This window comes from Tetrao urogallus (genome assembly GCF_951394365.1).
Source record: "Tetrao urogallus genome assembly, chromosome: 16".
Classification (NCBI taxonomy): domain Eukaryota; kingdom Metazoa; phylum Chordata; class Aves; order Galliformes; family Phasianidae; genus Tetrao; species Tetrao urogallus.
Genome location: NC_136829.1, coordinates 6755596 through 7043953, shown reverse-complemented (window position 1 = coordinate 7043953; position 288358 = coordinate 6755596). Strand labels below are relative to the sequence as shown.

The 288358-nt window shown below is 39.7% G+C and overlaps 4 protein-coding genes across 13 annotated transcripts; 1 reads left to right on the top strand and 3 right to left on the bottom strand.

The window, feature by feature from the left end:
- Positions 1 to 4377: 4377 nt before the first annotated feature.
- Positions 4378 to 22524, bottom strand: STAU1 (staufen double-stranded RNA binding protein 1; the record flags this gene model as incomplete). 9 transcript variants are annotated; one of them, XM_079543390.1, is made up of 15 exons in its annotated part: positions 4378 to 4465; positions 4985 to 5032; positions 5125 to 5210; positions 6700 to 6822; positions 7543 to 7862; positions 8164 to 8236; positions 9003 to 9149; positions 9967 to 10110; positions 10641 to 10871; positions 12186 to 12284; positions 17860 to 18025; positions 18675 to 18813; positions 20294 to 20450; positions 21826 to 21950; positions 22329 to 22524. In XM_079543390.1, the coding sequence occupies 15 exons, from the start codon at positions 22519 to 22521 to the stop codon at positions 4378 to 4380; spliced, it is 2139 nt and encodes a 712-aa protein (XP_079399516.1). The 9 variants fall into 9 exon arrangements, with proteins under 9 accessions (XP_079399516.1, XP_079399511.1, XP_079399517.1 ...); XM_079543385.1 differs by having other exon boundaries at positions 10641 to 10853; positions 22329 to 22521; XM_079543391.1 differs by lacking the exon at positions 4985 to 5032.
- Positions 22525 to 38722: 16198 nt separating this feature from the next.
- Positions 38723 to 57392, bottom strand: CSE1L (chromosome segregation 1 like; the record flags this gene model as incomplete). Of its 2 annotated transcripts, XM_079543481.1 has the most annotated exons (24): positions 38723 to 38812; positions 39496 to 39727; positions 40482 to 40628; positions 41049 to 41130; positions 41711 to 41796; positions 41999 to 42096; positions 42761 to 42969; positions 43472 to 43622; positions 44186 to 44283; positions 44737 to 44840; positions 45001 to 45137; positions 45776 to 45837; positions 46542 to 46626; positions 47906 to 48108; positions 49900 to 49965; positions 50626 to 50755; positions 50851 to 51018; positions 52312 to 52404; positions 53274 to 53381; positions 53640 to 53730; positions 54025 to 54170; positions 54598 to 54699; positions 56635 to 56777; positions 57305 to 57392. In XM_079543481.1, the coding sequence occupies 24 exons, from the start codon at positions 57387 to 57389 to the stop codon at positions 38723 to 38725; spliced, it is 2916 nt and encodes a 971-aa protein (XP_079399607.1). The 2 variants fall into 2 exon arrangements, with proteins under 2 accessions (XP_079399607.1, XP_079399606.1); XM_079543480.1 differs by lacking the exon at positions 50851 to 51018 and having other exon boundaries at positions 57305 to 57389.
- A 5679-nt stretch (positions 57393 to 63071) lies between these two features.
- On the bottom strand, positions 63072 to 94577 carry ARFGEF2 (ARF guanine nucleotide exchange factor 2; the record flags this gene model as incomplete). The annotated part of the gene is made up of 39 exons (XM_079543471.1): positions 63072 to 63248; positions 64592 to 64709; positions 65745 to 65883; positions 66264 to 66432; positions 67123 to 67253; positions 67521 to 67635; positions 67878 to 67932; positions 68023 to 68161; positions 68912 to 69047; positions 69502 to 69631; positions 69719 to 69849; positions 70280 to 70440; positions 71601 to 71773; positions 71900 to 72051; positions 72708 to 72877; positions 72962 to 73002; positions 74023 to 74122; positions 75054 to 75201; positions 76287 to 76445; positions 76665 to 76793; positions 76986 to 77137; positions 78165 to 78336; positions 78439 to 78523; positions 78718 to 78923; positions 79507 to 79618; positions 80142 to 80343; positions 80861 to 80969; positions 81631 to 81770; positions 81997 to 82096; positions 82344 to 82578; positions 82832 to 82962; positions 83333 to 83481; positions 83759 to 83830; positions 84492 to 84711; positions 85134 to 85313; positions 85489 to 85635; positions 86352 to 86475; positions 87205 to 87235; positions 94439 to 94577. The coding sequence occupies 39 exons, from the start codon at positions 94575 to 94577 to the stop codon at positions 63072 to 63074; spliced, it is 5379 nt and encodes a 1792-aa protein (XP_079399597.1).
- Positions 94578 to 122118: 27541 nt separating this feature from the next.
- PREX1 (phosphatidylinositol-3,4,5-trisphosphate dependent Rac exchange factor 1) lies at positions 122119 to 267033 on the top strand (the record flags this gene model as incomplete). Its single annotated transcript, XM_079543293.1, has 40 exons — positions 122119 to 122283; positions 187466 to 187537; positions 191557 to 191679; positions 196556 to 196660; positions 200033 to 200134; positions 209073 to 209234; positions 214006 to 214139; positions 217636 to 217751; positions 218910 to 219059; positions 222084 to 222231; positions 226196 to 226296; positions 228573 to 228676; positions 229398 to 229447; positions 231276 to 231351; positions 234089 to 234161; positions 235452 to 235594; positions 240697 to 240789; positions 244994 to 245142; positions 246028 to 246113; positions 246434 to 246570; positions 246991 to 247162; positions 249163 to 249350; positions 250144 to 250305; positions 250869 to 251079; positions 252099 to 252360; positions 253352 to 253558; positions 255525 to 255613; positions 255975 to 256057; positions 256641 to 256731; positions 258510 to 258638; positions 259121 to 259162; positions 260970 to 261187; positions 262147 to 262246; positions 262770 to 262913; positions 263460 to 263574; positions 264007 to 264073; positions 264774 to 264961; positions 265482 to 265584; positions 266141 to 266208; positions 266991 to 267033. The coding sequence occupies 40 exons, from the start codon at positions 122119 to 122121 to the stop codon at positions 267031 to 267033; spliced, it is 4971 nt and encodes a 1656-aa protein (XP_079399419.1).
- Positions 267034 to 288358: the final 21325 nt, after the last annotated feature.

The following is a 288358-nucleotide window of genomic DNA, read 5'->3' as shown; positions in this document are numbered from 1 at the left end:
AACAGAATTTTGGTTTGATCCTTAAATAATACGGTAATTGCAACGGAATCCCAAGTACATCTAAATTTAACTCCAATGTACATTAATAAAATGAATGCTCTCAATTCTCTGGGCAAATCACTGCCCTACTAGTGGCAGATCTCCTGGCTGAGTCCATTCAGGCAGGATTTATCCTAAGAAAACACCAGCCTTCCAATTGAAGTCCAATTGAGACAAGGTGAACCAGTATAAGAGCTTCAGTGATAGCGCTGTCACTGCAACTAGAACTAAGCGTGAAACAAAATGCCATTCTAAACACTATTTGAAATATGGGACTGCATTTTAATATCATGGAAAAAACATGTATCCCAGTAAATCCACACTGCTGCTCATTATGTAGGCACACTGTGGCTACCTACAGGTCAGCATTCTCCAAAATAAATTTTGCAGATTCTTCTTTTTTGCAAGATCCAACACCATCGGTTTCAGGGTGGAAGTCATGAAAAACTGTTTCTCTTCCTTTGGGAAGTGAGAGTTTCCTAATAACAGATAAAATAATTTGCTTTAAAAAAATTCCCTGAAATGAATTTAGTTATTCCCCTTTACGTGTTGCACTTTTTCAGCTCATGAATAACAAACTGACCCATTGAAGAAAGCAAATAATACTTCCTGAATGAACTTTGGCTATCCAATTACCCACCTTATACACCATGTTTAGAGTCCAAGTTGTTATTAAAATAGGAAACTTAGCAATCATTAAGCCCAGTAACACAGCACTGGAAAAGGCTTCACTTTGTTAAGTTTTGTAGGCAGCACATCTACAAAGCCAATTCTCAGGTTCTTATACAGGGCATTGAAATGGGACATTTGACTGCATTTCTCCAACAAACAGTGGCATGGTATCACTCTTGACAAGATCCACTAATAAGTGCAGCACTTGACAAAAGCAGAGAAGCACTTTAAGAAAAGCAACGTAAAAGCTGCTAGACATTAGAACTGGCTTAAGGCTTTGACATTTTTGAAAGCAGTAATAAGTGCTTTCCTTCCAATACCAGAAAATAACAACTTGAAGACTAGAGTCCATCCAAGCCAAGGAGTACTGGCAGATAGGACATTTCCTTTGGTGAAGGAAAATATACTGCCTACTCTCTCTAGTCTCTGCTGCTATTATTTATAACCTGAACAACTAGAAAATTAACATAAAAATACTTCCAGAATCTCTTTGAAAATCCCAAGCTGCTACTTTACAGTTTGTGTGCTCTGTATTTCCTTTTGAAAGTAGGATGGATAGGCATTAAAAAGATCTAAAAAGACTTAAGTGGACTGAAATTCAGTGGCTTTTCCTGTCACATCATACTCCTATCATTCAATGACCTGTCCCTTTGGGAATCAGGATTGAAACACCTTCTTCCACCTCAAAGCAGCAGCTTCAAAGCAGCTCCACTTGCAGAACACCAGCTCTATGAAAGGCTGGAATAATAATGTCATAAATTCTGAAAAGAAACAAGGTCACTGTATCAATTGTTAGCATAATAGTTACAAGAGTGATGTACCATACTACGTACTTTGTTTTCTTTATTCCCCTTTAGAAATGGTAATTTTAAAGGGAAGTTCTCTATACAACTAAAGGAGTGCAGAATTTCACAGTTTACTAAATATACAGCAGATTCTGGGACAGCAAGAACAGTAGAGTCATACTGCCAAATATTTTGGGAGAAACATGGGGAAACATGCATTCATTTACGAAAAAAGTTGGTCGTAATTTAAGTAGAGTCAAATAAGATAACAGGGAGGAAATCTGATGGAGGGAAAACAATATTAGCCAATTAAGATCTGAATATGACAAGGTTGTTTTAGAACAGACCTTATACATTTTTTGTTTTGTAATGGGATCATTAATGAAAGGTAAGACTGCAAGTGTGGCACTGAGCCCAAGCTAATGTAGACTGATGATCACATTCTGAAGCTCCAGCTCACTCTGTTGCAGTCAAAAGATTTTATAAAGACTGGAAAGTGAATGTAGTAAGATTTATTATTTCAAAGATTATTATTTTAAAGAAAGAATCTAAAGATGTGTCTTTTCAGACAGCACTTTGCTAGTACTCAGAAATGTATAGTTTATACCAACACTAGCCTGTTAGATTACTGCAGTCAGGGTATTTCTTATTTACCTCAGTTTCTGTTCTTATTTTTTATATTTCTCTTCTTTGTGGAACATTTGATAGTGTCAGCTGAACTAAAGTGTAATATAAAGCCTTTCCATTACGTATGGTAAGCAATCATTCTTATCAGCACTTGCTGCTTCGAGCACAGAGGAGTCAACAGAAAAAAAAGTGACCATAGCGCTCTAGAAAAAACCCCACACTGATTTAGAACTCACTTGTGTTACCTAGAATCCACACATGGCCATGAATTCTTCCATCACGTGGCTCTTACTATAAGGTCTTCCACAAAAAGAACCTTCTCTTAGATAGCACCTCTATGATCATTGATGCATTTACAAGCACTGAAATAGAGACACCTGTGGCAAAGTACCTTAAAATTCACAGGAAACAGCATTATCAACAAATGACTTAAAAAAAGCCAGAAGATCCATTCAAAGAGAAAACTAAGTTGCAGCAGATAGGTGCAGGGAGACCATCTACACTGCTATCGATGTGATATTTGTTTCCCAGTTTTGTTTGATAAATAGCTTATAAGTTGTAAGAATTTGCAATACAAAGCCTCAGCCTAGCAAGTTTCTTTTAATTTTTCAATGTACATCATTTAGTTCTACAAATGTTAAAAAAAACAAAACCTTTACAATGTTTTTTGCGCTTATAATGATCAAAACCAACTTGATTCCATCAAATTTGGTGTGCAGTTAATGTAGCCCAATTGCTTTTGATAATGCAAATAAAAAAGGCTGAGACATTTAGCTCAGAGTTACATGTGCAGTAACTGCTTTCTACGACGAGTTACTATACACACTGCATATAAGAAGTGTTGCTACAGATTACCAGTTAAGTACACATGAACATAGTTCACATCCAAATGACACACTGCCATGGGTCAGCCCACAGTGCCAATTTCTGTTGCTAGAGGGAAAGTTTCGTTTCATTTTTTAAAGCACTACTTCCCCAGAATTACTAAGTGCAAGGCAAAGTTATGACTCAAATTACAAGCAAACAAGGAAACTTGAAACTAGAGAAAAATCATTCCAACCTGTTGCACCAGGTTTCCTGTCATAATCACAAGGTTAGTTTAAGCTCCCATGAATACAGTTGCACTAATACACTGTGGCACAAATTACAAGATGTACCTACATTACTTTGAATCTCCTCGACCTTGCCAATTTTTCACGTTCTCCACATCACTAAATAGCAGTTATTTATATGTTGTTGATAATCATTGTACAGTTACGCCATAGCTTTACAATACCGCCCGGACTATATCACAAGCATTACAAATCCTATAGAAAAGCAGCCCCTGTAGTGGCATACAAGAATAAATTAACCCCAAAAAAAATTTAGTATTACCATTTATTGGTGACAAACACTACGTTTTACTTACATTCCATGGGGAGAAAAAATTCCAGCGTAAACAATGAACTGAAGCAGTACTTAACTTGCAAGGCTATCGTGCTTTACCTGGACCATATGCAAATACTTTATTGCACACAGTTCAGTGCGCAATAACACAACATCAAAAGCAACACAGTTTATATATAAACATAGGTAATTTTTTTCAGCCCTACATGGAGATGTAATTAAACAGTATAAAGCACTCAAGGAAAATCAATCTGCGGTTTTTATACATTGAGATCATATCCTGTAATGCAGTGAGCTGTGTGCCATCTACACACACAATCCTTAAAACACAGATCAGAGATCACTTGAAGTCACGTTGCATTCAAGCTCCCATACCCCTACTCAACGAAACTAGAAATTAACCAAATATGATCGAAGTTTAAAATTCCTGAAGTGTAATAATTCATTCAACCGTTGGATAATTACACCAGGTTTGAGAAAATTCTGGACTTCTTAAAAATGGTGGGCACACAACTGGTTTGCAGAGAAACTTGCTATTTCAATAAAAACAAAATAACCACATACATGGATATGATCTTCCCAAGTTAGTTCACAGATAACATGTCAGTCTCAGAAGACAAAGTTTCTAAACTGTGCTATTGTTCTAGATACAATTAAGAAACTTTTAAATGAAAAATTTATAGTGTCATTTCAATCAAAACAACATAATGAAACTAAATATTTATCACTGTTTGAAGAAAAAGCAACAGTTATGATTTAGACACTACAGTAGGTTGTAAAGACTGTAGCACTCTAAAACAGGTTACATTAATAGGAAGCATTTGATTTTCTCTGGTGCTTTCATGTTTGGGTCCAGTCAAAAGCCTTTTTAGGCAGTGCTGTCCAGTGTTTGTCCCAAAGTGTTTGAGTTAGCCGGTTTGAGAAGAGGATCACTTTCCATTTCTTGTTTCACACATCTACGAATGAGGAAACATCTGTTACTTATGAGATAAAACACCACTTCCACTAACAAAACACTTCTAAATCTGATACAAAGGATTTGAGGTGCAGATGACAATCCGCTTACATGCAACTGGCCTCAACTTTTAATCAATCAGTACTTTGCTGATTCAACTATTTTGGTAGCTTGTTATCTAAATTACAGAACAAAAAGCCACTTTTTTTCTGCTAAAAGACAAATTTACAAATCACCCTCCCTCTTCCCCTCGCCCACCATTTCTTCTGTGAGCAAGCTGTGAAATCTAAACAGAGATTACAATTTACACACAGGAAATTTCTAGAGGCTGCTCTAATACTTAAATCCACAGAAAAACATCACACTATTTACAAACACATGTAACTATGTAACAAGCAGAGATATCACAGTCAAAATTCCTGTGTATCACAGCCATCACATTTTATCCACTTGCTGTAACATGAAGCTTAATAACTTGCATTTGACACGTGAAAATTACAAGCTGGATCATAAAACCTACCCTCTCGTCCTTCTCAGCAAGGTAACAGCCCTTGGTATTTTAACTTCTCTGGCAAAGAAAAAAACCCTCATGTTTTATTTGTTTATCTTAGGGTTACATGTTTCCAATAATACAAGGGAAAGTCAATGGGTCACACTCACACAGACATTGGTCCATTTCCTGTTCTTGGCATCTCTGTAGTTTGTTGGTCCAGCTCAGACAGCAACTTCAAAATGTTCAATGCAGCCTAAAGAAAATAAGTAACATTCAACAACTCAAGTTCATTTCATTTGTTAATGAAGTGGGGACTGGGACTCAAAGTAAGCATTCTAATTTTGGCAGTATATTTTTTAAGGATCAGAATTACAGCAGAAAATATTAAATGGTGTAGAATTTCATCTTACTACAATAAACAAGAGAAGGGTACAGTGGCTAGAGGATTCCCATAGCATTTGTTTTAGCAACAGGGAAACATCAGTCCAGCAGTACTATTAATATCATGGCAAAAGACAAAATTAATAATGGCTCCAACTGTACAGGACTTGGGTAAGGACATTAAAATACACAGAACCAAAAAGTCCTCCACAGAATAAGAAAAAAAAGACAAAAATATCAAAGACAGACAAACAGGGCACACAACTGCATACAGAAGTACATTTTGTTAATGTGGCACAGCTTATGCAGAAGTTACTTCCTTTAAGAATCGAAAAGATTTTTCAGTTTTGTTCAATTTCAGGTAAACCTCTTCAAAACACCCTATTAGTTATGGCACATGCTTTAGTGAAAGCTGAATATCTGAACATGGGAATGCTCTCACATCTACCAAATCACAGTGGTTAAGCTTGAATGCTGCTGTCCTTTTGCCTTCACCTACTACACTGACTTGAGTGCTTAGTCTTCCAGGAGCTCTTTTACAGCAGGATATAGAGATAGGCATCAAATCTCAGTGACAAAGCTCAAAGAGATCTCTAACAAAATACAGCTATTATAAAATTGCTGGAAAAAATGTTGAGTCTAAAAATCAGTCAAATCAGTTTTCTTACATGTATCTACATATTACAAACTCTTACCTTAGTCTGTCACCACTAGACACCAAAGGAAATAATCTTCTTCCAAGTTACAAGTCTGTGTACATATGGCTAACAATATGTAATGTCTTTTATAGCAGATCACTTAAAATTCAATCTCTAGAAGACTTATTCTTTCACAAAACGTATTTCAGCTACTGTGAATAAGACAACCTTATTTATAAATGGATTTTAGCAGATTTAGAGTGTCTTCTGCTATTTAATGGCTTATTGCATTTCGTTCCCTTTTGGGTTCCACTCCAGCAGAAAATTTGGTAATAATATAAATCTAAGAATTATCATTTCAAATAAGATATCAGCCCATTCCATTAAGAAAAATAAAAACAGTTATGTGCTTTTGTGTTTTAGAAGTTCCTTTTTATACATTTTCTTCAAAATGTGTTCAGGGCCCATAATACTGAGATAAAAAATGTACTTCCTGTAAAACAAAATTATTAGCATATATTAAGCATGTCAAAGGTTACTTAAATTAGATGCTGATATTATTCATCAGTTATTTTAGCAACCTGTGATGTATTTGACAAAAATAGTCCAGGAATTGTACAGCATTTAATTATTATCCAGAAGCAACAAAATCCTGTTGCATCTGCTGAATCCCACAGCTCACTGAAGACAAAAAAGAAAGCGTTTCAGTAAGATTCATCATACCATATCGTGACAAGATTCTACATCCTTCCCAATTCCATGGCTGATCAGTGGTGGCTGAGAGGAACAGTTTATAAGAGACACAAACTCATTCTTGTTATTTTTTGGAAAGTCCTTATATTCAACCTAAAGAAAAGAGAATTATTTAGTTCTTCTCAGTTAACCGAGTATGAGCAATAATACATTACAACTGCTAAAGATTATATGCCTAAACATATGAAGCCAAACTCCACTCATTATCTGCCGGCCAGCAGAACCATTTACTTCTGAGTTTTACTTCCGTTGTAATAACAATTTTGAGTAATCACAAGAACTCTGCAAGCCTTCTGTATTACAATTACTACATAATGATTATTTCTAGGATTTTTATTCTGCTCACTGCTACCTGAATTTTTTCCTGTTACGCTTTTTGATGGAGCTCTTATTATTAAGAAAAATATCAATAAAGCATCAATGTAGGAAATTAAATGCGATTCTAATGAAAGGGACTAACCCTAAGTAAATGCACAGTTTATGGCAGCATCAATTTTTCAGAAAAACTGATTTCAGACCAGCCAAGTACTAATCCACATTATGTTCCCACATCATGACAGTTTTCAGAAAACACTACTTTCATTTTTGTTCTTCTCAGAGGCCTACACACCAGCACCGAATTGAGCCTCAGAATTAGTATATAAGGCATATTTAACAACAAAATTAAAAAAAAAAAAATAATAATAAAACTCAGTATATTTTGTAGATAAAGTGTTTACATGAACATCAGTCAACAGCAGAACTAAAATGCTTTAAAACAACTTATGTCAGTTTTGATAGCCCTGGAAGAATTCTTGGAAACTGAACATTTACCTGGATTCCTTGAACATTGGAAAGATAGTCCAGCTGTTCAGAGGGCCTGGTAAGTGGTCCGTGGGGCACATGGCCTGATGAGTTGTTATTTTTTAATATGGTCTCAGCAGTAGGAGAAGTACCACCATACAATAGCTCTCTAGCAATCATTGCTGTTACAGTAGCCTTGGCAGGATTTGGGGCTGCCCTATTGAATTCTTTGGTGTGGTGTCCTTGACTGGCTCCTACAGCCTGTGCAACCTCAGGGACCATGGGAAGAATTCCAGCGGGAAGCTGCTGATGACTGAGATAAGGCATCCTAAACTCGTCTTCTTTATTACCTGAGGAGAAGAAAGGTACCACCAATGCAGAGCTTGCTTATTGCAACTCTTCCTCCAAACCTGGACCATTAACCCCGGCTGACAGAAATCGCATTACTTTTCCAGGGAATCTGCTCCCATCAAGTGAGGGCTCTATACCAGAGAAGCTTTCTCCTAAGTCAAAGAGACTGATCTCTCCTCTCCCTTCCTTTTCACACAGAAATTGTCCCAACACTTCTATTTATTATAGCATGTTAAATAATGCTTTTGAAGGGAGTGAGAAATGCATGGAGGCCGTGCTTCTTTCAGTAATGTTACTTACTAGTTGAAGTCTCTTCAGAACCCGGCTCAAAGAAAGTTACTTTTCTTCCATCACCTGGTTTCTTCACTGGTGTCTTAAAAATAAAGAAACGAGCTCAAACAATTTTAAAGGTAAAAGCTTTTTTCCCCTCCAGTGTTAAAGTTTTCAAAATGTATAGAGTCTGACTTGTCAAAATGTTACTGAAGAATTATTATTCAAATAACTCTACTCTCATATACTTATAAAGAAAAGACAAGTTCAGTGATTCTTATTGAACGAATAAAGCCATCTACAGGTTACTGAGGTGCTATTAGCAACACAGCTATTGAGAACTAGATCCCATAATCAGCCATTTAAAACGATGTTCATATTGCTGGTAACAATATGAATGCATTGGAAACAAGTGGACACATACATGAAAAAGAGAAAACAAGACTTGCTATTTTAACTTCACATCTGCTGAATCAATAGACAAGAATGCAAGGCTCTTTCCATGCTAGGAGACTAAAGAGAATAAAAAACTATTGCTAACTTGTGACTGAAATTACTGATAAAGCTACCCACAGCTTCCAATATACAACATACCCTGCATGTTTGCCAGTTTCTAAGACCAAATGCATCAATCAAATATTCGCATACTGAACCATTCCCTGGAAAATACATTCATTCAGTCTTCTAACAAGACTTTGATTTGTTTGCAAAATTGAATCCTTGATGTATCCAAAACACAGTTGTTTAGAGAAGTCACCTCAATAGAATGGCTTCCTGACCACTGGAGAAGGCATGGCTTTACTATACCTCTACTGTCTTGCAAAGCTGCTACTGTTTACACTCTGTGTTCAGTATTCAAAGAATATTACCTTCTCTTCTGTCTTTAATGCTGGTTTTGGAGGCTGAGGTTGAGGGATTTTGAAACCTAAAATTTCCAACATATTTTCGGCTGCATTGCGTTTAGCAACCTTTTTGTTTGTGCCCATTCCTTCAGCTGTGTGTACACCAACTTTCACCTGGACAGAAGAGGAAGAAAGAGAAGTAAAATCCTAAGCTTAGGATTGAATCTTAGGGTTCACTCACTGTTCACCTGTATCTTCAATACAGCACAAGTGACAAGATAGTTCAAATTATTATTCTAAGCAACAATTTATCTGTTATTTATCATCTTCAATCACTGCCCTCCAAGCACAAAATAACAAACAGAAATAGCATAATCAGTTGTATTTCATCATCACATGTTGGCACCAGCCTAAATGCTCAAAACTGGCATCACAGTGGATACAATTTCTCAAGCTGAAGTTAACCGTTCAGCAATTTTTCCTAACATACTGGAAAGGAACTGATTTTTCTGCTTTTTCTAGAATATAAGAGAGGGCTGGAAGACATAATTATTAGAGCCTAGCAGATAGTCAACATCAAAAAACTACTGCACTATTGGAATTTGCAATAAAGAATGCAGAAATCATTGTACTCCAAGGCAACATGCAAGAAATCTTGGGAAGGAAGAAATGAAGAATTATTTAGTTCATGTTTAATGAATCCTATATTGTAAAACTATAAAAAGCTTTAAATACAGTAGGAAGGCACAGGCAGACTTCTGCTGTCCTATGCTTTTTTTTTTTTTTTTTTTAAACATGATTCAGATCACTTTTCTTGAACCACTGCCTCCCTTGGGTGGAATCTACTAATATTTCTGTAATAAATTCAGTGCAAATTTGGCTGTAATGCTACCCATCATCACGCTCTGAATACAATAAGCCAACAACAAAAAAAAGAAACAAAAGAAACATCACAGCCAAACAACTAAATTTCTCAATTCAGCAAACAAACCTGCATGACGAATTCCCTGCGTCTTGGAAGACCGCGTTCTGTGATGAGCATGTACTCTGGTTCCTTCTCTTTCTTGGCCTGCTGTATCTGGGCAAGTCTGCTAATGGGATTCATGCCTTGACCATATTCTGGACTTGTTTGCAGCTATACAAAAAAATGTTCAGGAAATAAGCCAAAATTAGAGAACATTTGAGTCAAGAAAACTGAGCCACTGAATTCATTTCCTGAAATAGAAACAAACTAAAACCAAAATTTCTTAATGAAATACCATTGCAGCCATGAAGAAACACCCAATTTATTTGGCTCTGCTGTCATAGCTGACCGTATAGAACCTACCACTGGAAATACTTTGAAATTCAAATCATATGGTGGAAAGGACAGGCTTGCAGGAGAATTTGTAGAAGGTAAAAATCATGCAAAACCCCACACTAATGACTGAAAGTCAGAGCTTGTTTTTCTGGTATCATTCATTCTTTCACATGGATTCTCCTTCATTCTGAATTTATTACAATCTGTTGTAAAAATATTGATGGAACTCCACTGCTCCCAGTGGGAGCAAAATATTCTTTTCCAGCACCAAAATGATGATGAATGTTACGCAATCTAAGTGTGTTTGTAACTGACTAGGAAATGTCTCTGGTGTGATGATTTACAGCAGTTACATTGTCTCTTACCTTCACTATTGATTTTGTTTTCTTTTTGATTCGTGGCTTCATTTTCTCAACCGTAGGAAGGGGTGGCAATTTTTTCAGCTCTTCTAGGACTGCTATTGCAGCGTTTTTCTTTGAGATCTTCTTGCTCTTTCCTTCACCTTCACCCATGAATTCTCCAACCGACACCTTGGTTACAAAGCTCTTCATATGCGGAGGACCACTTTCCTTGGTCACCTGTTTCAGAGGGAAAAACTGAGTGAAAGCGTGATAAACACTTATTAAAAATGGTACAGCACATTGTTTATAGCAAAATTCTCTCAAGCACTATGGATAGAGATTTCAAATTTTGATAAAATTCATAAAGTGCCTATGTAAATCATCCCTCTAATAACATAATCCCACCCAAATAAATACACGTTTTAGCAGACCAGATGCAGTAACCCACGAACATTATTTACATATTCCAGTCATTAACCCATCTTACTTATTTACTCCTTCAAAATGACTGTTCTATTTCATTGCCAAATTCCATGCAGATAACACCACCTCATACATTAGGTTACAGTAACAGAACATCACTGAGAAAGCCATTATTTGGGATCCAGCAATTTAACTTAGAAATCAGTAATTCTGGAAATATTTAAGTGCTAGCTGCTTACTACGGAGTTAGTCTTAACTCCATTCCCAACAAATCATACTTCAAGACACTCAGAGTCAAAAAATAAAAACGAATTGAGAGCTTCCACCCACAACTGGCTTTTTGTGACAGTACATTTTTACTGGTGATGTTCATGCCAATCTGTAATAACTGGAAGATTCATATGAAATTTCATAATACAGTTTAAAAAGCAATTTAGTTACACACAATTACATTTTCTTACAGTAAGCATTCATATAATTGATTGAAATGTTATTCTGCCAGCTCAGGAAGGCAACACAATAAATTAATATTTTGGTGCAATTAAGACGCTCCTATCGAAGCTACTGATTTAAGGTAATTAAATGATCAAGGAGGGGCAAAGAGGCAGCAAGCAGCCAGGCCAAAGGGAAAGGAAAGTAAGATGCACATGAGGTACCTCATGGCAAGAAAAGAAACCTATCTGAGATTCTGCAACTTGCGGGTAGTCCACATCAGTGCTCAGTTAAGAAAATACTTCCATAAATAAGCTCCTTCAGAGCAAGTTACAACTCTTCTGCCTTGACTTCGTGCTTCAGTGTTCTAATCTTTAATACGGGGTTGTGTTTCGTTTTTTTTTTTGTTTGTTTTTACACTACAATACTGTTTTTTTTTAAAAAACTTGGAAAAGATTGCACAGACAACCACAGCATAGCTGTTCACTCATGCTATGATTTTAGTGCATGACTTGGTGAACAGCTGGATTTCTTTGGTCACTTAACCTTACGAACTCTGAGACAACTGGGGTGACTGTCAAAAAATGAACAAGTACTCACAACTAACAAGGCATGTTAAAGTCAGTTGTTTGGGTTACCTAGAAAAGACTCTACTTAATGTGTAGCCTTAATTTTCTAATGAAAACAGATCTAGAGCTTGTAAAATAAACATACCTCAAAATTCACAGGCAAGTTCCTTTTAAGTGCAATCTCAAAAACTTGGCTTATTTCAGATTTATTGAGATTTTCATCATCTGGTTCTTTTCCGTTAACCTAAAAGAAGCATACTCTATTTAAAATAAAGATCCTATTAAATTGAATTTGATTAATCCAACCAGTTTATTGAACTCTCAAATTGTTTAACTTTTACTGCCATTTTACATGAATGTGCAAAAATGCAGCACACGTACTACAGACCTGAAATTTAGGAAGCTCTTTTAAGGTGATGGGTAAAAGCTAGCATACCTCCTTATTTTCATGTGCTCATGATAGGAGAAAAACTATAAATGGAATATGGGCCAATAGATTTAAAATCTACCTACAGAACAAGAAATTGAAGTGTTAAATGAACTGCTTTCCAAATGGAAGTACCTTTATGAAATACAGTTTTCATATGCTGATTGGACATTTGTACCAAAAGTACTAAGACAGTATCAGATAAGAGAAAGGCCAGAAGAAAAAAAATGAAGATTCTGAGAATGGGACCAATGTGAATAAAGGATGACTTATCAGACCCCGGCACAGACCCGCCATTCAAACATGTTCTCTTGCCAGTTCTTCATCTATGATTTTTTCTAATCATCTGAGGAGCATGCCATCAGAAACTTGCCTTAAATCAAATACATTTCTGATATCTTACAGAATCACAGAATTGTAGGGGTTGGAAGGGACCTCCAGAGATCATCGAGTCCAACCCCCCTGCCAAAGCAGGTTCCCTACAGCAGGTCGCACAGGTCGGCATCCAGGCAGGTCTGGAACATCTCCAGAGAAGGAGACTCCACCACCTCCCTGGGCAGCCTGTTCCAGTGCTCCGTCACCTCACCTAAAGAAGTTCTTGTGCAGATTTGTGTGGAACTTCCTATGCTGCAGTTTCTGGCTGTTTCCCCTTGTCCTGTCTCCACTCACCACTGGAAAGAGACGGGCCTCACCACTCTGCCCCCCACACCTTAGATATTTATAGACCTGGATCAGGTCCCCTCTCAGTCTTCTTTTCTCAAGGCTGAACAGACCCAGTTCACTCAGCCTTTCCTCATAGGAGAGATGCTCCAGGCCCCTCACCATCTTCGTGGCCCTCCGCTGGACTCTTCCCAAGAGATCCTTGTCTTTTTTGTACTGGGGAGCCCAGAACTGGACGCAGTGCTCCAGATGAGGCCTCACCAGGGCAGAGTAGAGGGGGAGGATCACCTCCCTCGACCTGCTGGACACGCTCTTTTTAATGCACCCCAGTAAGCCATTGGCCATTTTGGCTACAAGGGCACACTGCTGGCTCATGGCCAACCTGTCATCCACCAGGACACCCAGGTCCTCTCCGCAGAGCTCCCCTCCAGCACATCATCCCCCAACCTGTACCAGTGCATGCAATTATTCCTCTCTAGATGCAGCTAGAATATAGCTTAGATGCAGCTAGATACAGCTTGCTATAAGGAGAGCAGTGCCAGGTGGATTTCACCTACAGGCACTTCTATGCATCTCCCAATAAAATTTTGATTGTGATTCCATAAATGTCTTCACTAATGTTGGTATCAACATGAACTAATAGGCATGGTAACAGCAACAGAGAAATGTCAACACTAAGTGTTCAGCAGTGATATAGGAAAGATTATGATAAAGATGAATAGCAACAATTACACCAATTACATTATACTGCAATACTGGTTGTGCAACCAGCTAACAAAAATGATTTAAATATTTTATTGAAGCAGCAGAAATATGCTAGAGAGCTTGAGTGATTAAATCTAGTTTTGATGGTAGCAAGCATCCTCAGTACCTGTTACTAACAAGTTAGATCAGAACGCGAAGACATTTATGTTCAATTCCCATCATTTAAGGAAGCCTTTTCCAATCTGAATAAAATACATACACTCCTTCCTGGCATCCCAGCAGACTTTAGGTTGTTCCTATGATAACATCTAATATTTCTGATCTTCCAATACACGGAGCAACCTTCAGGTCTGTGAAAACCAAGACCACATGATGGCACCACTCCCATAGGAGTAAAGCACACTGCAGCACACAAGAAATGTGCAGGCAGTACCTAAGTTCCAAGAATCACACACGACATCTCAGCAGGAGGCACAGTGCAGGTAAAAGATTGACTATTGGTGCCAAAAATCTCCATCATCGTATTCTAAAATCCATTTCAAATGCAAGTGGTAGGTTAAAAATGAATAGCATCATAATCCCAGAAAAAGTATTTGAACTCTTAAGGCCTTATTTTGTCAGGGTGTGTTACAGCACATTATTGCCAGCATCGATAAGACCTGTCACTGACTTCACTATAAAAACATTTGCATAATCACTTTCATTACAAATATTCTTCCCTTCCTTGCAATCCCAGATATATTCAATCTTATGAAATTCCCACATTTTTCCTTGTCAAGATGACCAGAGCCTCTCTTCATTGGATTATTTTTCCATTTAAAATACTTCCAAAACAAAGATATAGCATAAAATTATCTGCTATATTACGTTTGTATATTCTTTACATATTTCAAGTCTGTTCAAATGGTTTAAAAGAGGTATTTTTCTCAGTGTCCTTTTTTTTAATAGAGTAAATTAATGTCAAAACATTGACAGACTATGGCTCTTTCACCAATTATTTTGCCTCCCCTTCTGTTCTGGAGCAGTTTATTTAATAAATCAAAGATAATCACACCCCCACCTTCTTCCTCCTTCCCAGCAGTGTGGAGGCACATAGCCTACAGAATCTGCTTTTAAAGTAGCTTGCACATGCGCACTCCTCTCCAAGGAATCTACTATGCTTCTAAATCAGAATGAGACCACAAACAAACCTCCACTTCGCTTCTAACAAATTTTTAGATGCCCCCTCTATCAATTGAAAAAGTCATGCAGTGAAGCAAAAAAAAAAAATATAGATTACAAAGCTCCTAAACAAACTGCAAAAGCAATATACTCCTTCAAAAGGGATTCCCCCCTTTTCTAGGAAGTCTTTCAACATGTACTTCCTCAAGGACTGATTATAAGCAAATTATGAAAATTGCTGATGCGAACTACATTGATTTCAACAGAGCTATCAGTATTTTCTTCCATGTTAAAGTTATAAAAAACAGCTGATACTTAACAGATAAATGGAAAAAAATACATAGAAGCAATTCTGGGTTTAGTGTTTTCAGGCAAACGTTAGAATTTCTGTCTGAGCACTGTGCTGCAAAACACTGCTTTCCAAGCTTTAAATCTAGGCTTTATTACTTCTGTCTCTGAATATGCAAATAACTCTGCCCTGCCTCCTTGTCAGCATGCCTGAACTCCAGTCAGACTAATTTAGGTTGGAACGATCCTTTGGAGGTTTCCTACTACAGACTCCTGCTCAAAGCACAGACAACTTAAAATTAGATCAGCTGCTCAGGCAGTGCTCTGCCCAACTGAGAGCAAATTTTATTAAAACCTTTCTCCTGCCATAGCTTCCAAATTTGTGCTCTAAGAAGGCATGGTAAATGGTTATTCTTATGCTTTAAGTCTACTCGTTTTACTCAATGATTTATTCTTCAGCACTGAATATTTTCTGGCTAAAATTAGGGGAGCTCAAGGTTACACATTTTATATACAGACACACACTAATGGGATCCATGAAAATAAGTACGTTTAAAAGAATAATTACTGGCAACATCAAGTGACAAGTAGAAGTATCAGCACTATGTCTGCTTGTAAAAAATCTTAATTTGCCTTCACTGTATGCACATGTAATGGAATCTCTTTGGATCTTACACTGTTGCATCCTTCAGTGATCTTGCCTCGCTGAACAGCATTCGCTTAGTGGTAAAACACTGCTTATTTTCTCTTCATCTTGTCTAGTGCAAAAAAGCTGTTACAAAGATAGTAACTCCCTCAGACGTACCCAAAGCCATTCCAGAATCACAAATATTATTGAACTTGTTACTGAAGTACCAAATTTAAGATCTGGTTTGAGTGCTTTTTATAAAACAGTATTCTGTTCAAAGAGCACAGCTCTATTTCTTAATGTTCACTCAGTAGAAGCCAAGCATAAATAAATGAAAATAAAAGGACATGTTTCTTGTGAAAGTGTACTTAAAATGACCTGCCCAGCATGTAGAACAGAGTCAAAACAGAATCCAGGGAGCCTGCAACTGTTCCATTCATAAAATAATTCTCTGACCTTGTCAGGTATAATTCACAATAGCAATGTCCCGGTCATGTCCCTAAAATGAGCAAACAAGAAAAGAAACTCTCTAGGTTTACTTCCCTCATCTCTCAATTCACACCATTTACACTGGAAGAGACAACCTATAATAAAGAATATGTGATCACATGGAAGTACAGCGTGTGTTCTGAGGCCCATGTTACTCAGCTTTAAACAACTTCACAAATAGTCAAGAAATCACTTGCACGTAAGTTTTTCTAAAGAAGTGAACAGAAGTGAATTCAGTTGTGATCCCACGATATTCTGCAGTTGGACTCCTTGGGCCCAGTACACAAACTGCCAAGGACAGCAGGTCATCTTTTAAGACGAGTGCAAAAACCGATCATTATGGATCAGTGACAGAATGACAACAGTTTGAAATTTGAGGTCCTCCTGCACTGAAGGAAAATATCTCCCTCAGGCTTGATCCCACCTGCTGAAGACCCCCAGCTTGTCCCTGACCACCTACACTCCAACCTGTTCCATACTGCAGTGCCTCCTAGCGCTCTTCTAAAAACATCAGATCTGACAATTTTTCCTTTATCTGGGCAGTGGTCTCTCCCAGAAACACTTAACATTTTTAACTCAATATCTGTTGCCTTCACAACATATTCTCTGAGTTCCCTCACTAATTTCTGTCATTTGCACTTTTTTTTCAATCTCGGTCTAAAACTCCCCAATCACATTCTTGCCTAATTGCCTATTTTACTTTTTTTTTTTCCCAGCACAGTCAGACTCTGTAACCAACATGCTTCCTACACTGTGAGCTTTGGTAGAGATACCAAACATACTCAGCACACGTGGAGAGGTTGCACACAGTCACCTCAGCTCCAGAAACTCACGTGCACACAATGAGACTTCCCACCTAAGAATGTTAAATAAATTAAAATAAAATAAAAAGCAAGGATCTTGGAATGAGAAGTGCCAAGCCACCGTAAGCATCCGAAGGGATACGATTTTGCTTCTTACTATTTCTATCAAAAATTGTGCACAACTTTACTATGTCCATGAACTTCCTCTAAGTTCTTCTTTACGTTCTGTTGTTCATTCCACAATCACACAGAAATTTTGCCCAGGAAGGAAACCTGTGTCTGACCTCTGTGTTGCCTGTACTGGAACCTAACTGCCCTGCTTAGATGGCTTCAGAAGTTTGCATATGATCTGTAACTGGTAAGACATTGCTTCCTATATAAGCTCTAGTGCTTATTACATCTGACAGAGGCCTATAGCATTGCTGTGGAAATATACTGCAGCAGAAGAATTAATAAAATGATTTAATTTTGGAAACTTCTAGTTATATAGAAAATTATTACTATTCCAATCAAATTGTTTCTAGTGATACAAGTACAGAAACATTCCTAATGGAATTAAATTTCATAACTACAATCTTCCTCTCAATTTGGAAAAAACATCTACAATAACTCCAATGATCTTAACAATTTATACTTAAAACACTTGATCCATTCCCACCTCTGGTTTCTCAGGCAAGGGCTCATTCTGTAGAACTTTCAGTGCTTTAGCAGCTGCATCATGTTTAGCAGCTTGTCTTGTTCTTCCTTTCCCATGAAACTGTTGCCCCCCAATTGAAAGCTCAACTTGATAAAGTAAAGGCCCAACAGGAAATGGGTAAAAGTACCTATAAAGAGATAAACATACATAAGTAAACAGTTTGGCCTACAAAGCAAACCTACAGAAACATAAATTATATGTGGAAGAATCCCTTGGGTATCAGTAACCACTTCTCAGCACATAAGCACGAGTATTAAAAAGCCAGATTTTAAGTCTAAAAGATTTTAGGGAGATAAATGTAAATAGACTATTGATATTTCTTATTTTACAATATTCTATAACAAACTAAAATAGCAAAGGACAATATAACTATGCTTTGACAAAGTTGTTAGTCCTGCAAGCTTTGAATTCTTCATTTCAATGCTCAGAACATTCTTTAAACTGAATCTGCAACTTAAATAGTTAATTAAAAAAAAAGAAAAAGTGTCTAATTGTTTCTACACAGAAAGGAAAGGCAAGAAATACAAGGTATTCCCTTCATGAAGCCAAATATATCCAAGTGTCCTTCAAAACACTTCATCTGGTTCAGTTCCTTCACATTCCCCTTCCCACAGAAGCCAAACAGTTGAGACAAATTGCAGTTTTACATGGAGTGTATTGATCAAGACCTTTTTGCCTCAGACTTGCATTTTTCAGCAGTTCTCAGGTGACATCAGATGAAGAGAGCAGAAGTTAAAACAATAGCCTGCAAAACCCCAAAATCATACAATACATACCGTGGAGGGTAAGTACCACCTCTCATTGTATAGTTGTAAGTGGATCTCATCCCCGTGTAAGGATCAATAGGTTTATACATAGGTTTCTTTCCCAGCTTCATGCAAAGCGCATTCAACTCCACTGTGGGGGTTACACTGTCTAAATAAAAAGGAATAAAGAGTTGTCCAGCTGTCACCAGAGACTGCAGCAATACAAACTCTGCCCTGCCTCCAAACAGAGAAAAAGATGACTGGACTTTGCCATTTCATATTCAGAACTCAAAGAAATACATGTGTGATGCACATTAAATTACAAGCCTAGATCAACTGTGCCAATTCTCCTATACGCTTTTTTCTTTTATTTGGTGAAGCTTTGTTAAGCTACAGATTGATTTTTACAGCACAGCTAATATGCTGTGCAGAGCAGCAATTTCTTTTTCTAAAATATCTTTTGACCTTTGAAATTAACAGACATGCTGCATATATCTTTGGCTTCTGTCGTTTACTGAGAACAATTGAGTATTTCTTCTTGTACTCAACAACTAACAAAGGTTTTTATGACTCTTCCCTTTCAAATTGCAATTTGCCTTTTGACAAGGAAGGTATATTGCTGCTGGTGGCTCTGAAATTTTTTCATGTGGATGAGTAATGGACTGACTATTCTCATCTGATAAAGAACAGTCACATAAATGTAAAGGAAAATTTTAAAGCAATTGCAAAAAAAAAAAGAAAAATTACAGAACAGATTCATAGGGAAAAAAAAGTAATTGATAATTTACAGGATAACAGGAAAAAAGTATTTTTCCTGTTTGCTGTACCAAGTGTTTCTAAAGAAAGAATGTAGGTGATATCAGAATACAGCTGGTGTTAAAGATTAGAGTTTTACCCTTTGCTGAATGGAATAATGGCATCCTTAGAGGGCTTCCAACTCAAGTGACGTGCAAAGTTATCACACGTGCACCTGAGATGAGAAGCTACTTCACATTCTAGACACATCCTCAAAGCAATCTTAGAAAATAAGAAGTTGATTTAACACAGCAACAACTTAAATGCTTTTCTACAACTCCACTTCTACTTCTCTTTAAAGAAATGCAAATGAAGCACCTTCCAAAGTTCTGAACCAACTGCTGGACACAAATTTAATAGTTCACTTAAATTTTTAAGGAAATCTTTATCATCAAGCTCCTGAACTATCCAGTAAAAACTGCCAAATTCACCCACCTATGAAAAATATTATTCTTTGCTGTGATTGAATTCTTGATAGCTTTGGGGTTGTTTTTTTTTAAGATTATGATAAAAAATTTTCAAAGATTCCACCAAGCAATACAACAGAAAGCAGCAAGTTAAGCAGTAGGTTCTTCAAAAGCCTGAGTGACATGACAAAAAAAATATCTGTATTTTTAACTTGTTAATTTTTGTTGAATTTTTATGATGCCTACCACGATCAAAGGTTAAATATCAAAATGACTTTCCCAAAAAGCCCAACTATTGCTATTATTAAATACACAGAACATAATGTCAGTATCACCCTTTTTTTTTTTTTATCCTTATGCAACTTCACACATATGTTAAAACCAGAAAGCTAAATTCCACACTGGTTTTGTTTGTTGCTTTTTCTATCAGTTTGGTGAGGTATATACCTGGATTCTTGCCTTCACTACGAGATGGACGAGCTGTAGGCTTAGGGAACTTCGTCCCTTCCAAGGCTTTGGCAGCTGCTGCATGTTGCGCTTTTTTAATACTAGTTCCTTCAGCTTCCCAGTGCTGGTCCCCGAGAGTCAGCTGCACAGTAAACACCTGAGAAACAGAAAACACTTTATGAGTGGGTTCATTTACAACATTTATTAGACTGCCTTCCATGGAACTGTGAGTCTTCTACTGATGCAGAAGTCGAGAAGACAGCATGCAGTGCTTTCCTTTACTAATGCCAACTCCACATTTTAAACTTCTGGGACATCTACAGGATACCCTGATTACTTGATACTTAACTATGAATTTCACAGAACTGCAGCTAGCACTATCCTGCATACTGCATGAGATGATACAGGCTGTGAAACAGAAGAGGCAATGCATACAGAGGTGACCACAACAGGGATAGATGGTATGTCAACACCCATCAGAACAGCTGCCTTGGAAATCACTTTATCCCCCAACAACTTGCTGTTTTAACACCTTGGGTTTTTTTTAAAATAAACTGTATTTACCAGTAGTCTGAGGAACAGTAAGTTCACATTGCACCAAAAAGCCTCCTGCATGTCCCCAAGGGATTACAAAGCTGTCTGATTATAGAGCAATGCTGTGATACTTCTTTTTATATGAGATAAGGAAGGATACATATTGCCCTAAATTTTCACAAATTATTCAGACAACAGAAAGCCAAAGTCTCTCTGGTAATTAAATGAAATTTAATTTCAGTCAGAATGAAAACAAGTGAACAGATGCTCTGAATGTTATTCCAATACTTTTTGCAAAGGCAAGCCCTGCCTGCTTTGCACATTGAAGCTGACATTATGCATGTTTGGGTTGAAAGACTTTAATTCTCAGCATTACCCACATCAAAGGCAATTCCTCCTGTGTACAACACTAACACTGTTCCAGACAACACCTTAAGGAGATGGTGTCAGATTAAATAGATGTAGCCCAGGCTGATTTTCCTTGTATGCCTTGACCTCAGCAGACCTTTCAATAGAGACCTCCAACGAGAATTAAAAAGCTTAATAATGTTAAAACTCACATCCTCATTGTTCTTTGAAGTAACACCAATTGCTTCTATACTTACTGCATTCCTTAGAAATTCTCTCTCTATGGGTAAACAGAACACCAAACAAACTGCATATTACTGGGCTTTTAACATAGCGTACAAGATTGCAGTGACACTGGATGAATGAACACCACGTGCTGGCTTGTCCTAAGCATTTCCATATCCCCATCATTATAGACCAAAGATTCTTTTGCTAATCTGTTTTGGACCAGATGAATGTTCAGCACTGTTTAACTGTATTGTACTTCAAGGCATCAAAAAACACATACTAAGATCCTTGTTTTCCAAATACCTGACAATTAGGACAGTCAGGTTCATCTGATTCACGACTAAAGGCATGTGCTTTGCCTTTCCACTAAAAAAGTGCAAGAGCATGAAGAAGAGAAACAAGAAACTTATATGAATAGGTACCTTTGAATGAGCTGGACCTTGCTCACTCAGAAGCTTATATTCAGGCTGAATCTTGTTGAAACGGGCTAACTCATTCACAAGACACATTGGGGTTTTCTCTTTGGGGTTTGCCATGTTAGAAGGAGCTGAGAGATTACATAAAAACAGATAAATGAGCAGGTAGCAAAAAAATCTACAAACATTTTAAATAAAAATCCTACATTTTCTTAGCATCAATACCCCCCAGAAATACGTTCACTGGATTAGATAGTTCTGGTCATTAGCCAAAACAGCAACAGCATGTTCCCTGAAGAACCTTGAGACCTCCAAGCAGTGTACGAAAACGTTAAGTACTTTTCAGTACTACAAACAGGCCTCTGTGCAAAAGAGTGCCTCTGTCTCAGACAGACTCCGTTCAGTGTGGAGAAAGCATTACAAGCTGCTGTGATTGGATAAGTATTACAACATTCATAGGTCCAAGACATCAAAAATACATACATCTGCTAATAGATACTCAATCTCACCTGCAGCTGCATTGGTAGATGTAACAGATGCAGAGGGTAAAGCAGAATTTTGGATAGGTCTACCTGCATTTTCAGAGGGCAAAGAACTAGTAGTAGAAGGAATACTCAGTGGCTGTGAAAGAGATGGATTCTTATTCAATATTTGGCTCCCTGCAAGGGCAGTAGAAGGATTCTGAATTTGAACTTGAGACATGTTCACTTCCAACCAGAGCAAGTTACTGTAGGCAAAGAGCTTTGAATGCAGGCAAACTCAGCAATGGAACCGAATTGCTGACCTAAAACATAAAGATGGAAGGAGAAAAGTTAATACTGAATGTTCAGCATTCTCTAAATAATGAGCTGCTGAAATTATTTCTCAATTAGCAAAAAGGGAAAAGGGGAAAAAAGCATTAAATCACGCAGTCATTGTTTCCATTTGGTATGCAGTAAGTCTCTCAGACATCAGTTTTAATAGCACATTTCAATCTCTAAACTCTAAAAGTAGTTTTAGAGTCTTATTTATGTTTGCTTATTTAACTTCCTGACTGCTACAACACTGAGTCACCTTACAAAACAAATCCTGTTACTTAAACTGATAACCACTGCTTATACAGTAAGCACAGAGCAACTCGCATGAGCAGATTACACTTCTTACTATTTCAATTTATTTTTATTTATTTATTTATTTTAAGCTTGGAAGGGCAGGCAACAAATGTATTCTTTATGGAGAAATTCTTCAGAACACGTCCTTTTTTTTTTTTTAATAAACATGTATTTTTGCTTTTTTTCCAGGATCATTGAGGAGAACACCTGATCATTCACAAGGGAACACAACTGATGTCCAGCAGAAAAATGCTGAAGTAGCTCTAGTACAAAAAAGATGATCTTATAAGAGTTTATAAACATTGTAAGTGGCATACATTTTGAAGGATACTTCTACTCGTGTCATGAAGTGTCAGTCACAGTTCCAAGCTATCAGTTTAGAGTTACTCAGCCTTACAATCCTGTAAATAAGGGTTGAGTGTGTTCATAGGCAATGTTCATGTAAGAAAAAGACACCTCCAAGCAACGCACTTGCAGCAGGCATAGTGAAATACTGTGATAGGTCCTTCCTCCACTGACAAATTACTGTTAGACTTCTGTTACACATGGATGCAACATTATCTTCATGCTCAGACAGTTAAACCTAAATATACACTAGGAGGTTGCCAGTTTGAGGCTATCATTGCTGCCAGAGCTCAGCTGTCCATATCCACTTACTATCCACATATCAATTTGTTCAAAATAAATTTCACAGCCAAGTAAATACATTTTACACACAAATGCACACACATGGATGCACACACTCATCTGCCACAGACTTTATTAGGGCATCGAACAAAGGTTTTTGGTGGCTTTTTTTCCCCCTGACATAATTACAGATGAAGGGTACAAGTGAAATCGCTGCTCCAGATACCACCGGGGAGCTATTAGTAGCAACACAACTCCACCAGTGCTCAGTAAGCCTCCAATTCTGAACCTGTGAATGGGCTCCCAGTGTAAGAGGAGCAGCAGTGAGTCAGACTGAAGCTTTTAGTTTGGTACTGAAAGACAATTTTGAGGGGAGAACTCAGGGTAATACAGTCATACAAAGATTTTATCTGGTAAGAAAAAAAGCTACAGAAAACAACACATACAAACCAATCTGCCATCTGGAACATTTTAGCTTTGAAGAGCTACCATACACACATCAGGCTTACCGCACTGCTGGCTGGATAGCTTTGTTTTTCACTAGACTGGGAAATTACTTCAAAGAACTTGTTAGTCCACAACATCTATACGTGCTCCCTACACTCAAAGTAAATGCTGTATTTGACTATCAAAGAGTGCACGAGGTGCATCTAACTGTGGAAGGGCACTGGGGAGTCCTATCTGAAGGAGCTCAGAGAAATTGAAAGACAAAGATCAAAAGTATGTAGACTAAGACTCTGGGGTAATCATTTTATAATAGCTTCATTCCCAGAAGCATTACCAAAAACCCTGAACATATTCAAATACAATACAACAACTGCCACAAACGAATAAGTGATCTTGTAGTCCTATAAAAAGTGAAGATCATTTACTGCTGAAGTGCAGCATCCCTCCCATTAACCCAAGTTCAGAAATTTGTGATCCCCACATTTTGAGAACACCAAAATTTTTGGTTTAGAGATCAGTAACACCAGGATCTTTCAGATCATGCTGGAAAGGAAGCCTGAAACATTTTTCTCAGAGCTCTGCCTAGAAGTGCTTCATTTCTAAAGCAAGACATTATTCTTCACTTACTTGCAATCATACGTTTATTGGGAATGTGGAATTTCAACACCAAAAATACGTATACTAAAATAGTTTTCTAGTCAACTATCACACAATGCAGAGAAGAATCATATACTTTCAGTAGCAAAGCTCTGCTAAATAAGCATCTCATCAAATACATATCTGGCTAGAAATCTGCAAGTCTTTTGTAAGAAGTAGAATCTAACAGTGGATATTTTAATTCTATAGCAATTCTGCATTTTCTTATTTAAAATTTGCTCATAAAGACATTTCAGCTTTCACTGATGAGTTCTGTTGTATATTGTACTCGATTTTTCCATCATTTTTGTGGTGCACCAAAGTCCACCTCTTACATTTCTTTTTTTCTCAAAACTCACCTCGTAAGCTCATAAAGCAATTGTATAAACTGTGGATGGCCATTAAAAATGGTATAAAAGCATCACTCCTCATTCCAGAAACAGCTTAGCAGAGGATACTCTAAATCACTGTTCTACTGGACATCTCAGGCTCCTGGATGCAAAAACAACCTGCTACTACTGCAGGACACAAACTGAATTCTATCAGCATATCCACAGAACAGCACAGATATTCCACAACCACAGACATCTACTCACAGCAACTGTTTCAAGGATGTCAATATGCGCTTTAGAGCAAAATCCAACATCACTGTACGTAAAGAGAGAACACTACGTTCAGTAGCTCAGCTGTAAAAACGTTACTAACTTCTACAACTTATTCTTCCCTTCATGCTGTTTCACTCTCATGATATTAAGCAAACCTTAATGCTGGTCCCTCATATTTTTTATTCCAAGACAGTAAGTCCTCAACAAGGATATTATTAGTTCACTTGCTGTATTTACTGCAGAATACTCAAGAACCTCACACCAGGACAGTCTGGACTATTTTCTACCCAGATCTCACTCTATCAAGAGAGAAAGTCATCTGCATGCAGTCCAAAAAAGCTTCTTTCTGAACACCTCTAATTAGAATAACATTCAGGATAAACAATTCAGGCATTATTCACAAAGTCTTTGGAGACTTAAGCTCACATCCTAGTGCTTAAAACAACAAAGTTTTGGAAACCAACCCAACTGAGAATAGGCTTCAGCTGTTCACATTCCACAACCAGACAAAAAAAGTCACTGCAGACACATCCATCGCTCACAGCATGCTTGTTCTCAGCGTGGGAACCATTGCCCAGCTTCTCTGACAGTCCAGCTGCCCAGCCATGTTTAAACACGGCTTTGAAGCACACCTCCCAGAACTCACCACACAACCTCCTCCAGCCTGACAAGTCAAAAACGGGAAGAGTTCAGCCCTCCTCCTGGGAATCCAAAGACTTCCAGAGGAGTCAGCTATCGCAAGTTTCAGCACAGCTTGCTTTAAGCATCTCTAACACTCCAATAGACCCACCCACTCTTTGCAAAATACTCTGCAATTACACGTGTAACCAGGGTTTGATGACCAAAACTACTGTACAAATATTTGGCCTCTGGAACTATTAATATAACAAGAAAGAAAAAAAGGTGCTCAACAAGATCACGTGAGTGTTCCTTTCCATGACTCCTTCTAAAGGTGGAGGAAGTAGCAGCAGCAATATCTAACAGAACTGAAATTTTAAGGAATCAATAACTGAATCTTTACTTGGAGCAGACATCTTAACCCTGCAGAACACCCCACAGCTCAGGGTTTATCCCCATGACATTCAAGTAGCTGGAGAGCTGGGCATGCCGGGCGTTTGCCACAGCTGAACAGAAATTTATTACCAGGGAGACAGCTAAAATGCTACGACAATGAAAGTCTTCCAATTGATGCATCATTTTAACCTGTCAGCATTAAGTACACTTAATGCTTCTTCCTAGATCAACTGGTACATCATCGTCACACTGTGATTCTCTGATTTCCCCTTCACTCACTGATCTCAAAGCTTTTATATTCTAACCAAAAAATTTAATCAACTTCCAGCAAGTTATCAGCCATTCACAACTATTTCAGAGTTGATTAGATTGAATTTAGGCAGTGTTTCATAAATTCACCTTTGCTGCTTGGCTGTTAACACATCTGGTGATTTGTAAAGCTTCACTTTACGGATTTCTCACAATTTCAGACCCTGTGCAGTAATTTACAGGATCACATGCTACAAGTTGGCATATACCAATACATAAGGCCAGGATGGATGTGGCTCTGGGCAGCATGGTCTGGTGGCTGGCGACCTTGCACTATGTGCAGGGGGGTTGAAACTGGATGATCAGTGTGGTCCTTTTCAACCCAGGCCACTCTATGATCCTATATTGTTTGCTTTTAAAAAACATTCAGCTCCTTCCTATAAGCAATGTCAAAGCACACTCTGATAAAGTAAATTAGGACTTTGCGTCTAATTTCTCAGTTACTCACGCAGCGTATGGAACTGATGTTGGTTTGTGTGAAATACTTCACTAGGATAAAAGAACTTACTGCACTTAATTGAATGTTCAATTACAGGTTTTTTGTGGATAACAAAAGAGTTCACAATGCTTTCCCAGCATAACACGCTCTCTACTCTGCAATGACTCTACAAACCCCAACGCATTCAAGAAAAAACAACTTACATATGCCGGCTCACTGAGTGGAGAAATGCAGATGCTGCTATCTCAGGTGATTTCTCCATGTAATCAGAAGTTAACAACTATTTCAAACGTTTCAAGACAACTATTACAACAAATCACCCAAGCCCTGCACAACACTTGTGACACTGCTAGGACTTACAAGCTGACTATGTCTGACAGACAGATGAACACTCACATGTTGCACATACCATCACAGGCAGCAGTAAATCACATAACTTGCTCCTTTCCCACCTTTGTGTATTTATTTGTGCTAAATCAGACATCAGTATGTTAAATTTTATTGAGACAGTGCTGTCTCAATATTATCCTCATGATAATCCTCAAATTTTCATGTTTTTTTTTCCTTTATCATAATTGCCAAAGTGTTGCACAGAGGGCCACAAAACAGACACCTCCTGGGGTTAATCAGACTTCACCACAACATGTGCTTTCTCCAATATAATGCAAGTAAAAGGTAAGAAACTTGAACGTTTTAAGTAAGTTTCCTGTACCTTTAGGAGATCCAGACAGTAGAGATTTGGATTTAGTTGTGAATAGGGTACTTATGATGGAGAATCCCTAGAAGGAAAAAGAGAGAGTTAACATTTTTCTTCAGAAAAGTATATCCTCTAAGAAACACGGGTGGATTTGGGCTCACGTATGCTGAAGAGGAGGGGCTGACAAGGTGGAGCTGACAACAGCAGCCCACAAGCACAGCACAGTTCTTGGAGTGGAAAAGAATAATCTTTCTCCATGCGTAAAGTGACAGAGCAAGATGTGGCAGGCTTCAAAATGCATGGAGATAGAGCTTTCTAATAGTAAGGACTGCAATGCACCACACCACTGTGGGTGATGGAGACGACCTGTTGGCAAAATTTAAGTAATTGATAATCACACACTTGGAATGAGGCCTCAGAGCTGCAGCTGCACACAAATGCAACACCTTGCAGTTGCCCTGTGTCCCAGGGACCACACAGCCCAGCTCTATCAGAACCAGTCCTTCCCCATCACTGAAGGGCAGCACCTGGAGCTCAAAGATCAGGTTTGGAAAAAGGGGATCTCACAGACATCTAGCACAGATGTGCTCCAAACACTGAGTGGCCAGCTGAAAACACAACAGAGACCAAGTTCTCAAAGAAATACATTTTATTCATTGTCAGTAGCAGAATATGGGAAGGTGCTCTGTTCTCTAGGACACGCACATCTAGAGAGCCACATAACCACATGCCATTTAGCTGCCTATCACAGCTTGCAGGCATGTCTCATTAAACCCTTTTGTGCACCCATTCATGAACTGCCAGCAGCAGAAAAGGGCTTTTTAGATACAAGAGCAGAGGAGAATGAGAAACAGACACCAGACAAAACCAACAGGATACAAATTACAGGTTGAGATGAGCAGCTAAAGATTGTGTCATAGACAATATTCCAGGAGTTTTACTACAGAAAACGAGAATCTAAGCTAAAAAATTCTTTCTGAAACAGGATTTTTCACAACACAAGGCACCTCAACAGCTGCTGCCCCTTCAGTTGCATAGCAAAAGTGACTAATTTTCCCCATTAGTGACAAATTGTTCACAAAGCAGGATGGTTGCCTGAAATGCATGCATTCGACAGGGACCAAAAAAAGCCCAAGCCCAACCTCTACCAAAGGATGCAAGTACCCGAGGTGGGACCAAACAGAACCAAAACAACCCGTGGGACACACAGCACTCACTGACTGTCCTCTCTGTCACTGCTCTCTCACTGGAGCAGCCAGCCCAGCGCACACCTACAATCACCTACAGCATACAGGCAGGGCAGAGCAGCCGCCGGTCCAGCCACGCTCCCACCTGTTGCTGCAGACTGAGGAAGAGTGCTGTGCACCCACCGCAGCCGGGCAAAACACCCTTCAGAAAAGCTCCGTGCTCCACCCTTTTCTAAAGGAACTCTAAATAACTCGGATGTGGTGGCAGAGCCTCCTTCTTTTATTGCATATTCATTTGGGAGCACCAAAAACACGTCTCCACAAATTCCATCAGGTTTACTGAGACGGTTCATTTCCTAACACAGATTTGAAAAATGCACATCAGTAGCTCTGTGTATATATAGCACAAAATCCTAAAGCACTTGGCTTCTGCAACAGCACTAACAACAATACCTGACTATTCACAACTGAACTGTAAATAAATACACTCCACCAATAAAGATAAACAACACTTCAAACTTTATAGACCTGAGGCTATTTACACAGCATGTAAAGCACAGCTGAGCAGTGCCTTCTTCTTCAACAAATCTTTTTCTATAGCATCTGGGCAGGACAAGATGCATCTCAAAACCAGCTCTCAGCGAAGGAAAAGGTGCTGTTATTTCTAAAAACAGGTAAGAGAAATCTTCAAGGAGAGAAAACTATTAGACAGAACACCTTGGAAGCAATGGCACGGGTCATCAATTAGAGAAAGATGATGAAAGGCTAACATTTGAAAGTAAAATCTGAAGGAGTAGAGGGAGCTAACAGATGTGCACATAAACCTTACAGCTCCAAACACAATGCAAGAGAATAAACCAGAAAGTGATGAGGCGATCACCAACGAAGATGAATGCTCACTCAGATGGCTGCTTCCAGCTGTGTGCTGCTGTCAAGAGGTGCTGCAAAGAACTTGGTTGCTGCACCCAGAAGTACAACGGGCCATAAAGCCACAGATACCAATTTCAGCTCACACGGTAACCAACATACAGATCTGCTCTATGGTTCCAGCCACATCTCCAAGAACTCTCAAGAATAAGGAACCCCAGCATGGATTCTGGACAACATAGTGTTAAAAAATTTTTAAAAGCTTTGCATGCCCTCAGAACAAATCACTGCTTTTTGGTGAGCTATGGAATACAAAGCACAGATTTCTATTTTGCTCTGACTCTGCACAGTTATGGTTATCACACCCCAAATTAATTTCAACCTATGAATACTTTTAATTTTGCCACCAACTACCTCAGATGTTGCCTGACTGACAGCAAAATCATGACTGATGATAAATGTTAGGAAAATTTGCAAAGAATTACTTAAAGTAATCACAAAGAATTGTTATCTTGCTTGGTCTGCTGGTTGGCAACCCTGCACATAGCAGGGGGTTGAAACTAAGTGAACATTGTGGTCCTTTTCAACCCATGCCATTCTATGATTCTAGGATATACACTTCAGAGCAGTTCTGAAATGAAATTCTGAGCCAATATCAGAAAATGATACGGGCAGAAAAAACTGGACCCACTTACTCCTAAAACTTTCCTCAGGATGTGATGCTCGCCTGGCTAAGTTATGACAGCTATCACCTCCAGAGCAGTCTGAACACACAGATTTGTTGCTTAATATCAGGATATCTCATCATGAGATGATAAATGGACAAGTCAGGGAATGCTTTACTTCATCACAGCCACGGCTGTATTATTAAAACTCACTTTGAAAAGATTTATAAAAAACAATGATCTGTCAGCACGGACAGAGCAAACGTGCAGCGCAGTTGTACGTCATTGGTAGAATTTCAGAACTTCCTTAAATATGCCATTCTAAAAGCAGGCAAGGGCCTTCTATGCAGGTGTCTCATTTCACTGCTATTGATACACCTCGCTGCCTATCAATTCCCTATGACGTTCCTCGCAGGTTTCCCTTTAACCTGGTAGAAAAAGGACAGAAAATCCCCAACCCACGGATCAATAGGAACGACTGTCACCGCTCCCAGCACAGCACCACCCCGCAGAGAACACAAACGGATCCGAGCCGTGTAGCTGGGAGCAGACAGCAGCAAGGATGCGACAGGAACTTGTTGCTGCCACAGCCCCTGAGAAACTCCGTGATGCGAGCGAGAAACGGGGAAAGAGCTCTGCTGCGACGAGAGGACGAAACGGGGCCGGAAAGCAGCGCTGCCCGCCGCAGCCTCTGGTTGCGCGCCGCGACAAAACCGCGGGCCGCCGCGCTGTCCTTATAGCCAGCGGAGGGGCCGGGCGGCTCCCCGACAGCCGCAGCCGCCGTCCAGCTCCGGGCAGCGGGCACACCGAGAGCCCCCGGCTCACACGGCCCCGCTCCAAGGGCGGCCGCCACCGCTCCCACCGCACCGAAGCGGGACGGGGGCGCGCCGAGGGCAGCCTCCGTTCCGTCCGCCGTCACCTCCCGGTGGGCGCCGCCGGCTCCATCCCGGCGTTAGGGGCGGCCGGGGGCCGGAGCCGCTCCCGGCAGGGACCCGGCTAGGCTCGGAGGGGCGGCCCCGCGGCGCGCCCCCGCCACCCGCCCGCTCCCCCCGCGGCAGGGCCGCCCCTCCGAGCGGCCGGGCAGGGCCGAGAGCGGGGCGGGGGGAACGGAGCCGGGCCCCTCCCCGGGGCCTCGCTAGGCCCCACCGCCACCCCCCGCCCCGCTACCGGGGGGAGCCCGGGCCGCCTCCCCCTCACCTGGCTGCCTGGGCTGCGGCTCCCGGGCCGGCTGCGGGGGCGGGCCAGCGGGCGGCTCAGTCCATGGGCCGGGTCCCGAGGGGGCCGGGGGGCGACCGCGGCGGCGGAGGGAGGCGGCGGGCACAGGGCAAACACTAAAGAGAATGAGCGGGGCCAGCTCCGGCCGGGGAGGAAGTGACGCCACCGCGGCGGGAGGCGGGGGAGGCGGGCAGCCAATCGGAAGCGCTCGAGCCCCCTCGGGAAACGCCCCGCTCCGCGCTTTCGGCCAACGGGAGCGAGGGCCGGCGGGAGCACCGCCTCCTTCGCGGCGACTACAAGTCCCGGCGTGCCTCGCACCGCCGCTGCGGGCCGGCTCCGCGCAGTCTGAGTACAGCTCAGACTACAGCTCCCGGCGTGCGCCGCGCGCGCCACGCTCTCTGTGGCCGGCCGGGATGCAGGCAGCCGGGGGAAGCTGCGGGCCGGGCGCAGCTGCGGGCCGGGCGCCGCCGCTCCCGCTTTTCCAGGGGCTCGGTGCTTTCTCTGCCCGCGTCCTTGTGTTTCGAGGGCCGGGAGCCCCGACCGCGGTAAAAAGCGTCCCCGGGGTCCGCCCCGCGGCTCGGCTGCGAGCGGCCACATCCGGGGGGGCGGCGGCCGAGGCATCGAGAGCGCTGCGGGAGCTCCGCGGGCCGTTGCGCTGTCTGGGCTGCGGCAGCGCAGAGCCGCTTAAAGCGGTGCTTTGCGGGCACGAACGGTGCGAGGCGCGCCGCGCTCCGTTCCGTTCCGTTGGGTGAGGAGAGCCGCGGCTGAGTGCCGGCCGAGCGGCGCCGCTGTAAGCCGGGAGTTAATAGGAGACGTCAGCCGAGGGAGCTGCGAGCGCTGCGAGCGCGCTCTGCCTGCCCCCCTCCTCGCTGAGCCGCTGGCAGCCGTGCCTTCAAGCCCTGCAGCCCCGAGCTAACGGGCTCGGTTACTCGCCGCTCCCGGCATCGCAGCCCGGAGAGAGGCCCCGCACGGCAGCCGAGGCGGAACCGAGCTGTGAATGTACCGATTCTGCGCTAAGAAAGCAAAAATTCCAATTTGCTGCCACTGAGATCTGCGCTTTCAGATGTATCATGGCGCTTTGAAGTCCCGATAACGTCACTGCGGACCGCAGAGCTCTCCAAAGCAGAGTGAGAACAGCAGCGCCTGCCGCTGTCTGAGCGCTCGGGCTGCGAGGCGGTGGAGGCTCTTCCTCCTCACTGCAGCACCCCAAGTGCTGCTCGGGTTCTGGTGCGTGCTGTTCTTAGGCGTAAATATTCTAAAGGCAACGCTTTCCTTGCCTGCGTGATTTCCTAAGCGATACAATCGCTTTTCATAACCAATCCACACGAGCAAACTCGCAGTGCTAAGCAGTCTCGCTCGTGTGACGTCAGGCCTATTTGTGAGGAAAAGATGTGAGAACTTGTTGCTTTAGAAATATTTTATCTTTCTTAATAGTGAAAAATACATTTTAGATTACAAGGTTGCAGTTATACCCCGTGGCATCATTAAATTGCATGCCGGTAATTTATGCCATTTTCACAAAAATAAGAGTGCCATTCAGCCCACAGCATTCACTGACCTAATACATGGAACTTAATTCTACTGTAAGTGCAAAAGCCTCCATGTCCAGTGACGAGAATCACAGCCACACCATTCCAGCAGAAACAAATGAGAACTAAAAAACATATCTAAAGCTCCATGTCCACGGCTGTATTTAATACTGGTATGGATTCCAAAGATACCATAAAGGAGATACATGAGACACATCAAATCCATCGACAACGTAGCATTGAAAAAACATTCTGTGGTATACAAGCACATAGACGTATATCCCATATCACGTTGAAACACCTCTTTGTATGTTCTTGTGGTTTGTTGCATCACAGTCTGTGCTGTTAGATCCTATTCCAGCAACAGTTAAACTTCAAGAAGGAAGTGAAATTCCAGTGTTGTGTAATTGTTACTGTAAAGGCTGAATGTTATCTATAACAGAAACAGCTTTTTGTGCAGATTTTTGGAGCAAGATAGGGGAAGAGAGAGAAATATGAAGGTATCTTCTCTGCTGCATTGGGTTTTGCTACAAGTTCAGTTTTATTTTTCTTTTTTCCTCCTGGCAAATGGTGGAGGTTCTGTGTGAGTGTAAAGTCTGCACTTGATTGAGACAGAAAGCATCTGCAGCCACGTTATGAAGTTGAATATAGTTTTAATCAAATGCATGTGTAGTCTGAGGACTGCTTGGCACAGCACCTCCAATATCCACTGTTTGTCCTTCTATTTGAAGGGTATTTACCCCTCTAATACTGCACTCTTATTATTACTTACTGAAAAAATGTTACTCTTAATGCACTCTTAATGTCCACTCTTACTGCAGCAGCTGGAACAAAACAGGACAGAGGCCCATTTCCAGCTAACAAGTGTGAGATAGTTGAAACTTTCATTTCTTCTATGAAAGACGCAATGCTATGATTTCAGTATTTTCAGATGAAATCTGATTTTTGTTATTAATGTATTTTGTTACTTATTTCACAATATCCCTTATGTCAGGCACAAAAAAAGGAGCATGAATTTCTCTTCACAGCTTTTGGAAATTAAAACTCAGGAAAGCTAAATACACCAACGAGCTGTGCTAAACCCCTTTCATTCTGCTTTTCTGACTCATTTGTAACCAAATATTTTTCTTCAGTTCCTGGTAATTACTTCACAGTAATAATGTGTTTACTGCTAACCGCATCTTGAATACAAAACATTTAGTCCAATATAAGCTTTGACCTCGTGTGAATTCAAAGGTCATTACTCGGAGAGAAAAGTTTTAGGCCTATCTGTAGGCACTTTGAACTATCTACCAGCATCACTGAGTTTGTCACATACTGGCTGGTAGCTCCTGGGAACACCTCAGCATGGGAAGCGTTAGGTCATGGCCTGAGCCAGCATATGAGCACCTGGAGAAGGGCAGTGGCCAGCCCTGAGAGCCCAGGTGGAAGCAACTCACCTCCATGACCTGGGCATCCCTAACCTCATTTCAGGGCTGGCAGCAGCAAGGGAAACATCTCTACTCAGAAATCGCCTCCTTTAGAGTGTTTGATGAGCCCCGATCGTCAGTGCTAGGTAAGCAATTCCTTCATTACCTGACTGTGACCTCTACCTTTCGTGGGTGATTTGAAACTGGGTTGAAGCAATTGTATCTGCTATTGCCTATCCTTATAACCACATCATGTCTCCTCTAAGTTACAGTAAGGCAGTAATTCGTTCACTTAAATAAGTAGGGGTAGGAATGCAAGGGAAAATAAAGCATTTATTGTTTCACTTTTTTCCTCTCAGCTTTTTTTTTTTTTTTTGGCTGATGGATCAGCAAAACACATCATGATATTTTTTTAATAACTATTTTAAGGCAGTAATCAGTGTATGACGTTGGGAGCTTTGGGACATGAAAACCAACAATCTACTGTGTAGCCATATCCCAAGGGGAAGACAGCACTGGGCATGGGGTGAACCACCTCCACTGCTTACAGCACGGTGCCCAAACCTCCACACCGCTACAGCCAGACTTCGTTACCCAAGCTGCAGGTGTATGTTTCTGCTGTACTGCAGGGAACACACCTTTGATTTTTCCAAAGTTTTGTCGAACTGCTTTTAGGTGCCTTTGCCAGCATCTCAGCTGCACTTGTGACTGCATGAGGCGTGCAGTCTCAGGACAAAGGGAAAAACGCTTGTCTTCTATGGGAACGGAGTGAACCTGGGGGGAAGGTGAAGAATGTGAACAGATTGCTGTGAGCAGCTCTGAAATCTCACCAAGTGCCCTCTGGTTATTTTGTTCGTGTGAAATACTGCTCTGACAGCTCGAGTCTGACCTGTCCTTGACAGCAGTAGAGGAAGGCTGTTCTCATTGAAAGGCCACGAACAAGTGCAGAAGTACATTCAGCAATCAAAGAAGTACAGCTTGGTGGAAGGCTGAGAGCCTACAGAAAACAGACTTTTCTGAAAGCAGAAGTCAGCTGAGAAAGAGTCAGCTGAGCATGAGAAAGAACGTGCTCTGGCCTCATCAGGTAATTCTTAGAGTGAATGCTCTGGCTCACTGGATGACTTTTACTTCAGCACACATTTAAATGAAGAAAAAAAGAAACATAAGTTTGTAGTAGTAGGTGCTGCTGCCACTGCAGGAATGCTGGAATCATTTTGGTCCATTCAGAACCAATGAAAAAAGAACATCTAGTGGTCTTGAGGGTTGTGGGGTTTTTGTTGTTTTGAAGAATAAGGTGTTCAGTTGTTTTCTTCTGTAGCAGAAGACACAGTGTTTAGAAGTTGAGAACTGCAAGTCAGTAGGATCCAAATAATCTAGGACAGTAGATTAGTTCCATAGTGTCAAGGGATGCAAAACAGATGTCCTTTTATCAATTTTGTATTCAAAAAGAAGTAATCATCTTCCCCTTGAATACATATACTACCACTATCAGTTACAAGGGAGAACTGGTGACACAGTTCCAGGATGTGCAGTTTTGTCTGAAATCAAAGCAGATGCTTACAGGTCCTCAGAAGATCCACTGACAGCAGGTGTTCCCAGCGTGAGCTTTCTGAAGGAACTGGTATTTGTCCAGCAGTGTAATAAAGAATACACTGAAGGGCCACTGAGAGAAGTTCATCAGTCTTCTGAAAACTGTTATTGCCTTACTTGTCAGTTTCCATTAAAATCAACAGATAAATCTGTGTGGAACATTGTGTTGCCTCCTAAATCTTAAGGATAGGAGATGTCAGAAGTAGCAGTAAGGCTTCCACCTGAATAAAGGTGAGGGTGCTGCTATCAACATTTCCTTGTATGCTGAAGAAGAGATCGTCTTTGTGCCTGCACTACACTAGAAAATGTCATTTCCCTGAAAGGCTAAGCGTTGTAAATAAACACTCATACACCTTCTGCAATCTGCAGAATACATCAGGACTAAATAACACAACATTAACAGTGCCATGGCCACAAAGTCTACGATAGTCAACTCTGAATCTTCTGAAGGACAGTTATGCCACTAGTGTTTGTTGATCTGAAGTCACTTAATCACACAAGATGTCTGTCTAACATGAAAAAGCCACACCTTGCTGGAAATGCAATACCGTGAACGTGAAGATAGAGTTTTTCCCTGGCTGCCTCTCAGAAGGGTTCTGGCTTGCTGCAGTACATCTTGACCAGTTCCCTTCCTTACCAGTAAAGTAAGAAAAATGCATTCACTCTAAATACTCAGCAGCGTGTCCCTCAAAGAAATCACACTTTAACTGCAGAACGAGGAGATCTAACACAATCAGCCCCTTAATACTGCACTGCACTCAAGAATCCCATTCTAGCATACACACAGAGGCTGTCTAGACTAGGTGCCAAGGTGGCATGTCAAATTACGGATACATGACAACCAGTACCGATTGAGTTTTGATTCTTTGAGGTTGACATGAAGAATCGTTCTCCCTATCATCCAAAGGAAAGGCCAAACTGTGGAGCAGGCAGCAACCTGAGAATCCTTCTCAACTTGCAGGTTATGAACATCCCCAGCTCAATTAACACTGACAGTCGAGGTAGGCATTCAGTTCCTTGCAAACATCACACACCTCTCCCAGACGGTTTCAACCTATTGACATTTTTATTCTGCAAAGAACTTCTGCAAACTTGCAGTGCTCATCACAGTCTCACCAGCATTAAGGCAAATGCTTCTCATGGTCTCATTATTTCATTCTAGAGACTTGCTTTCACTTCATACCTATAAACAAAGACAGTCTGACACTGAATTACAGACTAGGTTCAAGAAAACCTGTTGACGTCGATTCATTTAATGCATTTTTAGGCACTTAAGCAGTTTAAATTAATTGTCTGACAAGTAACTTTTTACTTTACACATTAAGAGAGATGGCCAACATGCATTCCCACATGGCAGCCACAGATATTAAAGAAGAAATGAAAAAAAAAAAGGATTGTGACTTATGTTTTACCTCCTGTAAATTCAGTAATTTCCCTGATACAATGCCCAGCTTTATCTGGCATCGTAACTTTAAAACCCCAATACTGATTCAAGTCAACTGCAGATCTACACGGTCAGGTAACTTAAAAAATATATATATATTTATATATGTTTGACTTCACGCTTATTCAGGAGTCTTGCAGTCTCTGTAATTAAATGTACGTACATCCCTGCAGTATTAGTGCTCTAACAGCCTACAGCATAGCAGTTTGGTGCCCAGACCATCTGAGAACACAGTAAGGATCAGGCATTGAACTTGTCTCCTTTCATCAACCAGAACTACAAGGTTATATGAATGCACTTAGAACTCAGGGCTACCACATCTGATCAGTATATTCAGAAGGAGACAGGGAGAACACCCTAGCTAAACAAGATCAATGCTTCTGTTTTGATACATTACTAAAAATCCACTTGGGAGACCAATATCCACTGTGGCAGGGTACATTACTCGCTTCTGCTGCATTACAGTGCCACATCTGAGGAGAAAGGGTGCACCTGTTGATGAATATCAAGAGTAATAGCAGCTTTGGATCTTCTGCCAAAGTTTCACATTTGCTCTGTGTGAACATACAATATGTTTAAGCTATTACGTAGGGTAAAGAAAAATCCTCACATTCTCACTATTTTATAATCTATTCTATGTTTAAAACACTATTTTTTTTTTAAAGCCAGCTACACTCTTCTAAAACAGTAAGTACACAGTGACAGGCATTTTAAACAAGTACTTCTTATTTATTCACAATTTAGATAAAGTTTAAGGAAAGACAAAAGAATTACAAAGGACAACATCAAAATAAAAAGGAATTTTAGTGACCGAAGTGAGTTTCTACAGCCAGCGCTCTCCATTCATGTCACACTTATCCAAATGCTGCAGATTTCAAATAAACAAACCGCTGTGCCTCTTCCCTTGGAAATTAAACTGCAAATGGAAGTTAACCACCTTTTACCTACGATTACGCACACCACCAAATTCTTCCTGCTTAAAGCCACATTTATCTTTTACAAGATGGATTCTGCTATACATTTTCAAGTAGCATTTTTCATTTTGTCTGAGCGCTGCTATATAAAAAAACGTCAGTGTCAACTTTCTGTGTAACAAAACAGCTTTTGATCTTGCTTGTGAAAGACACGCAGCTCAGAGCAGCGTCACGCTTGCAGCTTGGAGGTATCCCTGGAGATACTGCAACGCTTCTGCATTCAGACTAGTGCTCAGCATGGATGGAACCTTAAAATATGACAGAGCAGAAGCGTCAATCTGTGTATAACTTACAGTGCTGCTACACCCTGTTAACTGCTGTGCCAACATGCAGTGCGAAGCCAAGCGACATCTTGTCAGCAAGTTTTTTTCTGAAGACAGTTGCTGGAATTAAAATTCTTGATGATGACAGCATTTAGTTTTATATACTGCTTACCTGAATTAAATACGAAAGAAGGTTAGCAAACCATCTGTCATGAAAGCAGAGATTTGGATGCAGCAAACTCCAAATCTCCCAGGCAGTTACTTATCAAAAATATTGAAAACAAATACACTTTGAAATAGTTGATTGAAAATAAGCAACTTTAACTTCACATAAGTTGCCTGAAGTTTCCTGAATACAAACAACTGAATTGCTGGCAAGTGTTAAGCTATATACCTCCGTATGGAGAAATTTTTGTTTGAGAAATGACATACTAAGATTATCATTGAAGTCAGTAGTGTGAAAATATTAGCCTTTCTTAGGCTGCTAGGAAAAATCACACTAAAGCTATATTCAATGACAGAATAAGATAAAACAATACTTAGCATTCTGATTAGGACATACTCCAGTCTGCTCGTTATCATACACTGGCAGAAAAGAGCCACTGTCAAATAAGCATTTCTTCTCTGTGCAATTTGGAATCAGCATGCCATGTATGAAAGCCACTTACCCTGCCTGGACACGCAGTAGACAGTTTGTGAAGAGACTGTGCCAGATGAATTCTAGGATTGTTCACCATCTGACCTACGGGATCATGTTCCTTCTTTCCAGCAAAGGCTAGCTGAGAGAACGCAGTCTGATATCCTGGAGTATCTTCTATGTCAATGAAGTGTTCTTCATCAGGAATAGTGTCATCCTCAGGCAGCTCAAAGAGGCCAATGAGTGCCTGCAGCAAAGGAGTCCTACATGGAAAGGCGCAAGGAGAAAACCAGAATGCTGAAAACATGCCAGGAAGGACAGATTTTAAAGGAAAGTTCAAGTTATTTAAAACTCTTTCAACAATCTTCTCTTTGAAGAAGAGAAGAAGCTACTATTGCAATCAGCTATTGAGAGCACAAGCCTAATATGTGCTGAACTTGAAGAGCCATGGATGTGTGTAGTTTGGAAGCATAATGTAGATGCTCATATTAAAAGCACAAACGATGCCTTTATTTTTTATCAAGTCAAATTCTCACACAGCATACCCAAGAAAAAACAATTGTTTTGTAGATCACACCTTTTCTCTAACAACATTTTTTCCCCCCTTCTAAATTCAGAATTCAGCCTACCTGACAACCTAGATTGCTGGACAGTCTTTCCAGACAGTTTTCCACAGAATTCCGTGTCGCACAAAGATCTTACAGCATCTATCTCAAGTTATATGCTTGGCTCTCCTGACTAACAGAACAGCTACAAACTAAAACTGTTCCTAGCTTTTCAGAAGCAATACAAGCTAAAAACAAGTAGTCTATTCTCTTAAAAGCAATTCTAGCTAGCCCAGTCAGTGCTATCACAAAAATCTCAAACCAGTTCTGGCATCTGCTTTGACCATGATTTGTTGAGAAGAAGTGATGAGAAAAGCCTGAGATGGCAGCAGGCCTGAAGAAATCGCAACAGAACTGAGTAGCTCACATTTTCAAAACCAAGTAGCTTCACCTGAAGAAGTGTTCTACATACCACAGCTTGGTGTACTCAGTGTCCATCATAGGAGGACATTCTGTTAATATTTTTGTAATGCCAACTGCACAGATTTTCTTTTCAACTTGTCCGGACACTTTCTGTATTTCAGGAATTATAATTTTCTCCAGAACCATTCCAAACATCCTATTATGACATAAAAAGAAGTGTTAGAAAGCCTTGTCAGCTTCACAGTGACAATAAAAAAGACACAATAAGAGTCACCAGGAAAAACAGAATCTGTTATGATATTGCCCTGTCATAGTGGATGCCTGGTAGAAATTTGATAGCACAAATTTTTCTCAAAGAGAGAAGAATAAAAACATCACTCTTCTCTTTTTATGACCTGCTCAGGAGATTATTGATCTGGAACTATGAGGGAGGAACTGTGAGCAGCAGATCAGAAAAAGAAAAATGGCTCAAGAAAGAAGTGAACTACAGCAGAAGAAAAGTCTGGCTAGTCAGTTTAGTGACAAACATGGTTTGCATCTTTAGCTAATGGAGACAGCCATTTCTGCTTTGAAAGATAAAAGCTACACAGCAGCTTGAAATAAAAATCATACTAACTTTGGCTGTATGCTGTCAAATATTTCTTGAAGAGCTAATGCTCCATATTTTACACAGTACAAGTTAATGAAGACTAGGAAACCTGAAACGAGAAGAAGGTTAGAGTTAGCAGAAAAACACGTAACAAGTTTTTCAAGGAGACAGAAATGGTAATCTTCGTAAATGTTCACTTTTAGTGAAGCACATTAACTAGCTACTGTGAAGCTTGTCGAAAGCTGACCTTTTTTCTTGTTCCCTAATACACTAAAACTTAGTGGTAAGACAGCTAGGACAAGGTTCAGCTCCTCTGCCCCTTACAGCAACTATGAAGTGTTAGAAAAGCTGTTCTCAAACTTACATCACATCGATGACACAACTGCATGGAATATTTAACAGTAACAACACAACTATACACACCACACAGAAGTGGATGGGAATATGGAAGTCTTTCCCCTCATTTTTAATTTCAGTCTTTTAGTTTTAATAAAATGGATGTGCCCTGAGGGGGAACTGCCCTATATGCCACCCCGATTGCACAAATAACTCAAAGCAAGCCACTGATGTTATGAGCTCACTGTTCTCTGTCTGCATAATCAAAGGACAAGACTGGATATTTATTTGGTACTGCTACACGTTCTAAACTGTTGGTATCACTGAAGCTCTTCATAAAGCAATAAACTTACTTTTAATAAATTTTGTTGTTTTGGAATTTTGAAGTCTTTGGAACAGTAGAATGAAGATCTGTTTCCTGTATTGGTCAAGTGATTCACTAGAAATTTAAAACATTGGTTATTCAAGCCACACTAGCATTTACCAGAAGTCAGACTACAGAAAACACACACAAAATTACTCAAATTTATTTTACTGGCAAATGCAACATTTTTCATTGTTAATAATTAACTTTGAAGTGTACCAAGTATTAAAGTCTATAGAGATTAGTTTTGAATATAATAATGTCAACTCATACTCACGGGGGCATGTGCTCTATAATACTGTTTAGAAGATAGAATCCTTGATGGTCGTTAGCTTTAGAGGCAATCAACTTCTGGAACACACCTAATAGCCCAGGCTGCAAGTAAAGCAAACATAAAACTCTACATAACAGTTCTTCATACATGACCTACCAGAAGGTGGGATCTTACCTAAAACATACACCGTGGCAAAAGCCTTCACAACCTAAACCAGTATTCTCTTTCTGCAGGAAGACCAATTTCTCTTGGGACCAAATGATATTCCATTAAGTATTACAAATAGTCTTAATCAAATGAACAAAAAAAGCTAATCTGAAAATGCACGTTTGCTTCATCATTGGTATTGTGTAATCAGGTTTGACTACAGCAGATCATGCAGCAGAATTCACTGATCCTCAGATCTCCCAACATTTTGACTTCTCCTCAGTCACGCTTCTGGTGACTCTTCCAAACAGAATCCCTGAGCTTTCCTGATCCACTGTGTTCCATATGATGCAAAGCAAGACAAGAAAAACAGAGAAGTTTACCTGCCTGAACAAACTAAGTGCAGTTCATCCTAAATTATAAAAGCATATTACTGTGGACCCTGCTCCCAAATCCATCCCAAAAGGTTTGTTGTTGTTGTTGTTTTGTTTTTAATTTAAAATACAAACATATGCTGCACAAATTCAGCTTTCCACTGAGGAAAAAACTCTTTCTAACGTCCCATCTTAAATCAGCGTGTCTGGAGGCATACAGAGCTGCTCCATCAACCCAACTCACAATTTTGTCAGCAGCAGCACTTGCTATTGTGTTGGCACCTCGCTCTAAATAAGCCTGCAGGAGTCGGACCAGAGGAGGAATATTTCCTGTCCTTTCCCATAACACTGGCTGAAGTAGATGAGGGAACAATGCCATATAGGATGATGGGATTTCATTTTTGTGCATTTCCAGAAGCAGGGACATCACTTGAAACACATATGGAATGAACTCTGCAAAAGAAGTCACGACACTTAGAAATTCAGCAAAAACGGTCACTTGCTCATTCATAAGAACCATGTATCTAATGGCTGAGCCTACAACTGCAGGATATTAATGCAAAGATTCTGATCAATAAAACTTGGAATAAATAAATTTCATTACTGCAAACATTTGCAACCACTATATGTATGTACCTATGCATTTTATCTTCTCTATTGTTTTTTTCAGAACATGGAATATAAACCATTAGAAACAAGGCAAAAATAACATTTGGGGGTAGCAATTAAGATACTTTTAAAATACCATTTGTTTTTTTTAACAAAATGATCAATGATGATACAGTTTATGTGCCCTATGCAACAACACAGATGCTTCCTAGAAACGCTGGTGAGGACTGTGCAAACCTTGCCTTCTCACCTGAGTTTCCAGTGCTACAGAAGAAAACTGCCAGGATGTAAACAATGGCAACCAATTACAGCAGAGTGAGCACAAGAATTACTGATTTTTACTTACCTTGCACATCATTCTGTAGTATCTCAGTGAACACCATGAACAAAGCCTCCTCAAAGCTTCCAACAGCATCAGGGTTTGCTTTGCACGTTATCCTTATCGACAAGCATATCGACTCGAACATGTAATGGTTGAAGTGAGGTTTGCTTGGATTCTATAAAACAAGTTATGAACAACCAACCTGAACTCACTTTGCAAAATGTATTTATTGTTTCAACTTAAGCCTAAAGGAGCAACTGAAAATAAGGACTCTATGCCTTATTAATATGCTGATGAAGCTGATTCCGCAGATAAAAGCAAACATCAAAATTTAAAAGCCTACACAAGTTTTCCTAAATATCTCAAAGCAAACAAGTTCTTTCTGAAGGTCTACATGAACCAACAGTTCTGTGATGTAACAAAAACTGGAAATAAAAAATATCTCGTTCGTGTGATAGTCAGTTGTTCGAAGCAAAATTTTTATACTTAGCAGCCAAGTTTACACTGTATGTAGAAGAAGTTTTTGGGATAGCTGATGAAGGTATTCTAAAGTATTCCTTAGGTCTATCTTCAAGAACATGAATTTCACTGGAAGGCTACTTTTACATATTTTGGTCAAAGTATTGAACCACATGCAGTATTTTAACAGCACAGAAACAAAGTTTATATGAATCTTTATAAAGATTGTTCTAAAAAGGAAAAAACGTGAACATTTTGCTCACATGGCCCATTCTTTACCTTACTGACAGCCAGTAGCTTCTGTGTAAGCTGTGTGATGACAGAAGGGATGTATGGAATTATGGATTCCTGTAGCAGAGAAAAACTCCTCATGATTGCTGGAAATAAAAAGAAAGTTAGAATCTTTTGGAGCTAAACATATACAAGGGCAATCAATCCATAATCTCAACAGAGTCTCACTATTCCCATTCTACAGACTGGGCACAGAAGACTGAGCAACTTGTCCAAGGTAAAAAGATAAGTCTGCAAATTCTCACACTGTGGCTGTTAGCCACACATCACCCAAACCTCATGCTGACACCACTCAGGTGGCCATGCTGAGCACACTACTGCCATTTGACACAATGCCACTTTGTTTAGTGTTTCTCCTTTGTTTCATGCATTTATTCAAAGATAACTTAACACTGCCTGGTACACAACTGCAGGCTGTTCATACTGCTTCAGCAAGATTGAGTAAATGAAGCTGCTGAAGTTTCAGTAGCCCATGGCTATAAGCCTTTACCTCAAGTATCAAAGTAACTCTTACAGCGTGAGACTCATGCAGCATTTACCTTTCATTATGTATTCATTTTCTGATGAGCCAGGAAGCGTTAATGCTTTGAAAAGGTTTGTTAACAGCACTTCTACAAACGGTGCCATTTCTGCAGCTGTAATGCTGTAAGAAGAACACAGGGCTTTAATTATGAAGCATATTCACAAAATTCAAGCTTTTCACGAGACCATAATACCACAAAATGAAAGATCCTCTACCAGCATTTCATCTGCAATGCTTAAAAACTACATAGGAATGAATTTACTTCTGTTTGAAAACTTACAGCGTGGTATTGTTTGTTCCTCTCATGGTAAACAGCCTTTCAAGAGCGTGTGCTGCATAAGTATGGACCACAATGCTTTCTGCTTGAAGATGATTGATTAAAAGAGGAATAGATAACAACAGTTGCTCTTTAGGTACCTAAAAAATTACAGCAATAAATTACATACTTCACATAGAAATGCAGATCGTTCAACACCAGAGTATAATCACTGAACTCATCAATTACAAACTGAAAACCTGGCAGAGGAAGAAATCTTAGAAGGCTCTGGTTGCTAAATCACACCAGATCTGTATATTTTCCCCCAGAACATCAGTGTTAGATTTGTAAAAGCTTATATTGCACTTTACTTTGTCTTAATGGATAGTTTAAAAAAAAACATCAAGATTAAAAAGCAAAATGATAGATGCATAAATACAGCATTTATAAATAATACTGAATGTGTTTTCTTACAGTCACCCACAAATCCAAAAAAGTAAAAGACAAAGTCTAGCAACTACTACAATCCAGTGCATGGAGACTAATACTCTAGATGCTAGAACATCTGAGTAGGTCACAGTTCTGAGTATCTGGTGCCCTGGTAGCATATGGACAGCATACAGACTACATGCCCCTCTGATATTTATAGCTGCAGAACTACTTTCAAAACTAAAAATTCCAAACACCTGTTGAGTTCCCATACAGCCAAGTAAGATACATGAGGCTTGGCAAGTATAAATAAAGTAACTAGTCTATGTATTTTTATTTTCCTATTTTTTACCACAGAAGAAAAACTTACTTGATTTCTAAAAATCATGATATATTTGATACCATCAGCTTTTAGCACTGGGAATTCATTCACTGCAATAGAGAAAATATGCAATTTTTCATATAAGTACAATTTCTGAGCACATTCTACATATAAAAGGTCATGAATTCCCCACCCCTGGAGTAAGACAAAGTTGTATGTTTGTTTGCTTATCCATCTCTGTGTGGGCACAACCCTGTTACATTAAACATAGAGTCCAACCCTTTCACATAACATTTCCCTTTTTTGTTCTGATGATAACAGACTCCAACTGCATATCCCAAAACCCTCCAAACACCGTAAGATAATCGCTCAAGTATAAAATCATGTTGCTTAACCCTGGAGATCTGTAGTCACACTGACACACGCTGATGCAAGCCACAATCTAGACTTCAGTATTTGAACTTCTCAAGAGTTCTGTACAGTAAAGAAGTTTGCATACAGTCTCAAATACAGAAATGAAGTTACTTTGATTCATCAAGTTACAGCACACCAGCTGATAGCAGCCATGCACATACATGCCCCGACCCTGCCAACAGCACGTGGTAATCCACCTTTGTTTAAAAGTTCACTCACTGTTGACCAAACCAACGTGAATCACCTCCCATGTGCCAGGTGAAAACAAGCCCTGTGTCTCAGAGACAGTGCTGATACAGGACCCTGTTCTAATTTGTGCTTGAGCCTCCAGAAACAGGAGTCATTGCCAAGCTTCTCTAAACATCCCCAAAATAACGTATGAAATTAACAGTAAACTTACCACTGGCTGACTTTAAGTCAGGCTGAATGTGATTCACAAAGAATTCTGTCAGATTAACAAGTTCATTGGCTTGTGTTATTCCATGCTAGAAAAAACAAAGCAAACAAAAACAAGAGAAAACACACACACTCTTTTTTATAGATGTTGTCATTCAGATATGTTTCCCACACCAGGTTTTAGCAATAACACTACTGAGCTTCACATTCAAAGCCCTGAGTTAATTACTAATAGTGTGTAACAGTAATAACGAACCAAAGTTTTAGGCAGAAAATACCAGCAACTTATTCAGTTGATCCTTCTCCCACCCCCACATGATTGCATTTTCAGAAGGAAGAGTTTAGGACTCAAACTCTGATTCTGAATTAGAACAACAAAATTAAAAGAAATACTTCCATTTTATCACATGAAAAAGGCAAAAATGTAAAACAGACTTTCCAGATGGATGTATGTGTACCAAGTGTTCTAAATGATGCTATTCCAATTTGGCACTAAATAGAACAGCAATAAGAGGTACGACGTAGCAGCATTCTAATGGCTAGATTGGTTCACTTTATCCACCACAATCATCAGCCATTGCTGTGCAATACACAACTGCAGCATTACAAAAGGACTGAGAACTTTTATCAGAACTTCATAAAGATTATAAAACATGTTTTACTCTGTTTGCTTCAGACCTGTTTTGCAAACCCACTGAGGCCTGCCCTGTAACACAAGTAGTACCTATCAGTAATTAAACCTGCTGTACAGGATGATGTGCTGTTGGTACAACGCTGCTGCTTCACAATAAATGCAGCCTAGCTGAGGTGTGCTTTCCCACACATTTGGCCTTTTAGTTACCTTCTCCCAGACAAGTCCCGAGAACCATTTCCAGCCAAGCAGCTGTGTTCACGTGCTGTTTTCAAGGCAACGAACATTCAACCAATAAGAAATATCATGTAATATAATGGCAAGAATTGTTAAGGATCACTTGGATTCCTTCCTGTCTGCTCAACACCACCAGTCACCTTCTGTAATTTGGCCTTACCAATTACCGAGGCACACTCTGCCTCAATACCATGTGAAAGCCCAGAGATTCTAGGCCAGTTTTTCAATTACTGTTTCATACATACTAATAAGACTTGTCAAATGATCACATGTGGTTGTTGACTTCATCCAACCTATCTGAAGATCAGAGACCATCAGACTTCCATACATCGTGTCCGTATATTATGGACAATTTTCCATCTCATCAACATCAAACTATTACAAATCCAATTATTCTCATTTTAAAGCAGAATTTTTAAAAATGCATACATTCCCCAATCCTCACACGCACTATAATGTTAGAATGCACGTGGATTGAAATGAACACAATGTCCAAGTACCTTCTGTGTCTGAGCCTTGGATGCCAACGATGTAACAAGGTATATAGCTGCATCTTTGTGCTTCCAGTTAACAGATGGATTCTTTGCATATTCCTGAAGCATGGAATTAACATATCCAGAAAAAATTCCAGTCACAGGCCCTTCAAAGAACTTGCACAAGCCTCTGACTAGATCACAAGCTGCTCTGCGCCTTGTGTCAATATCTGCATAAGAACAAAAGGTTCTTTAGATATGACAAATTGCACAGCTTTTCATACTAATAAACATAATTTTAAAATGTATCAGTAATTACAGCTTCTCAAGTTACAGCCACAGCTCATATTAATTACTGCAACGTTCACATTAGTGCATAACAACACATTTAAGTTTTTTCACTCATTGTAACAGTAAAAATCATTGGTACAACACAAGGAGGAACGGACATTGACCCGTACTGCGTGTGTATTCACAGGTCCCACTGCTCTCTGAAGGTTTCAGTAAGCACAAGGAGGGAGGCTTTTTCCTGCCTTGGTAATTACGTGCCCAAATGCACTGCGTCTGGTGGTTACAGGTTTTATTTTCTTTACAGCAGTCTGTATGGTGATGTGCTCTGGGCTGGTGACTAAAGGCACCAGCAGCAGTTTGGTCATTGCTGAACAGTACTCGCAGTGCCAATGTTTCCTTTTCTTCCTGTTGTGCCTTCCCAGCAAATCGGCTGAGTGGGCAACAAGTTGGGAATGGACAGAAGCTGCACTGCTGATCTAAAGGGCCAGGGGATTTTCCCCATGCCACGTAACACTGTGCTTGGCAATAAAAGCTTTGGGGAGGGGGATCTGGAAGAGGCAGCCATTGCCTGGGGACACACTGGGCATCTATCACATCCCACTTTCCACAAGCAGACTGACTTTTTCCTCCTTTTTCTTCCACCTTCTTTCACTAATTAAACTGTCTCATCTTCTCACTCATGGTCTTCCTACCCTCCTCCCATCCCACCTTGGCAGCGTGGGAACTGAGCCAATTGTTGTGTGGTGCTTAGCTGCTGGCCCACTGCAACAGAACAGTACATTTCTGTAATACATCTGTAAAAAAGCCCTGTCCCAAAGAGGGAAAAAAAAAAGAAGGCTGGAAAAAACACAATACATTAACAGAGGGACACACAGATCACAAAACAACAGAATGCAACAGAGTATGTTTCTAAAAGAGCCGCAGAAGAACACAGATAGTTCTTGCCTAAATTCTCTTAAAAACAGAAATAGCAAACATATAAAAGCTTCACAAATACCAGTAAAGCAGCCAATCCTGGATAAGCATCATGACATGTCTGCTCAAAAGAAAGTTCAAACATAATTTTCCCCTACTTCCAACACAGAGCAAGTTCTCAAACCTACTAAAAGGCTTCAATCATCTAAAAACGTCAGTCAGCACCACGTCAGCAGCTCAGTGGCACAGAACAGTCATACAGAACTGGATTTAGTCCATTTGTGCACTGACCTGGCTGAAGACAGATTATCAGAAAATCAAGCTGTTAGCACAGCATTGTGTTTTTAGCACAGTTATTGTGTTGGTCTGAACAGTGCCAGCACACAAAGGCTGCTGCCTAACTGGCTTTATCATGGAGTTGTATGCAAAACTGGTCAGAGTTTCCAGTTTAAACATAACAGACTACCAAATGTAGACAGTGTCCTCACGTCATTTACACACATAGGAACTAAATACACAGCCATGGCTACTACCCAGTGTTGATATAGAGGCTATGTTTGCTGAAACAAAAATACATGCAGTGCAGGAGACATCGATCCGGTTCAGAAAAGAAACTACAAAAGCATTGTTCAAAGCAAAAAGATGCTGCAGTGGGTGCATCATGACAGTAAACTTGATCAAAAACTGGATTAAATATCTTAGGGGAAAACCCACCACCTTCCAGAGTTCTAAAATATGTTTTAGAAGCCTCAGTAAAATACTCTTCAGAGCTATATTTAAAGACAAAGTATTCTTAGTATAAATCTGTGGATTACCAGATCCTTCCAAATCCCTTCTTATATATTCTTCAGAATTATCTTCAAATGCTTCTTCATCAGCAGCTGAAAATATACAGTACACAGGAGTTTCAATACTGAAGTCTTTTTTTTAAATGATAACAACACCCTTTTTATCAAGTTGCTAATCTTTCATAGAAGCATAGCATTCATGGAAATTCATCAGAACTACCCAGACAGACTATGCTGTTCAGCCTGCAGGCCCACAAACTGCAGTCTTTCATACTCACAAGCTGATGCAATTCCTGACTTAAAAAACAAAACCAAAACCATACTCTATACTAAGTGTATTTAAAAGAGGCTTCCTCGGTCATAGATTTAGAGAGAAGCCTCTTAACACTGTAAGACAACTTCAGTGCTTTTCAGATACTAAGACCAAAGTCAGCCTATCAAAGCTTGGAGAAAAAGACACTACATTTCATAGGCCATATATCCATGCCTGGTACTCACTTCCAGCATGAAAAAAAAATGACTGATGGCACATGACTTAGACTTTCTGTATTTTTCAATTTGAGATCACAGTAAGACAGAAATTCATACAACAACTCTACAAAGCCCACAAGATAACAATTTGCTGCAGAAAATTGGTTTTGAATCTTGTACTGAAGTACACAGAAAATAAATTCTCAACGTTGTAAAGCAAAATATCATCATAATTAGATACATTTTATTGTGACTTTGAAAATTTAAACCCCAAAAAGTTACCTCTGAATTCCATATTGGGAACAATAACTTTTTCACAGATGCTTGTCAATGTATTCTGGTCTTCAAACAGATGCTTGTAATGTGGTCTTTCACAAACCGAGGCCAGAAACTGGATTGCATTACTAACCAACTAGAACAACACACATTAAACACATACAGCTTTAGCTGACTGACCAATTTATAAATCATTATTAACCTTGATAAGATTAGTCCATAATGACTTACCAAATCATATTTCACTTCCTGACCTGTTGTGACTAACAGATTCCAGATTGCTGTCACAAAACGTGGCAAGTAGGGCTGGAATTCTTCATCATATTTTTGAGCATACAAAGCAGCATTATCACAAATTTGAGATTTCAAGAGCTCCAGCAACCCAGCTTCTTCTTCATCCTCACATAAAACAAAAGTAGGTACTTAAACACCCAAACTTCAAAGCTGCTTTAAAATTAACATTATTTGAAGAAAATACGCTATTATTTTGTGATGTTCTAAATAGGTCTCAGAAAATCTCAGAAACCCCTCCTACTTGCCTGGAACTACTGCATTTTGCCCGTGTGTACTGGAACTGTACTACAGATTATACATTCATGCTATTACATCCACATTTCAAACAGTACTACTCCCCTGAAGAGATTTAGACCTGATAAAGTTCTGAACAGAATTAATTGACAAATACGATAGCAAAAACATAATACAAGGCTTTGAAAACATATGCTTAAGAGGCACTGTATTAGTAAAGTAAAGCAGCTTAGAAGGCTACTGAAAACTGATAGAGTTGCTAGAAGTATGTTTTTTTCTCCTTCCCCACAGCAGCACAGATGTTCATAGAGCCACAAAGTGAAGTGAATTGGAAAACACCAAAATCCATCAACACATTTTTTTTTCCCCCCTCCCCAAATGCCCACCCTCCAGTTTTAATGCATATCACTTCTCTGAGTCAGCTCAGTGTGCAACTGCATGGATGTTTGTGCTGAGTGACAGCCCACAGGAAAATAAAAGAGCAGGAGAAAAGATGAGCAAGGCTTCTTTTTCTTTTTTAGCAGCAGCATTAGCTTGAAACCACCATGAAACTATCACACAGAATGTGCTTATCATGTCCCCCATACATTGTAAAGGAAGGAATTTATAGTTTCTTTGGTTCCACCAGCTGGTAAACTACTGTACTGCACCTAAAATGCAGAAAGCAGGTACAGAAGGAATGATTGAGTGAGCTTTGATTAACATGAAACTACTAATTCTTATAATTAGCCAGCAGATGGTAAGCTAAACTACTTAGAAGTCATGCCTTATATGTTCCAATGTTTCAAGTTCTTTGAGATACTGTTTTCTAAAATACAGTACATGAACCAGCTGAGAGGTACAGAAAACCTGAGCCCTGTGATTCTAATAATCAATCAGGTTACTTCAGCAGGTGGCCTCAGAAGAAGCTCTTCATTGATGTGTACCAGTAAGCTGATCTCTGTGCACAACTGTAACCTGTAACTAATACACGACTTCAAAAACCAGGCTCCACATTTCTTAGACAATGGAGCCAGTTCTCTCAAATCCCATTTCCTTTCAGTCATTCTATTTCTTTATTTACCCAACAAAGGAAACACTGCACTGCTCAGAGCTGGAACACAACTCTCCTGTCAATCGGCTCCTCTTTGCAGAGGCAAAGCAGGAGGTTTATGCAGTACTTACATCAGTCTGCAGAAGTTTATTATCTAAAGTTAAGAGACTATGAAAATTTGTCATCCATGTTTCCATGTTATCTTCAAAAAACTCAGGCAAATCCTGTGAAGGAAAAGCATAAATCTACATTTTAATATCTGACTGCACACTCTGAGTGAGTGTCCACCTTTTAATTTACAGAGGTACAAACCTTCAAAATAAAAACTACCCCCTTTTCACACCCCCAGAACAACCAACCAGTAAAAAGTCCTACAGATGGAGACTTGGGAACACATTTCCAAATGTACCCGTTGATACACTCCATACAGTCTAAAGACTAATCTCCATCTCTCAGAGTATGATAAGAATCAGACAGCACAAGCCTCCCCTTTAGCTCCAGCTTTCTCTTTTGCCCAGTACAGAACGAGATGTTGGAGCAATTGAGAAAAAAAACCATCACACCTGACTCAGGCTCATGCTGAAACACTAAATATACACCACCTCAGCTGTATCTGGTTTTACTGTTTTTCATACAGTCTGCTCACTTACTGCTAGAATGTAAGATCTCATTTCAAAATAGAAAGAAAAACCAACTTTACACAATACCAGGATTGCTTGCTACCACAGCACTACAGTTACTGAGCTGACTTTTATCCACATGACTGAACTCGTATGAGTACAGACACATGTAGTAAACAACAAACTGAGTTTGAATGCAGGCAAAGGACTCCTGCCTCTCACAGCTCATACTCAACAGTGTTACCCACACAACACCTTGCTATCAGGAGAGCTTAAGATTCTCTTCTCCAGCTTTTGTTAAGATAGAGTCAAGCCAATGTGTTAATTAACCCCATCCGTACTGTCAACCCCATCTTTACTTTAGTTTGGCCACAAAGCATGGCCCTAAAGGCTCCCTCAAATGGATCCTATACACAACAGCATAACAGCTTTATGTGACCAAAGCAAGAATATGAGAAAAACAAGAGAGTCACCTGAAAATTTAAACTGTAGAACAGCTTCGCAATTAGAATGAGAGAAGAAAAGAGAACCTTCAAAGCACTGGCATCGTTTGCATGTGTGCTGCAAAGGTCAATAGTTGCCTAAAAAAAGAGAGAAAATTTAGCCAAGAAACCCACACACAAACTGTATCAACAAGATACACTGAGAAGTATTATTTATTTTTTCAGCCAGTTAATACAGTTCCTTTTCTTCTTCTTACTGATTCTGTCAGGTCTCATTTCCTGATTTTAGCTTGAACTTCATGAACAGTTTCAAGAGTTGCTAAGTTCTCATTTTACAGGCATTCACAACCAGCAATTCAGAACACCACAGTTGTTTCAGAAATCATTCAGCAGTACCTTAAAGAGATTTGTCAAGGGCAATGCAAAGGCATCAAGGACAAGTTTGATCTCTGTCCATAATTCATTTGACTTAAATTCATGGCGGTACCTGAGGAGTGGGAGAAATACACAAACAATGGAATACAGTCTTTGCATTTATTCCCCAATTACCCTGCATGCAATTGATCTCTAATGACGAACCCTGAAACAAATCCTATCAAATAAACATAAGGACTGAACAGTGTAGTTCAAGGCCATAGAAGGTGCAAAATTTGACAACCACTTGAAGTCTCACTAAGAAGTCAATAAGCCTAAGCGAAAGCCACAGACGTGAGTATAAATTCAGATTTAAACAATTTTTTCTTTTCTAACACCCACGTAGCAATTCCCTGATCTCCAATACCTCTTAAACAAGGAGTGAGCAGTACGAAGGACGCCATTGATGACATGGAAGTCTCCACTTTGAAAGCGGTTCACCATTTCCGTCAGCAAGTCTGGCCACTTCTGAGGAAAGTCTTCCCGACCAATAATACTGATGGCATCACTTAACTGGAAAGGAAACGTAAGCACTGCATGATCCAGCAGCACACTACTTACTACAAAAAACACAGCAGCCAGGACAAATGTTACAATTATCTAAGAATGCTTGTTGTTCTCGCCAGATTCAAAAATCATTGGGTTAACTATCTCCTCTTTTTCATCACAACAAAGCTCACTTCAAAACCAATGTGTGCATGCAGTCTCACTGTATTCAACTGTCTAATGGTGAAATTTGACAACATGTTGTTTTTTGTTTTTTTTTTTAAAAAAATTAATTTTAAAGTGGGCAGAAGTAACTTAAACAATTTACTCCAAATTATTTGCATAGGGGTGACATCACTGGAAGGCTAACTCAGCTCTGACAGTAACCAGAGCTGCCAGACACATTACATCATTCTAAAAATCTCATGGACACAACCAGAAATGGCCTCATTACCTGCTTTTGAATTTGTTCCGGGCTGCTAAGCATCAAGGGCACTATGTTGGCTTTAATGGCTATCCTGTCCGATTCAAATATTTTGTTCGGTTCATCCTCCACCTACAACAGAACCAACAATTCAGTCACTGGCACATTAGTACACTGGGCACTGAGCAAATCCCAGTGTTTCAGAAGTCAAACGTACAAATGTCTGAAACCACTGCATCAATGAGGAAATTAAAAGATCTGTTAACGCCTACAATGACTCTTTCACAGCAGTAACTGATTAAAGCGGAAAGAAATTACACCTTTCTGCTAATTTTCTAATTAATATTCTCCTCTAACAGTGATCTTTTCAAACAGCAATTCAGGAGCAGTAAGGGTGGGCGCATATGCCAGTTACAAACACAAGTTTAACCACCAGTCCTCTATTTCAGTGCTCCAAACCACGTCTGTCCTCATTTCTGCCAACTTCAAAGACTTATTTTGTGCAACTGGACAGGAAGGTGAGTGCAGGTGATGCACACAAACTTCACGTTGCCTTTCAGAGTCAGCCAATCATCCTGCCAAGTGAACAGTGCTGAGTGGTAGGTAGTAAATTATGGTATGTGTATCAAAGAAGCAAAATACCAAGGCTTGTCAGCAACCACCGGCAGCAGGGATAGTCACATTCGCAGTGATGACAGTAGCAATGTTTAGAAACATAGAAGTTACCCAGCAATTCAGAAAGTAATTTGATGATCTCAACATGCCTGGAGCCAGACAGCATTGCCCTCCTCCTCCTCACGTTCTTTTTGATCATCTTTCCACAAACTTACAAAGAATCAAACTGCCTGAGTAGGCAAAACCATTTTCCTTCCTCTGTGCTTTGTATCAGTCTAATCCAACACTGCTAAATTACACCATGTGATCTACGTAAGCTAGCTTTAAGGTTATATTCATAAAACTGCTTCTAAAAGCTTCAATCTTGGACAAAATAGTGCGTGTGGCTTCAAGCAAACTTGGGGCAATGCTAACTGTCCTCTGGAGGCACTCACTGCGTAGCATCTTCACCTACTCCAACATGTCACATCCTGAATCACTTCAGTCACCTATACCAAGGAAGACACACACTTCTCTGTGAGTGGTGTTTCTGCTTAAAACACACAACATACAGAGATGCAATCTTTGAGAAATGACTGAAAAGGCAGTATTAGCAACACCAAGGCCTAGAAATTTCACACCAGCGTGAATGTGCTGGTTTTACCAAACATAACCAGCAAGGACTGCTGTAGGTTTTCAATATTTGTACGGCGGGAATCACGTGCAAACTCTTGAATAGTCACAAGCTGAGATATATAACAAGATCATACATTTGAGACTTCCAGATACACAAACTGTGCTTTCAAGGAGACAAAGCATAAACAAGATCAGTTGAAACCTCTCATTACAAAGGAGCTGAGCTCTTACATGTAATACTTGACACCATGAGTTACATTTCATGCATACTGAAAGCTCTGAATAAAAAATGCCTCTGATACTTTCAAAACAAAGGATAAAATGAGATTAAATGACAATATTTCTATTTTATGCCTACAGATACTTCCATGTGTTGAACTTACAAAGGTTCTACGTCTAAGAGGCACCTATGTGAAAAATAAATCAGTACCTTCACTTCCAGCTGCAGAGCTGGCTAGAAATGGTTACAGTACTATGTCAACTGAGAGCAGCCAAGTAGGTCAGCTCACACATATGGACGTTCTCCAATCATTTTAACATGAGTAATATTACACTTAGTTAAATGGGCAGTGAATACTGTACTTCTTCAGAAAGATACACACAACATTAGGAAGAATTCTTCCTCTCCATTTTATCACCCAGATTTCTTTCTTTCCAACAGAATGGATAACAAGAGTGGAGGCTTTAGCCCCTTATCAGTAAACTGTGTTCATTCTCTGTATCATCTATCTTCTCTTCCAAAGTACAGACACATACGTATTCTGCAAGGTTATTAAACATTATTGGACCTTAAAAGGATGATTAAATCTTAGCAGAAATACTGCCTGGAATACCTACAATTCTCCAGTTCCTTTTGATGTAATTCTTGAAAGTTACCGACGCGCAGACTTTGATGACATTTTCCTGCGATTTCTCCAGCAACGTTAAGAGCAGCAATGGATAATTTTGGCTTCCTTCAACTGTCTCAAGAAACTTCTCCGCTGCAAGAGAACGCAGTAAGGTTAACAGGAAGCGGAGCTGATTTTCCTAACTAGAGATCTACGATTCCTCAAATGTCCATTTAAAATAACACAAACACCTCTGCAGAGTTTCACAGGAACAGAAGCACTGGGCAAGTAGCAAACTGTACTGTAACTTCTTTACTACTATAAGCTCTTTAATGCTTCTGCTGTTAACAAAAGCTCTCAATTCAAAGCAGGCTGTGGAAATATTGCCTCCTTGACACTTTTAAAAGCCATGACCTAAGAGAAGCCAGTCCAGCTTTGGTGTAAACAACATCCCTGTTTTAAAAAAAAAACCACAGTACAAGCTTCAAGAAGAAAATTATGTAAAGCAAATAGAAAATGAATTGATATGTAAATGTGTTCTTCATTAAGTTTTGGGATATTTTTTTTTTTTTTTTTTTTAGAAGGAGGTACAGAACTTCTGCAAAGTTTTGCATATATTTCTACTAAAGTTTGTTACACACAGACCGCAGAGCTGAGAGGAATCCCTGACAATCACTTACCAGGACGCCTTATTGCAGGATCTGGATCCAGGGTTTTCTTTAGATACTCAGTTAAGGTCTGTAAATTGGCATCGCTCAGCTCCATTTTGGCAGAAGCTACGACACAGAAGCAGTTTTGTTAATGCAGATCAGAAAATCCACCCTATAAGCTCCACGTACACAAAACGTGATTCCACAGAAGACACACGTCTGCTTTTTTTAGACTACACTTCTTAAAGCAGGGACTCATACATCTATCCAATAAAACAGCTAGCTAAATACAAACCCTAAAACATGCCTCATGTAACTGTTGTTGTCCAGGTTCCTGAAAGCAAACCCCTAAAACTAGATCGTACATCCAATGAACCACTACTCAGGTAAAGCCAAAAGGCGATCTCTCACCCTTCCATGAGAGGATGAGCTTCCTTTTAAAACTACTGCCACCCACAGAAATCTATTCCTTGTTGAAAAAATGAAATACTTGATCCAAATGATGGACAAAAGAATGACCTGAAGTGCACTGAAGAGCCAAGGCCCATTTACAAATAAATGCTATCTCTAGAAAATTCTCAACTGAAAATAATTTTTAATGAAGTGATGAAAGACTGCAGAAAGCCAAAGAGTTTGTCCACCCTGCAAAATGAACCCAGATCAGGGCAGGCAATCATTTCACCTGCAGTACTTATTACAGAATAACTGTGCAAATAAGTCAGATTTGACTTCCCACACGTACTCTCATACTTACCACAGTGGTTCATTAACTTCACAGCTTTAATTGGAATAATTACAATTACAGTAACACCAGAACAGCATTAAGACACGCTTCAGCAGGCACATGGCTTAGGGTATCACCAGAACCATAGGATTATTTGGGTTGGAAAGGACCCATAAGGCCTCAAAGTCCAACCATCACCTGACAGCCGAAGCACTGCATGCTGCCCATCGTTCTCCCAACAGTACCATAACACCTTTACTACAGAAATAATGAGAAGTCAAATGCTCTTTTATCCCCTGGAGTTTCTCCTTATTAAGACAGGCTGGAATTTTCCCACCCCACTTTAGATTTATTCTTTGTTCACCATCAGAGCAGTAAGTATGGTTCCTATTTAAGCACTTCTGCAAAAGCTGTGAGTTTTAATAAGTGAGTTTTTCTTCTATATCTATCAGCAACAATACCCCCTTGGTTTAAATCAATGTTAACGAACAACTGAGATCCCGAGACACAGTGCAAAAAATCCAAAAAAGTTCACCTGAAACACTGTGCCTCCCCTGCCCCACCCGCCTCCCTTCTAGGAGTTCCTGCCTGCCGTCCCCAGCCAGCAGCACCCTTACGGAGGGCAGCATAAAGAAACAGCACCGCAGCGCCCGGCTCAGCACGAGCCACTCCTCCGCCACCGCCTCCCTCCCGCTCCCCCCTCCCCTTTTTTCCTATTTCCTACCACCACAGCCCGCGGCAGCTGCTCGTACAGCACCTACTGATGGCGCCGGTGTGCAGGCGGCTCCTCGTCCCGCCGCGCCAAAGCCCGTCACTGCAGGCTGCCCACCCCACGGCCCGCCCGAGACACGCGGCTGTCCCGGGGAGGCGGCCGCTCGGCTCAGGGGCCTTCCGGGAAAGCCCCTCGGGTAGGGCCTGCCCTGCGCAGCCCTGCTGCTCCCTGCGGCGCCATCCCAGCGCTTCACCTCAGGCTGGGGGCCGCCCGCGCTGCGCGAGACGGCTCGGAGCTGCCCGAGATCCCCGCGCAGCAACGGCCGGCCGCAGCCTAACTTGCCGCCCTCCTCCCCCCCCAACCGCCTCCCGACTGGCAGCCGCGGGAGCCAATGAGAAGAGCCCCCGAAAGGCTGCCGGCCAATCCGGATCCGCGGGAGGCGGGTCGAGGCGCTCCATCACGGTGCGCTGCGCCTCTCGCTGCGCCGCGGGCCCAAGCGCCCGAGCCCGCAGCGGAACGGTGCGGCGGCGGCCGCGGGCCGTGCGGGAGGCCGGACTGCGGGGCCGCCCCACCCTCGGCATCGCTGGCCGGCGCGGCTCAACCTCACCTGTCGGCCTCCTCCAAGCGGCGGCGGCGGCTCAGAGCTCCGGCTGCGCTTCACATTCAAACTGTGGTGAGAGGGCGCGGCGGCGGCACGGTGACCGCATCACGCAGGGCGGCGACACCGTCAGGCCGCCGAGCCAATCAGCGGGCCCCTCTGCCTCGACGCGCCGCGCGTCGAGCCAATCCGTGCCTTCCGTCTCACGTGGAGACGGCAGCCAATAACCGAGCTCTTCCCATAAGGCTCCGCTGCGCGCCGCGCGCCGCAGTGCCCGACAGGCGGCGCCTGCGGTGTTGCGCGGGAGCGAGGCCAGCAGGGCGGCTCCTCGTTAGCATCCGTAATCGCCCCTGAGGAAACGATGGAGGGAAGGAGGGTTTCTCTGCTCTCTCCCCCATTCCAATAAGCACTGCTAAAGCCAAGCTCCACTTCTTAAAACTTTATTGATTTACCACTTCATTAAAGCATGGAGTATTATAACAGTATTATACATAGTATTTTCATGTAGAAAACTTTACATAGGTTTTCATATTTTATAATTCTGCTATTCTCTCAAAAATGTGTACAACCAGAGGACAAGGACTGCTCTTTGTCGGTATTAAATGCACTTCATATGGCAGTCCTCAGAAACATAGGCATCTTAAATACGTGAAAACATACATTTTACACAAACAACATTAAAGGTACTGAACAAACAATTTACAGATTAAAGAGAGCCGCACTTTGGACAGGAGAAGCATAATTTTACTTCAGGCTAAAAGATACTACACTTAATTGCCAATAGCTGAAGTCGGGGCTGTTGGCTCCTCTCAGGCAGAGCTGCTCTGCACGGCTCTGCTGGCAGCTCAGGGAGCGGGGCAGGAAAGGGGAAGGAGCCCCGGAGTGAGATGGCAGGCAGGGCACGGGGCTCTCCTCACAGCATCCCCAGCCTGCTGCCTAGAAGGGTCTACAATAAGTAGCAGTAAATACCATGCAGTCTCCGTATTTGTACCCTTATAGGTAAAAATCTGTCTGTCGTCTGTTGCAGAACGGTACTTCAGCAGTCCAAGAACTGTGTTGGCTTTTTGTTTTTATTACTCTGTGTATCGCAGAGATCTCTACTGGGATATGCTGACACAGAACCCTGTTTCATTCATCCTTCCACTGAAGAACTACCCAGGCAGGTCAGATCCCACAGCAGCAGAGCCAGAACAAGGCCAGAACCAGCAGTGCCTGCAGGCATTTTGGCCCAGCATTTTATGCTCCATTAAGATGCCTGTGGGTTAGGATCTTTCTGATTGCATGAAGGAGAACAAAAAGCTGATGTGAATACACAGCTGTTTCAGGTATTCTGGTATACGCTCTGCATACTACTCTTATTGCTTTAGGATGTACAATCAATTCCAGAAAATCATGACAGGATTAAGGCTGTTACAATCCCACTGCATTCCAGTCCCCTTCTCCTCCATGCACTACAGTAAGTCTAGAATGTTTCTAATGTCACATGCCTAATTTCAGCAGTTTATAAATGGTACAAATACAATAAAAGCTTGAGTAAAAGAAGAATCTCCCGGAACTAAGGCTGAAAGAAGGGACTGATTAATTCTATATGCAGAGATAGTACGTTGCACATTACAGTAAAGAAAGCCCACGATGCAACTCCAAATTTGAGATCTGAACATTAGGAGACCTCTTCCAAGACTTGAGGTGTAAGGCTTTCAAAACTGTGAAGTTGCATGCTACTTCTAAAGTTTGTGTTTTGAAAGGAGATACAGGTATACATTCAATGAGGCAGTGTCACATTCAAAACCTGAAAATAATATACATATGCTTAAGAACTATCTAGGACAGGAAGGAAAAATAATGGCTTATTCTTTCAAATTTATTAAAAATTTAAATAGAATTAAAATAAATACTTCATTTTATTGTAATTAAGTGACATTACCAGGGAACAAGCAAATATACTAAATGCAACATAAAGTGACATTTCAAATGCAGCAAGTTCAATATTGGCAACGCTTATTTTTCAGTCTTTTTCTTATGCTAAAATATAGCCATATATTTCCTCATATTAAATATCAGCATACAGACTTAATCTATAGGGTGTTTAAAACTTAGCCTGGCTGTGGCCTTTCTTTGGTTAAAAATAAAAACTTGAAAGCCTTACCAATACTACTGACTGCCAAACAATTGCCAAACGATGCTTACATAGAACAAGCTGATTTACTGAAGAATGCCCATGAGCCCTTTGGAAATAGCTCACAAGAAAAAAAAAGTACATATACACACACCAATAACTCTGAGAGTAGAATATCTCAACACTACATCAACTATGACTGCCTTATTAGGAAACTCAAAAGCAAAACAAGTTGAACACAGTACCGTTCTGTTGTCGCTGTTGTTAAATACTGTTGTTTCTGAGGTTTGCTGATACAGATAGCACAGTGGGTAACACTTTTGTTTACACGTTTCAGGAAGTGGAATTTCTCCCATCCTGCCATACTTTTCCATTTTTGAAAAGTCTTGAAATTAAAACTTGAAATTAAGGTTAGTTCGAAGGACATAACTCCACTGTGCTGGATTTCTGTTATAAACTGGTATTATGTGATGGAAACAGTGTCAGAAAAAACTTAGGCATGCTGAAGAAAGGAAAATCTCCAGGGTAAGCAAACAAAGATTTAGTGTTAAATCATGTTTGCTTCACATATTTAGAAATCACATAAATGTCCTGGTAATTGTTATAGTGCACAACTGATCTTAAGTTCAATTTTGCTAAAGCAGTCAAGGAATTCAGATTTCACAGTAGTGACATTTATTCTCAACTATTAGTTATTTGCATGAAAAAAAATGAAGTTGAAAGTATGCAGTAAAAGAAAAAAAGAGAATTTCAGAGTTATTAAGAATAAGACTTCCTAAACAGATCACTACCACTAAATACACTAAATACGTTGTTTTCAAGGATAAAGAGGGTGTTTTGTTTTTTTTTTTTTGAACCCTGTTTTTAATATTAATGTAGATGCTGCGTCCATGATTTGGACGTATATCAAAGTCAGTGGGAAGTTTAAAAATTACCTTTTTCTTTTTTAATGCTCTGAACTCAAGACTAACGAGCTCAATGGAGTTGATACTACTATGTACTTCTTCCATAAAAACGAGGGATCTTGGAGGATGAAGCACTGATATCAAAGAAATTCTCTAAAATCACCTATGAACAAGAGGAAAAACCCTTCCCCAAATATCATACAGGCTGTCTACATGAAAACCTATAATGCACTGCCTGGTCTAGCCATGTGCACACAAAGAAAAACCCAGAATGATCTGAGGTGGTCATCAGCCACTGCAATATAGTTTATTATGAGCACATGCTGACATCACAAGGCTATACAACTATATTTATTACTTCCATGGGGAATAACTTCCATTGAGGAATCCAGTTATTTGTAAGATTTGGTTGGGCTGCAAAACTGAACAACTGATAGAAGACTAGAAGAGAGAAACTTGATCATAAGGATAATGAGCATGGAAACAAATAGACTTTATATCTACAGCACTAATTCTGTTAGCAATAATTTAAATAAAAATTGGTGATACTCTCACAGGATGGTCAGGAATTTCCTCCCCCTCCCCCCTTTCCTTCCCTCCCCATTCCTCCTCAAATGCCATTGTGTTAAGAGTAACTTGCTGTTCTTTTGCTATACCAGGGTCCCATTTCTTCCCCTATCCACTTCAGTCCATCTCTGGAGCAGCTTTATGAAGAAGCAGAAGTAACCAAGTCTACTTAGGGCTACCATGAGGGTAAATTTGTCCCAGTTGTCCGTATTTGCTCCTCTGTTATGCAGATTTTGAACACAACACCTATACGCAGGAAGAACTTCCGTAGCACAGCTCGAAGCTCAGGAATCAGGTCAAATTGCATGATTTCACACAAGTATGGATAATATGTTGAAGCATGTGCCTTAAACTATCAGGAAAGATATGAAAAAAGAAAATTATTCTCTATACCTACAGGAAAGTGCTGAGTTTTTCCACATACATGGCTACACCAAATGTTAGAATGCAAGGTCTTAACAAATCAAACCTTGTTTTATCTTCCTTTCCTTTTCTAATAATGCTGAGTGTTAGTTTTTGAGTTTCTATTTGGCACACAGTAGGACAAGGCAAAATTGTTTTAAACTGAGAGAGGGGAGATATAGATTAGATATTAGGAAGGAGTTCTTTTACTCAGAGGGTAGCGAGGCCCTGGCACTGCTGCAAGAGAAGCCGTGGCTGCCCCATCCTTGGAGCTGATCAGGACTAGGGTGGATGAAGCCCTGGGCAGCCTGAGCTGTTGGTGGCAACCAGTCCATGTCAGATGAACCTTATGGTCCATTCCCATCCAAGGTGTACTATGATTCTGCAGAGAAAACTGAGGGGACACTTTTACTGCAAAATCTTGCAGTACTGAATCATAGAATGGCCTGGGTTGAAAAGGACTACACTGATTATCTAGTTATGTGCTATGTGCAGGATCACCAACCATCAGACCAGGCTGCCCAGAGCTACATCCAGCTTGGGTACCAAGGAATCGCAGGCTTGCCATTTTATCTACCTAGTTAAAACTATTTTCCGAACACACCACAACCACATGGACATCTCTGAATTGCTGCTGTGTGGAGAAACCAAATCACTGCTAACACTCTTTTCTTCAAACATTGATGAGTTGCAATAAAACGTAAAAGACAATGCATAAGTAATGTGGAATTACATATTTTGCAATACAAGAAACATAGAAAAAACACCAACACAAAAACCCACACTTTGAAACTATATTCATCCTTTTTTACAATTATTGAACAACAAAGAAATGCCCACAAACCTAAGCAACCTCTAGAAGTTTCTCTGTGTGAGATATTCTAGGGAATATACACTCACATTTTCCTCAGAAAAGCTAAGATTCCAAAGATTTTTTTTTTTGCCATCACTGTCGAGGAACTAAAACTACAGTTCTAGAATGATGAAATTTACCTCTACCATTCTGTGCTGCTATTAAGCACATCCTTTACTGCACACTCACAGTGCTTTATATCAAAGATCTGCAGTAATATTTCCACAAACTGGATTTCATGGATGTAGTCCCATTTTCACAATGTGAAGTGCTTGCCAAAAGAAAGGAAGCATAACAATTCCTACACTCCAAGGAGACCACACACTATATGAGTAAGCAAATTAGCCATCTTGCAGTATGTATGACAAAGAATGAATTCAATGAAAGCAGAGATGAAAACACCTGAATGCAAACAGACATGGCTTCTAGCCTGCTCTTACCTTCTCATCACTGATTTTCAGTGTTTTTGTTAAAAGCAGCAACAGGAGATTGGTCCAAGCTTCTCTGTGGCTTTCTGAGTTCACGGTAATAAAATACGCCAGGGCTTCACTGCATACACTGAAAAGATGCCAAGTTCAAACAAACCACAAGGAAAACCCACAATAAGTTTCTGTTACATGCCCTATTAGTCCTCTCACAGTGTATCCTGGTTACACAAGATGCATTTCCATGGGAAAGTTTTCAATCACATGCAATAATTTTATAGTACACACATTTGTCTATATTTTGTTACAGTTGTTACAGATAATTGAACTGAAATAGTTTTTATGCTGTTAATAAACAACTATGGAGTGAAAAGTAGAGAACAACTATTTTCCTTGTGAGCATTCTAAGTAAAGCATTTTCTGTAATTGAAGTGTCTTCACCTTCAACCTGCAAACATTACTTCCTGATCCTTACATGGGGACAATTTAGGCAATGGTACCATGAAAAAAAATTCTCCTCTCTTTCCTCAAATCTACACTGCTATATTAAAGATCTGTAGCACTTAGATCAAAGGAGGACTCGTGTACACACATTTTTGGTCCTTGCTGTAAACTGAATTTTGTAGACAATCTGTACAAATTACAACAGATTTTCTTAGTACTTTCTGAAGAGGGAACGGGACCTCCCCTTTCATGCACTGAAAAGATGAGCATGTCCACAGACACTGAAAAATTGGAACACCACTGAAATGCACTGAATTAGTACCAATAGTGAGTTTGAGATTTCTTCACGTTTGACAGAGATTAGTACCTAGCGCTCTTCTGTACCAACGAGTCACTCCAATTTTATTTTTTTTAATGCTTTAAGTTCCAGGTATACAGTAGCTTGCACTGCACTCTGTTTAAATTTCTTATCACATTGTATCTTTGTATTCTGTACCACCACTTTTGCAAAGAAAAGTGGGTCAAGCAAGAAATCGTTTCGTTTATTTCAAATGGATTGCTTGCTTATTGCTAAATTTGCTTTTAGTAAAGAGCAGATTATTACGTCTTGGTATGCTCTGCATGTTTTGCTCAGCAACTTACAAATGGAACATTACTATCCAAAGAAGCATCGTCCATATGTTTCTGCACACAGAACACACCTGAACCAACTTCATTCTCTTACCTGAGCAGACGCTGTTGTATGGCATCCCAGGCGTCTCGGCGGTTTTCATCCACATACATTCGAAAAAGTATTCTCAAGCAACAAGCCAGGCTGCTGGTCTCTTGTTTTAAGAGATTAGGTTTTGATTTACCCTTGAACCCTGGAAATCAGAGGAAATATTCACAGTTTTAGATACCAGCCAAGAGCCAGCCAAGTACCTCTCCATTAATGAACAACAGTAGGTATCTGATTTCTTTCACAGACAGCATTTCCTTCTCCTTGACTTTGACTGACATCTAACTTATTTTTACAAATGCATTTGAGTGCAGCAGTACTAAGTATGCTGCTCTACTTCAATGAAAAATACATACAGAAAATAGAAATATCTCAACTCGTTGGCAAGGAGAAAAGTAGAAAAAGTATACAGTGTCAGATGAACTACAGAAATTGTTACAATCGTATACTTTTGCATTTCAATGGTTGAGGTCCTAAACAGACTGCAGTGCCTTTTTTTAAAGCCAAACTACACAAAAGCCTCACCTGCTCTCCACAACACAGTTCTTTGTTCATAATTTGAATTAAAGGCTTTTGAAAAAGAATGGGACTCCTGCAAACAATCTAGTAACTTGAAGAGGTGATGTGAAGACATGTGTTTATACATTCCTTGGTCCTCTGTGTCAATGTGGATATCTGCATCCAGTGCATCTCGCTAAATAAAAGAGATCAAGGCAGAGAACAGTATCAGTAATATATTCTTCTCGTAAGAGGGACTCTGATACTTCACATATCACATACTATTAACTCTAGACTCCAGCATGAGGTACAAGTGAAATATCAGAACAACACACCACAGCAGAACTGCCCTGTCAAATGCTAAAGCTGTATTCCTCCCACTAAAACATTTTCAAGAGAAGTTACGGTAAATCCCGGTTGTAAAAAACACTAAGAACAATAAAATGACTTTTTTTTTGTAGGCTATTTCTGCTATGAATTTAACTACACCATCCCCAAGACACTACCTGAATGCACTGGCTCCAAACTTTCTGGCCTAGGGCTTCATTATCACAGACAAGTAAGAGCCCACCTTACACTGTTCCCTAGAATGGTTATTTTCAGGGGCAAGGACCTCCTCTCCAAGGGAGGTGGTTATTTATGTCTTGACATTTGACATTGTTAAATTTCAACTTCCACATTACCACAATAATCTGAAGGGTAGACTACCAAGAAATACTGGAGATAGTTAAAAAATAAATAAATAAATAAATATATATACACACACACACACACACACACACACACATATATATATAACTCATACAGTTACCACAGCATTTTTTAAACACTTTGAAACATTCTGTACTCTACTGCTTAACAAAGTTATTTCTAAGTCTGCTGGTACCTGAGCTGCAGCCATGTGCTCAGCATCTTCTTTCTTACTTGTTGCTGGATAGAATACTATATTATCAATGGTCTGTATCAATTCCAACTGTACCACACACTTTATAAGGAGGCCAGCAAACAGTTTCTGGTCTAATGAAACAGAAAAACAGAAGTTTCAGAAGCAACTTGTTACAATTAATGTACAACAGATAAGCAAAGTACTACATTACCATTTTCATTTTTAGTAATGCTGTGAATTATCTTATAAAAAGAAAATCTAGAAGGAATAAACGCAAGTTGGAAAGACATGCTAAGTTTTTCAAATTAATTATCAAGTGCCCCAAAACTGTCTTTAAATGACTACAGAAGCAAAGTGACAGTAAAAGTTCATTTAATAAACTTGGATGTTTTCCTTACTTGTATAAGGACCCCCTTTCCAGCTTTCATCTGTTGGATTTGAAAGTTGACTTTGTCCTCTTTCTGAAGCGTTTTTATCCACGCTGCTTAACGACTGACGATCTAGGTCCAAATCCTAGAATAGAATTTAGAACCACCCTTACAATCCAAAGTGCTACTTACCAACCAGCCATCAGAATTTTGGCCTCAAAGAATGCCTGCACTCATTCCTTTTCAGTTACTTGATAGCTACACCAAGTACAAGCTAGTGTCAATTCCAGAACTTGTTGTCAAGCACATCTACTACTATAAAATATTTCAGAAGCTAATCCAACACAGCCTCTTCAGCATAGTCTGTTGCACTGAATCAACTCTTACCAAGTGCTTTTCAGCTGAATCTTCCTCCATTCCCGCTGGCCTCCATGTAAGCAAGCTTCACATCAAAATAAAAACAACAAAAAACAGTAAATATCGTTGCTCTGAAACAGACCATCTGTGTGACAAGTATACCTTATGAACTTACACATGAGGAATGGTAGTTTTGAAGATTTCTAGCATACAATTGCACGTCTGGCCCCAGACTTCTGGGCTGAATTTCTGTCCATTTAGTATTACCAGATTTTCCAGGCAGTTTGTACCTGATCGAGCCAACTGCTCATTTTCTGTGGAAGACATGTTTCATATTTATTAGCTTTAACAATATCAGTGAAATATTAAGCACTCTCTATTATCGCTCCATTAAATGCTTTTTGAAAGGCGTGTTAATTCAGCTCAAAGCATACGTATAAACTATATTACAGTAACATCAAGCTGGGGACCATATGAATAGAAAACAGTGCTTAAAAATACACTTAGAGATTTCACTTCCTGAAATCCAAATGGGGAAGACAAAGGAAGAAGGAAGCAGAAAAAGTGCATACAGTGGAACAAATGAAGGAAAGCACAAATTTGAAATTTGAAGACTTCACCCATAATCCATGCTAGCAATATAGAAAATTTCAGGCTTAAGAGACTGAGCCCAAATGAAAAAAACGCTTGGAAGGACATACCTAGAAACACCAGGTGATCAGGAGACAGAAGGTGGGAAAAAATAATTTCTAAAGTCAGAATGCATTCATTTACAGATATGTATATATAAGATATTTAATCCACACAGAAAGGCTGCAGAAGATTAGCGCATTATTAAAAGCTTTTGCTCTGTCCCAGTAGCACCATAAACATGTTAACAGAAGAGCTGCCTAACTGATTAACCAGAATGAGACCCTGGAATACTTAAGATTCTGCAGACATTTATTACATCACACATTCTGATGATGGTAGTTATTACTCTTCAAAAATTTAACTAGCTTTCCCCTGAAGTAAAGAGATTATTTAGAAATAAGTTCACCAAAAGATGCAAGTGAACTAGGTACCTTGTTTCACACACCAGTGTAGCTGTGCAAGTATGTCAGGAAGAAGGATCTCATTTAAAGCTTCATAAAACTGTGTGAATACATCACAGATTGCATAAAGTGCGTGGTTGCATGTAGTGGTCATCCATTCAGATTTCTGCGAGAGAAAAAAAAACATTTATTTCTGTGTGGGTTCCTTTGGCACGATAGCATTTGGCTCATGAATGGCCATTCAAAAGAGGAGGTGGCCTATGAGAATAACTGAATTCAGATAAAACTGGAAGAACCCCAATACCTGCGACTGAAGATACCTTGCCAGAAGGTACTTAGTTGGTCATGTGATTGCTGTTCTGAACAGTATGTGGTATTACAAAGCAAGAATACTTTTCCTTGAGAATAGTTAGGGAGAATAGTCAGTTAGGGAGAACAGAAAGGATATTGTGGCAAGTTTCTACGTGGAAGCTATTAAGCATTGGTTATCTCATCTCAGTTTGTAACAGCATGGGCTGGAATACACTGACAGCAAATAACACAAGCTGCCATCTGGATCATTCAAGGTTTTGTTGAAAAAAAGGAGAGTAAAGTTTGCTTGATTTTTTTCTCTGTTTTACCTCTGTTTGTTGTTCAGGAAGTTTCATGTTATCAAAAATCCGAAATACTATTCTGAACAGATCTTGCCACCAATGCTTTTCAAAGGTATGGCCATAACTCTTCATTATTTCAAACATCACTGTTAAACCTCTAAAACAAACAAAGACTGTGTTAAAACATGTACCCGTGATCCCCTCCCCAACTGAATGCCAACAAAAACCAGAAAAGCCTTGTTACCTTGTTCGAACATCTAATTTGCAACGATTTATGATACAAGAAAGCTCAAATAAAATGGGGAACCATCCTCTGACCCATACTCTGTCCCCAGGCGCAACATTCATGTCATCACTCGTGTATTCTCTCAATACCTTGGAGACGGGCAGGAAAAAAAAGATTAAAAAAATTCTCAGAAGTCTTTAAGATAGGTTACATACCACTAATGGTACACAGACAGACTTGAAAAATTAGCTTAGTTTCTACTGTAACAATCAACTCTTGTAAAATATAAATCTGAGACACATCAATCTGTGAAAGTACCTGGAAAATATATACAGAAAATAAGTATTTCAATGGTAATAGCTTCCATTTTAAACCAAAAGACACCTTTAACATGTTAACTAATCCTAGTTCATCACTTATACAACACCAAAACAATTCCTAATTCTGAATACACTTTTAACACAAACTCCTGCTGCTGGGAGACTGAAGTTTGAGTCTGAAAGTTCTTAGTTGCAAGAAGAACCTCAATTACGATAGTAAGAAGATAGTAAGAATGTACCATGTTTAAAAAAATAATACCTGTGGTCTTTCTGAAACATATTTTGCACAATACCGAATAAGTCTAATTGCTTCCATGCTGGTGTCCGGGAATGCAACATTACAAGCAAACTCAGAGAGACATTTTACTGCATCTTGGAATGAATCAATTGCTGCAGGAAAGTGCTGTTGGAAAATATTTGCTGTAAAGAACAAACAAAAGCATTTCTTAAAACTTAGTGACAGACAAATGCATAGATGAACTGACATTGGTCTACTGAAGTCAGACCTGGTATATTGGCACCAAAACAACAGACATGAAAAGACTAGATTTGCTGGATTAAACAATTTCTTCCCTTCTACTCTTCCTTGTACTATACTCCCATTCCTAAAAATCTATCAGTATCAGAATCTATCCATGTTCTCAGTTTGGTTAGCTACTGATTTATAATCTAGGATTCTTTCATGGTTTCTTCTGTGGCTCCCTTTCCTTCCACAGCATATGCCACCCAATGCCAACACTATAAAAATAATAGGAGTAAAGCTTGATGCATCTTAACTAAGCCTTTAATTATTCAGGTTCTGTAGCAACAGAAAATAAAGCAGTTAGATTTCAGGTTAAGGGACAGACTAAACACAAACCCAAGCCAGTACATACAAGCTTTTGCACAGACCTCAACTCTCAAGATCTATACAATTCAAATTGGACTTGATCTGCACAGGTACCTTTTAACTGAACTACTCTAATTCAAATTAGCAAAAGTTTCCTTACTACTTGCATTTATTAACACCATCCACAACTCTTTCCCCCCCACACTATTTAATGGGAATACAGCAGGTTCAGGACACTTAAAGCTGCCATCAGTACTGAAATATGAGTTGGTTGCCTTCCTATGAAAGTAGACGTAGTATATTGTTCAAATATACTTCCAGAGTAGACAGTCTATATGAACTAAACTTCACAAGTAATAACATACCAGTGTCATAAACATGATATACCATATGATATGGTATATATATGGTATAACATATGGTATATGGATAACACAGCATGGAGTTCACAAAATCTATTAATCCAGTTTCCTTAATCTGCATCAATTTACTAATAGGCAACAGAGAAATACTGAATTTACTCCCAGTTTGAAGAGTTATGCAGCTGAGGATCTGTATGCATTTTTTCCTATTCATAGGAATTCAGAGACTTAACAGCTAAGACTTAGCTGCAGAGCTTAAATGGTTTAATTGCAAGACCTTGCATGTATTTACTTGTGTATACAAATCTCACGTGCAGATGGGCCTTCTATACCAGAGTCACAGAAGCTAAGCTAGAAGTTGGTACTTGCATCTGTCAAGTATTACTTACTAACTATATGTGCTGTAGTCTGAAAGGCCAGCTCCACAATATTCCCATCATGGTCTGATGCTGCTTGGTGAAAGACAGCAAAGATATTTTTCCAGCCTGAGCGAATATTACCAGCTTGAGAGTTCACCATCTGAGCTATACAGCGTATGACCATGTCCCGAATAGTTGGAGATCTTAGGAAAATAAAACAGAAAATAAAACACTACATCAAAAGCCACTTTCAGATGCAAGACAATTAAATCCACGGAAAGAAACATCTTTAAGAAGGACTGACGTAAGCTAACATCAGTCCATCACACCTGTTCTTCTTCATAATATGCTCAAAAGGCCTTAAGAAGTCTTTCTGGAAGCGGAAGTTGGCCAACTCTCCCTTCTCAAGAAACTTCATGGACAGCTGCCTTAATGAGTCTACTGCAAAGATGGCAACATCTTCATTAGGGTTACAGCCAACCTAGAAGAAACACATTTTCAAACACTTACCAGCTTATTTCTTATATAAGTAACATATCCATCATATATTTCATATCAGTTCACTGAAAATCTCAAGCACGCTGTAGCTTCCAGACATTCAGAAAACAGGAGAGCTGTCTATCTCAGTCATGAGAAATCTGAACAGCCCCACAGATTTTGTATGCAGAAAGTGCAGAAGAATAATCAGCTAGATACTAAAAAACAAAACAAAACATAGGTTAGAAAGGAATGCAGTCCAAGCTTCCAACAAAACTAACTTTGTTGTTTCAGGATCATCTGCATATGTTGTAGAGGAAAACTAATTTGGTATTTGACCAGGAGGATAATACAATGGCACAAAGGAAGAAGCATAAATACACAGTTGTATAATGAAGTGATCCTTCGTTATAAAAAGATCCTTTCCATAAATATTTCCATTTTTATTTCCACTCTTTACATTTTGAAATAGATGTTTCACTTAGAAAGTGTTTGTACAAGTAAATATTGTTAGAATTACTACATATAAACTGCTGAGAAGTTAGCAGACTTTATTTCTTTGAAGTCAAAACCTACACCGTTCAGAAGCACAAAAAGAAAAAGCAGATGAAAAGTCCTTCCACACTGACATACGTTACGTAAGCTGGTTTTAAAAAATACCTTGTTGAAGTGATCTCCAATCACTTGCCAAATCCTTGACCACTGCAGCCTAATGCGATTCATGTTGTAATAGGATATCTCCACTATCTTCTGCAGACTGAACATGCGTGGATGGTGAGGGGAAGCCAGCTCATCCATAGAGACAGCACACAGCCATCGGACGAAGTCAACTGAACACGACAACACACTACCGTAAATTCAGGATGTGACATGGCAAGAATTCCTGTATTGCTCCATATGGTCAGCATACATACCTATTGCATTTCCATCCAGTCTAGTTGATCCTGTAAATATCCTAGGGAAGAAATAAATATGTTGCAGTTTTAGCTGCCCATCCCCAAGAACCAATCAAATCTTAGAGCTGTAAGCAATTGTCAGCAGCATCCTGTAAGTACTTTACAACGGCACATTTTGCTGGATGCTAACCACCTGCTTGGGCTTTTTGTAGTTTGTGAATACTCTAAGTTGTGGCTATCAGTACAGATAGCAGAAAGAAGACTACAGATCCACCATGGTCCTTTCCCCCCCTTAGCTCTTCAGAGTCTTGAGAGAAGTTCAGATTGCCAATTACGAGGCATACAGATTACTGCTAAGTTTAAACTGTTTCTGAATTTATGACATGGTACATGCATACCTATGTTACAGTAAGTATTAAAAGCCTGAATATACGATTCTATTGACTGGTCAAGCAGCTTCAATAATTATAAGAAATGCCCTTTTCAACACTACTTCTAATACATGCATCTCTCTTATACAGTATTTAAAAAGACAAATGAAAAAGATGATAATTTGGACAAGAATACAGTGACTAACAAATAAAAAGCTGCAAAAGAACAAATAAATGCTGCAATACTGAAGCTCACACGACCAAATAAAATTGCATGACTTGATAGAGCATGGGCATTTTTTCTTTTCAGATACCAGCCCACCTCAAGCTAACTCAAAATGGGGTTGAGGAAAAGGCCCACATACACAGATTGCATGCACACAGATTAGAAACAGAGGGATACAAAACAAAGATGCCTAAATAACTTGTTTACTCCAAGGAAAGGCATCAAAAACACATGCGCACACACACAGTGCCATTCTCCAAATCCACTGCACTAGTTCACATTAGTTATTTAATGCCAGCCTTTCTATTGGTGAATACTGCGTGCCCAAAGCATTATATTTAGTGGCTCCAAAGACAGCATCTAAACATCGCCTTTCTCTCGAGAGAAAGAGGTTTCAAGAACAGAAATCCCTGTCAGAGTCTGCAAATAAAGCAAGGTCAATAGCTTCAAGTCACATTTCCCACAGAACAAATTTTAAGTACCTGTCTACTGCTACCACTACACTCTGGGAACTGGTCTCTCCCACTGACTCTTGAATGCTCGCCATATGCCGCTTATCAGCACCACTTCCAACAAGATTACCTGCAATAAAACCATAAAAACAAACAGTGTTTAGCATCATGTTTTTAGAGCTTTTACAAGTAAACAAAGAAAAGCAATTGTAATGTATATGGAGCAGATGGTGCCCTTGCGTGATCTGTGCCAGATTATGACAAATTAAACATGCAGTTAGAGGTGTTCTTTTAACTGAGGGATAGCATTTTGGTCATTATGTTAATTTTCTTAAGATGTAATACTGTTAGTTTGATTGGAACAGATGAAACATTAGAAAATATTAACTCAGTCTGATACAAGCAGCTGAGGTTAGGCACAGCTCTGCTATATTCAGCATCATCACAGAATTATAGTATCGTTAAGGTTGGAAAAGATCAACCTAAGATCATCTAGCCCAACCATCCACCACCATCCAGTCATCATGGACAGCATGAGCTCCCAAGTACTTTGGAATCTAAGTGTCACCTAGACAGTTCTCCAAAGATTAAGACAGTCTGCTTTCTCCTCTAATTTACAGCTTTTTGTTTCACATACTACTGGAGCAATAGGAACCAAAACAGCAAGCCCAAGATGCAGAGATGAGGAATTTCTTTGGAAAAATATTTATCATTGGAACAATAAAGAGAAACTGTTCGTGTTTTAATTGTAAACAAAGCATAGAGAGGAAGAACTGATAACACTGGTAAGAAGATTGTGAAACACCTTTGAAAACATCACATCCCAACAAATCAATCTGGAGGCATTCTGTTAAATACATTTACACACTATTAAATTATTGACGTGTGAACATATTCTATAATTACTAAAATATCTTGGAAGGTTATGATGGACTTTTTAAGTTCCATTAATCCACTAGACTCAAATGAACAGATATATTTTGCTATCTTATAACTGAGCTCTTAGCCATCACACTTCAATTAAATATGCATTCTGTGAAGCTCAAGATTATTAACCTTACCTAATCCGAGGCCCATAAACTCTTCCCCTCCAGATGCATAGCCTTTAACGATTCCTTCCCTTTCACGTCCAGCACCAGATAAATACCGAGTTTTTACTCCAGTTCCTATAAGTTGTGCTAGCTCCAGCTGGCTAATACATTTCAGGATCTAAAAACAAAGATATTCTAAAACACAGTCTCTGGATACCATTGCGTATTTATTCCCAGTACTGCCCAGGTTATCTAACCTTTAAAACAACTTAGATAGCAACAACATTACTAAAGCAACTGTAAATCAAACAGTGTTGAGTGACTCATTCAAGATCACCAGCTGCCATAAATCATTCCAACACTCAAGGGAAAAAAAAATAATATAGTGCCAAGAAATCTAATTTAGATCTCTACCAGAAGTGACCTTTTTACTACGTCTCACAGCATCAGCTTTCAAAACTCAAATTGTGTAATTGCATTATAGCAGCTGCCATTTAATAACGACAGTGCAGGTAGTGAAAAATGCCACAGCCGCCATGCTATAAAGCACGTACAGGCCTTTCCTGACTCCTTCACACTGCAACAGCCCCTGGGTTGGCACAAGCATTTGGGGGTTGTTCTTTAAACCAGGTCCACAAAACTCATCAGCTAGAGCCCCTTTTGGTTCATATTATCATGCAGTCAAAGTCTAGCACCAGAGAATGTAACGCAGCAGGAACATTCCAGTTTAGCAGCATCACTGATTTAGAAGTGATTGAAGAGTTCTTGAAAAATATGCCTTAGGAAAATAAGTATGATTCTCATACATTATCCTCACTTTTCCCTCACTCAATTAATGTGGACCAACTTCTTCATGCAATTGTGGTGTAAAAGTTGCTGAACACTACAAAGAGAAATCTGGAACTGTGAGCTGGACTATTTTTGATAACAAGAGCAAGAAAGCAGTGGTTTCTGTTTAGAATTCCATGAATTGCATTGAAATGCAAATTCAGCATAGTTTTAATTCCTTATCAAAAACAACTACAAACACTACAATGCTAATCACACTGTGCCTATGGAGTCTGCCAAAAAAAAAAAAAATAGACTTTTTTTAATACTAACAAAATCATGCACTCATATCCATCTTTCAGGGAGAGTTGAAACACATCCTGGGAGCTAGATGTGGTTAATTAAAGACTAGAAGTAGTCAGAGAACCAGAAGAACAAAGTCCTGCAGATTTTCGAAGAACAATGCAGTTGCATGAAAACTATTCAAGTTGTTACCTCGTGCCAAGAGTTCCCAAGATAGTTGCCATCTGTGTGAGCGACTGTAATAAGTGTTTTAATGGTATCTATGTTCTTCTGTTTCATTTCTGTGATACTGGAACTGGCTGTCAACAAGGAAAACCGAGCAAGGGCCTGTACGTAAGCATCTCGTTCAAGCTACAAGACAGAGAAACACAACATTGCAATAAAGTCCCTGAGGAGCTAGAGACTACTTGGCTACTTGGCCAGCACGCCTATGCTACTTTACTGCATAATTGTCAGTTACACTAGAGCATTTTCCAGGGCAAGAAGAGTAGCAGGCAAACTAGCTAGTGCTCTTAATAGGACTCAGCAGTAAAAGATAAGCAGAATTCTTGAGAGAAGTCTCACACAAACCTGCATTCCAAAGATGCAGGCTATTCGAATTGCACATCGTATGCCTTCCAAACAAAGGGATGCAACTTCTGTGTCATCACAGTTCTGCAAGCCAACACTGTAAGCTGCCAACAATGGAGTCCAAACAAGCTAAAGAAAGAAAGAAATTAAGTTCACAAATCCATTAAAATTTTAGCCTAAAACTTTATGCAATAGGGACTAAATATATTTTTTTTAAATTTCCATCTGTTGCATTATCCAGCTGCCCAATCATTTGCCCCCTTTTTTTTCCATGCTTGAAACTCTTAATGAAAATATAACAAGAATTTCACAGACACTCACTTTGAACATGGGTCTGACATGATCCAGATGAGTGGCACTAGTAAAAGGAGCCTTTGCATGGCTTACTGCCTCCATGAGAGCTTTAGCAGTTTTAGCCATTTGTTCCATCTCCAAGTTGTACAAAAGCCTCCGCTGCTTCTCATTAGCTACACCTAATGGGAACACCACACAGATGCATTGTTGGTTTGTTTTTCTCCACATAGGAGAAGAATCTGTACCTTCATATTGACAAACATTAAATGAAGGTATTGACAATGAAATCTAAAGATAATCTTCAGAACCGTTACAATTTAGGAGGCTTTCATAGTTTGCAAGCAAGGAACTCCAGCACCGAAATCCACACCTCAATTTAAGAGTTTATTCTACACAATGTATCTAGATTCTGCCTTTCATTACATACCAAGAACAAGTCAGACAGGCATAGTCTATTAATTTACTCTGCTTATAATAATGGATGGAAAACGCTTCACTGTTTTAGTCTCACATCCTCCATACAAAACAAGTCTTTCACCAATTTAAAAATAAGTTACTAACTTAGTGTAAGAATGAAGAAACATAAAAGATCATTTTGTTTCTGTTCTGAACTAGGAAACTTGCAAATACCACAGAAAATCCCAAAAAAAGCACTATGCTGAAGATTCAGAATTAAATGAATGACCACTGTGTATGAGGAAAGTACAGCTGGAGACACTGGTTTCTACAGCAGACTGCACACAAATCTTTGCTTGCTGTGAATGAGAAAAAGCAACTGTAGAATATTTATTACCTATGAACTATGACATGCTACTGATAAAGAAAAAAAACACACGTCTTGTATATAAAAGAAGCTAATGAACAAAATAACAGCAAACATCAATTTTTTTTTTATCATTTCCCCTTCTCTCATTTTAAAAAAATCTAGTTTCTAGTGCCTTTCTGCAGTGGTCCTGGATGCACTTACACAGCCATGTTTCCATCACAGAAATAGCTGCATTAAGTAACACCTGTAAGCCAGTTTCATTCCAGCTGAATATATTATATATACTATATACACTATATTTTACTATATTAGTACTCTAAATGTAGTTTATATATTGCACAAAGAAGTTTTCAAAAGCGACCTGAACTTCACTATGCCATCCTGAAAGTTATGCAATAGTTCAGAACATGTGGTCTTTCCAGTTTCTAGATCCTTCTTACTTGGTTTACTACACTTGGTTGTAATTGCATATTCTTTTGTTTCCTTCATGGCAATTTTCTTTCCTTCTATTTCTTCATAGATCGTGGATAAATACTCCACTGGCAGGTCTTTACTGTCATTGATTCCTCGATTCATTTTAATGTATTGCTCCTTTGTCATTTTATTCTTTACCTGTAGAAAAGAATCAGGAAATCAGGTATTGAATGTAAGTTCTGTGGAAATCTGAGCTTCTACAAGTCCTTTTTTTTTTTTTTTTTCTTTTTTAATTTTCACCTGTGGACTGTGTAAATCTGTAGTCAGCATTATGATGGAGTATGCCAAAACATAGGCAGTGTCAGCACTAGCAAACAGCGTTTGCCTAAGAAAAGAAAAAATAAATGTGTTATTAGAGACCTAATTCCTCTACCAACTACCTCCATTTTCACAAGAAAGGAAACAGACACGCTTGTGGAAATACCCAACCTCTAGAGTGCGAGTTGTACCTCATTCTTGAGGACCATGAACAAAAGAGACATTTTTCAGGCACTTATCCAATACAAGGTTTTGAATTACCGTTGGTTGCATTCAATATATCTAGCAGCAAACTTCTCCATTAATCTATCAATCTTCTGGGCTTCACCAGGCAGCCGGAAGCCTTCCAGAAATATACGTAGGGCAGAGACAAAGTCTTTGCCACAGAAATCAAGCTGGTCCACATAGGCATACATCACTTCCTTGTTAAACTTGCTGCCTTCTCCAAGAAATTCCCCTGCTTGAGTCTAAAAAACACAAGAGACAGTTATTACTATGTAATCCAACTGCCAGCTTTGCAAGAAAACTTAGAGTTGCACAGCTGAATTTCGTAAGACTGATCTGATTCACTAAGTCAGCAGAGCAACCGTTACAAGGATGGCAGGAAACCAGCATCACTAGAAAACAGACATAGCCTGCTTATTCTTGTTTCCCTCAGTCCCCACAAGGTGAAATCTGCATTAACACAGATCCAAGGAAAGCTAATTTGCACCCCATTTCACATGCAGTGAAAAATGCATTGACAATGTGCCAACTGAAATTCCTTCACTTGACAAGATATTATTAATGCAGATATATATCAACCCTGTGCCCCTCAGCACTTCATTGAAAACAGCTACTAAAATTACTTAAATTTACTAAAATGTCTGGGATACTTTATTAAATATAAAGCAGCATTGAGATTAAGTATATTCATTAGAACCCTTATGCTTTTAGTTATCTATTAATTAAATAGGAACTCAGAGTGCATACAAAAGGATCAGACAGCAACACTGTAAGAGCACTTATTTAAAAACAATATGAATTATCTTATATTGCCCATAGTCTTACAGAACAGAGACGTTCTTCTTGGTGCAGAAATTGTGCAATGTCCTCTGCTGTACTTCCAAGCATTCCTTGCTCCTGTAGATACTGTATTCCTCTCTTTGGTTTTTTGTTAAACCTATTCAGACAAAAACATGGATGAAGTGATGCATATAACTGAAAACCTCCCTCTTGAAATACTTGAGGGTATCAGAGAATTCCCATTAAAAATGCTGCTGTACATAGTATTTTCAGAGAAAGTTCTTCAAATCAATGAAACAGCAATAAACTACTGCTGAACAAGCATTTCACTGCAACTATTTCAATAAAGACAATAAATGGTTTAAAGAGCTGGAAGACAATGTGTCTGCCTACCCAAATCAGTTTCAGTCTAGGTATATACACCCCTGGCTGTACCAGCACAAAGGAATACTATGAAACAAGCTCCACTCCACTCAAGATGTCACTGAATTCCTTTTTAAATACAGTAGCCCCTCAGTGCTCCTTTCTAAAAGAAGCAAGAGCCTCAGGACTAAATCTAACAGTCACATGTTCCTTTACTTTTCACTATATAAGACAAAGAAACAATATGGTTATACTTTTTTTTTTTTTAACTAGCAAGTTGTTAGTTTTTTTTTTTTTTCTTTCATTATTGAACTTACAGCTCTATCCCATGTTCAATTATTTCCTTCTGTTGTTTGATGACTTCAAATTGCTCAGGGTCATCTGGGACAGCAGTTTGGGTACCAACACTCCCAACTCCTGACGACACAGTGGAGTCCAAGGAACTGACACTACTTCGTCTCCCTCCACTGTCAAGACATTTTCCTTCAGCTATTTCCTGCTCAGATGGTTTATATGTACCTATTTATAAACATGAAGAGACTGAAGTCATCTTGTTCAGTAAAAACTCAGGAAGTTAGAAAAAGTTAGTTATAAGCCAAAATCCTAATTCTAGCAGGTTTTCATTTTGCCAGACTATTCTACACAAATACGCTGTACAGACACATTTCTGAAGTATTTCAGCAAAAGCAAAAAAAAAAACATCAATATCTCTAAAGATCTTTCACTTGAATCTAGGAGCTGCAAGATATGTCACAGTCACGTTCTACATAAGCCAGCTTTTACAGTGTCAGTGATGGCCTGGCTAAGTTTTAAAACAGACCCTGGTTATTCAGATCAGACATTTGGAGGGTCAGCTACTGAAACAGTATGCTCTTTCAGTATACAGTACTAAATAACCCTTTGTAAAATACTTATATAAATGAATTGTCATGTAAAAACCTGGCATCCACACTACTGAATAACTTCTGAACCATAAGGAAACACAGGAACAAACTTACTTAACAAATTAGTCTCCCTATAAGGAAAACAATCTTACCCAAGCTTGTCTGATGGTTGGGGTTCACGTAAAGGTCTTTGCTCCATTCCACCATACATTTTAAAATAGAAACCAAACATTCAAGCCCTTTTTTCCTCAGGCTTAATTCCTAGGAACATCCAACAAGAAAACACAATACACTTGTAGCCACAAATTTTTAGGATGCATTACATCACACCATTGAAATCTTAGCATGTTCATCAGCTATGATGATACCATTTCTGTCCCTTGACCATTCACACTGGACCAGACTGATGCCACATTCCAGCTGCTTTAAGCGTTGGATCTATTTACAGCTGATAAGTACAGCCAAAAGGCAATATACCCCAGTTCTTAAATGCAACTTAAGTGTACGAATGATTATGAACATCCAGCAAGTTTCTATAGCATCAGAGCTCTCCACAAAGACAAATGTCTCACTACTTTAACTGTACAGTAAACCAGCTCATCCAAACACTGCCTCTAAGGTCTCTTGATATTACTTTCATTCTTGGCCAAAGGAACGCATGATTACGGATGGCTCATTTGTTGGCCTACCAAGGGAGAGAGGATCAAATGAGCACAGAACAAGTTCAGTGTCACAATGTAGATACACTGTAAAACCAAGTAAATTAATCATGCTGCTTCATTATCCAGCTTAAAAACTTACCTAACACAGCTAACTAATAAAAAATAAGTAATACCAGTAGGTTATGGACAACATAAACCACAGGAAGTATCAATAACCTAGAGACATAATGGTACCTCAGCTTCAAAGCGGTTATCCTTACCTGCAAAAGTGTCATTCCCAATTCATGGCCACTTCGTCCCTGGGCAATTTTGGACAAATCATTTACAAGGCGTTCAAATATATTAGCAGCATTTAAATCACAGTCATAGTTAACGTAAATATCCACTACACACTGGGCATCTTGAAAATAAATGAAAGCACAAACATCAGAGTTCCGTGCAACAGCATTTTTAAAAGGAAATACTCAGAGCAGGCAGTGGGTTTTAATGCACACATTTAATTCAAGCATTAAGGGATCAAATTCATTTTTCCCCAAAGAACCTGAACATCAAATGTAGCGTTTTTCTAGAAAATAATTTTCCTCTGCAGCCAGAGGAAGTGTCTGCTTTCTCAACAATATAAATACCTGCACAGATTCTAGTTAAAGTTTGAATCACCATCCATTTGTGCTCGAAGGAGCTTGAAGAAGTCTCTAAAATATTCAAGAAGATCTCTTTGAAGAATACCTGCAAAATACATGAGGAAAAGGACTTGATCTGAAACTCGTTAGAACTATGTCAAACATACAAACTCATTTCTACTCAATTTCTCTTGAAAAATATAATCTCATGTACAGAAGAACTCAAATACAGAATTAACTGATCAGTATATTATGCAAACAAAACTAAGATGTTAAGTTGCCAATGAATTTTTATTATTGCAGTACCCTTATTTGAGAATTAGAGCAACAGAAAAATGGGAAAACTTTCTCACCTCGATTTGCATTTTTAAATGAGTCTTAAAATTTGAGAGAAGTGTGAGAAAGATGGCAAGAGAGAGTTCAAACACATCAGGAACAGATGAGACTCCATTTTTAGACAACGCTACACAAAGGTATTGCTTGATTGCATTGATGAACATTTCATGTGTCCTGAAAACTGGACCAGCATTCTGCAGCACTGAGAGAAGAAGCTGGAGAGACACTATCTTAGAACGCAATTCATGGGATCTAGAAACAAGAATCAACACAGAAAATGAAGATTTACTACATCTCTGAATACAAGCTTGTGTGTGGAAATCTTTCAAGTACTACATTTTTAAGACCTGAATCTAGGACTGAAATTTGCTTCATCAAGCTAACTGAAATAAGGGCCTGAGTGATAAATTTTGAATACCCATTCTAGCATACAGCAACTACTTATCTGCACCCCGTTTCCAAAAGCTACCAGGAGAGAACAGGATAATTAATACAGTTTCATTACTTAGGATCTGGTGGTCCATCACCAAGTGGTTTCATGGAGAGCTTGCACAGTGACCTGAACACAAGGAAGGCATCCTTTTGCAGAACATGAGAAAATTTGGCAGCAGCTTGATGGCCTGATATATCTGCTTCCTAAAGAGTAAGAAATAAAATATTGGGTACTCAGTGAGACAAAGGAATAAAGCAATTAAGAAAGATTCTACAGCTCTTCTGAGAATTAGCTAATGATTTGCTAAGACATAAACAAAACCTAAACTGGAATCAAGTGATCCGGACCACCTCTCTCTCCTCCCACCAGTACTAAGCTACAAGTCACAATCAATTTTAGAACAGTCATTTTCAGTATCTACTTAAACTGAATTTGCTCTTCCTTTCTGAACCTCACCAGGACACATACATTAAGTCTTCTGCTCCTCCTCTCCTCAAAATCCCACTGTATTAATTGGTGTGAAAATTTTCCTCCTTTCCTATCCATACACAGGCATCCAGTGAAGTTATTTACCAGATTATCAGTAGAGGAAACAGACTGTCCATCATCTGGAATTCCATTTGTTTGTACATTTTCACTACTAGAGCCAGAAAGAACAGTATCTGCAGTCTCTACTGCAGGTAGAGCCTTAGCCATTTCTGTTACCTGCTTCTCTTCAGCTACTAAAGGGGAGAAAGAAAAATACAACTGAAACTTTTTTCAATCCATGACATTCGTGAAGCTCTACAATTGACTGGCACAGAAGCAGCAGTAGCAAGCTAGAAGATTTTTCAGCTACAAACAATAGAAGAATCCAGTAAGACAATAAAAGGCCTTTCCTTATTGTGTTCTTTACAAGTACTTAGTAACAACAGTAAGAAAGAATCTGTGTTTTTATAATTACAGGAATAAGAATTTTACAATAAACATGCATCTACTTTATTTCTGAAGATCTGCTACCTTTCACAGCTGACTCAACCACATCTTCCAAGATGCCTTTAACCATTTCCTTTCCTCCATCAGTTGCTTCCTCTGATGAAACAGAGAGATAATTTTGAATTTTGTACTCTTGTTTAGGAAAAAGACAAAGGAGAAAGGGGACAGAGGCAGAAAGGTTAGAGGTAGTAAATTTTTCTCAAGTATTTTCCATTTAAAGCCTTTTCAAAGAAGTCACTTGAAAATATTCATTAAAGTTATTTCCATAATTTATTTCCAAGCACTTACATTTTTAATGTGGCACCTTTGTCCTTTGTATTTATCAAATGTTATAATTTTTTCCCTTTTGGAATATCTTACTTTTCTATTCTGATACAGTATAGGAGCATATGATAACGTTCTCATAATACACATTTTTACCACAGGACTTCAATTATCTTAAAGTAACTCTGTCACTTCAGGCACACCATGATTATTTTCTCCTCTCCTTCCCTTCTGTCAAACCAACCATGTCAAGTTCCAGCATAAATCTATATACTGGAACCACATGAAGTTTCAGAATAATTCTAGGACAAAAATAAGCTTTTCTTCAGTGGCTATAATATCACAGGCAATATCTAATAATGGCCTGTATACGCTGAAGAGCTACCAAGAAGACACAAATGTTATTTGAGCCAATAGCCCCAGCTGTTCTCCCAACAGTAGTGTAAGAAAACATTTTGCAATAGAAATGCAACTGAAAGCAATTCTTGTTCACCTGATGCTGAAGGAACCAAATCTTGCTCTGACTTCACATTTCCGTATCCTGTCCTCTCAGGCTCCCCATTAGTTAATTCCACACTTACAGGAGCAGTATATTTGCCTTCCTGATAGTGGTGCTTTAACTGACCCATCTTTGGAGATCTGGTCACTGCTTGAATTGCAGGAGACTGGGATTTCTGCTGATTTGTTTTTCCCACTTCTCTGGATTCTTGTACCTTGAGAAAACATTGTTAAAAAGTTACGTAAAGGAAGAAAACATAAGGGAAAATAAATATCTATGATAGCTGATGTTCCCTTGAGAATTCACATATTTATGAGAAACAACAAAACATCGCTTGGCTGCTCCAATGACAAAGACCTGCTTTAGCTCAGCCACTGGAGTGTGAAGCTTATGTTAGAAGCATCGCACCACTTGTACAAAGCTGTTCATCAGAAAGTGGTAAAACTAGGAGTTGTTATCAGCAACAAGCTTCCTATTTTAACCAAACTGGTACACCACACTATGCTTCACTGCAGAATGACAGCTGTTTTAAATTACAAATCAACAGACATTTAACACAATAGACACACACAAAAGTATTCTATTAGTTCGTCAAGCCTAAATGTTAAGAGATGAGCAGAAGCAGTAGGTACATACAGATTGATTTTCCATCCGTGTGAAAATGACATTTAGCATCTGTGTAAGGGTAGCTTTGGCAGTTGTCTGATTAATAAGATTTTTACTGGCCAGATAGATGTTGTAGCAGGTTCTAACAGTCTGGAGAACTGTTCCTTCATGAATTTCTATATACGGAGATGTTACTGCAGTGAGGAGAGCCTGAAAAATTCCAAGAAACAATAGCTCTGAGTTCAGTAACATATCTAATGCTGCAAGAAATGGAGAAACTGGATCATAAATGGAGTTTCACCACTATTTTCTCAGTTACAAAATCAATGATAGAAAAATTGTGTAATTAAAATCACACAATCACAAACTGTATCAAATAAAATACCTTAATTATCTGCAGTTGTACTCCTTCATCTGTTTGAGGACCCTGAAAGCAATTGCAAATTGTGTCAACTATCCGATCAATCAGGCGTTTCCCAGGAGCTCCACTGTCTGGGGCATTGCCAGTGATATGTCCATATGCAATAAGTTTCTAGGTAAAAAGAACACAAGTTAGTTCTATAATTCTGTGATTCAGACAACCATATGCTTTTAAGTAAAATACAGTTGAGTATGCCATAAACAGGGGGTTTCGGCAGCCTACCTCGCTGTAACAGTTTTAATACAGGAATTGAACACCTTCAACAGCCTGGTTAGCAAATACTTGTGCAGTTCATAGGCTTAGACAAGATTTAATAGGTAACACACATTTCTGTGCCACATTTCTTCCTACTGCTATTAGACAAAATTTATTTGGCCTTTGCCTTTGAACCTTCTCACAACAGAAAGGTTCAGTCAAAGTAGCGTGATAAAGCTAAGTAACATTTGTTTTTTCTCTAAGTACTGAGAGAGGCACAAGATAGAACAATTCTGGAGTCTGATCTCCCAGCACATCAGAACTACAAAGGACACCATGGTAAATATTCTTAAAGCAACACAGATTAAAAATCTTTAAAGAACAATGTAAGAATCCATGAGCCTCAATGAATGATTGTTCCACTGTAAAACAACTCCACACATGAATTTCTTGCTTTTGCAAGATGAGCTTTCAGCCAAATCTGATAACATACTTTGCAGTTTATGCACTTAAACATCCACAGCACAGCTGTATGTTTTCAGGATAATAATACTTCTCTCTAAGACTGCCAACAGCATACAAATTTTTAAGTGCATGTTATTCCATTCCACTCTCTCTGAATTTTAACTTACTTGTAAACAATCCAGCGAAGTACTGACAATGCGTGGTGACTTTGACTGGCAGGCCAGCTCAAAAGGAAGGAAGTACTTATCAGCTTCAATGAAGTTTGCTTTTGGTGGAGCAACAGTGCCTTCTCTAGGTCAGAGGAGAAGAGTTGTTTATTTTTCTAAACACATTATCACAGCAAACTACCCATCCTCCTTTTTCACATTTAAAGCTAGATGGTGCTCAGAAGCACACGAACATAATGCAAGATTCTCTTATGCACACTTTCTTTACAAAGTTTGATTTTCTTTAAAGTCGCACATGAAAAATGCAAGGTTGTTCTCATTTTGCATCTGACCAGAGAACAACTTAATGATAAAACTAAGCCATTCTGAATTACATAAGCAGAGCCTGTATGAAGTACACTAAGAAAAAAAAAACAAACAAAAACGTATTTTTGGAGCTCATTTCAAAATCATAGCACAGTGCTGGAACAGTGTTTTAATACTTTATGTTAATAATTAAATTACATCGGTACTCTTGATCTATGTAATTAAGATCATATGCTATCAAATTGAAAATTGTAAGCAGCAGCAGGCATCCTAGTAGGCTATATTAAGCCCAGTAACAGGAAATGAAAATCTAACACCTGTTAGAAGTTCTGCAATTATTTCATAGTGAAATTCAGAAGGCAGTTATGGGTTGAGTACCCAGAGCCACAGCCATTGTGTGAGTGGGAGATATGGGCCACATCATGTTCCTGGCATAAAGGTATTCACACACATTCACTGCAGTGACTTAGGTGTACTTTCACATTTCCATTACCAAATTATTCAGTTTGCTCTTTTCTTGCACAGCTTACAGCAACCAATAATTTACCTTTGTTTTTCCAGTTCTGTCTTTATTTCATCTGGAATAAAGAAAAAAATCAAAATTTTTAACACCCAACATAATTGATTGACAACAACATAAATATGAAATGTATAATAACACAAAGCAGTTTCAAACCTAAGTCTTACATCTGAGCTACTCCTTTTCTGTAACATCCTCAGCCTGACATCTTATGGGGAGGCATAGCTCTTAACTTCTACATTCAAAAATTATTCTTCCCCAAGTACTCTTAAGAAGGCATCTTTTAAAAATGTATGTATAAAAAATTTATTCAGTGAAAATAAAATAGAGAGCTTAGGTTTGGAGAAGTTTTAAACCACTACATAATCCATTAGTTCAACACGAGACCTTCCCATTAAGTCCCATGCTGGTTAGCTGACATCAACTGAATAAACAAAGTCTCACTGAGAGAACAAACATGAAACAGATACTGTCATCTTGCCAGCAGTTACTTCTTCTTCATGAACTTAACTCTTTAGGGGACCTTTGAAGAAGATGAAATATAGGAAAAAAAAATGCTCCCCATCTCTATTACAAACACTACTAAATCCTTCATAACTTAATATGGCTTTAAGAATTTCTAACGCATCACCACGATGTACAACACAGACTGCACTGCACCAAACACAGCCTAAGTACAAACTACGAACACTGACACACAGACCAAGCAGCACAAGCAGCAAGGGTGCACAGCTGCAGGCACTTGTAACACCACTGGGATCCTGCATCCAGCACATCCAATTTCATGCCCCTGCAAGTTGCCACACCCACATAAATTGTTTCAACTGCAAAGTTGTCAGAAATGGGTCATTCTCTGGAGGCACCACTGTTTTAGACTGGACACGCAGAGTTCAAATGACTTCAGTGCTGCCCATGAACCTCAGTCATTTATTTCATCTTACAAGCATTATTCCTCAAGACAGTACATTAAGAACTGCAACAGATGGATGTTATCAGTTTGAACAAAAAAAGGACTGTGCACACAGAACATCCCTTGCAGAGTATCCCCATCTTTTAGCATTACTATCCTGTTCTACAGAGAAAGTGGAAGCCAAGTGCCAAGGAAACTCCAAGTTGTGACACAACACATCCGGGACTGGGACTTACTACCGGTGCCATACTCTCTCCATTAATGAAGGCCACCATGGACAGAAGGCAGCAGGATGACATCTACTAGCTACAGATGATGCAAGAACTGAAGGATCATTCATTATCCACCCCGTATTTGATGGTACAGCAAAACTGAAGAGTCACACATTCAGAATAGGTCATGGCTCTGTTCAGAAGCCCACCAATTTCTAACCAAGTCAACATACCATAACATACCAACAGCTTTCCTAAAATAGAAAAGCTATTCACTAATGCTTTTGGAGAAAAACTAATAAACCAGCAGTTACCACTCCTACCTACCTCTCACCACTTCTTGGCTCATGAGCTGCAAGCACTTAAGCCAGGTTTGTTCATGCTTACCTCTGCCACCAAACTAGGTTCATATTTGCTCATTAAAAGTCCCATGTCTGGTTTGTCCCTCCTGCCAACACGGCTGCAGCAGGTACCAGATCAGTTACACACCTTCTGACAAAGTAAGAACTGTGCATCACTGCAGTGCGCAGCCATAAGATCAGCAGCAGTAGCTATCTTGTGCTGGGAAAACCCAAAGCTCACAACTCTCAGAGCAGGAGCCACGCTGGAACTGCCAGAGCCCCAGCTCAGCAGTGAAGCTCATACCAAACACTGCAGGCTCTGATCACTGCATGCCTGTGGTTACCAGGTACAAGTCTGTAATTCCCAAGGGCTAAGCAGATAAGGTTTAATCACAGAGTCTTTGATTGTACCTGGTTCTACAGTGATAACAATAGTTTCCCTAATATCATGTTTTATGCAAGTGAATGGAACTTCCTGCAATTAAAGTTTTAAGGCAGTCAGGAAAGACAAAAATAGCATATTTTTCATAAACAAATCAAGTATTATTTAACCAAAACTTGGAATTTTACCGAATGTAAGATAAAGCTTAGACCACTTACTCAAATATTTCACTAGTCTCACATTTTTTCTTTTTTTTTTTTTTTAAATGGAAACATGACTTGCACATGTCTCTTGGTAGGACTCTCCAGGGACGTTTGGTTTTCTTACCAAATTTTCATTAAGAAAAGCACATCTTAATTTCAGTTAGAATGCAGACTAGTGATCTTTCAGCCAAAACCGAAACCTGCTCAGCCTATCACCCAAAATTTAGGTCAGCTCACTCAGATCAGCTGTGGCATCCTCCTTCCTGTAGGCGCTCAGCTGCTGGCAGAAACAAAGCTGAAGGTCACAGGCTCTGTCTTCACTGTCATGCAGTCCGGTGGGAGGCCAGCAAGGAAGGCTTGCTGGGAGAAATGCTTGGGGTGGGGTTGAGATGATTTTGTTTTTCCCCAAAGTAAAAATTTCTCAACTTCACCTTATTTGCAAAAATAATAACAATAAAATAATAATAAAAAAACAAGTAGAAATATTAAGCAATGAGTCCCGCCTAAGAAAACATCATTTCATAAAATTTAATACTCCACAAGAAAACAGGCTTCCTTGTTAGGATCTGCAGCTGAGGATAACGTAAGTGCTCGATTCCACATTCAGGGAGTAACCAAGCTATGTGTGTCGAGATTGTTTGGTGGGGAAGAAGAAACAACAGGATTTTTCTTCCTTTCCAACAAGTCACCTTCCCCATATACTGACCACCAGCAAAGCAGAATGGGTTTTAAATGTAAATTTCATGAAGATTTTAGCCATAAGGAAACATGATCTAGACCCTTCCTCATATTTTTTATATTGTAATACCTTCACCAACATTTATATTAAATCTTTCCATAAGAAAAAATAAGAGTTGTGTTCCATATCAAATAGGTGATCATTTTATTCTCCAAAATCCTCCATATATTAAAGAAACAAATTTAGCAAACAAACAAAAAAAATCCCCCACAATTTTTTTTAATATAAAGGATTTTCCAAAGCACCATAAAAATGTCTGCATCACAACAATATTTCAATTTAAAATGTTGGCAAAAAAGAATAAGTCAGACAAGGAAAACAAGTTACAGGCATGCTCCTGCTGCTGATTGCATCAAGATCGTTTGGAAACATCCACGTTTCCAGTGCTCATTTGGTGGTCTGACCACCAAAAGTGAATGAAACACCAACCGTAGCCTAACTGAATTCTGTTACACTGAGAGCCACCAAGGCAGACCAGGCACAGCCAGCTCCCAGCAAGTGCTGCACACTTCTGTCCCACGCAGAAGTAAGGGCACAGCCAAGTCACTTCCACAGCTCCAGCACAACCTGAGCACAGGTCAGCTTGTGGCCACCACAGGACAAGGCTGCCCCTCACCTGGTGGTTCTGCTCTCAGAGCTTCCTGCTGCTTTCAATTCAAAAGGCACCAGCATGCATCCATCCACTCAATCCGAAACACCTCTGACTCCACACCCTATCGGTGCTGCCCACTCAGCACAGCCTTCCAACATTCCTACAGCCAGCACAACAGGAGTAACAAGCAAGGCCCTGCAGCCTTCTCTTGCAGAGCTTCTTGCCACAATGAAAGCAGCACCAGGCACAGGCAGAAAGGAACTCCAGTAACAGATGGATAGTTTAAGTTTGCTCATATTGAACAGTATGTATTAAAACGAAGGACATAGTTTCCTGCCTGCACTTATTTGTATCCTACCTTAACAGCCATGTTCATCACAGTGGAAGCAAACCAGGTCCTGTGCAGCGAATGGCGTCACTTGTCTCCCCACGAGGACAAGAGCAATGTCCTTCCATGGCGGCTCAGAACACCAGAGAGCAATGCCAACACAAACATGGAACAGTCCAAACTGCTTTTTGTTCCATTCCATTTTGTGTGAAGTCCACTTCATTGCCTAATTCCAGGTTGCCTTAGATTTGAAACAGCTACAGCAACAACTCAACTCAAAAAACTACAGAAAATCCTTGAGAGGAGCTGCACAGTGAAACAGGATCTTCTTGCTTCAGCCCAGCACTCTCTGAGTTGGAGGTTCAGAGATAGCCACAAAGTTTTACTAAACCAACAAACTTTCTCTAGACATCCATCGTTTATACCAAGAGATGACTTAAATACACACAGATTCCTAAGTGAAGGCGTGGATTAAGAGATTTTTTTTTAAAGCTTATTAACAAACTAACTAAATACATCCTGTTGCGTACAGAGCTCTAAGACGCATACACAGAAGTGCCTAGGCAATCAAAAGTCACAGAACCAGGTTGGCTGCATAGCACGTCGTTAAAAACAGTCCTAATGGGGTAATACAAATAGTTTGAGAGACCCGGGGACACGATTAGCATTTCACCCACACGAACTGCTGCGATATACGATATGCACCGCGTTCCACTGTAAACCTGTCAGGATACTGAGTGTTTCACTATGCTTACCAAGAATCACGTACACCCACAGCTCCACAGAAGTGCTTATTAGGCAACTATTTGTATGCTGGCTGTTGAAAACCAGTTGGAAAAAAAAATTACCACATTCTAGAGCAGAGCAGAACAGTTCCTCTGTTTAGAAGTTCATTTCTCTCCACCTCTCCTGGGATTTACTGGCACTAAGGATACAGGATACAACTATTACACCTACTGATGAGGCAAGAGACTGCATGAAGGAATCCATTCAAACTCTGCTTACTCAACATTTACTCTGTATGCTTCACAAGAGGGGTGGAGAGAGGAAAAAAAAACATTGAGAAAAAAACAACTGAGAACTGGTTTTGTTACCGATCCCATTTTCAAGGACACATCTGTCACTGCTTTGGGCCAACAGTGCAAGCTAACAAGCTCTGTACAGTTTAGCAGTAAATAAGCACTGCTTTCACCCTGCTCATATTCATCACCTATTTGAGCCCATGGTACTCCTCATTTCCAGTCACAAAGGTATTTTGCAGTCCAAAACTGTAAACTACTGGTTCAGAAAGAAAAAAAAGAATTATTGGAAACAGAAGAAAAGTGCAAAATAGTTTAAAGTTAACTACCACATAGATTTCCTTATGTAAGAACAACAGCAACTGTCAGCAGCAATTTCTCAGCAGTGAAGCACATTTATAACATAGGAACATCATTCCCACAGCTGGAAAGGCATTCCTCTGTCTCACCAAACAGAAATTTAAGGCATGTGTAATTAACATAAACACTACTCCAGTAATATTACAGCAGAAACTGTAGAAATAGTTGCAGGTTAATTCAATTAGGTAGCTCCAGAATGCACTAGTTCCTCCCTATTTGGAATAAGAATTTACTAATGAATCATGTCCATGCTTTACAGTTTATAAAAGGTATAATACAACAATGCTCCATTAAAGAGAATATTGGTACACATAAGACGGCACAGTAAATTTATTGAGAGCTGAAAAGGGATTACTTCAAATATGACATGGGGCAGGAGGGCAAGAACAACAGCTGACACAGTGACCAGGTTCCTAAAGTGAATCCAATCTGAGAGAAACAAAGTTATTTGTACTCTGATTTAATCACCAGAGACTAACTGGATTTTATTATTACTGGAAGTATTGAAGCTTCTTTCTTGAATAACAATCTGTGTAAATTAAGAAGTCTGGTCTGATTTCTGTAACATTCTACCTACGCTCCCGACCACGTTTACTACAGCAAAGGGCTTGATAACTAAGCTAACACTTCTAAAATTAAGCTCACAGTTTTATTTTATAAGCTTAATTAAACTTATGTAAGCTTAAGTAAATCTGATTTGAGTAAAAAGGAGCTTACTCCATATAAAATCAAGTTTGAAGAACTTAACACAAATAAAAAGAACTATATCCATGTTGTCAACTTAAGATTTTACCATTTAACCATTTAAAATGGTAAATTATCATTTACCATTTAAAGCATTTACCAAACATTATAGAAATCCTTTAGCACAGTAATCAAAGCACTGCTAGGGCAGGTGAGTTGGCTAACAGGAGGTTATCTACTCTTGTCTCCTCCTGTGTTAGTCCAATGAAGTACATGGACTTCTTTTTCCCTCCAGCAGGATTAGAAAAATGTACATCTACCTTCACAGAATTAACAGACCTCAAATGTACCGTACTTAAGACACAAAGATCAAACAGTTATAATCCAAAAGGCCAATGCTAATAGGTGACTACTACATCCTCCCAAAAGCACAATCTTACATGTGCTAGTAAACTAAGTCTTTCATTAGCAATCTTTAAGGAAAGTTCTCTTTCTTACTCTCTAAGTGGATTTACACTGCAGAAAAACAGGCTCCCAGACAAGTAAAAGGTTTGGAGGGATACTGAAGAAGTCAGAAAGGGAAAGTAAGTAAGGAAAGTCATTTCAATTGCTCACAGTGTTTGTTTCAAATAATAATAAGCAGCCTCACATTTCTACCTTTCTCTGGATATACCATCATTGCAGTCAGCAGCTACAGATTTCTTCCAAGTAAGAGTTGCAAGTAAGAAACTTAGAAAGTCAATTTTTCAAGTTTGCTTCTATAGTACGTTTGAAAGGCTTGCATCTGCTTACTCACATGCTCAGCTATCTCTCACTTTTCTCCAAAACACACTCAAATTAAAGGGACAAGCAATCCATACCATAAGAGATGTCACCTCTGTAAAATAAGAAAGGCCACCAAGAACTGCACCTGTGACAGCCGTGCTGCTTCACCTACTGTCTTCCCTCCGTAACATATCATATGCTTGCGCAGAACTTTAGCAGTCACACCTACATTACAAAAAGATGGATTTGTAGCCGCAGATTTTAGAACCAGGCTGCCAAGTTCAGAAGACGTGTTTCAGTTCTGCAGGACGCCACAGCCTGCCCGGGGCTGCATCACAGTTTCTGCCAGCCCAGCCACGGGCTGGAGGAAAAGTATCAGAGCCCATGAGATCAGGGGGGTCTGGACGCGAGGGTCCCCACACAGCTCGTTTCCTATTTGAAAAGCTTGTCATTAATTTTCTCGAAAGCAATCCGAGAGCGGCACACCCAAGCCCTTCTGTTCATACTGAGGCCAAAAGCGAGCAGAGCAGACAGCGGCCCGGGCTGTCCCTCCGCACCAAAGGAGCGCTTCCCCCATTTTCCCTCCCTTCCCGGGCCTCCCGGCTCTCGGCCCACGGACTCCCCGCCGCAGCACCCCGCTCTGACGCTGCCCCGCTCCGGGTCCGGCACGTAGCGCAGCGCAGGCCGGCGGCTCCCAGCCCGGCGGGTCGGCCCGGACGGACTCACCCAGCGCCACCTGGCAGGCTCTCCGCAGCTGCCCGTGCGGGGGCCGCTTCGCCTCCTTCTCGGCCAAGATCTTCTCCAGGGCCCGCGACACAAACATGCTCTTGGTGCGGGCGTCCTGCTCGCGGGCCGGGGGCTGCATGGCGGGGCCGGGAGCGCTCGAAGCCCATCACCCGGAAGAACCGCGCCTCCTTCAGCGGCCGCCACAGCGCCGCCGCCACGGCGCCGCCATGTTGGCACCGTCACGTGACTCGGGTCGGCTCCCCGCCTTCCCGCCGCGGCCTCCGACCCCTGCGCGGCGCCGGCGGCAGCGGGCGGGGCGGTTCGTGGCGGCGGTTCGTGGCGGCGGTGCGGTCATCGTTGGTTCGAAGAATCGCTAGAAATTAAATTTCAAGTTCTAGAAATTCAGTCTGCATGGCCAATTGTTTATTCTTATGTCCAGCTGCCTCTTGCCCTTGCCCACTGACCCGTGGTCAGATGCTCTACACCCAGAAGGCTCAGTGTTACCATGGAAATAATCCGAAAATTCTCTCACTCGATGCCTTCCTTCAGAAACTTGCAGCCATCGCAGGCTGATACGTCATTCCTCAAAGGACTTAACAAATTATGGCAGCAATATCTAAGAAAACGGACATATTAGGTTGTCTGGACTGTATTTCCTTATTCCCTGAATGCTGGGATTCGTACTCTTTGAAAGTGATTAATAGACCCTTGGTGCCAAGTTGTCAAGGTGTGTGATTTTTAACCTAAAAAACACTAACAAAGAGTCCAAACACAAGCACCTGCTCAAAACATCAGTATTATTCCCCCGCTGTGCCTGGAGCTGTTCAAGGCCAGGTTGGACGGAGCCCTGGGCAGCCTGGTCTGATGTTAGATATGGTGGTTGGTGGTGCAGCAGCGGTTTGGAGTTTGAGCATCCTCGAGGTCCCTTCCAACCCAAGCCGTTCTATAATTCTATGATTCTTTGGTTCTGTTTCACATGGATGTCAGGCATGTGCTGTGAGATCACCTGTGCTGCCAGTGGTTTACGTGGACTTGCATGGAGCTGAGGACTTCAGTTGGATGAGTGGATGCGTGGTGTGAGTGAGAGCATGGGAAATCAGACATTAGAATGACAGCAGACTAGAAGTGGGGGGAAGTGTCCCCACCTGGAAACAATTTTTAAGGTAACTATCTAAAGATATGGGTTTTCCTAGGAAATCAGCAGTTCTGGCATGGCTGTGATATGAGCACAAATTCATGGCTCATCACTGAATCACAAATAGCTAGGGTGGAACTGCCTCAGAGACCTGGTGGCTATATCAGTTCTCTTGCCAGTAATAGTATGTTCAGCCTCCTCTAGTATCAGTGAATGTACCACGTAATAAATGAGGCACAGTGTTGGAAGGTTAAAGTCCTTGTGTGAGCTGAAGCTGTCATTAGGCAACTGACTTGAACTTTTCTCTACATTGATTAAAATAAATTTAGAATGGATCACTATTCTGAGTCAGAATCACTGAAATGCAGGGCTGGGAAGGATTTCAGAGGTCATTTAGTACATCTCCAAGCACCAAGACAGAACACAATGTCTTCTTGAAATGCTCTAATCAAAGAGATTTAACAGCATTTCACTTTGTTGTCTTCAGCATGTCACTGACCACCCAGTTGGGAAAGTCCTCCTAATATCTGATCTGAATGTTAACTGCTATCCATCAGAAAATGGAAAGCCTCTATACCGTGGTGATGAAATATCAGAAGAACTGAGACCAATAACACAGAAATCAAATATTCAAATTATTTTTTTAAATGAAGTTATTTCCAAATTATGGCTACGGTTTGGATTTTGTTTTCCACTGAACGTCTCATTGCCCTCATATTTTGTTAGCATTCCTGGTCTCTTACACAAAATATGTTGATTCCTGTTACCATATGGGTGTGCTGACTTCACTTTTCTTGTAGCCTCAGTAACATCATTGATTTTACAGCAACTCTTTCATCCTTATGCTTCTTGCAGATACTTTGTGTATTAAGTTTGTTGTACAACATAGAGAAACTACTTACCCTGAGCTTCTTTAGTAGAACTAACTCCATTAATTGTTTAAGAAAAATGCAGCTAATGCCAGTTGTGAGATTTCCCCTATTTTTTCCTGATGTTTTCCTAGCAGGATTCACCATTATATTGTTTTTAAATAGAATAAACTATGTAATCATTGTTTGCACTGGCTATTTATTATTCAAAGTATGGTCTAATTTTTTCATTTATCCAATTTCACGAGATGTTGCAAAATATCCTGTAGGTTTGTGAATGTCTCCAAGTTTTAAACCCCATTCATACATCCTTGTATGTCTGCAATCCCTTAAGTGTGCCATTTCCAAGTATATCACTTTGGTGTCAAGTGACTACAGGTTGCATGCCAGGTAGATAAATTCATCTGCATTAAAGAATAAAATACAGACAGAATTATGGGGTCTAACTGCAGATTTCAAACCTCTCTCCCAAAAGACAAAGTCTGAGAAATATGCTTTTCAGGTAAATGCTGATTCGGTTTGGCTGTGGGAAGGAATTAGAAATTAGGAAGGTGGCTTGCTGTGCATCTCATGACTCAGCTGCCTCCTTTAGTTCCTACTCTCAGCTCCACTGTAGCTTTGCTATATTACAAGCTTTCAAATCCTCTCCACAGGATATCTCGCTGACTATCTTAATAACCAGGCAACATCTAATTTAATGTGCTGTGTTCTGAAGGGTAAAAAATTCAACATGAGCCTTAAGAGCTTCATTGCTGAAACAAAAATAAAAAAAAATAAAAAATAAAAATAAAAAAGGAGAGAGAGAAAAGGAAAGGAAAGAAAAAAGCAAAGCAAAGTAACACAATGAGAGGAGAGGAGAGGAGAGGAGAGGAGAGGAGAGGAGAGGAGAGGAGAGGAGAGGAGAGGAGAGGAGAGGAGAGGAGAGGAGAGGAGAGGAGAGGAGAGGAGAGGAGAGGAGAGGAGAGGAGAGGAGAGGAGAGGAGAGGAGAGGAGAGGAGAGGAGAGGAGAGGAGAGGAGAGGAGAGGAGAGGAGAGGAGAGGAGAGGAGAGGAAAAAAGGGAAGGGAAGGGAAGGGAAGGGAAGGGAAGGGAAGGGAAGGGAAGGGAAGGGAAGGGAAGGGAAGGGAAGGGAAGGGAAGGGAAGGGAAGGGAAGGGAAGGGAAGGGAAGGGAAGGGAAGGGAAGGGAAGGGAAGGGAAGGGAAGGGAAGGGAAGGGAAGGGAAGGGAAGGGAAGGGAAGGGAAGGGAAGGGAAGGGAAGGGAAGGGAAGGGAAGGGAAGAGAAGAGAAGAGAAGAGAAGAAAAGAAAAGAAAAGAAAAGAAAAGAAAAGAAAAGAAAAGAAAAGAAAAGAAAAGAAAAGAAAAGAAAAGAAAAGAAAAGAAAAGAAAAGAAAAGAAAAGAAAAGAAAAGAAAAGAAAAGAAAAGAAAAGAAAAGAAAAGAAAAGAAAAAAGAAAAGAAAAGAAAATTTTGAATTTCTTCTGTCTCATTTAAGTCAGCACATCCAAAATGACAAAGGGTTCAATAAGTCTCCCTAATAATGTCTGACTATTAGAAAAGGAAAGATGAAGAAGTAGTACACAAAAAAGAAAGTACAGGAACACTTGTCACAGAGTCAAGTACTGACAATGAGAGCTCAGAAGTCAAAAGACAAACTGCTTGTTCTTGGACTCAAGAGTAGCTTCGTTTCCGTGCTGAAATCCACAGTCCCACTATAGAATATGCCTTGGAGAACATGAAGGCCTTCCATTAGGGCCAAGCTAGAAAGGAGTGTTTGGATGATGAAAGTTAATCAGTAGTCAGACCACAATGAAAAATATTCAGATAAGGAAGGTGACAGACAATGTTAGAGTTTCCACTAGTTTGTTACTTTAAGTCCAGAGGTAAGTGCTTGAAGAGCCATCAGTTTTGCCATAACAAGAAAGGTGAGGTTTTTAGAATTAGAAAAGGAGCCCAAGAGATAAGGGCTAGTTATTCAAAAAGTGGGGGCTTTCATTCTCAGTTGTGCTAAATACTGTTACAATTCTCTACATTCTTGAAGAATTGGTCCTTTTTATACTTTAAACTCCTAGAATTTGGGTGAGTAGACAGCAACAACACCAATAAATGTATGAAATTTATGAAGGAAAAGATATTTCAGCTGTGGCATTTGGCTTGTTGATGGGACAGGAGTTGGAAAAGAATCATGTACCTTCTTTCTCATTGGGAAACCCACCCACAAATATTTTAATATCCCCAAGCCATAGGAGTCTTGGAGTGTGACATAGCATGTAACACCAACGAGGAAAAAAATGAAAATAAATAGATTTATCTTTCTCAGATAAGTGAATCAGCCTAAAATGCAGATGGGCTTTGGGAATGGCAAATAAGCCCATAGTCACTCATAGAAACTAACCACAGGGCTTTTACCCGATTCTTTCAGTTTCAGTGTTTCAGGCTGATCCAGTGGCTTCAGGAATTGCCAGCAGCTCACAACATCTGTGCCTTTAGTCAATGACTTCTACCAGAAGTTCAAAATGTACTTGGATCACAGTAACTTCAGGTGCTGCAGCATGTTTAGTGCACTCCAAGTGCAAGGATACCAGTAACTGTCCATCAACTGGAAGTAAATAGTGCTGATGGCATGATGTCATGCAAGGAGGAAAAGGTTTATATGGGAAGCAGTGAATGTCAGGACAGCTTATTTCCAGGCCAGCAGCATTAAACTGATATCCTGGAGTTCAAATTTCTGCAGTTCTACCGCACTGATCTGTTTCCCTTGGCTGAAGCTAGCTGTGTATCTTATGTAGGATTCTGCTTAATGCTGTATAGACTTCTAACATTTGTTGACTGTTGCTGATATATTACACACACACATGTTAGTATCCTATGATTCTCTTTTTAAATTGATAATTTTGAAATAAACTTACAAGCAGAAAAGTGACCACAAAAAGACTGCCCTAAGAACTGCTCACATCTGTTGTTGCTGGGTGATCCTTCTTTCACTTATGTTAGTTTAAATCAACTCTTTTCAGTGAAATTACAGTGGTACAGAAGTGACATAACTGAAAGGCCCTGAATCTTTTTTGAGGGATGCTGACTTACTTATTGACACGAAAAAGCTATAATTACTGTTAGCATTTGCAGAATTAATTAACTAATTAACTAGCAGAAGCTCTTCAAGTATTGTCAAAGTATCAGTTCTGATGCTAGGACCCTTACTGTGGGACAAGATCAGTTTTTGTCAGAGAAGCAATATTGATACTGGCTAGTTTTCAGATAACGGATTGAAGAGACAAGAGTGAATATTAGATTTCACCTACAATGAGTTCTTTAACTGGTAGTGGCATGTGAAGTACATAAAGCTGGTGAATGCTAGATCTGCTATTTAAAGTTTGAGTTACAGGTAGCCTCAAGTTTGAGACTCACTGAGGTTAAATATGGTTAGCTATATGGGACTGAGAAACTCATGCACATACTGGGAAAGAGTTGGGATCTATTTAGTTTTCAGATGACTTTCAAGTCCTCTTATGATTTACAAGAGAATTACTGCTATGATTAGGATTAGAATTTTCAATTGTTAGTACTGAAACTCATTGGGGCTGTTGCTAGGCCTATGTTATGTAGGCAAATGTGCATTAATTAGGACAGGTATCATCAGGGGCTACAAATATGTGTTTGTAAGGCTGAAAGTGGTTCCTTACCTCAAGTTACCGGGAGAATCAGGAATAGCTGTAAGGTTAGGAAGAAGGCTGAGCTTTGGGTTATATATAACTCCTTAAGGTAGGTTATGCTAAGGTTTATATTAGGCCTCCAGGTTCACAGTAGCACTCGTCAAGCACCATCAAGCTCACCAACTATGTTAATCTTTGGAGATGATAAAGACCATAATGTAGCATTAAAATTACAGTAAAGGTAGAACATGGACTCACCATCAGAGGTAAATTAAATTTGGGCATGAGTCCAGAAGAAGTGGCTACATTAGTTTATGGTAGAATCTAATGGGATAATGCAAGCTGTATTGAGTTTTAGATGGAGTTGAGATGGATTTTCTCCTTAAGATTAGCATAACAGTAAAAGTTAGGACTGAGATCATTGTTAGGGGTAGGATTCTGAGTGTCCTAGGTGTACAAGTAATTGTTTGGAGAGGTATTCAAAAAGCAGACATTTACCGGCATTTACTCTTGATGCCTCAGTCACTGATGAACAATTGTGTTTATGGCTGCTGTAGATTACTAGCAGAGAGCTAAGAATGCAATTGGATTTGTAGCTTGGATTAGGTAACAGATTTGCTAGGGAAGATGAACTAAGATCAGTCTTTCATTTGTTGAGGTCAAATAAGAGACGTATGGAAAAGTAATTTTAGTTTTGGGGAGAAAGGGGATGGCTTGCTTAGGGTTATCAATGAGGAAGACAGACCTTAGTTTAAACACCAGTAAGATGATCTTTTAAGTGTCCAGGAAGCTAGGGTTAGTGCAGGAGCTAGAAGATGAAGAGAGACTTCTTGGTCAAAGTTTTCCATGTAGTTTGTGTCAGTGTTAAAGTTTGACCTGAACTTGTAAGGGACAGCTGAGTTTAGTCCTAAACAGAGTTTAATCCTAAAATTAGCTTGATACTATTACAAACCAGCAAGTCCTGATTAATTTGGTGACTTGCACCCTTTTAGCAATTCCTATTATGCATGGCACCAACATCATCATGATTTTAAACCATAAAAGACAGTCAATCATCCATGCTAAATGGAACACCTTTCAGGAAACAGTTTGACACATGCAGGATAACCTGATAAATATATATATAGGTCACTCTCCATTGGATGCCATGTGCTGTAAATAAGACTATATATAGGAAATTTAGATATCTGAAGCATGTTTGCACATTTCTAGGAATAGGCTTCAAAGATTTTAGATATCTTTTCGTCCCTAGCGAATCCTAAAGACTTGACCCAGGAGAGAACAAAGGATTTGCATATTGCGTACAGCATGCTTATGGGACCCATTCTTTCTGCTTGATTTCTCTTCAATCTGTTCTGTTTTCTCACCAGTTTGTACCAAATCTGTAGATTAACTAGATCAAAGACTGAGTATATAAGGAAAAATGGGGAAGAGGTGGAGAATCATTCCTTTAGAAATCTCAGTTCAAAATGGTGGATGCAGCATTTGGTAGAGTATGAATCTTTTCCCATTATTCCCACGCCAAAAAGATTACAATGGATGTGTACCTCTAATCTTACTGGGCAATGCTCTGGGCACTCACAACTGTGTACAAATTATTCCTACAAAGAATTTTCCATGCTAACCTGATATGAGAACTGCAGGTGGAGAAGGATGGGACATTTCTGGGTGGGATCTTGTTGGAGAGTCAGAAATTTAAGGCTATGGGCTCACAGCCAGACTGCTACTGAAAAAATATAATAATAATAATAATAATAATAATAATAATAATAATAATAAAACACTGCCTGCATTCTACACTGGTCTTCAGAAGACTCAGATCTTCGGTCTCAACTCTGCCTGTCTGAAGGATCAGTTGCTGCTAAAGAAAACACTCCTTGCTTACATATCTAGATAGCTTTACTTCATCTAATTGGAATCTTTAGGTATCTCTAATTTGTGTTTTATGGATCTTTTTATGTCTTCTTTCAAAACAGTTCAAGCTGCAGCAAGTCAGCAGGACTGATACCCATCTCACCTGGACAATGTGGTGCAGATGACACAATTACCTCATGTAGCCAGGCAGACTAGGTGTAATATGTCTGTAAATAATCCATGACCAGGCTTTGTGAGGAAGCCATGTAAACAGGAAGATGCAGCCAGCCCTGTGGCTGCTATTCAGAGGCCACACATTCCACCTGCACAAAACATTCAAAACTCCTTTTCAACGTTCATATTAGGAGCAGTTTGCATTTCACTGGAATAAAAGTGTATTGACACAGCTAATAAAAAGTTTCCCTCCAGTTTTGTGACCAAACAGCTTCAATAGAAACAATCCAGTGGAACAAATAGGGAAGTGGCTGCACCTTTGCAAGTAACACTGAAAAACACCATGAACTGACAAGGATGAAATGAGAACAAGTTCCATCTAACATTGTGAAAGGCCAACAATTCAGGGCATGCCCTAATTCTCTAGAGTCCATTGAGGCTGCACACAGCCAACTAATATGAGCAGCTTGAGTTTCAAGCATCAGCTGTCAGATAATGGCTAAAACGATCCATATACAGAATATGCATGTTCTTTTCCCTCACCAGTGTAAAATCATAAAAGTGCACTTCACTTATTAATCCCAATACTTCAGGCATCACAGGGAAAAACAAAACAAAACAAAAAAACCTACAGCATTATGAATTATACATGGAGTGATAACCAAGCCTTCAAACTTGTAGAAGACAAATATAAGAATTTGAACGACCATCTAAAATGAAATCTATTTGGGAGGAGCCTACGGGAGGAAAAACCAGGTAGCATCTATGCATAAATAATTTCTTCTGGCTTGCTAACTCTTGTTCAAAGCTCAGACTGATGTCAGTGTGAGATTACAACTAACTGGCTCATCAAAAATCAAACCCGTTGTTGAGGTGGTTATAAATGCTATCTGAGTTTATCCTAACAGTTAGATGACATAGCACTTAAAGTATCATTAATAGCATGTCTGCGTTAGTTACTAATCTGATTTTTTCAAAATGGGAGTTAGATGCCCATGCTGAGTAAGACACGTAGTTTCCATTCACGCTGTCATTTTCCTTTGAAATTGGGTTCTCGTTGGGTTGGTTTCTGTTTTTTCCGATCTTACTCCCTGTTCAAACCATTTTTTTTCACGTGAGGGCGCCAAAGGTCCAGCTTCAGAACGGCAGTGCTCCAGTTTGCAAGCCGTGCTGCTCAGAAGGCACACGCACAAAAATGCAACCATCCAAAAAACAAACAAACAAACAAACAAAAAAGACATTTTTGGATCACTAAAACACAAATTATTTACAGTTCCATATACCAGCATTATATTTTCAGTGCTAGAGGTGGAAAGAGACTGTTATTATTGAGAACATAACAGACAGCAATGTGTTGTCTGCCTTGGGTCAGAAGATGCCCAGAAGCTCATCCAGAGGAAGATCATATCTACTTCTCTGTAGACATCCTTTGCACACAGGTGAGTAGATAGGCACATGGGTTACACCATCAAGCTAAGCAGAGACCTGAAGATTGTGCTTTTATTTGCCTCCATCAGATGTGATCTAGTCCTTCTTGATCCGTGTGTCTGAATTCATAGCTAGCATTTATCTCACTTTAGTTCCATGGGTTAATATTTAATTCAGCAGCAGATTTGGTGAACTCCTGGAGTTAAAGAGTTCATTTCATCTGAGTTATCTTTCTCTTCCCATTGTCTTCGAATTTTCAAAGAAGGGTTTTTTGTGTGTGTTAATCTAAGCAGACTTTTAAAATTTTTTTGAAGATCTTTAAGTGGAGTGTCTACTTTCTGTCTCTTCTTCGCAATTGAATTGTCATTCAAGCTGTAAATTACTTGCTAAACCCAAGAGGTAACAAAAGCAATATTCCATTGATGTCATAAGAAAAGCCACTTTTCATAGCTAAATCACATATGACTAATATATTTGTCATGCTAATGTGCTGGGTCGTATTTTAAATGTTTCTAATGATGTTCCGTAACTATTTATATGACTACTGCTTAAGAATAATCTGGCAGTTCAGTTGAAACACTTGTGCTCTGTTTGAGTTGGAAGCCTACCTCCCACCGTGAGTTCAGACGTTTTAAACACGTTTTAAACTGTCCTGGAATTTTTCAGTTCTTTTTGGTGATGTCCCTAACAATGCTACTGAAATGAGAAGGCAGCAAGACAGGATGTGTTAATTATTACACATGCAAAATCAGAGCCTGAATCAAGACTTGCTGTAAACTGTGGCTCCTCTCGGTGATGATTTCATTGCTAACATTTTTCATTTACTGTGAACAGTTCCATTTATTACCTGCACCTACTTCCTGAGCTAGGTACAGGTATACATCCCAGATAATCTCCTCCCTGCTAATTCACGCTATTATGGTTCGAGCTGAGATCCAGTCAAGGACAAATGAGGTCTGCATGTGGAAGAGAAGTTTCCCCTTTCCTTGTGAGGCCTACTCAGTTGCCTATCCTATAGAAATGCAGTCTGACTAAGACAGCTTAATTTCCCACCCACTAGTTGAGACACTGAAGATAGTCACCTGAATTCCCAGTTCTCACAAAAGTGAGACAAGGAAAGCTGGCAGAAGGTTATGAGTATAAATCCTTCCAGAACTGAAATGCACATGGGCCCCATCTAAATGTGCTTATATGCCCTTTGACAGGTGGGAGGGTTGTCTGCATTTCTGACTAAGCAAGGGATCTCTAGCATGTCTGTGCTTATGTATGATGATGAAAAAGTGTGAAAGTAGGTGGCAAGGGAGGGAACGAGCTAAATTGTCAGAAAATCCTGAACTGTCTTGGGTCTCCTGGATTTAGTAAAGTGAGATACTCAAAGAACACGGGCGGGCATACTGCACACAGGGCAATTAGGACAGCTCTGTTAACAGTGGCTGCATCTAGGATATTGATTACAGGGAGAACAAAAGGAGAAGCACAACCTTGCCCCCATTACATGACATGGAAACCACAAAGCAACAAATGAGGCCAGAGGGAAAGCTGCATTTCCTTAAACCCACATATTCTTTCTCTGCAGTGTCAATATAGTCAGCATTCCCTTTAACTTCAGTATTGATCAATGAGTTGTACCCACTCACTAATTTAAATTGAGTTGTTGTCGGTGACACATCAGCATGTATGAAAAGAAGACAAGATTTTCAGAAGGTTGTATATCTGATTTGCACACATGGTTACGAAGGCCACAAACCAGCAGCACTTACCATCACTGGGGACTTGTGACGTGACACACTTGCTAACCAAATGGCATGGGAGAACCAAACCTGAAGCAAATATCTATCGGATACCTTGCTTGGAGAACATTAGAAAGACTGTGACTCAGGGGAAAAAAAAAGGAAAAAGTGAAGCTCTGTAAACAAAAGACACTGTCATCCATACCAGGATCTAAATACATAACCAAAAAGTTTCTTCTTGTAATTATAGATGTAATAAAAGATGAAATCCTTTATCAATATAATATGGCTGCTTGCTTACAGTAAACGGCACAAAATCCTTCATGATAAAAGAATTGCTTCATTCTTAGCATACAAAGTGATATATCTTTTCATTTCTAAACTTTAACAATTGATTCCTACATAAAGTGGTACTTAATCTCATAATAACAGATAGACACTTGACTTTTAGTGGAATCCTGTCCAAATCTCTTTCAGATCAGTAAGTTTTGATTGTGTTTTACGCATTATCTTTACAGGAAATTCCAAATGCTTGCAATGGTTTCATAGACTTGTCATACTAAATCATAGTCCTGGAAATTTAGAAATAAGTTTAACACAGGCATATGGTTAACTAACATTTTACTAAAAATAATAAAAAAGCAGAAGGAGAAAGAGGAAAAAACATGGAACTACTACTTCCTTTCTGCACCAGCTAATTCAAACAAAGTCAAAACACAACCAAGTCATCTGGATGTAAATAACTTAATTGCTCTCTGCCCTTTAGTATTGGTCACCCTGATGGGAAAGTCCCTGAGTAAAGTGATTTTCACCTATCGGAAGAGATGAGTGCAATAGCATTGCTCTATGAAGATACCACAAGCTGGCTCACATTGTTGCAGAACAGTGAGATCTAAGGAGACAGAGATCCACAATTGCAAGAAAACAATGTGCACACTGGTTACAAAAGCAGTGAAATCCCCTGAAATTTTATTGCTTGCATTCAGACGCTGAGAAAGCAGAAGTCTTTCGGGGATTGTATGTGCATTTGCACAAATCTATTTTGTCTCCTTTATGCTGAGAGCCATCCAGCTAGCAGAACAACTAGCAGTACAGCTGCTTTTTGAGGCAATAGGAGGCTGCAGTCGTAACGTGAGTTTGCCTCAGCTTGATACAACAATTTCTAGGCTATGCTGGAACAGAACACACACTGCAGTGCCATCCAACCAAGGATAGGGCTCGGAATGAGGCAGAGAGTGGGAATGGTTTATGTCAAAAAAATTATTGGCTAGGCCGGTTTAGACCAGGCTCATATTTTATCTACAACCTATAGCATGTCTTGGATGACTTTGATTATGACTCATCCCTATATTTAAATGTCCAACATACAGCATTATCAGTTTCAGCCCTCAAAAGCTTGGGTGTGTTCTCTGTTTACCACAAGCCCATGCTGATGTGTCAGTCTACAAAGTTTTTTACTCCAGGTTAAGGAAGGCAACAAAGAACAAATGAGGTCTCTTATGTGACCTCTCCTCTGACACATACCTGGAATTTACGTGTAGAACAAACTACAGCTCCTATCAGCAGATGGCAAGTTCGTTCATTTAAAGATACAGAAAACAGAAAATGAAATCCAAGTTTCTTTTCTGTTCTAATAATGCAATATATATCAATGTTTAGCATGATACGCAAATATTAAACACATCCCAGGCTTTTGTTTTCTGTGGAAACATGAGGTTGAGTCAACAAGTCCTGGGAAGAGACTGTGGTAGATGAAGGTATCCTTCTATGATAAGAGCAAACCTGGCGACCTTGTTCACTGAACCTTTTGCCCAGTGATAATTCCAAGCATTTAGCAGGAATGCGGCTCCCCAGAACATTAGATTATGTAAGAAGCACAAGATTTTATGCAAACTAAAAATGACATGATCTCTGCTAGCTTTCTGATCATACAGATTCATGTTTTGAAGATATTCTCTGCAATCTTATGAGCCACGACTCAAATTCAAATCACAAATCACAGTTCCTTTCCTAAAGCAGTAGTGGCATATCGTCAAGGACAGGATAAGTGAAGCTGAGCCTAGAAATTACTTTTTTTTCCTAACCAGGATGTCACTCAAAATTGCCCTGACTAGTGAGACTGAATTAGAATGATCTCATCCAGAGATCCCATAAAAAAGTGATCACATACACTTTTTCCATCATTCTACCAACATCTCCATACTTTGATGAGAAAACAGGAAACACATTTATTTTTTTAATGACCGCAACAGACAGGATAATGTTATGATTCCCACAGTTAACACATATGGAACTTTAGAACAAATAGGACAGAGAAAACAGCACTTCAATCTTCATCAAAAATAAACATCATATCCAAAAGGGTAAGAAATAACTTGCAGCCTCAAGCTTTCAAATTACCAAGGAGATAACAAAAGTGCTGTTAACAGCACTGTGAATGTGGCAGACACACAAATATTCACACATGCACATGGTATCTCTGTTTTAGAGTAGCGTAAAGTAAAACCTAAAATGTCATAACAGGGATATGGGGCCAGCTTGTCAATGAAAATTGCCATCAACACGACAAAGGTGGTAGAGATAAAGAGCTCTGCCCTTTGCAAGGTTGGGGATGGTTTTGGTTAATGGTTTGACATAGCACCCTATGATGGAGCACCTTTGCACTCTGATAAGACTCCAATTTCTTAATAAATATTTAGTCTATAGAACAGTGCTTTGCTGAGGGCCAGTTTCACCAAATGGATCTGGGCTTTCCATCACATGTCCTGTGATTTAAATACGATGTCATAATCTCTCCAGGCATACAGTTCTAATGTCAAGTCAGAAACACTCCGTGAATGCTGCAAAAGCAATATAGATTAGTTCAACATTACTTCTAATTATAGCACAGTGCTATGTACATAATATAATTGCACCATGTGTACTCATGGTTAGAGGCATACAAGGAAATAAAATCTTCCAGAGAGAACAGAAGACAGAAGAGCAGAGGAAGAATACATGTGTATGCGTGTATGTTTTTGCAAGTGAATTCAGTGCCAATTACCACTAAACTGAAGTAAAGAGCTAGTTTTAGCAAATATGTCTGTACCACAAGATATAAATCAAGTGCATACAACGCCTAACAGGTGGACACAGTTCACAGTTTGTGTAAGCCACTTCCTTGGCAAGAAGCTACTCTGGATTTTTGCCCAGGGGCCAGGTGCTCCTCACTGACTGACAGGCCTAACCTCACAGCACTTTCCCCATCAGCACACTGCTATGTATCTTACATTAGGAAGGAAAATTAACCCTAAGAAAGATGCAGCACAGACAGGAATATTCTTGGAAAAACAGCACTGGTGTGCTCAGTAAGCTCAATTCCCAGTGCAGCATTAGCAGAAATTCCCTATAGAACATTTCACTTTTGCTGGCCATTTACAAACATTTCCATAGGGACTGATTCTGTTTATTTTGCTGGGCTCCTAGCTTTTCTCTCTGCTGTCCAGTGATGTACCAGTGGATCTCCCAGGGGACTCTACATTTTATTCACATTTTTAGCTCTTCCAATTTTGTTTTATTTTTTTCTAGTCCAACATTACATGCCTTAAAGTCAATAGACCCAGAGCTTGGTAACAGTAATTTGAGGTAACTGAAGTATTACTAAAACAAATTATTGAGTATTTATATGAGAATTCATGTAGTGTTAGCAAGACACTTCGTCATGAAGTTTAAATTAAATTCTCTCCCACTCATTCCCAGTTTCCTTCAAGTCCAGATCCCAGACCTTCTGTATCTTTCTGACTGACTTTCTGCCAGGATTCTTGCTCTGAACTTTCATTCCTACCCAGGGAGGATCTGCACTGAGAAGGACACTGGCAAAATAGCTGAACAGCAGCACCAGGCAGTGTCATGACACAAAAATAAAATAATTTAACAGAAGAAGCAACATTTACACAGTATTTACACAGTGCTGTGCCAGACAAATTAGATCAGCTGATTCTGTAATTAGTCCATATATAGCACTTCACCAATGCAATGATGCTTTCTCTTCCAGCAATAAAGTCAGACTGATGAAGATAACACCAGTATTCCTGCGGAGTGCTGATATTTTGCTTTTACCTTGCTGTTTTACCTTGGAGTAATTTACAAAGAATAATAGCAATATGTGAGCTTTATACAGTTCTAAGTCAATCAGAATTAAATGTTACTTTTCTTCTAAAGCCTACAGGACAGATCAGATTTTCAGCTGTCTCTCTCATACTTGTAAAAAATTTGCACAGCTAACATACTGCCTAAACTCCCACATTTGCATTTTTCATGTTCCCAGCATTTCAGAAGAACTGCAACGTATCCGAAGAAAGCAGATCCTTCTCACAGAAATAATTTTGTTAAAATCCCATGTTTCTATCAAAAATATATTAGAGAGGATTTCTTACTTGTTGTTTTGTTTTTAGTAGTCCTGGCTGTAGGGGCTCCTTTCTGAAATCAGCAGTGGTCTGCTGCCTGTGAGGTAGAATATGAGACTCAGATGACTTAGTACTGTAAATTGCATCTTGAGATGTGCTATAGAGAAGCAAGTAAAGGCAATGCAGGCATGAACTGCTCCATTCACTGTCATAATAACAAATAATATGTAAAAATAGTCGCATGGTTGGAACCTAACAGGGTTTAGACAACCAGAGACACAATAGAATCTGAAGACCATATTTTAGATCTAATAGTCCAGATATGACTATATTCATGAACATGACCTATTTTACCTGTACCAAATACTCACTGCTCCCAGTGTCTGACATTAGCATATGTTTCTTGTGTGTAGCAGCACTAAAACCAACCATTTAAAGAGGCTTATCATGCTCAGGCTTCAAAATTTGAGACTATATTCCTTTCAAAGTCTTTTAAGCCATGTCTAAATCAGAAAAGTCTACAGTTACTAAAATATATGGAAACATTACAAACAATTTGTAAAAAAAAAATTAAAAATTAAATAAATAAATAAATAAATAAATAAATAAGCAAACAGAGAGCAGATGGGGAAAATGTTTTTGCCAATTATTGCTTTTGACTGCAGTGAGAAATGTAACTGAGAGGAAAGACACAAAAGAAACAGAGTCATTTCCAGACCCTGGTGTGTCTGAGAGGTGGAAGGCTCGGCGCTGGATAATCACTCACTTGCAAGTTTTCCTGTCTGAGAGGTGATAATGAGACTTCATTCGCCATGCAAGCACCAGCTTGATTTGCACGTGTCTAAGCTGCCTTGTTACACATTCTGTCTTGTGCATGGAAAAGCTGTTCTGCATTGTTATTTTGCTCTTCATGTAGAGAACACTGTAACTATTCAAATGTTCACAGAAACTTCCTATTCAAGTAACTAAGAATGAAACAATACTATGCTACAGAAGAATTTGGTTACAATATAAGAAAATTCGGTGAGGATGTCTTAAACTGAAAGTTCAGCAGCATTTGCAGCCTCATAGGACTTCTGCAATTCCTCCTCTTAAAGCCATGCCTGCGTCTCAGCCCTGATTTTTCTTACTAATGGGATGAACTCAGCCATAAGTAGAGCTATCAGCAGCACTGGGAATTAAATTGGTAAATGACATTCTCTCTGACCTTTCAGCTGATCTTTATATTACTTAATTTCATGCAAGAAACTTACAGAATCATCAAAAAATGTCCCTGGCTTTTACCATTACAGTACAGATTTTACTCATGTGTGTGGAAATCTTGATTTTCATAAACCCAGTTGAAAACATTTCCTTGTCTCTTTATTCAGATTTAAGAATACTTCTTTCCTTTCCTCTCAGCAGGAAAGGCTTCCTCTCTTTGCTCATTTCTGTATTCATTTATTCTTGATTTCTGTTAGGTATTCTTTAGAGGAATCTTCATCTAGACAAAAGGAGCCTTATTCTGGTTTCAGCTCTTCTGTCTTATGCCTACTGGGCCAGAATTAACATGTGTAACACATCAGAAATTCTAGCAAGCTCTCTCTCGTCACACTTATTTTATTTAACCTTCACTTTCTTTGTCCTTTCTGGGTTTCCCAAATACTTGATGAGACTAAATGCTACTGGAACAGAAGAAATAGATACTGAGAAAACTGGAGGAAGTGTGTGGGGAGAAATTGGGAGCATGGGACCATTTGTTTCTGTCTCCTCTTGGTAAAGTGCAAAATGACTTTTTCCGTGTTGTTGTCACTGCAAACCTTTCCACTGCTCACCCTTCCTGCTCACCACCTCTTCTTCATGTTGGCACTTTTGGCTTTCTTTTAAATAAAGTACATTTCAGTGCTCTAGTTTTATCCTGTACTTCATTACTTGAATTCCCAACTACCAGTTTAAGGTTTAAGTCTTTCCAGTGATGTGGCAGCAATACATTTTTTTGGCACAGAAAAAAGAAGATATAAAGTGTTCTGATCTGATGTTAATAGGAACCATGCTTAATTTGATACTGAAATCATTCTGTAATTTGTTCAGCAGTTTGAATGGAAAAATAATTTCCATATCAGAGGTCATTCAAATTAAATGAGGAGACTCAGATTTACTACAGCCAGCCCCTTCCATCCTTATGCACATGAGTAATGTCAATGAATTCAGCACGACTATATTACCTTGCAAGCTTAATTTGTTGATGTGACTTGGTGCATACCAAACAGAAATCTGGCCTAGGCCAGGATGTAACATATGAGAGGAATAACAAAAGTAATGCCTGCTGTTTATTATGTTGGCCCATGACATTGGGGGCAGATGTTGCTGATATGGCAGCAGAAGCTCAACATTCCCACTAAATATTCCATTGCCTTTTGATGCCATGCAACAGATGGCAGCAGAGGGGCAGACTGATAGAATGACATCTGACATGGAAGTGCATACAAAGCAAAGATGTGCAACTGAATTCCTCTATGTGGAAAAAACAGCATCCATTGACATTCATTGATGCTTGCTGAATGTTGATGGAGACCAAACGGTGGCTGTGAGCACAGTGAGGTGGTGTGTGGTGCATTTCAGCAGTGGTGACAGTGACAGTGCATTGCCTCTGCTGGTGCAGATTTTTACAAGCATGGCATGCAAGCTCTTGTTCATCGCTGGTGAAAATGCACAGCTAGTGAAAGTGACTACATTGAAAAGAATGGTGTTTAGTAACAGATCTTAACAAACAGTGTCATTGTATTCTTTGTAGCTGTTGTGGTTTATACAGAAATAAATAGGAGGCATTAGTTTTGGAGCAGCCTACACTGACTTCTGCCCCTCCTGAAGTGCATAGGAGGAAATGGGGCCCTGCGGGGATTTGGGTCTTTGAAGAAGGAAAACAGAGCTTTATTGTAAGTCATCCGTAAAGCACCAGCCATTCAGAAGAGAAAGATTTACCTGTGCACCTTAGGAGGCTCTTTATGCCTGACAGAAAGCAAGCAAAAAGGGGTTTTTCCCTCCTTTTCCAGAGTCTATCAGGGCTTGGGATTGCTGTCTGAACTGTCAGAAAAGTCTGAATCGTGGAGGCCCATTTCACGTCATCGAATTATTTAGGTAGCAAGACATCATGGAGCTCAATAACGGTGTAAAAGTGCAAAAAAGACTGCACAACCTACCCAAGTCAGCATCCTCAGAGAAGGAAAGAGAAATAGTGTTTAGTTGTTCGTACTTTACTGTCACCTAACACCAAGGTGCATCTAAGAGCTATAAAATTCAAATCCCATGCATATCTGAGACAAACGCTTCAGACTTTGGTAAAAACTTAAAAAACTTAAAAAAAAAAAAAAAAAAAAAAAGGAAAAAAAAAGTACTGTGTAGCACATTACCTAAATCCAAATCAAAGTAATTTTTTCTCTCTCTCTTTCTTTCTTTCTTTCTTTTTTTTTTTTTTTTTTTTTTTTTTTTTTTTTTTAATGTAATTTTCCTGGATTCCAGCATAGGAAGAAATTCTTTACTGTGAGGCTGGTGAGGCACTGGGACAGGTCGCCCAGTGAGGCTGTGAATGTCCCCTCCCTGGAAGCATTCAAGGTCAGACTGGATGGGGCTGTGAGCAGCCTGGTCTAGAGGAGGTGTCCCTGATTATAGCTGGAGGGTTGGAACGAGATGATCTTAAAGGTCACTTCCAACCCAAACCATTCTATGATTCTATAATTGTATAGTGCTGAGTCTACATGGCAATATTTTTCTGTAGTTTGTAAAGGAAGGATAACTTTTTCATGTCTACTCTTGTCTAGTATTTTGAAAAGAAGCTTCAGATTTTTTACTTTTGGACATGTTCACACAAAGTTTTGGCCAAAATGAAGATTTCTCAAGAATACTGAACTTCTGAAAACAAAGGGGCTGTAACTGACATTTTTGCTATTTTCAGTGCCATTTAATTTGTAAGAAGTGCTGCAGGAAAAACAGATCTGCCCTTTTTCCTTCCATTTTTAGTATAAGACATTCTGTGTTCTGTGTTCTGGACCATTAGTGTTTACACCAAGTTTCATCTTCTGTGGCAAAGAATACTGACCTCCTCCTAACTTTAATCCATCATTAGCTTCTTGTTGTGTATGATGTTACAGCATTTGCACTGTAATTTAAATGAAAATATTTTCTGATTGCATGAATGATGCTGTCAGTTCAACAGCATTTTCATTGCTACACTTACTTTAAACGGTTTTGTGCAAAATCAGCATATGGGGGAAAAAAGCCCTCTATGATAATATCAATAAGGTAAAAAAAACCTCTGATTTCTGTTCTCTGATGGGACTGCTGCAGTCAGTTACTATTCTGTTAGAGCTGGGTGTTGCTTTCCTTGAATGTCTTTCTCCTCCAACACTGTGATCTCACAGCCTATGCACTGACCTTGTATAAATGAATATTATCTCATGGACGGCATCCAGCACTGATGCATGTAGTGGTGTAAGTCTATAGTTTCACAAATTGCTTTAAACTGATTTGCTTTAAACTGAGTTTCTGTCAAAGGAGTCAGTCCCATCTTTCTCTCAGCCTTGTCTTACCATAAGACCTTCCATCTCCACTCACGCCAGCAGTAGCTCTCAGGGATTGTACATTGAGCCAGTCAGGAAGCAAATCTGTCTGAAAAAAGGGCCCTTCTGTTCTTTGTCTTCCGGTTAATTTTCAGCTGGATCAGCTGATCTGTTACTGTCACAAAGGAAGTGGTGAAATCATGCAGCAATGGAGAAAGGGGAAAAAGGGTAGCCTACACTTAGATTGGCGTAAGTCCAACTATGAAACCACAGCCCAAGCTACATGTAGGAGTAAATTTCCCTAATTACACAAATTCAGCCCCGTGAGTATAAATTACATGGAATTATATGCGCTACAATAACTACCAAGATAGCTTTAATGTTAATACAAGATGTGCAAAGTTATGTGTTAAGACAAAGCAATCTATTTTGTGCTAATCTGATATATAACCCTCAGAGAAATGTCTTTGGTTTATCAAATGCAGACCTCCTTTACTCTTTAGTGTTGAAGGGTTCACATGTCATTTCACAAATGCATATTAGATTACTGAAGTCGTCAGAGAAAATAACTAAAATCGCAGATGGAGAAAATAAAAAGCAGAAATTGCAGATCAGCTTAAATGCACTTGAAGCACTGAGTATCCAAGCAATAGCTGACAAAGCACCACAATGTATCAGGTCTTCTTCCTTTCACTCATACCAACATAGGAAGTAGGCCCTGATGTATTCAATCATTTAAGCATGATCTGAATCTAAACACATGAATTTGCTCTCATTTGTTCTCAGCAAACACCTTAAGCACCTGTTGCAGTTGAAAGCCAGTGGACAACAGATTGCTGGGCTATTGCCAGTCTCTAGCAACCAAAATCAGGATCTGTGTCTTCACTGCTACTGAGACACATGGGAAAAAGCAAGAACAGAATGAGGTAACTGAATAAATGGATGGATGCCTGATGCATAGCATGTATTTAATTTATCTAATAGGATTATTTGTATTTGATCTTCAAATTTCTGTCCCTTTAGGGAGACTGGTTTTGTTGTTTTTTGTTTGTTTTTCTAACCTTAGCTACGAAACTCATGCAAGTTTAGAAGTGCTGCCTAATTCTAGTGTCCACCTGTTCATTTTTTTAATGTACACATTGGTTGCATGACAAAAAAGGTGGGTGGCTGTTCCTGCAGGAAATCAACAAGACAAATGCAGTTAGGAAGGAGTAATTCATAAACAAATAGCTCGGGGCAAATACTTGTAATACAACATGCGAAACTTCCAGCAGCCTCTTAGCATTGCTCAAAACAACAAATTTCATAATAATAATAATTTTTCAGGGAAAAAAAGTAATTGCAAACAAATATGTTTTCCTATATGAAAAAAATCACTTGGAACAATCCCAATTTAATTTACCATTTCATCAAAATCTGACAAGCTTCCAATTTGCAAGTACAAAAATGTTACGTATCACGTAACATTGCATAAGTCAGGAACCACAAAAATGCTTTTTGCATACTACTTAAAAACTAAACTGCTTAAAAATATCCCAAGTTGCACAAGATCTTTTGATTAATTAAACCGAAAACCTCAGTTCAAGAGCCCAATAAGAACCCTCAATCAAATAATCAAAAATTTTGTCAGGAAAGAGCATCATGCAAATCTAATTATGTACTTTTTAGTGATTAGTTTTAAGTAGGTAGGTATCACTGAGCAATAGAAAAAAGGAAAATATAGTAAAGGAGGTGAATGAGACAGTGAAATACTGACAAAACCAACCCCTTTGCAGAGTATCTTCAGAAATTTGATGTCCTGGCTTGATTATAGACTGTTTGAAATAAAGTTTGCTTCTTCCTCAGCTAAGCATTTATTATGGTGTAAACAAGTCATTTTCATTATGATGACTCTCTGTTAAATGTAACAGTAATGGCACCTTTTACAAAATCTTCTGTTTAGCTTCTATGATATAGTTTAAATATCTCCTTCCTTCTTCTCAAATACTGAGTCTTTCTCATCACGCAGTTCTGCTAACCTTTGTTTTTAGTTATGAAACAAGTAGGCACATGAGGACTCCAAGGAGCAAAGCAGGTTTTGGGCGCTGCTATCTCATTGCATGCTAGGCCAATCTGAACAACAGCATGGTTAAAATGTTAATAGCTGACTGGAAACTTGTGTGACATTGTGGGGCCCCTTTGAGTGTGTTCTGTAAGTCAAAGACAGGAACTGTGAACTCCTGAATTCTGTTTTTGCACATGTTGACACAGCGTTCTTGGGCAAGCCACTTCAGCTGTCTATATCTCAGATATCCCATTTTCAAATGGACATAATAATACTTATCTTCTTCTGCCACACACTATGCCTCTAATTAAGTGCTTTCAAAGTTTGAGTGAATGTGTGTACAATATTATCCTTTAATGAAAGAGAATTCCACCCAGCCCTACCTAGCAATTCGGTTTCTTTGTTCCCCATGCTCAATCTAAGCCCCTCTATATTTGTCTTATGGCTTTCTGCAGTTAAGTTACCTGAGCATTTTTCTTCTAACATTATTTTTATGCTGATGGTAAAAAAAAAAAAAAAAAAAAAAAAAAGGAAATGCCTGCAGAGTGGGAACCTGGGAAATTATTTCTTCAAAGCTCATCACAAACAAACTCTATATATTTCGTCATAAGATAAATCATTTGTAGAAATCTAAGGGATTAATTATCAGCTAGAATAAATCAGCAGTGGCTTTAGTGAAATCACTAAGCTACAATGAATTATATAGGAGTAGGTGAAAGGTGATTCATGTCCGCTATACACAGACCAGAATCTGATTTCAATTACTCTGGTGGAAATCTCCATCCACCACGTTATTTTGAGTGAAGTTTCCAGAATTACTCTGCATATCTACAGATACAGTGACAGGTTTTAAATTAGCTGCTGCCATTCAATAAACTGTGCCTGGAGTCAGAGCATATTCCCTGCTCAGCAGCAGCCGTAAAAGCAGCAACATTTTAGATCCTATATGGAAACAATAGACAGAACATCATGGTACCACTGAACAAATCCCTGTCACACATCCATCTCTAATGCATTGCAGAAATCCATCACTACCATTTCTAAGATGATGTGGTTGAACTACTATAAGTACAGAGGAGAGCAGGAAGGGTGATCAGCCATAGGAATTGGCTTCAATATGAGGACAGACTTGGATATTTTGGATATTTTAACTTGATGTAGAGACCATTGAAAGGTCTGTAAAATCTTAAATAGAGAGTAAAAGGAGCACGAACAGTGATTAAGCTCTACTTCTTACAGTCCTGAAGTTAAGATGCACCCAAGTAAACTGTCAGGTCTGAAATGAAAGAGATTTTATTAATTCATTCATTTATTTTCATCCAGCTCATTGTGAAATGATTGCAAAAAGAATCCAAGGCATTAGGTGTGTAAGAGAGGCTTTAGGGGAATTTGTTGGGTAGTGGGGGCCACTGGGACTATAAAAGCAATGGTCAAGATACAGCTTCTAGGCTCAAGAAATCCAAGTAGGTCATATACAGGGAGATGAGCACCAAAATTGTTTTGGAGAACCATATTTCCATGACCAATTTCCCATGTATACCAACACTTCCACACTGCTCAGAGAAACTGAGCTGGAGTTGATTCAGCACCACAAGCACACATGCAGAAAAATAAATAAACTACAATCTTCATATAAATAATATACACAATGTGTACACAGATGAAGGGTTCATGCAGGACGTGTAATTCGCTGAATATCTCTCCAAGACATCAGGCCACTTTGAAACTAAGCATGAGCGGCCATTTTTTGATGAGCCAAAAACGGGGATTTGATTCAAAATATTCTAAAGTTAGCAGAAATAACTGAACTTGTTAACTTCAGCAAATTTCAGAACGTATGCTTTAGCAAACAGATTCTCCTTTCAGAATGGAAGAAGAAGAAAGGAGAAAAATACCCTCACAAAACCAATGAGGAAGAGGTAGGTAGGTCCACTATGAGGTCGTCCTTGCTATCACTAAAAGGTGTAATCTCAGTTTAATTAATAAACCCTGCAATCACACTGAACTTAAGTCTTATGCTACAGTGGCCTTCCCAGGGCCTTCAGCAGGGCCTTCACAGTGCCAGTAATGCTTTCTCATGCAAGAGGGAAAACAGCCAGTATGGAGTCAAACACAGCTGATGATTGTGGTTTTTTGGTATTGTGATTACACAGAGACCTTAACACCTTGGTGATACTGTGGTAGACAGTGTATAAATATAACTGCTCCAGACAATTTACAAGCACATGTAAATTAATTACATCTTCATGAAAGATGGTGAGTTTCATGGTAATTGATATGTCACTCTCCTGATAATTGGCTCCCTGACTGTTTTACAAAGTAGCAGCATTTTTGTTTGGTTTTGAAGTGCTCACTCAAGAAAAACATTGGCAGCAGGCTTTCTCTTCAAGATTGAGCAGCAGTCGTAAACTATTTCCTTTTTAAATATACAAAAAAAAAAAAAAAAAAAAAAAAAAAAGGAAAAAAGAAAGTAAGCTGTAAGGAACAAATTCAGCTGAAGCCTTATGCAATACAATAATACAATATCTCTAAAAATAAAACAGCTTTCTGTTTAATTGCAGATCTTTGTCTTAAAAATGAAAAGCTATGCCAGCAACTAAGAAAACAGCCAGTGTGAAGTAGAGACTTGCTATACGTCTGAGATAATTTGGAAGGAAATAAATTCATCAGTAGTTAATAACAAAAAAAAAAAAGGTTGAAACTAAAAAAAACAAAAAACAAAAAAAACCCTAACAAACAAAAATACACTTTACAGTACCAAAATGATTTTTCTATAGCTAAAAAAAAACTATTTCAAAAAAAAAGTAAAAAACTCTAATTTTAGTGAAAACTTTTTTCTTAACATTTCATTAATTCCAGTCACAACTGGTGTCCCATTAAAAAAGCCTAACATAGTAATGCTTCAACACAGAAATGCTGACAGTAAAGCTATAAAATGTGTATGTAGATCACACACAATATAAACAAAAAGGCACATTACACAGTAGTGCAAGCATTGCTCAGATAGCATCCCACTGATTCTATGGTTGTGTTCTGCCTCAGAATTTGCTGAAGAAATGAAGTGATAATGAGACTTTTGAAGCAAGCAAAGGAGTCACAGTTCAATCATTAACTTTCAAGTTATCAGCTTTCTCCTTCAGCCACAGGGTGGGGGCGCAGCTTTGGTGATGCTGATTTTTCCCTAACAGAATATTGCTATTTAACCTGCTAGGATCTTTTAGCTGATAGTCTTGCCACTTGTCCTAGGCAGAAAAGTCATTGGTTTCAAAAAATACAGCAATGGGAGACACACTAAACAAAAAAAAAAAAAGACAAAGCTATAGAGAATAGAATAAAAGGTTAAATATAACAAACTTGAAGTAAAAATAGTGGGTTTAGTTTAATCTGACCTGTTCTGAAGTCTTTGCTTTGCTGTCCTTGTCTCAGGCCTGTGCTGAGGTGCTCTTCCACATCCTATGGTGATCATACAGCTTGTATCTGTGCAAAACCCAGAATTATCTCCCGCTGTTCTCCAGGCTTTTCCCTCCAACTTCCTACAGTTAAGTATACATGAGCTTCCCAATACTTTTTGTCCTGTTTTGAGCAATCGTGTTTCTGACTGACTTAGAGTGAAGGCAACATTTCTCACTGATAAGGTTGAAGAAATAAAGTGGTATTACAACATATCACGAGTCATGTTTATGGAGGTGCAAACTGCCCACCTTGACCTGAAACTACATCAAAAGGAGACCTGGGAAGCTGATAAATCATTATTACTTGATACAGACAGTGTCCACATCTAGGACTGAAAATATCTGATATTCCCTATGAAGCAGACATGAAGCCTGCTGCCACTATAACCTTAGCTGTAGAGCTGGGTTTTCATTTCATGCAATATGATACTCATGAAGATTAAATCAGTATTCAGGATGACAATTGTGTATGTTGAACTCCATCATTTTCTCTTAAATAGAAAACTTAATGCTTTGAAGACAGAGATCAGTCATGGCAGAAAAACATCACTGTCAAGTTAAAATGTCCTTAAAATACCCAAACTGGTATTTTGTTTTAGCCTGAGGAAAATTATGATTTATTACATAATTTACGTTCATGTTTAAGGTAATAGAAAATCATCTCTGTCTTTACACCACTTAAAGGTTCACATCATTATCTTTCTAAAAATTTTCTGTTGAAACATTTTTTCTACTTAATTCAAAAGCCTGGCAGCTTTTCAGTGCATAGTGCAGTGAAGACATCTGAGAGAATATCTCCATTGATTTGAACCAAGGTAGGTTTCTGAGAGTCAGCAGGAAGAACACTGTCTTAGAGGACTCTCTCTACCATCGTATGCAATTTATCCAGTCCACCTCCGCTTTTGCGCCTTTGTGCCTTGTGGTAACTTTGTATAAGTAGTTGCAACAAACTTAAACAAAATACTTATGATTTCCAGCAACACTTACATTTCCCATATGCATTCTGTATTGGCATGGAATTTCTTATTTCTGCACATCTGTGTACATTTAGGTTTTCATATTCCTGTATGCATCTGTTCTGGAGTGGTGAGTTTGTGTATCAGCCCCTCAGTCCACCAGAGGGGAGGGAAATATATGGATTTGAGTGCATTTCTCTGTATGTGCAAGTGTTTGTGGTGTGAATTCTGTGATTTTACAGCTTCGGATGAATCTGTGTGTATGTCTCTACTTTCAGAGATCTGTGCATTTGTGAACATTTCTGTGTGTACCACCTGAGTTTGTGTGTGAGTGTACCTGTTCTGGTGTGCCTGCTCGCATCAGGTCACGTCCCATGAGGAGTCTGCGTGTATTTGGTGTAGGAGTGCACTGTGTGCGTGGTGTGGGCAAGAGTGGTGTGTGCTTTGGGTGTGCTGTTACCGTGGTGTGGTATGCCTGTGCTCAGGGTCTGTGTGTGAATAGCATGGGGGTTGACGTAAATGTGTGATGTAGCTGTTGTTTGAGATGAGAAGGGTCTGAAGCACAAGTGATTATGAGGAGTGGCTGAGGGAGCCGGGATGGTTCAGTATGGGGGAGGTTCAGAGGAGACCTCATCACTGTCTCAGTGTCTGGAAAAGAGATTGGAGTGGGGTGGGGGTTGATCTCTGCTCTCAGGTAAGTGATAGGAAGAGAGGTGGCGGCCTCAAGTTGCACCAGGGAAGGTTTAGGTTCAAATTAGGAAAAATTTCTTCACAGAAGGAGTAGTGATACAGTGGCACACTCTGCAGAAGTGATGGAGTCACTGTCCCTAGAGGTGTTCAGGGACCACAGAGATGTGGCACTGGGGGACGTTGTTAGTGAGCATGGTGGGGTGTGTTGGCTTGGACTCGGCGATGTTAGTGGTCACCCTTCATGATTCTGTGATCCTAAGTGTAGAAGAATAGCGGTGTGTGGTGCGAGGGCTGTGCGTGAAAGGTTTGTGCGTGAGTGGGCTGTGTGCGAGCGGTGCGTGGGCTGAGGGGCGGTGCAGAGCAGGACGGCTGTGAGGTCGCGTTCCCGCCGCGCGGTGCCCGCGGATCCATCCCGCCCGCCGACCGACCCCCACTCGCGCTTTCGCCTCAGCCGCCCCCCGCCGCCGGCCCGGCCGGGCCTCCAGAGGGGAGGGCTCCCCTGCCTTCGCCCGCCCCGTCCCGCCCTCCTCGCCCGCCTCTCGCTCCCCCTCACTCCCCCCTCCGCCGGGACTTCCCTTCCTCTCCTCATTCAGCGCCGTGCCGCTACCTCGGCATGTCCCGCAGCCGGGCTCCCTTCGGCGAGCGGCCCCAGTAGCGCCTCCGGCCGCGGGCGGGGCAGGGCCGAGGGGCCGGCGGGGGGCGCCGTTACTCGGGCACGGCGCGGTCATGGGGGGCTCCTGAGGCGGCCGAGGAGAGCAGCGGGAAAACGGAACGCCAGCATGGAGGCTCCGCCGCCTCCACCGCCGCCGGGCGCCCCCAGCGCCTCGGAGCCCGCGGGCTGCCCCAAGGACGCGGACCGCCAGCTGCGCCTCCGCCTCTGCGTCCTCAACGAGATCCTCAGCACCGAGCGGGACTACGTGGGGACCCTCCACTTCCTGCAGTCGGTGAGCGGCGGGGCGGGCGGGGGGAGCCCCTCGGGGGGACGGCGGGGCGGCCTCTCCGCGGGCGGCTCCGGAGAGCAACTTGTGGAAGTGCCCGCGGCCGGGCCGATCCGCGCGGGGGGAATCTCTTGTGCTGAGAGGCGGAGGGCGGGGGATGCCCGCGCCGTGACAGGGAGCGATCCGGGGATGCATCTTCTTCGCGGAACGCCGCGTCCCTTTTGTTGTTGTTGCGAAGTTGTTCTCTTTGTTAAAAGCTCTGCCTTCGTAGCTTGTTATTTGTAAATAAATGTAAGATATGTGTCGCTTTAATGGTAAACGTAAACACGGGATCGGGCAGGGTGTGTCTGTGCATGTGGAGGCAATTACACCACCCTCCGAAAGGGCTGGTTCAGAAGTAAAGCTCCATCTGGATGTTTTCTTCTTCCTATAGAGATGTGAAATTCATCACCATCGCAGTCCTGTAGATAAACCCTGAAGTAAAAGTTGCCAGATAAGAGATATGCCTTAAAAAGAAAAGAGTAAAATACTTGATTGCACAGAGATCGGTAATGAAAGCGAGGGAAGTCTGTGCAGAGATTTCCAAAAGATTGGTCAGGGCAGAAATTCGTTGTGGTGTTTTGCTAGATAAGTGCTAAAACCTGATTCCATCTAACGGGCTTCAACTCCGGGCTCTTTCTGAGTCGTCTTTCTGGCCATGTTTATGTTTGTTTGTTATTTAAACCCTATTTGTCTTCAATGTTCTTCAGAATCACCCAAGTGGCAAACTGTCTAGCATAAAAGACAAATGGAAAGGAAGTGGTTGCTTTAAGAACAGTCTCTACTTAAATCCTCCTTTTCTCTCAAGTAGTTGAACACAAAGTCTGTAATTTCAGAAAGCTTCCAATTAAAGTGTCAGTTGGCTTCATGTAAAATGAGGATTCTGTCTCGCTGTAAGGAGACTCTAAAAAAAGCTGTGAGTTGCAAAATGCCCCGTGCTATAGACAAAATAAAATAATAATAATAACAAAAACTCAGAAAACTCCTCTGTCCTAAGTACTGAATTTGAGATTTTGTCAACTACAGGCTGGAATGCAGACACGAGCCACATGTGTTTTTAGCTTCACTTCCAGCAGCTATAAGCAGTCACAGTATTCATAAATGGGATTTACATTGATTAGGGAAAAAAAAATTGGAAGGAAACAAATCCCTAAATAAAAAAGTATGTATTTGTATTTCTCAATGTGGCAGTTTTTGTGAGAGCAATAGTGGGTAATACACCTTAAGTGGTGGCAGGAGATCTGCATTCTCAGGATGGTGTACATGCAGCAGAAGCCCTTCCCACCCCATGGGTTGGCTGCAGTATTATCACCGGGGGTTGATTCTGATAGCGTCGCTTTACTCCCCCATGGAGTTTCTGTTTCACTATTTATGTTTGAATAAAGCACTGAGGGATTGGTTCTTTCCTATCTCTAGGCCTTGGTTTAGAGGAGGATTCATAGACATGGTTAACTTTAAGTGTGTGTTGAAAGTTCCTGTGCTCTCCTAAATAACAAGAAGTTTCTTAAATCATTGACCTAGTTCTTGTAGGCTGAAACTCTATACAGCTGCATTCAGACAACTGAATGGTATCGACACCATGGAAAAGAGAATGAAAACCCGCTGCAATTTGTAGAGATAAAAGGAGCAGTAGTGGGAAGAAATTTTCAAAGATAAAATTTGGAGTGAGAAATAATTCATGCATAGATGTGGTGAAAGGCCTTAACTTAGCACTTTCTACAGGGTACCACCAAGTGCTTTGCCCTGCCTCCCACAGCAAACAGAGGACACGACATGTGATGCATGGTGTCATCTATATGGTCACCGAAGTTAGGGGCAGTTATAGGGCTAAAGTTTGGCCATATGACACTAGCAAAAGAAATACTGTAGCTCTGGGATTCTGAATTCTCAAATCTACTTGTGCCTCACAACTTAAATTCACTTTACTCCCATTAGTTGTTTTGTTTCTTTTTGCCTGAGGAACTGCAGCTCCTGCCCCATGGATCCATTTCTTACCATTTCACATTCAGTGTGAGTAGCACTTATCCAGTGCAAAATAAATGTAAACTATTCCACTTTCTGGGCTATGATACCTAGTTAATGCTTCAATATGGTTATGTGACATTAGTCTTTTTTTTTTTCTTTTTAATAGTATGAATTGAACTGAAATTGATTATTTTTCCAAATGTTGTGGGAGCAATTTTTTGGCAGCAGTGGAGAAAAGACTGTAGTTCCTCCGTGTGGACAGCTGCAGTTCCGAATCTTATGGAAAGCAGTTCCTGTTGAACACGAGATAAAACTTGAGGGGTACAGGTTCCTCTGCTTGAGAAGACTTGATCACTTTGATAAATAGCAGAAGGCTGAATCTCACATCTTTCAATCGCCAAGAATGTGTTTTCTTTAAGTAGGATGGGACAGTTGTGCTTTAGAAAATGGTTAGGTGAGGGAGTTTGTGCTCCTTGTTAAATATTTGCTATTGAAGCTTCAATTCTCATTAAGTATTCTCAATAAACAGTGTTTTAAAAAGCAAACAACTACATTCTATGGGTTTATTCACAGTGCTGAGCTTGCTTGCTAACAGAAGCTTCCATGTGTTCCCTAGTAATGCAAAAGAATCTCCTAAGTATCTGATGCTATGCATTTGCAAATAAATCAAAACAACTAAGAGTATTTTTGTCCTTTTTACAAGACCATGTTAAAAGAAAGGTTTCCCTTTTCTTTCTGCATGCTTACAAGTCTTTCTTCCCTATGCTACAAAGGAGGGAGGTTCCCTGGGAACACAGGGACTCAGACTTTTATTTGCTTTTCATAAAAGATTGTGGTCTTTATTTTTGCTTCCATGGATTTATCGTGTGGATGTTGTGAAAGTTACAGAACATGAGGTGCCCTTTTCTCGCCATAAAAACAGTGTTAGACACCATGAAAAACATTTTGCTGTTGGTTTTTGTACTTAGAAGTAAAAAGATTAGTAAAATTAGTCCAGATGTTTACCTATTTAAATAAAAATAATTTCTAGAATCTACTATCCCATACTTCTGGTAATTATCACAAGAGGAATTGTATCTGGAACATTAGCTCACATGTCTCTCATAGCTACAGCTAAATGAGGTTATTCAATGCATTAGGTTTAATGTACCCCGCTCCTTTTCAATCTGCACATTGCTTGTGAAACTTTTTCACTGACTTGTGGACACAAGAAGGCAGTCCTGGTCAGTTTTGTTCCTGTTCAGTTTCTGTTACTCCTATGAGAAGTCGTTTTACAATATCATGTTTCGGAACTGTGGAGAAAATGAAATGCAGTAGATCTTTGCTGTGTTTTGTTCCAGATGTTGCAAGTTGAGGTGATCAGTTCCAAGGGATATAGCTATTTTTAAACAGAATCTTGGCTTTGTATTAGAAGGTAGTATGGTACAGGTATGATATCCGTGTGCATCATGTGATCTTTGCAGTTGCATTTTTTTGTAGTCTTAAGCCTCAAGGTGAAGCACTGTCATACTGAGAAAGGACAAACTGTTTTCTACCAGCCCACAGCTTGTGATCTGAAGTTGTTATAAATATGCACAAGCTTCATGTCCTGTCTTATCTGCCATTTTGTTAGGCAGGTATGCTGCAGAAGAAATGCTGTGCAAGTCATGGAATTAATAGATAATACTGTAGATATGCTGGTATGTTGCTAACTTAATTTAAAACATCCTTATAAAGGCCCATCACACAGAGAGGTTTTTTAAAGCAGCAAGAAGAACTACAGGGAATGGATGAAAACATCCTGCTGCCAACGTCATTAGAGGACTGCTGATCAAATGAGAAACAAAGTAGAAAATTGTCTGAAGCTAAAGGAACTTGACTAAAAGTTCCTGATGGAGTAAGATAAACTTCAAAGAGATAAAGGCAAATAGTTCTGTTGTAAGTCTCTGAGATCATAAACCATAAGGATTTCAGATCTCCAGACTTCAAGATTCAATTAATCCTTTGCCTCCTTGCAGCCTCTTTGAACTCACTGCAATTCATGCAGATATGTTTACATCCTGTATATCATCTTGTAAACATTTCTTTTTTCTGTGGCAAAACTAAAACAGGTGATGATTTTGTTTGAGTGACCATTCTGAGAGATGTTAAAGTGTCGGTTGGTGACATCATTTTGCTGGCATGCTGAGGTGTAAAGTTGGCACACTGCGAACTTAAGCTTACCTGTTGTCTGGGAATCTGTTCTTCCCCTTGTTGTACAGAGAAAGGTGCTGCAAAATTCCTTGAGGAAAAAAAAAAAGGTTTTGCAGTGTTGTACAGCCATTCCACAGAACTGTGGTCAAATCTCTGATACTGACATTGCAATGATTAGAGACTGTTTTTCAAGTGGGGAGGTGCTTCACACGCTTGTTGTCCATTGTTTAAAGACAGATTGGCTAGTGGGTACACAGCAGTTACATGTCAGTATTTAAAGGTTTGGCATAGCAGTTTGTTGGTGTCATCATATGAATTGCATGTGAAAGCATATTAACTGTAATGATCTAACACACTAGCTTGCAGTGTATTTTGTTGCATACACTTTGTCTTTTTTTCTTTCTGCAGTCCTTTAATTTCATTGTATTCTTGGTTCTAACCTGCACATGCAGCTCCCACTGCTTCATCAGGTAATTGCAAGTATATGAAACCAAAATATGCTCTGCCTCGTATACAAATATGGCTCTTTCATCTCTGAAGACAAACCACCAACTTCTAAATTCTAATATCTGAACGACTGAGTGTACTTTGTGATTGAGCAATCGCTGTGTTTGATGGAGGCATGAAAACAGCCTGAAAGTTGAGCTGTCCTTATCAGAGATCAAGCTGGATAACTAATTGTACCAGGATTATTTTTAGTTTTCAATATTTCTGCCATTTATTTTTATATGAAGATTGGAAGTCTTCTTCCATCTTATCTATTGTGTAAATATTTTGTTAGGACACGTGCCATCAGATAAATTAACCCACATCCTACAGACTCAAAATATTTGTTATGCTCCCTTTTTTTGCTTGCTCTGTAGCTGTAATTGATCTAGTATCTCTGGATTTTGCACTCCACCCATCTTGAAATATGATAAGCATCACTTTTTTTTTTTCTCTTCATATTTCACAATCTTGTTTGCATCCGAGATTAGGCTGCTGATGCTCGGAGCAGCAAAGGCCATTCGTCTCATCTGTGAGGTGTGGCTTCCTGTTCTGCCCCTGCTCTCTGCATGTTTTACCCTCAAGAGACACAGATATGCTCTTGTTCTAGGAGGTGTACGGTGTGATTGGGTGATGTTGTTCCTCTGCTATGAGACAGCGAAAAGAGCAGCTGGGGAGAAGGAGTTGTTTGAAAGAGATCTTAATGAACTTTGCTGTTCGGTTGTTTTAATTACTCAGATATGCTCACCTATGGCCAACTGTTATGGTTGCCTATGATCGAGATTTTCTGCTGTTAGGTCTTCACAACAGGAGATGTTTTTCTTTAAGGCCCAGTTCCTGACTCTTGCAAATTGAGGAAGATGACAGCTTTAATTTTAAAGTGCAAGTTTGTATCCCTTGTGGTTGTAGAGTGTGAAGAACAACAGCAAACCATAGACGCGCATTAGTTATTAGGTATTCACGTTATGACTCAAATTGGGCTGGTAACTTTTAGTAGAAGTTTTATTTTTCAGGTTGTGTTATGCAAAATCAGCTACTAAAGGCTGAAATGTGAGCAGATGAAAAAGTTCTTTTGCTCTGGGTACAAAGAGAACGTGAAGAAAACAGTCTATAGAAAGTGAAATAGAAGTGAAAAGCAGAAAAACAAAACAAAGCAAAGAAAGCTCTGAAAATATTTATTAGGCTCAGAGAGAAGAAAGTCTCAGCTGGTGAAGCTTCAGAGATATGAGTGTTGGTATCAGGTTTTTTTGTAGCAGAGGATGTTGCTCATAATATTCTCTAAATTAAGAGTTTTATTGTGGAGGGAAGGAGTATATAACTGCATATAAGCACTGCACCTTTTCCTTTGCTCTAATGAAGAGATTTTTTTTTCCTGTGCATTTTTGCAATTTTCCCTTACATCCTATGGCAGTCATCTTTCGTGCCATTAGTATTCCTATTTCTACATATATTGGAGATAGGGATCTTTATAGCTTTTACTTTTCTGAAATGCCAGCAAATGAGAAGCTCTTTTCCTTCCCCAGCCTTTTTTACTGAAGCTTTACAAACCAAAGGTGTTAGGTGTGCAGCAGATTTGTGTATATGAAAGATGTTATTTTCACACTTTCGTCGAATATCGACAATGAGAAAACGCCTATAAATCCCCTGTGTAGTTTCACCACTTTGCTGGCATGCAGGTGAGAACTGAACCTTTCTCTTTGTTTCCTCACTGGGGCTTGGTGTTCATCTGACCCTTGTTATCCTTTATCTCTCTACTCTGGTCTTGTTACATCCTTCAGAATGCAGTGTTTGACCTGACTACGTCTTTCTTTCCTCTCAACTGCAGAGATGCCATCAATCAGCCTTTCTGCCATTTGTCCCTCCCTCTCACATTGGGGTGCCAGTTGTTGTCTGAACATGTGCCGTGATCTCTGGGGGAAGGGAGAGAGTGGCTGCCCTGTGCTTTCAGAACTCACTTGTAAAAGCAGTTTGGAAGGACAGAGATGCTGGGCTTCAGTAGAAAAGAGCACATGGATCAAAAAGTAAATCAAGAATCACAGACAGCCAAAAGAATTTGAGTAAATTGGTCTACATGTAGCTGAACACATGGCCGACTTTCAGAGGTTTTGGCTGATTTTAGCAGGAAGCAGACAGATACCCATTAATGCCGCTCGTTCATCCCTAAGCATGGGGGATGGTTTATCCCGATTCTTGGGTATCCTTACTGTTAGAAACATTTTCCTAATGCCTACTGTAATATCTCATCTTTGTGGGGTTTTTTTCAGTGAGCACAGAGGCAGTCTCTTTCTCTTTTTATCAATCTCTCAAGTATTTCATGACTGTTATCACATTTGTTTCAGTCTAGATTTAACTGTCAGACTTTTAAATTCTTTTCCCACAAACTATTTAAATTTACCTCAGATACTTTCTATTCTGTTTGGATTCTTTGCTAATCTATCTATTTATTTCTCAAACTCTAGTTCTCAAAACACAGGCACAAGACACAAGTCTCTAGCTGTGCTGAGTTCCTGTATTTTCTACAGTAGTATTATTATAGCAAGAAGCATTAAGAAAGGTTTGCCTCAATTTGTACTTGCATCTGAGAACAACGCCTTGATCATACCAGTGACAGCAGCCAGGTGTCTGCAGAGAGGGTATATGGGAGCAGCTTGATATTTAGACTTCAGGGATGTGTTTTGGAAAGGCAACACTGAACCTTCCTTAGGGGGAAGAGTGATGTCCTGAAGCCAGCTTCCCTCTGCTCAGATCCTGGCCTTCCCAGAGGCTTCTTACTCTGGAAAAGCATCTGAGGCTTGAAAAAAGAGCAGCTCCCGAGTGCTCTGTCTGCCTGCAGGCATTCAGATGAGTCCATGAAAGATGAAGCTGTCAAAAAATTACTTGTTTCTGTTGCCTGCCTATTGTTTCTTTTAGGCATTTGCAAGAAAATATAAAGGAGTATATGAGCATTTCCTTGTTTCCAGATGCAAAATCACTTTTCTCCATTCTCTGTTTTCTTTCTCTTTTTTTTTTCTTTCCACCTCAAATTGGATCCTCAACCTGAAATGAGTGTTTTCTTGCTAAAGGTCTTGCAGTGCTCTAGTGGATTTTGAGACATAAATTGGTGTGTAAGTTTTGATTTAGGCGATGCTTGAAATCCCTGTGCAGTGGCAGTCTACACTGGTGGCTGACAGAGTACTGCTGACCCACATCTGCAAAGCAGATCCATCATTACCTGCAAAGACTACCATTATTCTTATTATATTATTATTTGCATTAAGACAGGATTTAGTGACAAAGCCTTCCAGAAACCTAATTTGACCTCTTGGACCTTGTTGGATGAAGCCTCTCCAGTGGCAAAGGCTTTCAAATCTCTTACACTTAATCTCCTTGCTTGAAACTCTTGAAATTAGGAAATGGAAAGAAATCTTGTGAACTTCTCTACTTTGTGAAGATTTTTCATATGCAAGTAGCAATTGTCATGCTTACAGAAATCTGTCCTGTGCATAGAATCTTTGAAACTGTTCTCAGTGACTGTCCCTCCTTGTTTTGTGACACCATGGCAAGATCCCTTTGGAGGAGTCTTTCAGCCAGATCCTTTTGTTTTGTGCTTTAGATGTCCTGGTGAAAGAACACATAGTTCATTCACAGTTAATGCTCTTGTTTATTCCTATCCTCTTGGTATTGGGATGGGATTCTTAATTCAGATTTACAGAGCAGTATTTCGTTAAATGCCCTGAATTGACAGATGATTTCTTGATTAATGCCATCAGTAAAGTGGTACTGTTTCAGAGTGCATGAAGGCTGTTTGAATTGAGGACATAAGCACTGGGGGTTGTACTTGTGGCACAGGATGGGGCTATTTCTTCCTCTGGGGTGACTTTGATTCATTCCCTCCTTCCCCGTCCTTCCCTTTTCATTTCTGTCTCAATATTTGAAATTGTGTTTTCAACTTGTGTTGAAGCAACTGGTCCTACTTTTTCAAAGGAATAGAAACACCATTATCTCATCTATTTGGAAGTTCCCATTTCACAGTGGGAACGACTGCAGCATTCTCAGCTTTTAACAGCTAAAGGCAGAACAAAACAAAAAAACAAAACAAAACTTGAAATGTGCAACAATGTTACTTCTTAATCAGCTACAGTCTTCACTGTGGTATAATGCAATGCAATTCATGCAGAGCTATCTCATACAGAATCTGAATGCCACCTTTTACTTTCGTGCTAATCTAACTGAGGTTTGGAATGGGGATTGCACCCAGAGTCTGTGTAAGACCTGAGGAAGATCTTGGGCTTAAATGTTGTTGCAGATAAAGACTATTGCTTGACTGTTTAGCCAGCCAAGCCTGATTCTGCACAGACAGTTGAGTCAAGCCACAGTGGACATTCAGATCTGCAGTGGACATTCAGATCCCCGGTAAACCTGTGCTGGCACAGACCCTCAGGGTGGATATCTGAACTAAAATGCCTGGCTCCCTTCTTTGCCATTCTATTGAAGCCATTCATCTGAAGAGGCCTTAACTCCCTTTGAACTGTGTATCTCAAGGCTAGAGTAAGGGAAAAACAGTTCTGCGGGGAGAAAACAGTTCCTTCCCTCTTCCTAATGAGCCCTCCTCCTTAGAAGAATAACTGATTGCTTACACAGCTGATAGCCATATGTCAAGCCACAAGATAGTAATTGCCCAAAACTGAATGAGAGCTCTGATAGGACCCCACAAACCTAGTGGCAGAAAGGCAGATATTGGCCATTCCTGGCAACTTGTGGCGATGTGCCACAAACTAGATAGCAGTGCCACTCCTGATGGTTCTGGCATCGTAGGCACATTAATGGCATATGTTGCTGCATTGCAGAGAGGGTGATAGATTTTTACGCCCTGATTATTCAAAGATCAGGGGGTTACTTGGATAATGGGACAGCAGATCTGAGTTCAAAGAAATTTTACGTTCATATATTGTTATTGCCATAGCAATCACTATTTCATAAAAGAATATTGGCCATACAAAGAACACCTGGCTGCAACCCAGCTGACATCTCGTGATTCATTTGAGTAAGTTTTGTGAATACTTCATTCCAACTTTCACTTTTTACTTCTGGTTTTGCTTGTGGTCAGTTCTTGTGTCAGCAGGTTAATTTGTAGATTTCCAAACAGTTCAGCTTCTGTAAAGCAAAGCTGCTTTTTTTTTTATTTTTTTAATTAGCTCTGTCTTTTAGTCATTAAAAACATTCAGATATGCTAGCTATCATTCAGTTGGCTCACTAATACTTTCAGTTAAAAATAATAATTTTATAAAAAGAGCAAGCAATCTAATAGGCATGTTATTGATTATATGTTCCCAGTGGATTCATTAGTTATATAGTTGCCAGTGCTTCAGAGTTACAGCCAACCTTTTCAGGGCTCCTTTGAGTATATATTGGGATGTGCTTGTCTGTCTGTTTTGCGTGCGAAACTTGATGTGATTGGGCTGGGACTTGCCCAAATCAGGTTGCTGATTTAGTTGTGATGTTGCTGCCAGTGATACCAAGCGTGTGTCCTTTCTGATGTGTGGGCAAACACCGATTGCTGGCAGGTCACACTGCTCATGCCTCCCCTGAGAGGGCCACTTGTGAAGAGAGAGGCCAGCGCAGCCCTTTACAGCTGCTGCCCTGGCTGCTGAGATTGCCACCAAGGAGTGGTGCGTGTCTTTGTGGTGTGAACAAGTTATTAAGAAGCAGCTTTGAACTTGTGAGACCCATTTTACACCGGAACTGCTGGATGGCTGTCAGATGTTAACCACTTCTGCAGTTGATAAAGTGGGCTTAGATTTAATGTAGAAGTAATTTTAAAAAAAGTGTAATGACATCATCCTCATCTCCTTAAACGTTTGCTTATCTACAGAAAATCACTTAAGTGATAATACTTCTTCTGTCTTGGAAGTTTTGTCTGTTTCTGTGCCTGTCATCCTGGTGTGAGTAACTTGGAACAACCCATCATAGGATTCATGAGGGAAATATGTGTCAAGACAGAGAAATCATTAAAGGTTTCATTCAGGGATTATTTTGGAGGCTGAGGAAACCGACAATGAGAAGAGTTCCCCGATATTCAAAGCGTGGTGTGTAACTGGCGAGGGCCTTGCTTTGGGGACAGATGCCTGATAAGAATTTGCATTTTAGTGAGTTCTTATCTCAGATAGGTGGGCGGACTTCAGCTACACAGCAAAGTCTCTGGTCTCAAGGGACTTTCTGTCTAATCTGACAACTGCTTTGAATTCATCACCTTGCAGGGAGCCATTTGCTGTTAACCTCATCTCTGGGTGGCTAAGGAAGCCCCTTTCATTTTGTTTGAAGGGGCAGTAACAGAAGGCTGTAAAACTTCTGACCTGGTGAAATCTTTTGGACCCTGAAACCTGATTCTTAGGCAGAATCCGGGTTGTTGTGGGAACAATGGAGAAGCCTGACATGGATGTATATCAGTGGGCTGTGGACTATTTCATATGTAGGTCACAGTGGGGAAAGATACGGAGGCATAACTTTATCTTGATCTCGTTAGAACTGATCGGTGGTTAATGCCTCACATTGTTAAGCAGGAGACTTCGGCTACAGATGTAGTAAGCAAAGCAGTGCCAGGCTTCATCCTGCGGCCCTGAGGCCAGCTGCGTGTGTCTGGAACGGTCCTGTCTGACTGAGCTCTGCTCTTTTCGAAGCAGGATGACTGCATTCAGAGTGCCCACTGAGAGCGGTCCCTGCCCATCCCAGTGTTGGCGCTGAGCCTGGGAATTGTTTGGGAGAGCATGAGTGGCGGGCCCACAGGGTGCCAGGAGCTTTTCTAACATTCTTCTAACAGTATTCCGAGGCTCAGACAGAATTCCAGCACTGTTAGCTTTAGGATAGATGTAGCCTGAGCTCCCACCCTAGTCTGTGGCACGGTACTGGGGTAGAACAGTGGTCCTGTGGCAAGTGCTCTGTTGTTACGTGGAAGTTCCAGTTGCCAGGCCAGAGGTGTTGGAAATCCCTTCTGCCAGCTTTCCTTAGCTAGTTTCTGTCACTACTGACTGTTGCTGTCATAGCCTGGTGTCTTTTGTTTTTTTTGATCTGTGGAGAAGGGAAAAGAAGGAATGTGGCCTGAATGGGTGAGGGCTGCTTCAGGGCAGTGCAAAGGGGAACCAGACAACAATTACCTAATTCTGAGTGTCATTACTGACAGTTGTGAGTTGAGACTGAAAGCACATTGGTCCTTCACACGAAGTGCTGCTTGCTCATTTCTGTTTTATTGTGGAAAATCAGAGGCTTCAAATGATAGTCACTGGACATTTACATATTAGTTTTGTCGTCTCTTGTCCATCTGGATGCTGGTGGTTCTGTCTCTGTCCTGTCTCTGTCCTCTGGTGGCACTGTGCTCGGAAATCAGTGCAGATAGGAAGCAGTTGTTTGTGAGGAGAATGATGACAAGACACAGAAAAAAGGAAGAACAGCAGGGCAAGATTTCTGAAGAGAGCTGTAGAAGCGTGATAGCTACAAGCAGCCAGCTCTTAGAGGCACCACCCCTCGGTAGGAAAAGAAGTAATGAATATTGGAAAGAAACTTGTTCCCAGGATTTTGTTACTTTGTCATCTCTTGAAGCATTGTGTGCACCAATATCCCTGCTGCAAATCGGTGTCTCCTTCTTTGCACTGTCATAAATGTTCTGTTCACATGTGTGAGGAAATGTTCTGAAAACTTGCTGGTGAGCAAATAATGATTTGGGAGCTGTTTGAGCCAAAGGTGATTTCTTTGAGAGAAATAGTTGAAAGGTGAGATTTGCCAGTTATGTTACTTAGACAAGACAAAAGCACCATTAAATGGTGCAAGGTACACAAAATCCGGAGTATTTGGGGTTGCGGTACTTTTTTGTTTGCTGGACTTTTACTGAGCCAGACTTCCATCTTTGCTGTGTCTGAATTTCTAGTATTTTGTATCCAGACTTCTGGCCTTCACATTGCACCCGGATTCTTGGTTTACTATTACCTTGTTTTGCAGTGGATTGCAAAGCCTTTGCCCAAGGACAGATAAACTTACTATATATTTTTTTCTCTTCTGTGCACTCCTCCTTCTCTGTTCAGCACTCAGAAGTAGTATTTGCCAGAGTAAGTACATTTCTGAATTAGGAAGCAGGAGGAAAAGCATTTAGAAACAAAACTGAACCAATACAACTAATATGTAGTGAATCCTTTTGAACAAAACTGAAACAAGTCTTGGTTCTGAGTGAATGGAAGAAGTCAAAAAGGACAGCAGTTCTTCTAGTATTCAAGCAGTTCAGTGCAGACGTATTAGATGACTTCATAGTCCTTCAGTATTTGCCAACCATGAAGTTTCAATAAATAAATCAGCTTTGGGCAGTTTCCATTACTATAAATTAAAAATTGTGTACAGTTTTTCTTATTACTTTAGTTTCTGGTCTTGGTTGGGTTTGTGTGTTTTGTATGGTTGTCAAAAGAGGCAAGACTTTCTTATTTACTCAGCAAAACATTCCCTGAAGAAATGCATGTTTTTGTCTCTTATTTGACTATTAAGCCTCTCTCACCTTAAATATTTGATATACTCTTCTGCATCTCAATTGTAACCTGGTGAACAGGTCAAGCCAGTGAAATTTTGCCCAGCAGATGGATTTACTGAAGTGGGATGGGAATTTTCTCTAGTTACTGAGTAGCAGAGAAAAAGGAAAAAAGAAAGAACAGTCTAGGACAATATTGTGTTATATTATGTCTAGTAGAGCATCTTTTGAGGATTCAGCTGTCTCTGCGTGCTTCATCCTGCAGGATATTGAAGCCAGGAGGAGCTGAGGAAGCCCAGCCTGTCCCAGCAGGTGCTTGCACCTTGCAGTATCAGCCTTTGGTGCACAGAATGTAAACATCACCAACAGCAAGGCACATCTGGGGACTTCAACCTGACCTATTTCCTTCTTCATTTAAAAACAGCTTAATATGCATCTTGACATAAAATAAAGCTAAAAAGAACAGCCAAGCCTTTGATTGGTTTTGTCCATTATACTGTGCATGCAGCATATATGTATGCATACAACATAGGAGATCCTTCTGCACAGTAGAGGTAAATGTATCTTTCTTGAGCAGTTGCACAAGAAAAGCCACAATATTTGGAAAGTAAAGTATGAATCAAAATTTTGCAGCACAAAACCAGAGGAACTGAAATTTGCAATCAGCAAGCAAGAATTAAAAGTGCAGAGGCAGCAGTTGCTGTGTCCAGGTGGTGTGTGTTTGGAGGCAAGGCTGCGTGACATAAGTTCTCTTTTAATGTGGTTCTGGGTGAGCTGCTGGGGTAGCATGGTATCAAAAAACAGCTTAACCCAGTGGAAAGAAAAGTTTCAGGCTGTTTTTTTCTCCAGCATTAAAGAAGAAAATTTTGCTTTGAAGTGCATTAAGAATACAAATCTTAGTCTGTGTTTATGCAACTCTTTTTCAGCTGTATTCCCTCAAAATAGAAAATCTGGATATAGCAGATGGAGAAACTGAGGCACAGAAAGACAAAATGTATGGTCCAAAGGTTGTAGAGGAAGTAACTAAGAGCCAGCAGCTGAATGTCCTGTCTTCATTCATTACCTCCATTAGGAAGACACAGCAATAGATATCACGAAAGCTATATGTGACCTTCGTCACATATAGAAATGGAAAAAGTGCAGCAAGAGTTTTAATTCTTTAATTCCATTTTATGGCAACCAGCTGACATGTCTCTGGCAGTTAATGCTCAATGAATTGGTGGTGTTAGCTTGGTTCCAGGGGGACCATTAGGTATAACCAGAAGCAGTACTGAAAGTCTCTGTTCACAGACCAAAAATCAATGTGTATAGATGGGTGCATCAGTAATTTTCCAGTTCTGGGAATACCAGTGCTAAATGCAAGAGACTGTGCTAGGAGAGTTTTCCTGCTGCAGCCCTCTAGTGCAAACGTAAAGTTGTTGAACATAAGTCTCAGCTCTTCAGGAACTGCCCGTCAGCAGCTTCCCATTGCTCTCACTGAGTAATAAGAATGTAAATAAAGAAGCTACTTTTATGTCTTAGAATTACTCAGTGCCAGTTGTCTGAACAGTTGTGCTTATTGTAGAATCTCAACAAGTGCAAGTGCAAACACTCAGACATCTGGTTGTTTCACGCTTGCCTGGTCTGCTTGTGTGTATGTTAGCTGCTCATCTCAATGCTATGCAAAACTACTTTATTAAGCAGTTGGTGCAAGACTGAGCTCTGTAATCAAGCCTATATTGAGCACAAAGGGTGTAAAAGACAGAAGTGAAGTGAAAATGTCAGTGGTTTGAATGTACTCCTCTTACTGTCCTTATGTTCACTGTGAAAGAGCAGCCTGTTCCGGGAAAGTACAACTGAGGCCAAGTTGAATCTGAGGGGAGATTTGGAAAAAGTTGAGTTATAACTGTTGCTATATAGAACACTTCACTCGTGTGGCCTCCTTGTTCTTCTTGATTTTGGTGGGAGGCTGGAACTTCGGAGATACCACAGAAAAGAAGCTTCTTCTCATGCAGTTTTTAGCTTCAGGGTTTCGGCTTTAAAATAAGAATTATTTAGTTGTTGAATCCTGAAACTCACTGCACAAACCCAGATTTGGATGCAGGAGGCTGTACTTGGGTATATTTTGGGTCTCTGCACAGTTCTGATCTTGCAAGGTTTCAGCTGCCTCCCTCTAGTTGGTTTTGAAAATTTATCTTCAGTCAATGCTCTTGTTGGGTGTTGTCCTAATTCTCCTCATTTTAACAAAGACTTTTGTTCACCTCTGTTCAGCTCTGACTCAGAGACCACTGCTCCCTGCTTCAAACTAACGCAATGCCAAAGGGGAAATGCAATGCCAAAAATATTATGCATCTCTGCGTATCAAGATGCTTTTAAGCCTTTTGAATAATATATCAATGAGTTTTTGAGACTTTTGATTATGAGAAGGAATAGAGGTACCTCTTTCCAAGGAGAGGTGAAAACATCATATTTTCAACCTCTTTATTGCTATTGTTGGAGCACACAAATGATGGCCCTGAGGAGATGGATAAACAAAGGGCCTCTGGGGCACAGCAGAACACAAAATTAATGTGGATGCTTTAGGTTTATAACTTTGGAATTTCCTGGTCATTGCAACCAATTGGAAATGCCAGGATAGCAATATACCATTATCCTAGAATCCCTATTTCACGTTATTTTACAGGACAGTACACTGGAGCAGAACAAACTGGTAGACCATCCATTCTCTTCCGCTGCTTAGGGCTTTGACTTACATTTGTGGGCATGTTTATATGGGAGTCACTGTGACAGTTATCACCATGTCCTATTCCATGAATTCCAAAGGTATGAATGAATGTCTGAGATTTCCATCTCCAGTTTTTATAATCTACAGGTCAATGTGTAAATGCAGGTTTGAGTGCTGAGTTGTAGGAGACAGTGCTTTAGCAACAGATGCACGTTCTGTGCAACCTTGTCTGAGACAGGTGTAACCTTCAGGAGAGGAAAGAACAGAATAGAGGACAAAAATGACGTCAGCCATCTCATTTAAATTGGCTTGTAAATGTGAGTCATAGCCGTTATCATAAGAATGTATTATTTAGCATTTTATGGATATCAGTAGAGTCATACTCCCAGTTGCTGAGAATTAAAAACTATTTTCCACATATACTCTAGATATAGTACACATTAGGAAAGTGGTGGAGAGGATACGTAGGGTCTTTGAAACAGTACTTTCCAGCTTTTCTGCTGGAGACCTGAGCTGGTGCTGTATACCCCTGGCTAGCTCAGTGCCATGTAGATATTGCTTTTGTTTGGACTCTGAGAGCAGTAGCTGTGAGGGCAGAAGAGCTCAGGCGTGGTGTTGCTTTATGGCTGCTTATGTGTAGACCAAGCTGCTTCTTCCAGTGCCTCTTCCAGTATTGCACTGATGACCTGAGTCATCTACAATGAACCTCTGGCCATAAGAATAGAACTTGCTTTCTGGAAGAAGTATTAAATATGGATGATGTCTGAGTGACAGTTCCAAAGGAGGAAGAGAAACATGTGCTGTCTTAATCTGCTTCTGTTTTCTAGGCTTGTAGGTTTTTGTTTGCTGTGTAAGCAAGTTTCAGCTAAGCTGGTGTAATTGGTCTGAGACTGAGACTTTTGGGTGAAATAGGAAGACTTTTTCAGGCAGATTTCAGCTGTGGCACTAGGGAATATCTCACAATCTTTTCCTTGTGAAGTTTCTTATTTAGATATTTCTAATGTGCATAAGTGTCATTTGGCTAAATGAATTAATTCTATCTTCTTTCATTATTGTATAAATATATTTTCTAAACTTTTAAGCCAGCTTAAAGTTTAAAAATAATAAAGGTTTTCCCAGTGGTGACTTGAACCAGGTGGATGTGTAATCTACAGGAAGATTTGGAAACATGGTGCTTAGATCTCAAACTTCCTTGTCTTTCTGAGGCAGTTCTGGTGCTGCCTTTAGAAACTTCTGGGTAGAATGTGCAATGCCATTTACTGGGAATTTCCCTTAGTTTAGACATCCAGCATCTTTTCCATCATCGATTTTAGTATGAGTCTTTGTAGTGTCATGGTTCTGCACATGCCTCTCCAAAGGAATAATCTGCCTTGGAGTACCTCTAAGAAAAAGTTCGATGCTACATGATTGCCTTAATAGCACCCTTCTGAAAGCTGGGGAATTTTCTTTTTTCTTTGCCTGATGATGCAGTCCTTTTGTCACTTTATCCTTTGTACTTCTTGGTGGGGTTATTCTGTTTGTAGCAGCAAGGGAGAAGGTAGGGATGATATTTATCAATTCCAGATTAATTTCAAACATTAAGTTCTTACATGCAATGAAATCCTGTGGCATTTTCTCTCCCCACATTTTCCTTCAGTCAGCACTGAAGGATGTCCTACATGAGATGCTCAGTGTTGGGCATACCAGTATTTCGTGCCCAATGAAGAAGTTCTTACTGGTTTTAGGCAGAATGTAATTCAGGAGAGAGATGGAGAATAACCATGAAATGCCATTTCTCTGCATGCTCTGTCTCTGGTAGAGATATAGGGGATATTTTTTATGAGACAGAGCAATATAAAAGTTTTTCAGCTCAGAGACCATCAAGTAGTCCAGAACTTGAGCAAAGTAGTGATGTAAAGGTCTCCTGTTTGAGAAAACTCTGAAAAGTTTTTAATTTTTAGCAAATTTTTAGAGCTACAAGGCAGGAATTTCCTGCCTTAGTATTTTTTTTATTTTTAGTGTTACTTGCATAAACCCTGCTTATTCCTGTGTTCGTTTGTCTTCACTATGCATTCACTAGTGTCTCTGGTACTGATTTTTAACCCTTAAGATGAGGAATAGAAGAGTGTAAACTGCTGAGAAGTATCTGGTTTCTTTCTTTTTCTGTAAAGTTCTCAGTATTTATGTTTAGAAGGCTATAAAGAAGATGGCAACGGAGCAGATTAGAAAAGAAAGATTTTCAAAATATATTTCAGATTCAGCTATAGTCTGTATATATGTGCAAACTGACTCTTGCAGGCAGTGTTACCAAAGCAAGAGTGGTGATATTTAAAAAACATTTCTGAAGTGCTTTCCTTTGCAGTGAGTGGTGAGAGCACAGAAGAAGGGGGATGGGGTTCAGGTAGGCTTGTACCAGCTCAATTAGGGGTGTCACATACAAATAGGGGCTCGCAAAGTGCAGCAGGAAGGTGCTTACCCAGTAAACTGCCCCAAATGAGTAAAGGATGAGGCTTAGTAGGAGTACCTAAGTGTCTTTTTGCCAGTAAACCGTTGCTAGTTTGGAGCAGTTTCAATTTTAACACCACAAAATAAATGTTTGTTTTCTGTTTCTAGAGCTTATGGTAGAATAGTGCCTCCTACACCATATATATTCTTTCTCCAATTATTAATGTGATGTACCTTCTAGCTGTGATGACATTCTGGGATTCATGCTTGTTGGTAATGAATTCCTGGCTATTACTGATGCAAATGGAATCTTGATGAGTTTACATAGCAGTCATATCTCCAAGAGCATAATGCACTGATGTGTGGTACCAACTGTTAAAGCATGCATGAGCTGGAAATCTTTATGGACTCTGCATCGCATTATGGAGGACATTCATGCGTAAAGAGAGTGATGCTAAATATTAGATGATGCTGCTCATCTTCAGTAGCTCATTGCTCCCAACAGAGCCAAGAGTAGGCACAGAAAGGCACAGGCACACCCAGAAAAGCAGGAATAAGAAGGAATTATTGAGGAGAGAAGAAAGGCTATGTAATCCAAACAGTAGACTCCAGGAATTGAGATTCGCTGGTTTTTATACAAGCAAAAGAAGTGCTGTTTACATGTGAAAAAAACTGAAATGTCATTTATCTTACTTATTTCTTTATAACCTTTCCCGTATGCAAACTGAAGTTGTATACAATAACATGGCCCATATGAATTTCCCTGTTTGGATTTGCCACCTAGAATGTACTGCTTGGACACCGTGCTCTGGCAGATGCAGTCTTGGCTCTGCTGCTTAGAAAATGAGCACGATGATCACAGCATTTGCAGAATAAACAGCTGAATACCGTCATCTGTTTTTTGTTTATCTGCTTTTGTGGCAGACATAATCATCATATACAAGGACAGGGAAGGCTGTGGGAGACAATGCAGACATGGGAAACAGAGTAGTCAGCTATAATAGCTGAATCCTGGAAAGTTCTTTCACTTAACTTAATGCTTAACTTTATCCTACTGTTAAACATCAGGCACAAGTACGGAATTCTCATACTTGTACAACTAAAACACAAAGAATTCCTAAATTCTTAATTCAATTATTGAAGTTCTGATTAAGGGAGTATAATCCTTTGTGCATCTATTTGTTGATAGCAGTGGCTTAAATAGCAGTGGCTGAAAAAAAGATTAAAGAAATGAGGAGATAGTTTCTAAAAGTCAGGCTAGTGAAGCAGCAAAATAGATAGAAAAGGAATGTTGTGAAGTGTCCAAAACTAATTACTGAGAATAAACCAGGCAGACTGCTGATGGAAGTGCAATAGATTCTGTGCTCCTGCTTGGGGTAGGGTTAGGGTGGCATTTTGATCTTTTCTAGTCCCGTTTTTCTCCCTTCTTTAAGCAGTGGAGAGGAATAGGTCAAATGCATTCATTTATTACTTATAGGCAGCTTCACTTTCTATTTTATCTTGCCTTACTCTGTGTATTCATAACCCTTACCGTTTGTTTTCATGGGAAGTTGTGAGGCTCTTCAATCCACCTGCAGGAACAATTAGGGGCTTTAGCCCCACGTGCCCCTTTGGTGCCTTGAGCTAAGCTGCCTGATGAGTATGGGAGTAGCTCTCACAAACTTGCCAAGCAGTGGTAACCAACTGGTAAGGGTTCTGTTCTCTCTTGCCTGTTTCAGTCTTGTTCCTCACTTGTTCCAAACCTACCATTTCAGGTTGTTACCAGCACAGTTCTTTGTAAGCAGAGATGGCTGGATTACCAGAGATTTGCAAACAGCATCCAGTTAAGTGGTGCTCCTTCTGTCCAGTTAGATCACTTAAGATCGTGTTTTGTTCTTACAGTGTTGAGAGGTTAGCATAATGGCTGCTTGCATCTAGCTACCAGGGCGCCTAAAAGAGAAAATTATTTGTGTGTCTAACAGCTTTCATCACACTTAGTCATTCCAAGGCAGACTATGCAAGCACTTTGCAAGTATTCTCATTTAAAACCTGGGAAGAGACCTGAAAAAATGTGGAAAGAGGTTTTGAGTCAGGTGCTGACAGAAGAATCTCCATCTCTGGTTGCTTGACTCCTGATACACTCATGGAAATGGAACTTTGTGTGTTTCTGTAAATAAGTAAAATCATTGGGTTCCGTTAAGGAATTTTCTCTTTAAATTGGGACAGCGTGCAAATTTCTGACCAGTCACTTAGATGAAAAGAGTAACAACGTGTTGTGTTTGTCTGGAATCTCAGAGTTATAAATAACTGGTCCATTTTCAATTGAACCTTCAAAATCTTGTTTTAAATCCTTCTGGAGGATCTAGATGTTGTGGGGTCAGCTTTCCCTACGTACCTGGCTCTGCTCTCTGCTCAGAGGAGCAACATAACAGGATGGAGGTTTGCTGTGTGAACAAGAGAATTTTGCCCACTGTTCCTAAGTTACAATTTGGCTTCAGAACATGGCTGGCCTCACCTTCTTTCAGTGTTCTTGGCATCCATCTGCCTCATTTCCAGTCATCTTTGTCCTGGCTGGTTCCATTTTGCTGTGAAGTGGCTTCCTTGCACCACTTCCTTAGTGGTACAGCTGTGTTTTTTGTTCCTGTAGACAGCATTTTCCCCTTAGCACTCTTGCCTCTCAGCCTGATATTCCCACACTTTATAAATACACGTGCAGTGGTGCCATAAGTTGTCCCTCCTTATTTATGGATAGAGTAGCAAATTTGATCCAGATGGTGCTGTTTTCTAAAGCCTGCTTCTGAAATCTGTTTGCAGGATAAGATCTGCTTGAGCATATGCCCAATCAGCTGTTTTTAGGAGATCTTTCAGGACTCCCAGTGATTTTTGCCTTATCCAAGTTGTGATTCCTTACATACCTTGAATCAGTGGGATTACATCCTTTTTTGTCTGCTGCAGCAGCCCAGGCAGACTCTAAAAGCTGCTTAGATTTAATTGTTATTTTGACATAATCATTTCCAAGAGACTTTGTGCTCTTTGAGCTTAATGAGGACAAAATATTATTTTATGATACGTAGTAAAATGACTATTAATTATGCCATTAGTAATAATTACTAGCTTTATACCAAAAGATGTTTGACAGTAATTCTGACTAGAATAAGGAATATAATTTCTCAGAATACATAGCCAAGGATGCCAGCCACATTTAGTGGCAATGTGCTGACTGTGTGTTTGTGTTGCCCAAGACCACTCTTGCATGCTGTCCTTCTTGTGGACTTTATCTCCTATTATTCATGTTGCCTCTTCTCCCTCTTTCTCTCTTTATGTGATTACATTCCTTTGTTGTGAAAACTGAAAGAATATCACCTGTGGGGTGGCCAGAGCAAGTTTTCTCAGGCATGCAATTCATCTCAGAAGGCCTCGAGGAAGTTTGTTTTACAAGGTTGAATCTGTGGAAAGCAGAATAAGAAAGCACAGTTGTACAGCAGAGGTCTGTGATGAAGTCAGTTGAAGATTGTGCTTCAGTCAGATTCAGTTCAGCCTGTGGAGAGAATGTACAAGAACCTGTCAGAAGCAAGTTTGCTTCTTTGTGAGCATAACGCCATTGTCCTGAGATTTCAAATCACACTGAGTGTGTTGCAAAAAAGACTTGCAAAACTGAGATCTTTCGCTGCTGCCTTCCACAAATTGAGGGTCGGGGATCTCAGCAAAACCTGCTTTGGGGTGTCAGTGCCACCCTGCACAAGCCTCTTTCAGGTGGCCTCCAGCTGCTGTTGACAACTAGTGAGGTTACAGGCTTTCGTGTGTAGAACTGTTGAGGCAATTCAACTTCTCCGTTTCAGTGGGGATATAAAATCTCAACAGTGAGTTAAGTGCTCTGGAAAAGCAAGATCAGAGCCTTCTCTTGCCATAGAAGAGCAGATCTACGCACTGGCATAACAACAGTTTGATAGTTGTTTCGATAGCCCTCCAAATCCTTGGAGGAGTTTCACTTTGCTTTTTGTCATGGCTCCTCCATGGAAGCATTGGTCCATAAGTGCCGTGCTGGAACTAGCTACTCTGAGGTCACTCTAACTGGACAAACAGGCATAGGGTAAGCTGTGAAGAGTCATAAAAACATCGGGAATACTCTCAGGCACAAGATATGAACTTATAGCACAGAATGTACAGATTAAGCTGCCTTCCAGTGTTACTCTGTTGTATTACAGCTCTGCAGAGATCAACTCCACCGCTCCAAGTCATTTTCGTGTTAGTGGAGTGCTGAGGTAGATGATTAAAAATATGGTTATGTCCTTTTCTTCTATCTTGTGCAGTGTACTGCTAAGCAAACTCTAGAAATGTTTGCTTTAAATCACCTAAGTACCCAAAATCGGGGTGAGTTTTCTAATTCCATGTCAATATTGGCTCAAGCAACCACATGAAAAATATGGACAACTGTTTTCTCACAGCAGAACACTCAGTATTGTACTGACCCTCGCTGAGAAGGCCTCCTATCTTCTACACTGCTTTACAACTAATCAGAATAAAGCATAAAAATAAAAGCTTTTTTGATTATGTTCTCAAATGAGATTATTAACCAGACTTAGTTATAGCTCTTATCATTTTTATTGCTGTTACCAGGGAAGTCATATGTAGTTTCTGCATGCGGTACCTTCCCCTTCTGAGCTGCTGGGAGAAGGACTGAGCTGCTGGGGTCTGGGGGATGAGAAAGGGAGATAGAAGGGAATCAGTCAGAGTTTGCCAATGGCACAAATGGTGAGTAAGTTGTCTTAATTCCATAGTTCTGAAGGTCCTGAAAGGAACATCTGCAAAAACCAAGAATGAATTCCTTCCTCACCCAAAGCCTTTTTTTATTTTTTAAATATTTTTTTCTGTGTTGAAAGAATACTGTGAGTAGTACCTTTTCTTTTTACTGTTTGAGCTTCTCTAGATCCAGCGTTATTGGTGGGAAAAATGCCTCATTCCAGATTTAATAGGGAGCTTATATTGGGTGACCATTCCAAACTCTGGCAGATGATGGTTGGGAATCCTTTCTAATCCTTGAGCCTACAGTGACGTATCCTCTGATGCTTAGCAGAAACAAGAGTCTAGAGTTTCAGATGCTGGAAGCTAGTCTGGGAATCCTGATCTTACAGAGGTCAAATAAGTTTTGTTACTTGTGGGTTCTAAGTTATGCAAGCAGGTTCTCTTCCTGCCCTTACAGTAGAGCAGTAGATGGATTAAACCAGGCAACTTGCAGCAGGTGTAAGTACTTGCTTCTGTCAAACAGGACATTAACTGTTATACAGAGTGGTTATGGAGAGTACTTAGTTATTAACAGTAATATACTTTTATATTGTTGGAAGTCCTACAGGAGGATGAGTTGTAACATCAGTGTTATGATTTTTATTAGCCAGAGGTGCAGTGAACAGGGATCATCCTGTGCAGAACGACAGTGAGAAAGAGCGGTGCAATGGTAAAATCCATGTATACCATAAAGTTGCCTTTTTTGTGTGCTCCCAGGTGAATTCTTAGCTAAGGGCATCAATTTTTGCATAAAATCATGTCCTTGTAGCTGGTGGGAGAGCTTGAAAATGGAACATGGAAGAAAGGTGAAATTATGGTGAACATATGGCATAATTAACTAATCAGATCTGTAGATTTGTGTCAGGTTTTACTAGACATTAGTTGTTGTTTGACTGTGGCATTTGCTTTTGGCACCAGATTTTCTCTTTTTGATGCAGCAAGTAAAATGTGTTCAGTCCATCATGTGCTCGGGGTCCTGTCACACAGACACCTGTTGCAGTGTTTAGTTCCTCTTTTTTTTTTTTTTTTTTTTTTTAACAGCACAGACTGATGTTAAATCAGCCCAATGCCCTGAGTGTTGCATCACTGTATCCACAGCTCAGATCTCAATGAGGCAACAGGTGTGCATTGTTCATCTCTTTTTTTTTTTTTTACTCTCTTCAATGACTTGGCATATGTTAGACATATACGTGTAGGGAATGCGTTTGTCGCTCTTCTTTTTGCTTCTCCATAGTTCTCTATTTAAAAGGTTGCAGCTTATATATTTTCCTTTGAAACTCACTGCACAAAACTTACTGCACTACACGTACAGCACAGAGGCTATCTCACCTTTGCAGAGGTTGTGATCACTGATGCGCTGTTCGGGTGCACTAACGTGAAGCACTCTGCCCGCGTGTTCAGCGTGAAGAGCAGCAGTGGGTTTGATGTGCTCTGCCACAGCCTTTGCTGCAGACAGGGAATTCCTGGAGGAGCCTGGGAGCTCTTTTGGGAACAGGTGTGGGTGCTCAGGAGTTCTGCCTTCCCTTCTCTGCACATAATTTGAGTAGCATGAATTTGATTTATAGGGTAAGACAGAAAGAAATGTAGGTTGGGAAAGTGAATGGGGAAAAGCAAAACTGGAGAGGAGAGAGGGGGAGGGGAGAAGTGGCCAAGTGAAAGGGAAATGGGGAGAGACAGACAAGACAGAGAAAGAACTGTTTCCCCTTTTATGAGGAAAAGAAGCCTTCAAATCAAGATGACTTAGTTCAGCTGTGCAGGCCTCTTAATACCCATGAACTTGCAATTAAATGCGGAAGTGGCAAACAAGAGACAAGCTAAAAGAAGATATTGTTAAATACTCAGCATTGGATACAGGGGGAAACTCAGAGAAAGGACAGAGACCAAGCCATGAATAAGCACTCAGTTTCCTGGTCTTTTGCTGCTGGTGGGAGGGGTGCTGGAGGTGCTGGAGGCCTCAGCCATTCAGAAACACTGCAGTGGCAGAGGGCTTTTGTCCTTCTCCCCTGGACACTGCCACAAAGAGAGGTTTTATTCAATTTCATCGTGCTGAGTCGACAGGCCCCTTTCTGCTGAACTGAGGGTGTCTTCCCCAGGCCAGACTCTCAGAGAGCTTCGCACTGAGGCTCTGTGAACCTCAATTGATGTTTGGCTTGGAAGTGCATTGTTTGCTGCTTGAATTTTTCTTGATGTTTTGACTAGATAACCTCAATTGGTTCTTATTCTGCTCTGAAAAATAAAATGTGCTCAGTTTTTCCTGGGTTGTTTTAAAGTAATGAGACACCCAAAAGGATCTGGGTCTGTCGCTTTGTGGACTGAACAGGAAGTTCTCAACTCTTTGTTTTCTTTGGAGTTACAGGGTAAAAGCTCACCTGCTCACCTGATGACGGCTTGCACATAACTGTGGGTTTTTCAAGTAGCATCTGCTAGGTTGGCGAGAGGTAATCTCTACTTATTCCTGCAAATCTATTTTACCCCTTGCTTCTGTCCTGAAAATGAACTTTTGCAGCTAAAAAAATCAGTAAAACTTGTGAAGCTTTTGGATTCTTTACACTGGAAGATGCTGTGGTTGTTTTAAAAGAGCCTGGGAGCCTGCCTGAGAGGGGAACTTTGGGGATACCCCAGAATGCTCTGTGACTATGGAGCAGACAGGCCAAGTACAAGATTTAACACACTTTTAATGCAGATGTATGCTAAAGGATGTGGTCTGATCCATTAGTCTGAGTACAGACAACAGAGACCTATTTGTAGCTTTGCTGCTATATAGATATGCAATTTCCATCATTTCATTTATCTGCAGCTGTAGTTTGCAGAGCAACTGTAATTGCACCATCGGGAGCTTAATCTTGATGTGCTTTTATCCAGAACTTGTCCACACACACAAGTCAAAGTTAGGAAATGATACCAGTGGGGAGAATATGTGTTGCCTCACTGAGGAAGACAGGAATCTTCTGTTCCTCCTTACTGTCTGCAAGTCACTAGGAAAATGGATGTATGTTGTGTATAGTGCTAAGCTTTTTATGTCTCTAAGTTGAGCACTCTGAGATGGTCTGAAATCCACCACTCGTGTTTATAAGATTTTTGATTGCATTCAATAGTCATTAGTGAATGGGAGAACCTGTTTATTTATTTATTGTTATTATTTCTGGAAAACTGATGTGGTGAATAGTGACCACCACCTTCAGGAGTAAGAGGCCATGGTCTAGGAAAATGATTCTGGGTTACCTGCTAAGCACCAGCACAAGGCTGGGATCTTGCAAGTAGAAGGAAGTGATTTGCGATTTCTAAGACTCCAGCCCCAACTTAGTGCTTGCCATGGAGGATTGTGTAAGAACAGATGAGGTTCCATTGAAGAAGATTGTTACTGAGGCTTGAAAAAAAAATATCCAGTGTGTTGTGCTGGAAAGGTCTGCTTCACATCTTTCGGGGAACTGTTGGATTCTCAGAGCTTGGATTTTCTGTCCTATAATAGAGAAATAGACAGGTCAAGGCTGCCACATTTGCCCCACTGAAAGTGTACGTTCTGGGTTCATGAATCTGTGGTAAGCATCTGAGATGCTCATGTATTAAAGATGTTTCTGTAAACTAGGTTTTTGGGTTTTTTATTACTCTAAGGACTGAAGCTCTATTCAGATTATAGCACATGATTTAAACTGAAGTGTGTCTATTATTAATAGCTACTAAGATGTGCCCCAGCTTGCAGAGAATGAAAGTAGGTCAATCAGACTCCTTCAGAGCATTACAACTCCACACCAGTTTGCTTGAGCACATGAAGAGGTGCTGAGGGAAGCCCTTGAATGGGGTGATTATTTTGATAGCCTTTATGACTGGTACTCTGACAACATTCTGCCACTTTCTTTTTACCCAGTTCTTCTCCAGAGGCCATGTATGTTTTCTTTGTTTGCTTGAAATTATTTAGGAGGTTATTTTACATCTTTCATTCTTAGAGGGTTGGATTCAAGAGGCTTATCTATGTTGATGCTGCTATGGAAAGGACAACGAGCAATTTGTCCTGCTATCATTTTGCAGGGAAGAGATCCAGAAAGCTGCTGCAAAGCTAGTAGTTCTTTTTGTTATTGCAGTGCTGTGTGGATTAGGCATTGTTACAAAGGAGACATTTGGCTGCCTATACCTGCTTGACAAATACAAATACAAATTGTCTCTATGATGTAAATGTTAAATACCTCTGTTGTGTTTACAACTCCTCCATTTAGTATACTTGCTTTGGGTAACATACTGCACTGCCCGCAGTCAAGTATGGGTTCCTATAGATTCCAGACATCTGGTAGAACCAGAACTGGATTTGATTCTGTGCCCAGCACACTTTGCCTCCCACGTAATGCCTTCTCTTGATGCCAGAGGTTCACCCAGTGGTTTTAGAGAGCATGGCTAAGAAAATGTGTTGAATAAACCATGAAGTAATTGGAAGTCTGGGGATGGCATGCAGTCTTGAGCATAAGTACCCCAAACTGTTAAGTGTTACTAATGAGAGATCACTACTGTCTGCTGTCTCTCCGTAATTTTGTTGACTTGCCACCACCATCAGGATTTCTCCCGTGTGTTTTGCAAGACCTGGTTGTACTCATAGCATTGGCAGCTGTTCTCAGTGAGCAGAAATGAATCCTAATTTATGTTTTTGAAATACTACTTCTTAAATTCTCTTGGCCATAAGTGAAAGTCTGAATACTTAATTTCTAAAGTTTGTTTATTTTTAAAGCAGAAAGCAATCTGCACTAATGTTAGGGTATATCCCAGAATCATATTTTGTATAAGTAAGTAGAAGAGTGAACTTCTGCTACAGTCTTTGCAGAGCATTACTTTTTGCTTCGTCACCTCATTTTTTGGGCTTCTTAAATATGTACACTGAAGTTTTGTCAAAGGTGGAAATGATGTACAGATAAAAATGAATAGGCTAGGTTGAAACAGTTCTGCTGACCCGAGTCTGCTTGGAGGCTTTGAAATGCAAGACCTGGGGACTTTGGACCATCCCACCTCTCTAACATTTCCAATTGCTCTTTCACAATGAAGCTGCAGTGTCTGAGTATGTGAGAGGGAGTAATCTGAATACTCACAGCAGAAGGGCAAGTCTTGTTGGAACAGCAGCAGAGGGGAAGAGTGGAAGTGGGGGAGGAGCCAAGGAGGATGATCTGTGAGCCTGCTAGAATTCCCTTTCTTTAGGGACATATGGTCTGTTGGGTAAGGATGCAGTTTGTGCCAGTCGAGTGTGCAGTGCAGTAGTCAGGAATGCAAGCTGCTCTTTAAAACAGCTTTGTGCATCCTACCATGTATTCTCTCTCTTATCCTGAGGTGTTCAGCCCTGCACAAACAGATTAGCTCCAGTGCCATCCTAGGAGAGCTTCAGCAGTTGAGGGCAGGATTCAGCCACAGACGGTTCAGGTTTTCCACTGGGCAAGCAACGCAAGACAGACTTTTTTTTTTTTCCTTTTATTTTCTTTCTTTTTTTGACTGGAGAAACCCAACAAATTGATAATATTTCAGGTCTGCAAAAGAACTGTGTTGGTCATTGGAGAACAGGATGTGTCTTAAGGACACACTATCAGTATACGCTTACTGCTTGTAATGAATGCTGTGAAACTTGGAGGGAATAAGATAAAGCAGCCCTGCAAACTGGGACTGTTTGTGTCTCCCAACTTTTGTTTGTGGTTAGGGAAAGCATCGTTGGGAATTTGACTCAGAGTAGTTCATCTCTCCCATCTTTTAGCTCTCAGTACTCCTGGCTAATATGATGACTTGGCTCTTCTGTATAGATTACTGTCTAAGGAAAGAAGTGTCTGTTTATAATTTTTCTTTCCTCTCTGTTTTCAAGCATATGGAAAAAATGTGGGATAAACTATGTTGAATAAATTTGCTTTCCATTGTCATCTCCATGATTTAATCACAGACTACGGGGGCTGCATTGTGCTTTGCAGGCATGAACATTTTGTCTCATGAGGCCTCTCAGGCTGCTGCATGAGTTGTCTTTGCTGCCTGAAACAAATCCCTGGAAAGGATTATCGCCCTGTGGCAGGCAGCCACTGGAGTGTTTCTTAAAATGCCCAATTCCAGTTGCTAGTTGTACTTCTGTTACTGTGACTTTGCTCTGTGCATGGGAAGGAATGGCTATTATTTGCTGAAGAGGAGCTTTCAAGCAGTTGCCATGATGAACAGCACAGCTCTTATTAAAGACAGACTGTAGCTGGCTCACATATGACAATCCTAGAGGCAGTGAGCAAGGGCACCAAGATCTTCCTAATCCTTGTGCAGGACGCAGGCACAGCCCATTCTCCTAAGCACTTGGGACTGACAGTACTAGCTCAAAGTACATGATGAAAATAGCATGAATGAAGCTGCTGGCTCACTGTGGAAAGGAGCTTTTCTTCCTGCAGGACTATGGCTAAAGACAAGTTCATTTTGTCTTACTTTTGTCCTACTTTCACATCTTTCAGTGCTGCTTCTGTGATGGCAGGGCTCATCTTCCTCACTCGTTGTGCAAGGTGTTATGTAGTGGGACATCTGACACCTTCAGCTCAGCAACAGTCACCTTTTAGTCAGGTCTCTGTTTAGCTCATTCTCTTTATTTTAATTTCTTACTGTGTGCAGTTTTTTGGTCCATTGACTTTTTATCTTCTCTGGCTGACTTGAATAGAAAATTCACTTTGGATTCAGGAACTGAATAAGTGTGAGAGCCATGGTTTGCTCCACCATTGCCCAGCGGCCTCAGAAACAGACTGTTCACAAATTTTCTTAGCCCATGTGCCATGCTTTCAGCGTGCCAATTAAAACATGAGTTTAGAAGCAATTTCAGCCTTCTGGAGATTTACTCTTTGCCATACTGAAAAAACACAGTATCTCCAAATAACATGAGAGCATTCTCCTGCAGAGCATTAACTTTTCACCTTGGAAGAATGTTTTTGCATGCCAGGCTAAGTTCAGCTGTAGTACACCTCTTTTTGAAGATAACACAATTGTGCTAGGGATGAATTTAGCTCCTTTTGATTTGGCAGTGACAGGTGCTGGGAGACCTGAGTATCTGTTTTTTCTTTTTTTCTATGTTTTTTTTTCTTTCCTACTTTCTGGCTTTCTGTCTAGTGCCTGTTAACTGAGTATCACATCATGCAAGTGCTCACTGAAATAGTGATTTGGATGCTTTGGGACAGGCTCCTATAAGTAATCAGCATTCTCACTGAAATGGAAAAACACTGATTGTAAGTTGTTCTTCATAGGCTGTTGTCACCAAGGGTACTGATGCTTCTCTTAGTTCTTCTGACAAGGGCAACTGAGCCAAAGAGGGAATTTTTCTGTAAAGCTTTTAGATACGCTTCTTGTTTAGCAAGATGCTTTCTCTGCATCCCAATGCCTACAAGGTTCACATCTGTTGGAGCAAAAAAATCTGTTTCCTTGACAAATCCTGAGATGACTTTTCTAGTTTTCTTTTTCTAGTGATTAAACTGGAATTTCTGGTGCTCACCATATAATCTGTGATTCTTCGCTAGGGTGGAAATGAACTGTAGAAATGGGCAGTGAAATCATGAGAGGGTAAGATGAGCAATTGGAAAAAGGACAAGGCTTGAGGTTTGGGTGGGAGGTAAAAGCAGGCAGAGGGAATGATCAGTCTTGCTCCTAACAAGACCAATTACATATTAGCAGCTGGAATTGACGTGTGTCAACATCTCTCTTGTTGCAGTCCTGCACCAATAGCCATGGCCACATGGCAGCATCATGAAGGGGGTGCACATCAGGCAGACTTCAGCTGTCTCTACCTTCAGTGGAATTGTCATGCTCCTTTGCTTTGATACAAACAGATATCCTTCCCACAACTAATGAGATTTCAAAATAAGAACACAGGAATGAGTTTCTTGGTTTGGGTAGCATTTGTTACTTTTTTTCCTTCGGCCCCTTAAGCTGGTAAGACTCCAGAGTAAAGTGTATCATAGTAACAACTTCTCTTATATATTAGCAGAACTCTTCTGAGTAGCGTAGTGCAGGATTCAAACGGGGCAGATAACAACATGCCTCTGTTAAAAGTAACAGAGCTTTCAAATAAATAGATGCGTGCAACTCATAAGGCATGCAGAGAGAGAGAGAATGTTGCACGTTAGCATGACTGAGTGCCCTTTATGCAGGATGGGCAGTGATGGAGCAGTCTTTTGTGGAGCACTCAGTAAGGCACACATGTGCATGCTAGCAGAGTGTATCTGAGGTGGGATAAGGTATGTTATGTAAGCTATGTATCACTGAGCAACATCACACCACGCTGCACGCTGTCTTTTATGTCTGTGCTGTTTTGATGTTTGATGGCTGCTGTGAATCCTTCATTTTCACTTAGAATTTTTGTGTCAATTTCTGTATGTATAAAATATACAAAATGTTTTAAAATCTTCCAAATGAAGCACCTTAGTCCGGTTCTCCTTAGAAAGGTGTTCCTCTTCAGTGATTATCAGAATGATCCTCACTGGCAGTCCTGTTGGCATCAGTGCGAGGCGTCCAGGCTGTCTGAAGAATTTCCTCTGTCTGAAGAATTCAGGTCTGCTGCATGTTGGCTGCTTAGTCCTGATATCTAAGCACAAGTGGGATCTATGTTGCATTTCCCACTTCTTAATTTTTTTAGAGAGTGAATTCAGTTTATGCTTAAATCCTCTCAAAAAATAAATTTAAAAAGCCTAAAAAAAAAAAAAAATTAGAGAAAACTGGCAACAGGTATCATAAGTATGAAGGAACAGTGAGAAAGTATGGGGATATAAGGAATCGAGAAAACAATTGTTTCACTTTGTAATCTGTGATACGGGTTCTGGAGTGACTGGGATTTTAGCTGGGAAAACTGAGTTGACTGTGTTTCGGTGATCTTATTTCAGTCCTGAGTGAACTGCCTGGTGCTCTTTGTTTGTGTGGCACATGCATTTTTAAGCAACCTGGATCTTACTTCACTAAATCTGTGTCGTTCTGATACCCCCAGACTGCTTTTGAAAGCTGAAGCTCAGCAATGGGCTCACTTAGCTGCTGTCGGGTGCAGCTCCCCTGGCACCCGCTGTCGCTCATCTGTTGTTGCACATTATTCAGAGGCAGCCGAGTGGAGACAGTTTTATACAAGTTCACAGGAAGAAAATGAGGGCAAATCTCCAGGAGATGGTTCTAACGGATAGTAAGTTCTCCCAGATGAGACCACTGCAGAGAGGAGCTGCTCAAAATAATTGCATTTCCTTCACTTAAGTTACTTGTTACAGACACCGAATCAAAGCGAGCTCAGGAATAAAACAGAGGAGTTTTTAAATCCTCATATATTCCGCGCATCTTAAAGACCTTTTGTAGTTGTTTAATGCAGCAGTTACAAGGTTTAAAGCTGTGTCTGCAGAGATAATGGTTTTTTTAAGAAAGCCAACAACAACAACTTAGCAAGACCCTGGAGTTTGGAACTGCATCTCTGCTGCTCACTGGATTTATCTCTGTGCTAATTCTAGAAAGAGAAAACTAAAGAATTAACCCTAATTACAGCACAGGGAAAAAAAAAAAAAAAAAAAAGCTTTTTAATGTATAGTCCTTGCTAATAGATAAATTTTGGGGGTGAGGTGCCACAGCTTTGCCTTACACCTTATTGGTGAAAAAGATGGTCATTTGGGCTTTGCAATCTTTCTGAAGAAGCTTTGTCAACTATTGAACTAAATAACTAAATATAATTTCACTATTAGCATTTAGTATGAAAGGAAAATGGTGACTGAGTCCAGTCAGTCAACTACAGACCTCATCACTGAGAAGGATGTTAGCATGTTTTGAATGAAAACAGAGTGACTCTGACCTCTAGGTGACGTTTCAACTCCCAGGTGTGCTGTTTTTTCTTGCACAGTCACTTGAGAGACATAATGTTCTCATACCTGCAGCCTTGTTCTGCATCCAACACAGTGTAGGTGCTACATATTCACTGTATACATATACACATATTCACTGTAATGATTGATAACATTGACAGACACCAAGAGAGAGATTGTTTCACTGTAAAACATAGGAGCTACGTAATAAAATGACAACTTCATTGCTTGTGATTGCATTGATTCCAATGGATCAAATGAAATCAAACAGATAAGATACCACCCACAGACATTTTGGAGCCTTCTATATCTTCTTCCCTCATCATTTTCCTGAGTACATGTATCTTGCTATAATCATCTGCACAAAAATCATGTGTTTCCAGGGCCAGGTTCAAAAAAGGTGTTTTGAATTCTAAATCACATTGTGTCCTGCAGGCTGCTCTTGTAGATAGCTTTGATTTCATCTGTGTTGATATTCAGTACTTGGTTAGACTGCTGTCTGTTGCTGTCAGAATTGAATAAGACACATTCTTTGTAGCCCAGTAGCCAAGAGGAAGAGACAAAGACAGACCCTTCTCATCTTTGATCTTTAGCAGAGAGCTACTGAAAAGAGGAGGTTGTCTTGCCGTTACTGCAACAAAAGAAGAAACTGGACTTCATGGGCTCTTCTCCAGCCTTGCAAGAGAATCTCTCTGTAGCTTCGTTCATTGCACAGAAGGGATTATTATACATCTCCTGGGATCTCATCATTTCTAGTTAAAATCTTATTTCCCCACCCCAGTCCCCTTTTTTCTTTTCTGTATTTCTTTTTTACTGAACCAAACTGGGCTGTCAGGAACACTTCATAATTCCTTTAGAAGGATCTTCATATGGCAACGTTGAAGAAAAATGCAGCATACCACCAAACAGCCACACCTACTGAGTGACTCTCAGTACTCCCCCTCTGCAGGGCAGATGCATACTTAGAAGGACTGGAATGACAGAGAAACTACACAGAGGTTTTAGAAGGAGGGAGTAAGTCAGGATTGAAGCAATCAAGGAAGTGAACCAGTGGTGAAATGAACAAGGGATGCTCTGCTGCTTTCATATCTGCCATTAGGAGTAGTGCAAATGAGAGAAAAGAAATGGACCTGAAGAAAAAACATGTTTGCTCCAATGGGTTTTGCTCATGGCCCACCTGTTTTTTGCTTTTTTTTTTTTTTTTCCTGAGCTAACCTTCCTTAACGTGCAGTGGAGAAAGGTCGCCACCCAGGGCTGCCGTATAGCAGCAGCACAGCCATTATTTCCCAGGTGAGTCCCTCAGTGTCCTCCAGTTCTGCCTACAAAAGGAAATCGTATGCTTCAAAATGAGAAAGAAAATAACCTTCCTGGTTATCAGGTTGGAAACCACTGGCTTAAAGCACCTAATGCTGCAAGGCTTTTCTGGGCAATCCTCTCAGGAGCTGCTTGGTCAGCTGTTCGACAGTTGGAAGTTTTTTCTTTTTACCACAGAAATCTTGGAATTGGCTTCCCTGCATCTTTCCTTCGTGTTTTCTGTGACTAATTACTGTGGCAGACCTAATTCCTCTTACCCTGAAGGGTTAAATATGATTTCTTAGGAACTGCTTTATAACACCTTGGCTTGGGAAAATCTTTCTTTGTTAGTTCTTGCAGCTAGTAATTCAATTCAGATGAAAACAGGCCTGAAGTCCTGGGCCTTGTGCCTATCAGGTAAGCGCTAGGATCTCCCCTGTGGAGCTCTGTGTTTGACATCATTCACAGCTTGGCCAGACTGCATTCAGGGAGCAGTGCCATCTCTGCAGTGGTGTCAGAGCAGTGTCTGGCAGTCTCCTCTCCCGGTGTCATCCCTCATGATAAATCCCAGTGTCCTTGCAGGTATGCATTGCTTCATTGGTGTTGCAGATTTGCTGCTGAGGGCTCTGCATCAGTTCAGCTGGGGGTGGAGAATGGGAGCTGCTTGTCAGATAGCTCCGTAACTTCACTTCATCTCCTTTCTGTTATCCTGTAACAGAGTTCTCAGTGCCTAACTGAAATAGAGGACTGGGTGGAACTGGCTTCAGAGTGCAAGCATTTCAGACCTACATGCATACATTTGATGCCTCATCATAGGCTGAGATATAAATAGAAGAGTTGTGATGCTGGAGTATCCTAGGGAGCTAACCCTAAATTAGAGGTGTGGTTCCAAAACCGTTCTCACGAGTGGAAAGAATAAGGACAGAAGTGACCTCCAGAACATAAAACTTTACTTTTTAACCCCAACAGCACTGGAGAATGCATGACACTTGTGGAAATCAAATGCAGAGTGAATTAATGTGGCAATTTGAAGGAGAGAGGGGAAAAGGGAAGATTCAGGTGACACTGATCAGTGGGCTACAGGTTATGGGGATCAAAAGTCTGTTTTCAAGTGAGCAATAGTGAGAGCAAAAGGAGCAGCCCCATGTTGACTTGCAGCAGACATCTGGCTGCACTGCTTGGGCATCTTCGAAAGTAATTTTATTTCTGCAGATAAAGCTGAACTGTAAGAGCTCAAATCAGTTCTTCGAGTGTGTTATGGAATAATCTGGAGTGGTTGTACTGTCTAGGTAGAAATTATCCTCTGGGAGTGCAAGAGCTAGCTCAGTATTTTATGCAGAGGTTTGATCTGATCTGGGGCAGAAGAGAAGCTGCCATGGCTACTAGGTGTGCCTATGCTCACTGAGGTACATGTGGTGGGCAGAACAGACCTTGCTTTTATGCTTGCAACTCTGCTGGGATGCTTGAAGACCCCATGAGGAGACTGGAGTGATATAAAGAACCAGGCCTAATGATTTTCAAAATATAAGATGAAAGCTGAAATGCTCCCTGTCCTGTTTGGTTCAGAGAAATGTTTGTGGCTGCAGTGAGGAGAGCTGAGGCATGAGGCAGTGGGTGCCTGGGTGTGACTGGAAGAGCTTTGGGCTCGCTGTTCCCTGCTAACGCGCTTAGGGCTGTGATGCATTAAAGGCTGAACATCTGCCTTGGGTTTAACAGGCATCACTAGAGTGTCATCTTCTCCTGAGGTGTTAAATTCCACAAAACACTGTAATTCTAGCCAAGCCTAAAAATTAACCTCTGCAGAATCGTGAAGCTTGAACTTGTGGTTGTTTGCATCACACTGGGAAGCAAACACATAGTGCTGCGATGCCACTAGGGATTTGTGCAGAACTTAGCAAGTCAGGTAGCTAATAATTCTCCTATACTTCCAATCAGTAATGTTCCAGGTGTGTCTGAAAATTATATCCCCAATCAGATGTTTTTGTTGGTATCTTGCTTGTTTCACGTCCTTGTGGTTCTGTTGAGGCTGATGGACGCTTTCTGAGGCAGAGGCCTTCTGTTGCAGCAGTGCAAATGCAGGCAGTGGCAGCCCACTTGAACCATCACTGTCTACAGCAGTGCTGGTTTTGAAAGTATTTGTTTGTGATCCACCCTACTATTTTCACAAAGACTACTAAGCATTTGCCAAGTGAAGGAGAAAAAATACGTATTGCTAGAATGAGCAAAACTTAACTTAATGACCAATGTTCAAAATATTTTTTATATGTGATTATTTTTATGAATGTTAGTCTTTTCTTTACCACTCCTAAGACCCTGGTATATTTATTCATCTCTTCCCATTGTAATTATGATTAACAGCTCTACAGCAGCAGGATGTGTATTAGCTTGTGTCTTTTATTTCTGTACATGTGTACCTTGGCTCAGGTGAGAATTAAAACTATCTTGCATCTGAGACAGTAAATACCCAAATTACAGAAGAGTTTCTATTTCTAGAGGAATGGAGAGATCAAAGTAAAACGTTAGACAAATGATGCTATAAAACATCACAGAACATTTGTGGTTCTTTCTTAAGTGGTCAACTGAATGTTATGATACAAAACAAATTCTCTTGGCAACCACAACAGTGCAGTGTCATCAAGAAAAGTGTGCACTTCTCAGGTGCAAGTGCCAGCAGTTTTGTAGGAAAATCATCAGTTTCAGATGGAAAATTGTCATTGTGGGACACACAGAACTGTAATCCTTACTGAGGCAATGCAGTTAACTTAAGTTTCTTTAGGCAACCTTGATCATTTTTCACTCCTGTTGTTGTTTAATTTTTTTTTCCCCCTAATTAAACAGAAGAAAAGTCTAATGTTTAATGGGTAGTTGGGTTGAACGGTTCTGTGTGTGCAAATATGTAGTTATGTGTAAAATAGGATGAATTGATTCATTTTGCGGATCTTTGGGCTTCTCTGATTTCGTCTGGAAATGATTGCCCTTGAGCTGAGATGGGCTTTAGTGAATGCTAAAGAGAACATTAACAATGTGAGCTTTTGTAAGGCACAATGTGAACAGAGAAAATGATAAATTGACACGAGCATCTTGCCTTCATCAAAAGATGATTTGGTGTCATATTTATGAACGGATTATGAGGTCAATTCTATGTTAGAAGCAGTAGGTTTGTTACTCAGAAGCCTCTTCTATAAAACAAAACATCTGCAAATGACAACCAAAAAATATTCAACATACGCTTATCTATATCTGTGACTTAAGGAACCTACCATAGCTCAACAAAAATACGTGGGTCCTTGTAAGCCAGAGAAGCCTTCTGGACAGAAAAGACCAGCAAAGTAAGAAACGAAGTGGTATTGGGTAAAGTAGTAAGATATCTGCCCTGGGCGGGGGGTCCTGCATCTCACCACAGCCCTCATCATTCTGTCCTGTCTGTACAACATTCCCTTCCTTTTTGCTTAAAGATAAGCCACAACTTATCCTCTGCATGAGCAAGAAGGAAAACACACCAATGAAGAAAAGAGCCCCAAACGATGACAGCATGTAGTTTGGAGATATCTAGATGAGAGTCTGCCTACACTATGATCACCAAAGAAACAGAGCCTGCTGTTCATGAGGCAGAGTGGAGCGAGTGTGAACCCAGCTCGCTAGAAGCACAATCACATGAGGTATTCCTTATAGAAAGGGAAAAAGAAAAGGGCAAAAAAAAAACCAGCCCCAAGATTAGGTAAGTAGCTGCATGGTTTTCAGAGTAATTTGGTTTTCAGCAGGTAGCAGCAATGTCACTGAACAAGTGCATGCTCAGGATGTTAAAAATTAGATACATGAAAGTGGCTGGAGCAAATGAAAGTTAGTTTTGTTATAGAAACTGCTGTCATAAAGTCTTGTTTCTGTGTTGTTGTTTTTCTCTGCTAGTACTACTCTAAAAGAATAAAGAATAAAATGTACAGGTTATTGTAAATACTGACTCTTACTTTCAATGTTTTCCTTACCATGGAAACAGAGCTTGCATCTCGGAAAATAGTTCCGTCAGTTTTACTTTCAGCCAGTTCTACTGGCTTCATAATATATAAAAAAATATATTTTCTTGTGAAACGTTTGCCTTAATGCCTGACAATGTTTGTTAATTATGAAAGCATTCTGTAGCATTTCCTGAGATGAGAAAGAGAGCGAATGTGCTTTCATGCGGCTCCTCTACAAAACATGTCCTGCACTGCTTGTTTTACAGAATTGAAGTTTCATTATACACTAACCTCATTAATTTCATTACGCAATCCTCATCTCTTCCCCAGAGACTTTTCCATTGTCAAGGACAGCTGCATTTGCTTATTACAAGGATCTCAGTCATTAGTAGCGCCAATACAAAGCAAAGCTCTTGATAGAGCCCTAGATTACAGTTATAAATCAATAGAAATTTCTTTTTAAGTGCACTAACAAGGTACAGCTTTGGATGCATTGCTCTTAGGGATGCTACTTCTGTATGTTTTTGTTTTTCTTAAAAGGTGGTAAAATGAGTAGGATTTCTTACCTGGGCAACATAGATTGTATCTCTTTTCAAGTTCGATGGATGAAATAGAGAATCCCTCATTTGGGGAAATTTGTGCACCTCAGCAGTTCTCATAAGTAATCTGGCACGCTGCTATGAAGCAGAGTAAGTCTCTGATGTACAGAGCTGGATGAAATTCATATTATGCAATTCAGACCCTGAAATTCAGATAGATCTTATAGGTGAAGGCATAATATTTCAGAAAGTTCCAGTAGGCTGACTCTGAAAGGAGTGGGTTCTAACATGAAGATGAATCAATGTTTCTTCTGCTCACTGTGGAGATGAGTTGCAGTCAGGAGCCACAGCTCTTAAGGTCAGTTTGGCTTTGCAATATGCTTCTATATCTGCTTAGGCCACTGTTTAATTTTGAATCACAGTATTTGTTTTGCAGAATTGGAGTTCTTGCCACAGGTAGCTGATGCACAGTACTAACACGTGGTAATGCTCATGTGGTAACTAGGACAGCAGAACGTGAGAAGCAGGCAGTGCAATGCAAGCTCTTGGTCTCTGTCCAGGACAGTGAATTGTTGTGTTAAGGGGAAACGTAAAGTGTCTGGCTGTTACACCATCCTTCTGGGTCACAGGAACTTTGCTTCCTGCCTGCTGTGGAAGAGAGGTGATAAAATTTCTCTGATTCTCTCCCAGTACCATACACTAACAGTGCAAGGGCAGTGCGTATGTACAAGCAAAGCTAAAATCTCTGGGGGAAGGGGACCCTGCACATCAGAACTGAATTCAACTTTCTAGGCATGTTTCCAAGATTCGAGTGTTACTGAATGCTTTGGGAAGAACTCGGAGCTGACATTTCTCTGGGAGATGTTAATGAAAGGAAGGGGTGAGAGGTGGCTGGTTTCCTTAGGAACACAAAGACCTTAATCATTCCCGTTCTGTATTCTTGTATTGGTTGCATGTAACATTTCATACTGTCTTCAGGGTTCCCTTTCACTCCCTGTACTGCAATAACTCAGATGCTTGGGAGCATTTGACTAACATTCTGTCATTGGTAGTATATTATGATTAAAAGCCCTGGATTATTTTGGATGTCCCAGTTTTATTATCAGAACAACTTATAACTACAATTCTTGAAAACAGAATTGATTTTTCTAGGGACATCTGTGCTGATCACATGCTTATTTATTTATAACAAAACTTAAATAGCATGTACACTACTTTTAGGTACTGAGCAATATTAATGCTGCTTGCATTTAGTAGTCAGAGGAACTGTGGCATTTTTTTGTAGGTACTGAAGATGTAAGCGTGTTGATTGTAAGACTTTAGACATAAAGATGAACACAAGCCATCAGCTGCATACAGAAACACTGCAAGGAGTATCGCTTGCAGGGAGACTTAACTCCATCTCTTGGAGTCACGGCGATGTAAAATTGATGCTTCTGGGTCAGTGACAGCTTATGTTGCTATGTGACACTTTGGTAACAGAGCTGAGTTGTCTTTGTGAGAGCGCCTTGCAGCTCTGTGTTTCCTCTCAGCGGAGACAAACAGAAGGGAGCACTGGGGAAGGCAGCTCTCACTGCACTTTTGATGTGGCAACAACTGCGTGGGCTCTCAGGAATCCCGGTGTTGCAGTCAGATTGTGCCGTCCTTCCTCTGGGTCAGGGAAGGACACTGCTCAGTCACCAGGCATACTGATGAGACCTCCGGTTAGACATGCTCTCAGATAAATAGCCAAAGCCCAACTAGGCATTCTTGTTGCTTTATTCTATTAGTTAAACCCCTCAAATCCTGGGAATGCTAGAGATCAGGAGTGCGAGCTTTAAGAACTGCGTGAGTCCTTGAGGTTAGAGAGAGCAATGTTCTTTTTCACCATCTGCATACATTGTCCTTAGTGAATAACAAAAGAGCTGTGGAACAATGAAGAGACAGCTGAGTTTGTTGTGCAAGGGTTTGCAGGTAGCATCAATTGTAATGGTTGCTATGAGAGAGCAAGGGCTGGGATCCATCTCTGTGTTGCTATGTGACATTTGTGTCACGCTTGATACCTGAGCATTAGAATTGCATATCCTATTTTGAATGCCTTTCCAGGTTTTACCCCATAAATGGAACCTTTGAGAATCAGACCTCCTGAGGAGACAGCATCGTTGCAATCAGCACTTGGGAGCTGGTTAATTCCAGCTCTGAACCACGGCCTGAGCTGTATCATGAACTGAAGGAACTCATAGCAATGTCATAGAAACGTCAGCCTGACAAAGGCTCATTCTCCTTGGTGTTCTCGTTGTAACTTAAAGCAGAAACTGAAAGGGTGGATAGAGCTGGACTGTGAGTCTCTTTAATTTCATACAGCCCTGTATAAAAAAGCATTCAGTTCTTCCCTGATGCATTTCCTCTCAGCGTCCCAGACTGACTGCTGACTGCTGCTCTCTCTTTACGCACAGTCCTTGTTTACTCTAACAGATGTGCTCCTGTAACCTGAGAAGCGATTTTAACACAAATCACTTCTCTTCTGCAAACCCCTTTGTGGCACTGGCTGTTTGCAGTTCAGCTTCGATCAGCTGGGAACAGTTTAAAACTGCCCTGACACAAGAGGCTTCTATAAAAATCAAAGCATCTGCATAGAGGCCTGCACCTGCTTAACTAAATGACTTTAAATCAACAAGGTCAAAATACTGTCCTTCTCTTCCACATCTAAAAAATCTAATACTTCTTCACTGTACCTTGCAATCTAGATATGAGTGATCACTTCCGCTGGCTTATCGTAACCTCCCCGCTTATGGGCTCAGTGCAACTGTGTTCTTTCCTTCCTTCACCATTTGCCAGAGTCAGGTCAGTGCATCAGTAAAATTAAACACTTGCAAATCATTACTCATAACTTCCTTAGCAACCCGAGCACTGAAACTGCAATTTCGGCTTGGTGAAAGACTTCTTAATTTAACTAAACCATTGTAAACCCCAAGTACCTTAAATTCACAGCACGAGTGGCTTCTAGAAAAAACCTCTGAATTTTTCTCAGTTGCAAAACATGTCTGGAAATGGCTTAAACTCTCATTTGGCTTCATTGTGATGTTGCTGCATTTCTGTAGTTACATTTACAACATGAAGCTTAGAGATGTGAACTTCAGGAGTAAAGAACATTACACAATCTGAACAGAACATTATACAATCAAAACTAATGCTGACCACAGGCTCCATCTTGAGGGCCAAGTCTGGTGGCAGTTTTTGGTTATCAGGCCCTAATTGCAGTCTGGTACTGCTTTTCCTTCCTGTGGAAGTGCCCTGTACCTGCCTGTTGAAAGTGTGGCTGTTCAGCCTCCACTGGGGCCTGCTTTCCTTCTGGCATTACCAGGGTAGATCTGGGTAGTTTTGTATTATTTAGAAATCCTATTGTAAAGTTGCTGCTGGTGGCAAACGTGCAGGTTAGGCTGCAAAACTTTGTTTTCACTTTGAGTCTTTTGTTTTTTAAAAAGGCACATCTATTCCGAAATTTTATTGAAAATTTTATATTTCCATCATTCATTTCCTTCTGAGCAGAACTTTCTTATAATGACTGCAGCTACTTCCACTGCATTCTGGAAATGATATGAAGGAAAATGCTGAAGTGTCTGTTCATTGCCTTCCATTTCTGTTGGAAGGGAAATGTCTCTGTTGAATACTATCCTTCAGCTTTTCTGCTTTTGTTAAATAATAACATCTACTATGATTAGCTTCAAGGGAAATGTTAGCAACAGGAAGTTGTGAGGCCAGTGATGAGGCTTTTCTGTGATGAACTCATACAAACATTTGCAGCTGACTCCATAATAAATATTAAATCAAGTTTTGCCCAATTTATTAAGGAGCAGAAGACCTTTGTTTTAGAAGAATTGTTTTCTTGGATGGATGCACGATCCCATGTGTAGCAGAATACTTGGATTGCAGCATGTGGCTCTGCAGCTAGATTTCCCTGCTGGAAAGCAGGACCTTAGTTTTTCCCATCACTGACTTAGTGTGGATTTGCAACATATTGAAAACCACAACTGTAGTGAACAGCCATGAAAGAGCAATAGCAGAAGTTGCAGAGTAAATGAGCTGATGACTCTGTGCTGTGTCAATAAATAAAATGTTATGCAATTATTCAGAGTAGAGCTTCTGAGTTCTTAAAATAGAAAATATTTTCACGTGTTTTCTGCACAGGGACAAATATGGAAATAATATGCTAGAAAGATACTGCTTTTAGTCCTCTATCATGTTGTGGAATTGTCAGGCTAAAGGGATCTCTACGATAACTATTCATTTTAGCAAACTGGTTTAACTTTCTATACCACAGAGCAATGTGTGTTTATTATTATTATCAATATTATTATTTCTGCCATAAAGCCCCTTTGTTGCAGAAGTCCAGGATCTGTAAGAGAATGATTGCTGTTTATATAAATTGCCTTGAGTATTGCTGGTGGAAGACTCAAAATATGTAACTATTTATTTTTCTTTCTTTTTTTTTTAAATGGAACTGAAGTAATTCCCCAAGAGTCAGTATAATGTGCAGTCTTTCCAGTAGCTGATATTACCTCAGAGTAAAGATACCTGCTTTTATCTCTTGCGTTCTCTGCCAAGATCACAGATAAGGTATTTCTTTCTTCCTTACGGTGCAGTGATGCAAATGCAGTTCAGTGCTGTGACATCCTGCCACTGGTACGCCTCCTGGAGAAAAGAGTATTTGGTTTGTGCTTCTAGCAGCCAGAACATTGATGGTATCAATAAGAGCGCAGGGGTTGTGTGGAATCGGGGATTTTAAGAGCATCTGCTTTACGCAGAGAAGCTGTGAATCTCAGAGAGGCTTGTTGCTCCTGGTGTACATTGTGGGTAGAGATTTAGGTTTCTTGCAGAAAATACTGCTGCTTTTCTATCTATGTAGCCAGTTCAGAAGCAATCTAAACGATGATTTACAAGAGCCAATTGTAAGTGCATGTCTCACGAAAACTGTCAAAAACATAACTTGGTGGGATACAGGAAGCAGGAAGAATAACTTGTCACAGAATTGTCTCTGGGACATATTTGAAATAGGGAAAGAGATTCTTCAGTAATTGAAGTTTTGCCTGGTGACTCTGGGCATTTAATTGTATCCTCATGCATCTCTCTGGTGTTACCTGGCATAAACATGGCCATGGTAAAAGGTCACTGTAATGAGCCTCTTACAAAAGGTGTCATCTGCCCATTTATTCGGTGCCTTACACAGTGGGTGGCTGTACATTGTGTAATGGGAATAATTTTTTTTCTAATCTTTTAGCATGAAATTTTGTTATAGAAAAACGGTTAGAAAGTATTGTTCCTCTCTTATTCCTTTACTGCTGAAGTTGGAGAGTGTCAATAAATGGTGTGTTCACTCAAAAGGAGGTGGTGTGGTGGAGAGGCACTTTTCTGGGAGCTGCACTCTTACTTGAATGCTGGGTGAGAGTCAGCAATGAAAGTTCCCCTTAAGGAAAGCAATATCTCCCTTTATGGCTTAAGTAGGTAGCTTCTACTGCCTGGCAGTTCAGCCATATCATTTTATATTATTTTCTCTCTAAAAGCTTTGCGTCACATCCTGAGGCTATTAAAATAGAAAGGAAAAAAAAAAAAGAGAAGCAGCAAGTTTGGCTTCAAATGATTCTTGATGAATTGGATATTAAGAAGGAAGAATTTGAGGATGACCCTTTTGCAGATTTAGTCTGCGATTGTATTTTTAGATGTTTCTGTGGTGTACTGTAAGATGTATGCTGATGAATTTAACCTTTTCCTGGTTATGGAATGGTTTAGAACGGCCCGACTTCCACATTGTGATCAAACAGCTTTCAGAAAGGCATTGGCTTTGATAAGCTATGCCATCAAAGATCCGTGGTGACTGTAACAAGTAGAAGATCCGTTATTAGGAGACGTATTTTGGTGTTCATCTTTGAGGCTATGCTAGCTCTGAGTTGTCTTTGATTTGGTTCTCCTGTTACCCGGGGAGCACGTTTACTGATTCCTGCCCAGCAGCTAAATGCTGATCTTTCATCCATTGCTAAGATGTTTTCTGTTCTTCTTGGGCCTTTGTTTTCATGTTCTCTAACTGGGTTTCTCCTGTGCCAGAAAAAATGAAAAGTAGAGGATCTTTTATTTATACCTTCTCCAAAATCTGTATCTTAAAACAGTTCTTTAAGAACATGAGTAATTGAAAACAAACTGCTACCTGGGGACTGTAAGAGCTCTGTGGTTAGAATGGCTGGAGACTAATTCTAGCTCTGCTGCTTGTCTGCAGTTTGATTTGTTAATTATCTGTGGCCTGCATTTCACAGCGAGTTTCCATTTTCAGTTGTTGACCTCACACAGCCAGTACCCAATTTCACAGGTGGTCACTGTTACGCTTGTGTTCAAGTCAGTAAGAATCAGGATAAGGACTTGTTCTTGTGTTCTTTCCTGTACTTGTTCTTAGAGCAGCTGCTTGACTGCTTGACACTGCTTGACAAGGTAGGTACAGTTTGTCTGAGTCCATATATCACAGTGAGGATGCACAGATAAATTACGATACTTCCATTTTACGAATGAGGAAACTCAAATGGAGAAGTGACTTAATGCAGGTTATGTCAGAGAATAGGTGGCAACAGTTACAGCTGGGATTTAAATTGAAGCACTGCTAGTTTGTAGTTCTGTGTTCAACAATACTATAAACAGACTGTGATGGGAGAACAACAAAAATTAACCCTTGATGCTGAAAGACAATGATGTTCTAATCGATGCCAGGATATTTTTCACTGAACAATCCTGTGTATTCTGGCAGGGAGTAATTCCCTTCTTTTGGGCCACTCATATTGATCTAGAAGCTCAAGTCTCTAGAAACAATACACAAGGAACACAAAGGGTAAGAATAAGCAGCACTCTCAGGAGAAGCAAATGAAGGAAAAAAATCTATTGGTGCTTCCTGTGCAATTCTTTACCCACACAAAAGTCTTGGTTAACTGAAGAGATGTTAGAGGAAGTCACAATGTATACATGTGTACGTACTTGTTAAAACAGAAAACACAAGGCATGATATAAGCTGTGGATAACTTGGTTTCTACAAAATCTAAATACTTTTTAAGCAGTTGTAAGTTGTATTGGTGGTCTGACATTGAAGCCATGTTCCTGGTGTCTTAGTGACGAGGAGCTCCCATTGCATGTGGCTTCCTGAGAAAGAAGCAAAAGGTGAGCCTTCACCATGAAATGGGATCCAAAAGCAAAGAACGCAGACACCAAAGGACAGAGAAGAGAGCATATGGATCCTGCCAGGCTTTAAAGCTAGGAGTGTACCTTGGAGTGATGTGAGTTAAAAGGTTCAGGAAGTGAAGAGTCCCTGCTGTCTCAGAACAGCCCTAGGACTGACCACATGGAGCCAGCGCTGCTCGTCCCCATCCAGCCTGGGAAGAGGCTGGCACACCAGGAGAGCAACTTCCTTCTGATAGAGAAGGGATGCATGTGCTCTCCTCTTGTCACCAAACTGCAGTAACCATCCTATCACATACTGTAACCCAAAAGCTTCATAGCTGTGTTAATCAAAGAGCAAGAAAAAGAAACAATGGAGCATAGAAATCATGGCATAGGGTGTGCTAACATTCCTGAGCAATGCTCATATTGCCATCACAACTTATTTATCATGTCAAACAGCATTTAATTCTGGTTTAGGCTGGAATTAATGATTTCTGGGGAAGTATTTAGGCATGGACTACATTTTAATTGAGAGCTCTCTGAAATCATTCCATTGAGATGTTGTTGGGTTGTTGGCTAGTGCTGTTTTTTTGTCAGGGCAGTATGTGAAACTTTGCAGGGAAAAGCTGCCCTTCGAGTCACCTCCCTCATTTCTTTACAGCTCTGCATTTCTCCTTCACCAGTATTCTCTATTGTTCTCTCAGCTGTGCCTGGAAAAGGCTGAAGGAAAGAAGTTTGAATTCTGGGAAGGAAATTGTCACCCGTGCTGTGCCTCCTTTTAACAAGACGTTTCTGATAATTGTGACTTCCAAGTGAAACACATATATCACAAAAACCCACTGTTCTCATCAGAATAGCTTAGTGTCTAAACTGTGTCTTTGTCTGTGCATGGCTGTACTGTTATTTCTTACTTTGTTATCCAGTTTTCATCAAATTTCCTCCTAAAATTACCTGAAAATACTTAATTTCTGCTTATTTTAGTATAATCCATTTTCTATTAATTTTACAGAAGGGTATGAAATATTCTATTTTGTGTAGAGGTGGCTGGAACTACACCATTCCTTCTTTGCAAATTAAGGGTGATTTATGACGCTTTTGCAGGAAAGATAACAAAACCAAGATGCGCTGAAAACAGATTTCTCTGTAGTAACCCATAGGTATTTTGTAGCTTCAGAGTTCGGATCCCAAAAGCGAATTCTTTGAGTGAAAATTGAAATGTTTATTGAATAAAATGCTTACAAAATAAAAAAATGTCAGCATCGCCCACGATGAAGAAACACATTTTGTAGAAATTGCTGTCCTTAATTTAGAGAGTGAAGCTTAATAGTATTGTTGAGTCATAAAATTTTCAGTGTTATTTAATTGAAAGCAATGGATTTTGAAGGGCATAATGAGAAGACTTAGTAAGTATGGAGCTGTAATTAATTGTCTAGCTTCTGAGCAGTCATTGCCATTATCCTCCTAGCTAATGCATAAAGTGCCAGAAGCACTACAGTATATAGGAGGACCTTGGACCTGGGATCGTGGGTTACATCTCAGAAGATTTCTGGCATCCCTGTGTGCATGGATCATACTTTTAAGAGTTCTGCCCTAAAAACAAAGTTTGCTTTGTGACAGTTCCTCTGTAATTAGAAGCATTGCTGGTAGCTCCAGGCAAGCGATAAGATAAAGCTGAGGTATCAGCCTGCTTCTGCATCCAGCAAATTGACAAGGCATCAGGAATGATGTGATGAAAGCTATGTAAATCAGCACTATGATAATGAACCAGAAATCCCATCAGTAGGAAAGGAGCTGCCACCTTTAAGGCTGAGGTCAACACTTCGTAATCCTTTAGAATTATTCCAATTTAATCAACGGATGCATTTAAAACAGAGATTGATTCTTCATTACTGGAGCCATGGAGAGAAGAGCAACAGATTAATTTAGAGTCAATGCAGACAGCAAGCACAGTGTAGTTCATGTTGGCTGAAGTGTCCAAGGTTGTGCAACTTAATTGACTCTAAGTATCTTTCCATCTGACAAGTGCTATGTATTTTGGTGATACCTCCACATGAACAAATGGCCTTTCAGACTTGTGTTCTTACGTTGCTGCCATTCAGACACACCACAGTTAGAAGAAAGCATTCATCAGAACAAGGAGAGAAAGGAAACCACAGGGGAGAAGAGAGGAGGGAAGGGCAGGAAAACAATTCCTAAGAACATCTTGAGATCTCTCTAATCTGTACATTACAACTGAGCCTTGTTCTTCTGTTACTGGAGAGAAATTCCCATGTAGGAAGTTGTACACTGCTCTTGGTATTTGTAGTGCTGGAGGTCTGCAGCACAATGGCTGCGGTGCAGTGCTGGCATGCTGGCTTTCTTTGAAGAAGAGGGCCTGCTTTTGTTCAGCATGGTGGGTGATGTCTACTTGTCTTTCTTAGAGGAAGTTCTCTCATTTTGTTAGTGTTAAGCAGAAGTAACCTATGTTCTTGTTAACCAGTTTGCTTATTTGTAGCTCACATAGAGTTGAGGGATGGATACTTGCTGATGATTCCCCCCAGTTCACCTGCACAACCCTCAGTGCCATTTGGCACTGAGTGGTCATGCATTGCTTTACAGCAGTCTCTTCTGAGTAAAGAGGCTCTGTTCAGTTTCTTTATTTAGCAAGCAGTTACAAAATGCTTTGCTTTTACTGTTTACTTCTCCATTTACTAGAATTCATAGAAGAAGAAGTATAGAGACTTTTGTGGATAATTGCATCCTGCCGTACATTGCTTTTTCAGAGCAACATGTCAAACTAGCAAGGCTTAAGATTCTTATCTGGAGAGATTTAGGCATCCCTGTGTAAGTCTGAGTACAGGCAGCAGCCCTTTCCCACTGCGGTGTCCTGCATGGCTATGAAGATTGCACTGCTGGTGAGAAAAAAAGGTAAAGGGAATAACAGACACCTTGCCAGGTATATAAAAGGGTTTGTAATGCTGACCTCTTACAGGTGCCACCCAAATCTAGAGGCATCTGTGTCATGATCACATTCTTTCTCACAGCTGAGATCTTACATGGGCACCTACCTATGATGGGATGCATTGCCAGCTGTGGGGCCTTTTCATAAGACACAAGGACCATATGTCCTCCTGAAGGAGGCTCTGGTTTCTTGGAAGAATAACTAAAATCAATACAAAGATTTTCTGTGACATCACATGCTTGTTATTTCCTGCTGTTGATTCTCAGTGTTTTGCATGGGTGGCTGGCAGCAAGAGCAAACCTTTGCTCTTCAGCATGCCTGTTGTTGTGCTGTCAGGGCTGATCTGCATTTTGATCACCAGAGTTTAATTTTGTTTTTTCAAGGTTCAGTTAAGTGCCCTGAAGGTTTTCTGTTTTGTCATTTTGCTTTCAATTTTCCTGTCTTGGAGGCAAGCTGGGAATATTCTCTTTCTGGCTGAGCTCCCCTTCCCAAACATCCAGCAGAAGCTAAGCCTTAAGCCACACCAAAGCCACAGTTTTGTTCTGGTTCAAAACCATTGCTAAGCAAATCTGAAGGTACACCTGTGCAATCCTTTTGCAGAGGTTTGCAAAAGTTCTGAGTTCCCTAACAAAACCACGTTAAGGTGCCCTAGTGTGGCAACTGGGGCTTCCAACAGTTTGTCTTGTGTGCACTGGGTTAGCACAGGACGGATGTGTTGGGTCTGGCTGTGTGCCCTTCAGCTCCATGAAAGTCAGGCCCCGCTTCTTGCTTACATGTACTTGCCACTCAATTAACACTTCTCATGCACATGCCAGCAGGGTGTTAGCCACAGGATGTCACAGTGAACCCCTGATCTCTGTTTTTCACTTCACAGTGGAAATGTGTGCACAGCAGTAGATCAGTGTGGCAGGCTCTGCAATCCCTTTGGGTTTGGTGTGGGCTGAATGGTCAGCTCTTCTCTGCTGGGCTATGCCAGGCTTCAAAGACAGGATGCAAATCTGAACTCCCATTTAGATGAAGCACAGCAGCCCTGTCTGCATTGTTTTTCTTCCCAGCTGAATTTAACAAAGTTAGTATGTTCTGGTGCAAGACTGGTGCTATCCAAGAGTATGTTTAAGAAAGAGCAAAGGAAACTATGGGTGCAGCAGCTTCAACTGCTTTAATTTTGTATAATGTGCCTACTCACATCAGCACGAGTGCTCAGGTGAGTGTGTGATGATGCATTTCAGGAAGCGGAGGTGACTGCAACAGCATTACTTAATTTTTGCATGGTTGTCATTTGGCTGTTTGAGCAACCTCAGCTGTCTGCTATCAGGCTGCAGATGCCCAGTTGCATGAGCAGCAATGCAGAGGAGTTGGGTGTAATTGGCTGTGGCATTGAGCCTATATTTCCATCTTGTATTACTGCTTTAATAGCTGAGCTGGAGAAAACTACAGAGGGCTTTCACTGATGAAAATAGATGGAAGGAGGAAGATGGGCTCTTTCCAGGTCAGGGAAGAATGATTCCCTGAGTATGGAGAGCAAGCAAACCCACCTGGGCAGCAGCAGAGTGGAAGGGCTGCTTTAACTTCCCTCTTTGCTTTGTAAGCCATCTGTAGTGCATTAAACACAGTTTCTTAACTCCAAGTTTTTAATAAAGGATGCTCTGTTGAGATTATAGTTGATGGACCATCCAGAATTCTATTCTTGGGATTTTCACTGCTCAAAGTGGATAAAAGAAAGTCTCTAGAAAAATGATTGCTTTTTGTTCAGCTCTGTAAGCTTTTGGTGTAATTTTTAGGAATGCTTATTCTAAAAAATCTGTTTTTTGTTTTATCTCTATAATATTTTCTATGGGGATGGCCAATACTTCAAAAACCAAGTGTGTAAATGCAATTTTGTAAGCACATTTTGCCTTGAAGCACTTTTTTTATGCAGTTGTTGTGCACAGATATGTAAATTGGACGTGTTCCCCTCCCCCCCCTTGTGAACAGTCAGCTATTTAGGGAAAGTAACTGTGTGAAAATATACCCACAAATGGAGCCTATTTGCAATCCAGGACCTCACATTCATTTTGTGTAAGTAAAATTGATCACTGTTTTAATACAAAATGGAGTTAAAACAGACATTTATTTAATTGGCAGAACTTGAAAGCCTAGCTTTATTTACACAGGGAATTCCGAGCATCTGAATAGATGCACCACAAGTCACTGGCAATCTGAGACTGTTTCTTTTATTAAATTCTGGGGTGTTTTTCCACTCTAAATATTTTATTACAAATAAAAGCCCTGCTATGTGTGAGCACACAGTAACTGGCAATCAGCTGGCTTCACAGATGCGGTTGGGCCTACTTGCAAAGGCTAAATTCAGTCCAGTGTGTAAACGTGGTGGATGAAGTGTTAAGTAAGCTATTTGCTTTGGCCCAACGCATGATGCGGAGAGGAGCTGGGCTTTGGCAGACTGTTTAGAGGTTTGTTCTTTGGGCTGGTAGAGATGGGCCATTGGGGAAGCAGTGCCAGCAGTGTCTGAGGTGCCTGCCGATGGGCTTGGATGCAACACTCCTGCCCTGACAGACAGGCTAAGTGGCAGAGGAATGGCTCCAAAGGGAGCTCCTTGTGTGAGTTTCTTGGCTAGACAGTAGGTGCTACTATTCAGCCTTCAATGAAAAGGTATCTGAGGGGAAAATATTCGGGAGCAGAAAATGGCAGCTGTAATGAATGGGCTGCTAAATGCCCTGGCGTGTACTGGCATGCAGGTGGTAGTCAGTGTATTAGCAGGGACAGAGCTTCTGCCTGGAGGGGTCAGTGGGGCAAAGCCACGCACAATTCCAGCCCCTCTAACTCTGCAGGTACAAACTGTCTGCACTGAAAATAATTGCTCTAAAAACTTTCCTGAGGCCTCTGCCTGTTGAAGCCCTAAGCTGTGACTAATTGTAGTGCATGGATAAAACCTGTGGCATTAGTGAGAGAAGTGGAGGTGGCAGAAACAAAGCTGGATTGGTCTTGGAAAGGTGTGCTGGGGAGATCTTCCATTTAATAAGCGTTGACTGCTCTACGAATCCAACCAACGTAACTTGGTTGATTTCATGTGAAGGGAGCTCAAATTTTAGCTGTTTTTCATTCAAAAACATCAGGGTACTTTGAGCAAACTGTTTTGATCACAAAAATTGGTAAAACTAAAACACTATCAACTCACTGTAAGTTTTCTCATCTATTTGCACCTCTGTGAAGAAAGAACAAATGCATACTACAGCTCTGCTTTTAGCTTTGCTCTTGATGCACATAAATTAGCAACACAACTGCCAGCCCTGCTCAGCACAGCACACAGCACTGATGTGTGAGATCTGATAGTGAAGTGCAGAGCTTTGTAAAGCAGCCATTCCCACGTGTCCAGGCAGTACCAGTACATCTCCACAGACATGCAGACCCTGGGCAGAGGCCACAGCAGCAAAGGGAGAGCAGTTTGCTGGCTGGAACCATTCAGCCCAGGGTGTGTGCTAGCAAACCTCTCTTTCTCTCAACTTCCCCTTTGTGTTTAAAATATAATGGTCTAATTCTTTGCTATGATTCAGAGGAAGCTGGGGTTTGAGTCTGTGTGATATGGTTGTGTTCTGCAAAAACGTGTGCAGAGAAGAAATGCTGCAATGAGAGGGAGCTTTCCTTTTGTCTGTCAAAACAAAATCAATGTTCATTAAGGGAACTCAGCTCTTTGGCTGGCACAGGGCAGTAGGACAGGAGATATTTTTAGACAGTGCTCTTGTCCGGCTCTTTGAGCTGGCAAGATGATGCGGTTTGCCTGAGAAGGAATGGGGCAGCTTACTGCTAAGTGCTGGATGTGATGCAGAGAGTGGGGCTGGCTATGCACCACTAGCTGCTGCTTTGGTTTTTTTTGTTTTTTTTTGTTTTTTTTTTTTTTTTTTTTGAACAACCCAAATATTTCCAGTTGGTAAAACTGGGCAGGAACCATACTATGAACTGGTTTCCTATGGGGGCTTCTGAGGTGTTCTGTGGACAGAGGGCAGTTCCAGACCACTGTGTGGTGTTGTCAGGGTGAGCTTGAGCTTCTCTGTGGAGTTCAGGGATGCAGTTCTAATTGTGGAAGTGGGGGAAGGGGAGAGGAATAAACCAAACAACAACACCAGAAACCAAGCCCTGTAAATAACATTGCCTGTCTCCAGGGAGGTTTCTTGTTTGGTTAAAATTTTGGCATCAAGTTTCATGAGGATTTTGCTCTGAATACTCATCCGTTTCAGTCTTTGACTGCTTTATTCCAGTGTAGGAAAGATGGCTGGGAAATACCATGGCAGCTGTGCTCAGATGGTGCACGCTTTAAAAACAGTGCAGACATCATTGGATTGGGCTCAGTTAGGAAAACTAGCTCAGATCAGCTACTGCACTTTAAGCAAGCAGCTCTTCATCAGCTAAACTGTTTGTTCCTGCTCAGTGCCAGCAATGAAAAATGTGCTTGTGAGGTTAATTTTTCTAATTCCTCTTTTAGCCAAACTATGAGAGGGGCTCTTTTCTTTTTTTCTCTTTTTTTGGTGTGTAAATAATTGCAAATATGTCAAGGCACATTTTGCAAGGTGCAGCTGTGTGTGCAATCGGCTTTAACTGGAGGTGGTGTGTGAGCAGTGACCAAGGGAAAAGCATGTGCACAGTGGCAGCTCTGAAGCCATGTTCTTTTCTTTGCTATAGCTGGAACTTCAGATGCACTGTGTTGCTTGATTAAATCAAGTATTTAAATATTTACTGTCATGTTGCCTTGATATGGAAATAGCCTCACCTGAGGTGAAGGTATGATGCAGCTGCAGTGGTAAAACCCCCTTGTTTGTTGGAAAGATGAGTGAAGAAGCCTGAGCTCTTGGAGAGAAAAGGTAGTTCTCCAAGTGCAAGGTAGTTCTTGCAAGCTTACTTCCTATGCTTCCATGTAGAGGTGTGAGTGATCTGATCAGAGACCAGGGAACCAAAGCTTCCTTCCCACACGGCTTCTGGGGGCTGCCTTGAATAAGTTGCACTGTTCCCTGCTCCTTTTTGCTCCTCCACAAAGTGAGGATGAGAATTCTTTTCTTATGAAGTAGCTTACTGAAGTCAGTATTTGTGAAAGCTCCCACTGTGCATACTCATCCATGGACTTTACTGGCTTCGAGTATCTGTCAGTGGCTTGATTATCACATACACTGATTATCACTTGTAGGCTCTTTACTGATAAAACACCTCTTACTGATCCTGTGTCAGAATGAGATCAACTATTAAAAGGTTATAAAGATAAAAACGTAACTGCAGCACGACAAGATGAACAGGGAGAAGTGGCAGGAGGCATAACATAATGATTTAGTGCAATTCGGCGCTGCAGTCATCAGTGAAACAAGACAGCACTCAAGCTGACCTTAAACAACATTGTTCGAATATCAGAAACAGTCTGCCTTCAGCATGGAGGGCTCAATTTGGGCTAACTTGTCCTACTGAGAAGCTTCACGGACTGCTTTCAGTACCACAGCTATTATTAGGATCTGTATTTCAGTGCAAATATATTCCAAAGCTAGTGACAGGCCTTGCTGTGCTAGTAAGAGCAACTCTGTGCTGGGATGGGGACCAAGGGAGCATGCCACAGGGACCAGCAGCTCACAAAATAAATACTAAAAAGCAAATAAACTAGAAATACTTCACTGAACATCAGAAATTTTCTGTCTGCTGTTTGACTTGGCCTGAGTTATTCCCTGACTGATATTGTTAACCCTTTCACTCTTGTTGACAGCATTAGTCTTCAGTGAATTATGGAATTGTAATACAGACAAAAATTTACTATGCAGTCAAAATGTAGAAGTGTACATCTCTGTAAATAGCTGCTCTTTTCCCAGAAGACATATAGCATGGCATAATCAGTAGTTTGTATAAAGACAAATTAGAGACTTCACTTTTGCTCATTTTAGAGGGGTGACGTGTGCCAATCTTGTGGCCTTTGCTTGGGAAAGTCAAAAATCAATATCAATGTTCTTCAGAACTGTTCTCCTTTCCATTTACCTGTAGGTTAATTATTTAAGCTTGCACTCCAACAGACAGCTTTATGAGGTGAGGAGTTCACAGCAAGGAAGACTTGTCATGCTGCTCGCTTCTTGAGAGCTCCCCAAGCACGTGAAGCTTTATCTTACGTGTCCTGGTGAGAGGGGGAGTAAGCTGATGAAATATCAGCCAAGGCAAAGGCTTGGGGCAGTAGGATTTCCCTCGGCTTACTGCCCCTCGCAGTCACACACCCTTCCTCTGCTGGGGTTCTGCTCCTTTTCACCAAATCACGTGAAGTTCTTGGGAACCTTTGAAAGGCTATGGAGAAACAGCCCCTCTTAGGCTCCAGTGGGGAGAATCCGTGAACGTCATGGTCTTTCTGGAGTCTGTTCTCTCTGCAGAAAGCTGCTTTCCTCATTGTCACACCACAGGCACTTATGCAAATTTCTCCCAGCAGGAAATCTCAGGCGCTGAAGGCCAGGAATGCTAATGTTGTGTGCTGCACCGGAGCCCCAATTGCTGGTCATGAAGGAGCAAAAGCTCCCGAAGTATTTACAGCCCTGGCTCGGGAGCCAGCACTGACACTGCTTCACAGTCAGACACCCAGACAGGCTTCTAAATGAGAAATACAATCTTTGAAACCTTAACACCTGCATGGAGATTGTCACATGCAGCCATTACTGCCAGTACACCTGATTCTAAGAAATGAAGATTCTTTCGCTAGGATTTCTGGCATTGTAATGTTTTCTAGAAAATGAGTATTGGAACTGACCAAAGCTGTTGTCAATTCCTAAATTGTTCTTCTGCTGAAGGCACCTACAGGATTCAGTGCTTCCCATTTTACTTCAGTATAAGGTTTGGCTAATAGGAGACCTGTGAACACATAAACATTCCTGGCAAATATTCCTGAGCACCTCAGTAAAGTGAAACATGTGGTTTGGAGACTTCAATTCTTTAATAGCTCTGAAGATTACCAGTTAACAAGGTACAACTCTGTTTGGTCACCTTGTACTCCTATTTGTTTTTGTTTTTGTTGTTGTTTTTTTTTTTTGTTTTTTTGTTTTTTAAATTAAGACTCAAGTTAGAGAAATGATGCTGTAATTCTTCAATGCACCACTGAGAACAGCGAAGTATTTGCATCTGGAGCTTGATTTGACACACAGCCCAGTAATAACACAGCATTCAGTGTAAGTCACAGTGCACAAAGACTGTCATGTTGGTTCAGCTTGTGTACACATGAACTGAGATCAGAATGACATCTCCTTGAGAAGATACCCAGAGAAGAAATCTTAATAATTCCAAAATTCCAAAGGCTGATGCTAAACTGACTTAGGAGAATGTAATAGTATGTATCAGCCAGATGTAGGCAACATGTTCCTAGTGAAGTAGACTGTATTGCAACCAAAAAAAATCCATGGATTTTAACAATACCAGATCTCATCTTAAAACTTCCAACTTTGTCTATTAAGTGCTTAATGTGTTAAGACACCGTGACTGAAAAGAGAGAGAGCAGAAAAGGGACAGAATGATCTGACATTCAAGTCCTTTATCAGAAGCTTGAAATATTAACTGGAGAAGCTCCACTCTTTGCTATAACGTGCAGTGTTTGAACTTTGTTGGTGACATGGATGTTTCTGGTCACTCTGGTGATTTTATACACCTCTTGGAATTGGAGTGGCTGTGTAGAGGCTAAAGCTTGATTAAATGTCCCCTGATACTGATCAGCCTTTGTATTTGGAGACATCGGTAGTTGAGAACTGGCTACAGACTGCAGGCTTTTTTCAGTCCTGAACACAGTGAATCCCAGTTATTTGGGTCGAATTCTGAAGTTTGTATACAGTATTTATGTGGTCCCAAAGCAAACTTCTGTTAAGGTGAAGGCTAAGCAAATGCAGACTTGTCAGGATTTGTTCCTCAAAGTAAAAGAGAAATGAAATAAAACACACTATTCAAATATACTGAAAGCTTTTTGAAGGATTCCACAGTGCAGTCAGATGCTGAAAATCATTTCACAATTGTATAACAGTGAGAAAGATGTGAAGAGGCCAAGAAAAGGGTGAATATTTCAAAGGCTTAAGAGAGTTAGGCACATATCTTTCATAAGCTCCATTGAAAATCCAAACAAATAATTTCTGATGACATTAAAAATGGACTGCAGTCAGACAGGGATACCCACAGAAGCTCTTGCTTAGGGGGGTGTGCAGTGAAGAACATTTGTTGTTTTTTTTCTACAATGAGTCTTTTAAAAGGTTTAGTAGTTGTGTTGGAGAGGAGGGAGAGCACGAAGATGTGTAGGAAGGAGACAGGGCACAAGCAATACAAAAAATGAGCAGAAATGTGTCCTGAAGGATTTCAGATGTGGGAAACGTGGGTTGTGCTGGACCCTGAACGTTCAGGCCTGCCTGAGGATGCAAATATTAGTGACCAGCGGGGAGGAGGGGTTGTGGAGGTCAGCGAGACGGTAGAGGAGAGACAATGGGCTCCTTTGCAGCACCAGCCTGCCTTTCACTTCACAAAAAAGGTTTTTGTAATTCAAATGAAAGCAAACCCTCCTTAAGAAAGGGATCTCTCTCTGGAGTGAGAAACACTGCAACATATTTCACTCTCACTTCCCTTTTGGTTTCACCTTCCTTCATCAGTTAATGCATGAATGAATTCAGGCTGACTTTTTTGTGTTGCTGCAGCATTCAGGTATAAACATCAGTACGCCAGCAATACAGATGCAGTTGAGGGCTTTTTTTGGAGCTAAGTTTGTTTTTTTTTTCTGGGAAGTGCTGTTAGTGCTCTCGTGATGAGTCCCAGAATACTACCGTGCTGAGAATGCCTGAGCACATTAATTTTGCATGTATTAACTCTCAGTGCAACCCCAGTGTTCTGATGTTCCATGCTGAGACACACTCACTGCCCTGGAACTTTGTATTTGCAGATACTGTGAGACTGTTATGGGCAAGGAGGGTGGTCTGATCTCAACTTGTCACCCAGGCCGTCTTGATGGGAAGAGAAGGCATTTCTGGAGAGTCATTCAGCCTTTCTTCTCAGACACCACTGCTGGAGTGCAGCAACTCATCCTTTGGAGCTGCCTGCCCCTTGTTTTCTGTTGCAGAGACAGAGCCTGAGGCACTAACTTAGGGTTGGCTACAGCTTCCAGGTGGATGCAGTTGGATGAGGTGAACTCTAGACACAGCAGTGTGATGACAGAAACTGTCTTGTAATGGCCTCTTGTGCAGAGGGTCACAGAATGTCTGACTCCATTGAGTGAAACTCTGAGTGCTGTGCAATGCCAGTATTTTGCAGTGGTTGTTCCTTAACTTGGACATTATGGACAGTAAAACTCTTGATGGCAAGACAGATATAAGATAAATTAGCCAAGTTGTAACTGTATGGGCCTTAATGCAAGATTGGTTAAGGGCAAATCAGTTGGGAACTATCTCAGGCATAGTTTACATTAGCAGGGGCCCCTACTCTTACGTAGTATATAAAGAAATAATCTGGTTTGTTTATTCAAGTGTCTTAGTCATACATACACTTCCATGATTTTAAGCAGCTGAGTTTCTGAATGCTTCCCCATACTTCATTTGGTGTTTGTCAGGATTCACTATATGTCAGACCACGGAAGTGAGGAAGAAGAACTTTCAAATTGCCAGCGTCAGTACTTTATCCACAATTATTAAGTTGTGAGCATTGTCATGTGTATAGCTGTATTTACTGCTTACATGTCTATACCATTTACAGATATCTGTTGCAAGCATGTTTTAGGTAAAAGCATCTCTCTCGATGTTACATCTGGGCTTTGCAGTGTAACCTGCAGTTGTGATGGTTTTCACAGGCTCCTCTGAGAAGGGGAGCCTAATTTGCACGTGATCGTGCAGTCTTTCTCAGGAAGAGATGATTCATGCTGCAGCATCCATGGATTTGTGTGTGAAATTGTTGTTGTAAATGACAGCACGTGAATAAAAAGTCATAGAAGAACATGTGGGTGTGGGGCATGGAGTTGTGAAATATGAAGAAGGAAGACATTGCCCTCAGGAAGATAGGAGTAAGAGTTACACACAGACCTTCATATTTGCTTTCCAAAGATAATTTAAGGAATATCCCAGGGTGTAGGTGATCAGTGTAAGTAGTTCATCTCATTTCACATCTAATGTAGCTTATGCAAGGGTGGCAACTTTTGGAAAGAAGTGTGAGTAGAGTAGAGTCCGTTTGACCTTTTGTTTAGCAATAAGCAATGGTGCAACCTCACAGCAAACTGTTTGCAGAGAATGCATTTGATATTCTGTAATGTGCATGACTTCTTTTATTTCATTTTTTTTCTTGAAATCTTTTTGGTTAGTTAATAGTTTAGTTCCTCTTCAAGGGACAGATCAAAATATAAACATGTACCAATAAGCTTTGAGGCTTTAAAGCCAATTCGATACACAGGAAATCTGAAATTAGGGCAATAGAGGATATTTCTGATGCTATTTCCTCTTATTAAACACCTCTGCCTATGAGGCAAGTCCTTGTTCAGCTGTTTTCTGACTACTAAATTTGGCTGCAGATCTGAGCTCTTTGCAGGACTGCTCTCTCACAGCTGTGGCTCTTTATTGTTTCATAAGGTTCTAAAGAAAAATGTCCTCCATAAGTGAAATACCCTTTACAAGAATTTCCTTACAATGCACTCATCTGGTGCTTAAGTTATTTATTCCTTAAGTTATTTATTCCAGAAACTAATAACCTAAATTGTATTTTTATAGAAGTCTTAATACAGCAGCCAGTAATTGAGCAATGAGTGAATCCCAGATTGCCAATTTACAGTGTAAGAAGTATAGCAATTTTCTCTTTAAAAGTAATGGATTCATTTCAGTCTTGCTCCACTTTACTTGAATAATAGCAGTGATGCCAAAGAAGTTCCAGCTGACTTAAGCTGTTCTAACTGAAACTTTACTACAGAAAAACCTGAATCAGACCTAGCATTCTACATAGGTGTGCAGGCTTTTGTCCAGGAAGGGAAGAGATTCAAGAGCTGACTGAGTTTATACCAAAATGACCAGTCATTAAAACCTATCTGTCAGTAGATTTGGGTTAATAGCATGCACTGTTGCATGGTGCCCTGAGGAAAGCAGACTTGAAGTGGGTCTACCTGCAATTGGAACGACTCGATGATTTGATAACTCAAAGCTGTACATCTGCCTTCAGTAGTTACAACATTCTTACATTATTTTAGACTTAATTTGTTATGGAAATGCATGCTTGCTCTGGGTTGTAAGAAAGATCTGATGGGATTTATGCTGTATAAATAGCCCTGCACTGTCATTGTTAGATTACTTTGGGACTATTTACTACACTGTCTTTCAGACTTCAGTACAGGGGAGAGCTGCAGTTCACGTGTGGGATGCAGGATGTTTCCTGTCATTTGTGCTGCACTTTAGCTTATAAATTGCATATCTGGTGGAAAGCTAAAGAACATGATCAGGATGACAGGGTTTAAAGCTAACAATTGAGTAGCATGAGCAAGGATGCACCTGCTCTTAGAATACAAACTTCAGCAAATACTCACTTTGCATCGCTGGGCTATTTCAGTAGAGCTGTGTTCCTGCAAGACTGTCAAGTGGCTTTGCTAACGACAGAAGAATTTTTTGGTATATAGGTGGTGCTGCAGTGGTGTCAAAAACATATCTAACAGCCCACTTATTTATTCAGGTAATTTTTTAAAAAAGAATTACACTTTCAAGTTCCTTTTGAGTCTTTCTAGCAGATTTTACTTTGTATTTTCAGAGATGGATTAAGGTATATGTGCTACACTGTGGTTGCATGATGAGGATGCTAACAGTGATCAAATGGGGACATTCATTGCTTACCTCACCTCCTCAGTTTTTCTACTGTGATCTTGTTTTCTTGGAATCAAAATATCAGCATTTGCAAGGAGTTTTAAGCAGCTGTGGCACAAATGCAAGGCAATTTGGTTGTTTTAACGCTGAATATACAAGGGACATACGGAGCCCTGTGTTATTCCCTTCTGACTGTTACAAAATTGTCCATCGCTTGTCTCCCAGGGGCAATGTGAAATTGCAGTCACCTGTTCAGCAAACAGATTTCACAGGACTGTGCTTTCAGCTCTTGCTCCTTACAGATACGGTATCCAGTTGCCTCAGCATTGCTTATTTCTGTTCTCCCTTTCATTTCCCTTTGGGCTATGCACAGTTTGCCTGCCTTGCTATTTAATGAGAAATCTCTTGGTATTTCTGAACATTTGAGGAAGTGTCTATTAAACACGAATCTTAGGAAGGGGTTGGGCAAACTCTCATTGCCTCGTGCCCAGGATTAGCCATGTGTTATGTTAGTACTAGGAGTCCACCTTCAACAAAAGCTGTTTGAAAAGCATCTAAGAGAAATCCCAGCTGATTAAGTGTGCTTTGTGTGAGAGCAATTCACAATTAGCAGTCTCTTCCCTTAAATTGTGCTTCTTGTTTTCATGGTTCAGAGATGCAGCAAAGACATTCCAAGCAGTGAGATTTCACTACAACTATGGATTTTAAGAGTAATGAACTGCAGAACAACACATTTTGGGGACATTAAAGGTACTCATTTGGTAAAATGAAATTTTGTACCTAAATTGCTTTTTGGATTTGTAGTGTGTTTGTCTTGGTCTTTGTTGGAAGGAGATGGCTGTTTCTCCAGCCATTATGAACTTACTCAACATGATACAGTGCAGAAAGGAAGTCTTTGTCTGTGCTCATTCCAATTTGTTATAGGTTTGCTTGAGTCCTGCAAGGCATTTGTATACTGTAAGACAAAACTGGAAGCTGTGTTTCTGCATGACATGAAGAGCCCTCAGCCATGGCCTGCTGGGTCTGCAAGCAGCAGATCTCTAGGGCAACAAGTCACAGTGCACAAATAAATGTTATGTTGATGCAGCAGCAGAATTTGAAACAAAAAGAAATCCCCTGTAGGCTGTTTTCCTGATGAATAGCATGCACACATAGAAGGTGAGACCTTCACAGGGTTTTGTCAGGATAACAAAAATCTAGCAGTCTGTTTTCCCATTTTTACCCTACATTATGCAGTGACCTGTTTTTTCTTTGGACCCATTGGCTCTACCAGTCCTCCTCCCTTTACTGATGTGGAAGCAGCAGTTTGCCTTGCAGCTTGGGTTGCTCAGAGACCTGGGGCTGGCCCAGTGGGAGCACAGCAAAGCACTAAAAATGGCAAGAGAGCAAAATCAGCAACTGTGACCATAAGAAAGATGTCAAATTTTTATCTGCCATCCTTTCATCAGTGAAATGCTCACCTTATATCAATCATGACCAGCATACAAAGGAAGCAGTCTGCTTTTGTTACTTATTAATTTCTCTCCGGCTCCTCAGTAAGGTTGTAACCATCTGATATGTGAGTTTTGTTTTGGCATAAAGTGTATCATTAGTTGCTGTCCTTTGCAGGATCCAAGCTACTTTGTACATGTAGGAAAGTAACAGCATGACAGAGTTCTATGAATTGCACAGGAAAGATGCTCCTGGTCATCCTGCTGTATCCTAGGAACTATTGGAGGGCTGTGACAACCATTCCTAAGAAAGCTGACCGCTATGCTTCCACATATCCACTGAGGTTACCATGTCCACTTTTGCAGAGATCAAAGGTGTTACAGATTAGGGGAGAATTATACTGAGAGTTCCTTGTGGCAAAGGTCTAGGGCTGACTCTGTTGCATTCATGTATGAGTTGTCCAGAATGTGAAGAGGTTAGAGGAGATGGAACAAATGGCGTTTGCCTCTGTGACAATTCAGATGTCCAGAAAAGCTCTTACTCCTTCAGCTATTTACTCTTCAATGACACAGTACGTTCTGGAATATAAATAAGATACGTACATGGCATGTTTATCACATGCTTCTCTCACTCTTTCTCTACTTTCCCCACCTTTGTTGTGCCTTGCCCCAAATATCAGTCCGATTTTTGCAGATGAATCAATTGGTTTGGTGGACGATCACTGCTCCCTGTAGCTGTGTTTCTTGAGGGGTTGCCTACTACTTGTGTGGTGGGGCTTAGAGCCTGTGTCACCGGGTGAACAAAGAGGTGGCACTGGTACAGATGAGCTTGGAGCATAGTAAAGCTGGTAGCACAAAAATAACCTGGTTTGGAAAACAGTGACCTAAATGTCTGAACAATGTCTCTGGGAAAAGGGCTGCTTTTTCTGAGCTAGAAGCAGTTTGGAAGAAAAGCAGTGTTGTCATGTGAACAGGGCATGCAACACTGGCTCTATGGGCTGCTGTTTGATGGGCTGTATTTATCATGCTTTTAATATGAAAGACTGTTTTGCAAAAGATTGTGTTTGCAGATGAAAAGGTATTGAACACTGGGGAACAAACAGTTCTGCATCCGCTAAGTTCAGAGCTTTAGGACCTGTGTTTTGGAAAGCATACTGCTAAGTTTCCAGGACCAACCTCACTTGGAGCTGTCCTTTATTAGTGGAGAGACTGCTGCTTGTGCACAAACCAGAGGCTGCAGGAGGTGTGACCAGCTATCTGTAGAGTTGCTGGTCCCTTTTCCTGTTATGTATTTCATCCTTACTATTCTCTCCCTGCTTCTGTGCCTTTTTCTCTTTTCTTCCCCTCTCTTGTTTTCTCCATTTCTCATGCTCCAGTAAATGATCTTTTCAGACAAGCATCACAGAAAGGCTGGTTTTTAGATTAACACAAACTCAGCTTCTTATATTGACTGGCCTGAAACAGCTAATGTGATTTGCACTTCTGTTTAGCAAATTTCTATTATTAGACTGAACACACCGAGACTAATATGCAGGTAAATATAAGTCACCAGTGGAGCTACTAATTGGGTAGATTAATTAGTCATTCCAATTGGATTTGTTGTCTCCAAACAGACAAGATTAAAGCAAGGAAGGGTCTCTGACTGGCTTACCTTTTGTGGATAAATGACTTCAATATGACACACTACCTTGTATAAGTCAGATGTCTGGTTATTAGTGCCTGGATATCGCACCCAGCAGTGAAGTGGGAGGGCAGCTCCTCCTGTCAGTCCTCCTGCCATTAGTCATTATGCCGAATACTTCATCTCAGACAGGTCCCTGACTTCTGCCAAGATCCTGGGCAAGGCGGATGGGCTGCTTTTCATAAAATGGCTGTTCTGCCACTGAGACACGTGTCCTGTGCCTTCAGTGCAGGAATCTGTTCTTCACGTCTCAATCCAAGCAGCCTCCTCCATACTCTCCATATCTAACTGCAGTCTAGCTGCAGATCCCCTTCCTGCTTAGTGATACAAGAGGAGGAATGTTCTTGTGGTCCTTGACATCTGTTCACAAGAAGCAGATTGAGAACCTAGGGTTCAAAACAAATGCAGAGTCTGTATTTGTTTCTTTCTTTTTTTTATTTTTATTGATGTCTGTCCCGTAAAGACTGAGCAGGTGGAATGAAAAAAAAGTTGCCTTTTTTTCTTTAAAGAGAAGTTACGTGCATCAGCTGAGGTGGGCACTGATCGGGAGTGGTTCAACTTTTTAAAAAGACTTCTATTATCAAACTGAAACAAAGTTACTTTGTGCTATAAACACAGAGAATGGACCCATTTCCCCTGTGTCTCAGGTGGCTAAGAATAGTTCCTTCCCTCTTTGTTATTGGTGCTCCCCAGGGCTCACCTCTGTGTGGGAGGCAACATAAAAGCCACTAAGAAGGACTGAGGAAAGCCGTCTCCCCTTCTGTGTAGGGTTGGTGTTGTTTGTTGGAGCAGATTCTGTCTTCAGTGGTTTCCTTTCATTATCACCTGCAGGTATTTGCATCTCTCTTTGCTGACTTCTGTGGAAGGCAAAATTCCCTGCTTTCGTGTCAGAAAAGCCTTTTAGCCCATGGTTGCTGAGGAAAGGGGAAACCTGACCTAGATGAAGAGTTCCAGCATTGTTTCACCTGTTTTTAAGCAGATAAAGCACAGCAAACAGGACAACGTGTCCCATGCATTGTCCGGAGAATTTCATTTCCCTTCCCTAAGTATTGAGTCTGTTGAAATTGTCCATAATTTTAATCTGTAGCTCTGACATGTATCAGCTTCAGCACCAGTAATGTCCTTTTGTTGCTTTTTTTGGTTGTTGTTCTTGTTTTTAAATTATTTGCAGTCTGTTTCACTGCCTTCTGTCTTGATGTGCATCAGGCACTCTGCCTCTCAAAGTCAGAACAGCTGCGTCTCAGAAAGAGGGGAAGCTTCCGAAGAAAAAAAAAAAGAACAATCAGAGCCTTGCTGTGGTCTACTGGTAGCAACAGATAATTAAGTCTAAAAATTTCAGCAGAAGGAAGACATTTATTGCCAGGCAAAACCCAACAGTGTTTTAGGAAATGCCGTTTCTGCCATCTTGAAGGCAGCTCTGAGTCTAAGAACTGAGTGATTGGTATGTGGTTATATTCTTTCAGTCTTAAAGATAATCAGGCACACTGTGTTGTTGGAAAGCAAGGGGATATAAAGAAGTGAAATCAAACTTTATGAAGACATTTGAACATTTTTTTTCTCTGCAGGCATTTCTTCATCGGATCCGCCAGAACGCTGTGGACAAAGCTGAGAAGTACATAACAGAGGAGAATGTTAAGGTATTTCTTCCATCTTCCTCATCCTTTAATCCATAATGAAAGGCTAGATTAAGGGATGTGGATATCAAATATTCTTTTACCTGTCTGATCATTGTTCTTAAACTGCTGCCCAGAGGAAAAGAAACTCACACTGACACTTTTTCAGTCTGTTTGCCCATTTGTTTAGCTTTCATCTTCCAACATTTGTTTTGTCCCACCAGCTGATTTCAGTAGAATTTGCTAACAGTGTAGTCAGGAGCTAAGTTTTGGCAAGATCTGTGAAATGGTAGAGGACACAGAGACCTCATTAATATCTTGAAGGGGAAAGTCAGAGAATGCATTGCCCTTGTGTGTTTTGCTTGACAGTAATCAGTGAGCCAATTTGCATCTGTTGTCATTACAAATCTAAAACTGACAGGAGTTATGAAGAGGTGGCAGGAATATCTAGTTGGGTTTTAGTAGGAAGGAATTTGGACTCCTGTGGGAGAGCTGAGGAATGGGAGACTCTTGCATGATGAGATTCCTGAATGAATTTTGCAATGGAAAGACACATGAGATACAGAAAGTGGGTATGAGGTACTAGCTCTTATAATGCCTATGGTTGTAGGATGCTTTGTGGTTTATTTTCGTAAAAATAAGCAACACTTTCATGTAGCAATTTGACTTAGAACTCTCCTTGCTATTCACATACATGTGAAACCAAAATTCTCTTTGTACACATGTATAAGTGAAACCTCATGATCAGTGTGAGAGGATGCAGTGTTTGCCATTAGGATTGCTTTTGGGGCTTACCTTTGATCCTACAGCTCCTAAATCAGCCGAGACTTTGCTCTTTTCATTAATGACAGCACAGTGCCTATCAATAATAGGTATGTTACACAGTCCAGCACTACTGCAGCTGGTGTGTATTTCCTCAAGTCTGGTTCATCAATTTTTACATAGTAATATTACCAGAAAGTCTAAAAATCCCAACAGGGGATTCAGCTCCCATTATGGTATCCATTCACTATGTCAACAATAGTGTACTACTGAGTGGCATCAATAGGTGGTGGTAGCAAGAAGATTTGGAGGATTGTTGGAACTAAGGCTCCTTGCTGTATTCAAATTTGAAAGTTCCTGGTCACTGGAAGCTCACTATTTACAATCTGGAGTATGTTTAAGCATAGCTGAGGGAAAAGTGGACAATGACTAGTGGCAGTAGGTGCTGTGTGCAGAGAAACAGAAAAAAATAAGCTCTGCTTGAGAAATAAGCCTACATAACCATTTGCTAATTTGACAGACTGCAGATGTTGATAACAGTTGTTAATTCTGCCATTATTCATGTATTGCTATGATTGCCATATACTCAGATGCAGTGCTCAGAAGACCCCTGCAGAAAGTCTTTATTTTCTCCAGTGATTAAATGTATTTGTATTCTGAAGTCCATCACAACCTCTGGGGAAGTACTACTTCATTTCTGTGTCATTCTTGAGCTGCCTGGAGGTGCCTTTGAGAGGCCACTGTGAGACCTCATTAATCCTTATTACAATATTCAGCTTATAATAACACAGCTTCTCTTTGAAGAAAAAGGTGTAAGCTTACCAATGGTGAAGTAGAAACACAAAGGCATGCTTTCTCTGATCAGTGTCATCCCTTTTCCTTCTCATCAAACAATTTAACTGTCTTTCCTGCAGTGGAAAGATGAATGTTCTTCCCTTCTGCAAATCTTTGCTTGTAGAGGCAGGACAGACAAGGCTGTGTTGGGACTTCCAATAACTCTGCCTGCTATTATTATAAATCTTGAGTCATTAGGGAGCTGTGAGGTGGAGAGCAACAGAAAAGGTGGCAGCAGAGAGTATATAAATGGTTTGGCAGCTTATGTAAAGAAAAACCAGTATTTTCCTCCCTGTCTTCATGCAGCAGGAACGTCTAGAGGAAAATGAAGGATATTCTTACAGTCACTCTCCTCTAAGCAAAAGGAGAAAGTACTTTTTAGAATAACATGGGATATTACTCCTGGTATTATGTTTGTAGGCTTCTGCTGCTGCTACTAAGCAGTGGTGCTTACAGTAGCCTCTGGCTATTGCATCCCCTTCCAGACAGGCCACCTTGAATCCTATGCCAGGCATAGATTTATAATTCCTTCACTGACAGACGGCTGCAGCAGTATCAGCTAAAAAAATTTTCACAATTTGTTCCCTGCCCTATGTGAGGATAACTGCTGATACGTTAGTACTGCGCTGCATTCGCAGCAGGATGGTGACATCATTTTACTGATGCAGAACAGCTTGATGGTGCACACAAGCTGCCACACATGGATCTTCCATGTGAGGTTTATAAATGGTGACTGCATCAGATATAAAAGCAAATGTAGCTAAGGTCTTTCTGCTGCCCTTGATTTTTCAGGTGATTTTTGTTACCTGCAAAACTGCTGCAAGCAGAGCTCTGCTGACCATCACATGATTTATTAGACTACATAGATATTCCTTGAATCACAAATTATACTCCTGAAGACTCTCCTGAAGGATAAAATCATCCCTGACAGATGTTTTCCTCTTCCTTGTTAATCCCCTTTTGGCACAGCTTCTGGCATGCAGGCTGAGGCTAATGTGTCATCACGACACTTTCAGTCATGCTATAGAATGAACCATCATAGGATCTTCAAATTTGCAGTGGAAGTTTTCTGAAAGTAATCAGTCCCAGCTTCCTGTCTTATTTTCTGATAGGTTCAGAACCCATTAGTGCAAGTGAAGTGTGTTGGAGTCTTCAGTTTATTCAGAGCCAGGAAAAGCAATGAGGCACAAGTATGCACATGGGTAGTGAGGATTGCCATATACTGGTGTGAAAGGTGAGCAAAGACAAGAAAGATGCCATGTGCTGTGCTTTGCATATGCAGCCAGCTTGCAGGGGTTTGAAGAAAAATCTTCTTTCCATCTTTGAATAACACAAGGTAGAGAGTTGTATCTGGGTACATGCATAGAAGGGTCTTTAATTCCTTACCCAGTCTTCCACTCCTAGAAAATCAGAGATAAATTGTTCTTTAACTGAGTTTGGTTTCATTCCTCCTTTAAGGATTAGATATAATCTACAGAATTTTGTAATTACTGCTGCATCACCATCCACCAGGCTGAATCAGTGTCTCATCTGGTGCATAAAGTCCACTGCATAAAGTTGAAAAAGTTTGGTTTTACTGTAAGGTGCTTTGGGAAGAGTCAGAAGATCGCCCACCAAATAGCAAGAAGCTGAAGGCTGCTCTGTCAGGCTGCATTCTTTGGGATTTGTAGCAGTGACACGTATGCTCTATGCCAGCCCTGGGAGGCTGCTCCTAATATGAAAGCTGGTTTGAATACACTGCAAATCTCTTTGCAACTGGCACGGCTAAAGCAAAGAGATGGACAATGCTGTTCACTGTGTGTATGTCACTGCAGTCTCCAGGCTTTGGTCTGCTTGTTCAAGCATTCCTCCCGTGGCTGTCAATACTGATAGCTGCATCACATTGCGTCAGGACCTGGAAGTTTATTTTCCTTAGCACATGTATGTTAAATTCCTAGGGATCATTTAGCTGTGAGATTGTGCAATTTCCTTTTAGTACACATTAAAATTGAGGGCCTGTATCACGTTACAAATGCCTTTTACAGTCACAGAGGTTGGTGGAAGGGAACACTAAGATTCTGCTCTTTCAGTTTGGAAATACTTTACACTGTAAACACCATGGCAGAGATGTGGCTTACAGGTACATCTTCTGAGTGATAATTTCATGTTCCTGCCAAATCAGTTTGGTCTTTGTGATTTCTTTCATGTGTTCAGTCTCATAGGAGACCTCCTCTAGACTTAAAGGAGGTTGTTTACATTCATCATGCTCAGGTGCTTGGAAAGATAACCTTCATTTAGAGTAGGTACTTCAGTAAGCAGTAAAGATCTCTATAGGAAAGATAGCAGTTATCATCTGCGCTTTAGGTCCTTTCATGACTAAGTCTAGAACCATAGTAGTTTGGTGCTAGTACTTCAGTGTGCCTAAGAGGGTTTTGTTAATCGTTGACACTGGACTTTATGTGTTTCAGATCCTATTTTCTAACATTGAAGACATTCTTGGTGTTCACAAGGAGTTCCTGGCTGCCCTGGAATTTTGTTTACAACCAGAACCTCAGTCTCAGCATGAACTGGGAAATGTTTTCTTAAAATTTGTAAGTACAATGACTTAACACTATCTGAAAATGCAGTTTCCTGTCTTAAGCTCCCATGCCCCTTAACTATCTCTAATCTCTAAGGTTTGTAGCAATACTGTGACAATGTGTGTCTTGAATAAAACTTGAAGGTAGGGTGGGAAAAAAACTTGTGAATGAGGTTAGAACAATGGAAACCACCTCAAACTCAGCTAAACAACAAGGTATTTTTAGAAACCCTTCCTTATCCCATTGAATATTTTTTCCTTTTTTTCTTCATTCAACTAATCACACAATTGCTGAGAATTTGTCTGCTTTCGTTCCAAATATTTCTGAAAAGCAGCACAATTTCAAATAAGTGAATAATGTTATTTGTATTTTAAAATAAAGGAAACCCACAGAAGATATTACTGCATTTATAGTAGTGTCTGTGCATACATTTATCCTTCAGTAAATGAAATGTAACGTGAGATAGCTTAACTTGCACCTGATGTAATACAGTGCAAGTTACCATATACAACCTTTTTACCATGGAGTAAATAAGTACCTGAATTATGTAGCTCAGAACTACAAAAAATTTGGGTTTTAGACTCAATGCTAGATAAGCATGCCACAACTACAGAAGAAAAAGTAGTTGTGGTTGTTGAAAACATTTTGATGGATTCTTTTTGTGTCATCTGACTCTGAAAGTTGTATTATTTGTTCTCCTATATATTCATAGTATGATCAAGTGTGCCAACATGATTCAGTACCAGGTTGGTGCTGTAAGGTGACCCAGGAAGGCACAGACCTATAACAGGGAACAAGAAATGGTGGAATTGGAAATGAGAAAATCATGGAAATCAGAGAAGCACTGCTGCTCTCATTATAATTTGTTTCTTATATTGCAAACTAATACAAGCATAGAGCACACTGATTGTATATGCAAGATCAATTATTACATATACCTAGTCATGAGATGAACTCATCTAAATGCAAAGTTATCTGATTTACATGTATATAATTCAAAGCTGCAGATTTTTTTTGTATGCAGCTGCCCTCTTGGGATGTCTGAAGAAATTAGAATGCATCTATATATAATAGATATTCCTTCAAATTTTTATTAACTGCATTAAGCCACAGGCCAACTTCTTATTAAAATATGTTCTATTATACTTTTCTAATCATAATTCGTGCTTCCACAGTTCATCAGGTTTGAGTGGTCAGCAATTATGCAGCCATTCTTTGCTCATAGATCTTTACCAGCTATTGATTTTATTTATGCTGTGACACTTAAAATAGTAGCATATGTAGAGACAGTAAAATGTATTGAGACAGTGCTCATAAACTGTGTTCTCTATGAGGAGTGACTGTCAGATGCTGAAGGACATAGTGATGCACTCAATTAAAGACTTGGATACTCAGTAGAATCACTGCCTACCAAGATGTCCTATGCTAACATAGTACTTGTTAGCAATGGTATCAACATGGGATGTCTCCTGAGCAATGCTGTCTAAATGGCTACTTCAGAGTGTTTCAGAGTGACACCAACTAACCAGAAATGTTAATGCCCTGTCATTTATCTGAATTCAACCTGCTATATGTAGTCATTGACAATATTTTCTTGTATGTGAGCACAGCATTTGTAACTGACAAATTTAGTAATTAAGTGAATGAATGTTCTCTGCTTCTCAGACTTGCAACGAAGCAGAAATTATGGAACTATAATGCACAGAGATGACTGCTGGTGAGAACTGATCTTCTGATAGAGACTGTTTGGCTGAGATCAGTTTACACTGCAGTCTGTGAAGTGCATTGCAAATATGATGTACATCAAACATTTCATAATCCCATAAGGAAGAAAACCTACAGCTTATTCAGGAGGATGTCAGACATCTTTCATTTCGTAATACATGGAAGAAGCTGGTCTCATCCATAATGAGTGAAGTAACCATAAAGTATAAGGATAGCATTGGAAGCATTGTGGCACTTCATGTCTTGAGCAGGGAAGAATCAGCAGTAGGTTATGAAGAGAGGAAGGAATGACATGTCCTTGTGTACAGATTATGCCTGTCTTTCAGAAGACTAGCCTCACTGTAGGTATTTGGGAGTGAGGGATGTGGGATTTGTTGTGTCATGGTACAGGCTTTCATAGTGAGATTCCAGCTGGAAATGCCAGCAGCAAATGTGGTTCAGAGCAAACTCTTCCAGATTCAATTTTTGAATCCTGTCTGTGAGATCTATGCATCCTAAATTTCTTCTAACTTCTTCAACACTTTTAGTTGGAGTAGCCCTACAGGATCACAGTTGATCCATTTACATTTATGCTAGGGCATCTTTTCCCCTGGGTGTTCAACGTGGCAGGATCCAGATCTTGGCTAACGCTTGAAATAAACAAGCCAACATTGCAAGGGCTCCAAAAGAGCAACACATCGACTTCTGGAACTCTTTTAGCAGATGATGAATTGTGCTTGCTCTGATATACAGCTGTGAAAGATTGTTTTGTTCTGGAAGACAGACATTGTTTGTCCTAGCATACTCCACTTGATCAGATGATTGTAAGAAGTTAATTCTGATGTATTGGAATTTCTTAAGGAGCTGTAGTTCAATAACAGACAGTATGTGGACCATAACAGACAGGAAAGAACACACTTCAATTGAAAATAAAATCTGCTGCTTGAAAAATGGAATGTGTAGAACATATCTTCAATGTCAAAGACATACTAAACCTTGGATAATTACACCTCATCAACATAGGCTTTCTTGTGCAGGTCATGAAAATAAAAGACTGTCTGCAGAGCAGAAGGGCAGAGGGCTGACTGATGTCTGATTTCTGTTATTGCTGTAATGGTAGGGCATTGGCAACTTAGTAGCCGTAAGCTTATTAGAGTGAAATGCGTTTTCATCTTATTTTTGGGAACAATGCTGCCTGAATGCTTTTACTATTTAAGTCATCAGGAATCTTGTTTTGTTCAGAATGAAATCCTATTTTTTATTTAGGTTTTTCATATTGACAAAATAGTTTTTAGCCTGCTTTCGAAGAAGAAAATGTCATGGCTCATTAAGAATACATTCAGATAGAACGTCTGCAGTTTACCCAGCGTGTCTTTCGTGAAACTTCTGTCCAAAAACTGTTTTCAAATTTACACTAATTTGTGGGTTGTACTACTAGATCCAAAATAACATATGGAGAATAAACTATTGGTTTAGACTTCTTAAATTAACTAAGAACAGTATAGACTTATTTTTGCCACCAAGTCAGAAGGTCTATCTGTGTATCCAGCAGATTTGCTGAGTAAGAATGTGCCATATTTATGGGGTCATTTTTCTGACCACAATTACACTTTCATACAGTGTAACTGCAGGTTCCAAATTCCTGGGCTATCATCTGTAATTATGTAACTGATAATTTCCTCACCAGGAGATGGGGAGTCCAGGACTGATTGTCACCCAGAGAGGAAATTAAACACTTCAGACACCGAGTAATTTAAAACATAGTTGTCATATTTGTGGGTCTCATGCATGAGGGGCAGCTGGAAAAGACTTGATGAAAGCACTCTGGTGTGTGCATAATTATTGTACTGTCTTGAGTTTAGAAAGGAATTTTGTCATGATCTAAATATATCCTCCCCAAACTTCTGGCACTCAGAGCTGCAGTCAGAAACCTGAGCAATGACATTTTGTGTGCACTGATGCAGCGGATGCTCTTGTCTTAATGGTTACTATTTTTAGTCTCAAGCAGGCTGCTTGTGTGCATCTAGGAAGATGAGGGGAGGTGAGAGGAGGAAGTGTAGGAGAAACTTATAAATCTGTCTTGTCACTCTGCAGCTCTACAATTTAGGGATTAAAAAAAAAAAAAAATCCCATGTCTCTCAATTGTTTCTTTTCTATTGTGCTGTTGACTCAGCCATGCCGTTCCTGTATCTGGTGGTCAGGATCTTTTGTTTCTTTCCAGCTTCCAGTACTAAACTCCATTACTAATATGAGCAGCTGTAGATGAAGGATGTCTTGAACATCTGCATTCCAGCTCTTTGTGTCCGTTTGATGGTGGTTTTATTTACTTTGTACCATTGTTGCTGTGTTTGGCCATGCATCTTTTTATTCTTAATTCTTCTTTTGGATGTATAGGGAGAGAAAACTTTTTCAATAAATTACTAGTAAAAATAAATAAAAATTAATAAAATAAAATTTAAAAAAGAAGCAATTTTCAGTCTCTGAGCATGTACATCTAGCCCTGGAGCATCTAACGAAAGCATCAGATTCTTCTCATAAACTGGTGGTGGCTGTGACATGCCTCACTGTAAGTACCTCCATCTTGTTAGGAAGCTACCTTTCTCCTCCTTGTATTTCTTTATTATATTGGTCATTTTGTGTTTATTCATCAAAATGCTTCCATTCAGGAGACATGTTGTGGGCAGGCCTGTAAGACTGGGGATTTCCAGCTGGTTGCTTCTTCCAGTGCTTGTTTTTTTCCAGCCACCTTTGTTTGTTTCTTCTTCCTGTGGTAGTAATTAGCATAGTTCAGATATGTCAGTTCCATTTATGTTTCCCTTGCTTCTGGCTTTACTTTGCTTCTGTCTGCTTGTATGGAATATCCTGGCACATGAAAGTCCCTGAGATAGCAAAATCCATTCTTTCAGCAAAGGATGTATTATTTCAGTGATGCATTGAAAGGAAAAGTACAGAGGAGGTCTGTGGTCAGAAAACTGATGCTAATTCACAAAAATAACTTAGGAATTAGGGGAACACTTCTATAAATTATTTGCATGTGGAGATATTGTGCATATCATGTGAAATGCAACTCTAGCACTCTAAAGCAGAGTGCACATTCCTCTGTGTAAAGAATTTAGGATCAGACTGTGGCAATACAGACAGTCTAGTTTTCTCCAAGTCAATAAGTTAATGCTCTTTCTTGCAGAAAGACAAGTTCTTTGTGTATGAGGAGTACTGTAGCAACCATGAGAAAGCGCTCAGACTGCTGATGGAATTGAACAAGATCCCAACAGTGAGAGCATTCCTCCTGGTAAGCACCTTCTCTAGCACTCTCCACTTAATGGTATGACTTTCTACTGTACTCATAATGCTTCTTTAGTATCTGAAGAATGCCAAACATTTTGCATACATGATTCATTCCAGCTACGAAGCACTTGAGAAGGATGGATATTGAAATAATTGGTGAATTCAAGTACCAGCTAAGCACAGCTATGGTATGAGTAATTTCAGTGGATACAGAGAAGTATTTTAAAAAACATTAAGAATAAAAAACAACATCAGCAAAAATAAGAGAAAAATTGAGCAAAGACTGTGAAAGGAGTAATGCAATAATTTATCAGCAGGGCTGAGACTGGTTCACTGCTCAATTCTCTGATCAATTCACCATCTGCAGACCCACCAGAAACATGTGGCCTCCTTCTGACATCCTTTTCCCCATGAGGCCACTTGTGGGCAAGAAACATAGGCTGGATGAACTATTTTGGTGGCATAATTGTTTCTTGTATTAAAAACGGCCCAACTCCTCATCCAACCCATGAAATATTAGCGTGTGCTGGGAGGAAGTGTGGCATACAGCCTTCTTAAGGGCTAGACTGCAAAGAGAAACAACCAGTAGATAGCTTTTTTGTTGTTTTTTTTTTTTCAATCCAGGTTGGAGGGGTAGGTGTTTCTCCTTACAGCCTCCCCTCAATTCTCCTTGATTTTAGGTGTTATTTTCCTTGCTATGAATGGAAGGCATTTGGGCTGGGAATGGACAATAGGTGAGGGACCAGTCAGCACACTAGTTTTGTGTCTTAGTAAATGCTGTGAAGTGAAAGAAAGGCTGTTGTTTTGCAATGGACTGATTCTGTTCTGTATTCTGCTCTGCTTTTTTCCATTCTGCCAAAGGCATGCTCTTTCCTAATACAGTACAGTAGAAGAAAACTTCTGCATAAATGCCTGTCACAAGCAGGGCCAGAGCATTCTTCTAGCCACAAAATATAGACCTTGGAGGGGGGAGCAGGAACACACACGCTGCTGGGTGCTCAAAATTTCTTTATCACATCTGAGTTTCAATAAACCCTGTTAAAGCATTAGTTCAAGTCACCAAATGAGCAATTCCTGCTCATGATCTACTCTGGGTATTTCTGTTGAGAGAAACTTAAAGAGAAAGACAAGCAATGAAAGTGGATATAAATACCATCCTTCCCAACATCCAGAGTGTTCTCTGCATTTCAGCTGGATTGGCAACAAGCTCCTGTCTGTGTTGCCGGCAGCAGCTGGCAAACTAATTATGAGGCACATGAAAGATGTCGCACTGTCTGCTGTGGCTTTGCAGCAGCACCTGAATCCAAGGGATTTTTAAAATAACAGTAACTATGGAAGGAGAGGCTATGCTCAAATCTTTGCTTTGTTGTGGCTGTTGTAATTTCTTCCAGGCCTTCACTCTTCTCTCCACTGCCTCCTAAAGCCAACGCTATAATGCCACCATGCAGAGAGCTGCATTAAAATACAAAGCTTTGCTTGTGAGGATGGATTTGGCCCGATTGCCCCCTTGCAGCTGCTGAAATACAGAATGTGGGAATGTGTTTGAAAAATCAGTAAGTGTTAAAGGGCATTTTTGAGTCCAGAGCTAGAGGGAGGGCTGAAAGGAGAGACGGGAAGGACTGAATCACCCGAGACTTGGAAAATTGGACAGGGAGCATTGTGAGCTGGTAGCCAATGCCACAGATCTAGAATAGCCCTGGGGAAGAGTTATTTTACAGACAACTGTCTGTAAAAATACCACTTAGAAATAATGAGAGTTATGTCGGATGTCTATGAACAGTTCTTGAAGAAGAGAATTACTGAACTACAGCCACAAACCCACTGTATTTCAGAGTGTATCTGAGCCACTGAACACACTTCAAAGGGGAAAGTGTTATCAGTGATGCCCCCAACAAAAGCACATCTTGGCTGAAATGGATTTAAACTTCATCCTCTGCTAACACAGCAGATTTGCCCTGGGTGGTTATTGGAGTAAAGTTATCCAGATTAATGGCTGAACATAGGAAAGTAGCTTATCTCAAATAGATTTGAAGTTGATCTGAGTCCAGTGCCTACCTCTAGCAGTGGGCAATGCCAGCATCTTTAGGGAAATATATAAAAACCTTAGAGTTCATCAGTGATTATTTATCACACATATTATGGATTACTGTGAAGAAATAAGGGGATGAGTAAAGGGCTGTTGTTTTTCTTCTTTACTGTACTCAATTCTTATATTTTCCTTTCATATCAGTCCTGAGAGATGAATTTTCATAATCAATTAAGAAAATAAGCATCTCTTGTTTTGAGGTGGTGTGCACAAACTTATCTGTGAAATGATCTTACAGAATGCCCTTCCAAATCTGTTAGAATTCATTGTGTGAGTATTGCAAGAGTTCATCAGTTGCTTCACCTGTTTTTCAACCTAAAATCTGTTTGGACTTCTGTTTTGTTTGGTGTATTGATCCAGTATTATCAAGGGTTTCTATTGTTATCTTTCTTAATATGTTAAAGCAACACTGGAAGAGCAGTTATTGTTCTGGGTGGAGAAATGCCCTTCAACTTCTTTATGATGCCTTCTGATTTCCAGACAAAGAGCTAAGGTTGAAACATAGCAGATTTTTATTATTATTATTATTATTATTATTATTATTATGAGCACCAGAATTACAGAAATCTGTTTTCCATGTGTCATTGCTTCTTGCATCAGTGTTCTCCTTCCCACACAGCAGCCTTGCCTGCATAACCCCAAACTTCTTCTGCAGTATTATGTACTACAACTGCTTCAAGGCTACATTTGTGCTGTTTAGCCTGCCAGTGCACCCCTACTGTTTGCCCAGCTGGGTTTAGACATAACGTTTTGCCAGAGAATTGGTGGATGAGATGCTGATGACTCATTTGTTTCAGAGCTGCATTTGATTTCCTTCAGACATAGAGACTGTACTAGAGTTAATTATGTGATTCTTTATTTATATGCTTTATTTTATCCTTTGAGTGTTCTGGAAGACGTGTGCAAACTTTGCATGGTGAATGGAGACAAACAACTGTTTTGATTGTGGGGTAGGTTGGATTCTTTAAGGTAATGGTGCATTCTAGATTTGCTGACTGTCATTGTATTGTTATATTTTTTTGAGCCATAAGCTGTATAACATCTCAGTGGGAAGAGACCTTTCTTTGCAGCCACTGGTATCCACAGCAGGTTTTTTTTGCTGACTCGTGGAGAATTTTGCAGCTTAGCTTGATGGCTGTATTTCAGTGGAGAGTGACGTCCCGTTTCTTTTATCTTAGGAATGGTGAAGTTCATCGTGACCATAATGTGTATTATAGAAACAGCAAATAATGTCAAAGAGCATGTGAAAGTGTTGCCTGAGTTAACATTAACTTCCTTTTTTGATTATAGAGTTGCATGCTTTTGGGAGGCAGAAAGACTACAGACATTCCACTGGAAGGTTATCTACTGACTCCAATTCAGAGAATTTGCAAATATCCACTTCTGCTTAAGGTAAACCAAGAAAGAATGTCTTTGGCTAGTTGTTTTTCTCTTGGAGTGATTTTTGCAACTTTTTAACCCTTGATTTCCTGTCACTGCTACCGTCCTGACTTGTGCTTTTAAAGGTTCAATCCTGTTTACAGAAAATGGCTTTTTTTTCTGGATACAGTCAAAAACTGGCTGATGACACTGTTAAATCTTGTAACGGCGTGGGTAGACCAGACAGGGTAAGGTACTCCTCAGCTGACTTCAGATTTCTTCTGGTATTTATGAAGACCTGAGTGCTATTTTAGCCCCTTCCTGAAAAGCTGTGGTTAAATGGAATTTTATTAGTATTCTAAGGAACTCCATGGATCTTAGGGATTGGAAACCGGACACATCTTTCATCACTAGGTCTCTAGTTTGAGTGTACTCAGGTCAGTAATTATCAAAATTCTTCATCATCTGACAGCTGTTTTGTGGCTTGTTTGAAAACCATTTGGTGTCTCAGATAAGCTTCTACTGGACAGGTGTTATTGCAGAAATGACTCCTGCAATTTGCACTAATTGGCCCCCTTGCTAGCTGGTGTACTGTAGGAGTTAAAGAACCAAAGACATAAAAAGAGCCAACTTACCTCATTCCTTCAGGTCAGGGCTGGATCATGCACCTAGTGGGGAGAAGTAAAAGGAGAAATCAGTTTCTAGGAAAGCCTGCATCACCAGTGATCTAGTAGCTACTTAATGGCTAAAAGCCACAAATCTTCAGTGATGTTCAGTCTCATATTCTCAGAGTAATGTTATATTTAATAAAATACAAGTAATTCTTAATAAATATAAGAAGCAGCAATTTCTCATCTCAACAGAATGGTTCCTTCCTTAATCACAGAGGAAAATAATGATTCTGTAATGATCCGGTTCTCTTGGGCATAGGCTGGACCTATGAATCAAGTGTATGTCATGTAAAATTACTGCAGTACTGTGTCTGTAAGTTCAGACTGAATAAGGACTTTCAAAGGTTCAGGCTGGTTAGCTCAATACTGATGTTTTTCCTTTAATTAAAAGTCCAAATTCATCTGAGGAATATTTAAATCATTTCTTTCCATCACCTTGGAGCTTTCACAGAAAAAAATTGGAGTCCTTCCTACAGGTGGAATCATTTTGTGTGTGCAGCAGACACTCATCTTAAAATCTTACAGTACACGTTCATGCGCCATGTCTTGTGGATGTAACTACTGAGATTTGCATGCACACAGACAGTTTAGCAGTTCAGTCCATCCAATGGAATGCAGGCTCCTCTTATGATTTAAAAACACCAAGAAAAAACAAAGAACAGAAGAACGTGCTTTGTTTCACGATAAATTCATGGTTAGCAAGTTGTGTCCTGTTGAAAGTTTGCCTGGTAGTTGCTAGTACAAAATCACCAGAGTGGGCGCAAATGTTTCAGATGTGGAAGAAAGAAAAGGCTGAGTGAAGAGAAAACTGATTTCTGGTAGTGCTGGTGAGGAAAATGCAGCTCTCCAAGAAAAAAGTAAAATAGATTTAAAAAACAACACAACCTTCAAATTAGTGTTTGCTCTCCCTTTGCTCCCGAACTGCAGCTATTGCTACAGAAATAGCTGTTCTGTATTCATGGGAATTTTATCTTATTTTATCTAATTCCCAGAGCAAACACATGCACTGTATTCCACCTGATTAGAAAAATCATCAACACCCACTTTCCTATTTTACTTTCTTTTTAATAGGAGTTTGTGAACATCCAGATCTTCTGATGACTTTGATATGACCTTGTTATAGTTTAATTAGTATAGCTAAGCAGTTAGATTTGATAAAGATAATACGAGCGCTGTAGCTCAGACTTGCCAGTGTTTGAAAGCCAGCCTGAATAATAAAGCACATTTAAATGGGATAACTACTTTTCATTAATACTATATGTAAGCATTGTTCTTCCAGAATAATAGCTTCTCACACAGAGTCCATTTCAGTTAATTAGGAATAGCATACTGGAATATTTTCGTGTACAGGTACACTTTAAGCAAATATTATCAGTTATTTCCAGTGTAAAGTATGGCATCCTGTAACTGGGAAACTTACGTATTATTATCCTCTGATGAAGCTTTTGCAAGCCTTATGTGTGGTTTGAAACATGGGACTCAGACCTTGCCATGCTGTTTCACCATCTCTGTGCTAATAGAGCAGCAGTGATGTTAACATTTTTGTCCCCAGCACAGTTTTTATGTGCTTCACAAAGCACAGGAGAGAATTAGCACAAACTCATTGGTCAGTAAATTACTTTTATCCCCAGTCTAAACCCTCCCTAATAGTAACTAACCTTCTACCTCTTTTCCTTGCTGTCACAGTTCAGCAGGGGATTTAAAGTCCATTTGGGTACATAGGTACTACGAATACTTGTCTGTTACTGAAGAGCTTTGCCAGAAATTTTCCCTAAAAGTGAGAAAGAGGCTTTGAGCAGGCTTAAACAAAGTAGAACTATGCTTGCTGTGATGGACGTTATGGTTTGGTAAGAAGAAAAGAAGCAAGGGCAAACAGGTGTACAGAACTTGAGAGCATAGACTGAGTGACTTACAACCCAGAATGGATGTGGACGCTGGAAAGTTTGCTGAATAAATATTTCTATCAGAATGTTTTGGATTAAGGCAACTCTGTCTCACTGATAATAATTCTGACTCTATATTAATTAGCATTAACTATGCTTCTTAGTTGTAGAAGCAGCTGTTGTGTAAACCAATCTCTGAACAAAAATAGCCTTTTTCCCCTTAATAAAGAGCATTTATGTCAGCAAGAGGAAAACCCTAAGGGAGCAGCGATCATGAGTTAATCACACCATTGGGGGTGGGGATTGGATGCAGTCATTTCTGTCTCCTTCTTCTTCCCAACACGCAAAAAATGCACAGCACATGATAACTGCCCCCCATGGGCTCTGATAGCCCAGTGCTGTCACAGGGGCTGTTTCTTATTTGATGTCTGTTCTCTTAAGGAGCTGCTAGATCTCCAGCCAGAAATGCACATTCTACCTCTGATCCTTTAAAAATATAACGACTCCTTGGAAGATTTAGGGCAGTAATTATGTATTGCTTCATGTGATGGAAGACTCACTGGCCCTAGGAGAGAAAGAAAATCTGGAGGCAGAAAGCTGAGCATCCAGCCCAGAGCCTTCTCAAAAGGGAGAGCCCAACAGTGAGGCATACACAGACTGCAACAAGTGTGGTGCCTGGGATGTGAAAGGGAAAAACAGGAAGCCGGTGGTGGATGAAGGAACTTGCTCTCCCCCCCTCCATCTTCCCCATTCCTCTCAGCAACATTTAAGGAAGAAAATCTAGTTAGCCATAATTTGAATATGTTTAAACTCTGGGGTTTTGCACCCCCTGTTCAGAAGAGTGGTGTTCACTGAGATTCATTATACTGCCTGGTTGAAATCCAAGTCTATGTAGCATAACATTACAACATTAAAAGTTATATATACCCTACAGAGCTGTAAGGAACACTGCCAATTTATAAATCATACTTCTGTCTTCGACACTTCTTATATATCATCTCAAATAACTGCTAATATATATAAAACATGGTTTTGTTGTGCTTTAATTTGGCATATACTGCAGATTTGATGGTACATCTAATGTCATCAGTTTTACTGATTTACCGTTGCCTGATTTTTACCTTGCAGAAACAGCTACAGAATTTATACATTTTAAATGTATGCAGGATAAAAAAAAATACTGTGATTGGCAGATGCAGAGCCTGGTGTAGCATCTATTTTCTGGTTAGTTTAAGTGGAAAATAGATTTTTAAATACATGCAAATGTTAAAAACTGAAAATACAAATACAAAAATCCTTGAAACACAAAGGAACGTTTCTTTTTCTGAGCATTTTTTCCTTTTTTTTTTTTTTAGCACAGTTTGGAATTGAACCATTTATTACCACATCTCTTTGAATTGATAAAAAATATGGTGTCTTTTTTATCTCTGTAATCCTGAGATGCTCACTAAAATAACTAACGGATGCATCCCAGAAACTGTGTTTTATGCATGCGCTGCTTGTAGTGCAAAGCAACACAGCCTGGCAAGCAATGATTTGCTCGACATTAACAGTCACTGCACAGAATTAGTGTTAAAGCCATGTGTGGGTGACAGGAGTATGAATATAGGAAGAAGGAATTTTTAAAAAGCAGGGACTTAGATATTTAAACTGCAAAACATGTTCAGTTGAGTTGTAAGCACATAATCACTTTCTGGGTAGCAACACAGGATATGGGGAAGGATGACAGACTCCTTTTCTTTAAAAAGATCAGTTAAGCAGAATGACATCCTTTCTGCTAGGAAATATTAAAATTGTGTTTACATTTGAAAAACCTCTAGTTTCCTCTGCCTGCATGCATTGTTTGCTCATCATCCCTCCTGCTACCTCTTTGCATCTTCCTGTGCAACGTTCTTGTTGCTGAGTTCTCTCCTCATAGTTTTGTTGTTGTTGTTGTTGTTGTTCTGTTTGGTTTTCTGTGTGTGCCAAGCGCAATTAGTAGGTAACAAATGCATGAACAGCTGATGTGTTGTCTTTTTGTGATTCCTTCTTACATTTAAATTCTATTCTATTTGGAAGTATTTTAGCCATATGCTATTTAAAGCTGCGTCTGATACTGAAATACTTTAGTTGGAAATCCTTTTACTACATTGCATAATTGAAGATTGGCATTTCTATGAAGAGTTCTCTTTTCTGGGGGGGGGAGGATACAGTTAATAAAAAGTAAGATAGCATTCAAATCTCTAGCACTGCCTTTCCTGTATAGTTACTTCCCGATTGCTAGACAATTCAGATGGAATCAAGAAGCCAAATAATCTTTTAGAATCCAAATGCAAGAGCTTTGCCAGTGTTAATTCATACTTTCTATCAAGAATTAGTTGGAAAATTGTAGCTTCCAAATAGACTTTTTTGATTCTGTTTCAAAGTTCAATTTGTTGCAAGTGCTTTAACCATACTGCCCTATCCACTGAAGGCAGAATGCCCACTGGGAAGAGCAGATTTGAGGCCATCTAAGGAACATGAAGGTGCATAAGTCAACGAGACCTGATGAGATGCATCCGAGGGTCCTGAGGGAACTGATAGGTGAAGTTGCTGAGCCAATATCTATTTATACTTGAGAATTTGTGGCAGTTTGGTGAAGTTCCTACTGAATGGAAAAGGGAAATGTAACCCCATTTTTTAAAAGGAAGAAAGGAAGACCAGAGGGAACTGCAGGCCGGTCATTCTCACCTCTGTGCCTGGTGAGATCCTGGACTAGAACCTCCTTGGGAGCTATGCTAAGGCACATAGAAAACAGCAAGGTGACTGAGGACAGCTAATATGGCTTCATTAAGGGCAAATCATGCCTTACAAATTTGGTGGCCTTCTACAATCACAGTGTTGGTTGAAAAAGTAAAAACAACTGACTTCATCTATCTGGACTTGTGCAAAGCATTTGATGCTGTTGCACACAGTTCCTTGTTATGACTCCCTCTGTAAAATCATTTGGGCTCTGCATGAAGGGGCTATGAGTGTCCCAACCTGAAACTTGGCAGCTATGAAGTAGTGAAAAAAAAGGGAAATGCTGTGTCAGGAGCAGACAGTTTTTATTTCTATCTTAGTTCATTAAAGATTTTTTTTTAATACAGAATATTTTTGCAACTTTTCTTTTTTTTCTCTTTCTCTGAAGGAAAGTGAGAAGTTGGAAGATAATGCCTAAGATGAGAGACTGAAAAATACCAGCTTTTCTGTTTTCAACTGCTGGTTAGTGTGAAGGATTAACAAGTCTGTAGCTGGAAAATCGATATTTTATGAATTAGTTAAAGACACTCTTTGCAAGGAATAATTTTCTGTAAGTGCCAGCAACCTCATGTTCTAGGCCTTGTAGTGCGTAAGTTGCAATATATGAGACAGTCGTTCCAGACAGCATTATATATGAGCTATCTGGAGGACAGGTCAGTCATACCCAAGGTTTGCCATCTGGTCTCTCTCTCAGCTGCCTTTCTAAGTGTTGGCAAATGCTCTTGTAGTTTACACATCATAAATCTGCCACTCTAATAAATAAATACGCAGAGCTCCCTGGCTGTATTTCAGAAGTGCTGGGCAGTGTTCTTATAGGGGATGCCAGTGTCAGAGCAGCAGGGCTCTTCCTCTGGTGCTTAATACTAAGCAGGGATGGGGGCAAGCAAGTCACTGCCCCAGTGACTCTCTGACTGTCAACTACTGCAGTTGTGAAAACTAAGTACCCTAGCTAGTGCCCTCCCTGCCTTATCCAGCCCCCTCTCCTACTCTTGTTCAGCACAGCAGGTAGCTAGCAGGAGTGGGGAATGTGTTGCTTTCTGTTCTCCCTTCTTCAAAATCTCCTTTGGATACGTAAAGAATCTTCTGAAGTCAGAAGATGGAGGGTAGGGGGTGGATTGGGAATAGAAAAGAAAAGGATTGAACCTCAAAGAACTTCCTTCTCCTCACATTTGCTGCCACTGGAAAAAAAAAAAAAAAAAAAAAAAAAAAAAGCTTGGGGTTCAGAAAGTAGGCACTTGTTCCTTCCTGTATCTTCCCTCCCTGCTTTTAGGCACCGGGTGGAACAGGAGTAGCTGAGAGATGTCCTGCAGATTAGGAAGATAATGTAGCTGCAGGTGTGTGGGGCATTAAAGTTGCAGACTCCTGTACTGTTCAAGACAGCAAAATAGTATGCCACAGACTGCCTTCCTTTGCCTACAAGCAAACCTTAAGAGAAATAGTTCATATTACACAGGTGTAGATGCAATTTTTGTTGTAGCAGAAGATGGTTTCTTGTCTCTTTATTGCAGCTGTGGTCTTCTGTGAATGAAGAACTCTTCCTCTGTGTCTTGGTGATGCTTCAAAAAAGTATGCTTAGACAGTGCTAATATTTACAAATGTTTCTAAAGGAGAGTGGTTAACACTTGTCATGTAGCAAAAATTCTGCACTTTGTTTTGGAAGCAGAAGCTACTGTCACCAAGTGGAACAACATCTCTCACCTACTTCTTTGACATTGTTATTTTTTAAACATTTAATTTTCCTCAACTTACTCTGAACAAAAGTGGGATATGGGTAACTTCCACTTCCATGGGGAATTACGTTAGTGATAGTGACTGGCAGTTGTAGCAGGCAGCTCTCTTGTGCATGTGTTACTCTGTAAATCATGCGAGGGCATTAATTCCTTTTCCTGATGGGATTCCCAGTTGTCAGCACATAGCCCATCTCCTCCATCATTTCTCTGACAACAGGCACTGTCAATCACCATTCATAATTATGAGGTAGGAGAAGTTGCAGCTGTGAATATGTTATCAAATACCTAATCAATGCAAAGAATTGAATAGCCCAATCTTATTGGAAAAACATATATATATACTCTCCAATTCATTTGGACCTTTCCATCTCCAGGACCTGACTGTGTGCTCATGAGAATACTTCCCATTGCTATATTTGCCTCTTCTGTTATCTAGAAGAGTCTCAGTAGTCACATAGATTAGTCTCAAGATTCAGATGCTAGTTTAAAAGGTTCTGCAAAATTGAGAATAAAGATCATATTTTGCAGTCCTGTAACACTGGGTGTCAAGGTAATTCATGAGCACTAGCAAACTAAGAACCAACCATAGAATAGAGAAAGCTTCTTGATTTATGGAGTGTTTGGGTTAGCAGGCTTCAGGAAGAAGCTGAGTTTCAACCCCCATCCCTTCACTGACAGGCCCTGGAATTAGACCCTAGAAGTACCAGTTAACTTGAGCTAGAGGTTGTGTGAACAGAAACCAGTTTATGAACAGTGCTTGCATTCCATGCTGTGCTACCAACCCAAGGGAAGCAAGCCCCTGTAGTACTGAGGATCACCTGAAATCTGAGTACGTCAGTGTCGAGAAAGACAGAAGGCACAAAGATCTTTAATGTCAGCATGGCAGAAATTAGCCTGGAGAAGGGTCAGTTGCTTAGGTTAACATGTTGATGTGGAGAAGACAAAGACAAATAGGACTACAAAACAGACCTCGTTGAAGGATACGACAAGCACTTGGGGATTGTAATCTCTCATCCTGGATGATCACCAGCTGGAGCAATCCGGTTGTCTTTGCCCATACTGGTGAGAGCTATGGACTGCAGCAGTTTAGCTCTGTCCAGATCACACTGCACACTGCTGTGCAGGATCTCTGGCTGCATTTCAAACGTTCTCCTCTCTCATGCAAAATGATGCAGTTCAGCAGAAGTTTGCCATTTACTCACACGACTTTAAAACAACCAAATACTATGTTGAAGCAAAACATAACAGGAGAAATATTTCAGGCAATCTGAAAATGTGGGTCTTAAGCACCATATTATGTATCAAGAGGAAATTACCAGGCTTAGCTAAGGTTTCTTTAATGTATTTCTATCCCTTTGTGGCTGACTATAAACTAGCATTGGTCTAAAAAAATGATTAATTATGTGTTGACATTGGTTGCCCCTTTGCCAATCTGGTAGATGTTGCTAGGTCTCAAGTTTTCCCATTGTTGTTCTTCAGTGGTCAGTGTTTATGGGATGTTGTGCATTGAAACAAGTGAAGCAGACTCTTAGGAAATGCTTTGCAGACAAGTTGTTTTCTACATTACTCACTCCAGTCAAGGCACATGTCACTGTGATATGTTTGCCTTTTGGGGAGCCCTCACCACTTGCCATGTGCCTGTCTTGATCATACCAGAAACGAATGTGACACAGCAAAACATATTTGGCTTGAGTTCGTTTAGTCTGATGTAATTTTAATTTAATGTAATTAACATGGTGATTCTTCATTTATTTATCAGCATTCATATATAGTAGCAGCCTTGCAGGTGTGAGGAGCAGAGAACGCTGTCCACAAAACCCATTAAATCTGAAATTCTTCTGGCATTTTCCTACAGGATTGTACTTTAATGCTGTGTTTGGCCTTTCCACAAGCTACATCTAATCTTTTTGTTGTTGTTGTTTGCAAGGAATTGGCTAAGAGGACTCCCTCTAAGCATCCTGATCACCCAGCTGTCCAGAATGCACTGCAGGCTATGAAAACAGTCTGCACAAATATCAACGAGACCAAGAGACAGATGGAGAAACTGGAAGCTCTCGAACAGTTGCAGTCCCACATTGAAGGATGGGAGGTATGATGCAGGACTAGCAAGCTCCCTGGAGACAATTCATTGCACAATGCAGTGGGCTGAAGTTTGGTGACGCATACTGTGTACAGGGATTTCTGATGTGTAAATGTGCTTGAAGGTGTGGGTGGTATCACTCTGACAGGTTTAGAATTCAGTGTTTATTTTTGAGTGTGTGGGCTGCTGCTAAATTGTAGCAGAAGATGGGAATCTTAAAAGAGGTAAAGTTGTTAGAGTTGGGGAGGACTGAAATTTCAGGTGGGCAGGTTTTGTTTGAAGGACAAATCCGGAAGTAAAATCAGGAGTGATCTACATAGCACAAAATTCTCTCTCTATTCCTACAAGCCTTTAGTTTTTGAGTGAGCTTTGAAAGTTGGCATCATGCAGATTTCCTGTATAAAAAATAAAGTTAGATTAGAAAGTAACTATTATGTTTGTGATTTCTCCAGCTAAGTTTCTCATGGATGTGTTTCTACTGAAGTGTTTCTCAATGAGTGGATCTGTATGGGTAGAGGCACTTAAGTATGAAAGAGAGAAAAGTGAGAGGGAGAGAACTGAGATATGAAGCCTGGGGAAAGAGGAAATATGGAAAAAGAGCCACCCAGGAGAAATACTGCTAAAAAGTGCACAAAAGAATTGGCAGCTTGTCTTGTGATGATTTTAATTGAGGCCCTTGAAATGGTGGAGTTGGAAGCCTCTGGGGGATGCACCACAGGGAGTCAATGGTGTTAAATGGTCTCACAGGGAGACTGGCGTCAGCTTTTAGTAAGACTGACATTTAAAATGTCGAGACTGATCATTGCCAGCTGAGGACATCTTTTTAGAGGTCATGTAAACTTCCTCATGTTTGGACTCTTGGGTGCTCTCCACGACTCTTTTTTGGGTTGTTTTTTCTGTCTTTCGTGTATGTTTTAAACCTTGCTCATTTTCTCCCCAAAGGATGTTCTTGGCATCTAGCTAAAGACATGTGAGCAACCCAGATATCCAGCTGTGTATTTTTTGGATAGCAAGCTCAGCAAACAAAAAAGTCATACAATGTTCTGTACAGGAGGACTTTTAGAAGCAGTCAGAACCATTTCAAATTCAATGCAACTCGTGGGTCGTCTAGGCAAAAGGCATGTTTGAACTCCAGGGCTTGAAGCACGACTCCTAAATTGTGCACGATGTAATAAATGAAGTAGTATCAAAGTTAATGCAATTTGGGGACAGTGGATGAGGGGAGGCTTACAAATTCACAGCAACAGTCTGGGTCTGAAAACACTTTCTGATTTGTTTATATGTGCTGTTTTGAAAGATAGTCACCTATATTACTCAACCCAAAAGCTCAAAAAGGGACAAGTATTTTTCATTCCCGGTAAGCTGTAGAAATTTTCTGAGTCTCATAGTAGCTTGTTAAAAGGAGGAAAACCAGATTTACAAATGCAGACTAATGCTAAACATATCTTTTTTTTTTTTTTCTATGTGCACATTAAACAAATTGAAATGGATTGACAGTTTTCTATTTTTGGGTTTCCACAGTACTATGTTCTTGTAAATTATGACTCTTGAGCAAAGAGTTGTTTCTAAATAGCTGGATGTAGTTCTTTCAGATGTGTTTCATAAAATATTCTGAATGAGAAGGGTTCCTAACTCCTATCCTGTGGAATGTTGCAAATGATGAATTAAAAGCACTTTAAACTTAGTAATGGAGGGATACAAGACACAGAACTGTTTGTAAGAGAAAGTGTATAAGGCAACTTTCATGTTCAGATTTTATCTGCTGGAAAACTCTACTAGGAAACAGTGAATCTCTTTTATCCATTATTATGGTTATAGATTCCGAAACATTCAAGCCCTGTTTGTGTGTTCATGCATCATATGTACTAATTTGGAACAGGCTTCACTTTCTCTAGTGTTTCTGTTTAACTGTATCAGCAAGGTTTCATTGGGTTTTGTAATGATTATTTCTTTAAATTGTTCCAGTGGGATGGATCCTTGGTATGATCTTCATCCTTTTGCCCTCAGTGCTACCCTCAATATTTCTAATGTAAGGAATGATATAAAATGATTTTGCCTCTGCAATGTCTCATCTTCTTGCTCTTGAGGGTCATCTGGAGTTTCACTAAGAACAGTTGCTATTTTTTTTTAGGTAATTTTTCTCAGTTCTACTCTTTTTCTTCACCAATCTCTTTCTCCTTCTAACACAACTCTGTCTCAATATCAAAACTGAGCATAAACTGGTATCATCCTATAAGACTTTTGGAGGCATGATGGTAGGTCACACTAAAGTAGGCCAAATCTGGGAAGCATCTGAAAGCCTGCAGGTTGATCAGAGGTTTGTTCATCTCAATGAACTCTGCTCAGATTCATTCTTCTAGAATGCACAGAATCCTTGTAGGTGTATGCTATGGGATAGTTTTAGGCAGGTCAGTCTGATTTTGGATAATCCTTCTGTGAAAAGAAGTATTACTTTATAAACAGGGGAAAGAAAGTAGAGTACTCAAGAAGGCCAGCTTTTGTGTAGAACGTTTCTGATTGTTTAGCAAAGTTAATATACTGTTTTCATTAACTGAATATTGATTATTCTGTGGGGTGAGCTCTTCCTTGTGTTATTTTCACTGAATAATGAAGAATACACACATTCTCCGATCTGAAATGTTCAGGGAAACAAAACCCCCATCACAGAACAGAAAGAGCTGTAAGATGTGTTAACACTTAGGCAGATCAGTCACTTCATAATTGACTGCAATTTGCAATTCTAACCAGCGATGATGTTTTGTTTTCTTTTTGCCTGCAGCTTGGTCCCGCTTAGAAAAGTGAGAAATCCTGTCTTGTCTCAGGAAACATCAAATAAATCTTCCTGCTCTATTTATTACTATTGAAAAATCTCTCAAATGGGTGTAAATGAGAAGTAGGTAGGTTAACAGGAAATGCATCAACAGGAAATACAGCACCATTATTCAGATACCATCATGAAGGGTCTGACAGAAAAATAAAGATTCTTAGATTTTGAAAAGTGACTGTTGCAGTCTTTGCTTTTATTTCCTGCACAAAATAGGCCAGATAATTTTTCCATGTGGGGAGCATGCTTTTATATTATACATTTTGATGGTTTCTGCTCCTATTTGCATACATGCCTTTGGGGTTATAATTCTGACATGCTGTTATTTATCTTGGAGGTAGTTATGGTCAGCAGGTCATTTTCAAAATAACACGCAGTTATTTCTGGACACATGTTAATTATTTCTATAGATGGATTAAGGAAATAAAAGCATATCAGAGCAACAGGTGGAAGCACTGCATCTAGCTAGTTCATATGCGATTGAATCTAAGGGAATACAGACACATCTGGACATTGGTGTCCATTCTTGGCAGCCTTTAAAGTATAGCTTCTTCCGTGTTAGTGAAAAGCAAGTGACAGCACAGCTGCCATGGTTTAATTTAGAAAACAATGTAATTAAATCTTCATTCACACTTTTACAGTGACTGCATTGCATTTGGAAAAGCTGATTTAATTCAGCTTAATGGTAGCAGGCTTGACCTGAAAAAGTTTCATTCATGCAGTGTCTAAGAACACTTTAACAAATCTTTCTGGGATGACTTTCTAGATGGAGGTAAATTTCATGCCTGCTCAAAGAGATGTTTTCAGTTAAGTGGGATGAACTGCGTTTTACAAATCTTTTTGGGTATTTGTGAATATAGACTTAATGGGCCTTTGCAAGTCGAGCAGTTTGTTGATAACGGATATCGTGCAATCTATAGTCAGTTCTGTTTTCCAGTAAGACTCAAGACAAAGATCATATTATCTAATTTACTTCCTTACATGCAGACCGTGTACAGAACCCATGGTGTTACTCTAGGTCATTCTTCCTTCCAAATAAAAAATAAATGTAAATGTTCCAGAACAGGGTGTAAATGTTTCTTGTGTGTCTGTGTATTTTTTTGAAAAGAGACGTTTTTCAGTAGGAACCTTTGAAGTAATATTAGGCCAAAGAACTTTGCACCAGTGACTGTGGTTTAGCCAAACAAACCAACCAACCAGGACAGTTTTTCAAATCCATTGGCCCTAACATATTTCAAAGACTTAGAGGTAGCTTTTGCTAGAAATAATCATAATAACCGTTTGGGGAATTAATAGCTTAGTGATCTGCTTTGGTTGCTTTGAGCTTTTGGGGATCCTCATACACTTAAATGTCTTGAGCATTAAGCTCAGTTATCTCTATGTCTGTTGAACGCACATAATAATTTGCACGTGACAGTGTCTGGGACCCAATCTGTGATTTTCACGGCTATGTTTCTAACTTGCATCTACTCTTTAGAACTCCAGTAAGGAGAGCAGCTGCAAATACTTCTAACGAAAGAGTCAGAGAGAAATACCACTATGATTTTCCAGAGAGATGGTTACTAGTGACTTACATGACTATCAGAGCTAGGGAAGTACCACTGTTCTTCTATAACGCTTTTTTAAAGCCAACAGTTGTCATACTTTCAGTGATAGCTTGCGGTGAAAAGGGAAGATTAATGGTCTTGGGAGATTCACAATATGGCTGCTTTATGGAAAAATCTCTTGGAGCTAGGGGAGATTTATCATGGTATATGAAGATTCCAAAAAATTTATAACCCAGAAAAGCACGATGTGTTTAGCTGCAATAAGAAATCGAAGACTTCCTCTTCATGAATGCATCAATCATTTCGCAGTTTAATGACATGCAGATAAAATAACAGCATTTTAGTAAGAATGTTTCGTTGTGTGCACACAAAAAAGTGAAGAGTAAATAAGATCTCTTTTCTGTTTCAGGGGTCAAATCTGACAGATATCTGCACACAGCTCTTGCTCCAAGGAACTTTGTTAAAAATCTCAGCAGGAAATATCCAGGAGAGAATGTTCTTTCTATTTGATAATCTACTGGTCTATTGCAAGAGGAAATCCAGGTGAGTTCTTCTGCCTTCATGGTTTTATAATGGGACTATTCTGAGGTTTTGTACATAGGATGTATGAGAATTTACAGAGCACTCACTTTGTTCCCCGTTGCTGTGTAAGGCTGAGTCATAGTTGTGACTTTACTCTGTTTTTGACTATTGCTATTGCTTATACTATATGAGGAGGAAATTACTATGTGATGGGATAAATATGCCAGAGATTAATGGGGTTCCCACCCTGAGAAGCACACAGTCCAAAGACAGAAGTTGATACAGTGCAGAAAAATCACTAAGTGAGTTCTTACAGCTGGAAGGCTTCCCAGAGCAGATGGATCTCCAGGAGTGATGTGAAGAAGGAGGCCTTGCCAACTTTCTTTGTGAGGTTATTCTAAGGAGAAGAGGGTGACATGAAAATTGATATAAAGCCAAGAAAGGAGAAAGAAGACTAAGGGAACATTTAGTAGATGCAGGACACAGTGGATAGAGGATGAAGATCAGTAGCCCATGTGCTCTATGAATTGTCTTGCTTTCTTCTCTTAGTAGCAATTTTTGCATCACTTTACCTTATAAAAGTTGAGCATTATTGACAGCTGCCACTTATTTTTAAAATAGCACTGGCACGGTGGATGGCAATTTTCTTCTGTTGCCATATACTGTATTTCAATTCTTAAGCTTTTCACCTCCACATTCCTAGTCTCATTCTTGTGTCCTGGTCTTTTCTGGATGATTTACCATGCATCTTCTACTGTTCAGAATCTCCTCCTGTAATATCCTTCGTCTTCTTCAGTTTATACCTCTTTACTGGTGATGGCCAACCCAGTTAGAACTTCTCAAAAACCAGAGTGTTTGATCCAAGGAAAATATTTATATTTCAAATTTTGGGTTTATTTTCTGTTTGTTTGTTCAGTAGAAATTTTGGAATCATTAAGCTGGGAAAAAAAAATCATATCAATCATGCTTATATGTTTTGTGTGAGTAACGATGAAAATATACAATATAAAAAGCAATTTGTTAGACGAAATCTACTTTAGAAATTATTAGAATGTAATATAAATATTTAACTGAAGGGAAAAAGGACACATCTTAAATAGCTTCTAATCTTATCTAACTGAAGCATTCTGACAATGGAGTAGAATCATAGTTTGGGTTGGAAGGAACCTCTAAGATCATCTCGTTCCAACCCCCGGCTGCAGGAAGGGACACCTCCCTCTACACCAGGCTGCTCACAGCCCCATCCAGCCTGGCCCTGGAGGCCTCCAACGTGGGGACATTCACAGCTCGCTGAGCAACTTGTAAGAAAGTTGAAACATTTCCTTTTGACATTCCACCAGTTTGTCAAAATCCATGCTTGTGTGTAAGACATTTCAGAAATTTGAATCTTCTAACTGAAATCTTTTATTTAAAAAAAAAAAAAAAAAATCAACTTGATACGTAATCTTTTCTTTCTTCAGAGCTCTTAAAAGCTGTCTTGCTATTTCTGTTGGTAGTTCAGGTTAGCGTAGCCCCTCCCGCTGTCCAGGCACATTTCCCGGAATGCTAAGATTCAGAAAACAAAATGTTCTACTGCCTTTTAAGCAACCCTCTGTTTTTTGTACGGGGATGTCACTGAACTACTCTGTAGTTTGGCTTAATTTTGGAGGAGGCTGCTGTAACACTTAGGTTTTCCCAAAGGATCAATATTGTTTATCTTTGTCTAATAATATAGCTTGAACTGATGAATGCCCAGAATCTGATTTCTATTAAAAAACTGAACATTTTATTAAGTCTACTGGGAATTTCCAAATGTGAAAGATAAATTTAGGAATTGCTACATGGCTTAGTTTTGGATATTTCCCCTGTCTAGCTGCTATTTATAATTAGCCCAGGATGGAAATGCATTTATTTCCAGTTGTGCTGTCATGATCATTTGAGCTGTTGCTTGATGAACAACCAAGGTGTTAGTGGAACACAGATTTGAAAGAAAAACAAACAAAGCCCTGCCTGTGTCAGTTCTCAATTTGAAATTGAATTACACGATCCTTATCTCACTTACACTACGCTAATCTTGTAGAAGTCAGTGGATTTTTTTCCTGGATCAAAAAGTGCAATCAGAACGCAGCCCTAAATCTTCAGTAGACAATCATTCCTGCAGCCATTTTACTTTGGGCATCACCTTTCTAACAACAGCACAAATTAGAAGTAGCTTTGTTGTGACCATTTTAAGATGCGTTTAGAATCAGAATCAGATTTGTGATTTTAGATCTAAGACTACAATCTCAGCTTTTGCAGAAGCTTTGGGAAGCCTGCCAACCTGATGACATAGATGTTTGGGCTTTTTTCAGAGCTGAGTATTGTTTTGTATTTTTGGTGGTATCACAGATTGCCGCTTAAATTGAATCCTGATGTTAGGAACAATATGTTTCATGTGGGCTGAGTATTTAAAGGGTTTTATTAAGGCTGCTAGGACAGCTTTTCTTTTGAGTACAACAGACATATTTAGGAAATGATCTAATAGCTCCTAGATCTCAGGCTCTGTCAGGCTGATTAGATGTTAATTTATGGTCATTACCAAAGGTATATTTGTCGCTTAAACTAGTTGTAAAAAGGAAAAATTGTTCAAAAACCAGTGGTGTTTCTCATCTCACCACAGTTATCACAGATATTTCACTCTGACAAAAATTTTCTCCCCAGCTGTTTTTTATTGCATTATTCTTTGAATTTTATGAACTCTTGGCAGGTTGCCAGTGCAATCCCTTCACTGCACAGAGTTTGGACACTTGCCATCTCAAGCAGTGATCATTTGACCAGTCATGTTTTGGTTCATATAGCAGGGTTGTTCTTAGATATTAAAGCTCAGCAGGTGTTGGTTGTGTAGTTTTAAACCTATTCTAGACATAAAAATCAGAACATAAATAGTAATGAAAAGTGCTTTCCTGAAGTTTTTTATAGGATACTTCAACAGACACTGAAAAGCTTATGGATGAGGACATAAATTCTAGTGCAAAATTGCCACAGCAGCACTTTCATGAATGCCACATGCAGAGACACTTAAGACACACGTGAAGGCCATGTGATGCCTCACTGCACGTTTCATTGTACATTTGGAATTATACACCCACCACAATTTCTTCAAAGCTGTAGGCAAGTATAACATTTTTGTAGGCAGTATTAAGGGTTATATTCCAAACTCATATGCAATTCAGGTAAGTACTCGAGAATGCAAATCTTAAAGACATCCGATCTCCAAGTAATCATGTAAAATAAGCTCTTTCTTGCTGTTCTGATGCTGTTGCAAACTTATCATTGTAAACTCACTGAGCACTTAAATCTGAGAAGTGGCTGAATGCTCCAACACACTAGACTTGATTCCTTTTTTAATAGTCACATCCCAGGTTGATTTTTGCTGTTGTTTTCTGTATCCATTGAATCCAAAAAAAGCTGTGTGTTGTAATATATGTGATGTATGTATGTAATAAACATCTTGCTTTGGTTGCTTATGCTTAGCTAACCATCTGAATCCTAATTGCAGAGTTGCTGGGAAAAAACCATCCAAACGGACAAAATCAATCAATGGATCCCTCTATATCTTCAGGGGTCGAATAAATACAGAAGTCATGGAGGTGGAGAATGTGGAAGATGGAACTGGTAAGAGAAAACTTACCATTCGTTTTTTAAAACAGAGCAAATCCAAATCTTGTGTGGGAAGTTATTACAAAAGTATTCACCCTACTCCTTTAACGAAATCTTTGGTAAGCTGTAACATCTGATGTCTTCATTCTTAGGCCAACTTATAAAGTTGAAAGACTGGTCATGCTTTCAAACATTCTTCATTCTGAAGTGACCTTTTGAAGAGCTTGTGTATCCTGAAGCTTGTCTATTTTTTCTCCTAATCCAAGTTAATTTAGTAAAAGATATTTTATCTTCTTTCCGTCCTTTATTTTCTCAGCTCTTAAGCCATTACAGCTATAATAACAGAACTTCTAGATCTTCTTCGCATTTAGAATACTACCAAATATTAGTCTTAGCATCAAATCAGTAGCATGGAATGTGGCCATGATGAAACATGGGAATGGCTGCTGCATTACTGTTCTTTTGTCCTGACACATGCTGAAAGAATGGATGGGTTCTGACTTCATCCACAAAGGCTGCACCAGCTCCTGCGACTGTTGTAATAAGTCAGGAATTAGCATTCTTTCCTTTCAACAGGTGACATTTAAAGAGTTTCCATGTTCTGAACAGCCTGCTGTATTCCCAGAAAGTTCAGAACTAATAATCCAAACAAGTGTTGTAGACTTTTTCACCAGTGCCATTCCATTTAGGATATTTTACCTCTTCTGGGGTGAAATTACAAACTATCACCTTAGGTCTGAAGCTGTAGAGAAAATGGCTTTGTGGGCAAAGTATCGTGGCAAGAAATATGAAAATGCTGGTCTACCTTGAATGGAACTTCAGTCATCAGTGTAATCCGTGTGGATTTTCTCTGCCCTGGCTCTAAACATAAAAAAAAAACTTCCAGGGCACTTCCAAATGTGAAGTTCCACTCTCCTGAAGTCACAGCGATCCTTGATCACACCCTTTCTCACATAAAAGGTGTTTATAAAAAAGCAGGGTTTTCAAGTTGAACAGCCTAGCCATAGATACTTTTAAAATACTTATATGGACAGTTAGAAAGACGGATGCATGAGGAACACCTTCAAATATGAAGCTCTCCAAATAAGAATATTTTAATAAAGGTGTCACACACTGATCTGATTAAAGAAGGCCTTCTATTCACTGCGTGCATTGTGCTTTGGGTTTTTACAGCAGATTACCACAGCAACGGCTACACAGTGACAAATGGCTGGAAGATACACAACACAGCCAAAAACAAGTGGTTTGTCTGTATGGCCAAGACTGCGGAGGACAAACAGAAATGGCTGGATGCTATAATCAAGGAAAGAGAGCAGAGAGAGAGTAAGTGGATAATGTATTTTTTTTTTTTTTAACAAACAGAATGAATTTATGTAAAAAGGAGAAATGAATATGCATGCAGAAATCTTTCTGAGAGAAAGAGAAGACTGCAGCTTTTGCTCTGTGCTTAGAGACTTAAAATCTGTCCTTAAGGACAAAGAAGCTCAAGAGATTGAAAACATACATTTCTGAATATTGTGAGATGATTTGTTTCATGGGTGCGTGTCATTAATATTTATCAATATTTTTCGTTTACAGGAGGGTCAGTTTCTGCCACAAGTTCAATGAAAGCAGAGAATCTAAATCCTTTAATGTTCTTTCCAATCCAAGCTTTTGTTTTTTTTATGTTAGAATATTTTGCAGCAGGAAAACATCTAATCTGCTAACATTGCAGTATTTCTTTATCATAAACGTGAAACATTTCTGACATACCTTATCATGTATAAGTCCCAATGCAATTTTTTTCTGATAGTAGGTATACTAACTTCCAAATGTATGGTGTGAAGGCATACTGTGAATTCAGAAAAGCTCTCTGGGGTCAACAGAAATAATCAGTTTTATTTTTTATTAAAAGAAGAATTTTAACATTCCGAACTGATGGTCTGTATTCATTGACTAGTTCTATATGTTTTAAATGAAATACATTTCTTGGCTCTTAGTTTTACCCTCAGAGTGCTAAATCATCTCTCTAAAAGATCCAGTGAGTCTTCATTTCAGAGTGAGTTTTTGCTTTATGAGGTCACTAGTGCTCTGCAGAATTTCCTGTGCATCGATTGAGATGTGTGAGAGCACATGGTGAGAGAGATGGTTTGATAAGAAGTAAAAAGACTGAACTAGAAAAACCAATCACATATTAGCAGGGGCTTGAGAATAAGGAAGGAAACTGAAATATCAGGAAGGGAAAAAAGAATTACTCCTTAATAGAAAGTTTTCCAAATCTTTCCATGCAACGTTGGGTATTCTTGAGTATTTTTTCTGATGCTTTTTGTCATACAGTTTTATGACGTGGCAGCTGATGACAGGAGCTCAGGATAAGCGTGGAAATTCTGGAGGACATTCCAGACCTATTGGAAAATCTCCTTTGGATTAGAGTAATTTTAAAATCACAGACTATCTGTGCTTAGATTAGAAAGATTGGTGAGGTTCCCGATTCTTTGTGATGAGTTGGATGGAATGTGCATTCCAGTTTGCCATTTACATCAGAGCCTGGGGAATTCAGTGATGTAAGACCAGCATGAAACATGTGCTGTTTTCTATCACAAGTTCATGTTGCAATTTAGCCTCAGCTACATGTGTCAGCATTTGCATTGAGTTGGATCACATTACTGGACAAAGAGAATGGAAGAATAATGACAATAAACCAGGGGATTTGAAGAGCCAAAACCCTTAGCCAAATATCAGACACATGAAAGAAACACTGTATTTGAAAGACAAAACTTAGCACAAGACTAGTTTCTGGAACATGCACATCCAGTGCATGTTCAAACAAATGCATTAAACATTTTTTTAAAGTTAGGAAGCATCTCCAGTGTGACATAAGAGACTGTTCATTCATTAATTTGTCAAATTCATAAAGGAACAGCATTTACACGCAGCTAGGGTGAATTATTCCTAAAGAATGTATAGTTTTCATTTTCTAGCCTTATGCTGAACACTTAAATTCTGCTCTATGTCAATCTCTGTAAAGGTTAGGCAAGTAAATCAAAAACTGATTCTGACTTCAGACTAATCCTAGAGATACCCAACCCCAGGGCTCTAGTTTGGACTCCAGAATTCTCTAGATTTGTGAGTGGATTTTTGCTGCCCCTATTGAGAAGTATCATGCTTGTGATTCGGAAACATAATTAGCAGACATTAATTCTCCTGAGTCTTGCTTCCTGCTCTATCGATTACTATTCAGTAGCCATCTTAATACACTTAGAGTTTGGTGTTTTCAACAGTATGCACGTCATGAACTTGTCTGAAAAGCACGAGGCCCAGATGTACCCTTCCCACTGAAAGATTCAAACATACGGTTTCACATCCCCAGCTGAATCTGCTTCAGTTCTGGACCTACACAAAACAGTCTAAATCCAGTCCATAATTTAAATACATGCAGATGGATGCTTGGGAAAATTCTTGAAAAAATATACCCCGAAAGCAAAATGACTAATTCCAGCTATGAGAGACAAAGCATCCGCAGCAGCAAAATAACTATTCTCATGTGCTGTCCTAAAGCAATTTGCCCTTTATTTCTAGGTGAAACACATTTTCCAAGCTTTTTTGACAAGTCTGTAAAGATGAGTGTCAGAAAATGCCAGTTATGATGACAGTTGTTGCAACACAGAAATCCGTTCTTTTCAGAGATCTTCTCCCTCACTGTGGCAATTTTCAAGTTAACATGTGCTATGAGGAAATTTGTACAAAGTGGAAATGAAAATTTCCTTATATTCAATATATGTCATGTCTTAAAACATTCAGCATTTCTTTCATTTACTGGATAATATGATTTTCAGGCTGTATTTTTAGCCTAGGGATATTAATAAACAGGCAAATTAAGAAAAGATGAGAAAATAATGTTCCCATCTACCTTTGACTTATTTAAGGATGTGAATTTGATATCAGTAGTTTTGTATTTTTGACTTCAAGTAATAGAACACTCAAAAAAATGATCTACTCTGCCAAGCATTTAGCTGCATTGAACAAGTCTTGTGACGGCAGTTATTCCAGGGTCAAAGATGAAGTTGCCGCAGTTTCTGGGGATATATGTTTTATCTCTCATTATTTGGAACTTTGCCACGTTCTGTAAACTGTTCTACTTTCTGTGCTGTGATGAATCCATAAGTTTAAAGTTATTTTTAAAAATGGAAAAAAAAGGTCCCAGATGCTACTCTCATAAACGACAGCTTTTTGTTCAGGTCTGTAAGTGGTTCAGTTTCCCCTTAATCTGGAAAACAAGTGTCTACCACTTTGGCCTCTGCTTTTATCATCGGGGAAACACTCTACCTGATGATTTGCATCTGAAGGAATTTCTGCTTTGTATTCCAGGTTTGAAACTGGGGATGGAGAGGGATGCATACGTCATGATTGCAGAAAAAGGAGAGAAGCTGTACCAAATGATGATGAGCAAGAAAGTGAACCTTATCAAAGACAGGAGGAGAAAATTAAGTACTGTTCCCAAGTGCTTTCTTGGCAAGTAAGTAGCATTCAAACAAAAAAGGCACTTTCATGCTAATTAAAAGAATTAGTTGTGGATTTTCTGTGGATGGCATTGTAAGGGTAGATCAGATGTGCTTTGATAGAGCTTGATTGAAAAGGCAGTAAAAGCCTTAATTTCTGTTTTATGCCATGAACAAGCTGTACAGTGACAGCTCATTCTATTGTATAGCAGTAACACATAACAGCTGTTTCAAATTGGCCAAAGTAGTAAGAAAAAACACCTGAACTCCCACAAGTACGGGGCTTTTAGTGGCCTAACCTGTATCCTCTTTTGTATACAAGCAGTTGCAGACCAGGTCATATTTAAATTTAGCAGAATCAATCCCGTTTCAGAGCTGAATGTCCTGTTTGACAGTGTAAGAGACACAAATAAAATTCATCAAGAAACCTGATGTATTTGTTAAAAGATTTACTGTCTGGAAAATATTCCTCTTTCATTCAGGCTAAGTATTGCAAATAATTCTCAAGTATGTCGTGCATGAGGCATTGGAAGAGAGACCCATGAATGACTCAGATCAGTGATCAGAAATGGCAGCACTGGGGCTGTTGTAGGGAAGTGTCCTGTATGGCACAGAGAGATGCATCAGTTGACCTGAGAAGACTTTTCTGCCTCAGCTGTTTATGATTGAAATAATCAGCTGAGCGAGGAAAACAAATTCCGAATAGCTGATTATCCATGAATTTCCCTCCCTGTGGTCTCTGTAACGGCATTTTGTAGGCATTATTACTTGTGTACAGGATGTGGAAATCATGCACTGTCTTTCTGCCTAGAAGGCAGTTAGTAATATAAGCTGCTAATAATTTTGCTATCAAAACCTCCTTGCTTCTCAAGATTTTGTTCTTCTTTTCTACTCTTTATTCTTTTCTTCTCCTTCAGTTATCTTTCAAATTGAAACGTCTAAGCTGTGACTTGGAGGCACGATCCAGCATTTCCCAGTTTCCAAATAACAAGATGTCCCAGATCAGAAGTTGTTCTGATACATACAAATCTGTTGTGGATTTCCTGACTTTTTTCATAGTCTGAGCTACCACATTTCTTTTAAAATGTCTTCTTACATGCCCCACTACCTTTCCTGCCCATCACCCTCAGTTTACTTGGTAGTCATCTGAGACTCTGCTAGTGAGGGCTTGACGCTGCTTTGCCAATATCTGAAGCCAAACTGAGATACCTACAGGTATTCTGGCCTCTGACCACAGCATTATTTCTGCTAATGTTCCATGCTACTCTATTAAAAAAAAATAATCTGCTGATGTTTTCTTAAGCTGCGTGTTGATACTGTTCTGGACAACTTACTTAAGTGCGACTCAATCACTGCAATCCAGTCATGACTTGCAGACGTTTCATATCATTCCAGGGGCTTCCCCTGAGCAATTTGTTTTGGCTGGGACCTATTTATTTTTTTCAGCTATTCCTGCCTAAGGGAGAAACTAAGAACAGTGCTGAGATGTACTTAGTGGTTTTCTGGTAAATGCAGTTGAGAGTAACAGTAAGGCCGCAGAAGCAGTTTTTCTCTTGGCCTTTGGATATTAGAGATAGCATCTAATAATTCAAGAAATAAAATGTGGTTGTACTGGAAAATAGAGTATGAACTATTATTAATAACTTTAGAAATACCACATGCATTTACTTATAAAGCTGTTTATTTTCTGGAGCATAAATCTATTTTCCTAACCACTCTTCAGGTGTGCTGGCATTCAGGCATGTAAATAGTGATACAATCCACAAGCTGAGTGTTGGTGCCAATACGTGTAAATCTTATGCTTGCTGTGCTTCATTTCAGCACTGCACTAAACTGATTGCAAACCCTTGACTGTGTTGTACTTGTAATAGAGAGGATCTGTTAACCTCAGGAGATTCCAGACATATCTGATAATATTGCACAAAACTGGATGGGCTGGATTTTCATATGTTTCTTGTATGTATTTCTTGAGTAGAAATCCAGCTATTTTCAGTCCCTTAATTTCAGAGATATTAGCTGGGAGGTGGCATCCTAGCTAGTATGCCAAATGAGAACTCAGCAGGGCAGTGCTGGGCAGTAGAGATGCTCTCAGTTATACCGAGATCTACTTAGAATGAGATTGGGAAACAAATCAAATTTTGCCAGAAATTTTTTGAATGGATTTCTTTTAGCAAGTCTCATATCCCAGAGAAAAACAACAGCCCTCTTGGAGTATTTCTGGGCCATGCACTTTGCAGTGTTTATAAAATTTTCAGGCAAATGATTATTGATTTTACTTATGAGTCAAATGCCATGGAAGTCTTAAAATGGCTTTTAAGAAAGCTATCCCGTAGCAATGAAACTTCAGAGCATTGAGAATAGTATTCATTTATTTTGCTTTTTCAGCTCTCCGTTTCAAGCTTTAAGATGACTGCCTTACATTTAGAATCCCAATGAACTCTAGGGACACAGTTCCAAATGAAAGTTGTAGGAAAGCTAAGAGGTCATCAGTGTTCTGCTTCAGTTTTGGGCAGTGGTTTAAGTGTTACAAACTGTCACGGATGCATTGCATTTGATGGAAAATATATAGCAACCTGGGCATCTACCCTGGGTGCTTGATGTGATTACTGTCATTGGCCAGTACGTCTGGCTGGAGCACTCCAGAGAGTCTATGCTTTGTGTTCCCAGTAATTGATGCAGAGGATTGTTCTTTCTTCTCCATTTCCTTATGAGATACGGAGCCTGACTCAACTCTACAGTAGTCTGGCTTTTAGGAGTTTTAGGAGTTTTAATGAAGTCTGCTGTTTTCCATGGGATTCCCCTGATGTAGTTGAACAGATTGTGCTGCTTTTTCTACATTATGAAAGATATAGAGTAGGACCTCAGCAAACTCAGATTTTTGTTACTGAAATTGTTGTTGTTATTGTAAAGACAAAATGTAAATGCTACCTACAGCTTAGATGAGTCAGCTCTGATAAACATGAAGACTAAAAATGCTTCATGTAGAGCCCACAGTTGGAGGCATGGATGCTGATTTTGATAAGCAGCAACCCTCTGCATATTGGCAAGCACCCAAGTGGTTTATTGAACGTAGATTTCCCATATGTTGTTCTACTTTTATATGTTCCTTTTGTTATTATATTTTTAATTTAATGCATTTCTTGCTTAATTACTAATTAACCTGGGAAACTCAGGTCCCCTAGGGCTTTGGCAGGACTTGCAATATCCGTTTTTCTGTACTTAACTGTTTCTAATTGAGTAATATCCTACCTATCCATTTCTGGCCCTTATTCTGCCCATATGGGCAGCTCTGCCCCTCAACAGAGAGAGGTTTTATTTCATGCTGTGTATGCAGACAGACTTAGCACTTCTTGTCTGTAAATTAGAAGCACCTTTTATGTATCTCCAAGGCACCAGCTTTAGTAAATGACCTTAAATTAAACTGTTAGGGGGGGGGTTGGTTGTTCTGTTCTGCGCTTGAATTCAGTGAGTTCGAATCTTCTGTCCTAAGTCCTACTGTGATTTCATTGAAAGCCTACACAATTACATGATTAAGGGAGAAAAAAAACAGAGCCAGTGAAGAAAGGTGAGCATATATAATTAAATCAGACAGTGAACACAGCTTGGAGAGAGAGCTTGGACTGGAGTTGCTGCTTTCTGTGCAACTTTTTGTTTCTAAGGTCATCGTGGCTCAATAAAGTAAGGATCTGCAGCAGTTTTATAGACTCTGATAGGCCTTCTTCCCTTTTGTGTAGGTGTTAATTAGGATGATCTAAGGGGAGTGGTGGGAAAAGTCACGAATAGGAGATCTGGATCTTCTGCAGATATTTATTCCAGAAATGTATGAAATTAAGTCACAGAGAACTATCAGTCTTCACAACAATTTTCACATTTGCTTCAAAGACAGTGTTGCCTGTGGTTGACTGATGACTTGCAGAGGCTCGTGTCTGCTTATATTCAGAGAGAAAAAGAAAATTGTTTCTGTTCTGTTTTCCTTTTCAGTGAGTTTGTATCATGGCTCACAGACATTGGAGAGATAAGCAAACCAGAGGAAGGGGTCAACCTGGGACAGGCGCTGTTGGAAAATGGAATTATTCATCATGGTAAGTGCTCTGTGCCATAAAGAGATGCCAGATTTCAGCAATGCCTTGGGAATGAGGGTGAACAGTTGACTGTGGCTGTTCACATGATGTTCAAATGCTCTTCTGTATCATACCCGGCAAATCCTCAGTGGTTAGTGACTTTTAGAATTAATGGCAGCGGGCAAATCTAAATCATGAAAACTGAATATGTATAGTTGCACTGTCAGTGAGACTTGCTATTCATGACTGCTTACCCTGCCGTAATTTCATACTCTGACCCTTTCAGCACCATTCTTTTTGTCTGAACACAAATTTATAGCTCGGAGGAAATTGTGCTGTTACATCCACTGCATCTCTTACTGAAATACACCAAACAAGATGCATCTGATTTGGTTTTAATGTTACCTCTGGTTAGAGTTACTAGCTGTTACTGTCTCCAATGACAGTTATTGCTAGACATTAGAAGGTATTTGCTGTGCTTGATTTAGTTAAGAAAATATCCCTTGAAATTTTGATAAATAACTAGAGAAGAACGTTTCTCATTATGCACCCCTTAACATAGCAAGAACTTAAAACTTAAGCACCATAATTAAGCAGTTACCCCTACTCTACATCATACAATGTCTTTTATCTTTTGTTTTCACTTGGCGTAACGTTACTGTCAGATGAAAACTGCTGATCTTTCAGCCTGCCTGGAAAGCAGGGCCAGAGAAGATTGCTAAGTGGCAAAGTGTTGTTCTCCATTCCTTTGTGTTTCTGTTTATTCTGTTTTTTTTTTTTTCTTTCTCTGGGCCTGGTAATATGTAAGTATTGGTACCTACAACACACAGCAGAACTGACTGGAATCTCATCTTCTGGGCACAAGAGATATTTTCTACAGAGTTGAATGTCAACTGGCTTTAGAAATACAAAATCCAGAGTGAGATTCCACCACACACAAACATATATGCACTTGATTCTGCGTATTTTGGTTTATTCTGTGAAATTAAGGAAAAACATCACCATGAGCAGAAATCTTCATGACATATTCATGGGCCAAGTTGTCCTACATTATGAGGAAAAATGTTTAGAATTTCTAGCTTCTGCCTTCTAAAAAACTGTCCTATGTGCTTTGCAAGGGGCAGACTAAATCTCAAACTGAATCCTAGTACTTCTGAGTTGGACTAACAGTGCAGTCAGTTGTTTCAGGTTAATCAAACTGCCTAAGGTGCACCTTAAATAGTATTTTTTCTCAGTTCATCAAGTGTTGTGCTTGTACTGTGAAATACTGCATCCAAAATGCTAAAGGACAGGCCAGCACAAAGATCTGGCCATGGCAAAGGCAGGAAAGATTGCAGTGACTGAGCTACACCAGCTCACCTGCTGTCTGCTTAGATTACTGTTCTCTAGATCACCCCCTTTGTACATAGTTGTTACGGTCTCCATTATATTAAGTTGTGAACAATGGCACATTTACACTGGATATTGTACTGTCTAGAAGATACTTCATAGCTTACTTTGAATTTGAACAATCTTTGGCACTTTATAGTTATCACTTACTTATGAATCAGGGTAACAGATAATTTCTACCAATTATTAAATTATAATCTTTTTGTGAGGGTTTCCCTCTTTTGCGTCCCATATGGTTTGATATGACTTCAATCCTCTTCTGATTTAGCTTGTTGGATAAATGTGTTTGAAACTGTATATGTTTTTTGACTCTTCTGACATTAGCCAATGCACCTTTTAAAAATGTTGTCACACAAAAATTTTGTGCTTGTCTTTAAAGCCTGTTAGCATAAAGTATGACCAAATAACTTTAACTGCCCATAGCATAGTTCTTCTGAGTGAAGAATTGCAATTCTGGGTCTCTCAGAAGTGCTATTTAAATTTTAGGAGAAACTCACAATTAAATTCAAGAATCCTGGTAGAAGAATACTTCTAACAGCTGTAGTTTGTCCCACCAGAATACTCTCTGCGTTTGGAACTGCAGAGCTTTAGGCAGCTGCAAAATGGCTTTAATGCTGTGATAACTGTTGTAGGAATTTGCAGGCACTTTGTTCAAAATTCATCAAAAAACATCAGACGACCCCGATTACCTTTACTGGGACCATTTCCAGTGCCTTACAGAAATTGAATCTTATGCAAAAGGAAGAAATGTTGATTTTATAAAGTTGCTTTTGTTGGTGGAGCTATTCAGAAGTGCACATAAGCATCTATATGTAAACAAGACATCTTAAATGTAGAAGGACCAGCTGGCCTATGAACAACATGATGGGGGAAAAATACTGATTTTAATTATCATACTGATGTTTTAGTTTCAGATAAGCACCAGTTTAAGAATGAGCAGGTGATGTACAGATTTCGCTATGATGATGGAACATATAAGCCAAGAAGTGAGTTGGAAGACATCATGTCCAAGGTTTGTGTTACAGTGCTTACTTGAAAACTAGCGATTTGCAAAAGAACCTTCAAAAGAGTTTCCTCTGCCTCTGAATGTCAGTGTCACGTTGTGTTGGAGATCCCTAGTATTGTTTACCTTCATTCTGTTCAGTTAACTGTGCTAATGTCAAAGGAGACATTCACTCTAGGGAGAGGAAGCAGAGGTTAGCCATAAATAACAATAAAGTTGTCACCGCAATCAAGACTGCTGATTAAAATTCTACTACATTGTAACAAAAGGTCTTAGGAGAAAATAGTATGCCATAATGCAAAATGTCTGTTGAAAATCCGAGCAGTATGATTCAGGGAGTCAGAAGCCATCAGTATTTAACTGCATTTCCTGATAAATACATGTCAGATGAGTTCTGATGACCCATATCTGCCCATAAACCTTTTTAATGCATTTCATTTCTTCTTATGGAAATGAGATAATGGGTTAATTGGGAAGAAAGATTAATGGAGAAGACGTTGGAACGGAGTTGGTTGGAGATTAAAGGGCAGATTTTTGGGGTTCTGAATGCTGGGAAAGAAGAAAATAGTTTGTCAGAGTATAAGGGATTTGTTTTGTAAAACAGTTAATCAGTAGATAATTCTAGCTGAGCAGAGACATCAGTGTCCAGGTTTTTCTAGCTCTACTCGTCAGCATTTTATTTGTAAAAGAAAAAAATGGTAATAACATCCATCTATCTTTCCCTCTTCAGGGTGTTCGACTCTACTGCCGACTACACTGCCTGTACACTCCTGTGGTAAAGTAAGTTCACCCTCATATTGTATTGAAATCCTTCTCGGGATAAACTGGAATAAGCATTTTTGTTGCTCTTTTATCAATGTGCTATTTATGTAATAGAATCTCAGCTGGAGAATCTTCTCGTGTCAGAATTAATTTGTGTTAGTAACAGCTCGTGTCTGTGCATGACTGGTACAAAATTGCAGAATCTCAGAAGTTTTAGAATCCATCTGGGTAGACTTAACTTTTTCAGCCTGTGTTCAGGCTTTCCTACTGATCCTTCCTTTCACCTCAGTGTTACAAAACTGAGTTCCCCAGGCTTTTATCTTTTCATGTCTTATTCATGTCTTTTTGCTTGACAAGCCTAATGTTTCAGGAGCTAACTTTTATCTAGCAAGTAGTTGTGCAAACCCCTTTTTACTTTTTGATCTATCGTTTGACCTCTGTTTTATTTGGCATTTTCAGAGTGCTGATCCCTGCAATCCTGTTAGCAGGACGGGAAAGATCTACTTTCTGTGTTGCAACATTCCTAAATCATAGGAAAATGACTTAGCATAGGTAGTGCATGAACCACGAGGATCTGGAGGAATCACAATTCACAATTCAATTATTTTGTGGAGAGCCTTGAAATATGATTTTGCTTAGCTCTTTCCCTGGCAACTTGGGAGTTTATATATAGCCTTTGTCTTTATAATTTTCTTTAAGTGAAGTCTAACGCTGGTGTATTTCAAGGAGAAGATGATGTACCTCACTTGCAGCAAAGCAAGCTTTGGGAGGATAACATATAAAAAGGAAAATGTTTCAGACAAGTGTTACACATAAAAAGGGTTCTGACTATGTCTCTGATCTAATTCATGGGAATTTGTGAGAGGAAGAAAATGTGATCTCTGTTTACAGATTTGATGAACAATACTTTGGTTCATAGATAAGAAACAGCTTGTGAGGAACACTGTATTCCTCTGCCTTCTGTGAAGCAGCCAGGTTCTGCCAAAATTTTGATGGTTCCCACATCTGTTTGACTACTCACCTGCAGATGATGGTTCTGAACAGTGTTTTGTGGTACAAGCTCACTTCTTGTTCAGGTTAGGTTGAAAAAGAGGAAATAATCAGTGAAATATGGATCATGATAAGCCTTTAAGTACTAGAACTGAAAGGCTGGGTGGGCCTGGGATCCTAATGCCAACTTATTCAAAGCTGTAGCCCAGGTCAGTATCTGTATGAAAATGTTGAGAGTTGCCACTCACAATCTGGAAACCTGTACTCATTTATACTGAGCATTTTAATGTTTTCCTTTATTGTTCTGACATTTCAAAAGCATATTTTCTCAAGATAAGATTGTATGAACAGAAAACTGCCTGGAAAACTCCTACAGTTTTGTGCTGGGTTTAGCACATTACTGGAAGACAACGTGAAAAATGTGTGTAAGCACTATGAGGAAAGTTTTTGTTCTGAGAGCACATTTCTGGAAATGCTGTCACGTTGTTTGTTTGTTTTTGCTTTTTTTTCCCCCCCAAAGTTGTGAGAACCCCATTTCTGATTTCTCACACCCTGCATTCTATTTTTCAGTTGCATTTACTTATAAAAGGAAACTGAATGTATTTTTATCTGTAGGCAATTAGTAAAAGGAAAAGTTGAGTGGGATGAATTTCAGATGGTGGTTTGATATCATATTTTTAGAGAAAAAGGAAATATAAAATTATGTGGTACTAATGAAGAGGTTGATTTGACACAAAGACTTAAGACTTCCCTTGAGTTGCCATTACAGATATAAATAGACTGTGAAATGGTCCCAGTGGCCATGAAAGTTTCATTCTTTAGTTATGCCTGATTTTCCCTGAATTCTCTTTTTTAGAGACCGTGATTATCACCTAAAGACCTACAAATCAGTAATACCTGCAAGTAAGCTGGTGGACTGGCTTATTGCACAGGTACGGATTTTTTTAAGACGTTGCTGTCTTTGAGAAGTAGCTTAATTTTTCAGTTCCATTTAAAAGTAAATATAACACATTTCTCTAGAGGGCATTTTAATATAATTGAATATATTCAATTTCTTTGAATTTACACTCATTTTATTGCTCATGTGGTCAAAGCTTGTTATTTGGCAGCATAAAGAAGAAGGAGGTTCTGTATTAGCCCTAGGAGTGGTGAACTGGTCGTTACTGCAGACCATTTCTGTTTCTTGTGATTTCTTTTTTGAAGACATTAAATGCAGTGTTCATTTCTTATAATCTAGGATTGATGTGGTACAAATTAAGAATGAATCTACAGCTTCATACCACAACCTGCACCATTATCTTTACAAATTGGAGTTGCCCAATACTTACCTTGTAATTACAGAGAAAAGCCTATAGATCAGGGTAGTTACAATTTAGCTTTCACAGTCTAAAGCAGTCTAAGGGGAGAGTATGGCCCCTTGCTCACTGCCGTAGGGTCTACTGCATGCTCTGGTTTTGTCTTAAATGATGGTCTGATTTACAATCACATCAAGTCCTATGCTGCCAAAATGGCACAGAAGGTGACTAGTTTGAGTTAGAGTCAGACCTCTGATTACCAGGGATGTTGTTTGTCAGAGATGTTTCCTATAATTGCACATGACATCCTTCTATGTTAGTAAGATCGCTATAACTTAAGGTTGTTCTGTGCTAAATAACTAAATGAGAATGGAGTAGTTGATTGTTTTCCTATTAAAAGCATGGAGAAGAGCAAGCACGTTAGTACTGAAATTGTTGTATCAGTTACGTGTAATTTAACAGTCTTCATGGAAGGATGAAGAAAAGAAATCTGCTTTGGCCAAAAAACAGAGCTGAAATCAGACTAATCTGGCCGTTACAATAACTAATCAATACCACAGACAGTAGAAAGACCCAAATGTCAGTGTAAAAGATCACCTCTCCCTCTGGGAAAAGGTTGCTCATTTCCTTCCCCATTTTTTTTCTTTCTGGTGTGTTAGTATGCTATTAGTTCTCTATTTACTGAACTTTTAGATTAAGATTGAAACAGTTTGTACTAAAACCTGAAATGGAGATATAGAATTCTGTGTAATTTGCATTATGCACATATGTCCATGCATACACATACACTGGTACAAGGATGAGGGGAAATTTTCTGTGTTATGTTCAAAGGGAACATTGTTAAATATTTAAATCACTGTCTACAGCTTAGATGAGTTCCAGTCTTTTTAGCTAAATCAGTTTTAGCTGCTGAATTCTTACAAACAGTAGTTTGCTTGCAGCTTTCATACCTGACTGAATTATTTTCAATTGCTATGCTAGCTAAAAACAGATTTTAGTGAGAGTTGCTGAATGCTCAGCTTTTTGCAAAAGTCTGTTTATTTAACTGCTCAAATATCAATGTGTCAGTTTAACATTAGGCATCTGTTCTTGAAAATATTGGTGATGGTGCCTGATTTGATAACTGCCTGTTACTTTCTTTAATTAGAGAATGCTGTTTCGCTAGGGAAATGTTTTAAGATCAAGCATCAGGAATAAGCTGATCTAGTACGAATTGCATATGATTTATGGCCTTCCTACATACATATTGCTGTCTAAAACACAAACAGATATCTAAAGGTTAAAAAAATAACTGTAGGAGTCTCTTATCTTTCAGTTTATTTACAGTCGAAAGAATAAATTAGATTTTTAAGTCCCAACCTCTGTAAACTACCCATTTATCTCATACATTATTGTAAAGTAAGCCATGAGAATTGTCACATGGCAGGCTGTTAAAAATGAGGAAAGACTGACAGGGATTGAAATTAATTCTTATAAGAATTAAACTTGAGGTGTACTGAAGCCCTTTGCTTGCCTCTCCTTGTGTGATTGCATAATCCTGCAGTTCCTCCAGAGGTGCTCCAGTCTTTTTCTTGCCTATACGATAGTACTTAGTTCTCGATTTGCAAATGTCATGACTTTTTCTTGCTCCTTACAATAAGAAGGTCCTTAAACAAGAGCCAGTAATGTAACTGACTGAAAGAACTGATTCTGCATTTAAGTACTACCTTTACACCATAGTAGTTTTTTGCCAGTATTTGCCTGACAAACAGCTACTGCTCCACTTAACAAGGATGTGAAGCCCACAAAATTTAATGCAAAATGTAATGCTGTTTCTTTCAAAGTAAATTTGTAAGTCACCTTTGGTACCTGCTTTGAAATACTACACTCAAGGCTTCAGGTAGTGAGCAACTGAATCCTCTGTTTGTCAGACTGCTGTGTAAGGAAATTGAGCGCTGCTGCAGTTTTAACCAGCCCGACCTCTGGAGTTTGCATGCAATACACTTTTTTTTTCTTCCCTTCGGTTTGGAGTATAGATAAGATCTCTCAACCTCTCTGTCTGAGTTTTATTGTCTGTGCCTAATGGGTCCTGAAGTCTGACACTATAATTGAAATAAGAAGTCTTTACTTTGAGATAACGTTATATCCCTTTGTATGTTAAACAGTTGTATTCCAGAATCCTGGTCTTTGTCCTACTAATTCCTGTCAGAGGGAAAAGATGCATATATAGGAACTAATGCTATTTGGACAAGGGGGGTAGCTATATAAATTGCTTGCTTTTGTTCCCTACCAAGAGCATTTGCTAATTTCAGAGCCACAAGTCATGAGATGGGGAGGGGAAATAATTTAGTTTAGGAAGTTGTCTGAGGTATAACATTTATTCTCTTGTTTCTAGGGAGACTGTCAGACTCGTGAGGAAGCTGTTGCACTGGGTGTTGGACTCTGCAATAATGGTTTCATGCATCATGGTAATGCATCAATATCCCTCCCCACAGCCAATTAAAGGTGCTCTTTAGTCATACTAGCTGACAGTGCTTGCAAATCCCTTTTCTATATATTGTGCCATATATACTGACATGCAAACAACTCCTGACATCCCAGCAGGTCCATATAAAAACAACCTTTGAACTTAATGTAAAATGTCTGAGCTGAGTACTCTCCCAAGTAAATCCCCTTGATACCAGCTATGGTGAACACTGCAGTGATTATTTTTTTGCTGCATCCCTTTCAGAGCCATCAGGCCAATGCATAAACTAAGTACTGAACTGAAATCTCACTCAAGAAATGTCCAGTACAAAGTAAAATTGCCTAATTCCTGCAGCTTGGACAAAAAGTGTAATCCTTGAAGCTGAAGCTCTGAAGCTTCCAAATCTGAAGTAGCAAACTGCCAAGTTTAGGGATCAACCATCCTTAGTGCTGCTGCTGCTGAACTGAGAAAGAAAAGAGACCACAACTGTATTGGTATCAAATTGCAAAGTCCTTGGAGTATAACAGCATTTGTCCAATAAGTTATCAACATAAGTCATAAATAACACTTTCTGTCTGTTTGAGAGCAGAATATTTTAAGTAACTAATAAAGAATTGATGTAAGAATAATTGATTTTCATTGAAGAATTTGATCTCTTTTGAGTCCATGTTAACACTTGGCAGTCACAGCACAGTTTGGCAAGAAGTTCCTCAGCAAAGTATACATGAATGAAGAAGTAGTTCCTCGAGGTTCAAAGTTGTCACTTACACCTTTTATTTTGTGGCCTTCCAGGTCTCATACTTGAAAATACATTGAAGAACTCTATCATGCCTTCCAGAATTTTGTAGATCTCTTTTTCCTTTCAAACCATTTTTATTGAAAAGTCTTAAGCTGTTTAGCCGTAATCTTTCCTTTAAAGAGATATTTTACTCCTCTTTCTTTCTTGTATGGTTTTACCATATTATTTTTTATATGGGACAGAAGCCCAAAATATTGAGTAGCATCTTTCTTCCAAGAGGATCATTTGCATTTTGTATGAAATATATTTGTCAGGGAAGTCAAACATGGTATCACGAACGACTATGCACTGCAAAGAAAAGTATGCCCGTAAAATACAGTAGTAGCTTAAAAATATAGAGCTGAATAGTTCAGTGATGGGGATGCATCTGGTCTTTGGTCTATAAAGACAGGGGAAATACTTAGGATTTCTGTTAACTTTCTTTTTTTTGTTTATGTTTTGTGTCTTGCTCTGTGTAAATACTTGTATGTTTTTCATATATATTGTTTCCAGTTCTGGAGAAAAGTGAATTTAAGGATGAATCCTTGTATTTCCGCTTTTATGCTGATGAAGAGATGGAAGGCACCAGTTCCAAGAGCAAACAATTACGTAATGACTTTAAGCTTGTGGAAAACATCCTGGGAAAGGGTCTTCTGGTAAGAAATATGTTAATGCAAACTTTTATTTTTCTATGAAATTGGTATTATTTTGTGCTAGAGAATGAGAAGGAAAATAGTGAATAGAGTAGAATAAAAATTGGAACTACAGTTTAGCTAGACTTGTCTTTACTGCAAAAATACTAATTCTTCAACTATTTTGCTGCAGAACTCCAATTTCTGCAGTTAAACTCTTCTAGCTAGGCAGACTACACAACTTATTCAAGTAGCAAGAGACATGAGTAAGTTGCAGGCTCCCTTCTCTAGCACATGACCAGACCTACTGCACTACCTGAAAGCTTACAGACACCCATGACAAATGCAAGTAAGTTCCTGCCTATTTCTGACAGGTCTCAAGAAAAGAGGAGTCTCACAGATATGACTATTTCATCCATTTCACAGCCAGACCCATTTCTTCTCCTGTAAAGCCCTTGAGAGAGGCATTCTGGAAGTGAGCTGGGACCAGGATGTTGTCTTAATAGCCTGGAGTTTGCTGAGCATGCACCACAGTGTTAGTGTGGTGGAGGAGAAAGCAGTGAGCAGTACTATCTTTGGAGTGATCTGCCACAAAGTGTAAACACAGTTTAAGCACCATTATAGAGGCAGTAGATTCAGAGAGGAGTTAAACAACTGATCAAAACACAGATGTTTTGAGGCATCAAGTGATGTGAATACACCCTGCATTGCTGGATCAAATATCAATCTTATTTTGTTTTACAGAAAACAGTTTCAAGAAAATATTGTTCTTTATGTTAATTCTTTTGCAACACTATTTTCTCCCCATATCCCCCACCTCACTGAATGCCATTACAGTTCTTATGGTGCTTGGATTATTCTAATGCTGCTTTGCACTTGGTAGTAGTTGGATTGTGCATGCTTTCTGTTTTGAGGCTTCAGGCCTATCTTTTTCTCCCTTTGAACAACAGAATGCAGGAGCAGGATAAAAGCTTGAGTCAGAAACTACAAAAACAGAATTGTTGGAAAAGATCCAGAGGTCCATTACATGGGAAAATTTTCCCTGTGGTTCACATGAACTTTACTGTCTCACTGTTGCCTTGGGAGACCAATCTGTGTTTGTCTCAATGGCAAGAAGTAATATTTAAAGCACCACGACACCTCAGAATTGTTGCTCTATGCATCCTGTGCTGGAGACTGGAGTGTCAGACCAGTAAGATTATTCTCCTGGAGAAGTGCTGGATAAAAGGCAGCAGTTAAAAGGTGTTACACTTTGGGTGCTTTTTCCCCTGTGATTTGCAAAGCACTCAGCAATCAGTTGCACACTGAATGGTGGGAACTGTCATTGTTCAGGTATTTTTAGTTCTCTTCCTTATCAAGACATGATTGAAGAAACAGATTGACTAGTATCTTCCATTTTTTTCTACCAGTTCAAGGTTATCTGTTAAACAGAAAATTCCAAAACCTAGCAACTGTATGTTAGTCTTGAAATGAGAGATTTAAAGCTGCTTGATTCTGTTTTCTGTTAGTGTAACGATCATTTATTAGGATTCACTAAAGGAACAGAACAAACTGAAGCCTCTTAAGCTTCCCATTCTCCAAGCCCACCATAGGAAGTTTAATGGAGTTTCTTCAGTGCTGTTTTTTGAGAAATACTTCTTTTCCATGAAATCCTTGTTGGTTACTGCAACAAATCCTATCCATTCATCTAAGTTTGCTCTATCACAGGAGAGCTTGAAAACAGAAAACAACAGAAGCTTTGGCGAATATATCATTGGAAATATCAAGGGAAAACAGTGCTTTGTTTGAAATAATGCACTTCAAACAAAGTTTGATACACATTTATTTGTGCAATTGTTTCTTACTGAAGGACATAAATCTCGATGCACTGAAAAAATATACAATATTCTTTTATAGTTGAAAAAAATTTGGATTTTGGATTGATTCCAAGCATTGTGGCTTGGTTATATCAGTACGCTGTGAACTTGTGATCAGCACATCTATTTGTTAGCCCAGGCCAACTGCAATGCAAATTAAAGCTGGTATCAAACAAGGACAGATGCCCAAGGTAAATGGTACATAGACAATGCTAGAGTCTGCAGAAGACTAATATACTGCAACATATCTTTATATGATATATTCATATATTTATCTGATCTCAAAAGAAAAGCATTTCAGTTGATTTCAAACGTGATACCTGTGTACATTTTATGCAGCATTCTCAAAACCACCATGCTGAATTGGTGATCTGGACTCTAAGTCTAAATCTCAAGTTTCCAGACCTGGGCATTTTTCCAGGGCATCCACTAGCTCCCAGTAGTGTGCTGCAGTAGTTACAGGAGAGTAGTTGCAGTGTCTCACTGCAATTCACAGCCAGCGCTGTGTCATGTCCTGGAATTCAAGTCATTCAGGGGCCTGAGTACAGAAGTGTGACCAATGAAAGCCAGTAGTTTGAGCACAGAAGTCAGGGCTACCTGAGTTTTTGGTTTAATTTCACACTTGAACTCGCTGTATGGTCTGGGCAGGACCTCAAGTTGTTCCATACCTCAGTCTACCATTCGAAAATTAGGATACAAAATCTCATCTATCTGCCTATCTGCAGGACTTCGCCACTGCTCATGTTCTCTTGATATTAGCATGACCACAAGCAAGATGTATGCAGTGCTAGAAGCTGCCCTGCAGCTGAGGATGAGCTGATAGCAAACTGCCTCACACCTGTGTCATCTTCATGCTCCTAGAAATCTTCCTTCATAAACAGTGAACATCTCCACGCCCCAAGCACTTTCTGACACCATAATTCTCCTCATACAGGAAAGGTACCACACTGCTAACTGCTGCTCTCATGACCCATGCGACAAAATGCTTTGTGAATGTAACAGACACAGGTGTAATAAACCTTCCTTTGCATAGCTTTTCTTCTCCCCTCTTTTCCCTCCCATCTCTGCAGAAATTCTCTCTAAATAGCTTCTGACTATGTTTGCCCTCTGTTTTTGATTAAAAAGGCTTATATCTCATATGGGTACCTTTTTTAATGTGGTTGTTTTTCAAGATTAAGCAGCTGCTTTCTTAATGTTCAAAAGAACCGATTGTATTTCAGGGGCATAGAAATAATTCTTGTAGTGGCAAGTTATTTAATTGGTTTGGACTCCTTAGGGATGAGTGGTAATCAGCTGGGGAATTGCAAGGTATTGCTGTTTTTTAGCAGAGAATGAATCGTAGCCTTCTCCCAAGTATTGCATGTAGAATATTATGCATACTTTACATTTTCATAAGGGTGCTCCTGGTACAGAAACATCAGTATACAGAATGTCAGATTTCTTTCTTTACAACATGGTGATAAAGCTCCAAATGTTGATGCATTTGGGGATTCTTAAATATTTTTTGGTTCTTTGCTTTCAAACAATACATTTTGCAGTACTAGGAAACAGAGGAAGACAGGTTAGTAAAAATGCTAGCATACAGAAGGTATTCATGCATTTTAATGATAGCTGCATGCAAATGATCATGTAGACTTATGTAGCTGATGGATTCTTAAGTTTTGCAAATCAAAGCCTCTAAATTTTTAAATACATTTTTTGCTTACGCTTTCAAAGTCCAATCAAAGAAACTGAGCAGTTCTTTCAAATGCAAAATGAGAATTGGATGGTAAGGTATCCTAAAAAGTTTCTGTTCAATTCCAGACATGTAGTGCTGTAAGTACATGTTGGATTGGGTTGAAACTTATTACACCTGCAATACTAAAAATCTAACTGGTGGTGTACTCATCTTTTTAACAGAGAGCTCTCCTTGTATTGAATGTACCTTAAAGAGCATTGTTTCTGAAAATATTTTCTTAGGAATATCAAAGAATGGCATTTATCTTTTTTACTTTTCTTTCTTTCCTTTTTGTCATTTAATCTAAATGTCCTCTAGAAGGATTTTTGCTTTGCAGGTCTTTTGTGTTAAGCATTATTTTAATGTGGCTGTAGGGCTCTTGCAAGAAAGGATGATTCTATTTCTTTAGGTTTTTTTCCGAAGGTTAAATCCTGGAAAAGGACAACATTTTAAGATGATTGACTTTAGTGGTTAATGGGCAGTATTCTGAGATAGCAGGAATCATCAGAATCAAGTAATTCTTCATAGTGCTTTTCCTAGTGGCATGCTAGATTATAGATAGCTTTATTTCTCCTCTCAACTCAATTCTGATTCATTGGATAGCTCTTAAATGTGTAGAATTAACTCACAGCAAGATGTTTATCCGCTAGAATTTCTATTTGTCCACTTACCAGAGGCCAGGCTTAGTTCATTTTTTAAAATGGTTAGGGGGTTATTAAGCTTTTTTCATTTTAATAAACCACTAGAAAAGGATGGGTGAATGATATATTTGCCATAATTTGTATGATTTCAAAAAAATATCGATAAGGTTGGTCTGTGTGACCTCAGTGCAAATAAAAGGAAGCAGATTCCCAGAAGCAAGAACAGCAATCTTCTACCAACCATAAAGTGTACAGACTGAGCATGTTGCGTGAGTCTTGTATGTCTTCCTGCAGTGTTCTCTCTTACACATCACAACTGATGTGTAATGATTAAATCGAGCTGACCAACTCTTGTGATGTAGATTTATGTAGAATTATCTATAAGAAATAGGCATAAGATGCCCAATTTATGTAAAATGGATAGCAATGAGTAAGTCACTTCACTTTGATCTGTAAGTGTATTTACTAACAGAAAATACAGAATATTAATGAATTCTTGAAAGTTGAAATAGCTTACAAGAAATGAAGAGCTAGAATTTTAAACCAAAAGCAACTGAGTAATGAAGCATGCATTTTTAGTGGGAGATTGATTAACTATTGGAACAAACCATCACGGGGGTGGAATACATTCTTCACTTCTTAAAGACTGCAGATCATAGCTGGATAACTGCCAAGAAATTCTGCTTTAGTACACTAAGGGGATCAATGCAGAAATAATAGATTAAATGTAATGGCTCGTGTTATGTAGGAGTTCAGACCAAATAACCCAATAGTCCCTTTTGACCTTAAGATCTGCAAGTGTATGTCAATCATGGCTTTAAATGAAAAGTCCAATTTCTGAACTTCATTCTTCAGCCTTTCAACTCACTCCATATTTATGAAGTGTTGCCTGGTGCTCTTTTTGTTTTTAAGATTTTACCTGAGGAGGATGACTATGGATTTGACATAGAAGAGAAGAACAAAGCAGTTGTGGTGAAGTCAGTTCGAAGAGGGTCTTCTGCAGAGGTAAGGCCTGATAATTGTAAATATTTTGGTTTTCCTAGCTAATAATGTTTCTGTGTTTTAAAAAAGTATAAAACTATCCTCTTAAAGTCTGTTTGTTTTAAAGGCAGCTAACAGAAAATTTGAAGTCTTCTACAATTCCTCTGGTAATAAACTGTTTATGTAAATTACCAAGGGTTTTGGCATCTGTTAGTGACTTCCTTGCTGAATATTTCTCATAGATGACAGACAGCAACAGTATCTTTATGTGATGGTAGGATACCTCTGGTTCATAGAATCATAGAATGCCTGAAGTCAGAGGGGACCTTGAAGACCTTGGACTGCCAACCAACCAACCAAAGTTCCCAACTACCAGGTCAGGGTCCAGGGCCTCATCCAGCCTGGCCCATAATGCCTCCATGGTTGGGGCACCCATATTCTCTCTGGGCAACCTGTTCCAGCACCTCACCACCCTCTGAGTAAGAAATTTCTTCCTAACATCTAGCCTAAATCTCCCCGCTTAAAGCCATTGGCTTAAAGCCATTCCCTCTTGTACTGTCATTATCTGCTTGCACAAAAAGTTGATCTCCGTCCTGCTTGTAAGCTCCCTTCTAGTACTGGAAGGCACAATTAGATCTCCGCAGAGCCTTCTATTTTCTAAGTTGAACAAGTCCAAATCATTCAACCTTTCTTCATAGAAGAGGTGCTCCAGCCCTTTGTGGCCCTATGAACCCTCTCCAACAGCTCCACATCCTTCCCATACTGGAGTCCCCAGGCACAGCACTCCAGATGGGCCTTACAAGTTAGTGGGGGACAATCACCTTCTTCTCTCACCACCCCTCTTTTGTTGCAGCCCAGGATGTGGAACCAGATAAATCTGATGAGAGAGGGCAAGTAATGTTGGCTGGGGTAGTGGAGATGTACAACAACAAACTGGTATATTTGAGTGGAAACTTTAGATTTGTGATTTTCTTTCCTTAAAACATATGCCCTAAATTCTCTCATGAGAATTGCACCTATAAAGACAAGACAGGAGACTAAATCACTTTGTGTGGCAGCACACAGAAGCAATATTTCCAAATAAAAGTCTAGAACAACCATTACAGGATTTGAATGTCTACAGTCATCTGTTGATCCCATCTTTAGGCTACAGGTAGGCCTGGATGACTGACCAAATGCAGACAGCTGACTGGAGCATGCTGATTTTAGCAAGCAGGGAATGTCAAACAGGAAGGGATTTTGAGCTGAAACTTAATGCGGACTTTTTTTTTTTTTTTTTTTTTTTAATTTAATTATTAAATAACCTCAGTATTGCTAATTCTTATTTGTTTTGTGGTCACCACAGAAACTGATTCCATCCTTAAAATCAACATAGGTTGGCCAAAAATGTTATTAATTTAAACTTCCACTGTAAACCATTGCCTGATAGATAATCCTGCTGTCCTTGCTTTGGCAATCTGCCTGTGGAATATCCTTCAAATCTGCTTGTGTTTTAAAACAACAGAAGCACACAATTATCTAAGGAATCTTTATCTTCCAAGACAAATTATTTGTGACCATAAGCCCATCTTTTCAACCTCAACATAAAATATTGCTCAATAAAAGAACTAAATCTGCATGTCTCTGAATTGGAGGCTCATTCTGGAAAGACCTGAAGTCTAATAGTAATGTATTTAATTATGATCTTGGGCTTTTTAATGGCTTTGTAATACCAGAAGGATATCCAGCATGTAATTCCGTGTGGCTCAGCAGCTGTGGGCCATTTACAGACCATATGCCTGCTGTCATACTTTTCAGGGACAAAAATTAAGACGTACAGCTTTGCTTCACAGTGCCCACCACAGCGCATTATGTTCATTAGAACTGTCAGACTTTAGACCAGAGTACAATTCCAGATTCACCAACTGAACAAACCTATAGCTTGCATGGATTTATTAAAGATCAATGCATTGCTTTTCAGTTTGGCATTTTGATCTCCTAGTACACCAGGGTCAAAATTGTCATGCACAGGCTCTGGTGGCACACAGCACTGAACTTCATGCACATGCCACAGGTGGCTTTTTGGTTTTAGATATGGCACATCTCATGCCAATCCCAAAATCACGTGTCTTCAGAAATACATTCCATAACCAGTCAGCATCTCCTCAGTTTGCACCTTACCTTCTTTCCTAACCTAGCTCACTTGTAGCTTAGTTACAGCTGGACTTCTTCCCCAGCTTTTAATCTTGGAGCTGGTTTATGAATTATATTCTATCAGAAGGAAACAACAGTAATAAAGATTATCCTTTTGGGAGGTGTAGTTGCTGTCTTACTGTGAACAGTCAAGTGATGAGCAGATGTCTGGTGTTTGAACAGCATGTGTTCGAAGCGCAGCCGCTTGGCCAGTGGCCATGCAGATGAATTGCAAAGAACAAGCTGGAAGCTAGGAATAATGCTGGTGTGTGGGAAAATACAGTGGCCTGGATCCAGGCAGCTGCATTGAGTTGTCATGAGGAGCATCCATTATCCATAAAGTGCAAGTGCTGTGACATCGCAGGTCTTTACTCTTAGACAGGTTGTCATTTTGTTATTAGCCTGCTTAGTTAAATCCTGATAGAGTAACAGATGTTTAGATTGAAGTTACTAGTTTGTAGGGATTCATATGGAGCTGTGTAAATTTACAGATCTACTATGATTATGTGTGCAGGTAGGTTTCCCATATGCACAAGCAGTAAGTTGGTAATATAAAGAGGTCATCCACTGCTAGAATGATTGCAGATATGCAAAGATTTTAGTTAGCTGCATGTACACTAAGTGTGTGAGCTACTCTGAGAAAATCAGACCTAAGCCATAATGACTTTAGAAACATATAGTATAATTATTACTTTATAATAAACTCATCAGTGTAAGTAAGTAGTTGGATTTGATGATCATAGGGTCTTTTCCAAGCTAAATGATTCTATGATTCTAAATGCAAATAGCATAAACATTTCCTCTGAATAATAAACTTTACAAAATTCTATTCTAAGCTAAAATGCCTTTCTACTGCTATTTATACATACTATCAGCTTAATAGAGCATTATGTAAAAAAAGGAAAAATGTTAAATGTGGGTACACAAGAGGACGTTATGAACTGTAGGAAGCTTAGCAAGTAAACCAAGGAGAGCACTTTGTAGTTTTCCCCATTAATAGCATTGGTTTTGAGAATAAAAAAAAAGAAAAAAAAAAGTATAGGAAAGTGTAGATAAACTGATCTCTGATATATTTAGGAAAAGCCAAGCCATGTGTAGGCATTGTCAAAGTTCTTCCAGTTACAGATTTGTTTTTTTTCAGAGGTCAGAGTTACATATTTAAGAGATTTATGGAATACTGTTTAACTTCCTTTCTCCCAGTCAAGACATTTGCCAATGGCTTCCAGGCAGAACAGGGAAAGGGCTTGTCACATTTAGAAACAAGCCCAACTGCTGGACTCAGAAGTAAAGGGAAATAATACTAATCCAGAAAGGGTTAATAGTTGAAGCCACAGAGTCATATTTATTTATATATTTTTACTTCACTAAAAGGAAGTTTGATATTTTCTTGATATCCTAACACCCAATGTAGGTGCTACTATTCGCATTTTACTGATACAGATCACAGAAAGGTTTATGTTTAGAGTATGTTTAGGGTTGTTGTCCAGCAGGCAGAACAGGGGATCTGGATTCTGTCATTGAATCTGTCTCTGACTAAAGTTAGATGAAAAAGTTAGGAATTAAAATGAAAACATTGTGTCCTTTTATTCTGATGAAGAGCAAGTACTTCACTTAAAGCATAGGCAGGATTATACTGCCACATTTACTTATGGTATTAGGTATAAATTGTTTTTGCATGGCTAGGGACCAAAAACAACTTGTTCTCCTGCGCTCAGCCTGTAGGCTGTAGGAAATCACACTTCTCTATCTCACTGAGTCACACAGCTAGCCTCAAGTCTCCTATTAAGGAAACAAAAAAATGTGGCAGAAAAGTACAAAGCAAGATATATATATCTGCAATGGGTTTGTTGGCGAAATCCGTTTTTTTTTTGTAAATGCAGATGACTTTTAAGGATGAATGATGAAGGATTTGATGAACCAATACAATATATACAGTTTTTTGCAAGCCTTGGAACTGCCAATAGCAGTCAAACCTCTCTAAACACACCGTGGAGCCTGAAATTTCAGAGATACTATCAATGATCCAAAGTTTCTGTGGTGTTGGTTTCATTTGCAGATGGCTGGCCTGCAGGCAGGAAGGAAAATCTATTCCATCAATGAGGACTTAGTCTTCCTACGCCCGTTTACAGAAGTGGAAACCATTTTAAGCCAGTCCTTCTGCTCACGAAGGCCACTTAGGCTTCTGGTAGCCATCAAATCAAAAGAGTAAGTGCTAAGCAGGGGGTTTATTTTTCAATTATTAAATATGTTTTCTACAGTCTGTAGTGAGAGCTGTGTAAACTCTTTCCAGTAAGAGACTGTTCAACAGGAAAACAGGGAAATGACAGAAATGATTATGGTACAAAGGTCACAGATTGTTTTTGGTGATGAATCCCATGCATTTAGAAATGAGTTAGGATATATGTTCTGGACATAGCAGTTAACTTTTGGCCTATTTGTGCAAAAAAAACCCTGACCCATAAGGGCTGTCATTTGTCACAGATATAAAACATCTCAGACCCTAATACATGTTCAAGCAAAAGTAATTTCCACTCTGTTGAAGCTTGCCTTACTTTTGGATAACTAACTCTATCAGCCCATACCATTTTCAGTCCATTATGGTACTTTATTATGAGGCATGATTCTGTTAATATCTTTGACATTGCTAAATTTTGTAACCCCCTAATTTCCTATGAAATTGAACCAGTTATCACTTGATGCTGGATTCTTGTCTGTTTATTTTTGTTGCAGAGATCCTCAGCTGCTGTAAGTCAGTACAGCTGTACTGAGGTTTCCCTGGAAATGGAAATAAACATGGATATGAGTACTACAGAAAGTTTCTGTCCTGCATTACTTGCTTAAAAATTAATAAACTTGCAAGTCTCAAATTTTAATTAAGAAAGAGAATCTCCCATCTGCCCTAGAGAATGTAGATGTAGTCAGTGATTTCTTCAAGTCCTTTTATTTTTTATTTATTTGTAAACTATTTGGGTGCATTCCTCTATCCAAAGCTCAGTTGTGAATGCCAAAGAAAAATGCTTTTAAAATTGCCTAGATCTCTAACAGCTTAACTTAAAATATTGTTTTCTCCTCCTCTTGATCTACCTGCAGGATCATTAAAATCCCAGATTGTCCTGAAGCACTTTGCTTTCAGATACGGGGAGCAGCACCACCATATGTTCATGCAGTAGGAAGAGGTAAGTAGGAAGACTGTGGTATAAAAATAATTAAGCTGGAGTACATATATGTTATATAAGAGTATGTACATATACACCAAGCATGGTGCAAGTTTCTTTTTCTCCAAGCACTACAGAAATTCTGAAAGATAGATACATTTGTCTCATACAACTAAATTCTCTTCAAATAAGGACTCAGCAAAAGCCTTGAAAAGACAGCATTCAGCTGTTTTTCCTTCTTGATGCTCTTTACCAAAAACCCTTTCCAACCTTTTCAATTTTCTCTTCCATAGTCAGTCATAGGCTTTTCTGCCTAACTCCCCTGCTGTTGTTTTTATCAGGTTCTGAGGCTGCAGCTGTAGGCCTTCATCCAGGACAATGCATTTTGAAAGTGAATGGGAGTAATGCATCACATGGAAATTATATGGATGTTCTGGAGCACTTTACAGCATACAGGACCAAACAACAGGAAGTGCTGGTATGAATACAAAACCTCCAAAGTACATTAATTCCTCCCTTTCTTCAGTGTTTTTATACTCTATAAATGTTCATAAGAGCAACTTACACAAGCCTCTTTCAACTTGCTCCCATGCCAAAGTCCTAGTGTAACCAAGGGAGCTGATTACAGTAAATCCCAGCTGTGTATAGTTGCAAAAGCATGTACGAATAGCATGTGTGTCAGTTCATGCACTACTAAACATTATTAGCTGCTTACTAAGACTAGAAGTGCACCCAGATACTGATGCTGATTTTCTAGTCTCTGAAATTCAAATACTGGGATAACGTTAATATTTCAGCCAGTGTAGAAGATAAAAATTAACTGGCAGCTAGATTCACCTTTGTAGTCCAGCCCTATGGACACTGAGCATTTTTTACTGGGGTCATAATTTCTTGCAAGGGATTGTACCAGTGGGTGTACAGAACACATGAAGATGCTGAGGAGGACAGAGTTCAGCAAGCAGCATCCAGTGCATATCTGAATGGCAGTCATCCAGGGTCCAACAAAGAAGACACTTCACTGACAGGAGATGAAGATTTGGATCCACTTCAAAATATCCACCAGGAATCAGGTAAAGATTTTAAATAGGAGAAGGAAACCTAGGGAAGATTTAGGGGCTTGGAAAAGGAAAACTGCAGTAGAAATATAAAGTGTTATGATTATTCCTGAATATCTCTTGTACTAGTAAAGCTTTGTAATAAAATGAGGTCTGTCAGAGGAAGTGCTCTTATCTTGCAGTTTATTTAGTAGAATGAAAAAAGAGATACACATAGGAATCATACCCCTGCAACTCTCTGGAGTTATGGGCTCTTTCCTGAACAGAAAATATGATTTTTAGGATCACTAAGTGAATTCTTAGATGTTTGTTTCCAGTGAGTGCCTTAGAGAATCTCTATAATACGTAGCAATGTCATTTGTTATGTAAGTAGAGAAAAAAATATGTTGTTTGTCTGCTTTTTATTAGCTGTTATAGCCCAAGTCCCACAGTAAATGACAAAGGGTCTTGCATGCTCGGGTAGGTAATGATTTGAGTTATTTTGTGGACTGCTTTTGTATCAAGCCATATACCAGAATCACACAGTGATTCTGCCACGTCAGCAGAAAACCATTCTCATGGCTGAAGGCCCTCTCTTGTGCCAAGATACTCAATAAAAGGCCTGAAGGAGACATTAACTGTCCTTTGAAAATCTAAGTAGGAGACAAAAAACAGTTTAAAATAATGATAAAGGAGGTTCCTCCTATGAGATGTCTGGACTCTATTTTACATGTTAGCTCTGTAGTTTCTACTATAGGCTATTAAAAAAAAAAAAAAGGTATATATTCTTATTAGAATCTGTAAAAAAAATGCAAGCAAAGCTGTGTGCACAAGTCCAGGCACAATTTAGAAGCACATATAGATAACCTATGTTATTTGGCTGAATAAGATGTGTTTACACACTGCTAGATGTAGGATGCAAACAAGATTCAGGCTTGAGGTACTGCCTTTGTTTTTGATATTTTGATATTTTTCAGTTTGCTGGATGCCATAAAAGTAATCAGATCCCATCCCTTGTCTTCACAAAAGCCAGTTTTTGAAATGGAATAGTTCAGCATGTTTAGAACCATTTGGCAGCCCTTGCAAACTAGGAATTTATGGGCAGTAGCAGCTTGAGGGGAAGGTCTGCAAGTAGCTCCATTTTAACTTCATTTGCATAATTTTGATCTGGAGTGAGTTTTCAGAGTGTGTTACCACTGTGTCAGCAAGAGGTGGGGGGGAACATATTTCTTCCATCTTGGAAAAGTAGATGGTAGGGGAGAATACTGAAGCCAGATCCGCTCCAAAGGTCTGAGCCTGGATTCTCTGAATGCCACTGGCAACTTTTCCAAGAACATCTCTGCGAATCCCAGGTGAGGACTGCTGAGGCTGGTAGTCTGAAGGCCAAACAGTGCAGTTTGGCATTGCAACAGCAGGAGGGGTGCTTCTAAAGGCAAGGGAGCAGTCCTCTGGCAAATCTCAATTTGATTAAAATTTAAATTTCTTCTGTGATGACAATGTTATTGCCCTTATTTAAAAATGTCATCTCCTCACCCCGTCTCTGCCCTACCATCTCAGTCTTACAGTTGTACAGAAAGTACATCTGGAACACTTAATAGAATCATAGTATGGCCTTGGTTGAAAAGGACCTCAAAGATCACCTAGTTTCCTAAAACTTCAACAGAAAAGTGGCATTCTTCCAGAGGGTTGTTAGAAACAACAAGGCTCTAAGATTAACATACTTCCCTTTGAAAGCTTCTGTGAAGGACTATGTATGTGAATGCTGAACAGAACTAAAATGGTGTTCTGTGCATGGATGTGCATGTGCGCACTTGGAAGAACATCAGAATCTGAACTGGAGCATGTGGGTTGTCTAAAACTCTCTTGTAGTGGCCAACAGCAAATGTTTTCTTCACAATACCCTCCCAGACTCCTTGAGCCAGATGTTGTATCTTTGTGTCTTTGCATTTAACACCTCTCAACAGATTTTTCTTTCCTCTGCATGCCTGAATTCATGTGTGCTGCTGAACGCCTCTAATGACTTATTTTGTTTCCAGCCCAGATACAACAGACTATCAGCTCTCCACTGATAAGTGGTGAAGAAACACCTCTCATTAGCCTGACTGTGGATAACACTCACCTGGAGCATGGGGTGGTATATGAATATGTCAGCAGTGCAGGAATCAAATCCTTTGTCCTAGAGAAAATTGTGGAACCAAAAGGTTGCTTCTGTCTCACGGCAAAGGTACCTGACCAACATACATGGCCAGCTTCATTCCTGAACAGAACTGGGAAGAGAATAATATGGGCATTTCTCTATAATTGTCTTGTTACTTCAGATGAGGTAGCATGCAACTGTCTCAACTCTGCCTGGAGTTTTCCTCATTAAAATGGACTGACTCAAACTAGCTCTCATTTGTTGTGGGCAAGTGAGCAAAATCTTCCTAGGTTTCAGCTGTTGAGGGAGAGATAGGAGAGTCTCTCTGGAACTGAGAGGCGTTGGAATTCTTTCTATTTTCTGACAGGTAATGTACTTTTTGATGATATTGAAGATTAATTTCTTCTGGCAAGAATTTCCTTTACTCTTAAAAAAAAAAAAAATGAAGGTTTTTTTCTTTTCCCCATCTGATGGACTGGATGGATCACTGAAAGAATGAGATAGAAACATAGCTACTGGAAAACAACAGTGCCATGTATTTTGATCCATCTATGCACAATGATGAGATAATAGTAAATGTTTCTATCACATCCCAGTGACATTACTGTTAAGCTCAATGAAAGTCAAAGTGTGCCAGAGCCAGATTACCTTGGCAGTGAGCAGTGAATATCTTGAGCAATTTGTTGTTCTGAACGTTTCTGAGAAACGTTTTTTTGTCTGAGGAGTAGACAGGCTAATGGCTCTCAGGTGGTTATAACAGCAACTTGTTCTGAAGACAACCTTATTCAAGCGTGACATTATACAGGATTTACCATTAATTTGGTGGAATTTTGCCTCACAGTCACGTCTTACATAATTAAAATTCTGTCTTTTTGTTTAGATTTTAGAGGCCTTTGCTGCAGAAGACAACCACTTTGTAAGGAATTGCAAAAGGCTTATATCCCTAAGCAGTGCTGTGTCCACCATGCCCCAGTATGAGTTCCGGCAGATCTGTGACACTAAGCTGGAAAGCATTAGCAGGCGGCTTGCAAACTACCAAGAGGTACAACCCTACTAGTTATTGAAGCCTCAAGACAGTTCTGCCTAGTGATAACTGGGTTTTGATTGTCTTTATTAATGGATTCAAACAGCTTTACAGTAGCATGATAACAGCTCTATGTGTTATTCGAATGCAAGTTCCGAGGAAAAAGAACTTAACCTTAAATTGCTCCTTTCAGCTTGTCAGAGCTGTGAGTTGGAAAATATTATTGCAGGCTCATCTCCACCACATCACTGTATAAATGTGGCCACAACAGGACGATGAGTGTTTGATTTGTAGAATTAAGATGAGCATATGTACAGTATATCAAAGTGTAAAGAAACTAAGTGTGGTCTTCTGTGCAGTTACCTGAGCTGGTTGAAAAGAGTGTCCTAGAAAGTACTGCTAATTGCTTTCATTTGCTGTTTATGAGCATTTTATGGGGAATGTGCTGTTCAGCTGCAGCAGAATCATATGATTCTGAATAAGAAGCAGGAAGAGAAGAGGATTATCTACATTGCCTCATATATATATATATATTTTTTTTTTGCAAATGAAATAGCATATCCTTGCTTTATTTCTGCCAGTTTGCAGATGGATTAAAGACAAAGGTGAGCCCAGCCTTCAAACAAGCCATCATGGAACCACATTCCCTCAACAGCATGGATTTCTGCCCCACCAACTGCCATATTAACCTCATGGAGGTGTCATACCCCAAAAACACTACCTCAGCAGGGAGGTCGTTCAGCATTCGCATTGGACGAAAACCTTCTATTATTGGTCTAGATCCAGAACAAGGTATTCAACTTTCAAATCATACTGATTTTCATTTGCATAGAAAGTTGCATCTTTACACTGCTCAGTGAAGTCAAAATTAGTTCCAAAGAAACAAAGTCTTGCCATTACCCTTGTTTTCTCTTCAAAATTTTATAGTAAAACGATAATTGCTTGTGTTGTAATAGCAGCGCTAGAAAAGGTTCTATGCTGTGAAGAGAGGCTACCTTCAGGCTGAAAACTTGTTCAATCAGATATTTTCTTTTCTGATTAGTAAATAAATTCCTTATCTTGGAGCTGGAAGTCTCTACTCTGTCTCAAGGGGATGTACTTCTTGAAAAGTAGCTGCTTCATAGCGTTTATCCTACAACTTGAATACCTGAGTTCCAACATTTCCTCATCATAGTACCTCACAATGTGCATCTGATTCGCTGTCTAACAAAGTCAGAGTTCAGGAATGTTTGGAAAAGATACAGTGAATTGTAGTCTAACCAATCCACTGAAAAACATATTGCTTTTATTCAAAATGAATCAATAAAGAAGCCCCACTTAGTTGAAAATATTAAAATTCCATGGTATTTCAAATATAGCAACAAAATTGTCAGCATTTTAAAAAGAAAACATATTTTATCTTCTGTAATTACATCATCCTATGTCTTGTATATATGTCTTTATACATATGTGCGTGTGTTATGTAAATGTTTTTAAATCTTGAAGAATAATAACACAGACCAACTGCCAAGAGGTTGAATTCATTAACAACAAATGCATTTAGATACTCAAATGGGCAAAATGGATAGTTTATGAGTGCTGTCATTGCTCCCATAATTTAACCTGTCTCTGGACTGTACTAGATTCAAAACACCTAGCTGGTATGACAGGGACAGTGAAAAATAATAACAAAAGATTTTGTAATGGAATATAATTATATAAAATAATCATGTGACATTTTTATTTTCGTTTTAAATTCTACCTATCCTAAACTAGCATTTGGATTGTTAAGATTCATGAGAGCCATACTAACTAGACTCTTTAACGTTTAGCAGGTACCGTAAATCCAGTCTCATATACTCAACATTGCATCACCACTATGGCTGCACCATGCTGGAGATGTCTGACCCCAGAAGATGGAGATCTCGATGGTAGTTTTGGCCAGCAGAATGGAGGAATAAGTCAGGAAGAAAGAGGACTCAGTTTTCTGCTCAAACAGGAAGATCGAGAGATACAGGACTCATACTTGCATCTTTTTAACAAACTTGACATTGCAGTGAAGGAAATGAAGCAATACGTCGTTCAGATAAATAAGTAAGTAAAGAATCCAATATGCACTGCGAAGAGCAAATCTGATTAGAAGGGAGATGTTAACCCCAGAAACCTCATTATCAGCCCCTACTCTTTTACTCTTATTACATTTGCATTACAGCTCATTGACTATTATGAAGTGTCAAACCTATCCCACGCAGATCCACCCCTATGTTCACTATTGCCCTTTGCACCTAAAAATCTCCCTGAATTCAACAGCCACTATTTTGCTTAATGTATACTATATTAGCAAGTAAGAGTGTTTTGTGTGCCAGAAGTTTTGGACCTCTGTATAGACAGGGTGCCTCACCTTGAGGTTTTGTCTGACATAAGGCAGACCAAATAAACTTGTGATTTCCAGCAGCTTTCTCTTTTAAACTTGTTTTCCTTTTCGTTTTTTCTTTTCATCATCACAGGTCTCCTAGAAATGGTACTTAAGGATTTGAATAGTTGGTCTGTGTATTGGACATAACTGGAAGGGATTTGCTAGCAGGTGCTGCAGGAGTGATCGCTGTGACATGAAGCCACAGCTGCTTTCATTAACAAAAGAAAAGAGCCCATCATGCACCAAAAACTTAAACTGATCAGAAAGCATGTAGTGCCTTGGCTCAAACACATTTAAGAAAGAACAAGAGCTGCTGGGAGAGAACCTGTGAGCACAAGCACTTCCCCAGGAGAGAAATCCAGTGCCTGGGATGGAGAAATTGCAGACTTTGTTGAATTAAAAACAGAGCCCTTTCAGGCTGCATTGTTACAATTAAATTGTCCCTTGTGGAGATAAGGTTCCTGCAGAAACAGGAGTTCTTGTGAACTGAGATAAACAGATTTCAGTGAACCGCTTTTAGAGTTCACGATTTTACATAGCTATAGTCCATGTACAAATACTGGCAAGGTTGTCTTTGATTTCACATAGCTGAATTCTGGTCATAGCCTTTATATCTCATTTGTGAAACTATCCACCAGTTCCTGACAGCCACATATTTTACCTCTGCAGACTTCTGTCCACCATAACAGAACCTACAGAAGGTGGTGCCTGTGAGCCACCATCCACTGAGGAGTCGTCTCCACCTTCTCTGGGAACAGAAGAGAGTGATCCTGACAAAGCTGAGCATGGTGGCATCAAGAAGGTCTGTTTCAAGGTTTCTGAGGAGGACCAGGAAGACTCTGGACATGACACAATGAGCTTCAGAGACTCCTACAGGTTAGTCTGAAAAAATGTTTTATGCCAAAATATCAGCTAATGTTAAAATACCAGCACTTCTAGAATACTAACAAAAACGTAACAAAATGAAGTAAATAAATCTAGCTTGACTTTCCCCTTTTATATCACATAGCTGTAAACTTCAGAAGCTTCAGAGTTTTCAGCCTGATAATAGCTGCTATTATAAGGTTTTTTTCCATTCAATTCTGCAAACAATTTTCCCAGAAATCCAAGACACTGAGAAACAGAAATGGGCTTTTTTTTATTTTTAATTCTTAATGGGCCTCTGAAACCACAAGTGCAAATGTTTATTCAGGTGTCTTGAAATCTTGTTTTGGGACACAAGTGACTACTGCTTCTCCTGGAATATTTGCTACTGAAGGAAATTTCACACACTCCAACTCTGTCTTTCTTGGAAGGTAACTTTTGAAAAATTTAGTTCACAAAAAATGGAACAAGTTGCAATCATGTCTGACCATTGCAATTTTACACCCTTAATAGGTCATTTCTACATTAATTGGAAGGCCATAGGACTTTTCCTATGCAAAGAAGTAAAAATACCTTATAGTGAGTTTGCAGGATTTAGAATAACCTGAATAAATGATACGTTTTAGCTACTTCCATGCTACTACAGGACTGATTCTTTACTACGTGCTGGTTTTCTGTAATACTGCAAGTGGTACCACGTGGTATTCTTACAGGTCTGCAAAAATGACAGAATCAGAATAGTTTACATTGCAGCGAACATCTGGAGTCCTCATGGTTCAATCTCTTCTTCAGAAAAGGCCAAAGCAGGTAGTCTGCACAGGGTCTGGCCCAGCTGAATACAAGACAGCAAATATCCAGTCAGTAAAGGATCAGAACTGGCACTTAGAATATTGAGATCTGCAGTATCTACTTGTGGTGCTAGACTTAAGTCTGCACATGTGCTCAAGAGCTGCTTTATTGAAATGTGAAGTATTTCTCTCATTGTTGACAGGGATCCCATGAACAGCTTGGTTTAAATGATTTCTATAAATGCAGATAATCGATCCTGTGTAACAAAGTGACATTAAGAACAGTGCCTGTGGATCTGTCACTTGTTCCAAAGTTTTACACGTAAATGAAAATTGAGAAAGGTTATTCTGTTCTGTCTTTATTAGCCAATTATGTGTATATTACAGATAACAGTTATCCAATAGAGAACAAAGTGCGTTTTTATCATTTTGATCTGAAAACTACTGAGGAACTACAAAAATAAACAAATTGCAAATAAGAAAATATTTTGTTTGCAATAGTAGTGCCTTATGAGGATCACAAGTCACATTTCATAAGGGCTTATATTGTGATATAGATGCTATAAACTATTTTTTTCTTAGAAAAAAAAAAAGGTATCTTTGGCAATAGGTTTAAGAAAGGACAGGCAAGAATCCATATTAGGGTTCTTTCAATTGCTCTTACCCTTTTGTCTCACCTTAGTCTAAAATAAAGTAGAGGAAAAGACAATGTGGAGAATTTTGTGGATTTTATTTTTGGTTTGTGCCATTAAAAACACTGTGTCATTTCACTGGAGGGGGCAGACTGACATCCGTTGATTTTCTGATCACCTTTAGTAAGTTATAGTTAGTATAAACTGAACTGAAATGATTCTTGCTGCAACTTTTCATGTATGCATCAGCCAGCAGTGGTGTGAAAGCAACTGGAGTGACTCTTCTGCTTCCTTAGGCATTTGCAGGTCTGCCATGCTTGGTATTCCAGTGGTGCAGATCCCTTAAATTTCCTCTCCCATCTTGAGTAGCTTCCATTTATGCTGTTATGGTGATATCCTTAGAGCTGGCAACAAACGTTGCATGTAATTAGGTTTTCTTTTCCATATGCATAAGAGAATTTGACTTGGGTATTAGTGTAAATGATAGTTTATCATAGGCCAGGAGCTCCTTTGCTTCAGGCTGGGAGCATCAGTCACCTACTTTGCTTTTCTTTCTAGTGAATGTAACAGCAACCGGGATTCAGTGTTGTCTTACACCAGTGTACGGAGTAATAGCTCTTACTTGGGCAGTGATGAGATGGGATCAGGTGAGTACATGCCTAGGTAACATGCATATTTTCTCATAGCAGACCTTTTAGTGGGGGTGATAACTCTTTGCTGATTATAAGCAAATGCATGTTTCAATTGCAAATGTGGTTCCTTCAAACTAATCAAAAGAATATGAAAAGGTCAAGATTTGTTCTTTTTCTAACAAACCACAGGAAATTTGGAGTATGGAAGAACTATTAAGTCTTTGTATTATGTGAAAGAAGTATGAGCATTTGAAATTTGAGATAAAGAAGTGATCAATTTTTACCCGCTGCAGTGTGAGGATGTGCTAGTATCATTTCTGGCCTCATCACAGCTTATGCTGATGAGACAGTTAAAAACTTATCTTTGTTTTCTTAGGAGATGAGCTTCCCAGTGACATGAGGATTCCTTTAGATAAACAAGACAAACTTCATGGCTGTCTGGAGCATCTTTTTAACCAGGTACAAAACGGGTTTCATTGTTACAAAGAATTGCTTTCTCTTTATCAGTGTCAACACAGGAATTTCTAAGTATCAGATTGTTTAATGAAATCATGTTCTGAGGGAAGGAAGCTGGAAGCATATTGTATGGCAGTTTTATCAAACAGTTTTGTCAACATTCAAGTTGCCTTGCGTGATACAAGCAATGTTGAGCAGGTTTGTATGAAGCATTAAAGAGAAAAAAGCTTTGATGAAAAGGAGAAAATAAGATGAACAAAATGCACAATCCTGATGAATCACACCTCTAAATCTGAGGAGAGCTCTCACAAGTTCAGTCTACAGATGTCTTTATAGATGGCCAGCACCAGAGAACTGTTTTGCAATGGGTTTTATCACATCAGCATGCGGCTCGCTCTTTGTGTAGAACATCATTCAGTGCGAGGCTCTCAAGGGTAATTCATGGTTAGAAAGTCTTAATAATATTTATTAACAAAGAGAAACTCATTCAAAAATATTAATGCTGTAATGGCTTTTGCATTTTTCCAGAAGATTTCCATTCAGATTTTTTTCCACAAGTCTAACATGGAAACTATTTCGATTGTAGGTTGATGCAATTAATGCACTTCTAAAAGGACCAGCAATAACTAAAGCCTTTGAAGAAACCAAGCACTTTCCAATGGACCACAGTTTGCAAGGTAAGGAAGAAGGCTGACTGTATTTAAAAATGTGATTTTCTAGGACTTAAGAGATTACCATGAATGCACACACGCCATGTTGCCACACAGCGTTATGTAACTGTGCAGTCTGAACAGTTGTACATTAGAAGTTGTGTGTTATTGATGATCCTTTGGGTTCCTTCCAGCTCAGGGTACTCAATGGCTCTAAAGGCAGGTCCCATGTCTGATCACTGAAATTCTGCACAAGTTCATTTTAAAACACACAGAACACTGTTCTCTTATATGCTACTGCATTTTCACAAGTGTCCAGACCCATCCTTTGATGTGAGCACGCAGATATGTACCTCAAAAGTACAAGGTACAGTTATGTCAGATTCAGGGTGAACACTCTGATTAGCTGGTGAGGGACTGACTGTAGATATGAGGCACCAAAAGGTTCTGCCTGAGTTTGCTTAATGACTTTTCTTCAGAGATGGGTAATTGCCAGAGTAAACTCCATCCTCACATGTCACTTATTTTGAAAACTGATTCCCATAGAGAGCAAACAAATGATACCATGTTTTCTTTTTCTTCAGGGAGCTTGTTTAGGACCTTTGTCTTAACGGTTTAGGGGCCCAGGATGTGGTTTCTTCTCTCACTGAAATACCAAAGCTTTATTTTCTGAACATTTGCTGCATTTCCTTTCCCACTTGAAATCTGAACTGTTTCCTACTACTTCTAATATACTTCAGGTACTGCAATTCTGGGCCTCCCAACCTTGACAAGTTCTGTTTTTAAGTCACAGTGGGAAAATCTAGAGGAGGTTTCTTTGTGTTTTTTTTTTCTTTTTTTTCCTGATTCCAGAAATAGACCATGCGAAGTTCTGTTACACGAACTCATTTTCACAAACACATTCACATCTATGTTGATTATTTGTTAGTCTTTCAGTGCACTGTTGGAATAAAGTGAGGAAATCACAGACACCCTGTGTTCACTTCCTTTATTTTATTTCACTTAAATGGAGTCTAATTTATTACAGCTAGATTAATTAGACTGAGAGGGTCTTTTAGTTAACTGAAGTTAACTGATGATTGCACATTCATTACACTAATGAGCACAAAAGCACTGCTTACATTTGGAATCCCCAGACCAAACGTCTCTTTAATTGCTCCTGCAGACACCTTTCAGTGACAAATGTAAATTTGAATGCTTGTCCTGTTTCTGTTTGGCGCAGTTATTTGGCACCATTTTTCTGTTTGCTTACAAATTTTATTGCCAGCAGTGGGCTTTATAGCTTAGCTAAGTCATGAAGAATAGATTCTCCACTCTGTAATTAAACAATTAGCTGCCACCAGGTGAAAGAAAGCAGAATAGTTCCCAACTTCTCATCAGTGTTGTGGGATGCAACAGCTGCAGCCAAAAGGCTGATCTGATTCTGCACAGCCACAGAAACTTTAGATATATTTAGATATTTAGATATACAGCAGGCAGCTGTATCATATATGAAAGTCAGAGAGAACAGAAGGTAATGATGTCAGATATGAGTCGCACAAGGCTCTTCTTACCATGCACATCACCCACATATACGACTTCTAGCCTGTGATCCTGCAAACAATGCTAGGAGACTGCTGATTATAGGATTATAGGAATATTCTTTTTTTTCCTTCTCCTTCTGCATTGTCTATTTAAGAACCTCTTTCATTCACAACTGTTGCTATTGATAGTATGTATCTCTGCTTGCATCTGTATGCGCATTTTGAATCAAAAACCACTCTACATTGCACTTCCTACTGCCTAACAAACTCATTTTTTCCTAGAATTTAAACAGAAGGAAGAAACCACAGTGAGGTGCCGAAATAATATTCAAGCCAGCATTCAAGAAGATCCATGGAACCTTCCATTGCGCATCAAAAACCTCGTTGAAATCATACAAAAATACGTGGAAGGTCTGTAAATGGGGTAAAGATTGCTATCGGTTTCAGAGGGAAAGGATAGCTCTGATCTAATCGAGTCTAGCAGTTCAATTTTTCATTTTTATGTCTATTTGTAATAAGGCTGTGCTGCACTCTAGGGAAAACAGGTCAAATTGTCCTAACCCACTGTAATCAGGTTGGGGTGGAATAGGCTAGCTAAATCTGATATTTACACTCCAGTGCAGAGCACTGGGAAAAGTTTCTTCATTAAGTATTAATCTGCATGTACAATTTGTTTCCAATAATTCATAGTAGTTAGTAGAGCATTTAGCTTGTAAAATTCTTTCTGTATGATTAAAATGCCTGTGTGAGTAAGAACTATGATAGTACAAAGAAATAACCATGCAGGGGTGAGGAGAGGCAAGAATTGTGGAGAAAGAGGAGACTGTCAATCCAATAGAGTAAAATCTCTATTGCCATCATGTTGACTTCTTTCCTTCTCTTCACTGTTTTAGATGGGAAGAATCAACTGCTTTTGGCCTTGTTAAAATGCACGGGTAAGGTGTTTCGATTTCTTGCAACAAAGACTGTACACACATGTCCCTAACACAGATTTATGCGACTCCATGTGCATACCTCTGAGTGTTATTTCCTGAGCATTTAGCTTTAGTCTTGGCATTTTAAGCTAACATTTCTTGTGCTCTGCATCTGGGACAGCCTTTTCATGCATCTGACATCTATGCTTCAGTTTGTGTTGCTTCAATTCCATGTAGGCTGCTGTGTCTCCTGGCTAGTCATTGATGTTGCACAAGCGCTGTTTTTCTGTCTTTTTTTCCTTTTGTACAACTCTCACTCCCAGATGGCCTTTACTGTTTCCTTCTGTGGTGAAAACATGCAGCAAAAATGAGACATGTTGCACAACTTTCTGTGAGAACACAGACACTGACATCTTTCCAAACGAAGCAGGCAAGTTAGGGATTTAAGAGTGTATATACTGAAATCATAGCTAGGAGCAGACTAAAAACCTAAGTGTGGAGACAGCACATAAATACACTGTGAATGGATATTGTTATCTGCTGCTGTGCACTAAACTTCGTACTTGCAGATCAAATGACAGGCCTTTCCTAGGAGTGAATGTGTAGTCTCCTATTGTGATTGAAACTGTACTTGGTGTATTTTTGTTTGCAAATGAGGTAATACATGACTGAAATAGGATGTCATTAATTTGGTGCCAGCTAGATTCTCAAGTTCTCATAGAGTGAAAATGGTAAATGAGTATGGCTCTGTTGCCTCTGCTCCTGCCAGGGCTGGTCCATGAGTCTGTCAAAACCTGCCTGCAGTGTCAGCTTAGCATCCGTAAAGGCTGTTTTTTTAATGACAACAGATGTAATGACTTCATAAGTGTCTACCTCTGCCCTATCTCCTGCAGCATTTTCCCTAATATCCTCTGGAAAGAATGGGGCAGCAGATGGCACTGAAGAGGTTATGCCAGCTTTGTGGAAACTGGCTTTTCCCTAGCTCTGAGGACAGACGTTTCTGTGCTCTCTCTGCCTTACTTTGGCAGTACAGAGGAGTACTGCTGGAAGGACTGGTTGCCTTCAGATTGAAGATATGGCCCTGCGCCTGGAGTGTATCAGTGAGGATACCATGCTCAGTGCTTACAGAAACTTTAAAAACTCAAATCTTCTGAATGGTGTCTTCAGCTTCTTTCTCTGTGGAACACTGCCTTGGCAATGACAGACTGCTGTACTGTTGAAGGAGCCCAGGGTGCCTGGGAAGGAGCTCCTCTCTTATTCACGTTTGTCTTTGGCCTGCAATCCCCTTAACTGTGACGAGGTTGCTTGGACCAGAATGTGGCTGCCTGGCAGCCGGCCTGGAAGCAAAATCCTCCCAAGAAACAGAAACCAATTGGTACCCTATGGGCAGGCCCAGTTAAAGCATTAAGCATCTAGGGAGATCATGAAATACAGGTAGATGAGGGGAAGATGAATCTCTAACAGCCCAGAAGAGAAGCAGTGGCAGAGATCCTCTTTCATTAATTCTCTTGCTTCTTTAAACATAAAAAGAAGGGAATCAGTCCAGATATGGCACGAAGGAGTTAGAGCTCTTCCCAGAAGAAGGAGCATGCAGATGGCAAACGTAAAACAAAGAGTCAAGTGGCCTAGAAAATTTTTGGCAAAATTTTCCCAGCAATGCTCTTTTTATTTCTACACCCAGGTCACACAGCAAGATGTTATCTGTTACAACTGTGTAAAGCTACAGCTGAAGCTAAATATCTCACACATACATAGAAACTGCCTCTTTGGCAGTGAGATAAAAGAAGTATTCTCATGCCTTGTTTGTGTGTCTCTCCTTCTCTTGCAGATACTGAACTACAGCTGAGGCGAGATTCCATCTTCTGCCAATCTCTTGTGGCTGCTATTTGCACCTTTTCAGAGCAGTTATTGGCTGCTCTCAACTATCGATACAACAACAATGGGGAATATGAAGAGAGCAGCAGAGACGCCAGTAGAAAATGGCTGGAACAGATAGCAGCCACTGGTGTTTTATTAAACTACCAGTCCCTGCTCTCCCCTACTGTGGTAAGATGAAGAGTTATGGCACCCTGGGGTCTGCTCACATTTGCATGTATGCTTCTCTGCCATTCAGAGCACAGCCAGTGCTAGCAGCGTGTTGAGACTGATGACAGCGACCTCAGGAGACTCCCACTCTGACAACCGTGTCCCAGTATTTTCCATATCCCATTATTTCCATCTCCTCACAAATACTGGACTCCAGAGTTACACCAGAGGCTTTTGGAATCAGGCTATCCTTATGTTTGGAGTGACCTGGTAGCATTTAGGGAGGGTTTACTGCTCAGCTGTTAATGAGGCATGCGTGGCCTGCCCTCTTCTGGTGGAATGATGCATATCAACAGTTAGGCAGAAAAGTTGGGAATATTTCATCTGGAGTTCCAAACAGAAAACTGGAGTTACGTTCACACTGACCATTCTGCAGGCTAGATAGATTGAAATCTATCTGACACACTTCCATTGTGCTGTGATTTGAGCTTAAGATACAGGCACTATGGCTAAGGAGGAGAAGGTACACAAATTATTATTACTTTACAGAAAGTTTTGAACATTGCAAACATAATATGTTGAGCATGCTTTTTAACAGTAATCCAAACTATATGCAACTGTATTATTCTTCTACGTTGCATGGAATGTATGCACATTGATTTCACAGTAACCAAAAAGCTCTTCTTATATTTGTAGATACAAGATAAAGTTTGGAGAAACAGACCCCTTCAAAACTATTCTTTAAGCCTCTGCACTCCCTGTGAATCACGTCAAATGCCATCTAAGCAAAGGGCAGCTGTGTTTGTATCACAAAGTTAAAAAGCCGCCAGTAATTAATTATTTGGGGGAGTTTGTGGAAATCTCTGTATTCTGCACTAGGTCCCCTGAACTGAAACACGCCAGCAGCAGCTATACTGTCCTGTTACTGATCTCTTCCTGGCAGACAGTCACCTATTTATATCTGGTTCTTTGCCCTACAGAAGGAGGAGCGCACCATGCTGGAAGACATCCAGGTCACTCTGACAGAACTGGACAAAGTTGCCTTCTATTTCAAGCAGCTGGATGAAAGTCTTGTAGCAAGTGAGTACACTCAGTTTCTTTTAAACTCTTTTTTTCTTGTTTGTTTTATGGATTACCATCCTCCATGATTATAAATCTAACAGACGTCAGGTCTGGAGAGTATTGAGCAGCAAGCTCGGTGATTTGGAGCTATGGTCTGTGCCACAGCACCTTACCTGTGTGATTTTTATAGATTTTATAATTCTCAGTATCTCACTACCAACAGTGTAAGGACTGTCCCTCACTAGCTCTCATCTTCTGTGTCACCCCACCAACTCTCTTTCCATGTTTACTGACCACAGGATGCCAGAAAACAAGATGGGATTTTGATTGTTAGCCCTGTTTGTGGTATCACTATGTTTTAGAAGATGCAGCTAGAATGATATTTCAGAACTCATTTTCTCTCAACAAAGCCTCTCCCTTATTAATTTGATGGTGGAGATGTGAAACATCAATAGATGATCTAACAAACTCCAGCAACAATGGTTACAAATTTCTCCCACTGTGGTAATACAGCGTTTTATCTTTATGTTTATTTCTGCAGATACTCATGTCTTCTACCACATCGAAGGAAGCCGTCAGGCCTTGAAGGTTATCTTTTATCTTGACAGCTACTACTTCTCCAAACTGCCTTCTCGGTTTCAGAATGGAGGAAGCTTGAAACTACACACGGTGCTATTTACAAAAGGTGTCTATAAAAAGATTTCTTAGAAAAATAAGCTAACTGATGATAGCAAAAGGTTCAAAATAAAGAGTGACCATCAAACTCTTAACATAACGGAGCTGAAAATTACAGATATAGTTAAGAAGCAGGTGGTTCTATTCTGGGACACTCCTAGAGCATGTTAGAGATTCGAATAAGACACAGTCAAGAGAACATGATATGCCTGCCTGGGACTTTTTTAATGCCTTCCTCTAAAGCTTCAGGTCATAAAGACATATTGGGCTGTATGTGGACAATCTGATCCAGTATGGTACCAGGAGCTGCTTCCAAGTTATAGGCAAGTCTTTTTAGAAGCATGTGCTGTGACAGAATCATCCAGGCTGGAATTGAAGGAATACTGACTAGATAAGCAAACATTCACACCAAAATTATATTAATGGGCAGTGTTAGCCTTGACATGATCCAACAGTCATTTGCAAAGCAGTGAAATGATGCAGAGATAAATAAGTAAAAACTTACTAAAATGTTATTATCTAAATTTAAAATATAATAAAACATTTTCTCTTTTAGCTCTAGAGAGTATGGAGGGGCAATCACAACCAGCTGGCTTATCTCTAGAAGAACTTCCACAGCAAATTAATGGTCAATCTCTAGAAAAAGTGCAGCAATACTACCGTAAACTCAGGTATTTCATACTTCTCCTTTACTTAAAACACGTCGAAAAGAGTGCTCATTGCTAAAGACAGTAAAACTAATGAAAAAAATCCCACTCCTGTTGATTTCCTGTACAAATATGATTCTTGGAGATCCCCATTGTGTAAGAAATCCATTAATTTTTTTCCCACAGCTAAGCTTGTTCTGAAGCGCTGCACTGTACAGGATGAGATTCCTATCTGATTTGACTTCAGAACTTTGAGCAGAGCTAAAATTGATAAAGTGTTTCCAGAATATTTCAGTACAGACTATATGAGTTTCAGCAACAAAATGCTTCAGTAAGAAAGCACCTCTTGAAGTACAAGACTTCTCTCACGGTCTTTTCAGAAGTTTCACATAAGTACACATATGTGCTTGAAATGAGACTTGCTGACTAATGTAGTTCTTGCTGGTCTTTTTGCAGGACATTTTATCTAGAGAGGTCAAACTTGCCCACTGATTCTAATACTACTGCAGTGAAGATTGACCAGGTATTGTTATTTTGTTACTGGTTTTATTTCTACATCAGTTGGCCTCTTAAACCTCAGTCATGTGATAGCTATAAAGCAGGCCTGTACAAACCCAAATATAATTTAAAAGAATTCCCTGCCATGAAGAAGTGCTGTAAATTTCTCTGGGGCTTTTGTTTGAAGAAAAGCGTGGGTAACTGGAGTTAACACAAGCCCTCTAATTTAGGCACTAGTAAGACTTCATATTGCCCTGTTCATCTCCTTCTAAATGGGGTATCTGATGTTAGACAGAATGAATTTATTCTTCTCTCTCACAGATGTATAAAAAATGAACTTTAGAAATTAAACTTTATTCACAATTATAGAAGGAAACACCAGGACCATGAGTGCTTCCCAGCATCTCAGCTAGAGGCAGTCTAACTGGGGCAGGTAACTTGGGAATATTTGCACATAAGGCAGTAAGTACTACTGCAGTGAAAACAAATCATCTTTGCCATTGTAATGTACAGTGTAAACAATCTCAGTGATCTGTGATAACTGCAAAAAATTGCCCCACACCTAAGTCACAGCTTGTATATTTTCACTTTCAAATATTCATTACTCTGCAGCAGTCACTTGTGTAGTGATAGTATGTCTGGAGACAGGATAAATCCCTGTAAATTTACAACTGAAAGAGTACACCTACCACTGATGTTTTTGTTATTCTTGTTGCTTTGTTTAGCTTATTCGTCCCATCAATGCAATGGATGAGCTTTGCAGGCTGATGAAGTCCTTCATTAACACAAAACCCAACCAGTCAGGATACTCTAGCAGTAACACATCAGGAGCTGGCCTGCTACCTATATCTTCTGAGCTCTGTTACCGACTCGGAGCCTGCCAGATTACCATGTGTGGCACTGGGATGCAGAGGTGAGATTTTGGAAACAGAAGTGTTAGTGTTGTAATGCAAAGGTTGGTCTTTTCTGGAGAGTTGGGCAATATATTTGATTCAGTTTAAATCAATAGCAAGGTAGATGTTAAGGGACTATATATAATAAGGATGTAAATACGTTATGTAGGCTGAGACATAAATAGTTCTGTTAATAATTAAATTGGGCACATAAACTTTGTTTCAGTGCGTCAACCAATGCCATTCACTAAATGAGTTCATTGCATATACAGAGAAATTGCATATACAGAAATTAGTGCAGAAGAGTAGTGAAACATACCTCATAGTAACATTGCTGGAGACCTGAACCATTGCAGGAAGCAAGTGTAAAGGACTGAAAATGCAGGATTGAAGCTCGTTTTTAAGTGGAGAAAGTGAACTAATAGATATAAAAAAGCTAGCTAACAGAATCCATACTTAATAAATAAGTGTCCTATACTTGCCTCTATATACATTTTTAAATATGATCAATGATTTAGTATCACTTGTTCCCATTTTCAGAAGTACATTAAGTGTGTCCCTGGAGCAAGCAGCCATACTGGCTCGAAGTCATGGACTTTTGCCCAAGTGTATCATGCAAGCTACAGACATCATGCGAAAGCAAGTAAGTATTAGGACCTGTGTGTCTACTGCAAGCCACTACCTTTATTCCAGTAACATTCCAGTAATAGTAGAAACTCCTGTTTATTTCAGCATGGCATGGTATTTTGTTCACCATGAACTCATACAGTCAATCTGTTACTAGTGTCTGAACAGCTACCCATCTCTGACACAACAAATTAAGGTTTGCAGGTACAGCCATTTACAGCAATTATATGCCTCAGTATGCATTATTCAAAGTATGTGCCTTGATGGTTAGAAAGTAGAGACTAGCTAAGATACTTAAGACAATTTCTGCATGTACAAAAATCAAAAGTCTCAATCAGTGTTAAATTGTAGAAACTCCCCAGTGATAGACAACAGTGCTTGTAAAGTGCTTTGGGATTAATTTCATCTTTTCAGTAAACACAGATGACTAATGTATCTACCAACAGATTCCAACTTTTCTAAAGTAGTTAATGGATTCTCAGAAAGAAAGCACACTCCTATTACGTTATTATCCCCTAAGGATCAGATCCGTTATCAATATCATCAGTACCATAAATTCTTTGTTTCTTTAGGGACCAAGAGTTGAAATCTCTGCCAAGAATCTGAAAGTGATGGACCAAATGCCGCAGAGTGCGCCTCGGTAGGTTGTTCTGGATTCTGCATGTTATCTGAAATGCTTGTTTTATGTCTCTGTAACAACTATGCAGATCCTGTTGGAACCACAGGTCTCCTTAGTAGTAACAGCAAGAAAAAAAAAATCATGTTCTCCTTTCTCACGGTACTAAATTAAGTGCAGTGTGGCTTAATAAGCTCAGCCTGTTACAATTTGCATATCATTAACTTCAAATGTTTCTGCATTTTCTAAAAAAAAAAAAAAAAAAAAAATCACTGAAGAAAAAGAAGAGTCTTTTTCAGACCATTGCTATGGGCTGATATTGCTAGTGATTGACAGCCATCTGTGGAATGCTGAGAGAGAAAAACTCCTGAATGGCAAATCTGACAGCAGATATGCAAAGACACTTCATAAGCCAGTACTTTGGCTGCAGTCCCATTGTGTACTAAAACCCAGTCACTACACTGTATTTAAATAGAACAGGAAAAAAAAACAACCAAGAAAAGGGTTGCTGAAGACCCAAATTGGGCCAAAGGTAAAAAGAAGTGATACAGTGTTTCAAATAGTATTTAAACAATGATAATAAATATTTTAGCTAATAAATAGTAAATATTTTAGCTAATAAATAGAGTTAATTATACACTTTTATATTTGCAATTATGAAAAATAAAAATAGTGGTATTCTTGCTATTGGGTTGCATCTAAGGCTTGCAGAATGACAAAGGAGAAGCTAGCTTTCATACACTGTGCCAGTAACTTTGTTATCTTTCTTACGACGTTTAATACCATACTCTTAATCTGCCTTAAAGACTCTACAGGCTGTGCCAGCCACCTACAGATGGGGATTTATAAACGTGACAGAGGCACCCACATTGTGGCACAACTAAAACACGCACCAACAAGCAGCCCTGTCTGAGGACCCATGCTAACCAACGCTGTGACACTGAAACAAGAGAGGAGGAGACTCTGCTTTTGCAGGAGATGAACCTGTTGGCCCCAGGCATCAGGAATCTGCCTCTGAAGCCCTGCGGCACATGCAGGGATTCTTGTATTTGTTTGACCTCTTGAAGAAATTCTTGAAACAAACCCCACAGAACTAAGATGGGTGTTACTGCCATTGGTAGATGCCTGGAACAGTGACAGTTATGCAGCAAGAAAGTGCAGTTTTACTGATAACATTTGTGCTGCCACTTAAAAGCCGTGGACTTGAAGATTTGGGTTGGTTGAGAAAACCCAGGATGACACCTCTGTCTCTCCCTGCACTGTGTCTGGCATCCATTTAATTGCCAGCATAATTTTGGTCAGTGGCCTTGAACAGTAGCTTCATAAACACCACTTTGTAATGTACTGACCTGCACTTTGGATCAACAAATAGCACAATCAATGGCTAATTCAGATGCAAGCAAAAAGAATTTCTACTGGACTCATTTTCCACTTCAGCCCAATGAGAACCAATCTCTCTATGCTGCAGAGTATACATTCCATAATACTTCTTACCATTACTTCATTTACTTACTGTAGCCTTCAGTTTGGGATTAACTCTTTTTACTAATGCTCTGTTATGTACTCTGGAAATACAATAATAATTCAGGGGAGAGATTGGAGTGAAAGATTTTAAAACAAACTTTACAAAGGAAAAATACAGTCTTAGAATCTGATTATTTGAACAGATGTAGTTTTAAAAACCCGGTCAGAAGAACTATACTTATTTATGTGGAGTGGAATATGTGTTTTGGATCATGTTATTATATATACAAGATTTAAATAAAAACTATATTGTTTAAAATGGGACCAATATGCTGGCAATTACACAGCTACTCCCAGTTTACTGAAAAGAAATCTACATTATTTAAAATCGTTCAATATTTAAGTAGTCTTTAATACAGTTATTAAGATGTATTAGGGATGCTTTTAAGTTAAAAGAAAAAAAGGAATCGTGTATATAATGTACTTTATTTTTTCTTGTTTGAAAAATTGTTTCCCATCCTGTCAGTATTATCCTAAACACAGTGATTTTTTCCAAATTACTGGCTGAAACTCATGAAACACGGCAGCAGTCTCAGGACAGAAACAGTGATATTTTAGAGTGAGTGCCTTAAAACGACCGCCCATCCGTAACAGATTTGTAGCAGGTGTCAGTAGGACAGCGTGCAGGACATTCACCATTCCTTTGTTTCTCCACAGCCTCATTTTAAAGAGTCAATTGTTACAAAATCCAGAAGCGCTTTGCAGTGATGTATATTCTAGAAAATAAAGGTTTGGGATTTTTTATTTGTGAGATCGTTTGTTTTTCAGCTGGCTTAATTTTATTAACAAAACCCAACCAAATGAAATCTTCACATTAGAGTCTTTTGAGGTGGATATTGAGTTCTTTCACATTTTCTAATCTATACATCAGCACAAAACAGCTGAGGCCAAGTTTGAGGACACAAATTCTCAGTCTTGTCTCTGAATTTTTAATTATTTCTTTCTTGCCTCTCAGACTACAATAATTTGGGATAAGGAACATCTTTGTTTAAATTTCTCACTTCTAATATTTCCTCTGACCTACAGTAATCTGTTGCAGGGAACCAGGGCAGCCAGCATCAGCCAGCTGTCAGATAGAGGGGACTTTACTACAGTAGCCATTCTGTACTGCAGTAAGATGAACAAAGCATTATTTCAGTACACTTTCTCTCTCTTTTCCTTTTTTTTTTTCCCCTTCAATTTTGCGAGAGTGATTCACACCACTTGCTGTTTGAAGAAATGGATGTTTCTTTACTGAATCATCAACTTAAAAATACTTCGTATTAATCTAAATAAGAACCGTAGGAACAACCAAATGTAAAAAGAACACTTACAAACTCAGATCCTTGATTTGCCTACATCAGTTCTGTGCAGCAGAACTGCAGCAGTTTTATATAGCCTGGTGAGGATCGTTGCCCTCATTTATGCAGTCATTGTAGACATTGGAGATGCACAGAAGAGCATCTAAGGGCATTTACACTGTGCGCTGTTTTACGTTGAAACGTACATGTTATTCTCATTGAAAAAATAGCATTTTTGTTATTAAAAGTTGATTTATATTATAAATCATGAGGATATGATCTTATTTTTCAGTTATACCCCTTGTTTCTTTAGTGCTTTAAGTTCTGTTTAATGGTTTCAGTTCCATCTGATATTTGTATGGAGCTATGAGGGGTCAGAAGTTCAACCTATATAGGAAAAGTTGCTTTCAGCATTAGCTTGAGCAGGCAGTGCAATGCTCAACTCTTCCTGTTTGTGCAGTGTGGGCTACAGATGTGGTTCCACTGCAGACTTCATATTAAAGTAGAAAAGAAAACCTGTTTTGATGCTGTAAAATTGCAATGTGGGAATTTAGAGCTGGAAAAAACAGATTTAATTGGGGAAAAAAGAAGGCAGTGCAAAAAAGGACCTGCAAGTTAGAGGAGTGAATTAGGTCTGCAGAATTTCTGTGGCTAAAAGCAAAGAATGAATCAGATTTGCCACAACCAAGTAAGTGGGGATTTCAGAGATCTGGAGCATCTGATCTGCTACCATGTGAAAAACTCGATTGAGATGGAGAAAATGAAAACTCAGAGTGTGATTATGAGGTGTGTAAGCAGCTGGCTAAAGGAAAGAAGGAAAGACTGAAAAGAAAGTGGGGTTTGGGGGCATTTGCAAGTGGAATTTCTTAATTATCAGTCTTGCAACTGAATAGGGTTAACTTTTTCGTGAATCACTGAAACACAGCTACTACAAGCCTGGGATTGATGAGAAGTTGAGAAGCACTACTCTAGAGAAGGTTCAGGATACACACAAAAAAATTCCTACGAGACTTGGCAGAGAAGTTTGAATGGAATAAGATGTTACAGTACAAACAGTAGCTCATGCAGATGAAAATTAAAGTATTTTTCTATATTTCTTGTTAACTGACAACAAAACAAGCTTGGTTGTAGACTTTGTCACAAGATGACTCAGATTCAATCTGATAGTCATAAAAGCTCAGCTGCACCCCAAGACAGATTTCCTATTGAGAACCACTCAAGCCACTGTGCAAAGGCCTGGTGGGCTCCTGCCAGACAGCTGTGTACAGTTACAGGCACCAAATGTTTAAGTGAAATTGCAGTAGCTAGATGAGAAAACACTGAAATGCCATCAGTAAAGTGGATAAAATTCTGCAAGATACAACCAGAGGAACTTGATGCTTTTTTAGCCTAAAACACAAGTGTATCTGATGCCTTTATAAGAAAGTAATCATAAGAATAGACAATTTAATAAGTACAGCCACAAGGAGTACAAGCAATTAGAGATAGCTATTGGCTGAAAATTGTTCTGAACCTTAGAAAAACTTTTCTTACAATCAGGTGCTGACAAAAAAAAAACCCCACAAACAAAACAAACAGTCAAACAACAAAACAAAACAACATAAAGCAAAAGAAAGCCCCCCCACTTTTACAAAGCTGTTCATAAAGCTCATAAAGAGCTGTAAGCAGCAGTGCCTACACTAACAGGAGTCTGCAGGAGTCCATGCAGCTGTGTTTGGCTGCACAAACTGTTTGTCTACGACAGAAGATAGGAATGGTTCCTGCTCTGCCCCGTTTTGTCCATGGCATTTGCAAAGCAGAAAGCTGTTTTTCAAAACCAGGCCTAGCTATCTTTTAGCATTACATGTTTTTATATTCCACTATTCATTTACAGACTGAATTACTAGGATTTATAGATATGAAGCCATAGGTGCAGACAAGTGTCTTGCATTTTCTTTCAGAATAAAGAAAGACTGAAAACAAAAAACACCTCGACCTGGGCTTTGCCAAATCCTTTCATCTTCGTCACTTTTTCTGATCAGTAAATAGTGCTAGAGAGCTCACTTAGCCACTATTCAGGAATATTCTGAACCCTAATTATTTTATGGTTCTTAAGTGATTTGAAGATATGAAACAATAGGTGACAATGACAAGAATTTCAATTCTATTTCAAACTAATTTGAAACGCTCCTACTTCCTTAGCAGCACATAGAGCACAGTCCCAGTATGCAGCATTATAAATACCAGGTGCAGCTTCTAAGCATTTGGCCATTATTGAGTTATAGAGGGGCAAAAAACGAACAACGAACAGCTTATGACCTCAGCTTCTTCACAACAGCATAGCACGTAGGCTAACTGATAAAGTATCAGAGATTAATGAAATTAATCCAGTATATTGTGTAGCACTGCAGTGATAAAATATAAGCTCAAATAAATGAGATAAATGCTCAGGAGTTATTAACCTTAATGGGGAAGAAAGGCTTTCCAACAGTGAATTTTTCCTTCTTTGTAGAATAAGAACCCTGGCTTTGATGAGCACCACCGCCCCACCACTGGGGTCCCATCCTTCTCTATGCATAAATCCATATTTTCCTGTTAAATAACATGGTGCAATAGCAGTTTTGATGGTGCTGTCACAGCATTGCTAGGCTACATTACTAAAAGAGACTTTCTGTTTAATAGAAACAAAAGAAATCCTATTGTCCTTAAGACAGGGGTTTGAGTGCTCTGTCTCACTGTGCCCAATTTCTTTTGCTCTACTGAGCAATTCACTTTTCTCCTTTGGGGAGGGAACTCAGTAACTAACTGTTGTCATTGGCATTGTGAAGAGTCAAAGAAGAACTGTAAACTGTTTTGAAAAGTGTCAGCGCTGTAGAATATCCTGTAGAAACAGAAAGCTAGATAGAAAAAAAAGACTGTAAGGATAAGTATAGAAACCTCTTAGAACAACAGGTTTGCTTTTCATTATTAGCCTTTCACAGATGTTTTTAGATGAGCTAAGACTCGTCTGGACAATGAAAATCACTGCATTAATCCAGTGCCGTAGAACACACAAGTCCTTGAAGATGACAAAGGACTTTTGAAAGACCTTTAATTTTTACACTTTTCACAAAGCACAGGAATGGCTGCACTACTCTGACCGTAGATTAGGCCAGATTTAAAAGGCTTTTGAAAGTAAACTGGTGAGCAACTATAGGAGCACGAATAAGATTGCTGTAGCATTCCTGCATTTACAGCTCATTTTGCACCTAAGATCAATTACCTCATCTAGGCAGGGAGGGCAATGCTGAAATGACACAAGTTGTGCAGTACGCTTCTGCATAAAACACACCTTTATCACGGTTTTAGGAAAGTGTTCCAGAGATGATATTTTTATACCAGTTTATAGGACTGGCATTTTCAAATGTTTTGTAAAGAGAAAAGAATGTACAGAATATTTTAGAGTTGTTTTCCAATTATGTTTGAGGGATTTTAGTATACTAATAGTGTTATATTTTTCTTTGTGTTCTGTATTTTTAACTAAACACATGTATCCTGCATTAAGATAAAAGTCTTAATATAATTTGTTCAACTTTTTGTGTTGTATTGTCAAATCCATGTTGTCATTTTAGTATTACTCTTGTGTGTGTTTGGTATCTTTTATGCTCTGTGTCCATCAGAGTTGAAATATCTTAATGATGGACACAGATGGTCACAATGATGGATCTTCTATCAGAGAGGATTCCAAGCACTCCTTTTGGGTTCGGAAGGTTGAAAGATAGCTAAATGAGGGACATTTCTATTGGGTTTTTCAAATTTCTGGGGTTATTGCTATTTAAGCAGAACCTTTTGGACTTCACAGAGTGAGAAAGTAAATGGAAAACTGTATTTTAAGGTCAAGTCCGTTTTGTTTTATGGGACACGGGACAATTAAAAAAGCTCTATCCTGCTGTGTGTGAACTGCACTGTGTCTCTGTAGGTCGTGGAGTAAAGAACTAAGTCTCTTTCCCTTCTTCTGAAAAAAGAGTGACAAAAACTGGAGCCAAGATGCACTGCTGCCATTAATCCCCCCAGCTGAGAATGTAAAATTTCCTGTGAGTCTAAGAACAACCCTGAGTCTCCTCACAGAGTATTAAACTCAAATCTGCATTCAGAACATCAAAGTTGGTGACAAAATATATTATTCCCATGGTGTGTGCATGGCACTAAAAGCATAGTAAGAGGAAATTCTGGACAGCCAGCTAGACTTCACAGATCAACCTTTTACTCCTAAATGCCTTCTGCCTCTGATCTACTTAGATTGCTAATGCTCTCTGCTATCTCTAGCATGGGAATTCATGTCATTTTCCAGTCTATCCAGGAGACATTCTATTTGCTGGAAGTGTTACTGAAGAAATTAAATATGCACGTCTGAAAGGATTCAATAGCTTTCCAATAAAAAAAGAGGACAACACGAGAGTTAAGTCACTCATGTTTCTGATCAACATACAACCATTTGTGTTCCCTCTCTTCATAGCAATAAAGAGAAACACTGCCAAACAAGAAATTCAAAATCCGTTGTATCCTGCACATCCTTTGTGGAGTTTTGTTCTGTTATTTGCATTAGCAAATTTCTTACATTCCGAAAGTCTTGTAGCCTGAATGTTATGAGGCAAGGACAAGATTCTAATATTTAACATTGGTTTGAAGATTGGTTTTATTTCCATTGCACTTGCAAGAAAATATATGACACTGGAACAGAAACCAAAGAGAAGCAAACTATGTCAACATGCCAAAGATAGAAGCAATAAATAATGAGCTACTGTCCAAGCAGTATTTTATGCTGGAGAAAAGTGACAGATATCAAAGAATGAGGAAGTTGATACAGACCTCCCCTATTTCCCTGACAAATTATGCAGAGATGTGTGGTCACTCCTCCAGTTTTTAGAGAAATATAATGTTTCATAGGTTGTTTTACAGAAAAAGCCTACATAGGAAGAAAAGGAAAATCAGAAAGATAAATAGGCGTTAGGAGTTCAAGTTAAGGAACAGCTTAGCATGGATCACACACAGAATTAATCTTACCCTGAAGTAATCTTACAGATCTGCATTAAGACTCCTCCAATGTTCCTCAACATAAGAGCCCTCTCTGTTTTTTCATCTATACTTTACTGGCATCGGTTTTTATGAATTTCCTGTTCTTTTCCCTGGTGAATTTGACCAGCTTACTCTACAGCCTGCTTTCTCACTCAATCCTAGTCACCTGGGCAATTGGCTAGTCACCGGAGAAGGAATTAACTGCTTGCTTACTGGAAATCAATTAAGATGTCTGCATTTTTTTCGCATTACTGTTCAGCGGGGACAGAGAGGCAGGGACTGTGACTCTGCCAGTTCTTTGCCTTACAAGTCTTAGCAGCGTGTTCAGTAGCTTAGGTTCATAAGCTGTCTTGAACAAAGAACAAATACCAACAGAGAAGCTTCAGAATTAGAACTTCTAATAGTAGTGCCAGTTCTAACTTCACCTGTGGCTAGCACTGAAGTGATGTGAAGGAAAAGCTACCTGTAGCAGTGGTTCATCAGGAGGCATGTTGCTGCTGCTGAAAATGCCAAAGGCAACGCTAAAGGCCTGCCAACCAACTGTGCTGCGCTTGCTGTCTGCTCTCAGCTCACCAGCTGCTGTGATTACCAACAGGGAGACAGCTGCAGCCCAACCAGACCAGAACTAGGACACCCCAGAGGCCATTTGCTTCCAAATTTCCTCTACAAGGAGAACTAGATTTTAAATCTGCCAGGCTGGAGCTGCCCATCTGTTGTAAGCACAGATATACAACAAGAAGTTCTGGGAAGAAGACAATTATACTTCTCTTCTTCACCCTGTTTCTACCTGGACACTACATTAAGCTAGACAGACTTTTGCTACAGATGATATATGGCCTCAATCTTCAGTGTTTCTATGCTTTTATTGTTGCTCTGTGCTCATAAAAGGCTGGGAGTATTCTTCAATGTTTTAATTGCTTTCACCTTACAAATAGCTTTCTATTAAAATAAAGGCCTACCTGCCTTGCATAGAATTGCTCTGTTTTACACTGACAATTCCACCAATGCATCATACTTTTGCTTCTTCAACAGAGGATAACAATCTAGCAGCCCTGCTCATACCCTGGTCTCTACACAGACTCAGTAAAATCATTCAGGCTGAGAAAGATGATGTTTGGACATTAGGTTTGCTGCACTGTGTGTTTAAGGTTGTATTTTTAGTTATACTGTCGTTATCCCAAGGTCTCATGAAGACTGACAGCATTCTAAGATCAGTACAAAATAATACCTTCTGTATGGAGCAAAAAAGAGTAAAAATTACCTTTTTGTTGGTTCTTCCTCACAAAAGAAATGACTCCTTTTTAAAACTGTAGCTCTGTTGAGTTTTGATAGCAGAAGCTACGTCCTGTTCTTTGATTAAAATGAGTTCTCTGTGGAAGAGAAGAACAAGAAGGGTGAAACTGGGAAGAGTGAAATGTAGATGGAACATGAAGAAACATTCCTAAGTGCAGAACTGATAGAATGCTGGTACAATCCCTTAGGAGCAGTTCTGAGCATTTGAATCTTACAAAGCAAACAGTTTGAGAGACCACAAATGAACTATGAAATTCCTACAGGAACACACGGTGAAATCTTAGGTTGTGCTGTACATTAGATAACGATCATAATAATCCCACTGGAGCTTAAATCTACTGTGAGAAAAATTACTGCCATATTAATGTGACTTCTTGTAATATAGGAGCACTCAGCCGCTGGGTTTCATTCACAGTTACAACAAAAAGCAGCCCTTTCCCAAAGGGAGCCACAATCCAAAACTCAATTGTTTTTGAAGAGCTTTGTACTCAGTACCTCACAAAGGAGGACTGTTAGCCTGGACAAGCTATTCAAACTACCGCACCACCCAGAAAAAATAAAGCTGCGCCTACCAAAACTCAATGCTGAACAAATTGCTGAGACTGTAAGTCAATTTCTGATTTGACTGGAAAGAAAGCAACGTGAAACTCCCAATTCTAACACTTCTGAACTGATTTTAACTGTTTCCTATCCTCTAGCAGTTAGTCTCGGCAAAGCTGTTTACTTTAGGTCAGTTCATGCGCAGCTCGCCCCTGCTGCTAGTAATTAAAGGTAGTTAGCAGCTCCCTGGGTGCTGCAGACAGCTGTGTTACAGCCACTCCTTCAGTCACAAGCAGAGGAACTGCTCTGACGCTGAGCAGGCTGCATTTTCTAAATGGAAGCTCTCTTGGAGCTCCTTCACAGTCCCTGGTAGCCACGATTCACTGTCTGAAAAATGCTTCTGCATGCCAAAATTATGACTCATTTTGCAAGATGTCAATTAATGCCTTGCAGAGTCTGCAAAAAAAAAAGTCAATTTTTAATGAATTAGAATTAAAATTAGTAATTAATGCTTGAATCGAGTGATTATTTTCTTGATCCTGCTTAAAATTAAATTTGGTTATAAGCACTTCGAAGGCGATGAGCAAGGAATCATTATTATTTAATCAGGTTTAAATTACTTACATAATTACCTACATGAGTGACGTATTTTCATCTCAAGATAATTCAAAATAATTAGTATGGCTTTATCACAAATTTAATGTGCAAAAACCTAACTGAGATTAGCAGTGCTTGAATACTTGCTTTTTTGGGGGATGGAATTTATCTGCAAATTATTGCACCAAAGTTAATGAAGCTATCATATGAATACATTGTGTGGAAAGTGATTTGGAAAGGATGCCTCATTTATCTCCGATTCCACATGAACTCAGCTCTGGTTTACTTTTCAGGGTTTTTTTTATTAAAGTTTTGTGAAATAATAAGCAATTTGACAGCCAATACACCAACTATTGTGTCTTGCTGCAAGAAATAACAAAACTTGGGCCTTGTTTCTATTGTTGAATTGTTCTATTGGGCCTTGTTACCTATTTGGTGTAAATCAAGGGTAGTTTCCATATATGCAGTGGAATCACAATACTACACAGCACATCTAACCCCACACAGATTTTCATATGCTAAAGTAAAAATGTTCAGTTTTTTAAACGCTGACCAAAAGATCGAATTCCTGTCTGTGTACACAGAACTTCACAGATCACAGCTACCTAACAGACCTTGTTTACGTATGAGGAAGAAATTAAGAAAGTATCCCAAGTATTTTTACCTTTTCAAGCAAACAAACTTTTTAAAAGGCAATTTGATTGCCTTTTAAAGGAATTTAACAGATGGTGATCAATCAGAGGAGCCAGTATAATATCATTAGCCAGAAGTGCTTTATAGACCACATTTATTCAAATTTCCCATTAGAGAATTCCACTAGGGTTCTGAGATGCAGCCTAGACCAGGCTGTGGTTAGCTTATTTTTATAAAGAGGAGGTAATTACAAAGTTCAGAACAGAAGTTTCCCAACTGTTCATTATCTGTGGGGCTTTCACACCTCTTTACAACAAACAATCCTTATGTGCCAACATATTCCTCCACACTTAGCAGCCAATGATTGCCTCAGCTCAATCTCACAGTGGAATAAACTGGGGATCTATCTGATTACTGGACCTGGAAGGGACTCCCAGAGCTTCGTGTGCATGGCTTCACCTCTGGGCTGCCTTCCTGCCCTCCATGCATCTGGTTCCCTTCTGACTGTACTTTCAGACTAACTTGCAATAATCTTGAAATATCTTTATCTTCACAATGTCCCTATAAAGCAGGAAGCACTGTTTATCCACTGTACAGGGAAAATGAGAACAAGCTCTATGAGATATAATTCTAACTGAAATGACTGCATTAAAATCTACTAAAAGATGAGAAACAAGTGGTAGTTTTCACATAGGATAAGGGTTACCAGCAATGCACTTCTTGGATCTGCATTGGGTTCTGCCAGGACTTGCTCATCAATGATTTGAAAAGAAGAACAGGAATAAGAGACTTGAAATTTCACAAGAATGAGCAGCAGATGTGATTAAATGGGAACTAAAATTCAACATCAGTAAATGTGTAGTACTGGTCACATGAAAAAAAATAAAATAGAAATGGGATGTGTGAGGTCAGGCTTCCAATTTGATACAAAAGCTGTAGAAAATCTCCCAGTATTTCTGGTCCATTCTCTAGAAACATTAGCTGTGAGCTCAGAGGCAATCATAATGAAACTAGAACAGACTTGTTGGGAAATAGTAGCAGAAATCCTTATTAATTCCATGGTACACTAGTCCTCATAAGTCTTAAATACTACAGGAATTATCCTTATGGTTAAGGCCTCCAAATGTTCCTGGAGAATCTAGAGAATCTGCAAACGAGCATTCTTACACTCCATAAAATAAATCCTTTTCATAGGAGCCTTGCCTTCCTCTGCCACTGAACCTCCCTTTAAAATTGCACTGCCTGCTGCTCCTCCCTGCCTCTCCATACATCCCCCAAAAGCTTCCTGCTAGGTAGCTCCAGGCTTATCCCTCTATCAAGTGATATATTGATATAATTGATATATATATATTTCCTTTAGTTCACTGTTTCGCTTTGGTTTGCTTTCCCATAAAAAAAAATCAGAAATACTCTTTAGAATCTGCCACAACTATCAAGACCTGGTCTCAGAGTGATGAAAAAAAGCTACATATATTTATCTTCATTCCTCATTAGTAGATAGTTTTTACTTGTGGATACTTGTAGAATTGTAAAATATGTGAAATCTCATGGAAATATCAGTATTTAGCAGCAGCAAGACAAAATCCTGCTGGCTTCAAGTGAAATAACAGGCTTTTTTTTCAGACATGAAAGTATGCAGGTGGTAAGAGTTAACAAGTAGCCATGAATTGCAAAACCACAATACCAGTTAAGTATGATTCTTCTTGATAAAGGTTCCAGGCAAATTCCCAAATTTCCAAGCAGCAGCAGAATTAAAGTTACAATTTCAGCCTAGCTCTGTTAGCAATCCATAGTAATAACAGGGGCTGAACACTTATGTGGGGAATTTAAATATAGAGAAATCACAGAATCACAGAATTGTAGGGGTTGGAAGGGACCTCCAGAGATCATCGAGTCCAACCCCCCTGCCAAAGCAGGTTCCCTACAGCAGGTCGCACAGGTCGGCATCCAGGCAGGTCTTGAACATCTCCAGAGAAGGAGACTCCACCACCTCCCTGGGCAGCCTGTTCCAGTGCTCCGTCACCTCACTGTAAAGAAGTTCTTGCGCATGTTTGTGCGGAACTTCCTATGCTGCAGTTTCCAGCCGTTTCCCCTTGTCCTGTCTCCACTCACCACTGAAAACAGTCTGGCCTCGCCATTCTGCCCCCCACACCTTAGATACTTACAGACCTGGATCAGGTCCCCTCTCAGTCTTCTTTTCTCAAGGCTGAACAGACCCAGTTCACTCAGCCTTTCCTCATAGGAGAGATGCTCCAGGCCCCTCACCATCTTCGTGGCCCTCCGCTGGACTCTTCCCAAGAGATCCTTGTCTTTTTTGTACTGGGGAGCCCAGAACTGGACGCAGTGCTCCAGATGAGGCCTCACCAGGGCAGAGTAGAGGGGGAGGATCACCTCCCTCGACCTGCTGGACACGATCTTTTTAATGCACCCCAGTAAGCCATTGGCCTTTTTGGCCACAAGGGCACACTGCTGGCTCATGGCCAACCTGTCATCCACCAGGACACCCAGGTAAGAAATAAACGACATGACTGTGTTAAGCCAGCAAAGGAGGGAGCAAGATTCCTCTCTTCCCCAGACTGAGACTTTCCTTTCTGGGCCAAGCAACCTTGCTAATAGCACTGAGAGTTCTAGCCTATGTTTTCGGTGCTGCCCAGAGTAGCTGGAATCCCTAAAGAGAGAAAAGTAAATTCTGTTAGCTTCTCTGGGGTAAACTGCCTGCTCTTGTTGGTAAGACACTGAATCTAATCCATTATATTCAAGAGAATAATCCATACAGCTATATATACACATACATAATAATGAGCTTTCCAAAACAAATGCACATATGAAACTCAGCTTTTCTTTGTAGCAAGGGCAGAAGTAGTTTCAGCAGGCACTGTATGGCAGAACAGGTGAGTTAGCTGTAACTGCCTTAAACTGCTGCTCCCAGCATCATTCTTACTGCAGCTGAGTGGCACTCAAACAGATGTGAAATTATTTCTAACCTTTGAAAGCCAAAGGAAACGAAGTCTCCTCCTCCAAATGAATTTTCCCACTTATTAGTATGAGTAAGAAGCAAACATGCCAGCAATGATAGGAAATTGTTTTTAGAAAGCTATTTCTGATCGATACAACTGAATGATTGCTATTAAGAGTGATTATTAAATATGAGTTTCAAAGTCCGTATCTTTTTGCACATTATGCCATTCATGTGATTTATTGCATAATATCCCCAGTAATATTATTTTTTTCCCCCCACTGCTCATCTGGAGAAACCACAGATGATGAACTGCTGGAGAGACTCCCCACAACTAGCTTCAAACATGCTCAGCCTCATTAGTTTTAGACACACTGGCTCATAAAAATCTTCAAACATACTGAGAGGTTCCATGTGTGTCCCAAAACTAATACACACAGCAAACTGCAATCTGTGTAAAATGGCAAAATCCCTCAAAAGAGATTTAAAAGACCTCTATTCCTACTCCTTTCACATTATTACAACAGGATGACTTGAATGCATTCAGAGTGGTATCACCAGAAAAAGAGGTTGATGCTAGTGGGTGCTGAAATGTAATGTCTTTTCCATACACTCCAATTACACAAAAGTGACAAAGGTTTGGGATCATCAAACTATTCGGTTATCGATTGGCCTTCAGACAGACAGCATTTGTTTCGAGGTTCTCCCTCTAACCTTGTGTTCCATTAAACTCACTGCAGTTATCAGTCAGAACAAATTGCTTTTTGGAAGATTAACTAAGTTAGATGGTAAGGCTAAGTGCACGATCTATTCTCTCTTCCCAATCACTTACAGTTCATCAGCTCCTGTAATAAAAAATGAGAACATTAAAAGTCTCAGAAGGAGCAGGGCTAGAAGGGCACATCATGTTTTAATCACTTGATTTTTTTTCCCCCCTTTCCACAAAATATTGAAGAACACGGGACCGTCTAAGAGAAGACTGAGACTTCCGTTGGTTTCCCAATTGAAAAAACCCATAAACATAAGAGATAAGAACTTCACAGCACCCTCCGAGGATGCCTTTTTTCCTGTCAAATTCAGCTGAAGAATGATTATTTGAAATAAAAATTAAATTCCTGCTGATGAATCAATCTTTAATCGACAATCCCATCAACAAATGAATCCACCAACAGAGGACTTACAAAGCCTTGGGCTAATTCTTTCTAAAATGTATTCCCACTGAAAACAGAGAAAGTATACTCAGTATGGGGAGAGGAGAATTTGGTTCCCTGCGTTCTGATCACCCTGTATACAGCTTTTTCAACTCTGCAGTGAATATTGCAGTATGATTTAATTTGAGCTGCCATAGAACAAAGATGAAAATATGCCAGACAGACAAATAACTGTTTTTTTTCTTATTTCTATTTTCATGTGCAATCTTTTATATGGAAGACATTTTCAATAAAAACTTTTGCAGAACCATAAAACATCATCACTCTATACACATGAGAGGGAGAAGGGATAGCTTGGCGTTTCCTGCAACAGCCTGAACCACTGAAATCCTTACCTCGGTTTAGTATTCCCCTAAACAAAGCTTATACAGAAACCAACAGATTTCTGCCCACTTAATTGGGATCCCTGAAAATCCCTTAATTTGATTCTAGATAGTGCTTGGCAAAGTAGTTGATGTATGCTGAAACACAAGGTCAAATGTGTTGGCTTCCTAACGAAGAGCAAGGGTACATGGTGTACATGGAGAGACGATGCTGCGGCCAAAAGAAGAGGCTCTGCTGTATGGCTCCTGCCCTGTTCTGTGCCAGCTTTGGCACTCATTAGACTTTTCTGGGAGCTTATTCAACGTGCTAACTCAGCAGAAAGCCATTTATCCTTTCACTGGTGTGTTTCCTGCTCAGTTAGCAAGCTGAATCAGCTCTCAGCAAGGTTCAGTGCATCAGTACTGTGTGACAGAACAGCACTGAGTAGGGAGCAGGCTGTCCTCTGTCCTCCTTCCAGCAGCAACAAGCTATTGTATTAGCTCCCCTGTGTTGAGCAACCTCAACTCAGAGGTATTTCAGTAAGATCTGCTAGGGACCTTTCTGGAGTCTGGACACAGATGTTGTACCAAAGAGAAGAGTTTCCTGGGGCCAGCTGATGGATGCAGCCACAGACAATACCTTGTGATGAAGGCTGCTGGCAGCTAAGGATATTTTCCTTAGGATATTTTCCTTTTCCTTGCCAGGGGCTGACCATTGCCTCCCTGCTGCGGCTCAGGGCTCCATGTCTGAACCAACAGTTCATGAAAACATTTCTCATCTGCTCCAATGTAAAGCTGGCGGCCTCCCCACTTATCCCATCACTGAATGCTGTTCGGTGAACTTGGCTGAAGTTGTAACAATATGTACAGTGAGCACAAAGCTAACCTATGCTATCAGCTCTGCTCGTGGAAAGAGAAGCCTCCACTTAAGGCAGAGAAAAAACTGTCTGGTGATATTTGTCATCTGTACAGAGATCACAGCCTTCAGTTTTATACATGGAAGAGGGGAATGCTGAAGGGAGAGAAAGGAGGAGAGGAGAGAAGAGGAGGGGAGATGAGGGAAAGGGATGTTCAGCTGAGTGAAGGACCCTGTGGAAAGATTGTAGGAACCATGACTTCTCTCTCCATAGAAAGGACATTGTGGAGGCCCATAACACTTAAAGATTTAGTAAAGTATAGCCTTGATAGTAAGCTTTAAGGATGAAAACCATCAGGATAAAAATCATTCCTGTCTTCACTGGTTTCAACCTTTGAACAAGAGAAAAGCAGGGTGCTATAGAGCAGAACAGGAAAACAAGTATAATCTGCTTTCACTGACTTCCAGCTCAGCAAGATTGACAAGCGTTGTTTTGAAGTGAGTTTAAAGATCAATTACTAGGTTAGAAGTGAAATCTTTTGCAAACTCTGTAATTGATGAGCTCCAGAGAGTTCTTTTGTTAGTCGCACCACATCAGATCAGAACAAATCTTTAGATGCTGCCAGTGAACCAGAAAGCAGCAAGAGGATTTCACAGGGGGAAAAGAATAATCTTATGAGTCTCTGCAATGAGTGCCCTGCTGGTCTGCTGAATGTGGGTGAAAGCCACGATTAAGTCTGCTCCCATTTCTGCTTTGCTGTTGTCAGGCTTTATATCAAAGACAGATCAAAACCTTAATCTGCATTCATCTTGCTCAGCTATTCAAGCTAGTAATACTAAAAAAAATCTTAGTGGGGTCAGGTTTGATTTCTTCTAAATGAACTTCCTGGTGATAGGCTCTTTAAAATCATCTGTTCTGCTGCATTTGTTTTTTCCTGCATTATGGAACATTTGGCTAATACACATGATATAAACATGTTCATCTTCGGGGCATAACAAAATGCACCAAGATCATTTATTTACTAGAAATAGTTAATGGGATGAGCAGAGGCCTGCTGAGCATGTGAAAGAATGCCCATAAATTATTCTGTGCTTTTTAAGAAGCAAGAACATGAAAACCATTAAACACAAAGCCCTTTATCCTGAAATTCCCATCTTTTACATGAGGAGCATAAAAAGACTATGGTACTTCATTATAAATATAAATGGGGATAATGAATAAATATAAGTAAGATTAATATTGCTCTTGTTCTTGAGAAGCATCAACTTTTGGGAAAAAAATTCTTGCACGTAGATGTGGAATTAGAGATTTTACATAAGGGGATGATACCAATTGCTGATCTGTAACAGCCTAATAAAAGAATGCTGAAACTGCCCTCCTCTTACAGAACGTACCATTGCGTAGCACCCACTCACGCGTGAAGCCAACAGAACCCCGTGTCAATTTCAGTCTGGATCCATCGGACCGGACTGCCAACCTACGAAGAGCTCAGCATCCCTCTGTTCCCCGAGCAGACAGATGAATAACATGTATGATCGTACCCGGATGGCCTGCACCGCAGCCCTGCGGATCCCCCTGGGCAATGCCAGCTGCCAGGGCACGAGGCTGCGGATCACCGCGTTCCGTTACTCGGCCGCCCCTCGGCCAGGAGATGGCGGTAATTCACTGCGCAGAGGGAAGAAAGCCGGACCCAGTGCTCAGAAATGCACCCAAGGTTTGTAGGGGAAGGGGAAGAAAGTCAGAAAACAGACTGCGAGTCTAAGTAAATAATATTGTATTGCAGATAATGCAAGGAATATAGCTCTCTTTTCTTGTTTCGGTTGTTACGTGCACACTTTTGTTTCTAAAAGAAAGATAAATAATTGAAAAAACCACACAGCTCCCCGACCTTTCAGCTACATATTATTTTTAGAGCTAATCGCATCTGCATATTGCAAACAGAACAACACACGCTTCTAGCTGCCATTCAGCAGCTGTATGCTAATGTTGTTTGTGGAAACGTGCTTGGATAGATGTGCCGAAGGAATCACCTTTCCCCCAGGCAGCTCCACCATAAAATGCACAGTGTGTGAGAGCACAGTGTTGTGCCTCAAACATGTAGCTTAGCAGCACTCTGCTTTGCTACTGCCCCTTTGCATCCCTTTTCCCCCATTGCAATCTTTCAGATGGATCACATCAGTGATTGTGATCTCCTTATATTTTTTACAGGATGTGTTCCCCGAGTTCTTTTCACCCTGGTATCTGCCAACCTGTCACCCTGTTCACATCAATCCTGAACTTTGAAACAACACCGAAATTTCCATGCTTAGGTCTGAAGCTCTCATTCTTTCAAAATGCAAATGCACACACACAAAATCTTTTTGAAAGTCTGGTTGTTTCCCTCATTTTGTTTAAGCTATAAACATTCTGCAGAGGGAATATCCAGGCAGGACAGTTGAAAGATGTAGTGAATTTCTTATGGCTATTAAAATGTATTAATGATAATCGCATCCTCAAATCACATTTGTTCTGGAAACGTGTTATAAATTTATTAAATTACCTTGACAGATCCATGTGAGGTATAATTGATGCCCCAGTAATCCCAATCCAAGATATATGCTGATATATCCAATGGAGAACCAGGCAGAATGAGCAGGGGATTTAACATTCCCCCTTTATCCAGTTGGAAGAGTTTGCATTTCAAAAGTGACATGGAACATTCCTGGCAAACAGATCACAGAAGCTCCATGAGAGATATTTTTTGCATCATATATTCATTACATCATTACAAATCATACATCACACCAGTGTGCCAACGAAAGAAAAGGCAGAGGTCATTCTCTAAATTATGTCTTGTAGATTTTCAAAGAGTTCTGCAGGACAGAGTGTGTAAGTCAGGTCTGTTAGAATAGGACTTTGCATCTTTGCTTGTTTAATTTCTCCAAGTAAGTGCAAAGATTTCAATTCGATCCTGCTGCCATTTCATTCTCATAGAATGAGTATTTATCTCTGCCTTTTCAGTTTTAACTCCTACCAACACCACCCCAGACAGAACAACCCTCCTGGTGTCTTTTTCAGACTGACGTTATCTAAGCTCTTTGTGACAGCTACAGCCTCCTGTTTGGGCAGACTATTCAAAGACTTTGTGGTATCAGCATTTTCGAAAGCTGATATTCAGAATTTTGTAGCAGAAAACCACGAGCAAAATGTTTGGGAAAAAAATCATGTAAATGTATCACAGTCTAATGAGCAGAGCTGCAGTACATACTGAACTCTGGAGGTCACTGTGTTGTTCATATTGGCAATCATCAATCTGGAGCTTGCAAGGTTGTCCTTTTTAAGTACCATGCAAATTAAGCACATGCTGGTTCTGCACATCCTTGTGTGGATGCTCACAGAGAACGTGAGGTCCTTGTACTGCAGCCTGATTTATTCTGAAAGCTGTCTTTGAGAAAAGCTAAGTTCGGAGTCATTCACTAAGATCTTGAGAAGCCTGCTTAATCCTGAACCTGTGCATACCTGGAATGAAGTTTAAGAAGATGGGTGCCACAGCACAACGTGAGCATGTCAGAAATAATAGGAATAGCAGGCAAAACAAGCAGCTCCAAAAAGCCATTGCCCACTGCGTTTTATTGCAAGCTAATCTGCATATTCATTAGTTATCTATGACACCACTGACAATAACTTGGGAAGTGGTGTTTTTGTTGGATACAATTACTATAACTGCAGTAAGATGTGTCACAGCAACAGTAAATCCTGGTTATTTAACCTTAATGTTTGATAATTTGAAAGAATTTCTTCAAAGCATCTTACCTGAACTACCTTCACTACATATTCGCATTTTTCCTTTAAAAATACAATTTTCTTCTTATCACAACAAACTCTAATTTAAATTGTGCTCCAAACTTGTCATTTTTCAATATTTTGTTATCCCACAATTAGCAAAAATAATTCTCCTTTTTTACTTACAAAAGCTAAACCTTTGCATTTTTGGCCAGACACTTCCTGTCCACTTCCTTGATCCTAGTCAGAAGTTATATTTACCGCAATTCTGTATTCTTAAAAATTTAAACCCCATCAGGGTCCATGACTTGCAGCTACTGGATTTGTCATCCAATGAAATGATATTTATTTCAATTTACCCCAGATTAACATCTCCTGTTGTACAGTAGAACACATAATTCCCCACATCTGGAAATCAGAATCATGCTCACACTCAGCATCAATTTTCTTCTATCCTAACTTTCAGCTAATGTTATTTCAACCTGAGCAAGGGCATCAGCAAATGTGACCCCTCACTTAACTGCTGAGACTTTTCCAAATGGCCTCTAATCTTGTTGGTTGTCAAGGTGCAGGATAAAAAAATAGATCTGTCAATAAACATAGTTTCAGTCTCCCAAGTCCTTCCATAATTCTCATTCCAGCCAGTGTCAGAGTAATTGCAGTTTCATATGATCAATGTCCTAGCCCAAGTACATCCTCTCATCTGCATAAATATTTCTTGATCTGTTTTCTCACCTAGCCCTGGGGGATCAGTAATTGTTTTCTACAAGAACCGTTTTACCATTTCAGTGTTTAGCCTCAAGTTCAAGGTGTCTCTGAGTTGCCATCCATGTGAACATTAGTCTGTTTTCAGCATAATGTCCTTCCTCATTTATACTCTCATCTCTCCATCTCCTTTCTCATTTAGAAGCACCTATCCTTAAGCTCTGTATCTAGGTAATGTAATATTACAGCCTACTTCCTGAACTGGCCACATTTCGGTTACTCCAATTACACCTGATTTGTCTTTAAGCAGCAGATGTCCTTGCTCCTCCAATCTTGTTTGCTGTTTCCTTCCCTGTCTCTTTGTGCCCTGCAGCACACAAAGTATTCACTTGCTAAAAAGTAAACAGAAGCTGGCCTGCCTTATTCAAGCATTTTCATACCTGTCTAAATGGAAGAGGGAGTGGATGTACAGTTAGTAGCTCTGAGGAGTAGAAATCTAAGATCTTCTAACAGCTAGGAGATTTGCCCCATTTTCCACCAACAGGAGGTGCTCAGTACAACCCTCCATACACAGAGCTAATGTACACTCTTAGAGAGTCACCTGTAATTTTTTCAGACTTCAGGGAGGCCAATACCACAGCTGTATAAGAGGACCTGTATTAGTTTCAGGTCATTGGTTGCTCAAAGCTGAACCAAGCCTCATTGTACCTGTGGAAAGACAGCACCAAAATCCACACATATACTGAAGATTTTTGTTCCGTCTGCGCGGTTTCTGGATCTCACAGGCAGGCTCTTTGTCACACAGCTAACAAGGTATTTTTTGTCCTTTATTTCCTCCGACAGGTCTGCGTTAGCAGGAAGACCATAGTGTGTCCTCCCTTTGTCCTTAGACTGGAGCAATTACAATCCATCTGTCACTCTGCTTTTTATTACCAGGGGCATAGAGATGTAGTTTTACTTTATCTGTTTTATGTCTCTGGTACCCTGGCTGTACTAGTGCTGCTTTAAACACCAGAGGCCTCTCTTCCTGCTCTAGGGAAATACAGCTTTACACCCAAGCTCATCAACTTTGATCATAAAAATGGCATAAGGTTTTCCAGCTCACACACTCACTGCACATTTTATTTCATTTTTATTTTACTTGAATACACGTAATGCATATGCATTACACAGGCTATGCCAGAAGCATCATTCCAGAAACATATTTAACTCGACAGCCTGCTCAAGTGGAACAGCAGTGTTACTCATTACACATTGGACTAAAAGTCCTAGCACAGCAGACTTATAACAGCTTTCCATCCTCCCTCTGAGCTACCAAGAACAGAGGAACTGCTATTCACTCTTCCAGTTCAGAGCAACACATCACGATGTCGGATTCAAAGGGGAAGTTGTTGCGATTCGCCAATCCAGATAAAGGAAAATTTTGTTGCTCAAAATATACAAAGATGAGTAAAATATAATCCTTTGCAGGCAGCTGTAA